The sequence below is a fragment of the Chiroxiphia lanceolata genome, chromosome 28 (genome assembly GCF_009829145.1).
Source record: "Chiroxiphia lanceolata isolate bChiLan1 chromosome 28, bChiLan1.pri, whole genome shotgun sequence".
In the NCBI taxonomy this organism is placed as follows: Eukaryota; Metazoa; Chordata; class Aves; order Passeriformes; family Pipridae; genus Chiroxiphia; species Chiroxiphia lanceolata.
The window spans coordinates 3,381,626-3,646,195 of record NC_045664.1 but is presented as its reverse complement, the minus strand read 5'-3'; the positions used below and the strand labels follow the sequence as shown (position 1 = coordinate 3,646,195).

At 60.9% G+C, this 264,570-nt stretch overlaps 24 protein-coding genes and 1 long non-coding RNA gene across 42 annotated transcripts in view; 17 read left to right on the top strand and 8 right to left on the bottom strand.

Annotated features, from left to right (window-relative positions):
• The window catches only part of XPO7 (exportin 7), a 45,015-nt gene extending 31,218 nt beyond the window's left edge, over positions 1-13,797 (top strand). For both annotated transcript variants that reach the window (XM_032712462.1, XM_032712461.1), the window contains exons 15-28: positions 256-329; positions 1,390-1,470; positions 1,919-1,982; positions 3,165-3,273; positions 3,676-3,782; positions 4,260-4,348; positions 5,946-6,053; positions 7,490-7,572; positions 8,277-8,491; positions 9,130-9,268; positions 9,968-10,128; positions 11,234-11,332; positions 11,602-11,729; positions 13,472-13,797. In XM_032712462.1, coding sequence (XP_032568353.1) covers positions 256-329; positions 1,390-1,470; positions 1,919-1,982; positions 3,165-3,273; positions 3,676-3,782; positions 4,260-4,348; positions 5,946-6,053; positions 7,490-7,572; positions 8,277-8,491; positions 9,130-9,268; positions 9,968-10,128; positions 11,234-11,332; positions 11,602-11,729; positions 13,472-13,565 — 1,551 coding nt within the window. In that variant the 3' untranslated portion in view covers positions 13,566-13,797. The remainder of the gene's footprint in view (positions 1-255; positions 330-1,389; positions 1,471-1,918; positions 1,983-3,164; positions 3,274-3,675; positions 3,783-4,259; positions 4,349-5,945; positions 6,054-7,489; positions 7,573-8,276; positions 8,492-9,129; positions 9,269-9,967; positions 10,129-11,233; positions 11,333-11,601; positions 11,730-13,471) is intronic.
• Positions 13,798-16,695: 2,898 nt separating this feature from the next.
• Positions 16,696-19,354, bottom strand: PBDC1 (polysaccharide biosynthesis domain containing 1). Its single transcript, XM_032712466.1, has 6 exons — positions 19,302-19,354; positions 19,120-19,185; positions 17,514-17,573; positions 17,286-17,426; positions 17,078-17,189; positions 16,696-16,972 (listed from the first exon to the last, which is right to left on the bottom strand). The coding sequence occupies exons 1-6, from the start codon at positions 19,326-19,328 to the stop codon at positions 16,872-16,874; spliced, it is 507 nt and encodes a 168-aa protein (XP_032568357.1). The 5' UTR covers positions 19,329-19,354; the 3' UTR covers positions 16,696-16,871.
• A 2,072-nt stretch (positions 19,355-21,426) lies between these two features.
• On the top strand, positions 21,427-23,821 carry NPM2 (nucleophosmin/nucleoplasmin 2). 3 transcript variants are annotated; one of them, XM_032712654.1, is made up of 10 exons: positions 21,427-21,471; positions 21,839-21,915; positions 22,018-22,103; positions 22,498-22,614; positions 22,712-22,805; positions 22,898-23,007; positions 23,206-23,234; positions 23,322-23,361; positions 23,533-23,592; positions 23,749-23,821. In XM_032712654.1, exons 2-9 carry the CDS (start codon positions 21,858-21,860, stop codon positions 23,575-23,577), a joined length of 579 nt encoding a protein of 192 aa, XP_032568545.1. In that variant the 5' UTR covers positions 21,427-21,471; positions 21,839-21,857; the 3' UTR covers positions 23,578-23,592; positions 23,749-23,821. The 3 variants fall into 3 exon arrangements, with proteins under 3 accessions (XP_032568545.1, XP_032568544.1, XP_032568542.1); XM_032712653.1 differs by having other exon boundaries at positions 21,433-21,464; positions 23,325-23,361; XM_032712651.1 differs by having other exon boundaries at positions 21,433-21,464.
• A 2,081-nt stretch (positions 23,822-25,902) lies between these two features.
• On the top strand, positions 25,903-30,638 carry FGF17 (fibroblast growth factor 17). 2 transcript variants are annotated; one of them, XM_032712656.1, is made up of 4 exons: positions 25,903-25,932; positions 28,129-28,273; positions 29,177-29,283; positions 30,351-30,638. In XM_032712656.1, the coding sequence occupies exons 1-4, from the start codon at positions 25,912-25,914 to the stop codon at positions 30,636-30,638; spliced, it is 561 nt and encodes a 186-aa protein (XP_032568547.1). In that variant the 5' UTR covers positions 25,903-25,911. The 2 variants fall into 2 exon arrangements, with proteins under 2 accessions (XP_032568547.1, XP_032568546.1); XM_032712655.1 differs by having other exon boundaries at positions 28,096-28,273.
• Positions 30,639-34,960: 4,322 nt separating this feature from the next.
• DMTN (dematin actin binding protein) lies at positions 34,961-47,119 on the top strand. Of its 3 annotated transcripts, none has more exons than XM_032712748.1 (17): positions 34,961-35,067; positions 40,864-40,927; positions 41,176-41,232; positions 41,802-41,873; positions 42,026-42,181; positions 42,320-42,364; positions 42,503-42,614; positions 42,723-42,779; positions 42,866-43,018; positions 43,102-43,211; positions 43,299-43,404; positions 44,053-44,114; positions 44,229-44,277; positions 44,988-44,995; positions 45,245-45,304; positions 45,403-45,483; positions 45,575-47,119. In XM_032712748.1, exons 3-17 carry the CDS (start codon positions 41,215-41,217, stop codon positions 45,686-45,688), a joined length of 1,203 nt encoding a protein of 400 aa, XP_032568639.1. In that variant the 5' UTR covers positions 34,961-35,067; positions 40,864-40,927; positions 41,176-41,214; the 3' UTR covers positions 45,689-47,119. The 3 variants fall into 3 exon arrangements, with proteins under 3 accessions (XP_032568639.1, XP_032568637.1, XP_032568638.1); XM_032712746.1 differs by having other exon boundaries at positions 41,799-41,873; XM_032712747.1 differs by lacking the exon at positions 34,961-35,067 and adding an exon at positions 36,969-37,080 and having other exon boundaries at positions 41,799-41,873.
• Positions 47,120-47,353: 234 nt separating this feature from the next.
• Positions 47,354-54,466, top strand: LOC116799361 (actin filament-associated protein 1-like 2). The gene is made up of 17 exons (XM_032712433.1): positions 47,354-47,431; positions 50,050-50,178; positions 50,282-50,356; positions 50,465-50,541; positions 50,765-50,846; positions 50,919-51,136; positions 51,615-51,794; positions 51,984-52,067; positions 52,259-52,346; positions 52,425-52,642; positions 52,728-52,858; positions 52,951-53,071; positions 53,159-53,267; positions 53,626-53,775; positions 53,889-54,049; positions 54,127-54,237; positions 54,330-54,466. Exons 1-17 carry the CDS (start codon positions 47,416-47,418, stop codon positions 54,354-54,356), a joined length of 1,977 nt encoding a protein of 658 aa, XP_032568324.1. The 5' UTR covers positions 47,354-47,415; the 3' UTR covers positions 54,357-54,466.
• A 1,115-nt stretch (positions 54,467-55,581) lies between these two features.
• Positions 55,582-62,003, top strand: FAM160B2 (family with sequence similarity 160 member B2). The gene is made up of 17 exons (XM_032712750.1): positions 55,582-55,712; positions 55,818-55,896; positions 56,863-57,032; positions 57,869-57,973; positions 58,095-58,217; positions 58,375-58,545; positions 58,633-58,829; positions 58,911-59,019; positions 59,319-59,395; positions 59,473-59,662; positions 59,740-59,894; positions 59,992-60,114; positions 60,199-60,289; positions 60,554-60,697; positions 60,984-61,124; positions 61,203-61,303; positions 61,399-62,003. Exons 1-17 carry the CDS (start codon positions 55,668-55,670, stop codon positions 61,502-61,504), a joined length of 2,127 nt encoding a protein of 708 aa, XP_032568641.1. The 5' UTR covers positions 55,582-55,667; the 3' UTR covers positions 61,505-62,003.
• Positions 62,004-62,119: 116 nt separating this feature from the next.
• NUDT18 (nudix hydrolase 18) lies at positions 62,120-66,067 on the bottom strand. The gene is made up of 4 exons (XM_032712751.1): positions 66,057-66,067; positions 64,005-64,190; positions 63,712-63,925; positions 62,120-62,911 (listed from the first exon to the last, which is right to left on the bottom strand). Exons 2-4 carry the CDS (start codon positions 64,158-64,160, stop codon positions 62,313-62,315), a joined length of 969 nt encoding a protein of 322 aa, XP_032568642.1. The 5' UTR covers positions 64,161-64,190; positions 66,057-66,067; the 3' UTR covers positions 62,120-62,312.
• Positions 64,216-66,106, bottom strand: LOC116799360 (vegetative cell wall protein gp1-like). The gene is made up of 2 exons (XM_032712431.1): positions 66,057-66,106; positions 64,216-64,810 (listed from the first exon to the last, which is right to left on the bottom strand). The coding sequence occupies exons 1-2, from the start codon at positions 66,104-66,106 to the stop codon at positions 64,216-64,218; spliced, it is 645 nt and encodes a 214-aa protein (XP_032568322.1).
• A 1,400-nt stretch (positions 66,107-67,506) lies between these two features.
• HR (HR lysine demethylase and nuclear receptor corepressor) lies at positions 67,507-74,254 on the bottom strand. Its single transcript, XM_032712749.1, has 18 exons — positions 74,111-74,254; positions 72,660-73,509; positions 71,862-72,018; positions 71,205-71,428; positions 70,954-71,103; positions 70,777-70,863; positions 70,579-70,697; positions 70,385-70,463; positions 70,075-70,238; positions 69,748-69,963; positions 69,497-69,668; positions 69,011-69,086; positions 68,752-68,882; positions 68,560-68,658; positions 68,342-68,481; positions 67,948-68,136; positions 67,733-67,852; positions 67,507-67,644 (listed from the first exon to the last, which is right to left on the bottom strand). The coding sequence occupies exons 1-18, from the start codon at positions 74,252-74,254 to the stop codon at positions 67,582-67,584; spliced, it is 3,180 nt and encodes a 1,059-aa protein (XP_032568640.1). The 3' UTR covers positions 67,507-67,581.
• An 11,051-nt stretch (positions 74,255-85,305) lies between these two features.
• Positions 85,306-89,917, bottom strand: REEP4 (receptor accessory protein 4). The gene is made up of 8 exons (XM_032712823.1): positions 89,711-89,917; positions 88,492-88,564; positions 88,009-88,085; positions 87,750-87,870; positions 86,687-86,800; positions 86,416-86,542; positions 86,126-86,301; positions 85,306-86,028 (listed from the first exon to the last, which is right to left on the bottom strand). The coding sequence occupies exons 1-8, from the start codon at positions 89,740-89,742 to the stop codon at positions 85,963-85,965; spliced, it is 786 nt and encodes a 261-aa protein (XP_032568714.1). The 5' UTR covers positions 89,743-89,917; the 3' UTR covers positions 85,306-85,962.
• Positions 89,918-91,443: 1,526 nt separating this feature from the next.
• On the bottom strand, positions 91,444-95,884 carry LGI3 (leucine rich repeat LGI family member 3). Of its 3 annotated transcripts, none has more exons than XR_004361082.1 (9): positions 95,358-95,796; positions 94,571-94,642; positions 94,415-94,486; positions 94,226-94,297; positions 94,071-94,142; positions 93,482-93,651; positions 93,244-93,408; positions 91,809-93,152; positions 91,444-91,624 (listed from the first exon to the last, which is right to left on the bottom strand). XR_004361082.1 is itself a non-coding variant. In XM_032712813.1 (9 exons), exons 2-9 carry the CDS (start codon positions 95,570-95,572, stop codon positions 92,335-92,337), a joined length of 1,656 nt encoding a protein of 551 aa, XP_032568704.1. In that variant the 5' UTR covers positions 95,573-95,756; positions 95,866-95,884; the 3' UTR covers positions 91,444-92,334. The 3 variants fall into 3 exon arrangements, 2 of the variants coding, with proteins under 2 accessions (XP_032568704.1, XP_032568703.1); XM_032712813.1 differs by adding an exon at positions 95,866-95,884 and having other exon boundaries at positions 91,444-93,152; positions 95,358-95,756; XM_032712812.1 differs by having other exon boundaries at positions 91,444-93,152; positions 95,358-95,853.
• A 456-nt stretch (positions 95,885-96,340) lies between these two features.
• Positions 96,341-97,688, top strand: LOC116799477 (pulmonary surfactant-associated protein C-like). Its single transcript, XM_032712657.1, has 5 exons — positions 96,341-96,558; positions 96,646-96,792; positions 96,896-97,036; positions 97,115-97,225; positions 97,380-97,688. The coding sequence occupies exons 1-5, from the start codon at positions 96,514-96,516 to the stop codon at positions 97,479-97,481; spliced, it is 546 nt and encodes a 181-aa protein (XP_032568548.1). The 5' UTR covers positions 96,341-96,513; the 3' UTR covers positions 97,482-97,688.
• A 1,609-nt stretch (positions 97,689-99,297) lies between these two features.
• Positions 99,298-100,873, top strand: LOC116799478 (pulmonary surfactant-associated protein C-like). 2 transcript variants are annotated; one of them, XM_032712659.1, is made up of 6 exons: positions 99,298-99,393; positions 99,690-100,025; positions 100,132-100,242; positions 100,316-100,426; positions 100,542-100,646; positions 100,730-100,873. In XM_032712659.1, the coding sequence occupies exons 1-5, from the start codon at positions 99,352-99,354 to the stop codon at positions 100,635-100,637; spliced, it is 696 nt and encodes a 231-aa protein (XP_032568550.1). In that variant the 5' UTR covers positions 99,298-99,351; the 3' UTR covers positions 100,638-100,646; positions 100,730-100,873. The 2 variants fall into 2 exon arrangements, with proteins under 2 accessions (XP_032568550.1, XP_032568549.1); XM_032712658.1 differs by having other exon boundaries at positions 100,542-100,873.
• A 4,615-nt stretch (positions 100,874-105,488) lies between these two features.
• BMP1 (bone morphogenetic protein 1) lies at positions 105,489-124,407 on the top strand. The gene is given in 22 exon segments (XM_032712726.1): positions 105,489-105,723; positions 114,056-114,225; positions 114,261-114,393; positions 114,510-114,538; positions 114,540-114,601; positions 115,212-115,390; positions 115,519-115,624; positions 116,049-116,173; positions 118,695-118,810; positions 119,010-119,112; positions 119,769-119,888; positions 119,982-120,023; positions 120,026-120,123; positions 120,339-120,492; positions 120,495-120,533; positions 120,612-120,623; positions 120,626-120,740; positions 120,844-120,899; positions 120,902-120,959; positions 120,961-121,000; positions 121,178-121,349; positions 123,682-124,407. Coding segments are annotated over 22 exon segments (2,166 nt in total). The 5' UTR covers positions 105,489-105,581; the 3' UTR covers positions 123,777-124,407.
• Positions 121,368-123,344, top strand: LOC116799521. The gene is made up of 3 exons (XR_004361074.1): positions 121,368-122,347; positions 122,490-122,820; positions 123,064-123,344. It is a non-coding gene; the product is annotated as an uncharacterized LOC116799521 (long non-coding RNA).
• A 3,673-nt stretch (positions 124,408-128,080) lies between the features above and the next one.
• Positions 128,081-130,765, bottom strand: PHYHIP (phytanoyl-CoA 2-hydroxylase interacting protein). Its single transcript, XM_032712701.1, is given in 5 exon segments — positions 128,081-128,652; positions 128,772-128,890; positions 129,731-129,904; positions 130,602-130,750; positions 130,753-130,765. Coding segments are annotated over 5 exon segments (990 nt in total). The 3' UTR covers positions 128,081-128,117.
• Positions 130,766-133,699: 2,934 nt separating this feature from the next.
• POLR3D (RNA polymerase III subunit D) lies at positions 133,700-136,885 on the top strand. The gene is given in 11 exon segments (XM_032712702.1): positions 133,700-133,756; positions 133,759-133,828; positions 133,831-133,868; positions 134,040-134,083; positions 134,698-134,847; positions 134,928-135,048; positions 135,124-135,295; positions 135,381-135,628; positions 136,272-136,311; positions 136,314-136,423; positions 136,654-136,885. Coding segments are annotated over 11 exon segments (1,173 nt in total). The 3' UTR covers positions 136,777-136,885.
• A 1,005-nt stretch (positions 136,886-137,890) lies between these two features.
• Positions 137,891-148,557, top strand: PIWIL2 (piwi like RNA-mediated gene silencing 2). The gene is given in 25 exon segments (XM_032712700.1): positions 137,891-138,133; positions 138,231-138,342; positions 139,029-139,136; positions 139,204-139,311; positions 139,540-139,657; positions 139,746-139,867; positions 139,975-140,055; positions 140,273-140,386; positions 140,501-140,689; positions 140,885-140,969; positions 141,072-141,158; positions 141,275-141,386; positions 141,389-141,414; positions 141,494-141,533; positions 141,536-141,606; positions 142,435-142,623; positions 143,019-143,049; positions 143,052-143,119; positions 143,207-143,326; positions 143,546-143,634; positions 143,881-143,986; positions 144,991-145,096; positions 145,099-145,240; positions 145,898-146,005; positions 147,609-148,557. Coding segments are annotated over 25 exon segments (2,706 nt in total). The 5' UTR covers positions 137,891-137,916; the 3' UTR covers positions 147,766-148,557.
• A 1,564-nt stretch (positions 148,558-150,121) lies between these two features.
• SLC39A14 (solute carrier family 39 member 14) lies at positions 150,122-161,610 on the top strand. The gene is given in 15 exon segments (XM_032712670.1): positions 150,122-150,159; positions 153,091-153,151; positions 153,357-153,555; positions 153,558-153,624; positions 153,715-153,814; positions 153,817-153,859; positions 153,862-153,903; positions 155,962-156,131; positions 156,830-156,845; positions 156,848-156,951; positions 157,037-157,222; positions 157,451-157,480; positions 157,482-157,659; positions 158,428-158,612; positions 158,850-161,610. Coding segments are annotated over 13 exon segments (1,452 nt in total). The 5' UTR covers positions 150,122-150,159; positions 153,091-153,151; positions 153,357-153,371; the 3' UTR covers positions 158,997-161,610.
• Positions 161,611-163,289: 1,679 nt separating this feature from the next.
• On the top strand, positions 163,290-200,243 carry PPP3CC (protein phosphatase 3 catalytic subunit gamma). Of its 6 annotated transcripts, none has more exons than XM_032712602.1 (16): positions 163,290-163,413; positions 178,644-178,841; positions 179,040-179,164; positions 184,507-184,618; positions 186,309-186,454; positions 186,620-186,759; positions 187,280-187,357; positions 187,439-187,533; positions 189,034-189,159; positions 190,122-190,199; positions 190,909-190,935; positions 191,835-191,916; positions 192,481-192,578; positions 195,039-195,068; positions 196,523-199,075; positions 199,160-200,243. In XM_032712602.1, the coding sequence occupies exons 1-15, from the start codon at positions 163,362-163,364 to the stop codon at positions 196,696-196,698; spliced, it is 1,563 nt and encodes a 520-aa protein (XP_032568493.1). In that variant the 5' UTR covers positions 163,290-163,361; the 3' UTR covers positions 196,699-199,075; positions 199,160-200,243. The 6 variants fall into 6 exon arrangements, with proteins under 6 accessions (XP_032568493.1, XP_032568491.1, XP_032568494.1 ...); XM_032712600.1 differs by having other exon boundaries at positions 195,039-195,111; XM_032712603.1 differs by lacking the exon at positions 190,909-190,935.
• A 2,387-nt stretch (positions 200,244-202,630) lies between these two features.
• SORBS3 (sorbin and SH3 domain containing 3) lies at positions 202,631-209,556 on the top strand. Its single transcript, XM_032712828.1, is given in 22 exon segments — positions 202,631-202,759; positions 202,762-202,856; positions 202,859-202,903; positions 202,906-203,043; positions 204,190-204,339; positions 204,449-204,536; positions 204,652-204,875; positions 204,949-205,012; positions 205,104-205,218; positions 205,358-205,442; positions 205,522-205,557; positions 205,662-205,748; positions 206,286-206,341; positions 207,616-207,740; positions 207,828-207,907; positions 207,997-208,043; positions 208,175-208,289; positions 208,368-208,493; positions 208,577-208,984; positions 209,070-209,149; positions 209,238-209,344; positions 209,439-209,556. Coding segments are annotated over 22 exon segments (2,421 nt in total). The 5' UTR covers positions 202,631-202,671; the 3' UTR covers positions 209,501-209,556.
• A 535-nt stretch (positions 209,557-210,091) lies between these two features.
• PDLIM2 (PDZ and LIM domain 2) lies at positions 210,092-216,717 on the top strand. Of its 4 annotated transcripts, none has more exons than XM_032712536.1 (9): positions 210,092-210,125; positions 211,575-211,681; positions 212,094-212,245; positions 212,635-212,868; positions 212,945-212,990; positions 214,754-214,905; positions 215,167-215,343; positions 215,424-215,529; positions 216,143-216,717. In XM_032712536.1, exons 2-9 carry the CDS (start codon positions 211,589-211,591, stop codon positions 216,569-216,571), a joined length of 1,389 nt encoding a protein of 462 aa, XP_032568427.1. In that variant the 5' UTR covers positions 210,092-210,125; positions 211,575-211,588; the 3' UTR covers positions 216,572-216,717. The 4 variants fall into 4 exon arrangements, with proteins under 4 accessions (XP_032568427.1, XP_032568428.1, XP_032568430.1 ...); XM_032712537.1 differs by lacking the exon at positions 210,092-210,125 and having other exon boundaries at positions 210,758-211,681; positions 212,635-212,704; positions 212,777-212,868; XM_032712539.1 differs by lacking the exon at positions 210,092-210,125 and having other exon boundaries at positions 210,758-211,681; positions 212,635-212,704; positions 212,777-212,868; positions 215,198-215,343; positions 216,143-216,402.
• Positions 216,718-219,059: 2,342 nt separating this feature from the next.
• Positions 219,060-223,517, top strand: C28H8orf58 (chromosome 28 C8orf58 homolog). The gene is made up of 7 exons (XM_032712430.1): positions 219,060-219,105; positions 219,830-220,485; positions 220,572-220,659; positions 220,890-220,987; positions 221,067-221,888; positions 221,969-222,081; positions 222,541-223,517. Exons 1-5 carry the CDS (start codon positions 219,060-219,062, stop codon positions 221,148-221,150), a joined length of 972 nt encoding a protein of 323 aa, XP_032568321.1. The 3' UTR covers positions 221,151-221,888; positions 221,969-222,081; positions 222,541-223,517.
• A 1,113-nt stretch (positions 223,518-224,630) lies between these two features.
• BIN3 (bridging integrator 3) lies at positions 224,631-264,027 on the bottom strand. Its single transcript, XM_032712542.1, has 9 exons — positions 263,941-264,027; positions 254,070-254,118; positions 247,100-247,140; positions 246,419-246,480; positions 242,557-242,693; positions 241,926-241,966; positions 232,557-232,698; positions 230,366-230,500; positions 224,631-225,161 (listed from the first exon to the last, which is right to left on the bottom strand). The coding sequence occupies exons 1-9, from the start codon at positions 263,946-263,948 to the stop codon at positions 225,015-225,017; spliced, it is 762 nt and encodes a 253-aa protein (XP_032568433.1). The 5' UTR covers positions 263,949-264,027; the 3' UTR covers positions 224,631-225,014.
• Between the last annotated feature and the right edge of the window lie 543 nt (positions 264,028-264,570).

Genomic DNA, 264,570 nt, shown 5'->3' with positions numbered 1-264,570 from the left:
CTGGGTGTAGTTGGACGTGGAGGAGCATGGTTTTTATGCCCCCTTTTCCTGGGAAAACCAAACGTGCAGCATCCAGACCTCCAAGAAAGAGGAGCCAGTGATTAGGGCGAGGATTGCCCTGGATCAGATGCCGAGATCTGGGAAATCCCGGAGCAAACACCTCCTAACATGGTTCCACCCCGGGAAAAACGACTCCTCTTGGAGGATTCCTTGTTTTCCTGGCAGGTTTCTAACCTGGTGTTGTTCCCTCCCCAGCTGTACCGGCGGCTCTCCGAGGTGCTGGGGCTCAACGACGAGACGATGGTGCTGAGCGTGTTCATCGGGAAAATGTAAGTGCTGCTGCCCCCCAGGCAGCCCAGAGCCCAGGCTCTGCTGCACCAGGAAATCTGCAATGTTGTTGAGGGAGTGTTGGTCAGCCTTAAAAAAAAAACAAAACAAAACAAACAACCAAAAAAAGCTAGGAACAGCTGGCTCTCCTCGAGGGAATTACAGGCTTTTCTCAGGGCTGAGGTCACGCACGGCGCCCAGGATTGGTTTGTCCACCACGCCGAGACACAAAAATAAAGCCACACGCCAGGAGAACGGATTCTCTTCCCAGTAAAAAGCAGAGGCAGGGAGGGGACAGCTCCCAGCACACGTCCCCTGTGGTCACTCCACGATTGGCAGCCACAAGAGCTCTGTGGGGAGGCAGCGGCGGCTCCTCCGAAGCTTTTCTTTGCCGCTCGGTCCCGAATCCTTCCCTTAAAAAAACTCTTCCACTCCAACCAACACCGAATTCGGCCTCTTCTCCAGACCCAGCCTGGCTTTTTGTCCAGCCTTTGGAGTGTTTGGAACCAACTGAGGAGCTGACACCCAGTGCCCTGTGCCTGGTGCCGAGCAGCCAAAAGCTCCCCCCGCACTCGTTCGGCATCGCCCCCGTTTTTACCTGCACGGGGCCTTGCTCATCCCACAAACCCTGGCTGGGCAGCATTCCCGAGGGATGGAATGGCTCTCCTGGAAGAAGCAAGGGCTACTAGAATTCTGCAGCTGACAGTGGATGGTGCAGGTGCAGAATTGCATACGTCTGCATGTAGTCACTGCCGCAGAATTCTCTTACCCTTGCTGCAGAAACCAGCCCTGGAGTGCCCCAGAATTCCAAGGGCCTGGCTATGGGCCAGTGTAGCTTGGGACCCAAGTAGTGAAGATTATCTGAAGGATAATTTTCTAGTCAACCAAATGTAAGTACAGTGATTTTATACCGATCTTTTGTGGCTTGTGCTGTCTGTGGTCTCGGTGGAGGGTGGAGCTGAGCATTTTGGGGTGACTTAAACTGCAAGAATCCGCTGCCCAGCCCAGGGGAACCCGAGCAAACCCCCTCTGACCCATCCCTGTTCCTCTTCCCTCTTGCAGCATCACCAACCTGAAGTACTGGGGTCGGTGTGAGCCCATCACCTCCAAGACGCTGCAGCTGCTCAACGACCTCTCCATTGGATATCCTTTTGGGAAGAGCTGCTGGGGGCACAGGGATGAGGGAAGAGTGGCCCAGGAGCGAGTCACAGCTCCCCAAACCCCTTCACCTTTTGGGCAGTGAGAAAAGCAGGGTGTGTCTGCCCCACACCTTGCTGGATCGCAGTGGATGGCTGGGATGTAGATTTTTTAAATTTTGGATCATAATTGCTTCAGAGTTGACCACCCACAGCCAGTTTACAGCCTGTCTTCTGCTTTTCCACAAGCTCCAGACAAATTTTTCTATGGCAGAGTAAACAAAACCTATCACTGCAGGTCTCTCCATTGAGACCTTGGTTGCTCTTGAAACAAATGGAGGAGAATCCACAATGTACTGAGTGACACAGACACAATCCCCTTCCAGCTTTGCCCTGGAAGTGCTTTTGTAAGGATTTTGTAAGGATTCTCTGCTGCTTCCTTAACCCCCCTGCACGTACAGCAGCGTGAGGAAGCTGGTGAAGCTGAGCGCTGTGCAGTTCATGCTGAACAATCACACGGTGAGTCCTTCCCCCTCCTCCTCCTCCCTCTCCCCCCCTGCCTTTGTGCAGCTCACACAATCCCCAGGGGAGACAGTTTGACACACTCTGGTAAGTTTTCCTGGCTCCCAGGTGCTTCCCTGGTGCCAGGTGAGCCTCTGGGAAGGTGTGGTTTGTGTCCCACCTCTGTTGGGTTCTGAGAGGCTGTGATTTTGTGGCCCTCAGGGTGGGAGGGCTCTGCTCTCCACTCAGGCCAGACCCATCCCTGGAAGTGTCCAAGTGTCCAGGTTGGACAGGGCTTGGAGCAACCTGGGATAGTGGGAGGTGTCCCTGCCCGTGGCAGGGGGTGGAACAAGATGATCCTTAAGGTCCCTCCAACCCAAACCATTCCATGGTTCTATTCCATGTTTCTGTGATGCTCCAATGCTGGAGCAGTTGGACACCCAGCACCCCTTCCAGAGGGTTTTCAGTGCCTGGTGGAATGAGGGGCTGCATTCCCTGAGTTAGGGGGTGTTTTTCAGGCATTCCCACGTCCTGCCCTCGGCCCAGAAGCTGAATTCAGTCTGGAATTGCTGTTTCCATGGAGAATGTGGGCAGAGTAACTGGGCAATCTGCTCTCAGAGAGCTGCTTTAAGGCAGCCTGAAGGGTCCCCAGCAGTAAAGGGGGGGATTCCATCTCTGCTCCAGAGATTCCATCTCTGCTCCAGAGGCAAAGCCAGACTTCCTGGTTCACCTGGGGCTGGGGAATTCCAGGGTGAGGGATGGCAGCTCTGGAATTTGCTGTTCCAGGCAGTGCCTGTTGCCCTCTGGTGGCCTGTGCTCCGGGACAGCTCCAGGTATCCCTGGATCCCGCTGCTTCCCATCAGTGCCCAGCCTGGGATCAGCTGGAGTCAGGATCCTCACCCCAGCACAGGAGGCTGTTCAGGGTGGTGGTTCCCTGAATTGTTGAGGTTGGAAAAGCCCTTTAAGACCGAGTTCAGTGATCAACCAGCACCACCACCACTGTCACCACTCAACCACGTCCCCAAGTGCCACATCCACGTGTTGTTTGAACCCTTCCAGGGATGGACACTCCACCACAGCCTGTTCCAATGATTTACAACCCTTCCCATGAAGAATTTTTTCGTGATACCCAACCCAAACCTCCCCTGGTGCCACTGGAGGCCTCTTCCTCTTTAACCCCCCTTTGTTTTCCCTCTCCAGAGTGAGCACTTTTCCTTCCTGGGCATTAACAATCAGTCCAACCTGACGGACATGAGGTGTCGGACGACGTTCTACACTGCACTGGGGCGTCTGCTCATGGTGGATTTAGGTACTTGGGGGCTTTTCCTGGGAATCAGAGCAATATCCTGGGCTTTAGAAGCTGGGCCCTGCTTGTTTAGGGAACTGTAAGCCCCACCAGGAAAGGAGGCTGGAGTTGGAAAACCCCCACGAAAGAAAAAGGAAGGGAAGGAAGCTCGAGGGTGGGTTTGATGCCACGTTGCTGGGCACAGGCCACCAAACCTGGGGCTGAATTTTTCCATCCTGACATCCCACGTGTTTTCCTGACATGGCCCAGTTTGTTCTAAGCCACTTATCAGTCAGATTTTGGCAGTGACAGATCACCTGGCTGGAGACCTCTGGTCTCTCTGCCTCCGGGGGAGTGTCTGGCACAGGACACAGGGATGTGCCATTTATTTTCTCCTGAATTCCTGGGGTTTTTTCCCCCTCTCAGGGGAAGATGAGGATCAGTACGAGCAGTTCATGCTTCCCCTCACTGCTGCCTTTGAGACTGTGGCCCAGATGTTCAGCACAAACACCTTCAACGAACAAGAGGCAAAAGTAAGTCGGGACATTCCCTGTTATCCGTGTTCTCCCTGCTGTTTTCCTTTGGGACCTGGATGTTTTCAGAGGGGCAGGAGAGAGCAGTCATTTGTGCAGAGTGGGAGCTGCTCTCCCCTCTGAAACACAAGCTGGAATGGTGGGAGCCTCCCTTCCAGGGGGAAGGGAAAAGGGGGATGGCCTGTATCCCTTGGGATCAGGTGTGGTTTGGGATTGGAGCAGGGAGACTCACCTGCCAGCATTCCCTCTGCTGGGAATGAAATATCCCAGTGGTGTCCCAGCTCCTGGCACTGGAGAAGGAGGTCTGTCCAGGCTGGGATTGGGTTCCAGCACAGGCAGGAATTGTTGTTGGGGTGGGAGGGAGGGAAGTGGAGCCAGGCAGGAATTGCTGTTGGGATGGGAAGGAGGGAAGTGGAGCCAGGCAGGGATTGTTCCATGTGTGTATTTTATTTTAACACCTTTCCTTTCTCCACACAGAGAACTTTGGTGGGTTTGGTGAGAGATTTGAGGGGAATTGCCTTTGCCTTCAACGCCAAGACCAGCTTCATGATGCTGTTTGAGTGGATGTATCCTTCTGTTCCCCTAAAACTGCAACCACCCCTGACTGCATCCAAATGTCCTCTTTTCCCCCTGAAATCCTGCCTGGGGTTTCTCTTCTCTTTTATGGCACTTGGTGTCCTTTCTCTGAGCCCTGAAATAGGTTGGACTTGGCCCATCTGCAACCAAGTGAACCCAAAAAGCTGCTCTGAGCTCAGCTGCCGGGGTTTTTCCGAAGGGCTCTGACCTATAAAACACAAAGGTTTCCCTGCCCTGCATCCCAGCAGCACCAAAAGCATTTCCTGCTGTCCCTGGAGCAGTGGGATCCGTGGCCTTTGGGCGAGGAATCCGTGGCCTTTTGCTGCCCAAAGGACACGGTGCTGGGCTCCAGCTCTGCTGTGCCTGGTGAAGGTCAGGGTGGCTGCACTGACACATCTTTGTCTGGGGCTTCCCCTTCCTTCCAGAACCTTCTTTGGGTCTGGTTTTGCCTTAGGAAAAATCGTGTGTGCAGTTAATTCCTTCGGGGGACTGATTTTTTATTATGCATTTATTTAATATTATTTATTTAATATTTTATTATTTATTAAATAATTATATTAATTATTTATTATCACACTGTTTTTATGTGATAGAATGATATTGACATGATTTAATATGTTAAATAAGTATAAACAATAAATATGTAATTTTATCAATGGCAGAAATAACACATAACTACATAAATTATATTTTTAAAAATATAATAATATCATGATGATAATAATAATATAAAACAATAAATATGTAATTTTATCAACAGCAGAAATAACACATAACTACATAAATTATATTTTTAATAATATATCATATGATGATGATGATAATATATATATATATAAATATAAACAATAAATATGTAATTTTATCAACAGCAGAAATAACACATAACTATATAAATTATATTTTTAATAATATAATAATATCAGATAATAATAATAAATATATATATGTTTATATATGAATATAAACAATAAATATGTAATTTTATTGACAGCAGAAATAACACATAACTATATAAATTATATTTTTAATAATATTATATATGATGATAATAATAATAAAAATATATTATTATATATAAATATAAACAATAGATATGTGATTTTATTGACAGTAGAAATAACACATAACTACATAAATTATATTTTTAAAAAGTGTAATATCAGATGATGATGGTAATAATAATAAAAATATATCTGTTTATATATAAATATAAACAATAGATATGTGATTTTATGAACAGCAGAAATAACACATAGCTATATAAATTATATTTTTAAGAATATAATATTATCAGATGATAATAATAATAATAATATATATGTTTATATACAAATATAAACAATAAATCTATCAACAGTAGAAATAACACATAGCTATGTAAATTATATTTTTAATAATATAATAATATCAGATGATAATAATAATAATAATAATTAATAATAATAATGAAAATAAAGCAGACCCAGCAAGCAGCATCTCTGTTTAACCCTATTAATTAAACTGCTCTGCAGCACACAAAATGTGCCTTTTGGTGGAAATGTTTCCCTCTGGAAAGCCCAGAATTCCTTAGCTTTTCCCTGGCAGTTACCCCTCCTACATGCCAATCCTGCAGAGAGCCATCGAGCTCTGGTACCACGACCCAGCCTGCACCACCCCTGTCCTCAAACTCATGGCTGAGCTGGTCCACAACAGGTAGGAGCCTGGAATCTGGCCGGGATTTCCTGGAATGCTTTGGCTTGGAAGGGCTTGGAAGGCTCATCCCCTTCCCTCTGGGTCTGTTTGTTGCTCCGGGTGGGTGTCGCTGCCCTGTTGTGTTTTCTCTCCTTCGATCTATTTGTGCTCCCAAAGCTGCCAGGGGGGGACAGAAGCAGGGGGGGGGAAAACTGGGATTGTTCCAGCAGGGAAGAGAATCCCCCAGCTCAGATCCCACGGCTCCATCAGGCCGAGACACGATCAATAACCGCTGGATATTTTCATTCCCAAGGGCGGCACCGGGAGGTGGGGGGCAGGAAATTTGGTCCCTTTTAAAAACCCAGCTTTCAGATGGCCCCTGTTCCCCCTGGCAGCCACTTTGCTCTGGAGCCTCAGCCCTTTTTTGCCAGCAGAGAGGGACCTGTGACGCTGCTGGGATAATTCAGGAGCTGTCTAAGCTGGCATGGGAAGGTTGCCAGGATGATGCTCTGGCTCCCAGCCGGCTGAGCACAACCCTGTGGGAAGGGGCAGAGCTGTTCCAGGGACACAGGGTTCGGGCACAGGCCTTGGGGAGCTCTTGGGAATGCATCCTGCCAGGCTGCATCTTTGCAACCAGGGCACAATCCCTGCTGGAAATCATCCAGGCATTTATTCCAGAGGTGAACTGGGCAGCTGGTTGTGATTCAGTTGTCAGGCTGAGTCACTGCAGGGGCACAAGTGCCAAGCTGGGACTCGCTGGTGCTGCCCTGAATGGGGGCCAGTCAGGCTGGGGTTGTGTTTGGGAGCAGTATCCCAGTGACTGATTGATTTCCAGCCTCAATCCCATAATATTCCTGACATATGAGAAATACAGGCCCTTTCTTCTGCCACAGCAGAGCTCCTCTGGCCCCGAGTGCCTGTGTCCTGTGTGGTGTTGGGATTTCCTACCAGGGCAGGGTGGGAACTCAGGGAGCATCCAGGAGTCCCAGAACCAGCAGCTCCTGCACTGGTGGCTCTGGTTTTGCTCCCAGCTGTGTTTGAGCTGCAGTTTCCAGTCCCAGAGTGGTTTGGGTTGGAAGGGACCTTAAAGCTCATCCTGTTCCACCCCCTGCCACGGGCAGGGACACCTCCCACTAGCCCAGGTTACTCCAATCTGGCCTTGGACACTTCCAGGGATCCAGGGGCAGCCACAGCTTCTCTGGGAATTCCATCCCAGCCCCTCACCACCCTCACACAGAAGAATCCCTTCCTGGGAACCATTCCCTGTGTCCTGTCCCTCCATCCCTTGTCCCCAGTCCCTCTCCAGCTCTCCTGGAGCCCCTTTAGGCCCTGGAAGGAGCTCTCAGCTCTCCCTGGATCCTTCTCTCCTCCAGATGAACCCCCCTAGTTCTCCCAGCCTGGCTCCAGCCCTGGGATGAATCCAGCGTGTCTCTGACCATTCCCTGTGTTTCCCTCAGATCCCAACGGCTGCAGTTTGACGTGTCCTCTCCCAATGGAATCCTGCTCTTCCGAGAGACCAGTAAAATGATCACGACCTACGGTGAGTGGCCCCGGGTGGGATCCAGCAGCCTTGGGCTGCCCTGGACTCCCCCGTGGCTTGGGAAGGCTCCAGGAGCCAGGCTGGGGAGCAGTGCCAGGTGGATGCTTGGATACAGGGAGATGGTGCTGCTGGAAGTGTGGGGTGGGCAGGCAAGGAGAGGGAAACAAGGAAACAGGAGCCAGGCTGGGCTGCTGCGAGGGTGACACCATGGAGAACATTCCTGTCCCCACAGCAAAATACACTGAGTTCTCCTGAAAAATCACGGAATGGTTTGGGCTGAAAGGGACCTTAAAATCATCAGGTTCCACCCCCTGCCATGGGCAGGGACACCTTCCCCTAGCCCAGGTTGCTCCGAGCCCCGTCCAGCCTGGCCTTGGATGCTCCCAGGGATGGGGCAGCCACAGCTTCTCTGGGAATTCCATCCCAACCCCTCACCCCCCTCCCAGGGAGGAATTCCTTCCCAATATCCCCTCTAAATTCCCCCTCTGTGAGCTTAAGGCCATTCCCTTTGTCCTGTCACTCCATGGCTTTGTGAAAATCCCAGAGGAGCCACACTTTTCCCTGGTATCACTCTCACCTGGGGGATAAATCCTCGGTGGCCTCAGCCCTTCCTTCACGGCTCCACTTGGGTTTTCCTGCCCCCCCGGAGTGGGAAGGCTTTGGATGCAGTGCTGGAACGCTGACCCCGCTTCTGTGCCGTGCAGGGAATCGCATCCTGACGCTGGGGGAGGTCCCCAAGGATCAGGTCTACGCCCTGAAGCTCAAGGGCATCTCCATCTGCTTCTCCATGCTGAAGGCAGCGCTGAGCGGGAGTTACGTCAACTTCGGGGTGTTCCGGCTCTACGGGGACGACGCCCTGGACAACGCCCTGCAAACCTTCATCAAACTGCTGCTCTCCATCCCCCACAGCGACCTCCTGGTGAGCATCACGCTGGGAACACCCCAGGGAGGCAGGGCTGGGAGGTTGGGTGGGAAAGGGATCGAGGAGAGAAGGGAACTTGCGCCCCTGGAAGGGGCCGGCGGGGAATGGCAGCTCCTGGAATGTGCAGCAGCGGGTCCTGTGTGAGGGGTGTCACCTCAGCACCCAGGTAATTCCCCAAGTTTGGGTTGGAAGGGACCTTAGAAATCATCCCACGGGCAGGGACACCTTCCACCAGCCCAGGTTGCTCCAAGCTGGCCTTGGACACTTCCAGGGATCCAGGGGCAGCCGCAGCTTCTCTGGGAATTCCATCCCAGCCCCTCCCTACCCTCACTGGGGAGAATTCCTTCCCAGTATCCCAGATGTTGAATTTTTGGGTGACTTGGCACCTGGAGAGGTCAGCTGTGGCAAAACAGCAACCAGTGGGAAAGAGGATTTAATAGACCAGAGCTGGGAACCTGCTGGATGTGGAATGGTTTTATTGAGGGAGAAGGAAGGGGGGGGAAATCTGTTTGGCCATAAATATGCTGGAAGAGGAGTTGGTTTGTTCTTTCCAGGTGATTAATAAAGGGTTGGGTCTAGAAAGCCTCAACTGAGACTCAAGACTTAAAACTCTTCCTCTCCTCCTTTCCCTTCAGGATTATCCCAAGCTCAGCCAGTCCTACTATTCCTTGCTGGAAGTTCTTACCCAGGACCACATGAACTTTATAGCCAGTCTGGAGCCTCATGTAATCATGTATATTCTCTCTTCCATTTCAGAAGGTCTCACTGCACTAGGTAATTCCTCCTGCTCTCTGTTGTGTTTTCAGGGATTTGGGTTGGAAGTGGAGAGAGAGATTTGGGAGAGTTTCAGGATAACAGCTGAAATGTCCCTTGTGAGAACAGGTGGAGGAGTTTCCCCTGTGTTGAAGGTGGAATGTTAGAGAGAGGGAGGGAGAGGTTGGACCAGGTGACCCCACCACTGGTCCCTTCCATCCCTGTGAATATCATGGAATCATGGAATGCTTTGAGTTGGAAAGGACCTCAAAGCCCATCCAGTGCCACTCCCTGCCACGGGCAGGGACACCTTCCACTAGCCCAGGTTGCTCCAGCCTGGCCTTGGACACTCCCAGGGATCCAGGGGCAGCCACAGGGAAGAATTCCTTCCCACTCTCCCACCTATCCCTGCCCTCTGGCAGTGGGAAGCCATTCCCCTTGTCCTGCCCCTCCGGGCTCTTGCCCAAAGTCCATCTCCACCTTTCTTCCTGCTCTTTCCAAGCACTGGAAGGCCACAATTAGGCCTCCCTGGATCCTTCCCTTCTCCAGGCTGTACATTCCCAACTCTTTAGCCTCACACCAGGGAGGAGGTTTCTGACCTGGTCAGGGTCGGGGCAGTTTCTGCTCCTCAGACCCCAAAAGGCCCCCGAGAGGCGTCGCTGTTCCCCCGGGAGCCTTTCCAGCAGCATCCCAACATTCCCACTCTCCCTGTTCCTGCAGACACCATGGTTTGCACGGGCTGCTGCTCCTGCCTGGACCACATTGTCACTTATCTCTTCAAGCAACTGTCCCGCAGCACCAAGAAGAGAACGACCCCCCTGACCCAGGAGAGCAACCGCTTCCTGCACATCATGCAGCAGCACCCCGAGATGATCCAGCAGGTAATTCCTGAGCCCTGGAACCTCACCAGCTCCCTGAAGAACCCTGAATATTCCCAGCATGATGTCACACCCTGCTCTGCAGCCCCCAGGGTTTTCTGGAATAAACAGGGCGGGTTTTTTTTGCTGTCCCACACAGTCCTCGTGGGGTAGGTGTGATGCCGTGGGATTCCAAGCCCTGCTCCAGGGATGTGGTTGTCCCCTGTGCAAGGAGCACCACTGTGGCCTTTCAGATTAGCCCCAAAAAAACGAGCTTTTGGCTTTAAGAGAAACACAGCTTTGGTGTTCTCCAGCCTCACTCACTGGGACTTGTCAAAGTGTCAGCACAACTCCCACGTGGAAACAGGGAATATTGGGATATTGTTCCACCCTTGCTGGTGGATCAGGTGCCAAGCAAAGCAGGCTTTTTTGGGGGCTAGAGACTGTGTTTTCTGAGGCTAAAAAAGAGAAACTGCATCTTCCAGCCCAACTAGGCTGGATCCTGGCCTGAGCCGAAGGAGGCTGTGGAGGGAAAGGCAGGGAAGGGTGAGAAGAAACTCCTCAGGGCATTCAGACATTCCCTTGTTTAGGGAGGATGAGACAATACTCCCTGGCTGCCTTGGGACAGGATGGGATCTGTGGGGAATCCAGCAGTTCATGGAGGCTCCAGCTCCTCCCACGATGGGATGGGTTAATGTTGGACTCATGGAATGGTTGGGGTTGGAAGGGACCTTAGAGCTCATCTCATCCCACCCCCTGCCATGAGCAGGGGCACCTCCCACTAGCCCAGGTTGCTCCAACCTGGCCTTGGGCACTTCCAGGGATCCAGGGGCTTCTGTGGGAATTCCATCCCAGCCCCTCCCCACCATCCCAGGGAGGAATTCCTTCCCAATATCCCATCTAACCCAACTCTCTCTCAGTTTTAAGCCATTCCCTGTTGTCCTGTCACTCTGTGCTCTTGCAAATAGCCTCGAAGGTGTTTCCCACCCCAAATTCCAGGATTCCCTGGCACTCAGGGCTCTGCAGCCCTGAGCCCCCAGCCCTGGGGGTGCCTCACTGCTCCTGGGCCGTGCTGAGCTGGGAGCTGGGATGGCCAGGGCTGCTCCCAAACCCCATTTCCCTCTTGCAGATGCTCTCGACAGTGCTGAACATCATCATCTTCGAGGACTGCAGGAACCAGTGGTCCATGTCCAGGCCCCTGCTCGGCCTCATCCTGCTCAACGAGAAGGTAACGGAGCCAGGAGGGATGGCAGGGCTTGGCTGGTGCTGAGGGAGCAGCAGATGGTTGGGAGGCCTTGGAGAGACCCCGTGCCAAGGGAAGGGTGTCCAGCCCTCCCTGCACACCCTCGGAGCTGAGCAATCCAATTCCCTTCCCCTCAGAGCCCCCCCAAAGAGCTGTCACACGTTCCCTCCCTCCTCCCAGGAGCCCCCTGTGTCTGTCCTGCCCCGAAGCCGAGGTCCCCTGGGAACTAACCCATCCTTTTCCTCTCTTCCCAGTATTTCTCTGACCTGAGGAACAGCATAGTGAACAGCCAGCCCCCGGAGAAGCAGCAGGCCATGCACCTCTGCTTCGAGAACCTCATGGAGGGCATCGAACGCAACCTGCTGACCAAGAACAGGGACAGGTCAGTGTGGGGCTGGGGCCTCCTGCACAGCACAGCACAGCACTGGAGCAGCTTTTCCATGACATTCCTTCATGGAAAGGGCTGTCCAGGGCAGTGGTGGAGTCGCCATCCCTGCAGGGATTTCCCACATGTGGGGATCTGGCCTTGGCACTGCTGGGTTGAGGGTCGGGCTCGATGACCTCAGAGGGCTTTTCCAGCCTCAATTCCACAATTCCATTTTAGGGAATCAGGGCAGAATTTTTTGGTTTTTTGGGTTTTTTTCCCCAAGGCTGACCAGGCAGTGTTTAAATTAATTGGCAGTGCTTAATGATCCTTTTCTCAGCTGGGTTCCAATAACCTGCACTGCTCAGGGTTATTAAAGAGGGCAAACACGGCACCAGCAACCCAAAAATGCAGAGTGTCTTCACCCTGCAAGGCAGGAAGAGGGGCAGGTTTCCAAGTGCCCACCTCTGCCTTCAAACACTTCATCTCTCGCTGCTTGGTTTGGGGCTTTGGGCTGCAGGCCACGTGTTTTTAATGAGTTCTTTGGAGGTTCAGTTTTCATCACGTTCATCGGGGCAGTTTCCTTCTCACGAGCTCAGGGGTGGAAATGAGTTGTTCTCAGGGGTGGAAATAACTCTGCAGGTACAGGATGAGGAATTGGGCTGCCCTGGAAGTGCTTTAGCACCCAAAGGAGGGCACTAAGATGGGGAAGGGCCTTGAGAGGGGCTGTGTGAGGAGCCTGAGGGCACTTGGTGTGTTCAGCTGGAGCAGAGGAGACTGAGGGGAGACCTCAGTGCAGTTCCAACTTCCTTGGGAGGGGCAGAGGAGGGGCAGGGACTGAGCTCTGCTCTGGGGGGACCAGGGACAGCAGCCAGGGAATGGCTGGAGCTGTGTCAGGGCAGGCTCAGGTTGGATCCCAGGACAAGGTTCTTCCCCCAGAGGCTGGTTGGGCACTGCCCAGGCTGCCCAGGGCAGTGGGCACAGCCCCAAGGCTGCCAGAGCTCCAGGAGGGTTGGGATGCTCCCCTGGGGCACAGGGTGGGACTTTCAGGGATGGTCCTGTACAGGGCTGAGGGTTGGACTGGATACTCCTTTGTGAGTCCCTCCCAGCTCAGGATATTCCATGATTTGAGAGCTCAGGGAACGTTTGGCTGATCCTCTGGGGCACAGGGTGTGACTCTTGGGGATGGTCCTGTGCAGGATTGAGTGTTGGACTCACTGTTTTCTGTGGGTCCCTCCCAGCTCAGCATATTCCATGCTTTGAGAGCTCAAGGAGCATTTGGATGATCCTCTCAGGGCCAGGGTGGGACTTTTAGGGATGGTTCTGTGCAGGGCTGAGGGTTGGACTCACTGTTCCCTCTGGGTCCCTCCCGGCTCAGGACATTCCATGATTTGAGAGCTCAGGGAGCGCTTGGATGACCCTCTCAGGGTCCGGGTGGGATTTTGGGGTGTCCTGGGCAGGGATTGCACTCTCTGCTCCCCGTGGGTCCCTCCTGGCTCAGGATATTCCATGATTTGAGAGCTCAGGGAGCGTTTGGATGATCCTCTCAGGGTCAGGGTGGGATTTTGGGGTGTCCTGGGCAGGGGGTCCCTCCCAGCTCAGGATATTCCATGATTTGAGAGCTCAGGGAGCGTTTGGATGACACTCTCAGGGTCAGGGTGGGATTTTGGGGTGTCCTGGGCAGGGGGTCCCTCCCAGCTCTGCCCTGCCGTGATCCCTGTGCCCGAGGGGGTCCCTGAGTGCCCTGCCTGCCCCCCCAGGTTCACCCAGAACCTGTCAGCGTTCCGGAGGGAGGTGAACGACTCCATGAAGAACTCGACCTACGGCGTGAACAGCAACGACATGATGAGCTGACACCTCCCACCTCCAGCTGTACAGAGCAGCATCTCCTTGGCCTGGCCCAGAGGGGTTTCTGATGGAAAGAAAAGAGGCCCTTCCTAATCCCTGCCCTTCCCCAGGGCTGGATTGTGGATCCCACGTCCCCGAGGGAGGAGGGAGCGGGAGGTTGAGAGCTCTACCTGGGCAGGTGCTTCTGTTTTCCATGGGGTTAAAAAATAAAAAAAAAAGAGGGGGTGGAAGGGCATAATCCAGGTGCAAGAATCCGATGTCTCTCCCTACCCCTGGATGTGGAAACGCCAGCGCTCTGCTGCAGCCTGCCTTGTATAAAAACATGTACATTTTTTCATAACATTTTGAACAAGGTTTATATTGACTCGAGTTTAAAAAAAAAACAACAAAAAAACGGACAAAAAAAGAAAAAAAAACAAAAAAAAAAGAGGAAAAAAATAAAAACACACACACACACACAAAAAAAAAAAAACTACACAAAATGACAACAACAAAAAAAAAAAAATACAGTGTGATTGAAATTTTTACAGAGTCCTGGTGCACCGGTGCTGGCGTGAGGGTTGTGTATGAGAGTGAGGAAAGCGTGGCCTGAAGCTTTACTGGGCGAGGGGGTGGCTGTGTGTGAAAGTGCAGAGAAATCTATTTAGTGACAGTAGAGAGAGAAGCAGGAAAAAAAAATTAAAAAATTTAAAAAAAAAAAATAATACAAAAAAAAAAAAAAGGATTAAAAAAACAAACAAACCACGGCGACAAAACCCGACAAAAATTCAAAAAAAAAAATTTAAAAAAAATTTAAAAAAACCCACAAAAACAAAACAAAGAGAGGAAAAAAAAAAAAAAAAAAAAGAGGCATTGTAAAATTCCAAAATGTATATTTTTTCTTATTAAGCCCCCCCTTGAGATCACAGTTTCCCCCCGGTACCGTCTCTCGCCCTTGTTATTGGGAACTCGAAGCCATGGCCTGACCCTCCCTTCGTGCTTGCTCGTGGGTGTCTCTCCTGTCCCCCCCTTTGGAGCAGTAGCCCCTGTCCCCTCCCAGAGCCCTCCCCTCCTCCCCCAGTTCTGTTTTATTCCCCCTTTTCCCCCTTCCCCACTCCCCCCCAGCGTGAGCAGGAGCTCAGGGCAGCACAGGGAGGCTTCTTAATAACAAGGTTTTGCCCAGCATGAAGTGTTGAACACCCCTGGGGAACGAGCCCAGTTCTTTTCCGAGTCACCACCATAAATGTTTGGGATACAAATCGATAGAAAAATTGACTTAACAGAGGAAAGCTGATGGGGGAGGGAACCTGTTTGCCTTGTATTTTCCCACTATTGTTGCTGCTAGTCGTGTGCATCCTCTTGCTCAGCTCTACCCACAGACACTCGGTCCTTAGGGCTTCAGTTTTATTTCCCAGACACCACCTACTCTTTAATTTTATTTTCCTTCTTCTCCCCCTTCTTTTTTTTTTTTTTTGTTTGTTTGTTTGGGGTTTTTTGTCGATTTTTTTTTGTTGATTTTTTTGTTTTGTTTTGTTTTTTTTTAAAAGATTTTGTTTGTTTTCTTTCCTCTGGCGATTGTGTGTTGGGTCCCTTTTTCGCGTGAGCAGATGCTGGTTGACTTGTCAGGGTGTTTGCTGCAAACAGTGTAAGCATTGTGACTGCAAATAAAACTTCAATGGTTTCTACTGACCACGTGTCTGGCACCCTGAGTTCTCCCCCTCCCTGCAACCCCAAAAACCTTCCCCTGCAGCCCCAAGATCTCCCCCCTGCACCCTGGTTTTACCCAAAACCCCAAAATCTCCCCTGCAGCCCCAAGATCTCCCCCTGCAGCCCCAAGATCTCCCCCCTGCACCCTGGTTTTACCCAAAACCCCAAAATCTCCCCTGCAGCCCCAAGATCTCCCCCCTGCACCCTGGTTTTACCCAAAACCCCAAAATCTCCCCTGCAGCCCCAAGATCTCCCCCTGCAGCCCCAAGATCTCCCCCTTGCACCCTGGTTTTACCCAAAAATCCAAAATAGCCCCTGCAGCCCCAAGAGCTCTTGCACCCTGTTTTTACCCAGAATCTCCCCTGGAGCCCCAAGATCTCTCCTTGCACCCTGTTTTTACCCAGAATCTCCCCTGGAGCCCCAAGATCTCTCCTTGCACCCTGTTTTCATACAAAACCTCCAGATATCCAAAAGAGCCTCAAGATCTTCCCCAGAACCTCAGGATCTCCCCCTGCACCACAAGTTTCCCCCCTGCACCCCAAAAACCTTCCCTGCAGCCCCAAAATCTTCCCCTGCACCCTGAAATCTTCCCCTGCACCCTGGTTTTCCCCTCTGCACCCCAAAAACCTCCCCTGCAGCCCCAAGATCTCCCCCTGCACCCTGGTTTTACCCAAAAATCCCAAATAGCCCCTGCAGCCCCAAAATCTCTCCTTGCACCCTGTTTTTACCCAAAATCTCCCCTGGAGCCCCAAGATCTTCCCCTGCACCCTGAAATCTTCCCCTTGCACCCTGATTTTTTCCCCCTGCCCCCCAAAATCTCCCCTGGAGCCCTGACATCTCCCCCTGCCCCCCTGAGATCTTCACCTGCATTCTGAGCTCAACCCCAAGATCTCCCCCAGCACCTTGAGTTTTCCCCCCAAAATCTCCCCCTGCACCCTCAGCTCTCCCCCAGAACCTCAAGATTCCCCTGAGTTCTCCCTTTGCACCCCAAGGTCTTCCTCTGCACCCCAAAATCTCTCCCTGCACCCTGAGCACTCAGAACCCCCAAAATCTCCCGCTGCACCCTCAGCTCTACCCCAAAACCCCGAGATCTCTCCCTGCACCCCAAGATCTCTCCCTGCACCCCAAAATCTCCCCTTGCCCCCTCAAGTCTTTCCCCCAGAACCCCAAGATCCCCCCCAGCACCCCCAGCCCTCCCCTGCCTGCTGCAGGGTGACTCTTCCCACCGAAACATGTCCCAAAATCCCCCAAATCAGATGGAATTTGGGGAGGGGGTGGATGGTACTTTGCCCTCCGGCCAAAACCCACGTGGATTTGGCCACAATTCCTCACGTTTTACCCCATTTTGGGCAACAAGTTGTGCCCAGGTGGGGGTGGTGGGGGTGCAGGGGAAGGGGGGCACCCCCAGCCCCACTGTGGGGGGGTCCTGGCACTGACACCAACACAGGGATGAGTTTTTAAAAACATTTATTTACAGCCCGGGCGGGAGGAGCGGCCGAGGCAGGTCCAGCCCTGCTGCCCCCCCCCGACCCAGAGCGGGGCTGGGGGGGCTCCTGCCCCCCTCACCCGGGGACAGGGGGCTTCCTGACCCCCTCACCTTGGCACCAGGTGAGTTTGCCCCTGCCCTCACCCCGATTTTGGCTCCTCAGCCTTCCCCCTGTAAACGGCGTCGTTCCAGCCTTCCCTGTTCCGGGCGATCTCGATGGCGAAAAACTGGATTCTGGTGGCTGGAAAACAGGAGAGGGAGAAACCCTCCAGCACAGCTCAGCTTTCCCACAGCCCCCCCTGCCCCCCCTGCCCCGTTTCCTGGGGGTCCCCATCCCGTTTCCCACCGAAGATGGTGTTTTCCTCGGTGTATTCCCGGCGGGAATCCAGGCGGAGCAGAGTCCCGTAGTTGAAATCCTCCACCACCCCCTCGAACCTCAGGCAGAACGGGCGCCACTTCTGGGGTGGGGAAAGGGGGTTGGAGAAACACCCTCAGCACCCCTGGGAGATGGGGAGGGGGGAATCCATGGAGGGGGGGGATCAGCTCCCACCCACCGCCTTGGCCGGCTCCGATTTCAGCTCCTCAGGGTCCAACACGTCGATTTTGAGGTCCCGGAAGGTTTTCCTGAACTCCTCGTAGATCTGGTCGTCCACCTTGGTGAGGTTCAGGAATTTGGGGTCCACGGAGGAGATGAGCTGTGCAGGGGAGGGTGTCAAAGGGATTTGAGCCATGAGCCCTCCCAGGAGCCCCCCCAGCCCTGCATGAGACCCCCCCAGACTCACGTTGAAGTAGACCTGGGCGTGCTGGTGGGCCTTCATGGCCCAGGCCAGCTCCACACGGGGCTGCCGAGGGAAAAGAGGGATCAGGAAGGGCTGTGCCCCCCCGGGGGGGCCAAACCTCCCCTTGGGGGGGTCCCTCCTCCCATCTGGGGGACCCTCTCCCCCTGCTGGGGGTTGCTCTCCTCCCACTCTGGGGGTTTTTGCTCTTCTTGGAGGGTCTCTCTGCTCCCTTCGAGGAGGTGTGGAGGAGAAGTTGGGACCCCCCCCCGTCCCTTCCCAGGGCTGGGACCCTCCTGGAATGGGATCCCCCAGAACTGGGACACCCCAAAGCTTGTACCCTCCATGGGGTGGGATCCCCCCTCCCCTCCCAGGACTGGGATATCCCCCACCCTGGTGATGGGACCACCCCCAAGCTGGAACCCCCCTCCACCCCCAGGACAGGGATTTCCAAAGCTGGGACCCCCCTCCACCCCCACACTAGGACCCTCCTGGACTGGGAACCCCTCAGCACTGAGACCCCCCCCAGTGCTGTAACCCCAAAATCGTGACCCCCTCTCCACCCCCAAGACTGTGACACCTCCTTGCCCCCCCCTCCTCGCACAGGGACCCCCAAAGTTGGAACCCCCCAATGCTGGGACCCCCCCCAATGCTGGGACCCTCCCAGGACAGGGACCCCTCAATGCTGGGACCCCCCTCCCAGGACTGGGACACCCCAGGACAGGGACCCCTCAATGTTGGGACCCCCCCAATGCTGGGACCCCCTTCCCAGCACTAAGACCCCCCAGGACTGAGACCCGCAGTGCTGTAACCCCCCCCTAATTCTGCAACCCCAAAGCTGCGACATCCCCCCCCCAAAGCTGGGGCTCCCCTCCACCCCCCCAGGGCTGTGACACCCCCCCCCCAGGACAGAGACCCCCAAAGTTGGAACCCCCCAATGCCGGGACCCCCCCAATGCCGGGACCCACCCAGTGCCAGAACTCTCCCAGGACAAGGACCCCCAAATGCTAGAACCTCCTAACCCTGGAACCCCAAAGCTGCAACCCCCTCTCCATCCCCAGGGCTGTGTGTCCCCCCCAGGACTGTTTCCCCACCCCGGGACAGGAACCCCCAAAGTTGGAACCCCCCAATGCCGGGACCCTCCCAATGCCAGAACCCTCCCAGGACAAGGACCCCCAAATGCTGGAACTCCCCAATCCTGGAACCCCAAAGCTGTGTGCCCCCTCCCAGGACTGTTTCCCCACCCCGGGACAGGGACCCCCAAAGTGCCGGAACTCTCCCAGGACAGGGACCCCCAAATGCTGGAACTCCCCAGTCCTGGAACCCCAAAGCTGCAACCCCCCCCCTCCACTCCCGGGGCTGTGTGCCCCCTCCCAGGACTGTTTCCCCACCCCGGGACAGGGACCCCCAAAGTTGGAACCCCCCAATGCCGGGACCCCCCGAGTGCCGGAACTCTCCCAAGACAAGGACCCCCAAATGCTGGAACCTCCTAACCCTGGAACCCCAAAGCTGCAACCCCCCCTCCACCCCCAGGGCTGTGTGTCCCCTCCCAGGACTGTTCTTCCCCCCCCGGGACAGGGACCCCCCCCGGGACAGGGACCCCCAAACTCACGTCGTTCCCAAACGCCTCCGCCGGCAGCGACAGCGCCTGAGCGGCCGCCGCGGCCTCGACGGGACCCTGCGGGGACACGGGGCTGAGCCACGGGGGGGACACGGGGGGGACACGGACCCCCCCACGGCCACCCGGGTCCCAGCGGTGCCCCCCGTGGCCCCAGCGGTGCCCCCCAGTCTCACCAGTCCCGCCAGTCCCGCCGCCGCCATCGCAGCGATGCCGGAAGAGGCAGCGCCGCTCCGCCCATGGGGGGGACACGGGGGGGACACGAGGGACGGGGGGGACACCAGGGGGGACAAGAGGGATAGGGGAACACGAGGGGGGACAAGAGGGATGGGGGGGACACGAGGGACAAGGGGGGAACAAGGGGGATGGGGGGTCATGGGGAGACGGGAGGGGACAAGAAGGACGGGGGGAACATGGGGAGACACGGGGGGGACACGGGGGGGACACGAGGGACGGGGGGGACACCAGGGGGGACAAGAGGGATAGAGGGGACACGAGGGGGGACAAGAGGGATGGGGGGGACACGAGGGACAAGGGGGGAACAAGGGGGATGGGGGGTCATGGGGAGACGGGAGGGGACAAGAAGGATGGGGGGACATGGGGAGACACGGGGGGGACACGGGGGGGACACGAGGGACGGGGGGGACACCAGGGGGGACAAGAGGGATGGGGGAACACGAGGGACAAGGGGGGAACAAGGGGGACGGGGGGTCATGGGGAGACGGGAGGGGACAAGAAGGACGGGGGGGACATGGGGAGACACGGGGGGGACACGAGGGACGGGGGGGACACCAGGGGGGACAAGAGGGATAGAGGGGACACGAGGGGGGACAAGAGGGATGGGGGGGACACGAGGGACAAGGGGGGAACAAGGGGGATGGGGGGTCATGGGGAGACGGGAGGGGACAAGAAGGATGGGGGGACATGGGGAGACACGGGGGGGACACGAGGGACAAGGGGGACACCAGGGGGGACGGGGGGGGACAAGGGGGGACAAGAGGGATAGGGGGGACACGAGGGACAAAGGGGGGACGGGGGTGGACACGAGGGACGGGGATGACAAGGGGGGACAAGGGGGGACACGAGGGACAAAGAGGGGACAGGGGGGACACGAGGGACAAGAGGGCAGGACACCAGGCAGGACATGGGGGAACACGAGGGACGGGGGGGGACAAGGGGGGACAAGGGGGTACACGAGGGACAAGGGAGGGATGGGGGGCGACACGAGGGACAGAGGGGACAATGGGGGAACAAGAGGGACGGGGGGGACATGGGGAGACAGGAGGGGACAAGAAGGACGAGGGGGACATGGGGAGACACGGGGGGGGGCGAGGGACGGGGGGGGACAGGAGGGATAGGGGGACAAGGGGGGAACAACGGGGAACAGAGGGGGACAAGAGGGATGGGGGAACACGAGAGACAAAGGGGGGACGAGGGGGACACGAGGGACGAGGGGGACACCAGGGGGGACGGGGGGACAAGGAGGGACAAGAGGGATAGGGGGGACGGGAGGGACAAGGGGGGAACAAGGGGGGGTCATGGGGAGACGGGGAGGGACAAGAAGGATGAGGGGGACATGAGGAGACACGGGGGGGACAAGAGGGATAGGGGGACACCAGGGATAGGGGGGACACCGGGGGGACAAGAGGGATAGAGGGGACATGAGGGACAGAGCGGGACACCAGGTGGGACATGGGGGGACAAGAGGAACGGGGGGGACAGGGGAGGACACGAGCGACATGGGGGGACACGAGGGACAAGAGAGGGGACAGGGGGGACACGAGGGACAGGGGGGACGGGGGGGACAGTGGGGGAACAAGAGGGACGGGGGGATCATGGGGAGACAGGAGGGGACAAGAAGGATGGGGGGGACATGGGGAGACACAGGGGGGACACGAAGGACGGGGGGGGGGGCACCAGGGGGGACATGGGGGGACAAGAGGAACGGGAGGGAGATGAGGGACGGGGGGGGAACAGGCGGGACAATGGGGGAACAAGATGGACGGGGGGGACACCAAGGGGGACATGGGGGTACAAGAGGGACATGGGGGAACAGGAGGGGACAAGAAGGACATGGGGGGGAATGGGGGGGACGGGGGGGGACACGAGGGACAGGGGGAGACACAGGGGGACGGAGGGGGACAATGGAAGAACAAGAGGGATGGGAGGGGACAGGAGGGGACAAGAGGGTCATGGGGGGGGAAGAGGGATGAGGGGGGGGACACGAGGGACAAGGGGGGACACGAGGTGGGAGACACGATGGGTGGGGGGACACGATGAGTGGGGGGACATGAGGGGACACGCGGAATGGGGACCCGTGTCAGGGCCAGCAGGACACGGTGACCGGTGACACACCGCGGGGGGGGCTCAGTGGGACCCCCACCTGCGGGGGGGGAGGAGGGGCTCCCGTCCTCATTAACACACCTGGGGGGGGTAATTAACCCCACGCGGCTGCTGATTAACGGGGGACCGGGTGGGTGGGTGACGGGGTGGGCGGGGGTCCCTCTGCCCCTATAAGTGCCCGGTGGGTGGGGGGGTCTCGGTGTCTGTGGGGGCTTCGCGTGGGCTGAGAATTCATTTGTGTATTTTTTTGGGGGTGAGTGTCGCGGTGCAGCTTTGGGGAGGGGCTGCCGGGGGAGCACAGGGGGCTGGGGAGGGGTCTTGCAGGCTGGGGGTCACCACGGCGCTGTGTTTGTGTGTCCCCCCCGCCCAGACCGAGACACCCCAGAGCCATGTCCCTCACGGAGAGCACCGACAGCACCTCGGAGAAACCCGTGTCCCTCATTTGGGGTAAGCACCGGGACCCCCCGAGGGGTTTGGGGCTGCCTTGGGGTGTCCCCCTCTCGCCCCATGCCCCCGCCCTACGGCTGTGCCCCTCCTCTGTGCCCGCAGGGTGTGAGCTGAGCAAGCAGAAGGACTCCTACACCTTCCAGATGCCCGAGGGCTGGCACTGCGAGCAGCAGCTGGCCCTGCGCACGGTGGGTGACCCCCAAAAACACCCAGGGGGTGCCCGGGGGTCGTGGGAGGACCGTGAGGGGTCACAGGGGGGTTGTTCTCCTTGCTGCCTACAGGGGATGGCCCGGGATGAATCCCATGGTGATGGAGGTTGTGATGGGGGCTGCCTGCACCCTTGACCACCCCAAATCCTGGGCAAGGGGTGTCTGGGGGTCCTGGGGGGGTCACTGGGGGGGTCGTTCTTCTCGCTGCCTGGGGGGGAGATAACCTGGGGTGAATTCCCTGTGGTGGAGACTGTGCCAGTCGAGGAGGGGGCTGCTTTCACCCTGGTGCCCCTCAAATTTTTGGGGGTCCTGGTTGAGGTGTACCTGCATGCCATGAGAATCCTGAGGGGATTTTTTTCTCACCCTGCTCCAGATCTGCCTGGGGGAGTCGGCCCGGGATGAATTCCACGTGGTGGAGGTGGTGGCAGAGGAGGGGGACGCCCGGACCCTGGTGCCCCTTGCCACGCTGAAGCCGTCGGTGCTGCCCATGGTGAGTGCCCCGGGGAGGGGGCTGCTGCTGGCCCCGGGAGGGGGCTGCTGCTGGCCTGGGGGGCTACCAGGGGAGCTGCCACCCCCCTGTTTTGCAGGCCACACTGGCAGGAGTGGAGCTGACCCCCCCTGTCACCTTCCACCTGAGAGCCGGCTCGGGGCCTGTCTACATCAGCGGGCAGCACATCTCCAGTGAGTGTGGGGGTCCCCCCCTGCCCTGGGATCTCCCCCTGCCCTGGGACTCCCCTCCCCGGGTGTGGGGGCTCAGCCAGGCTCTCCTGCAGTGATGAGCTCGGATGAAGAGGAGGAAGAAGAAGAGGAGGAGGAGGAAGAAGAGGAGTCCCCTCAGAAGCCCCCCAAGGGCCAAACCGCCCGGAAAGGCGGCGCTGCCAAGGTCAGCACCCCCTCGGGTGGGGGGTGAGGGGTGCAGAGGGGTCCCTGTGCCACGGGGAAGGGGGGGCAGGGACCCTGAGCCCCTCTCTGTTGAGGGGATGAGCCATGACCTTCATGCCTTGGGGAGGAAGAATCCCAGGCTCTGGAACAAGTCCTCATCCTGCATCTCCCTCTCTCTCTCTCTCTCTCCCCCCCATAGAAGAGAAAGCTGGAGAAGGAGGATGAGCCGTGAGTATGATGGAGGGGGGAAAGCCTGGAGCAGGGGCTGCCCACCCTGCTGGGACCCCGATCCCAGCCCTCCCCTTCTCTCCCAAGCAGGAACAACGCCGTCCCTGAGGATCCCCTTCCCGGCAAGGTAGGAGCTGGGTGGGGTGTCCCTCTGCATCCCCCCCTCACCCCGGGGGTAAACACGAGGACCTGGGGAAGGGGATGTGTGATGGGAACCCAAAAAGGGGGGGGCAAGGCAGGGCTGGGGGCTCCCTGGGCCGGGGGGATCCCCTGCTCAGCCCTGTCCCCATCCCTGCAGGGCCGTGGAGCCGGGAGGGGCAGGAAAGCAGCGCCGAAGAAATGATGGGATGTGTGGCAGGTATGGAAAGGGCTGTGGGGGATGATGTCCAGGTTTGAGGGGGGCCTGTGGGTGCCCCCAGCTCGTGGCTGAGTGGGGTTGGGGAGGATCCATCCCCCAAAGCGGGGTCATCCCGGGATCCCTGGGCCTCAAATCCTTCCTCCTTCCCTTTTCCAGGTGCGGGAGAGCCCGAGGGAGCAGCTCTGGTGCTGGTGTCTGTTCCCAAATAAAGGATATTTTGCACTCCTGGCTCCCCGTGCTGGGAGTGGGGGGGACCGTGGGAGAATCCTCCATCCTGGTTAGGGCTGCTGGGAGCTCCTGGAGGTCCGGGGGGGTCCCGGGGCAGCCCCCGCTGCCCGAGGGGTAGCAAGTGGTGCCTGTGAATAGGAGACAAAGGGGGATTAGGGAGCAGCGGGGAGACGATTAGAACCCATTGACCTGCCCTTGGTCTGCAGGCAGCGGGGGTCTGGGCAGGGTCCCCAGCTCCTCAGTGGCTCCCGGGGGGCTGCCGTGTCCCGGTTGGGCTTCGGGGGGAGGGGTCCTGAGCCCCCCCCAAGGCGGCTTTAGGCTGCTCCAGGTGTGGGGCAGGAGGGGAGGGGGCGTTTGGGGGGTTTAATCCTGCTCTGCACCCACCGGGGATGCTGGGACGGGGCTGAGGAGCTGCTGGGATGGGGAGGGGGGGGCGGAGGGGGGGTGTCTGTCCTCGAGGGCCACCCGCGGGAGGCTGTGACAGGCAGCCCTGTCCCTCCAGCCTTTCCTCGCCCCGCAGGGGCTGTTTGCACAGCGGGCCCCCCCCCGGCGTTGTGCTGACAGCTCCCGGGACCCTCTGCCCCAGCCCGGGGGGGGCCACACCGCGAGTGATGACGGCTCCACGCCCATCAATCATCGCCCGCGGCTGGGGGGGACCGAGGCACAGCCCCCTTCCCTCCCCCCGGGGGTACTGAGCCCCCAGGATTGGGGTGGAAGGGGGTTTTGGAGCTGGGTGGGTGTGTGTGTGTGTGTGTGTGTGCTGTGTTTGTGCTCTCGGGGTTTGGGCCGAGTTCCTGCCCCTGGAGGTGTGAAGGCAGCGGGGGAGGGGGGATCTAATTTGGGTCGTTCACACTAAATCAGCGCCCCCCCCACCCCTCAGATGGCGGTGTGGGTACCCTGCTGCTCCCCATCCTGCCTGTCCCGGGGGGTCTGGCACCCCCTGGCACCGACGGGGAGGCTGAGGCACCAGCAGGAAGGCAAGTAAGTGGTTTTGGAACTAAACCCCTCCCTCCCCGTGCTGCCCCTCAGGGGTGTTGGAGCCCCCCCAGGGGTTACCCCAGCTCCCTGCCGGGGCATTTATAGGGCACTTAACACCTCCCAGGGCCAGCAAACGGCTGGTGGAGGGGTCCACAGCCTCCTCCTGCTCGGGGGGAGGCGAGACCCGCTGGGTCGGGGTGGGGAGGGGGTCCCCAGAGCCCCCCGGCACTAAAGCAGCTGGTGGGTGATGCACAGGTCGGGCCCGTGCCTGGCAGCCTGGTGACAGGAGGGTGACATAAAGCATCTGTCCCGCAGGCCTGGTACCCTCTCCACGCCCCACAGCATCATCTCCGTGGGGTGGGGTGTGATGGGGACCCCCAAGCAGCCGAACCCCACCTCCCCCCCTCCTCCCACTGCCCCATCCCACCCTCCTTCCCTGCGCGGAGCCTCTGCCTCCCGGGAGAGGTCCGGCCCCTCTTGGCGGGGCTCTCCCCCCACCTTTAAAGGCTGCCCCTTCCCCCGGCTCCCACCTCCGGGCCGGGCTCCATGGGTTGGGGGGCTGCGGGCGCTGCCCCGGGCGGCGGCACCGGCCCCAGGACCGGAGGCTGATGGGGTGGGGGCACCGGGGGCAGGATGGACCTGGATGCCCCCGAGGTGTAGGACGCGCAGCCCCCAGGGCCGGAGGAGGAGGAGAAGCCCCTGCCCCGGCTGCCTCCCCCATGCTCCGGCGCTGCCCCGGAGCCCTTGGCATCGCGCGTGGGATCTCCTGGACCCTCGGACACCCCCAGAGGGGGGATCGCCCCGGCGAGGAGGGCGCGGGAGGGTCCTCGGCTTCCCCTGCCCCGGCGGGGAGCGGGGCTGGCACCGCGGCGAGCCCGCCGTGGCACGGCCGGTGGCCCCCGGTGGCCGGGGGGCTTCGAACAGCACCATGCAGCCCCTCACCCTGCAGAACCTCTCCATGTAAGAGCCCCTCTCGCTGCCATCCCCCGTTTATTCTTTATTCTCATCCCCGCTCCTCGGGAGGAGAAAACAACCAACTCCCAACGAAACTCCCTGGTTTTTACCCCCCCTCCCCTTTTTTTCCATTTTCCCCGCAGATGTTTCCAGCTCCTCATGTTCTCCTGTCAGACACAGGTAGGTGGATGTGCTTTGCTGACCCCGGGGTGGGCGAAGGTGCCCACTCTGTGACCCTCACCCCCTGCCCTGAGCTGACCCTTCACTTTGGGGGGTGCCCGTTGCCCTGGGGGGGGGGCTTTGCCGGGGGCTGGTGTGTGCCCACCCTGAGTGGCAGTAAGTCCTGGGCAGGGAGGGATTCGGGGCTGGAGTCCCAGGCAGGGAGGGATTCAGGGATGGAGCTCCAGGAATGGAGCCCCGGGCAGGGAGAGTTGCAGGACTGGAGCTCCAGGGATGGAACCCCGGGCAGGGAGGGATGCAGGGATGGAGCTCCAGAGCTGGAAGAATACAGGGATGGAGCCTCACGGATGGAGCCCCGGGCAGGGAGGGATTCAGGGCTGGAGCTCCAGGGATGGAAGGATTCAGGACTGGAGCCTCGGGCAGGGAAGGATTCAGGGCTGGAGCTCCAGGGATGGAAGGATTCAGGGCTGGAGCCTCGGGCAGGGAAGAATGCAGGGATGGAGCTCCAGGGGTGGAAGGATGGAGCTCCAGGGATGGAGCCCCAGGCAGGGAGGGATGCAGGGCTGGAGCTCCAGGGATGGAAGGATTCAGGGCTGGAGCCTCAGGCAGGGAAGGATGTAGGGATGGAGCTCCAGGGCTGAACGGGAGGGTTGTATCTGCACCGGAGCTGCGCTTGTGCCCCTCAGCACCGACCTCAAGGGGCTGTAATTGGGGGTTCAGAAGTGAGGATCACACCCCCCCGGACCCCTCCGGACCCTCCGGAGGGTGTGGATAAGGCTGGCAGTGATGCCATCCCGCGCAGGTGACACATTCCTCGCAGCCCTGCTCGGGCAGGGGGATGTGCCGGGTCCCTCAGCCGGGAGCTGCTGCCGAGGGGGTTAACGGGGTCTGGACCCCACCAGCGGGGGGGGGGGGGGTGAGGTTTGACACCCCCTCCCCTCTCTCCCCGCACCCTCTGGGGCTGCACCGTCGCTTTTTGTGGCTTTAGAAAGGCAGCGCCTTTTAAAATCCACTGTTCCATATCAGCACCCTCTGCTCCAGCGCCCAAACAAAACCCCCGCGGCCGCGGCCCCGCGGCATTAAAACATCCCCGGGACCTTTTTTCTTTCTTTTACACCCCCCCCTCCTTTTTTTTTTTTTTTCCCCTTCCCAAGGTAAACGCTTTTATTTCTTTGAAAATGAGAGGGGAAGGGAAGCGCCTTTGATGGAGAGGGGCCGCCCCCCCCTCCCATCCCATCCCACCTCCCCCGACAGCCCCAAAGGCTTTAAAGCAGATTCCCGGCAGGAAATGAGTCCCCGGGGACACACAAAGGTGGGCAGGGAGTTTGGGGGGGGGGGGGGGGCACCATCCCACTGCTCCGTGCAGGGCTGGATCCCCCCCTGCCTTCCCAGGGAGGGGATGCCACAGCCTGGGAATGTGGGTGGCAGGTCCCTTGTCCCCCCCCCCCCCGATGCTGTGCACCCCAAGCTGGGCTGGTGAGACCCCAAATGTCCCCCCCCCGGAGTACATCCCCTGCCCACAGACCCTTCCAAGCTGGTTTGGGGGCTGGGGTCCCTCGGGTGCTGCCCTGAGCCCCTCTTACACCGGGACTAAAGTGAGTTTTCCTTCAGGATGTGTGTTGAGAGGGTCTGGTTGGAGTCCAGAGTGGGGGGGGGGGCTACTCATCACCCCGAGTCCCCCTCCCCACCTCACCTGCCCTAATTAGCTGCTGTTTTCCCTCTGACCACCCTCATGTGCTGCTCCTGCCTGGTCAGGAGCTGTCTCAGAGTCCAGGATATTTATTCCAAGCTCAGGATGGACCGGGAGGGGACAGCTCTGCTCCTGGGACACCCAGCCTGGCTCTGGGGGGTCTCACCCACCATGAGGGACTCAGTGGGGTTTTCCCCAGCTCAGCTCCTGCATCCCAGGCTTTCCCTGGGGCCTGCTGAGCACCCTGGGGTGGCTGTGCCAGGAGGGGAACATCCTTCCCTGCATCCCCCTGCTGCCTGGGACAATAAACAGGATCTTTGCCCGCCCCATTCCCGATCCAAAGCAAGCCCTGGCTGCTGCTCCAAGGGAACCAGGTGGTTGGGAGCTCCCTTTGCCCATTCCCAGGCTCTCCCCCCCTGCTCCCCTTGCCGTCCCAAAGCGAATTGATTCCGTTTTTCCCTTTGTAAACAAAGGGGGAGAACCAACCGTCTCCTAATTTTAACCAGTACGTGAGGGACCAGGGGGCCATGACGGACCAGCTGAGCCGGCGGCAGATCCGGGAATACCAACTCTACAGCCGGACCAGCGGGAAGCACGTCCAGGTCCACGGGAAGAGGATCACGGCCACCGCCGAGGACGGCAACAAATTCGGTGAGAGGGGCTGCTCAACCCCCCCCTGGGAAGCTCATGGAGACTCCTGGGGAATGTCTCTTCCCGAGGGGGAATGGTGTGGGGGGAGCTGTTCCAGCCCGGCTGGTTTTACGCCCAAAAATTCCCTCCCCGGATAACTCCGGTGAGAGGCTCGGCTCCGAAGAGCCCTGACCTCAAAACTTCCCAAACCGTGGATTTCTCCGGCTCCATGCAGAATTATAAGCCCCATATTCAGGGCTTATGCTTTCTAATCCCTTCCTGGCACGAGACAAACAACTTTTCCCGGGGGGGAACTGCCCGATCCCGGCATCCACCTCTTAAATATCCATAGGTGGTGGGCAGATCCCATCCCGGCCACACCACCTTTCCCATGGGGTTCTCCAGCCCGGGCATCCCAGCCCCACAAACCCCCCAGGGCTGGAATCCCTCAGAACTTCAGGAAAGGCTTTTCCAAGCCTGGTGAACAGCGAGGCTGAACCACCACCTTTCCCGGGGTTTTCCCTGGATTCTCCCAGCTGGATCCACCAGGGGTGAGGGTTTTGGTGTCGCTGCCAACCCTCTGGAGCCGGGACCGTTGTGGAGGAACGATGAGGATGGGGATAATTAACCTGCTGGCTTAATTATAATTAACCTGCTGGACTCGGTCTGGCCCTGGAGAGCTCATGGAATCCCGAAAACTTGGATGCACTGGAGAGGGAGGGAGGAGCTGGTGCCTCCAGCAACCCCCAGTTTGGCTCTGCTGGGTTTTAACAAAACCCCCTTGGGCATCCTGGACTGGGAGATTCCCTGGCAAGGGCTGCCCTGCCCTGGGCTGATGGGAGCAGGGAGAAGGGGTTGGGAGGGGGGGATTTTGGTGCTGGAGGGGGTGTCCCAGCCCCCATGGGACACATCCTCTGCTCCCAGCCAAGCTCATCGTGGAGACGGACACGTTCGGGAGCCGCGTGCGCATCAAGGGGGCCGAGAGCGAGAAGTACATCTGCATGAGCAGGAGGGGAAAGCTCGTCGGGAAAGTGAGTCCTGGACCCCCCCATGCCCCCTCTGTGTCCCCACTGCCCCCCCAACGTGTCCCCCCCAGTCCCTGGAGCTCAGCCTGGGAGCCCACTGAGATCCCCAGCCAGGCTGGTCTCCCCGTCCCCGCTCGCATGGGTTATGGGGATGAACTGGGGGGGCTCTGCCTGACCCCCCCTTTTCCTCCCTTAGCCTTGGGTGCTGCAAGGAGAAGCCCCTGGGGAGCTGGTCCTGGTGCTTTGGGGTTGAATCCATGGGGAACAGGGTGGGAGGTGACAGAGGTGGGGTGTGGGGTGATAAAAATGGGCTTTGGGGTGTCAGGGGGGTGATAAAAGGAGGCTGGAGGGTGGGAGGGGTGGGTTGGGGATGGCAGGGATACACTGGGGGGGTGGCAGGGGTGGTGACAAAGAGGGTCTGGGGCGTGTTAGGGGTGGGCTGGGGGTGACAGATGAACTGGGAGGTTTTTTAGGATGATGGGAAAGGTGGTCTGGGGGTGAGAGAGATGGACCCAGGGGGGTGCCAGGAGTGGTCTGGGGGTGAGAGAGGTGAATCTGGGGGGTGCCAGGAGTGGTCTGGGGGTGAGAGAGGTGAATCTGGGGGGTGCCAGGAGTGGTCTGGGGGTGAGAGAGGTGAATCTGGGGGGTGCCAGGAGTGGGCTGGGGGTGAGAGAGGTGAATCTGGGGGGTGCCAGGAGTGGGCTGGGGGTGAGAGAGGTGAATCTGGGGGGTGCCAGGAGTGGGCTGGGGGTGAGAGAGGTGAATCTGGGGGGTGCCAGGAGTGGGCTGGGGGTGAGAGAGGTGAATCTGGGGGGTGCCAGGAGTGGGCTGGGGGTGAGAGAGATGGTCTGGGGGGTGCCAGGGATGGGCAGGGGGGTGACAAAGACGAACTTGGGAGGTTTCAGAGGTGAGCTGGATGACAAAGACAGTTGGGGGGGGGTGCCAGGAATGCTATGGGGAGCCCCAACATCTCTCGAGTCCCACCCCCAAGCACCCCTCCCCATCCCTGCGGACCCTCAGAGCCCTCTCTCCTCCTCCTCCTCCTCCTCCTCCTCCTCCTCTCCCCGCCGCAGCCCAACGGGAAGAGCAAGGACTGCATCTTCACCGAGATCGTGCTGGAGAACAACTACACGGCGTTCCAGAACGCGCGCTACGAGGGCTGGTACATGGCCTTCACCCGCCGGGGCCGCCCCCGCCGCGCCTCCCGCAGCCGCCAGAACCAGCGAGAGGCCCATTTCATCAAGCGCCTGTACCGGGGGCAGCTGCCCTTCCCCAACGCCGAGCGCCAGAAGCAGTTCGAGTTCGTGGGCTCGTCCTCGCCCACCCGCCGCTCCCGCCGCACCCGCGCCCCCCGCCCGTAACCCCCGGAGCCGCCCCCGCCCCTGCCCCGCCGCTCCCGGCCCCGGGGGCTTCCCCGCTTCTCTGGGAACGCGGGGGTTTTCAGACGCCCCCTGGGGCGGGGAGGGCTCGGTTTGGTGGCGAAATCCCCCGGAGCATCCCGTGGGATCCCACCCAGCGCCTTCGCCCGCTCCCCTCGGAGGTGGTCGCCGGGCTCCTGCATCCCTGGAGAGTCCCGCGGTGCCTTTGCCCTCCTCATCCTCGCGGCCTTCGGCCTCGCCAGCCCCTGCCCTGTCGCTCCCAGCGCCGGGTGTTTGTTTGTTCCCTGCTTTTCTGAAAACGCTGGATTTTCGGCTGCCCCCTCGGGTGGGGAGGGCAGGGTTTGGAGCACAGTCACCGGTGGCTGCAGCCCCACGCTGGGCTCCTGAATCCCTGGAGCATCCCAGGGGATCCACATTCCCCAGTGCCTTTGCCCACTTCCCCCAGCAACCCCCTGGGACACGATCACTGGGCTCCTGAATCCCTGGAGCACCCCGGGGGATCCACAGTCATCAGTGCCTTTGCCCATTCCCCCCAGCAACCCCCTTGGACGTGATCACTGTGCTCCTGAATCCCTGGAGCATCCCAGGGGATCCATGTTCACCAGTGCCTTTGCCCGCTTCCTCCCACCCCAGCAACCCCCTTGGACATGATCACTGGGCTCCTGAATCCCTGCAGCATCTCAGGGGATCCATGTTCACCAGTGCCTTTGCCCACCCCTCCCAGTAACCCCCCTGGACATGATCACTGGGCTCCTGAATCCCTGGAGCATCCCAGGGGATCCACATTCCCCAGTGCCTTTTCCCACTTCCCCCAGCAACTCCCCGGGACATGATCACTGTGCTCCTGAATCCCTGGAGCATCCCCAGGGATCCACTTTTGCCAGTGCCTTTGCCCACCCCTCCCAGCAACCCCCCTGGACACGATCACTGTGCTCCTGAATCCCTGGAGCATCCCAGGTGATCCACATTCCCCAGTGCCTTTGCCCACTGCCCCCAGCAACCCCCTTGGACATGATCACTGGGCTCCTGAATCCCTGGAGCATCCCATGGGATCCACATTCACCACTTTGGTGCCTTCACCCCCTTTCCCTCACCAGGCCCTCAGGGATGTGTCCCTGTGCCACCAAGGGCTGGGACCCCCTGGGCACATTCCTGTCCCTGGGGGCACCACAGGCAGGTGCTGGAGAGCGTGGGCTGCCCATCTGTCTGTCTGTCTGTCTGTCTGGGGAGTGCCTGGGCACACAGACCCCGGGACCAGCACTTGTACCCCCCACAGCCCCCACGTTATTTATTGGAGGGGAAGGTCTGTGCCCACCAGGCCAAAGAGAAACAACCTTTAAGTGATTTTTTTATTATGCTATCAATTATTTTTATCTTTCTTTTGTGTGTGTGTGTGTTTTTACCAGCCCTGCTGTTTGTGAGTCAGTTTTTAGGCCTCGGAGGATTTAGACTTGGGAGTTTCTTTGTGTAAAGGAGGAAACCTCGAGGCAAATAAAAGTGAGTGTGGACACTGATGGGGCCTGGGGGTCTTTTCCTTCCCGGCCTGAGGCTTTGCCATGGATGTTGTGCCTGCTGGGATGGGGGGAACCCAATTCCCTGGGCATAGGGAAGCCCGGGGGGGGGAAGCCAGGGGCAGATGGAGGGTGGAGGTGGCTGCAAAAGGGGTCCCCCACCCCTGTCTGTGCCCCTCACTTGGTGTCCTGGAGGTGGCTGCTGCATCCTGGTGGGCAGGGCAGCACTTGTGGTGTGGTGCCCAGTGTGGTACCCGTTGTTCTCCCCCCATCAGGGCATCACCCTCGCTGTGATACCCAGCCTGGTACCCTCTGTTCTCCCCACCCCAGTGTGGTACCCCCCTGTTTTCCCCCACACAATGTCACCCAGGGTCATAACTACTGTTCTTCCTCCCTGGCCATCACCCTTGGCACGGGACAATCTGTTCCCCACCAGGGCATCTTCCTTGATGTGTCACCCAACCTGCCACCCACTGTTGTCCCCCTAAATGTGGTACCCACTGTGGCCCCCCCAGGGCATCATTTTTGGGGTGGTACCAGCATAGCACCCCCTGCTCTCCCCCTCCAAGGGCACTGCCCTCATCCTGGTGCCCAGTTTGGTGTCCCACAGGGCATCCCTCTTGTCACGGTACCCTCTGTTCCCCTCACCTGCATCACTTTTTGGGTGGCACCCACTCTGATATCCGCATTCTCTGCCCCCCTCAGGGCATCACCCTTGGTGTGGTACCCACCGTGGTCCCCCCTGTCCTCCCCCCAGGGCATCACCCTCAGCCTCGTGCCCCCCTGTTCCCCTAAATGCCACCACCCTCAGAGTGGGTACCCAGCTTGGCAACCCCTGTTCTCCCTGCTGGGGGCCACCACTCCGGCCGTCCCTCCCCTACCCCGGGCCGTGCCCCCTCCCCATAATCGCCTTGCCCTGTGACAATGCCCTGGGCGGTGGCAGCCGGACCCTGGGGGGGCCTTAATCCCCGAGCCGGGCCCCCCCCCCCAGCCCCTACAAAGCCCCTCCAGCACAATGTGGGGTGGGGAGGGAGACCCCGACCGAGGAGGGGGGGAAAATTATAACAGTTTGAGTTAAATGAAGCTTTAAAGCAGGAGGGAAATGCAACACCCGGCAATTAGGGGCGAACAAAGCGCCGCTGCCCAGGTGTGGCGGCCGGAATTAGCCCGAGCGGCCGCGGGGATTTCAGGGTTGGGTTTGGTTTTTTTTTCTTCCCCCTCCCGTTTCCTTCGGCCCCACAGCCCCGGCTCCTTGTTCCTGCAGGAATCCGAGACGTCCTTGAAAGGAGAAGGCTTTGAGAAAGGAGCCGACTGGGTCCGGACCCTCCCCGCCCCCGCCGCCCCCTCCCCAATTTAGCCCGAGCTTCAAAGGTAGAGGAGTTCCCTTTGTGTAATCTCCGCTTTAATTTCCCCCCCCCCCCGTCCCTTCTTTTTTTTTTTTCCCTCTCTCTTCTCCTTCCCAAGCCCTTCCTCTCTTTTCTTTACAGGGTTTTCCCCTTCCTCCCCTCTCTTTCTTCTCGACCTCCCGGGATAGAAAGGGCTCGGAAGGGTGAGTCCTTTTTAATTATGGCTGGGGAAGGAGGAGAAGAGAGGAAAAAAAAAAAGAAAGAGAAAACCTCACACTGCTTCTTTCTTGTTTTTTGAGGTGAGACCTGGGGCGGGGGGCGGAGGTGGGGACGGGAATGTCCTCTGTGCAGAAAGTGCACTGGAGGGTGTCTCTCCCTGACACAGTGTGTCCAGCCTTTCCCAAGGCTTTGCTCTCCCGTGGGATGCTGGAGGGGCCTGGGGATGCTGGAGGGGTCTGGGAGGGCTGCCCAGCCAGCAAGGGACACTCCCCAAAGCACCCACCCGGCTGCAGAGGTGAGGGGTGTCAGCCCCCACCCCACTGCCACCCCAGTCCCATGGTCCTTGTGCTCCCAGCCGTGACAGAGGGGACCCATGAGCTGGACTGGGGGTGTCACTGGGCTGGCAGGGCCTGGTGTCCCCTGGGACATGGGGAGCACCCAGAACAGCCCCTGGAGGGTGACTGCCCTTGCAAACCCAGGAACCCTGGGGGGGGAGAAGGGGGTCAACAGGGCAATTTTGGGTCAGGCAGCTGCTTCACAGAGGGGCACAGGGGCTGTGTCCCCCCCGGGAATGTGGGAATGCTCCTTGGCCCCATCCTGCAGGGCAGCAAGGCCGAGGGAGGCTCCTGCACACCCTCCATCCCTCACTGATTCCAAGGGATGGTCCTGCACCCCCTCTATCTCTCATTGATTCCAAAGAATGGTCCTGCACCCCCTCCATCCATCACACAGTCCAAATAATGCTCCTGCACCTCCTCCATCCCTCACTGAATCCCAAGGATGCTCCTGCACCCCCTCCATCCCTCATTGATTCCAAAGGATGGTCCTGCACACCCTCCATCCCTCACTGAATCCAAGGGATGCTCCTGCACCCCCACCATCTACTGAATCCAGTAGAGAGTCCTACACATCCCCATTCCTCACTGATTCCAAGGGATGGTCCTACACACCCCCATCCCTCACTGAATCCAATGGAGAGTCCTACACACCCCCATCCCTCACTGAATCCAAATGATGCTCCTGTACCCCCTCCATCCCTCCCTGAGTCCAGAGGCTGCTCCTGCACACCCTCCATTCCTCACACAGTCCAAATGATGCTCCTGCACCCCCTCCATCCCTCCCCGAGCCCAGAGGCCGCTCCCGCGCCCCCTCCATCCCCGGCTGGAGGCCGAAGGATGCTCCTGCACATCCTCCGCGCTCCATCCCGCCGGCTGCGGCGGGAGGCGGTCGCTGTGGCAACGTGCCGTGCGGCGCAGGGGAGGGGATGCTCGGCGCAGGGATGGCTCCCGGCGGACGGGCAGCGCTGCCTGCGGCGGGCCATGGGCTCCCCTGAAGGTAGGGCCGCGCTCCCCGTGCCCCCCACACCCCTCCCAGCACCCCCTCGGCATCCTCCTGCCTGAGGCCCGGCTTTGGAAGCACCGCCGGGATCGGGGGTGACCCAGCGGGGACGGGGACGGGGACGGAGGGGGGGGCTCTGCGAGCGCGCCGGGGCTGGTTGGAGCGGGATAAGTGCATTCCCAAACTCCTCCCTCCCTCCCTGCGGGCACCTCGGGGTGTGGGGCTGGGGGCTGGGGGGTGCTGAGCCCCCCGCGGGTGCCACGGCGGGTTCAGGCGCCCGAGCGGCCCCGGGCGCAGGTGGAATCCGCCCGAGCAGCCGCTGCCGATCGTCTTCATGCTTGAGAAACTGGGTTAGTGGTGGTGGTGAGGGAGGGGGGGGAGAGGCGGCCACGGCCTCGATTATTCATGGGCACGGCCCCCGGGGGGGGCGGCTGGGGCCGGCGGAGCCCCCTCAGCGCGGGGGCGCGGCGGCATCGCGGGCTGCTCGTGGATCAGCGAGCCGGGCTGGCCCTGGCACCGAAGGACACGTGTGTGCATCCCCCCGGGGGTGTATCCCCCCCAGACGTTCACCTTGGGGTGTGTATCCCCCCAGATGTGCATCCCTGGGTGTGTATCCCCCCCAGATGTGCGTCCCTGGGTGTGCTTCCTCCCTCCCAGGTATTTATTCATCCCTGGGTGTCCATCCCCGGCCGTGCATCCCCCTGGGTGTCCATCCCCGGCCGTGCATCCCCCTGGGTGTCCATCCTCCCCAGTGCATCCCCCTGGGTGTCCATCCCCCCCAGACGTGCTTCCAGGGGGTCCAACAGCCCTTTCCAGAGCCAGGACAGGAACGGAGGCAGCAAACAGCGGGAGCAGAGCGCTGGGGAGAGGAACCCAGAGAGGGAGCTGCTGTCAGCAGGCTGCTCTCTCCCACACAGAGCCGGGAATAGACGCTGGATCCCAGCGCTGCGGCACCAACGCAGCCCCGCCGCCCCCGGGGGGGGTCCAGCCGTGGCACCGTTCCCGTGCCGGGTGCCTGGATCCTCAGCCAGGCCCCTGTTCCCAGCGGCTCCAGAGGGATTAGGGATGGTCACAACCTCCGTGCCCTGCCCCAGCCCAGCCCTGGGGGCTCATCCCAAGGGACTCCCGGGATGTGGGGGGCTCAGGATGTGCGGGAGGGGGGGACATCAACTCTCCCTGCCAGAGCCCAGGGCTTGATTTTGGCAGGTCCTCAGCGCCTCCCGGCCCTTCGTGGGCTCCGCTGGCACCGTGGATGGAGATTCCTACTGGATTTCCCCTCCCAGGGCAGCGGGGGGTGGGCGCCGCCCTCGCAGCACCCCCAAACCCAGCCTGGGCGTCGCATTGGACGGCAGGTGCCCCCCACCACTCCCCCACACCCTGTCACAGCCCGGCGGGGTGCTCAGCTCCTCCGGTCGGGGCTGGGGGTGCCCAAACCCCGGCGAGGGGCTGTGTGGGGGAGCAGGGGCTGCCGTGCCCGGTTGGCAGCGGGGGCTGCAGGGGTGGTGCCGGGGGTCCGGGCTGTTCCTGGCAGCGGGGCAGGCCGGGTTATCGCTGTTTTCCTCCCTCTTTGTGCCGGGGAAGCGGGAGGAGCGGGAGCCAATAACTGCTTCGTCATGATGCCGGCTAATTCTCCCCTTGTTGGGAAAGGGACTGAGCCAGCAGCGAGCGAGGTGGGCAGAGGCGAGCGGCACCCACGCAACCCACCCACCCACCCATCCACGCGCTCCTCCACCCCTCCACGCAGCCTCCCACGCAACCCACCCCCGCCCGCCCCGGCGCGGTTATCGGGCGGCGAGGGCGGCGGGGCTGGCGGTGGCAGATAGGCTCGTCCGCTCCTCCGCTCGCTCGCCCTCTCGCCCGCCCCGCCGTCACGCTCTCGGATGCGCCGCAGCCGCCGCAGCCCCGGTGGCCCCCACGCGCGATCGGGTGGCCGGGCGAGCGGAGCGGGCCGAGGGCGTCCCCCCGCAGCGCCCCGCGGCCGGAGGGATGCGGTGTCCTCCCCGCGCGTAGGTGAGTGAGCGAGCGAGCGGCCGGGCTCTGCGGGGCTCGGGAGGGGGGGACGCGGACGCGGGTGGGGGACGCGCCGCCCCGGGGGGGGTGCGGGGGGAGCGGTTCGCCGCGGCCCGTGTTTGCTTTGCCGTCTCCCGCCGCTCCCTCTTTCCCGGCTCTCCCGGGGGATTTGTGGGAGGGGGAGAGGGCTGAAAGGAGCCCCACGCCTTGTCCTCCCCTTTCCCCCCCCGCTCCCTGCCCTTGCCGGGGGGCCGCGGGAATAGGAAGGGCGGTGACCCGAGGGGGGGACGTGGGGACAGGGGGTTCCATCGCCGACCCCTCGCCGACACCTCACCCGCCCCACCCCACCCCCCGGGGCATCACAGTGCTCCACAACCCCCCCGGGACACCCCCTGCCCTCCTCCCCCGGGGGCATTGCCATGGGCACCGCGTATCCCAAGGGAGGAGGCCGGGACAGCCCTGCCATTCCCAGCAGCCCCGCTTGCAGAGTGAGCTTGTGGGGTCTCAGCGCTGTTGAAGAGGGGGGGGGGGGCACTCCCCATCCCACCCCCCTCTCCGTGAAGGCCTTTGATGATCCCTGGCCGTGGTGGTCGGAGTTTTGCCGTGGACATGGGATTTTGGAGCCTCCCCTCATCCCCAGCTTCTCCAGGCCCCCCTGGCAAAGCACCAAGGGGCCAAACTCCCACCATGGAGCATCACAGGGCTACCTGGAGGGGGGAATTTGGGGTGCAAAACGCGCCTTCCCCCCCTCAGTTCTTGGCCACGAATGGAACCACCTCCACGGGGGGTTCAGCCCCCGGCTGTGGGCGTGCAGGGTGGGTGCTCAGGCAGCGCTAATTCCTGCCTCTCCCGGGAAAACCTGGGCCACCAGCTGCCACCTCGGCCCCGGGGACCCCCCGGCCACATCCCCGGTGTCCTGCCAGGTGGGTGCCTCGCTGTGACAGCCCCATGCCCGGTATCGGGGTGCCCAGGGCCCCCCCACCCCGGGGTTCCCGGTGCTGGGCATCCCTGGGGGCTGTTCCCGGAGAGCTGGCAGAACTGGGGGAGGGGGGTTTTGGGGGCCGGGGGGCACCACCAGACCCCCGCGGGGAGCCCCGGAGGGCGCGGCCTCCGCACACACCCCCAGCGGGTCCCTCCGCGTGCGGGATGAGCAGGCTAATCCTACTCTAATCCCAGATTACGTGCCACGTGAGCCGCGGCCCAAAGCGGGCAGCGGCGTGGCCAGCGGGGCAGGGGGGTCGGGGACGGACCCCCCCCCCCCCCCCCGGGAGCTTTGGGGTGAGGGCCGGGTATCCCCGCTCCAAACTTGTCTGAGGGCTCGGAGCCTCCCGGCAGCGCTGAGGGAGCAGGAGAGCGGGTGGGTTGGCCCAGATTCCTGGGAGGGGAGGAACCGAGGAGGTGGAAATGCCTCCTCTCCGTCTCCATCCGCCCCGGGATGGGGTGGGCGGGTTGCTGCTCCCGCAACCCGGAGAACTGAGGCTCGGAGCATCCCCGTGCCCGCCGCAGGACGCACCTTCCATCCCGGGGATGGAAAAACCCCCGCGGCCAGGCGCTGCCAGCTGGTGGCTTTTAAGGCCACCGGGGTCCCCGAGAGGGGTGCAGTGGCACGGAAGCGATGGGCTGGGCTGTCGATGGGCACGGGGTCGCTCCCGCCGCCGGGAGATGCCCCGGCGGGGATGGAAAAGGGAGAAACAGGACAAAGGAGGAACCGGACACCGTTCGGCCGCGGGTCGGGGACCCACGTGCTCCCGTGGTCGCGATCAAGTTGCCGGTGGGGCCCCACGTGCGGCGGTGCCTCGGTTTTCCCCCGGTGGAGGATGCTCCGGGTCTCTCCCGGGCTGTGTTTGTTTGGGGTTTGTGTCGGGAGGAGGAGCAGGAGGAGCAGGAGGAGGCCGGGGCTGGGCTGGGCTGGGCTGGGAAACACCGGACGCCGTTCCCAGGGCTGGCGGGAACCGTCTGTTCGGGGAACTTGTGACCCCGCGTGTCCCCCCCGCTTCCACCGCTGGCGGGGAGCCGGGGAGGCTGCGGGGACACCGGGGGGCTCCTGCCCCGCACAGCGGCAAGGGCGAGGAAGGGAGGATGAGGAGGAGGCCGAGGGGAGGAAGGCTGGGGGGGGTCCCTGCCCGCTCCCCCGCGGGCAGTGGGGGGTGTTCTCCCAGCCTGGCCCCTGGCCCAGGGCCGGGCACTGATGGCTTTGGCGGCTGCGAAAAGTCAAATCCGGATTTCCTCGGGGTGGGGAGGAGGGAACCGGCCTCTTCCCGCTGCAGCACAGCCCTCGCCACGGGCCCCCCCAACCCGGGGACAGGAGGTGGGGGGGGACCGGCACCCCCACATCCCGGTGAGCCCCCTCCGGCGCGTGTCCTGTCTGTCTGTCCCTCCCTCCCTCCTCCACCACCACTCTTCCCGCGGCTCCCTGCCCAGCTCCTTTCCCTCCCCGCTCCGGCGATGTTCCCTGGGTACCCTCAGCATCGCCCTGGGAAGGGGGGAACGGCGTGTTCCCCCCACACACCCTCCCCTCTCCCTCTCGCCCTCCTGGCCGGGAAAATCCCAAACACGCTTATCTCGGGAACACGCGGGGCACCTGCCAGCGGGCTTGCGGGGAGATTGGATGTTGCCATGGGGAGCGCGGCTGCCATCGGGGCGGTGGCTCCCTGCCTGCGCCAGATAAGATGTCCCCGCGTCCCCCAGCGCGGGGGGGGACGACGGGACAGACACACACCGTGGCCGAGCTGGTTGTGCAGCAACCGGCACCCTTCGCCAGGTTTTTTGGCGTCTCTCCGCACCCCCCCGGCTCGGGGTTGTTTTTCCTTCCCCTCCGGCGTCCGCATCCAGACGTCCCCGCACCCCCCTCCCGCCGCTCCCGCCGCTTCCTCCGCCATCGCATCCATCTGCTCGCTGCCACCGCGGCCCCGCCGGTGTCCCAAACGCCCCCGGGGGTGTGACCGGAGGCCGGGGGGCTGCCCTGGCCCCGCCGCTGGAAAGTGTGAGCTCATGGATGTGCCCGGACAATGCCGCCTTGTGCCGCGCTCGGGGCCCATCCCGTCCCACCGGCCCCCGGCGCTGCGGACCCCCGGGGGAGCTGGGAGGTGCTGGGGGTGGGGGTGAGAGGGTTAAAAGCCCTCCCCGGTGACGAATATGGGGGTCATTTGTGGCTGGGGGGGGGGGGATGGAGCTGCCGGCAGGGCCTCCTCGTGCCGGGCTGGACCCTCGTGCGGGCAGCGGGAGGATGCTCCCAGATTTCTCAGACCTGCTCCTTCTCCATCTCTGCATCCCACAGGGGGTGATTCGCCCGTCCTGGGGGCCGTGGGGCTGGGGGACAGCAGGGTTGGGGTCCCCAGAGGGGGTGACACCCCCCAGCCCACGCCCAGGGTTGGGGTTCAGGGCCGGAGGGTTCCAGCACTGTTGTTGCCCGACTCGCACGAGGCTTTTCCCAACTCCCTCCCCCCCTCCGAGAGGAGAAGTTTTGAGGAGAATGGGGAATTTTCCCCTTTGTGTGCGCGGCATTGTGGGTGTAAAGCGCAGGGAGGGCCGAGGCCCCGGGGGGCTGTGGGGGGCTGAGCACAGCACGCCCGTCCCGCTCCCGCTGGAGCCTTCTCGAGGCCGCCGGACAAAAGGGCGTCATTCCCGCTGCTCCCGCTTGCCAGCACCGTCAGCAGCCGCCGGGCAGCCGGCAGGGGCAGGGGACACACGGCCGGGCACTGGGGTCCGCAGGGACAGCGGCGGGGATGAGGTGGAGCTCCACCTTCCTGTGAGTCACCGCCACCTCTCCCGTCTCCCTTGCAGAGGGAATATCCGAGCCCCAGCCCGGCGTCGGCGTCCAGAGGGATGTGGAGCCACAGAGGCAGCGGTGAGTGCCCCGTGCCTGTTCCCCCTGCCTGGGGGACAGTGGCACCCCCCGGGAAGCCTGTCCTGCTGTCAGCACAGCGATATTTGGCAGGGGGAGGATGTGCCAGCCTCGTACCGCGTTAGGGTTTGGTGCCTGGGGGGCTGCCCCATGGCAGGAGGGTGGTGGGACGGGGGCACCTCGCCCCTGACCAACACGGGGGTGCTCTGTGCCCACCCTGGCTGTCCCCCAACCTTCTGCTCTCCCCACAGGACCCTGTGACTGACACAACCTCTCCTGCCCACAGCTGAATGGAAAGACTGCAGAAGGTAAGGGGGGGGGCATGGGCAGGGTCCTGGGGGATGTGGGCAGGGTGCTGGGGGTCCAGGACAGGGTGCTGGGGGTCCAGAAAGAATGCTGGGGGTCCAAGTAGGGGCTGGGGGTCCAGAAAGGATACTGGGGGTCCAGGACAGGGTACTGGGGGTCCAAGCAGGGGCTGGGGGTCCAGGACAGGGTGCTGGGGATGCAGGCAGGGTGCTGGGGACATGCAGGCAGTGGCTGGTGGCCAAGGGCAGGGGCTGGTGGCCAAGGACATGTGGAAATGGGATACCCTTAGCAGGGCTCTGCCTTCCTCCTCCTCCTCCTCCTCCTCCTCCCAGCCCAACCTGGCAGCACCATCTAGTGGCAGCATGTCCTGGCTAAAGCACTGTCCCCTGTCTCCAGAGGAGCAAAGGAGACCCCAGTGCCCTCCCAGAAATCCCCAAGGAATCTTTATCCCGGGGCACTGAGGTCCATGGGCACCATGGTTGTCCCCAGGCCCCCCTGCCACGCCGCGGGTTCCCAAACACAACCCTGAGCCCCTTCCTGGGCCTAAAATGTCTCCTTTTCCTTCCAGCAGCCACTGACCTCCCCTGGGAGCGTCTGTTCTTCCCGTGGATCCAGCGTTCCTGGATCGCCCTCCAGCATCGTGGTAAGAAGCCATTCCCACCTTCCCACCACATCCCTCCACCCTTGGGGACAGGAATGCACCTCCCCAAACCCCCTCCCATCACCCTGGCAGGGCCACATTCCCGAACATCCTCTTTCCACGCTCCAAATGAAGGTGTTTTCCCTCCTTTCCAGGCCAAAATGGACAACGAGGTCCTGGGATACAAGGACCTGGCTGCCATCCCTAAGGACAAGGCGATCCTGGACATCGAGCGCCCCGACCTGATGATCTATGAACCCCATTTCACCTACTCGCTCATGGAGCACGTGGAGCTGCCCCGGAGCCGGGAGGTGAGGATGCCCCTGGGCCCCTGGCCTGTGTCCCCAGGGTGTTTTTGGGGAAGGGGAGGGACTGTGGCAGGGGGGAGGAATCCCAGCTGTGGGGCTACCGGAATAAAGTGGAATAAAATGCTTCTTGCCTCCCCGCAGCGCTCCCTGTCTCCCAAATCCATCTCTCCCCCTCCGTCTCCGGAGGTGAGTAACGGCACCGCTTGGGGCTTGGGAGGCAGGGGGTGGAATTCTGGGGAGGAGGAGGAGGAGGAGGAGGGGGCGATGCTGAATTCTGGGGAGGGGAGGTCTGGCTGATTGCTGCTCCCCCCTGTTTGCCCGCAGGTCATCCGGGAGTGGCTGGAGAGCCGGCAGCCCCCCACCAGCACCCCCGTGCCCGCCTCGCGCCAGGGCGGCTCCTCCACCCGCAGCAGCGTCCAGCACTTCCACCGACCCGGTACGACCCCCTGGCACCGGGACCCCACCCACAGAGGGCCCCCCTGGTGCTGCCAAACCCACCCTGGTGGTCCCTGAACACCCCTCGACCCCTCCTTTGTCCTTCCAGAGACCGACACGACAGAGCTCAACATATACAAGAAGCCCCCGATCTACCGGCAGAAAGGTGAGTGTGGGGGTGTCTGTGGGGTCTGTCCCGTGGAATGGGGCGCCCCAAAAGGCACTGCCTCACCCCTCCCCTGCACCCCACAGACCACCATTCCAGCGCCCACCACGGGAAGCATCTCATCGAGGACTTGATCATCGAATCCTCCAAGTTCCCGGCGGCGCAGCCCCCCGACCCCAACCAGCCCGCCAAGATCGAGACCGACTACTGGCCGTGCCCCCCGTCCCTGGCCGTCGTGGGTAGGTGGGAATGGGGGGGTTTATCCCTCTCAGAGACCCCCGTGGGGTGCCAAGGGCTCTGACACCCCCCCCCGTGCCCGCAGAGACGGAGTGGAGGAGGCGGATGGCCTCCAAGAGAGGGGAGGAGGAGGACGAGGACCTGACGGAGGAGATGAAGAACCTGCGGGAGCTCCAGAAGCAGGAGCTGAGCAAGGTGAGGGGCAGAGCGGGCGGGCAGCACCTCGGGAGGGGCTGGGGGGGTGTTGGTGTCACTCCCAACGCGTGTTCCCTTCGTCCCCAGGTCACCTCCAACCTCGGGAAGCTGATCCTGAAGGAGGAGATGGAGAAATCTCTCCCGATCCGGAGAAAAACCCGCTCGCTGCCGGACCGGACGCCCTTCCACACGTGTACGTGGGGTGTTCCTCCCGCAGCCCGGCCCTTCCCTGCCTCACCTGCTGGCTCTGGCTGCCTGCACCCCTGCCTGTACCTCCTGCATCCCTGCCCGTACCTCCTGCATCCCTGCCTGTACCTCCTGCATCCCTGCCTGTGCATCCCAATCCCTGCCTGTGCATCCCAATCCCTGCCTGTGCATCCCAATCCCTGCCTGCATCCCTGCCTGTATTTCACACATCCCTACCAGCTCCTGCATCCCTGCTTGCACCCCTGCCTGTACTTCCCAATCCCTACCTGCACCCCTGCAAGGTCCTACATCCCTGCCTGCACTCCTGCCTGTACCCCTGCCTGTACTTCCCAATCCCTACCTGTACCCCTGCCAGCTCCTGCACCCCTGCCTGTACCTCCCACATTCCTGCCTGCACCCCTGCCAGCTCCCACATCCCTGCCCATGCTTCCTACATCTCTGCCTGTACCTCCCGCATCCCTGCCAGCTCCCACCTCCCTCCCTGCCAGCTCCCACGTCCCTGCCAGCTCCCACGTCCCTGCCAGCTCCCACGTCCCTGCCTGCCCCTCCCACGTCCCTGCCTGCCCCTCCCACATCCCTACCTGTCCCTCCCACGTCCCTGCCTGCCCCCCTGACCGTCTCTCCTCTCTTCCAGCCCTGCACACGAGCTACAAGAGCTCCTCCCTGCCAGCCTCGGGCAGGAGCACCCTCACCCGGGTGAGTGGGCAGCAGCAGCGGCCCCCCCCACACTCCTGGGGTCATACCCCACCCCAGACAGGCTCGGGGGTGGCCCTGCTCTGACCCTGTCCCCTGTCCCCTGTCCCCCTGCAGCTGCAGTCGGCAGAGTTCGGCTCGGCGGGGAGCGAGAAGGGCAGTCCAGGTGAGGGTCAGCCCATGGAACGGGGCTGGTTTTTGGGAGAGGGGGTGTGGGGGAATCCCAGGGGATAGGGGGATGTCCCAAGGATGTGGAGATGTCCTGGAAATGTTGGGGTGTCCCAGGGGATGTGTAGATGTGTGGGCGGATGTGGGGATGTCCCGGAGCTGTGGGGGTTTCCCAGGGGATCAGGGGGTGTCCGAGGGATGTGGGGATGTTCTGGAGTTGTGTGGGTTTCCCAAGGAATGTGGGGATGTCCCGGAGTTGTGGGGGTGTCCCAGGAGATATGGGGATGTCCTGGGGGATGTGGGGATGTCCCGGAGTTGTGGGGGTGTCCCAGGGGATGGGGGAATGTCTGGAATTGTGGGGGTGTCCCAGGGGATATGGGGATGTCTGTGGGGTTGTGGGCATGTCCTGGAGTTGCAGGGATGTCCTGGGAGGTACAAGGGCGCCCTGAGGGATGTGGGAATGTCCGAGAGATTCATGGATGTCCTAGAGATAGGGGGGTGTCCCAGGGGATGTGTGGGCATCCCAGACATGTGGGGTTGTCCTGGGGGAATTGGGATTTTCAGGGGGGATGTGGGGATGTCCCAAGGAATTGGGAGTGCTGGGGCAAACCTGGGCTCAGCAGAGGCTGGAGAACAACCTCTGGGGGCTTGGGGGGGGGTCACAACAGGGGTGCCCAGGGCTGAGCCCTGCTCCTCTCTGTTTGCCAGCCCTGCAGGTAAGAACTCACCTGGCTGCCAGGACGGAGACCCAGCGAGAGGGTGATGTATGATGGGACAGGGGTGGGGGGACACACCGGGGCCCCCTCCGGGACTGATTCCAGAGGGGACGGGGGCCAGCTGGAGGTGGGAGGGGTACTGTGCCATGCCAGGCTGGAGCCCACCACCTTGGCATCAGTTCAGGTGGGGGAGAGCAGCCCTTTGGGGAAGGGGGGCCGGGCTGACACCAGGCTTTTGCCCCCCCCCAGAACGGCCAACGCGGGCGCATGGACAGAGGGAACTCCCTGCCCAGCATGTTGGAGCAGAAGGTGAGCGGGGCCGGGGGGGCCTTGGGGGGCTTGGACGGGGCTGGGAGGGGGCTGTGAGAGGGTCTTACAGCCGTGTGTGCCCCCCTTTCCCCCCGCAGATCTACCCCTATGAGATGCTGATGGTGACGAACCGAGGCCGCGTGAAGCTGCCGCCCGGCGTGGACAGGACCAGGCTGGAGGTGGGGGCCTTGCCAGGGGTTTTTTTTGGGGGGGTGGGGGTGCAACGGGGGGTCCCTGCACCCCGTCACCGTCCCCTCTGCCCCCACACAGAGACACCTGTCCCCCGAGGATTTCCTGAAGGTCTTTGAGATGCCCCCGGAGGAGTTCAGCAAACTGGCCCTCTGGAAGCGCAACGAGCTGAAGAAGAAAGCCTTCCTCTTCTGAGCCCCGCCCGGCCCCGAGCTCAGCCCCTGTCGCGCCGTGTACCCGCTTTAGGGCTCTCAGCCGGTTTTTAGGGCCCCTTTCCCGCACCCCCAGACCTGCCCCCCCCCCTCCCGGCCTCGCTCCTCCCGTGGGAAACGGGCTCGGGGGGGGCTCGAACCTGCCTGGCCACGGGGTGATGGGGCAGCCCCCGCCCCGGGGCAGGCACGGTTCAGCCAGGAGGGGTGGCTTGGGGGGGTCTCTGGGCTTTGTGCCCCCTTTTTGCCCCCCCTACACCCCCCCCTCGGGACTGCTGGCAGGGGCTCTGCTCTCAGCCGGCCGGGAGCGTGCTGGCTCCAGGGGGTGGGCACTGGATGGGAGGGGGGTTCCCTCCTCCCTGGGGGTCTGCTGCCTTCAACCCCCACAGCCTGGGTGCCCCTGTGCCCCCTGGGTGCCTCTGTGCCCCCCAGAGTGCCCCTCTCCCACCCTGAGACTCGGGAAGAGCCCAGGGGCCAACTCACTGCCAGACTGATGTTCTCCCGGGAAAAACCAGGCTGCCATCCCACCTTGCCCCACTCCAGCCCCCCCCTCCCAATTTTGACACCCCCCCGGGTCCCTCCTGTGCCAGCTGCTGCAGCAAGGACCCCCAAGGACACTGCCAAACCCCCCTGGCACTGGGCAGGAGCAGGGTAGGGCTGGGAGGGGGGTGAGGGGGAGCACCTGGGATGAATTTGGGGAGGGGGGGGTCTCAGTGGGACCCTGGGGCAGCTCCTGGTGCATTTCCATGGGCAGATGTGCCCACGGGGGGGGATGCACTGGGAGAGGGGGTACAGGAGGGGAAGGGGAGATGCACTGGGGGGTGCAGGAGGGGAAGGGGGGATGCGCTGGGGGGTGCAGGAGGGGAGGGGGGGGATGCACTGGGGGCGTGCAGGGGGGCACTGGGGCGATGAACTGGGCAAGGATGAACTGGGGCGATGGACTGGAGCAGGGCACGGCTCGATGGGCACCGCGGCCACCGGGGGGCTGGGCAGGGCAGTGTCCCTGTCCCCACCACCCCCCCGTCCGGCCGCGCAGGCAGGGCTCGGCACCGGGCAGCACCTCCCCTCCTCACACCCCTCCCCTCTCCCCGCACACGTTTTGGGCAGGACCCCTCTCCCCCCGCACCCCCCTTTTCCCCCCCACGCTCCCCGGTTTCTGTTTCCAGCCACTTTCCAGCCGCTAGACCTTGTTGGGATGTAAAGAATGTAATTTATCGGGAATTCACTGGCCCATACTTGCCTTTCACTGCTACAAACGACATATCTATAAATATATATATAAATATGGGTTGTTTTCGGACTGGACTACAGTGATTCACTTTCTCTGTTTTTTTGTTAGAGTTTATTTTATTTGCTGGTGTCGGAGAATCCGCGTGAGAGTGATTTTTTGCTTACAATTAAAGGTGAAATGGCTTTACCGGGCCCGACTCCGCTGCTTTGCTTCCCCCCCCCCACCTCCCTCCCCGTTCCCAAAATCCCCCCAGACCCCCCGTTGTCCCCGAGCGCGGGTCCCTGCAGATGGCGATGGTGCTCCGAGGAGGATGCGGAGCCCTTCCCCGCCTTCCTCCCGCCCCGGCCGGGCTGTGCTGGGGGCCCTCAGGGCGTGTGCGAGCCGAGCCGGGCCGGGACAGCGCTGCCCCGGTCCCGATCCCGATCCCAATCCCGGTCCCGGTCCCAATCCCGATCCCGCCGCGATGTGAGCGCTCCCGCACCATGTCCCGGCAGAGAGGTACGGGGGGGGGGGGCACAAAGCGATGCGAGGCTGAGGAGGGGAGGGGTACAAACCTAAAAAAGGGGAAGAAAGAGGGTAGAGGGTGCGGGGAGCGCTGCGTGGGGGTGCCCACGCCTGTGGGGCTGGGCGTGGGGGTACCCGGGGGGTGTGGAAGGGGAAAAGGGGGTGCAAGAGAAGGAGGAGAGGGTGAAAAGGGGGGAGAGAGGGGGTTTGGGGTGGTGGAAGGTGCGGGGGGCTGCGGGAGGGGTGCTGGGGGGGAAGGAGCAGGGACGGGGTGCCCCCCAACACTGGGGTGCCACGGCAGGGAGGGGGGTGCCAGGGCTTCCTCCAGCGCCCTCCCAGGGGCAGTTTTGGGGGGTGCAGCGGCCGTGGGGGAGTGCCCCCGCCCTGGAGCCGTGGCCTGGAGCCTCCCCACATGACGGGTCACGCCGCGGGCAGGAGAGCTCGGGGCGGCCTCCAACCTCCTCTGAGTCATCCCGCGCTGGGCCAGAGCCACCCCCGGGGTCCCCCCGAGCCGCTGCCACCGCCTCTGCACCCCGCGGCGCCTCCGTGCGTGCATCAAAATCCACGTGGATGCAGGGCAGAGGTGCCAGCTCCGAATTCCAGCCCCCCCTCCTCTCCCGGTGTGCGGGCATCACCCAGGGATCGCGCGCTCCCACGGCATCCCTTGGGCAAGCCCTCTCCTTCCTCCCTGGTCTTCCTCCTCCTCCTCCCCCGAGGATGAGGATGCGGATGCCATGAGGATGAGGATGCCACCGTGCCGGGACACGTCCCGTGGGAGAGCAGGGAGCTTTGCTAGGAGACCACGCCGTGTTTTGGGGTGGGGGGGAGGCGTTTTCCTCCCGCCCTGGAGATCGAGGCAGATGTTTTCCATCCCGGCTGCCTTTCCCTTGGCACGGCACAGGCAGCTGGCACGAGGCCACGGCTGAGGGCAGCCCCTGCCTGCCCTGCACTGGCCGTGGGCACGGCCGGGCACGGATTCCCTGCCCAACTGAGGGGGGAGAGCTGTGGGGGGGGGTGAGGGGGCTGCAGGGAGGGCAAAGGGGTGAGTGGACAGAGATGTCATTGCCGAGGAATTCGGCCTGGGCGGAGGAGAAGAGAGAGGGAGGGAGGGGCAAAGCCAGGCACGCTGGGCAGGGGGCACAGTTCCCATGTCCCCCACGCTGCACGTGGGTCCCTTCAGGCAGCCCCTGCTCTCCCCCCCCACTCCAGGCTCTTCCCCCAGGGAGCTGGTCCCCCCCTTCCCTTTCCTTCCCCGGTTTCCAGGGAAATCCAGATGTTTGGGCCCAGCTCCGGCATTGCTCAGCCTCACTGCACTGCCAGATGTTTCCTCTCCCCCCGGGCAGGGTGTGTGCTCCCAAACTGGGGACACTGGGAGGGGAAGGGGGTCCCCCTGTGCCTGCACCTCCCGGGGGGCTTCACCCGTGGCCCCTGTAACGCACGTGGGACCGGTGGGCTCCTTCCCCCACCTGCCCTCGCCTCCCCTGGGGGCTGACACCTTCTTTGGGGTGCACTGCATCCCTGCTAGCCCGGAGAAATGTGGGATTCAGGGATATGGGATGTCGGGGTCACCTGGGGCACTGCAGGGGGTCACTGGGCAGCGTCCTGGCCGGCGGTGGTTTCATTGGGATTGTCCCTGTTCCAGCTGGGAAGTGTCAGGGGGACTCGAGGAGGGGCAGACCCTGTGCCAGGAGGTGGTGGGTTCCAGCAGCGGGTCTGGAACGTTTGATCCCAGCTGGGAGCAGGGAGCAGAGCCCAGAGCAGGGCTGTGCAAACCACTTCCAGCTGCTCGGCAGGACGGAGCCCGAGGGGAGCCAGGCAGCGACCCCAGGGCAGCTCAGGGGGCATCTGCCCTTTCCTGTGTGAAGGTGCCCGGGGTGAGGGGGCTCTGTGGGAGTGGGGCTGGGGGTGTTCCCACATGTCCTGCCCTGCCATGTGCTCCCTCAGTGCAGGAAACACCTGCACAGAGCCCAGAGCTGAGATGCCACCCTGGGGGACAGAGGGGCCCTCTCCCTGTGCCCACAGCCCCCCATGTCTCCCCCGCCTCAGGGGGCTATGGGGTGGACACTGTACTGTCCATCCCACTGCACAGGCTGCAGGATTCCTGTCTTCCCTGGCACAAAGCAGCTCCTTGTCCCGCTCCATCCCTCCTTCCTGGCACGGCAGAGTTGGGGTCCCTGGTGGGTGCTGAGCCCCCACCCCCCTCCCTGCCCTCAGAGCAGGCAGTGGGGGAATGCTCAGCATTTCAGCCTCCATCAGCTGCTCCCACGTGCCAGGCCTCCTCCTCCTCCTCCTCTTCCTCCTCCTCGTTCTCTTCCTCCTCCTCCTCCGTGTGCCCAGCGCAGCCCCCAGGCCGTGGCTCCCCTCGCCCAGCCGGGAACAAACCGGCTCTGTGAGGGCACACAGAGGAGCCTTCATCACCGCGGGTCCCCAGCCCCCCTCCTCATCCTCCCCCGTGCCCCTGGGCCTGTCAATAGTGGGATTGTGCAGGGCATGGGCAGGTGCTGGAGCAGGGGCACGACCAGTGGGATGGGGGCACGTCACCCCCCTGGCATCGGGGAGCCCCTGCCCGCCCTCCCCTGGTGGCTGCGGTGGCACTTCCCTGCCCCTCGCAGACCTGGACAAGCTGCTGTCGGACCTGCGGTCCTTCCTGCTCATCCTGGACCGGGAGAGCCTCAGCGCCGCGGCTCGGGCCAAGAAAAAGTCGGTGTCCGACCTGCTGTCCCGGCTGCAGAGCCCCCCGTGTGAGTGCGGGGCCGGAGGGCGGGGGGAAGCCCCCGGTGGGTGCCCGGTGGGCAGCAGGGAGGGGCTCAGGGGCGGGGCTGTGACCGGGCGCTCCCCCCGCAGCAGAGGATGCAGAGTACATGATCATGCGCTGCCTCTCGCCCTCCCCGGGGACCCCGCAGGGCTGGACCGGCCCGGGTGAGTCCCGCGCTTCGAGCCACCCTCCCTCTCCTCCGCGCACGGCTGGGGGTGCCCGACCCCTCTCCGCCCCGCAACGCCGCTGCCAGTCCCGCTTTTCCCCCCCAGGATCCAGGACGGCGGATGCAGCGGGAGGGAGAGGCCGCGAGTGCCGCCCGGCCAGCGCCCCCAGCCTGCACGGAGGGGTAAGGGGGGCACTGGAGGACGATGGAGGGGCTGCGGGGGGCTCTGGCAGCGGCACGAGGGATGGCAGAGGGGCACCGGTGGCCATCCCTGCACTGAAACCTCACTCACGCGGGGGTGGGAAGGTCCCGGTGGTCCCACCCGCTTCAGGTGCCTCGGGGACCCCGCGAGGTCCAGGCTGGGGGGGGGGGGGCAGCACCTTTGGAGCACCCCTTCTCCCCCCAGAACAAGGTGCTGGGGGGTGTCTCACCGTCCCCACCGGCCGACGACTCGTACGAAGACGCCGAACCCCAGAGCGGATGCACCGGTGAGGACCCCCCCGCGCCCCCCGCCCAGCCCCGGAGTGCGCCCACCCCCCTGACCCCGCCCCGGCCCGCAGGCGGGGCCGACACCGACAGCAGCCACTACGAGTCGTACGAGGAGGAGGAGGAGGGTGTGACGGACCGTGCCCACTACCTGAGGTGGCCGCTGGGCACCAGCCCCGAGGCCGAGCCCCCCGGGCGCCCCGAGGCCCAGCTCTGCGGCTTCCTCTGGAGGAAACGCTGGCTGGGACAGTGGGCAAAGCAGCTCTTCATCGTCAGGGAGCACGTGCTGCTGGTGAGGGGCTGGGGGAGGAGGAGGAGGGATGGGGGGGTGGGTGGGTGGAGGGATGGATGGAGGGATGGATGGATGGTGGATGGAGGGATGGATGGATGGTGGATGGAGGGATGGATGGATGGATGGTGGTTGAATGGGTGGATGGACGGGTGGGTGGGTGAATGGTGGATGGGTGGATGGATGAAGGGGTGGAGGGATGGATGGATTGGTGGATGGGTGGATGGTGGTTGGATGGGTGGATGGGTGGATGGATGGATGGGTGGAGGGATGGATGGATGGTGGGTGGATGGATGGGTGGATGGATGAATGGAGGGATGGATGATGGATGGGTGGATGGATGGGTGGATGTATGGATAGATGGATGGATGGGTGGATAGATGGATGGATGAGTGGATGGATGGGTGGATGGATGGATGGATGGTTGGATGGAGGTTGGGAGCAGGTCTCCACGCCCTGCTGACCCCCCATGCCCCCACAGTGCTTCAGGTGTGCCGCCGACCTGCAGCCGGTGCTGGAGCTGGACCTGCGGGGCTGCCGCGTCACCTACAAGGACAAGCGAGGCAAGAAGATGCCACACGCCCTGAAGGTGACAGGCACAGCAGGAGAGGTGCTGGTCATCGGCTTCCAGAGCCGGCAGCAGGCTGAGGACTGGAGGAAGGTTTGGAGGTGTTGCAGCCGGGCAGGAGCGGGGTGGGCAGGGAGAAACGGGGGCACGGCCCTGCTGGAGTGCTCCCGGGGGGGCTGGGGGTGATCCTGTCTGCTCCCAGCTCCCATCCCGGGGGTGTTGGAGCCCTGTTAGAGGGGGAGCAGGAGCCCGGGGTGCAGCGCTCCCCGTTTCCCCCGGCAGGTGATCGAGGAGGTCAGCAGCGATGCCCCCGGGGGGCTGGCAGCCCTCAGCGCCCCTGCGTCCCCTTCCTCGAGGCTCAGCAGGGTGAGCTTGTCCAGGGAGACCCGGGCACGGGAGAGGGCCAGGAGCACACCCCATTCCACGTCCTGGTGGCCCTGCTGGGTGACACCGGGGAAGGGTTGGCTTGGGGGGAGGGTCAGAGTGCAGGAGGGGGGGTGTGACACCCGCAGAGTCGGGGCTCTCTGCACCCCCATTCTCAGCCTGCCGGCCCCCAGCTCGGCAGGGAGGAGGAGGAGGAGGAACAGGATCGCTCCCGGCAGAGCCCCGCCCGCAGCCCGCGGCCCGGCGAGGACACCAAAGGAGGTGGGGTGCATGGGGAGGGGGCAAGGGGGGGTCCTGCCCCCCTCACGCCGCCTCTGACGGGGGGGTCCCGGCCCGCAGGGTTCCTGGCGGTGCGGCTGCGGGGCCGCTGGCAGCGGCTGTGGTGTGCCGTGCGCCAGGGAGCCCTGCGCATGTTCCCGGAGCCCGGCCCTGCCCAGCGCCCCGTCTGCACCCTGCGCCTGGACGGCTGCGAGGTCTCCCCCGGGGCGGCCGCCGGATCCCCCCAAAACCTGCGCATCCGCATCGCCCAGCGCGGCCGGGAGCTCGCCCTGCTGCAGGTGAGGGGCGGCCACGGTGACCCCACGTCCCTCCCTCCAAGGGGGGGGCACGCGCTGAGCCTGGACCCCCCCTGCCCCACGCCAGGCCCGGTCGGATGAGGAGAGGGAAGCCTGGCTGAAGACCCTGCAGGCCAGGGGAGGAGGGGAGCCGGCGGGTGACGGACCCCACAGCAAACCCCCCCGGCCTGGCGATGCCAGCAGCCGCCCCGCTGCCGGGTAAGGAGCTTCTGGACGAGGCAGGGCCACCCCCAGCCCTCCTGCTGCTCTGCGGGGTGTGGGAACTAACGGGCTCCCTCTCCTGCTCCCAGCGGGCTGATGCTGCGCCATGTGCCCACCCCCAACACCTACATGGATGACCCCTTTGGGCAGCCCCCGCCAGCTGAGGCCCCCAAGCACCTCTACTCCAATGCAGAGCGGCTGCAGCAGCTGGTAACCTGCTCATGCCACCCCCGGGGTGAGGGGACAGGCTCCCACCGTCCTCTTGCCTGCAGGATTCTCCCGGATTTCCTTCCACAGCAGCAGAGCTTGGACCGGGCGGTGCAAGGGCAGCGCAGGAGACCCGTGTCTGCACTGCCCACCTGTGCCAGCAGCAATGCCCTGGGCAGTGCCCGGCCCTCGCAGGCAGGTGAGAGGGGCTGGGTGCTCCTCCCAAGAGTGCAGCAGGGTCCTCCCATGTACCCCGTGCACCCCAATCCCCAGGGGCTGGGGTGGGGGCTGTGGCGCCCATGAACGTGGTGTTGTGCCGTGATTTCCCTGTCCTTAATCCCGTGCATTCTTCCCCTTCCCTTCCTCCCCAGCATTCTTCTTTCATTCCTCCACAGCATCACTTCCTTGCTCTTCCTTCCCAGAATCCTGCCTCTTCCCATCCTCCCCAGCATCCCTCCTCTTCTCTTCCTCCCCAGCATCCTTTCCCTGGCCTTCCTCACCAGAATCCTTCCCCTTCTCTTCCTCCTGAGCATCCTTCTTCTTCCTTTCCTCCCCAGCACCCCCACCAGCTCCCCGGAGCAGGGCTCCCAGCCCACAGCAGGCGAAGGAGAACCCCAACCTCCGGAGCAGGGATCTTTCCCAATCCCAGCGCACCCTGACACTGCCCGAGAGGAAAGGGACTCGGGATGGGCTGGACATCCTCATTGGTAGGGTCGCAGAGGGGCTGTGCCCCGGTGCCAGGGGCTGCCTGGCCCTTGCTGGAGCAACTGGCAGGGTCAAGGCGTGCCCGGGCTTGGCAGTGCTCCTGCTGTCCTTGCAGGGAAGAGAGCCTTTCCCAAGCTGGAGGAGAAGGTGGGACAGCTGGAGAGGGCCTGCCGTGTGAAGGGCAGGCTGAAAGCCGGCTCCGAGATGAACCTCCTGGCCATCGGGAAGTCACTGAAGGGCCACATCGCTGCCACCGCCAGCTCGGCCGGCTCCGAGGTGGGGGACACGGGATGCAGGGAGAGCAAAGGGTTTGGGGGGCTGCCCTCACCCTCTCTCCGCTGTTTTCCCACCAGGGATCATTCCTCAGGCCGCTGCTGAAACGCACCACGTCAGCGAGGAGCGCCCTGAAACCGCCCCCGTCGCCCGTCATCGTGGAGAAGGGGAACGTGAGGCAGAAGAGGAAGGTACCCCCGGGATCCAGGTGGGGTGGGAAGGGCTCAGGTGATCCCAGGGCACGGGGAGACGGGGGATTGACCGTTCCTGGGCCGCCCTCCAGGAGTGGGAGATGAAGTCTGCGATGTGACCCCGGACCTGCTGGAGCGGGAGTCTCCCGGCTGCGCGTGGATCGTGCAGGACCGGCCTGGATTCAGCCTGGAATCTGATTTTTATCCGTCCAGTATCAACGCTACCACTACGCACATCTATTTTTTATATATAGATATATAGATATATACATATCAAGCTCTCCCTGGGTGGGTTTCCAGCCTCTCCCCGCTGCGTTCCCGCCCGTCCCAGCACCTCGTTTTCGGGGTGCAGAATTCCCAGGTACAGCTTCCTGAGCTGCTGGCTCTGCCCCCAGTGTGGGTCCGGTACAAACTGTGCATTGGCAGCGCCCCAGCCCCCCCAGGACCCCCCATTTAGAGGGATGGGTACGGATCCACCCCGGATCGAGTAGCTGGCAGGGCACACACACAGTTCAGGGGCATCCAGTTCTCCATTCCCTGGAGCTGGCAGGACCCAGGCTGGGCCCTGGGTGGTTTTCCAACAGCTGTGCTCCTCAGGGCTTGGTTTTCATTGGAGAAATATTTTTTTGGGTTTTTTTTTGGTTTTTTTTAAGGACTAAAAAAAATAAATATGTTGTAAAACGTGTGTTGTGCTGTGTGAAAGGGAGAGCTGGGGAAGGGGCATGTCCTTGTCCTTGTCCTTATCCTGGTGTGTTATGAGGGGTATCCCCACCCTGGTGCAGGGAGGGCTGTCCTTGTCCATCCCTATCCCAGTGCAAGGTGTGTGTGAGGTCCATCTCTATCCCAGTGCAAGGTGTGTGTGAGGTCCATCCCTATCCCAGTACAAGGTGTGTGTGAGATCCATCCCTATCCCAGTACAAGGTGTGTGTGAGGTCCATCTCTATCCCAGTGCAAGGTGTGTGTGAGGTCCATCCCTATCCCAGTACAAGGTGTGTGTGAGATCCATCCCTATCCCAGTACAAGGTGTGTGTGAGGTCCATCCCTATCCCAGTACAAGGTGTGTGTGAGGCCCTTCCCTATCCCTGTGCGAGGTGTTCACGGGGTTTATCCCTGTCCCTGTGCGAGCTGTGTGTGGGGTCCATCCCCATCCCTGTGTGAGCTGTGTGGGTTCCATCCCCATCCCGGTGCCCCGGGTCCGTCCCCCGCCGCGAGCTGCCCCGCGGGGCAGTTCCAGGGCTACGACACCTCCCCAACCCCTCCTCTCCCCACCCTCCTCCAGTCCCGCCCCCTTCCCGTGTCCCCATTCCCGCCCCGATCCCGCCCATCCCGCCGGGAGCCGGAGCGGAGCCGCCGGGGGAGGGAGCGGGGCGGGGCCGGGAGCGGGGTTGGGGTTGGGGTCGGGGTCGGGGTCGGTCCCGGGGGTCCCAGCCATGCTGAGCCGTCTGGGAGCGCTGCTGCAGCAGGCGGTGGAGACGGTGAGGGGGACACGGGGGGGACCGGGAATGGGAACGGGACCGGGACAGGGACCGGGGGGGGGATGTTGTTCCGTGCTCCCCTGACCCCGGCCCCGGTGTGCGCAGCGGGAGCCCAGCGTGGACCTGCTGGAAGCCTTCACCGAGCACTGGAAGGGCATTACCGGCTACTACCTGGAGGCCACAGGTGAGAGGGGTGCGGGGACAGGGTCGCCGTGCCCTTATATGGGGTCCCTGTGCCCCGGGTTGGGGTCCCTGTGCCCCGGGTTGGGCTCCCTGTGCCTCGAGTTGGGGTCTCTCTGGTGTAGGAGTCAACTCCCTGTGGCGTGGGAACAGGGGTCTCGTGTCCCGGGAGAGGGTCCCTGTGCCCTAAAATAGGGTCCTGCGCCGTGGGAATAAGGTGCCTGTGCCCTGGGAGGGGACCCCATTCCCTGGGAAAGGACCCCATGTCTTAGGACAGGAATGTGTGTCCTGGGAGAGGGTCTCTGCGCCCTAAAATAGGGTCCTCGGCCTGGGAATTAGGTGCCCGGGGAGGGGGTCCCTGTGCCCTGGGACAGGACCCCGTGTCCTGGGACGGGACCCCGGTGCCCTGTGGCAGACCCGGCACGCGGGGCTTTGCCGTGGGACACCCGTTCCCATTCCCCGGAAGGATTTCTCCATGCGGGGAGCTCTGCCCCGCCCGGCCCCAACCCCCGGCGCCCCAGCGGGGTCAGCACGGGGGGGGTTCGGGTGGGTGCGGACACTCCCGGGAGCTCCGGACAGGCTGGGACACGTCCCCGCCGGGAACACGCCGCTCCCCGGGAGCGCCAAAGCGGGGCCTGCAGAGGCTTCAGCCCCGATTCCCAGCGGGATTTCGGCCCTTCCCGCTGTGCCGGGGGCGGGGGGTCTCCAGGGTTGGCAGTGCCCACCGGGAGAACGGGCAGCGGGATGTCCGGCACCTTCCTAGGCCGGGAGCGGAAGGAGCAGCTGCGGGCTCTCCATCCTCACATTGCCATCTAGCGTCATTCCCAGCCCGGGAGGAGCGGGATTCCGGGCCGGCAAAGGATCGGGGAGCCGCTGGAGAGCGTCCCAGCCGGGCATCGCTCCCTTTGCCACGTGCCCTGGGAGCGGGGCGGGGGGCACACGCCGCAGCCCCCCATCCCTGTATCCACAGACGAGAGCATCCCGGCCAGGCAGACGGACATTCCCTGGCGCCTCAAGCAGATGTTGGATATCCTGGTGTACGAGGAGAAGCAGCAGCCGGCGGGGGAGACGGGGCCGTGCCTCGAGTACCTGCTCCAGCACAAGCTCCTGGAGACACTGGGCACGCTGGGAAAGGCCGAGGTGGGTGTCCCTGCACCGGGAAAACGGCTCCAAGGGGGAAGGAGCCCCCCCAGAGCTGGAGCACTCGCAGTCTTTTCCAGCTCCTTGATGTGGTGCCACTCAGTAATTTTGATTTTTGAGCATTTTTACTGGAAGTGGGACTTTGTAAAGCGTGAGATGGTCGGGGGGCTTGGCTTTTTTGGGGGGGGAAACTTGGCTTTTTTCAGAGGGTCTTGGATTCCTCAATTTAAGATCCCCATTGGGATCCTTTCTGGGGCTCCTCTGAATGGCTCTTGCACCTCATCTCATCCCTGTGTGTGCAGAAAGGGTTTTTTTTTTGCACATCTGGCACATCACTGCTTGGCTTTGTGGGGATGAGGAGGGTGCAGAAAGGGTTTTTTTTTTTTTGCACATCTGGCACATCACTGCTTGGCTTTGTGGGACGAGGAGGGTTTGGAAAAGTAAATATTGCCCAAATATGACGGCTCTGCTGCTCCTTTATTGCTAATAACAATGGAGCCCCTATAAATAGATTTTTATTCAGGTGTAAGTGTGGTGTGGGCTGTGGAAACGTGCTGGCCCCTCTGTGCCTGTGAGGATTCGGGGTTTTGGGGTGCTGGGGTTTAACTCCCCATCTCTGGGAAAAGGGGAAATAATCCCCCAATGATTTTTCAGTGCAGAGAACCAAGTTAAACCCCTAATTGTTAAAGGGAGCCCGGGGTGGGTGGGATGTGCTGGGGGAGTCCATGCATCATTTTGGGGCACCCCCCTGGGTGAGCCGGCGGGCAATTTGGGGCAGTTACAGGGAAACCAGGTAACTGGGCTCTGTCTGATTCCTTCCCACATCTCGTTCCCAGTATCCCCCTGGGATGAGGCAGCAGGTCCTGCTGTTCTTCAGCCAGGTGCTGGGGCAGGTCCAGCACCCTCTCCTGCACTACCTCAACGTGCACAGGCCGGTGCAGGTGAGGTCCCATCCCCGGGCTGGCTGCATCCCTGCCAAACCCCCCCTGGGAAGCAGTGCCCACGGAGAGGGGGTGGGAGAGCCCCCAGAATTCCCGCATCCCTCTCTCCCTGCCTCCCCAGAAGCTGCTCCAGCTCAGCAGCGGCCGCCTGGGCTCGGGCACTGAGAAGGAGGAGGTGCAGTTCGCCGCCGTCCTCTGCTCCAAGATCCAGCAGGATCCCAGCCTGCTGCCGTATATCCTGGAGGTGAGCAGCCCCCCTGTGCCAGTGGGACAATTTGGGGTCCCCTCACTGAGCTTTTTGCTGCAAAGCTTGGGGTGAGGAGGAGGAGAAGGAGGAGGAGGAGGAGGAGGAGGAGGAGGAGGAAGGTGGTGGCTCCTTCGCTGCTCCTCCTCCTCTCCAGGGAAGGAGCGTCCTGAACGGGAGGAGAGCCCAGGAGCTGCCGGACAGCCCCAGGGAAGAGGGTGTGGAGCATCCCCCGGGCACCACTGCCAGCTGCCCCCCGGCCCAGCCCTCCCCACCCCAGAGGGACAGCAACCTCGTCACCGCCCTGGTGGGGCTGTGCAAGAGCAAGGTACGGGCAAACAGGGGGTGGCAGGAGGGGACAGTGGGCACTGCCAGCCGTGTGACAACCCCTCTCTCCTCCTCCTCTTCCTCTCAGAAGAACCGTGTGGCGCTGAAGGCTCGGGAGAACCTGCTGGTGCTGGCGGGGCTGGCCCAGGAGGCGGCTGCTGCCTGCCTGGTGAGGAGCAGCACCCTGTGCCCGCTGCTCACCGGGCACCTCTGCGAGCTCTACAGCGCCGTGCCCCCCGGCACCGACCCCGCCGACGTCCTCGCCGTGGACAGGCCCAGCTGGAGGTGAGGGGGGCGCTGGGAAGGGGAGCTCAGGGGTCACCAGGGGTTTGTCACAGCCCCCCCTGTGTCCCCCATCCCACGCAGGTCGCAGGGGGACGCTGCCGGTGACGGGGTTTTCCCGGGGAAGGAGAGCCTGGCTGCCTTCCTGTGCTGGCTGGACTACCTGGATGAGCTGGTGATGGGAGCCCACCCGGTGAGAATCACAGGATCACGGAGTCAGTTAGCTTGGAAAAGACCTCTGAGGTCACCTGTGACATTGCCACCACCTTGTCACCCAGCCCAGGGCACCGAGTGCCACGTCCAGTCGTTCCTGGGGCACCTCTAGGGCTGGGGACCCCACCACGTCCCTGGGCAGCCCCTTCCAATGTCCAACCACCCTTTCTGTGAAGAAATTCTTCCTAATGTCTGACCTAAACCTCCCCTGGCGCAGCTCGAGGCTGTGCCCTCTCATCCTGGGGGGTTTCCCAAGCTCAGCCTCTCCCTCTCCCCCAGCTCGTGGCCGACGCCATCACCGAGGCCGTGGAGGAGAAGTTTTTCCAGGGCGTCCTGCAGCCACAGCTCCTGCAGATGTGAGTGTCTGAGGCTGTTCCGCTCTCCAGGACCCCTCTGGAGCCAGGGAACGAGGTCTCCTTTCCCCCTCTGGCAGGTCGGAGCTCACCGTCCTGGGCGCCACGGCCGTGCTGGCGGGGACGGTGCGGCAGATCCGCGCCCCTGCCCTGCTCCAGCGCCTCGTGCTCTTCCTGCTGGGGCCCCACCGGCACCCCGAGACCCCCGGGGACGCCCCCCACGCCCTGCGAGCGCAGCTCATCGACCGCTGCGACCACCTCTCCGACGAGGTGAGCCCGTGAGGGGGCGGGAGGACGGGGAGGGGGCGGCGCCGGGGGAGGGTCTCACCCCATCCCACCCTGCCCAGATCAGCCTGGCCAGCCTGCGGCTCTTCGAGGAGCTCCTGAGGAAGCCCCACGAGCACGTGGCTCACAACCTGGTGCTGAGGAACCTGGAGGCCAGGGCGTACCTGCAGCGACAGGAGCGCGGGCCCCCCGAGGCGGACCCCGAGGAGGACGGGCTGTGAGAGAGGAGGGGGGGCAGCTGGGGCAGGGGAAGGGGGGGCAGCCCCTCAGTGCCCACCCCACTGACACCCCTGGGTGATGTCACCACCCCGCAGGGAGCTGGAGGAGGATCCCTATTTCACCGACGGATTCCCAGACACCGGCTTTGGGGCAGCAAATAACCCTCCCCCGGGCTCAGCCCCGGCGGGGAAGGGGCAAGTGAGCGAGGTGGTCAGAAGGTAGGGTTTGGAGGGGCTGCCCTGGCTCGAGGGGCGGGGGCTGTATCCCCCTCCCCATGCCCCTCTCTCTCCCCTCTCTTCCAGCTTCCTCTGCCTGGTGCCGGAGGAGGCAAAGACCTCCTCGTGCATGGAGGAGGGTGGCTACGACACCTATGTGCACGATGCCCTGGGCATGGTGGGTGCCTGGGGGGCTCCCCAGGGGGGTCCCCAGCCTCCTACTGGTGGTCCCTGCTCCTGGGGGGGTCCCCATCCCACTGCTGGTGATCCCTGCTCCTGGTGGTGGTCCCTGCTCCTGGGGGGATCCCTGCTCCTGGGAGGGGTCCCCATCCCGCTGCTGGTGATCCCTGCTCCTGGTGGTGGTCCCTGCTCCTGGGGGGGTCCCCATCCCACTGCTGCTGGTCCTTACTTTGTCTCCCACCTGCTGCCACCCCTCTGCCAGGTCCAGACGTGCCGTGCCACTGTGGCCCCGTGGGGGTGGCCCTCAGCCCCCCGACCCCTCGAGTGCTGCCACCCTGGAGGGGCGTTTTATGAAGGTCACTTCCTCAAGGTGCTGTTTGACAGGATGAGCCGGATCCTGGACCAGGTACACCCTGGGTACACCTGGGTGCCCACCAGGCTCTGCCCTTCCCCTTGGCACCGCCCTTGTCTTGGCTGGGGGGTGTTTGAGCAGGGGGTGGTGCCGTGGTTTCATGTGGCTACTGCCAGCCCTGTGCGCCCCCCAGGACCCCCATAATGGGGTCAAAGTGGCCAAGAGCATCAGGAGTGCTCGGTGGGGATGGGCTCAGGACCCACATCAGGGGATGGGGGATGTTGGGGTGGGGTGGCCAGCCCCACCCCAGCTCCTGAGCATCCCCCCCCTTCCATCCCAGCCCTACAGCCTGAACCTGCAGGTGACCTCGGTGCTGTCCCACCTGGCTGCCTTCCCCCACCCCCACCTCCACGAGTACCTGCTGGACCCCTACCTCAGCCTGGCCCCCGGCTGCCGCTCGCTCTTCTCCGTCCTGGTCAGGGTAACGTCACCCACCGCACTGGGGGGGACATGGGGACACTCCCCCGACAACCCTAACCCTCTTTTCACCCCCCCTCAGGTGATTGGGGACCTGATGCAGCGGCTCCAGCGGGTGCCCCAGGCCAGGGCCAAGCTGCTCCTGGTGCGCCGGCAGCTCCTGGGGCTGGTGCCCGGCGAGCAGTGAGTGCTGGGGGGGCACTGGGAGGGGGGGAGTGCCTTTTTGGGGCCAGGGTGTGCACCCCAGGCAACCCCCCTCTTTGCTCCTCTGCCCCCAGGATGGATCACACGGTGCTCTTCAAGGGCGTGGTGGTGCTGGAGGAGTTCTGCAAGGAGCTGGCTGCCATCGCCCTGGTCAAGGGGCCGCCAGAGGGGCCACCCTGAGCCCCCCCCGAGCCCCCCCAATTTGGCTGGGCTGCGGTGGCCACTGGGGGTGGCCAAACCCCATGCTCTGGTAGCCTCCAGTGGCCCTGTCCTGACTGCCAAGAGCCAGGAATGGCCGTGGCGCACCGGGAAGGACCTAGCAGGAGGAAGAGGAGCCACTGAGTCCTTCCTCAGCACCTCGGGGGTGACGCCACCTCCCCGTGCAGGATGTGGCCCCGCCGGGGGCGAGGCGACGGGTGCTGCGTGTCCTCCTGGGTGGTGGGTTCCTGCTCCCCCCAAACCTCCAGCAGGGATTTTTTTGGGGGGGGGCAATAATGGGGTGCGTGGGGCAGTGCCCCCCCCCCATCAGCTGCAAGGACTTGCTTGTCCCCCCCAGTGCTATGGCACGGGGGGGTGACACGTGTGACATGTGTGTGTGTGTTGGTGCTGGACCCTGGCACAGCACCTGCCCCTGGGTGATGGGACTCTGCTCTAATAAAGCTGTGAGCTCAGCACCACACACGCTGTGCCCCTGCCGTCCCTTCCCAAACACCCCACAAAATGCCCACTTCCGACTTTCCCCCCACCCCGTATCCCACCTTGAACCACAGCCAGGTGGGTGGAAGCAGCAGCAGCAGCAGCAGCAGCAGCAGCCAGGTTTATTTTACCTGTGGTCCCAGCACCCCCAGACCACAACCGTGTCCTGCCCCAAAGCATCCACAAGCACATCCATCCCAGGGCTCCCACCTTCAGCGGGACCCCTGGATGCACATCCCGCTCAGACACACCCCCCCACCCGCCCCATTCCCAAATCCAGGCTTCCCTGGCACTAACTACGGATGGGCACCGTGGCCCGGAGCCGCTGCAGGATGCGGCCCCTCAGCCCCTCGTCCTCCACGTGCCACCAGCGCAGCGCGGGGTCACACGGCTCGGGGGGCACATCCCCGCGGCTGCCCGGGGCGCTCAGCACCACGTTGAAGCAGATGCCATCAGCCTCCCCGGCCCCCCCAGCCCGGTGCTGCAGCCCCAGCAGCCCCAGGACCCCCGTCTGAGGGTCCCAGGGGGGGTCCCAGGGCAGGCAGTCCCGCAGCAGGCGCAGCGCGGGCCGGCACAGCCCCGCGCGCAGCTCGGGGGGGGACGTGCCACAGGCCACCACGGGCAGGTGGGGGGTCCCGGCGGTGCCCAGCAGCACCCACAGGTCGCCAGCGGGGCTGGTGAAGGGCAGCAGGAGGCGCAGGCAGAGGGGGGCACAGGGCAGCTGGCGGGGCAGGGTCGGGGGGTGCGGGGGGCTCCGGCGGTAGCGGGCGGCCAGGTCCAGCACGGGCAGGATGTCCAGGGAGCGCAGGGGCAGCGCTCGGGGGTCCCCCGACCACCACTGGGCCTGCAGGGACTCGGCGTCCGCCTCCTCGAGGGTCTTCAGGGTCCCACCTGAGGGCAGAGAGATGGGGTGTGTGGGGGACAGTGGGACAGGCAGGGGGGTGGCAGTGCCCGGTGATGGGGCTGGGGGGGCCAGTGAGACCCCCGTTGTGGGGCCGATGGTGGGCACTGATAGCCCAGAATGGAGTCGGGGGGATGCCAGTACTGGTGGCTGGTGGGGGCAGGGGACAGCGATGCCCTGGCACAAAAAGGGGAGGGGACACTGATGTCCATTGTGGGGCTGGCAGGGGGTGCTGATGCCCTGGCACAGGGCTGGCTGAGGGTGCTAAAATCCATCGTGGGGCTCGCAGGGGACACAAATGACCTGGCACAGGGCTGGCAGGGGACACAGGCTGGCACAAAGGTGGCAGAGAACACCAGCGACCCAGCACAGGGCTGGCAGAGGACACAGGTGTCCATCATGGAGCTGGCAGGGGACAGGGATGCCCATCATGGGGTTGGAAAGGGACACCAATGCTCTGCCACAGGGCAGAGCAGGGAACAGGGACATCCATCATGGGGCTGGTAAGGGATGCCAATTCCCATCACAGGGCTGGCAGGGGGCACAGGTGCCCATCGTGGTGATGGCAGCGCCCGTCACAGGGGTGGCAGGGGACACAGGTGCCCATCGTGGTGATGGCAGTGCCCGTCACAGGGGTGGCAGGGGACAGGGACATCCATCATGGGGCTGGCAGGGGATGCCAATTCCCATCACAGGGCTGGCTGGGGACACGGACACCCATCGTGGGGCTGGCAGGGGGCACGCCAGGCGCCCCACCCACCCCGTGCCCTCGCAGCCCCCCGGGACTCACCCGCGGGACGCGCCAGGAAGGCGAAGCGGATCCAGGCGGGGCCGCGCTCCTCCAGCGCCAGCAGCGTGACGGGCTCGCACTCCAGCCCCGACTCCTCCTTCACCTCCCGCCGCAGGGCCTCCACGACCCCCTCCCCGGGCTCCATCCTGCCCGCGGGCAGGTACCACCTCCCGCGGCACTCGGGCTTCGCCTCCTGCACCAGCAGCACCGCGCCCTGCGGGCACCGAGGGGCTCGCTGGGCACCGGCGGCTTTCGGGGGGCACCGAGGGTCCCCTCGGGGGGGGCTGCCTCACCTCCTCGTTGAACAGCACGGCCAGCACCACGTAGCAGACGGTCCTGCCCAGGCTCACGGGCGCGGGGGGCGCGGGGGACCCCTCGAAAGTCGCCCCCACTTCCCAAGCGCCCCCGTCCAGCACCGCGTCCAGCTCCGCCGTCGGGGCGTCCCCCATGGAAAAAGCGGGGGGGGGTGGGTCCCGCGGCTGGATGGGGAGGGGGAGCACCCGCTCAGGGGGTGGCGGGGTTTTGGGGCGGGGAGGGGACCTCCCAGACGTGCAGGCGGGGGGACAAGGAGCCCCGGCGGCGCGTGGGCTGGAGGGGGCGGTGAGGGAGGGGGTCTGGCGATTGTGGGGTGCAGGGCGGGGTGGGATGGGGGGTCCCGGAGGAGGGGAAGGGCCTGCTGGACTGCGGGATGGGGAGGGGGGTGTAGGTGGGGAAGGGTCTGCTGGGCTGGGGGGGCACGTAGCAAGGGAAGAGCTCGGTGGCCTTGGCGATGCAGGGTGGGGCGCAGAAGGGGAAGGGTCTGCTGGACTGGGGGACCCCCAGGGGGCTGTAGGGGGGCAGGTAGAAGGGGAAGGGGTCGCTAGGCTTGGGGAGCCGCGGGGGGCTGCGGTAGGGGAAGGGCTGGCTGGACTGGGGGAGGCATGGGGGGGCACAGGCCGGGAAGGGCTGGCTGGACTGGGACAGGGGGCACAGGGCGCTGGGCGGGAAGAGTTTGCAGGATTTGGGGAGCCGGGGGGGGCTGCGGTAGGAGAAGGGCTGGCTGGACTGCAGGATGCACGGGAAGCTGAAGGACGTGAAGGGCTGGCTGGACTGGGGGAGACTGGGGGGAAAGGGCTGGCTGGACTGGAGGAGACTGGGGGGAAAGGGCTGGCTGGACTGGAAGATACTGGGCGGAAAAGGGTGGCTGGACTGGAAGATACTGGGTGGAAAAGGGTGGCTGGACTGGAAGATAGTGGGAGGAAAAGGCTGGCCTGACTGGAAGATACTGGGGGGAAAGGGCTGGCTGGACTGGGGAGTACTGGGGGGAAGGGGTCGGCTAGACTGGAGGATACTGGTGGGAGAAGGCTGGCTGGACTGGGGGATAGTGGGAGGGTAGGGCCTGCTGGACTGGGGGACGCCTGGGCTGGGGTAGAAGAGGTCGCTGGGCTGGGGGGTGCTGGGGGGGCTGGAACTGGGAGGGGACTGGGGGTCCCAGGGTGGCCAGGACTGCAGGGCACTGAGGGGAGAGGGCTGGTCCCAGTCTGGGGGGAATGGGAAAGGGGTGGGGGGCAGCGGGGGGCAGGGGGGCGAGCTGGGCTGCAGGGTGCAATGGGGGGGGGCAGGAGGGGCTGGGGGGTGTGCTGGGGCTGGGGGGCTGGGGAAGGTTTGGGGGGCTGCAATAAGGGTTTGGGGGCTGCAATAGAAGGGTTTGAGGGGCTGCAGGGAGCAATGAGGGAGGATGTTCAGTGGGACTGCAATGAGGACTGGGGGGCTGCAATAAGGGTTTCGGGGGGAGCTGCAGGCTGCAATGGGGAGGATGTTTTGGGGGGGCTGCAATAGAGGGAGGGCTCGGGGGGGTTGCAATCAGGGTCAGGGGGTTGCAATAAGGGTTTGGGGGAGCTGCAGGGTGCAACGGGGAGGATGTTTGGGGGGGGCTGCAATAGCGGGAGGGCTGGGGGGTTGCAGTCAGGGTTGGGGGGTTGCAATAAGGATTTGGGGGAGCTGCAGGGTGCAACGGGGAGGATGTTTGGGGGGGGCTGCAGGGGAGGCTATAATAAGGGAGGGTCCGGGAGGGTTGCAGTCAGGGTTGGGGGGGGCTGCAGGGTGCAAGGGGGAGGATGTTTTTGGGGGGGCTGCAACAAGGGAATGGTTTCGGGGAGGCTGCAGGGTGCAACGCGCAGGATGTTTCGGGGAGGGCTGCAATAGGGGGAGGCTTTGAGGGGCTGCAGGCTGCAGCAGGGGAAGGTTTGCGGGGCTGCGGGTGCAGCGGGAGCGAGCCGGGGGTCGCGGGGAAGGTCCGGGGGTCGCGGGGAGAGCGCAGGGACCCCGCAGCCCCCCCCTGCCCCGCGCATGCGCCGCGCACTCACCGCGCCGGGGGCTCCGCCGCGCGGGGCCCGCCCACCCCCTCGCCGCCCATTGGCCGCGCCACCGCGGCTTCTCAATTTCTATTGGCTGATCCTGCCGTCACTCCGGCTGGGCGGGGCTTGGCTTTAAAGGGGCCGCGCGAGCGCGTGGCGTCGTGCTAATTAATTAGGCGGTGCTAATTACACTCTGGTCGTCGCACGGTGGTCATCGCACGGTGCCCACTGCACTCCATGATACCCATTTCCCCATGCTGATTAGTTGCCCGGTGCTAATTAACTGCCCCATGCTAATTAACTGCCCTGTGCTAATTAACTGCCCCGTGCTAGTGCCCGGTGCTGTTTCAGCCTCCCTGATCCCAGTGGGATGGAGGGGGATGAGGGGAGATGCCAAAGTGACCCTGATGGGATGGAGGGGGGGGATGCTGGTGGTGGCACTGGGACCATCCCTGACCTCTCTGGGATTGAAGGGATATGCTGGTGGTGGCACTGGGAGCATCCCTGACCTCTTTGGGATTGAAGGGATATGCTGGTGGTGGCACTGGGACCATCCCTGACCTCTCTGGGATTGAAGGGATATGCTGGTGGTGGCACTGGGAGCATCCCTGACCTCGTTGGGATTGAAGGGATATGCTGGTGGTGGCACTGGGAGCATCCCTGACCTCGTTGGGATTGAAGGGATATGCTGGTGGTGGCACTGGGAGCATCCCTGACCTCTTTGGGATTGAAGGAATATGCTGGTCGTGGCACTGGAACATCCCTGACCCCAGTGGGATGGAGGGAGGATGAAGGGAGACCCCAAGATGGATGCTGGTGGTGCCATGAGAGCATCCCTGACACCGATGGGATGGAGGAGATATGAAGGGAGATGCCAAGGTGGATGCTGGTGGTGCTACCAGAGCACCCCTAACCTCGATGGGATGGCAGGAGATGCCAGAGGAGTTGCTGGTGATGCCTCTGGAGCACCCCTGACCTCATTGGGATGGAGGGGGGATGAATGGACACCCCAAGGCGGGTGCTGGTGGTGCCATAGGATCACCCCTGACCCTGATGGGATAGCAGGAGACAACAGGGCAGGTGTTGGTGATGCCACCGGAGCACCCCTGACCCCCATGGGATGGAAGGGAGATGCTGGTGGTGCCACTGGAATATCCCCGACCCCAATGGGACAGATGGTGGACGAAGGCAGATGCCAGGGTGGATGCTGGTGGTGCCACTGGATCATCCCTGACTGTCATGGAATGGATGGGGGATGAAAGGAGACACCAAGGCAGTGCTGATGGTGCCCCCAGAGCATCCCTGACCCCGATGGGAAAGAAGGGGGATGAAGTCAGACCCCGAGGCAGTGCTGGTGGCGCCGGTGCCCCCGGCACACTGTGGACACTTTATTCCTCCTGCCCCGAGCCGTCCTGGAAGATCCTGGAGCAAAGCACTGAGCTGGAAGTGCCCGCTCCTGGCTCCCTGGGGGTCCAGGCCCACGTCCAGCCCCCATCCCAGACTTGTCAGAGCATCCTTCCAGCATTCTACGGGCTCACTTGCAGCCCCGCAGGACCCCCAGCGCCTCCCGCACGGCGGCGAAGATCATCCCATCCAGCTGCAGGGGGTGCAAAGAGGGGGGGTCAGCACTGCTCACCCCCCACCAGGACCCTCCCAGACACACACACACCCCCCAGACCACCCACCTGGGCGTGGAGCTGGCGTGTGGTCCCGGTGGGATCGGGGCCGAGGAGCCGGAGGCGGGCGGAGCTCTCCGGGGACAGGAACCGCTGCTCCACGCTGATGGTGCCCGTCAGGCTCTGTACCTGCACCAGGGGGGCATCAGGGGCTCGCCCCACCTCGCTTCCCACACGGGGGGGTGGCACAGCTGCCCCCCTGAGCGGGGTTCGGGGCTGCCTACCTGGTGGGGAGCCCCCGCGGGGACCAGCACGGCGTCCCCCAGGCACTGGAGGAGGGTCCAGCCGCTCACCCCGCACTCCTCCCGCAGCCGCCTCCGCAGCGCCGCGCCCAGGTAACGCCCGGGGGGGTCCAGGGAGCGCCCGGGGGGCTCCCCCGTGGCCACCCCCTCCTGCCCCGGCTCCTCGGATGCCTGTGGGGTGCCAGGGGTGAGCGGAGCTGGAAGGGGGCGGGGGCCGGAGCGGGACAAAGGATGCTCCAGTGGCACCACGAGCCCCCATCTCGGGGTCTCCCTTCATCCCCCCTGCATCCCACCGGGGTCAGGGATGATCCAATGGCACCACTTGAGGCGGGGTGGGCAGCACGGGAGGGGTTGCCCTGGTGGCCCCAGGACTGACCTTGCTCAGGAAATCCCGGATCCGGGCGGCGTCCTCGGCACGGAAGATGTGCCACAGTGCCCCGGGCCGGCCGCCCGTGTCCTTGAGCCGCTCCCTCAGCGCCGCATCCACGTCATCCGTGTCGCCGGGCAGGAGCACCTCTGCGGGCAGAGGGGGGGCTCAGGGAGGGCTCGGGGGGGTGGTGTGGTGTGGGGGTACCCCCGGTGCTCCCCCTGTACCCCGCGGTGCCGCCGCAGCGTGAACCAGGATGTTGATGGAATCGGCAGCTTCCACCAACAGGTTTTTGGTCCCGACGTTCCGGTCCCGCGGGTGCACACCTGGAAGTGGGAGCGAGGTGCTGGGTGAGCATCGAGCATCCCCATGGGAGGGGGGGGCCCAGGTGCCCCCCAAAGTCCCCGTACCACGCTCACCATAGGCTGCACAGACACGTGGGCGCAGCCAGCGCCGGCCCCGCCGGCCCCGCAGGTGGGTGGCCAGGTTGAGGCGGCCGCTGGCCCCGCAGTACTCGGGCAGGGGCAGGCTGGCACGCAGGTTGGTGGTCCTGTGGCACAGGGCGGGTGTTTGACACTGGGGCACCAAGGTACAGGCGAGGGCAGAGCCGCCCCGCTGCCCCCAGTGCTGGCGTGGGGAGGTCAGGGAAGGGGGGACCCCCCCTCTGCCAACACCTACCGGCTCAGCTCCATGTCCCCAAAGCCACTCTCCAGCTTCAGCAAGTCCCCAGTGCCCTGTTCCTGCTCCGGGGATGCTGTGGAAGGGAGCTCAGCATCACACACAGGGATGGAGGGGAGGGGGGCACAGCCCGGCTCCCCTCACACCTGGCTCCAAAATCACCCCGGGCACCCCACAGACTCATGGCCCCGGCTCCCCTCACACCTCACCCCAAAATCACCCCGGGCACCCCACAGACTCATGGCCCCGGCTCCCCTCACACCTCACCCCAAAATCACCTCGGGCACCCCACAGACTCATGGCCCCGGCTCCCCTCACACCTCACCCCAAAATCACCTCGGGCACCCCACAGACTCATGGCCCCGGCTCCCCTCACACCTCACCCCAAAATCACCTCGGGCACCCCACAGACTCATGGCCCCGGCTCCCCTCACACCTCACCCCAAAATCACCCCGGGCACCCCACAGACTCATGGCCCCGCTCACCCGCACTGGCAGCAAAGCCATCCCAGAACTCCCGGCTGCTCAGGCGGACACGACTCGCCGGCGCCCGCAGGTTCACCGCCTCCACCTCCTGCTCCCCCCGGGGTGGGCGGAACGACTCCGGCCCCCAGAGCCGCCCCTCCAGCCTCTTCTGCAGCCCTGAAACCAGCACGGGCTGCCGGGGCAGCTGGGGCTCAGTGGGGATGGGGGGGGGGTCCCGGGTGTCCCCACATCCCCCAGGGATGGGGGCTTACCTGGCCCTGCCGCCAGTGCTCCTGGAAGAGTTTGTAGTTGCTGGCATGGCCGGGGTCGTGCAGCCAGAGCAGCCCACTGGGCTCCAGGACGCAGTGGGATGCGGGGGGCTCGGGGGTGCTGGGCGGGCTCAGCTCGCCCCCCACCTGCCTCTCCTGGATCTTCTTCTCCACCACGCGGGCGATGATGCTGTCCAGGATGCTGGTCAGGCGGTTGTCCTGGAAGGAAGGGGGGGGGATGCAAATGGGGAGCCCCTCAGCCCACCCTGGCCGCCCCTAAGGTGGAGTGGGCAGCACGGGAGGGGGTGCCCTGGTCGCCTCGGGACTCACGCTGGGCAGGGTGGGCACCACGGGGGCGAAGGCCATGCGCACCCCGTCCTGCCCCAGGCACAGCTTCACGGCGGTGGAGGCCAGCAGGTCGCACAGGGTGGTGGTCTGCATGGCCCCCCGGGCCGGGGGCTGCCCCGGTGATGGTGGCCCCCCCTCGGGGCTCTCTGCTCAGAGGGGGGGTGAGAGAACATGATCAGGGTCGCCCACGCCGCCCTCTGCATCTCACCCCTCTTTACCCAGCACCCCGAGAAGGGGAGGGGGTGCAGCATCCCTGACCCCCCCGGGGCGGGGGGGTCGCAGCCAGCCCTACCTTCCTTGATGGGCCGGGAGGTGTTGGCTTGGCCGTGGCTGGGGGGTGGCAGGGTGGGCACCGCGGCCCCCGGCGGCTCCTGGAACACCCGTGTGGGCGTCAGGGGGGAGCCACATCCCCCCCTACCCCCCCTGTGCAGGGGTTGGGGTGCACCTGAACCGCATTTCCACCCCCATCCCCAGCTCCCCCCATACCTGCCTGCCCGGGGGCTCAGCCGGGCTCTGCTCCGCAGCCCCTTCCCTGCAGGGACAGTGGGACTCGATGCCAAACTTGGCCCTGACCTCGTGCAGAAGCTTCCAGAGCCTGGTCAGGACTGGGGACAACGGGGACAGGGGTGTCAGCCCCCCTGCAGCAGACAGGGGGAGGGTCCCGGGGCTGGGGGACACACTCACCACAGGTGGGGACGAACTGCGTGGGGACCAGGGCTGTGACGGGGTGCTCTGGCCCGGGGGTGCACTGAGGCGGCTGTGCTGGACCCTCTGCGTCAGAGAGAGGGTGTGTTTGTCCCCACCGAGCCCCCCACCAAGGACTGACACCCCCTTTTCATCCTTCCCCCCCTCTCCACGTACCGGGGCCGTCGGCCTCCCTCCTGCTGCGGTGGCAGGCGGGGCACAGCTGGAAGCCACATCTGGCGCAGCTCCAGTGGGAGTTGAAGAAGCTGCGCTGGCAGGCGTCGCAGAGCTGGGGGGCTCCTTCCCCCCGCCTCCAGGCCATCACCCCTGGGGGGAAGCATGGCCTCAGCCTCCCCAGTGTGTGCCCAGCGCCCCCCCAGTGTGTGCCCAGTGCCCCCCACTGTCCCCCCATCCCAGTCCCCCCTTACCCTCGGGCCTGCCGGGGGCTCCCGGCCACGTGTCCCTGTCCCTGCGGACGGCGTCGCAGAAGGGGTCCCCCAGGACCCCCAGGAGGTACTTGGCCAGGCAGAGGCTGCTCCCCACACTCCTGCCCCCCGGCTCGGGGCCGGGTTCCTCCGGCAGCTCCCCCTCGGCCTCCCCCAGGGTGCAGAGGCCGTCAACACTCAGCTCCCCGTTGTCCCCCAGGGCGAACCTGCAGGGAGAGAGGGCGGGAGAGGGGCTCAGAAACGGGGTGATGAGATGGGAGGTTAAGAATTGGGGTGATGGGAGAGGGTCCTCAAAGGTGGGAGGGGATTCTCTAAAGCAGGGTGACAGGAGAGGACAGTGTGAAGAGGGGAGAGGGGACGGTGTAAAGTGGGGACACTCTGAAATAGGGTGATGGGAGAGGGTGTTCTGAAGCAGGGTGACAAGACAGGATGCTCTCAAGTGATGGGAATAATGGGGAAAGTGCCCCAAGGCAGGGTGGCTGGAGAGGTGGCTGCGAAGAGGGATGATGGGAGGGGATGCTCCAAAGAGGAGACATTAAAAAGTGGGGTAATGGAAGGGGATGCTCCAAAATGAGGTGATGGGAGAGGATGCTCCATGGACCCCCCACCCTGTGAGCTGCCCAGGAGCCCCGGGCTCACCTGCGGAAGTGCAGCAGCCTACAGGTGCTCTCTGGGGGCTCCTCCTCCTCCTCCTCCTCGCCCAGGGGGGCACAGGCACAGCAGCGGGGGATGCCCGGGGGCAGCGCAGTGCAGGGCAGGCTCTGCAGGCACCACGGCTCCTGCCGGCTCGGCGGCTCTGAGGGACACAGGGAGTGCTTGGGGACACCGTGGAGCCCCATCCACACCAGCCAGGAGGGACTGGGAGCATCCAAGGCCAGGCTGGACGGGGCTTGGGGCACCCTGGTCTGGTGGAAGGTGTCCCTGCCCACGGCAAGGGGTTGGAACGAGATGGTCTTTAAGGTCCCTTCCAACCCAAGCCGCTCCAGGATTGTGGGACTCTGTGACTGTCATGCTGCAGCGGGGGCTGGAAACTGGGCCAGAAAGTAGGGCTGGAAAGTAGGGCTGGAGCTCTGCAGAGGTCAGGGCTGAGATGCCAACTCCTCCCCGGGGAGTCACTGACCCAGTGACGGTACTTCCACCCCTTGGGCATCCCACCCGAGGGTGCCACGCTGCCCCAAAGGAACATTTCCACCCCCCCAGGCGTCCCACTCGAGGGTGCCACACTGCACCAAAGGAGCATTTCCATCCATTCCTGCCCTGGGAATCACTGCCAGCCTCAAACCATGGCAGGGAAAGCCCCAGCACAGCGGGTTTCCCGGCCCTCACGTGTTCCCAGCTCGTGTTGTGGGCGCCGGGAACGGGGATGGAACGTTCCCTGTGGGATTGGGTGATGCCACCACCCTCTCGCCAGCCCCACCGGGCACCCTCCTTCCTTACCTCCCTCTCCCAGCTCCATCCTCCTCTCCTCGGGGTCCCCTCGGCTCTCTGTGCCCTCCCCGGGGCACACGGTGGCCTTCGTGCCCCTCTTGGCCGCCCCGGCGCCCTCGCTGGCAGCTCGGGGTCCCTCGGCGGTGCCATGGGGGCGTTTGGCCGAGCGTTTGCCCTCCCCGGGGGGCTCGGGACCCCCGTCCCGCCGGGCAGCCTTGAGGCGAGGCAGCGACTGCTCCGAGTGCCGCGTCAGCCACGTCTTCTTCAGCTTGGTGTGGTTGCTGGGGGGGCACGGGAAACGCCCCCCGGGCATGCCCAGCGCGGGCTCGAAGGGGTTGGGCACTCTGCAGCCCACCCCCGGGCACCCATCGCAGCCCGGGGTGGGGCAGAGACAGGCTGGGGGGGGCTCCGGCTTGGCGAGAGCCGGCGGGTAGTGCCCGTCCGCGAGCAGAGGCGACGGGTTGGGCTCCCTGGATCCCGGTGGCGAGCCGGGCTGGAGGCTTTGGTACCCCAGGCGCTCATCTTTGGGCTCCGAGGGCCGTCCCGGCCCCGTTTCCATGGAAAAATCGGCGCCGTGGGGCCGCGCGCCCACCCAGGGACCCCCGCAGCCCCCCGCGCCGGGCTGCAGGAGGAAGAGGGGGTGGCTGGCGCTGGGGGGAGGCGTTCGGGCGTGGGCAGCGGGCACCGCCGAGCTGCCCCCGGCTCGGCCATCCCTCCACGGGGCTCCCGGCGGCTCCGGCCCCGCCGGCTCCCCCTCCCCGTCTCTGTCCTGCCCTGCCTGGCCCTTGCCCAGCAGCTGCGGCGCCGCGTGGTCCTTGGCGGGGGGGTGGAAACCGGGTTCTTTCTTCGGGTAAAACTCCTGCAAAGGGAGCAGAGGGGGGTTGGTGTCACCCGGGCTGTGGGTCTCTGTCACTGCCTGTCACCCGCGTCGCTGCGGGGCGGGGGGGGGTGACGAGGAACGTCCCGTGGCCCTGCCTCAGTTTCCCCACCGCGGCTGTCCCGGCGCTTCCCCGTCGCCGGCGGTGGGGTGATGGGGGTTCGGTGTGTTCCCCCCCCTCCCCCGCGGCAGCGTGGGAAAGGAATGGGGAGCCGCAGCGGCACGGGGTGCGACGGGCGCACCCAGGGCTGGCAGCGCTGCCTCCCGCCGCCCCCGCCGGCTCCTGCCGCCGTGACTCAGCCCCGGGGGTGGCATCACCCGCGGGGACACCGCGGAGCAGAGCAGCATCACCCCCCCAGGGGCGTGTCACCCCGTCCCTCAGGGGGGACTGGGACGCCCCTGACGAGCTGCAGGAGAGAGGGGGGGGCTGCCTTGCCCTCGGGGGGAGCTGCCCGGCCCTGCCCTGGCTGCGGGTGCCAGCGCGGCCTTTCGCAACGCTCCGCTCCCGGCCGGGTTCAGGCGAGGCTGGAGCCCGCTGCCACCCGGGGACCCCCGACTATCCACGCTCTCCGGGGCGTCCTACCTTGTTCCCTGAGCTGGAGCAGTCGTCGAAGGGGGTCAGGGCCGCCTTGCACCTGGGCGGGACCCCCAGGTAGAGGGGCTGTCCCCAGGCGGGCGCGTAGGAGCCCAGGCGCCAGTCCACGCCGGCGAACCGCCCGTCCCCCATCGCCCCCGGCGCCTCCGCCCCCGCGCCGCCGAACGGGGGGTCGGCCGGGGGTCCGGCGGGCAGCAGCGAGGACAGGAGGAAGGGACTGTGCTTGGCCTCCACGAGGAAGGGGCAGTGGCGGAAAGCCGGGGGGTCTCCGGCCGTGTCCCCCGCGCCCGTTCGGGGCTTGCCGGCGGCATTGGGGAGCTGAGGGTCCAGCCCCGGCACGGGCAGGGGGTAGCGGTGGTACGCGTGGCTGTAGAGGGCCAGGGGGGCCAGCACGGCCTCGGCCCACCGCGGCCCAGGGTGGTCCTTGCAGGGCTCCCCCCAGCCCGCCTTGGGCTGCCCGTTCCTGGGGGGCAGCAGCGGGGGCAGCTCGGCCCCGTCCTTGGGGCGGCACAGGGCGTCCCGCAGGCACGGCGGGGCCGGGGGGTAGGGACAGCCCAGCCGGCCCCCGGCGAGCTCCCGGACGGGTCCCAAACATCCCTCGGAGCCCCTCCAGGGACACCCTTTCTCCATTCCGTAGCTCAGCTTGCCGGGCTCCGCGTAGCCCGGGAGTCCCAGCTCGGTAGCAGCGCTTCGGGATAAGACCATCCCACTGCTCTCCATCCCCCGGGAGTCCTGCGCTGCGTCCGGGGCTCTCCTCCACCGCGGCGGGGTCTCCCCCATCCTCGCGTCGCTGGCCATGCTGCTCCCACACTCATGTGGTGCTCAGCGCCGTCCCGGGCTGGCCGGACCCTGCGGGCAGAGAGAGGGGCATCAGTGGGGCACCGCACCGAGCTCTGCCCGGGCAGCGAGGCACGGGGATGACTGGGGGTGTCGCTGGGGGGGCTGCTTTCAACCCCCCGGCTCCCCCGCGCCGTGTTAGATGGAAATCTTCGCGGCATGGCGAACGGGGGGATCCCTGGCTCCCGTGTGCCCCGCGGCATCCGTCGGGAAGCACGACCCGGGAGGGGAGGGCACATGTCTGGAGCGTGTGTATTCGCCGTCCCGTCCGGTCCCTTCTGCGCCCATCCCGGCGTGGCTGGAGGCCGGGACGCTCCTCGCGCCCACCCGTCCCTCCGCACCCAGCCTGGCCCCGCGCCCGGCCGCTGGCACCCAGCGTGGGGAGGCCGTGCCCCGCGCAGGTATTTGCCTCCGGCCAGGGCTGGGCTGCGCTTCCCAGGAGGGCTTCCAGAGAGGGGGGAGCTCCCCGCTCCCAGGGGCCCCTCCTGGGGAGAAATGCCTGGGGAGATTTTGCTGGATTAACCCTCCTCCGGGACCCGGGCCACACGCAGGCGCGGGGTGCAGAGCCCAGAGCTCGCCGTGCCGGCGGTGGCATCCCTTCTCCCTTCTCCCTGTCCCCTGTGCCCCTCCCTGCCCAGCAGCCGGGACAGCCAAGGGGGACAGGCACGAGGTCACCCAGCTCCCAGTCCCACTGCAGGGTGGGACGGAGCCGCCCCCATGGCCGGGACGGGGACAGGAGTGGGATGAGGACAGGAACAAGGTGGGGACAGGAGCAGGGTGGGGACAGAAGTTTGTGTCCTCAGAGCCGCCTGTCCCCGTCACATCCTCTGCCAAGGAGGGCAAAGTCCCCATTCCCACACTGCTCAGGAAGCATCCTGGAGCACCCTGTCCGAGCCGGGGCACCCTGGGCCACAGGGACACCCTGGGGACACCCACCCTGTCCCTCCAAGGGGCAGGACCCAGCCAGGCTCTCCCATCCAGCCTCGCTCCATGACTCTGCTCCCAGCCTTGCCCCTGGTGCTCCAGGGCTGTCCCACCACAGGTCACCCCTGGGGTCCCCCCAGCTCCCCCAAGGTCCCCAGGGTGATGTTGTCTCCTGTCTTTCATCCCATCAGGAGCAGAAAGAGCCCGTCCCACAGCTCGGCGAGCATCCCCTCCACCCCACAGCTACCTGGAGGGTCCATCAGGGACCCCACGGCCGAGGACGAGCAGGTGTCTCCGGTGACACCAAATCCCAGAGAGGCAAGGCCGGGAGGGTGGGAGCACCTAAACCCACAGGCTGAAGGGGTCCGGCTCCGGGATCTGGAGGAGGCAGAAAGCCGCCTGGGCAGCCCTGGGGATGTTCTTCTCCGAATGCTGGAGCTGGAGTTTTTGATCCATTGGCTTGCGGGGCTCCGTGCTCCTCCTGCCTATTGTCCTTTGAGCTGGGGGTCCCGCTGGGCTGGGATTCAGGGAGAGGGGTATCCAGGGAGCAGCACGAGTGGGACCTTCCCCCTGCTCTAGGCAGCGCTGAGCATGACAGCAGGACGAGGCAGTGGCTCCGCTCCCCGCGATCCGCAGCCTCCGCCGGCTCCGGCAGCGACTGGGCGGGCGGGAGGGAGGGATGCTGGGGCTGCTGACGCCCGGGAACCGGGAATCGGCGTGGTGCCGGCGGTGCCGCCCAGCCCCGGGGGCACCGGCGGCGGTGCCAAGGCAGGGCAGGTGTGCTCTGCCCCGTGCGGGTGAAGAAAGCGCCCTTTGTTCGGCGGTGCCGCCCCGTCACCGCTGAAAGGCTCCAGCCGCCCCGCTCCGGGCCGAACTGGAATGGGAGAAACACCGGGATGGGCCAAATTCCCCCTGTCCTGGCACTGGGGGGGGCTGGGGGTGGCGCGTCCGGCATGGAGCGTGTGGCTATCCCGTGGGATGTGAGCCCCTGGGACCCCCAACCCCTTCGTCTTTGCCCAAATGGCAGAGATCTGGCCTCGAGCCGTGCTGCCACCTTCATCCAGAGCCTTGTCCATCCCTGCTCCAGCTGCCTGGGATGAAGGCAGAGCTCCTCTGCCTCCCTGCAGACCCGAGGTGGGAAGAGCAGGATGTGCTCCAAGGGGCACAGAGGGGCTTTGTGGAGCACCAGGATGCTATGGCAGCATCCCTGTGGTGCCATCCTGCCGAGGGATGAGGAGGGAGTACCCGGGGGGGCCCTGCAGCCCACCAGGATCACACCCATCCCAGCCATGCCCTGCAGCCCACCAGGATCACACCTATTCCTGCAGCCCACCAGGATCACATCTATCCCTGCAACCCACCAGGATCACACCCATCCCAGCCATGCCCTGCAGCCCACCAGGATCACATCTAGCCCTGCAGCCCACCAGGATCACATCTATCCTTGCAGCCCACCAGGATCACTCCCATCCCAGCCATGCCCTGTAGCCCACTAGGATCACACCTATCCCTGCAGCCCACCAGGATCACATCTATCCCTGCAGCCCACCAGGATCACGCCCATCCCAGCCATGCCCTGGCAAGAACCGATGCCCTGTGAGTGCTCTCTGCACCATTCCCAGCACTGGGACACCCCAGCACCGAGACACCCCGACCCCAAACCCACAATCTCCCACAGCCCGCTCCTTCCAAGCAACTCTCCGGCCCTGGAGGGGGGGGAGCAGGTCCAGGGGTCTCCCTCAGGTGGACCCCCCATTCCTGGGCTCCCGCTGAGGTGGTGCTGATGGCAGCAGTGCCGTGCAGGTTTATGTAACGTGCGTGTGTCCCGGGGACACGCACTCCTTACATAAACTGCATCCCTGCTCACGGCTCCCCTGGAGTGGCCAGGCACAGCTCGGCACGGGGGGCTGGCGGGCTGGGGGCGCAGGGGGTGGGGTGAGGGCAGACCAGGGCCCACGGGAGCCCGGCAGGGTGACAAACAGCAGAGCACAGGGGGCCTCCCGGCTCAGCAGCAGCTTCCCTGCGATCCAGCCTCACCGGGAGCCAGGGTTAACCCTTGCTGGACATGGCTTGGGACACCGGCCACCACCGGGGTCATTTGGCCGTGCCAGCGGGCGTTTGGGTGGCCCCATCCCACCACCAGTGTGGGTCAACCCACAGCAGGACCTCCTGGAGCCCCGCTTGCCGTGGAGGGGAGGGTTTGGGGGTGCTGCTTGCTGCACCCACTGGGTGCCAGGGAACAGGGAGGGGACCCAGACAGGGCTCGGGGCGAGGGAGAGCCCGCGCCTGCCTGCGATGAGAAGGTGCTGAAAGACAAACTCTTCCCATTCCCTCCCTGCGCTCCTCGGGAATGATGGATGTGGAAGGGCTGGGAGGGGGGGAACTGGTAGCAGGGAGGGGCTCCGGGAGGGGCCTGCAGCACCCCGGTGTGGCTGAGTGGGTCTCGGGGGGGGCCGTTGGGATGTTGGGAATGTTGTGAGGGAGGGGCAGGTGGGGAGAGGAATGGATGCACCACCCTGAAACTGGGGAGCCCCAAGGGGCAAGGAGCAGGGAGCCGGGGGGGAGAGGGAGGGATGCTGGAGGGACAGCAGGGAATTTCCCACCATGCACTGGGGCAGCATCCCCAGGCTCTGTCCCCTCCCCACGCCTCGCTGCCCTCAGCGTGCCGGGGAGCTCAAGGCCCTGGTGAAGCCTCCTGGGGGCCAGTGCAGCCCCCATGGGGTAGCCACGCTGTGGGCAGCCCTGTTGGGGCTCAGCCACAGCCTCCCCATCCCAGGAGCAGGATCTCTGCCTGCCTCCCACACCCACAACCCCTGGCTGGTCCCTGAACTCCCTGCCCGTCCCAGCCCACAGAGGGTCCCCCGGGGCGATCTGGGGAGGTCCAGGCTGGGCTTGAGTTTTGCCAGCTCAGGCTTTGCTGGGAGATAGCCCACCCCGGGGAGGTTCTGCCATGGTGGCTTGGCACAGAGCTCCAAAATCCCTGGGTTTTCCCTTAAATCAGAGGGACGTCAACACCCCCGAGCCGAGCGCTGGCCGCGGGAGGCCGGAAACACCCGAATTAGAACCCTTGGCACCCGTGCCCTGCTCCGGGCTGGAGCAGGGGGGAGACACTGGGAGGAGGTGGGACGGAGGGACACTGTCCCCACGCTGTCCCCTTGGGACCATGGGGGGGATGCGTGGCCGTGTGAGGCAGTGGGTTCCCAGGATGCCCCAGCACTGGGGAGGGGGATGGATGGGGATCCCAGCACTCAACAGCCCCTCTCTGCTGATGCTCCAGCAGCCCAGGATCCTACCAGCCCTACCCCAGTGCCCACGATGCCTGCCTGGGCCAGAGCTCCCCCGGGCCCCCCGGGGAAGGGTTCTGAGCCCCCAGACCCGCAGGGACCTCTGGCTGGGGAAGAACCCGAAATCCAGCTTTTTCCTCAGGCAAAATGGACCCTTTCTCCGGCTTGCCTGGAGTTCACTCCGAACATACAGAGCCCCAGCCCTTCCTCCTCCTCCTCTTCCTCCTCCTCCTTCCTCCTCCTCCTCCTCCCAGCCCCGGCGCTGAGCCCGGCACGCACCTACCTGCCTCCACCGCGGCGCAGGTGAGGAAGCTGAGGGCGCAGGCAGAGGAAGCAGCCCCGATTGCCCCCCCCCCGTGCCCAGCACCACCGGACGCGATGGCCGCGAGAGCTTTTGTTAATCTGCACCCGGCGCTTAAAATAAAAAAAAAAAAAAAAAAAAAAAAAAAAAAAAAAAAAAAAAAAAAGGAAAAAAAAAAAAAAAAAAAAGGGAAAAAAAACCCCCACGTCAAACCTTCAGGAGTCTGGAGGCTGCGGCGGAGCGGAGGGCACGGGAGGACACTCACTCCCACACGAGCAGCTTTCTGGGAATTAGGGCCACAGCCCAACTGCTCTGGCAGCCCGCGCTCCCCTCCAGCCCTGGCCGCCGGTCCGGCGGGGCCTGGGCAGCCTCCCCGGTCCCGGTCCCGGTCCCGGTCCCGGATCAGCCTCTCCGGCCCCGTACGGCCCCGCCGCCGCGGGGTCGGACGCGCCTCCCGCCCCTAATCTCCCGCTTTTCCCCAGGGAGGTGAGTAAGCATCGCTAATCCCGCTCGCTTCGCTGCTGGGCACAGACGAGCCGCTCCCCCCACCCACCGCGGGCCGGGGGGCTGCACCCCGGCACCCCTCGCCCTCCCCACCCCAGGTCGCCCCTTCCTCCGCGGGTGAAGGTTGGGATGCAGCGAGGAGATGGAGCAGCTCCTCGCCGTCAGAGGGGACCCGCGGGGATGATGCCGCAGCCACCCACCTTGCCGGTGCCCCCCATGACCGTGTGCCAGCGCGGGGCGCCGGGGGGGACGCAGGACCCGGCGGCGGCGGCGGATGCTGCTGGATTCTGCCTTGCCCGCATCCCTTCCTTCCCACCCCCGGGGGAGGACAGGCGGGACGAGCCGTCCCGGCAAGCCCCGCTGCGGGGGCACAGTGCCCGTCCTGTGCCACCCCCTCGCCTCCCCCCTCGCCCCCCCCCCCCCCACGTGCCCGGGACTCCTGTTTACCCAGCGCCAGGAACCAGCTTCAAATACCTTGATGTAATTAAAAGCTCACCCCGGGGCCAAGGGCTTAGGACGGCAGCCAGGGACACGGGCAGCCCGCTGCCACCTGCGTGCGGCACAGGCAGGGCTGGCAGCTGCCCGCGCTCCTGGCAGCACGTACCTGGCGGCAGCCGGGGGCTCCTGCCCTCAGCACGGGCCCCTCCGGTGGCCCTGGCGTCGGCGACAGCAGGTGACGAGGTGGCACCGCTCCTGGAGCAGGGAAAGGAGAGCCAGGAGTGCTGGGCAGGCTGGCAGGGCTGGGGCTTGGTTTCCCTCAGTGCCCTGGGATGCTGGGCCTCAGTTTTCCCTGGTTCCTGTGATTCTGTGCCTCAGTTTTCCCTGTTCCTGTGATTCTGTGCCTCAGTTTCCCTGTTTCCTGTGATTCTGTGCCTCAGTTTTCCCTGTTTCCTAGTGATTCCGTGCCTCAGTTTCCCTCAGTGCCCGGTAATGCTGTGCCTCAGTTTCTCTTGGTGCCCTGGGATGCTTATATCCTTGTATCCTTATCGGCCGTCACGACTCTACACTGACAGTGCCTCAGTTTCCCCTGGTTCCTGTGATCCTGTGCCTCAGTTTTCCCTATTTCCTAGTGATTCTGTGCCTCAGTTTCCCTCAGAGTCTGGGATGCTGTGCCTCAGTTTTCCCTATTTCCCAGTGATTCTGTGCCTCAGTTTTCCCTGGTTCCCAGTGATGCTGTGCCTCAGTTTTCCCTATTTCCCAGTGATTCTGTGCCTCAGTTTTCCCTATTTCCCCAGTGATTCTGTGCCTCATTTTCCCTCAGTGCATGGTGATGCTGTGCCCAGTTTCTCTCAGTGCCCTGGGATGCTGGGCCTCAGTTTTCCCTGGTTCCTGTGATCCTGTGCCTCAGTTTTCCCTGTTTCCTAGTGATTCCCACACCTCAGTTTCCCTCAGAGACCTGGGATGCTGTGCCTCAGTTTTCCTGATTCCTGGTGATTCCATGCCTCAGTTTCCCTCAGTGCTTTGGATTTTGTGCCTCAGTTTCCCACAGTGCCTGGGATGCTGTGCCTCAGTTCTCCCTGGTTCCCAGTGATGCTGTGCCTCAGTTTTCCTTATTTCCCAGTGATTCCGTGCCTCAGTTCCCTCAAGCCCGGTGATGCTGTGCCCCAGTTTCTCTCGGTGCCCTGGGTTGCTGTGCCTCAGTTTCCGTCGGTGCCCAGAGAGGGGTCCCAGCACACCCTGAGGGTGCTGCCCGGCCCCTCCCCGAGCTTGGGGATTGTGGTCCCCAAACCCCCCCCCGCCCGAAGCCGCTGGTGTCACGGCAGGGACACGGGGCCGGAACCTCGCTCGGTGCCAGCGCGGGCTGGCTGGGGACAGACGGGGCCCCGGGGGGACAGGCGGCTGCGGGGAGGAGAGAGGGGATGCAGCAGCCTTCCTTCAGCCGTGTCCTCCCACACTCCCGTCACCTGGAACGCCCTTTCCCCGACCCCTCCTGCCACCGCCGCGCTCCCCACCCCGCCATCCTCTTCCTCGCCATCCTCCTCCTCACCCTCACCAGCGGTTCACCAGCAGCCTGGGGGCATGTGCGCGCTTGAGGACACGATGTGGGGGTGCAAGAGGTGCTGGTTGACCCCCCCCCTCCCCATAATGAGGGAGGAAGATCTTACCTGCCCGGCAGCGCGGGGAGAGGGAGGGTCTCAGCGCCCGAGCCCCCTTCCCCGAGCCCCCCCCGCCCGCGGGCATCCCGCTGCCTGCAGCTCCACATCCCGCCTCCCTGCCCTCTGCGGCGGCGGCGGGAGGCAGCTGAGAGCTCCCGGGGCCTGCCAGAAAAGAGGCTGCGTTTAAACAACAGACATAATTATGCTTTTGATACCGCCTGCTAAAAATACAGCGCGGTGCCGCGCGGGGAGCCATTGTGGCGCGGCCTCACATGGCTCCCGCCCGGAACAGCTGAATAAGGCAGCGGGCACCGAGACGGGGGGGGGGACACGGCTGGGGGGGATCCCGGGGAGCATCGGGGGGTCCAGACCCTCCCCCAGCCTGTGGGAGGGTGCTGCTCTGCCGGGGACCCCCCAACAGCTGGTTTAAGGGCGATGAGGGCAACCCCAGGGATGGCATCGGCATCCCACACACCCCTCCCCAGAGGGGCAGCAGCCCTCCCCTGGTTGGCTGCAGTGGGGTACAATGAGTTGGGAATGGGGCAGGGAGAGGGGAGGGGGCTGCAGGAACGTGGAGGGGTCACTCAGTGCCACCACTGTGGGTTTTGAGGGGCTCAGTGGGCTCCCAGCCCCATCAGCAGTGGGAGGGGGGGTGAGGAGGATGCTGAGGGGTGGTGGTGTGCAGGGGGGCTCTGGGGGTGGCACCCCAAGCACCCAGCGGCTCCCAGGGGAGGTCTGGAGGGTAAATCCCATTAATGAGTAATGAACCCACTTAACCTGACCCAGCAGCGCCAGGGGAGGGAGCAGGGCCAAGGTGACACCCCCGCAGTGCCCAGCCATGGCACCCACGGGCACTGACCTTCGGCAGTGCCAAGGCACTGGATCATGAGGCTGCTGCCCTCCGGGAACGGGCAGCGCCGGTCTCGGGGTTGGCATCACGGCTCCCTGGAGCACCAGCCGTGTCCCTGTCAGCTGGGAGAGGGAGCAGCCTCGGGTCACCCGGTCCTTGCCAGCTCCCAGGGATGCAGGCAGGGAGCCATTCACCCTCGTCCTGGCACTCTCCCTTGTCCCTCTCCAGCTCTCCTGGAGCCCCTTCAGGCCCTGCAAGGGGCTCTCAGGTCTCCCTGGAGCCTTCTCTTCTCCAGGTGAACCCCCCCCAGCTCTCCCAGCCTGGCTCCAGAGCAGAGGGGCTCCAGCCCTCAGACCATCTCCGTGGCCTCCTCTGGACTCCTCCAGCAGCTCCACGTCCTTGTGATGTTGGAGACCCCCCGAGCTGCAGGCGGGGTCTCACCAGAGCAGAGCAGAGGGGGAGAATCCCCTCCCTGAACCTGCTGGGGATGCAGCCCAGGAGCCCCCCCGGATTACGTGACCTCCTGCAACACCCCAGCCCCACTTCACCCTCCCCAGTGGGCACAACGGGTGGTGGGACGGGCGTGGGGGGTCCCCACAGCGGTGCCAGCCGGGGCTCAGCCTGGCACCCCCTCCCCGGAAGGGACTGTGGCAGCGGGCGAGCTCAGGTCAGGCGCTTAAACTGCTGTGCTGGGGCGGTGCCAGGCGAGCCGGGAGGGGATTAGGGCTCTGCTGACTGCAGCCTGGCACAGGCCCGTGCGCTGACACAGCTGGGATCAGCGCTGGCACCCGCGGGGGCTGCCTCGGCCCCGCCCGCCTCCCGTCCCCTCCTTGTGTTCCAGCCCCCGGGGGAACACGCGGACCTGCCAAAGCAGAGCGGCCAAAACTGCCGGTTCCCTTCCCAGGAACAATCCTTGGGAGGTGGGGAAGGGGAGGGTGTCGTGCCTCAGTTTCCCCGAGCTGGGAATCACTGATCCCTCCCCACCCCGGGGATGGAATGCTGGGGCTCCAACACCGCTGCCACCCCCTCACTGCCCACCCTGGGGTCCCCAAAGCTGGGAGACACCCCCACCACCACCCCTTGACCCCCAGGTCGCCCCAGCAGCCTCCCTGGGCTGTATCCTTGGAGGAACCGCGCTCCCTAAGCGGCTTTAGGGGGATTACAGGCAGCCTCCTGGCCCTTGCTGTCCCCACCCAGCCTTCCTTCTCCACTGCTTTAAGTAATCATCTCCCGGGCAGTTTTACGGGGCTAATCCAGCCACCTCCACCTAAGCTGCTCCAACACCCCTGCCTGCCCCGGGACGCCCCTCGGAGCCCGCCCTGGAGGGGCTCCAGCCTGGGACAGACGCTCTCCCTGCCCTGGGAAGACCCCCCTGAAAGCAGCCAAGGGCTAAAAATACAGGCTGACCCGAGGGGTGAGGGCAGGAGGGATTGGGAGCGAGGGGATTGGTGCCAGGGACAGGGCACCGGGGGACAGGCGGGCGCCCGGGGGCAGGGGAGGCCACGCCAGTCACCTTGTGCCACCCTGCCCGACCCACTCGTGCCCACCCAGGCAGGGACAACACCCCCCCCGGGAAGGGGTTGGGACCCCCCCGGGTGGGATGTGGGAGCGCCGGCAGGGAGAAGGGGAGGGGTGGGCAAGGCCGTGGGGACAATCCCGGAGGGATGGATGTCAGGCCGGGGACACGGGGACACCCGGCAGGGTCAGGGCTGCTGCTGCCACGCCGTGGGGGACGCGGCTACTGCAGGATCCCGGCAGCCCAGCACCCACCCTCCGGCTTCCTGGGAAGTTTGGGGATGTGACTCGGGGGTCTCGGGGTCCTAAAGCGGGAGGGAAAAGGCTCCGGGTGGATCCCGGAGGATAAATCGTCCTCCAAGGGAGAAAAATCATCTCAGGAAGCTTCCCTGGAGGAGTCTGGGGCTGCCAGCTGGGATCATGGAAGCTGAAATACGGGTGAAAAGACCCTGGGAGGTGTCCTGAAAGGAACCTTGGATGAATCCCAAAGGATACAGCCTCCTCCAAAAGACAGAAAATCATCTCGGGCAGCCTCCTGGGAGGAGTCTGAGGATGCTGCCCGGGATCCTGGAACCTGAGACATGGGTGAAAAGACCTTGGGAGATGCCCTGGAAGGAATCTCGGACTGATCCTGCAGGACCAATCCTCCAAAGGAAAAACAATCTCAGGAAGCCTCCCTGCAAGAGTCTGGGGCTGCTACAAGGATCCCACGTGCCTAAATCAGAGGGGTAAAACCCTAGGAAGGATGGATCCCAGAGGATACAGTTTCCTCCAAAAGGGGAAAAAAAAAATCACCCCTGCACCCCCAGTGCTGCTCTGTCCCACCAGGCACTGCACCCCCCTGGGGAGGGGACAATTCCCAGCTCCAAAAATCTGAAACAGCGTTTATTTATTTTTTTTTTCCATGTACAAAACCCCCTATTTCTGGGGGGGAGAGGGGAATGTTAAAAGCCTGGGAATGAGGTCCCCAGCAGGGCCACGGTGAGGCACCAGCCCCCACCCCACCAGGTTCAAGTGTGGGGGTGTCAGTCTGTGTCTGAGGTGGGGGGGGGAGCCCAGAAGTCTTTGGCTTTGGGGGGACAAGGCACATCCCATCCCATCCCATCCCATCCCTGGCTGCTGGGAGAGAGGGAATGTGGGGAACAAGGCACCGTGGCAGGAGGGGGGGGACCCCAGAGCGTGTGTAGTGTTTATGGGGTGGCAGAAAAGAGGGGGGGCAGACCCCATGGGGGTGGGAGGCGCCGGCGCCGAGCTGGGGGGGTCTGGGAAGGGGCACTGGGAGCAGCAGAGTAGGGGGACAGCGAGGTGGTGCCCCCTCCCCAAGGCACCACAGAGGTCACAGAAGGCATTTACAGTGTCAGGCAGGGGAAGGCCCCACTCCAAGGATGCAGGGAACCCCCCCCAGGGATACAGGACCCTCCCCCCCAGGGAATGCAGGAATGGGGTCTCCTGACCCCGCAGCAGCAAACTCGTGTAAAGACTCCTGGCAGGCGTTTCCCAGGATCTTTGGCAGAGGTTTCCCGGGATTTTTAGCTGTCCTGCTCCGAGGGGGCCGTTTTCCTCCTGATCCGGCTGCGCAGGAGCCGGGAAGAGCCCTGGGCAGGGGCAGAGATGGGGTCAGGACCCCCCTGGCCCCAACCCCCTCACCCCAACCACAGCACCCCAACCACCCTCCACCCCCTCCCACGGTACCTCTTTTCCCGGGGTCTTCCTCAGGGAGCGCAGGCTCTGGCTGCGGGACAGGGGCTTGGGATCCCGGCGTGGGGAAGGCTGTGGGGTCACCCCCGAGTCCGACCACAGCTCCTCCTCATCATCATCATCCTCCGTGTCGCTCTCGTAGCGCCGGGCGGGCGGAGCCGCGCCGCAGCCTGGGCACAGCGGGGACAAAGGGGACACCACAGCTGCTGGCTGGCACGGCACGGCCCCCGGGGGCTTTGTTGAGGCCCCCCACACTGCCCTGAGCCCTCCCTGCCCCAGCTCACCCAGCCGGCGGCCGTCCTGCTCCTCCAGGTACAGCGGGTCCGGGAAGGGCGCGGGGCCCTCGTCGGGGATGCAGCGCAGGTCCTGCATGCTGAAACTGCGCAGCCGCCCGGCCAGGGCGCCCTGGCTCTGGGTTTGGGGGGGCACAGAGGGCAGGGAGTGAGCCACATGGTGAAAAACCCCTCCATCTGCACCACAACGTCCTGCTTGGGCAGGGTTTCACCCCGGGGAGGGATCCCCTCTGGGACAGAGGGTCCTGCCCGTTGCCGGTACCTTGGTGGCCGCCTGGACGGCGGCAGTGGCCGCCAGGTTGAGGCCCCTCTTGCCGAAGTGCAGCATCGTCTCGTAGCCACGTTCCCGGGTCCGGACCAGGAAGGTGTCGATGTCCTGTCGAGACAACCGTGGTGGTGCTGGGGGTGCACAGGGCCACGCCCTGGGGCATTGTCAGATCCCGGGGCATTGCCACGTTCCAGGGCACCACCATGTCCCAGGGCACCACCGTGTCCCAGGGCACCACCGTGTCCCAGGGCACCACCGTGTGCCAGGCATTGTCACCTCCCTGGGTAATACCAAGTCCCTCGGCATCATCATGTCCTGGGGCATTGTCACCTCCCAGAGCATCACCATGTCCCTGGGGCATTGCCATTTCCCAGGGCATCACCATGTCCCTATGGGGCATCGCCACCTCCCAAGACATCACCATGTCCCCATATATTGTCGCCTCCCAGGGCATCATCATGTCCCTATGGGGCATCAGCACATCCCAGAACATCACCATGTTCCCAGGCATCATCACTTCCTGGGGCATTGTCACCTTCCTGGGCCATCACCGTGTCCCTGGGCATTGCCACCTCCCAGGCCATCACCATGTCCCTGGGCACTGTCACCTCCCAGGCCATCACCATGTCCCCGGGCATCACTGTGTCCCTGGGCATTGCCACCTCCCAGGGCATCACTGTGTCCCCAGGTATCACCATGTCCCTGGGCATTGCCACCTCCCAGGGCATCACCATGTCCCCAGGCATCACTGTGTCCCTGGGCATTGCCACCTCCCAGGCCATCACCATGTCCCCAGGCATCACCATGTCCCTGGGCACTGCCACCTCCCAGGGCATCACCATGTCCCTGGGCACTGCCAGGTCCTGGAGCACTGCCATGTTCCTTGGCCTCATCGTGTCCCTGGGCATCATCACATCCTGGGGCATTGTCACCTCCCGGGGCATCACAACCTCCCAGAGCATTGCCACCTCGCTGGGGCACTGCCAGCCCAGCTCAGGGGGCTGACCCTGCCCAGGATGGGCACAGGGGACCCCCCTAAAATGCCAGGAGCCCTCACCTTCTCCTTGCGGGCCAGCGTGGGGTGCACGAAGCGGCGGTAGAGCAGGCTGGCCCCCCGCGTGTACGGGGACAGCAGCCAGAGCACAAAGGCCATCTTCACCTCGTAGTAGAACGGGAACCTGGGGCACAGGGGGGCACCGTGGGCACATCCTGCTCCCCCCAAACACCAGCCCTGGAGATCCCATGTCAGATCCACCCAGGGACGGGGAGGGGGGGGACACCTTCCTTGCACCCCTCAGGGCCCCTCCCCAGCTCACCAGGAGATGAGGAGGTCAGTGAAGGTCTCCGTGGCCATGAAGAGTGCGAAGACGATCCAGTACATCATCCAGCGGACCTGTGGGAGCAGGGAGCACGTCAGGGGGGGCTGGAGCCCGGGAAAGGGGGGCTGGAGCCCGGGAAAGGGGGCTGGAGCCCGGGAAAGGGGGGCTGGAGCCCAGGGAAAGGGGGGCTGGAGCCCGGGAAAGGGGGGCTGGAGACTGGGAAAGGGGGATTGGAGACTGGGAAAGGGGGACTGGAGACTGGGAAAGGGGGACTGGAGACTGGGAAAGGGGGACTGGAGACTGGGAAAGGGGGACTGGAGACTGTCAGTGGGGGCTGGAGCCTGGGAAAGGGGGACTGGAGCCCAGGGAAAGAGGGGGGCTTGAGATCAGGAAGGGCCCAGGGAAAGGAGGGGCTGGAGCCCTTCAGTGAGGACTGGAGCCTGGGAAGTAGGGCTGGAGCCCGGGCAAGGGGCTACTCACATATTCCCGGATGTTTTTGGCCTTCACAGCCTTGTAGGACGCGTAGGCTGGGTAGAGCATCCCAAAAACCAGCCTGTAACGCAGAGGGGGGGTGAGGCAGCCCGGCCAGCCCGCGTAGAGCAGCAGGAACAGGGACCAGCAGAGCCGGCGGCCCCAGAGCCAAAGCCGGGCTTTGACACCCCCCAGCACCGCCCCCAGCCCGGAGCCGCCGGGAAAAGGGTCGGGAAAGGGGTCGGAGCCACCCGGGAGCCGCCGTGGGGAGCCGGCCATGAGCACCGAGTCACTCCCACGCCCACGGGGACTGGCTGGACCTGTCGGGGCGGTGGCAGGAGGAGGCGGCAGGGCACGGGCTCAGTCCCCGCCGGTGCCAACCCCCATCCCGGGGGTGCCACCCCCAAAACACCCACCTCGTGTGCCGGGCACAGCCGGGCACCCCGACACCCTCCTGTACCTGGGGAGGGGGAGCTGGGGGCACCCACGGCTCCCTTCTGCCGCACGGGGGGCTCCCCAGGCACGGGGGGCCACTGGGCACCCAGCCCAGATGGCCACGGCGTGGGAGACAGGGGAGCGAACGGGGCTGGGGGGGGACAGTGCTGGGTGTGGGGACCCTCCCGGTGATGCAGGGGCCCCTCAGTTGATGCAGAGACCCTCCTGGGTGATGTGGAGACCCTACGAGCAGGGACCCCCTCCAGGCGATGTGAGGACCCTCAGCAGGGACCCCTTTAGATGATGCAGGGACTCTATGCAGGGACCCCCCCAGTTTATGCAGGGACCCCTCCCAGGCAATGCAGGAGACCCCCTCCGAGCAAGAACCCCCTCCCAGGCGATGTGGGGACCCTCTGAGCACGCCCCCCTCCTCCGGGGCGATGCAGGGACCCCTCTGGGGCAATACAGGGGACCCCCCCCCCAATTGTTGATGCAGGGGACCCCAGGCCGAGCTCGCCCCCCCGGACGGGCAGGAAGGGCCGGCAGCAGCTCAAGGACGCATTTTCAGGGGTGGGGGGTGGCGGCAGGGGGCTGGTTACCCCCATAGAAGCGATTTGGGGCCGCCCCCCCCCAAACCCCGCCTGGGGCCGCTCCGTTAAGTCCCCGCTGCGGGACCGGCACGGGGACCTCCCGTTAACCGAACACCCGACGGGGGGACAGCGGGCCGGGGGCTCCCCCACCCCGCACCCCGCATCCCTCCCCATCACACCCCCCCCTTCCGCACCCCACTCACTCGATCACCCGGCTGAGGATCCAGGACATCATGGTGCGGGCGGGGCCGGAGCCCCGGGCGGCGCCGGGAGGGAGGGTGGGAGCTGTGCCCGCCCTGGGGGCCCCCCAAAAGACCCCCCCAAAACCCCTCCCGAGGAAACGGATCCCAAAAGTTGAAAGTTGGAGGCACCGACCCGCGCAGCCGCCGTGCGGGCCCCACCTCCCGCTCTTAAAGGGGCAACGCGTCTTAAAAGGGCGACGCCTCTTAAAAGGGCAACAGCGATTCTTAAAAATGTCGCTGTGGTTCCCGGAGCTTTAATAGATCGTATTTTTCTATTTAAAAACTCCTCTAATACGTGAAATATTAATGTACGATATACCATATATCCATGTTAAAACGTATTTTTAATATATGATGTTTTTAAGTTTGTATAATAATTCATATGTATATTACTTTTTATTTATATAATTTTTTTATTTTTATTATCTTTACTTTTAATTTACTTATTATAATTTTATCTATAAACAATTTTTATATTCATATATAATATTGTTGAAATTCTATATTTCTATACTAATAAATAATATTTTATATAAAAATAATAATTTATATAAAAATTTTATATATTGATGTTTTATATAAATATTTTATATTTATTGAAATATATTTAATTAAAATATTACGCATTCCTATTATATTTGAAATTCATATATTATATATTTCTTTTTTTATATACAATAATACATTATTCCTAATATAGTAAACATAATGTATTAATATGTAAGATATTATACAAAATATGTATTAAGCATTCCCTCATATAAAAATATCCAAACATCGCTTTTAAATATTAAATATTAATATATTAATTAACATAATAATATTAAAGGGGTTTTTTTAAAATTATGAAAATTAAGTTTTTTAAGCAGTGAACAGGTAGAGAAGGAGGGAGGTAAAGCTCCTTTGTGTGTTGTTGGGAATTCTTTTGGGGTTTGGAGGGGGTGTGATGCTTTTTGTGACGCTCGAAGCAGGTAGAGAAAGGGGGGGAAGAAAAGGATTTCTTTTCTCTTTTCCTTTCTCTCTGGTGTGCTGCTGAACCGGGGCCAGGGCTCTGCAGAGCCCTGCAAGACGCTCCAGGGAAAACAGAACCTGCTGGAATCTCCTCCCTGGGCCACCTTCCCCTTGGCTCTGCAGCCCCCGGAGCGTTGCAGGGCTTCCCAAATCCCCCATCCCGGTCAGGGACACCGCCGAGGTGCCAGAACCCCCCTGCAGTGCTCCCGGGGCTTTAAAATCCGCCCTTTCCCAGTAGGGAAACTGAGGCAGGGAGGTGTGGAAGTGCCCCCGGGAGCCGCCAGGTTCGGGCTCTGCAGCCACCCAGATCCAATCCTGCTTCCCAAATCCGCCCGTGCCCCGGGGGCGCCTCGTTGGCTCGAGAGGATCTTTATTTGTGAGCCTAATTGGTGGCTTTTCACATGCAAATTTACACCCCTGGGAGACAGGGAAAAGCTCCCCTGGAAAACCAGTTCGGTGGAGACTCCCCTCCCCTGGGGAAACACCTCCTGCTTCCCACCCCCACCGCGGGCCAAGGTTTCTGCTGGAAAAAAACACCAGGCAAGCCACGTGAGGGGCCTGGAGCACCCTAAAATGAGGGATTCACCCTTCCTGGAGCTGTGGGATGCTGGGTGGGGCAGGGCTGGAAGGAGCAGGAGTGTCTGGGAGGACACATGGAAGCTGTTGGCAGACACAGGCAGGGCTGGGGGTCACAGTGTGTTTATTGGGGGGTGTTTTGGTGGGCACAGACACCTTGGGTACCCGCCTGGCAGCAGGGCCATGGGCACAGGGAGCTGCTGGATGTGCACAGAGAGGGATGGGAGGCAACCCTGCTGCTGCCTCGGGGCATCCCATCCTGCATCCACCTCAGAGCATCCTGCTGGCCTCGAGCATCCCATTGTCCTCAGGGCATCCCATTGTCCTCAGGGCCTCAGGGCATCCCATCTGCATCCAGCTTGGAGCATCCCATCATCCTTGGAGCATCTCGGTGGCCCAGGGCATCCCATTGTCCTCAGGGCATCCCATCCTATTGTCCTCAGAGCATCCCATCCCATTGTCTGGCATCCACCTCGGAGCATCCTCCTGGCCTCGGAGCACCGTGTCATCCTTGGCATCCCACCTTCATCCACCTTGGAGCATCCTGTTGTCCCCATGGTATCCCGATCCCACCCCACGCACCTCAGCCATCCCATCCACTCCGGAGCACCTCGTCAGCCTGGGAGCACCCCAAATTTCCGAGAGTCCCCCACCCTTCCCATACAAGTCCCCCCACTCTCTGCCCCCCCCCCCAGCCCATCACCTGAGCGGGCAGAGACCCCTCAGCTCCCTTAGCCCCCCAGGGGTGTGAGGGCTGTCCCACCCACCCTCCTTCCCTGCACCCCACGGGATGGCTGCACATGGAGAAACCGGGAGCACCAGGGCAGGGGGGAAACTGAGGCACTGTGGGTCTGGGTGCTGCCCTGGGGGTGGGTGACACTGGGGGAGGGCCGGGATTGGGGCTGGGAGCGGGCTGTGACCGTGGGTCAGGGCACGGTGGGCACATGCATGTCCTCGGGCAGGACGTGGCGTCCCTCTGGGGGGGCTCCCACCCGCGGCTAGAGGCTGAGGTTCACCACCTCGTGCCGGTACACCAGCGTGTTGGCCTTGAAGCTGGGGGCCAGCAGGAGCTGCACGTCGGAGGCCGGCACGTAGCGGAACGCCCGCGGCGCCTGCACCGACAGCTCCTGGAACTTGGCGAACTTCTGCTTCTCCTCCTCCCACAGGTACACGTGGGTGAAGGAGAAGTCGCTGCCCAGCGCCAGGTACTGCCACTGCCCCACGGCGAAGGGCTGCATCACCATGGAGCCGCGGGACGGCAGCGTCTGCACCTCCACGAAGCGCTGCCCTTCCCAGCGCACCACCTTCGAGTCGCCGATGTAGCGGCTGAGGCAGAGGAACTGGTCCCGCTTGGACCTGAAGTGCTTCACCATCTGCACGTCCAGCATCTCCCCCACCTCCCCCTGCGCCACGAACTGCTTCTGCGCCCGGCTCCACTGGTAGATCACGGGCGCCTGGGAGCTGCTGGAGATGATCAGCCGGGGTTTGCCGTCGTTCTCCACGTACTCCACGTCGGTGTCGCGGTGCCAGGCGTGCAGCGCTTGCTGGGAGTAGAAGCCGTTCTGGTTGAGGCGGTAGAGGCTGGTGGAGCCCGCCTTGGAGCTGTCGGCGATGACGAAGTACCAGTCCCCCTCGATCTGGAAGGCCTCGATGTCGTTGGGCTTGCGGACCTTCTGGCTGTCGATGTCCTGGATCTTGATGAACTTGTCCACGGCCGTGTCCCAGCGGTAGATGTAGGAGCCGCCGAAGAGCTGGGCCACCACCACGTAGAGCTGGTCCTGCGCCACGATGGGCTTGCAGTGCACCGCCGAGTGAGCTGCCGGCGGGACCGCGGCACGTCAGGGCTCTGCCCTCCCCGGGTCACCCCAAATGAGGGTCCCATCAGCCCCCCCCGCCCGCTGCCTCACCGGGGATGCGGTCGAAGTCACGGAGCTTGCGCTCCACGTAGTCCCACTTGAGGATGGAGCAGCTGCTGGCACTGGGCTGTGCCAGGGCCACGTACAGGTCGCTGTCGTAGGTGAAGGGCTCGGCTGACACAGCCTGGAAGGGCAGGACCTGGTGCATCACGAAATCTGGGGAGGGGAGAGGTGGCAGTGAGGGTCCGGGCACCCAGGAGTGGGGTGACAGGTGACAGTGATCCCTTGCCTGTGGTGATGCACTGGAAGTCACCGAGCGCCAGGTCCCGGATCCGCTGCCCCTCGAACTGCCCGGGGCTGCTGCAGAAGATGGCAGGGACCGTGGTGTTGGTTCTCTCCAGCCACTCCACCAGCCACTTGATCTTGCAGTCGCAGACCAGAGTGTTGCCACGGAGGTCCCTGCCAAGGATGGCACCGAGTCACCCCCAGCACCCACCGGGATGTCACCCTCTCTCCAGCCCGGTGTCCCAGGGATCCCTGCCAGGCCCCAGCACACAGGGTCCTCCTCCCAAGCCCTGGGATGTCACCCTCTCTCCAGCCCGGTGTCCCAGGGATCCCTGCCAGGCCCCAGCACACAGGGTCCTCCTCCCAAGCCCTGGGATGTCACCCTCTCTCCAGCCCGGTGTCACAGGGATCCCTGCCAGGCCCCAACACACAGGGTCCTCCTCCCAAGCCCTGGGATGTCACCCTCTCTCCAGCCCGGTGTCACAGGGATCCCTGCCAGGCCCCAGCACACAGGGTCCTCCTCCCAAGCCCCGGGATGTCACCCTCTCCCCAGCCCGGTGTCCCAGGGGTCCCTGGTGCCGTGGCAGCCTCACAGGTCACTCAGGATGTCCAGCGGCTTGAAGAGGTCCCGGGGCAGCGTCTGCAGGTTGTTGTTGGCCAAGGACCTGCAAGACAAGAAGGGTCATGGGGACACATCTCTGGCAAAGCCACCCCCACCATGTCCCCCACGGGACCCCCACATGCTCACAGGTGTGTCAGGGACTTGAGCCCACGGAAAGTGCCCTTGGAGAGCGCCTGGATGTCATTGTTCTCGATGAACCTGCGGCGGGAGGAGACGGTGGCACAGCCGCCCCAAGGATCCCCCGGCCCTCCCCGTGCCCTCCCCGGGGCTGTCCCTGTCCCCGTGTCCCCGTGTCCCCATCCCTGCCCCACACACAGGTACTGCAGGTGCGAGAGCCCGGCGAAGGCGTTGTCCCCGATCAGCGAGAACTTGTTGGAGTTGAGGAGGCTGCAAAGAGAGAGGGGGGACGTGTCAGCTCTCAGTGGGCACCAGGGGCACCGGGATGCCCGGCTGTGGGAGCAGGGGACGTACAGGAACTGCAGGGAAGGGATGTGGGCAAAGGCTGCCTCCCGGATCTCCGTGAAGGCTGCGTTCACCATCGTCCTGCCGGAGAGACGGAGCTTCAGGAGAGGGGACGGCAGCAGGGTGGCACTGCCACCCTCATGCCCCCCAGCACCAGTGTCGCCTGCTGAGTGCCACCACAGCCCCCTCAGCGGGGCAGAGGGACCCCAGCAGCCATTCTGCACGTTGAGGGGGGGCACAGAGGGGCTGAGGCACTGGGGGCTGGCACCCACCCCATGCTGCCCACGCCCTGCGGCAGCCCCTGGCCCGAGGCCATGTGCACAGACACGGGTGTAAACACACACACACACGTGTGCACACACATGCACACACACGTACACATGTGTACACGCACACGTCTCTGCCACACACGCCCGTACCAGGCTCCAGGGAACCCCTGTGTCCCCAGGACCCCCCCAGCCATGGGGCTCTGATCCCCAAGGTCACAGCCGTGTCCCCTCGGGGCTCCTGTCACCAAGGTCACGCTGTGGACAGGCTGCAGCCCTGCTCTGTCTGTCACTGATGGATGGCTGCGTGTGCCACCACCGCAGGGCACCGGGACCAGCCCCAGGCTGTCCCCAGCCTGATACTCCCCCCCACAGTCCCCCCGTACTGCCCAGACCCCACCCTGCCCTCGTTTGCCTCCCGATGTGGCACAGAGGGGCTGTCCCTGCCCCCCCCAGGGCAGCCAGCACTCCCTGGGACATGACCCGCTCCCTGTCCCATCCCCGTCCCCATCCCCATCCCGGGGACTCACAGTGAGATGACCTCGGGGGGCAGGTTCTTGGGCACAGCCTTGGAATCCACGCAGAAAGCCGTGTCCCGGGTGCAGGAGCAGGTCGGGGGGCAAGGAGGGGGCCGGGGGGGCCGCCGCCCCTCCGCCGGCAGCCAGAGCCAGGCCGCGGCGAGGAGGAGGAGGAGGAGAGCAGGGAGCCGGTCCCTCAGCATCCCTCTCCCGCGCCGCAGCTCCATCACGCCCCGGCCTTATCCCTGTTTGATCCCGGGAGCTGTTCCCAATCCTGCTGTGCCCGGGAGCTGTGGAAAAGCCTTTTCCTCTCCTTTTTCCCCGGAGACGTCAGTGTGGAGGAGCAGCGATGGTGTCAGCAGAGGCTGCCGGCGCCTGACCCGCGGCTCTGCAGCACACCATGCTCCTGTGCTGCGGGGGAGGGAGGGAGGGAAGGAGGGAGAGAGGGAGGGAGAGAGGGAGGGATGCGGCTGAGTGGCAGCACCAGCATCCCCGGGCGCGCGTGTCCGCGTGTCCTCACCGGCGAGCAAACACGGGGTTCCACGCTGGGGAGAGGGGGGGGCGGCCACTGGGTGCCCTGGGGGTGCACAGGGGTGGGGGACAGGGGGGCACCCGCAGGGGTGGGTGGCACCGCGGGGGCTCTCCCGGCTCGGCGTCGCAGCGCTGCCCGCGCCAGCTCCCTGCCCGCTCTGGCGCACTGGGCACCCACCCACCCCGCCCCAGGCGCCCGCCCGTCCCGTCCCAGGCACCCGTCTCTCCCATCCCGGGTGTCCATCTGTCCTGTCCCTGGCACGGCGCCGATGGGAACAATGAGCCCAGCCAGCTCCTCGCCCTCTCCCCGGGGGGGACACCCACAGCTGCCCGTGCACAGCCAGGGCTGCAGCACCCCCGGGGACGTGCCGAGGGTGCTGGGGCCGCTGCCAGAGCCCGGGACGGGGTGTGGAGGGCGGGCACGCTCTGCTGCCCGCTGTTTGCCTTGGCACCCACACTCCGCTGCTGGACAAGTGCCGGGAAAAGGGCCCTCGGAGGTTTCGTGTCCCCTCCCTGGCTCTTCAAACAGCACAAGTGGCACCTGGCAGCCGGGGTGGCCACAACTTCCCCCCACCCATCCGTGACCATATAAATCCCCCCGGCCGCGGTTGGCAAAGGGACAGGAGCGCCCGGCGAGATGGACGACAGCTCCAAGGAGGCGCTGATGGAGGAGGCACCCCCGGTAAGGAGCACCCACCACCCGTCCCGAGGGAACCCACTGCCGTGCCCGGCCCCACGCCGGCAGCTCAGCCCGGCACTCCCCTCCCAGAGGTACACGGAGTCCCCCCGCCTGCCCTGCGTCCCCCACCAGCTCAAGTCCGTCCTGATCGCCGTGGTGATGGTGGTGGTCCTCGTGGTGGTCATCTCCGCCTTCCTCCTCCTGGGGCTGCACATCACCGAGGCACACGCGGAGACGGTGAGGGCAGGGAGGGGCCGCGGGCTCCGGGGGCGGGTTTGGGAACGGCCCCGGCCCTGCAGGGATGGGGTTGGGAGTTCCCTGACCCCGCTCCTCCCGGCAGGTGCTGCGAATGACCATCCACGGGCTGGATGGCGAGGGGACCCCCCAGCGCCTCTCCATGAGCAAGAAGGAAAGGACCGGGACGTTCTCGGTGCGGGACGGGCTCAACGCCTCGGCCACGGTGGTGTACGACTACAGCAAGGTGTGCGGGGGGCGCCTGGGGACGGGCACGGCGGGCACGGGGTGGTGCCGAGCTGAGCCGGGGTCTGTCTGCCAACAGCTGCTGGTGGGATACAGGTCCTGGCGGCACCGCGCCTGCTACATCACCCGCGTGGCCAGGGACAACTTCCCGGGGCTGGACTCTGTCACCGACACCTTCCAGCGCCGGCAGGTGAGCGGGGATGGAGCTGGGGTGGGGATGGAGCCGCACCGGGCTCACCCACATCCCAGCCCCTGCGTCCTGGGAAGCTGGGGACACACGTGGGGCCGGGGGCTTGCTGTGGCTGCCGAGGGTGGCAGCCCCTGCTCCGTTCTCTGTCCTGCAGGCTGAGGAGGTTGGGGACAGCGCCGTGCCCCTGGCCGACCGCTCCATCCTGGGCACCACCATCAACATCCTCTGCAGCACCGTGCCCGTGTACTGGGCGTAGCACCGGTTCCCGGTGGGATGGGACAGGGAGAAGGGGATGTCATCAGTGTCACCGTCCCTGTGCTCCCCGTGTTGCCTCCTGGGATGCCCGGGCACTCCTCCTCCTCCCTGTGCCCATCCCGGGGGCAGCCACCCCGCTGTGGGGGGTGCTCCATCCGTTGTCACTCGGCACCGCGGTGGCTTTCCCACACGGCACTCACAATAAAAACGTGGGTTTTGATTGGGATTTGGTTCTGTCTGCGAAGTGAAGCCTCTGCCCCCCTCCTCCACGTGCTGCTCTCGTCCTTCCCGGGGTGGTGGGGCTGTCCCAGGGATGTCTCCTTGTGGGGTGCAGGGTGGGAAGGTGAATCCTTCAGGTTGGGGTGCCACGAGCCTGGGAGGGTTCAGACACGGGGGGGCAGTGGCACGACCACCCCTGTCGGAGACCAGGCTCCCAGTGTCCCCACCTGTGCACTCCCAGTTTCCATGGATGGCAGGAGCAGTCTGACTTCCAGCCCTCCTGGAAATGTCCCTGCCCCTGTCCCCTCCTCGCGCAGATGGGGACAGAGGGTCTGTGTCACATCCCTGGTGAGAGCCAAACCCTAGGTTACCCAAAGACACCACGATCCAGTTGCTCCAGCTCCCCTCCATCCCCATCCAGTCCCCATCCCCACCCACTCCAGCCCCTCTGCCCCACAGCAGGGAGCAACCTCGAGGGGGTGGGGGATCCTCTGAGTGCTGCACTGGAAAACTGAGGATTAGTGGAGCTGGGAGGGGGAAAAGAGACCCTGAGAGGTTGATTTGACCTTTCCAGCGGTTGCAAACTCGGTGTTGTCCCCACAGCCACTGCCACGGGCAGCAAGGGGGAGGTCCCCAGCTCCGGTCGGTGATGCTTTGCTGGAACAGGAGGGAAATCACACGTGCTGACCCAGAGCCAACAGAGCTCTGCCCCAAAAATGCCCCCGACCTTGTGTTGCCCTGGCAAGAATCCAGGTCAAGAGCGTGCCCAGGGCTGTGGAAGGCGAGAAGGGCTCCCACGGTGTCCGAGAGCAAACAGCCAGGAGCCACTGGAAGGGCTCTCATGGTCCTTTGTCACCTTGGGAAAGGAGGCCAAGTGAAACAGGGGGGGGACACACACACAAACACCACACCTGACTGCAAGCATTGGGATCTCAGGGGGGGTTAGAGAGGTCCCAGCCTGAGCCCAGCTGCAGGAGAGCCTCGTGGATGGGCAGAGCCAAGGCACAGCAGTGTTCCCCTGCCAGCTGGGGTGATGTACCAGAGCTGGGACCCCCTCTCACCCCCAAAAAAAATCCACAGTGCAGCCCCAAAAGCCACGGGCAGTGGTGCCCGAGCACCCTCAGGACCAAGAACGAGGATCAGGGATGTGTTCCAACCCTGTGGTGACCCCGTTCCCACCCCACCCCTGTGGATTACAGGAAAGCTTTAACGCCCTGTTTGCTCTTTGCCCACCTCAAGCAGCTCCAGGTGGCCGAGCCGGCGAAGGGACACGAGCCAGGTCTCCCCTTGGCCGCAGCCAGGGCCGGATGCTCCACCCTGGAGGGTTTGCTTTGGCCCTGACCCCTCGCTCCTGGGCAGCAGAGAGCTCCTCGTGCCCAGGGACAAGTGTCCTCAACCAAGTGCCCCGGGGGCCTCTTGACCTGCGTGTTCCCAGGAGGATCCAGCTGGGAGTGGGCGCTGGGCAAACACCAGTGAAGAGGGTCACATGCCAGAGCCCGACTGCACCACTGGGGACACCAAACCCTTCACAGAGGCCGCTCCTGTCCCCACCCCAGTGCCCTGGTATAAAGCACCCGGTGGCTGTGGGCAGGCCGGGCTGGGAGGTGGAGGAGGAGGAAGAAGAGGAGGAAGAGGAGGAGGAGGAGGCTGCCATGGAGAGCAGCATGAAGCAGGTGGTGGTGGAGGAAGAAGAGGTGAGTCCCTGCAGAGTGGTACGTCCTTGTGTCCAGCTGGGCACAGGGCTTTGCCCTGTTCATCCCAGCGAGGCACCAGCGCAGGTGTGATGGGAAGGGCCCCTGGGATGCTGCATTCCCAGCACTCCGGGGCTCTGAGATGGGAGGAATGGCATGCTGAGGGGCAGTGGGATGCCCAGGAGCAGCGGGATTCCAGCTTCTCCCCGCAACAATCCCACCCCAAACCCTCCTGCATCCCACACCTCCCACCTCCATCCCGCTCACCCCACCTCCCCCCGCTTTTCCCAAACCCCCAGGACTCGGAGCAGGCGTGCTGCTGCCCAGGCTGCTGCTTGTCCTGCAACATATGCTGTGCCAAGTGCTGTGCCAAGTGTGTCCGGTGCTGCTGCCTGCCCAAGTGCTGCAAGTGCCCCAAGCTTCCCGGCTGCTGCGGCTGCTCCGGCTGTTTCAGCTGCCTCAAGAAGTCCCTGTGCTTCGTCCCTCGCCTGCTGTGTTACCTGCCCCGCAAGCTGCTGGGCTGCCACCACCTGCGGTGCCTCCTCATCGTGGTGGTGGTGGTGGTGCTGCTCGTGGTCATCATCGCCGGCGTCCTGCTCATGTGGCTGCACGTCGACCAGAGCCACGCCGACACCGTGAGTGGGCAACCCCCGGTGCCACCACCAGGGACCCCCCAGATGCCCACGGGGAGGGGGGGGAAGCGCTGCAGGCTCTGAGATCCCCCCCTCGACCCCTCTGCAGGTGCTGCGGATGGGTTTGTGGGGAGGGTCGGCCCGGGAGGAGGACGCTGCCACCTTCTACCTGGACAGCGGGGATGGGAACGGGGCCACCGTCATCTATGACTACAGGAATGTGAGTGGGGGGCACCCGGCGGGGGGGCACGGGGTGGTGGGACGGAGCCGACCCGGGTCTAACTTTCAAACAGCTGCTGGTGAGCTACAGATCCCGCCTGCACCGCACCTGCTTCGTCACCCGCGTGGACAAGGACAACATCCCGGGGCTGGACGCGGTGGCCGAGACCTTCCAGCGCCGGCAGGTGAGGGGTGACCCGGCTGGGCCAGGCTGGGGCGCGGGGGGCAGACCCCCGGCGAGGATTCGGGGCGCGACATCCGCCTCGTTTTCCCTTCTTCCCCCCCCCCCCCGCTCCGCAGGACGAGCAGAGGATCTCCCTGCCCCTGGCCGACCGCTCCCTCCTGGGCACCACGGCGAGCATCCTCTGCAGCGCCCTCCCCGTCTACTGGGCTTAGCCCCGCTGGGTGAGCGGGAAGGGTGGGCAGGGGGCGATGGGGGACCCGCACCCACCCACCAGCGCCCTCACAGCGCCCGCTTTGCCTTGCAGCACCCCCCGACAGGCACAGCGCTGCCGCAGCCCCTCTGTGGAAGCATCAGCGACATCCCTCCCCCCCCCCTCCCCGCCCTGCCCACCCCGATTTTGGGGCGCGGGGGTGGGCAGGGGGTCGGGGGGTTCAGCGTTGGAGGGGCGCGGGGGTGGGGGCGGAGGGTGGGTGTCTGCGCCGCGCCGAGGGGGGGGACAGCTGGTTTGTCACTTCAGTCTTCTCAGCTTCGCCAAACCCGAGTGCAAAAAAACGAGCTTAAAAAAAAACATGACATTTAAAAGAAAACACAATTCTCCGTTCCAGTTCTTCGCTCCCGGCTCCCGCCAGCTCCCGCCTTCCTTTTTGCCTTGGAAACGCGTTTCGGGGCTCTGAGCTCGAGTTTTGGGGGGATTTCTGTTGCAGTCGCTGTCTGGGGGGGGGCTCAGGGAAGGGCCCCCCCTTCTCTGAGCGTGGCTGCCTGACCTGAGCTGCCCCATCCTGCTGCCAGAGCCAGGCTGGCAGCCTGAAAAATGGGTCTGTCCTCTGCCAGGCTGGAATAAAGGAGAAGGGCAGGAATCAGGTCTGGGAGCTATTCCTGGAGACAGCCTGTGCCGAAGGCGGCCACGGCCACCAGACGCTGCCCGAGGACCGGGATCATTAGGACTGGGATGATTAGGACAGGGATGTTGGTGCAGGGAGGAGTAGGCATTGTTAGGACCAGGATGCTGGTGTTCCTGGGATCAAGCATTATTGGGATCAGGCTCTATTAGGACTGGGATACCGGTACTATTAGGATCAGGCATTATTAGGATTGAGATGCTGGTTTTACTGGGATGCTGGTGTTCTAGGATCAGGCATTAATAGGATCAGGCATTATTAGGACTGGGATACCAGTGCAATTAGAATCAGGTGTTATCAGGACTGGGATGCTGGTGCTGGAATCAGGTATCATTAGAACCAGAATGATATTAGTGTTATTAGGATCAGGAGTTGTTAGGATCAGGGTTTACTAGGACCAGGATGCTGGTACTGTTAGGATCAGGCTTTACTAGGGTGGGATTCTGGCACTATTAGGATCAGGTGTTACTAGGACCAGGATGCTGATGTGGGGCACCCATCCGGGGCCTCCTGCAGCTGTGGGGTGCCCACCCCAACCCCTCACTGACTCCCAAACCCCCTCAGCCTCCCCCCTGAGCCAGAAGAGCTGAAGCAGCCGCCAGGAACTTGGCAGGACCCCCAGGTCCTTGTGCAGTAATTCCAGTGTCCTCATTTTGGGAGCCTGCACAGGGAGGTTTGTGGAACAGTGGGACCTTGGGGGTCCTTTGTGGGGCAGGAATCAGAGCCAAGCCCTCAGGAGGTGCTGGGAATGGGGGAATCCCATCCTTGGGAAGAGGAGGTGCCACCCTTCCCAGGTTGTGTCACCGAGGGATGTGGACACAGGGGACAATCCTAGAGCGGGTCACTCACTGCACAGGGGTCCCAGAGGGGATCATTGGTCCTGGTTCCATGGGGGGCATCCTGGTTCCATGGGGGGCAGCCTGGTTCCATGGGGGGGGGGGCATCCTGGGTCTGTAGGGGGGTATCCTGGTTCCATAGGGGGGCATCCTGGTTCCATAGGGGGCAGCCTGGTTCCATGGGGGGCAGCCTAGTTCCATGGGGAGCATCCTCATTCCACAGGGGGCATCCTGGTTCCATGGGGGGCATCCTGGGTCTGTAGGGGGGCATCCTGGTTCCATAGGGGGAATCCTGGTTCCACGGGGGGCATCCTGGTTCCATAGGGGGCAGCCTGGTTCCATAGGGGGAATCCTGGTTCCATAGGGGAATCCTGGGTCCATAGGGGGGCATCCTGGTTCCATGAGGGGCATCCTGGTTCCACAGGGGGCATCCTGGTTCCATAGGGGGAATCCTGGTTCCATAGGGGGAATCCTGGGTCCATAGGGGGCATCCTGGTTCCATGAGGGGCATCCTGGTTCCATAGGGGGAATCCTGGGTCCATAGGGGGCATCCTGGTTCCATGAGGGGCATCCTGGTTCCATGGGGGGCATCCTGGTTCCACAGGGGGCATCCTGGTTCTGTAGGGGGCATCCTGGTTCCATGGGGGCATCCTGGTTCCATGAGGGGCATCCTGGTTCCACAGGGGGCATCCTGGTTCCATGGGGGGGCATCCTGGTTCCATAGGGGCCATCCTGGGTTCCGGGGGGGGCATCCTGGTTCCATAGGGGGGCATCCTGGGTCCATAGGGGGGCATCCTGGTTCAATGGGGGACATCCTGGGTCCATAGAGGGGCATCCTGGTTCCATAGGGGGGCATCCTGGGTCCATAGGGGGGCATCCTGGTTCCATGGGGGGCATCCTGGTTCCATGGGGAGCATCCTGGTTCCATGAGGGGCATCCTGGTTCCATAGGGGGGCATCCTGGGTCCATAGGGGGGCATCCTGGTTCCATGGGGGGCATCCTGGGTCCATAGAGGGGCATCCTCGTTCCATAGGGGGGCATCCTGGTTCCATTGGGGGGGGGGCATCCTGGGTCTGTAGGGGGGCATCCTGGTTCCATAGGGGGAATCGTGATTCCATGGGGGGCATCCTGGGTTCCGGGGGGGGCATCCTGGTTCCATAGGGGGGTATCCTGGTTCCATGGGGGGCATCCTGGGTCCATAGGGGGCACCCTGGTTCCATGGGGGGCATCCTGGGTTCATGGGGGGGGGGGCATCCTGGGTCTGTAGGGGGGTATCCTGGTTCCATAGGAGGCATCCTGGTTCCATAGTGGGCATCCTGGGCTGTTGGCTGCTCTTTGCTGTGGATGTTCTGGGGGCTGGAGGTGCCTGCTCCTGGAGACCCAGGGACACCCCCACCCTCACGGAGGGCCATGGCCATGCCAGTGCCACACCCCGGCATCACCCACCCGCCGTGCCAGGATGCCAAGGAAGCTCTGCAGGGTGGGCAGGTTGAGGTAGGAGCTCTGGAATCTGCGTGCCCGTGCCAGGCAGTGCAGCACATCCACCCAGGGCTCCTGCTCCAGGAACAAGGATGTCCCCATCCCACTGCCAGCTCTGCCGGGCGACGCTCGGGCCCAGCGGGATGCAGGTGAGCTGGTCCAGCATTCCCAGCTCCCACAGGGCCCGTTCCAGGTAGGCTCCAGGCTGGAATGCTGGCAGTCAGTGATATCCAGGGCTACCAGCAAGGGAGCTGGATCCCGGGAGCCAGTGCTTGGCGTGGGAAACCCGGGCTGGGAAAAGCCTCCCCCCCGAGCCGCGGCTCCCCGGAGCGCTCCGTGAGAAAGGGGTGATCTCAGGCTGCATCCTGACATCATGGATTTACATCATCCAGGGACCCGGCCCGCAGGGGATGGAAACAGAAAGTGTTCCGAAGCCTGGATTGGTTGTTTGTTTTCCTGGGAGACCAGCTCCCCAAATTCCCATCCCTGGGATGCTCCCTGTGATGTGTGGGGACACGGAGCCAGCCCAGCTTTCCGGGGTTTATTTTTTTGCTCCAAGAGGGAAGTTTTGCTGGATGCGGGTTTTGCAATAAGGGGAAAGGAGAAAAACACATCCTGGGATGATCTGCTGACGGGGGAGGAAAATAACGGCGGGAGATAAGGGGGGAAGGAGACTCCCATCGTTCCTGGTGGGAATGAGCCAGGCCTTGGATATGGGGGAGTCCCTGAAAGCAAAGGGAAAGAGGATTTGGGGGGGTTTAGTGGGCAGGGGAGGGAGTGGAGCCGGATACCAATGTCATCCAGCCTGTCCCTGTGGGGGTCATCGCACGCAGGAGCACTTAAATCCGGACAAAAATAAAGTTGATGCGAGTTCTGGGAGGATTGTGAGTAGGAGGAGAGGGATGGGTTTGTTCAGGAGCACCACGGGATGAGCCAGGCACCGGTGGGGGGGGCTTCTCACCCCTGACCCCCAGTGCAGCATTCCCGGGATGCACGGGAGGGACAGTGGACATGACACAGGACAAGGGGAGCAGAAGGGCTGGGGGCACACAGGGACACCGGGATGGGGGGACACAGGAACACTGGGAGGGGCTGGGGGACATGGGGACAGGCTGAGGGGACACAGAAATGGGACGGGGGGGACACGGGGATGTGGGGACACAGGGTAAAGCAGGGTGGAACTTGGAGATCTCGTGGTGAGTGGGCAGCTGGACCCCACTTCCCTCCCCAGGATGGGGGAACCCACACCCCACCCCAGGGTCGGGGGACAGAATGGGGTGGCACAGGGAGGATGGGAGCAGGGGAGGCAGGAACCAGCATCCTTATCCCACAGGATGGCACCGAGGGGGAAGGATCGGGGCTGGGGGACGTGGAATACCGTGTCCCCGGGATACCGGGAGTGCGGGACGGGACTGGGAGGGGCCTGGATCCGTACCGGGGAACACGGGACGGGACCCAGGGGTGGCAGGAGTGGGACCCGGGGGAGGCGGGATCGATGTTGGAGGATGGGACGGGGAGAGCGGGATCGGGACCGGGGATGCGGGACGGGACCGGGAGACTCCGAATCGATACCGGGGGATACGAGACGGCACCGAGGGGGTGCAGGACGGGACGGAACGGGGCAGCCCCGCGCTCGGGGAGGGCAGGAGCTGGCCCAGGGGCTGCGGAGGGACAGGAGCGGGGGCTGCGGGCCGGGTCCCCGCAGCAGCCCGTCCCCCGCCGCCCCCCGGCGCTGGCCCCGCTCCCAGCCCTGCGCCCGGGGCGGTGCAGGGGCCGAGCTCCGCGCTTGAACCCGCCCCCGCCAGATCTCATTTCCCTAAAAAAAAAAAAAAAAAAAGGAGAGAGAGAGAGAGAGAGCGAGGGAAGGAAAAAAAAAAAAAAAAGGAGCGAAGAAGGGAAGGAAAGAGGGAAGAGAGGAAAAAAAAAAAACCCGGCCGGAGCCATGGCCGGGCTGCGGAGCTGCGGGCTGCTCCTCTGCCTGCTCCTGGCCCGGGCCCTGCGCTTCCCGGACTATTCCTACGTGCTGGAGGAAGAGGAGGAGGAGGACGAGGAGCCCCTGGACTACAAGGACCCCTGCAAAGCCGGTAGGAGCGGGGGGGGATGCGCGGCGGGGGGCGGGCGGGCGGACAAAGGGTGAGCGCGGGGGGGCCGGTGGAGTGAATGTGGAAGTGAGCGAGTGTGAGCGAGTGAGTGCGAGTGTGCCCCGCACACACTTCGGGGCTTTGCACGGCGGAACTTGGCACCGCTGCCCCGCGCTGGCCCCGGGGCCGGGGGTCCCCGCTGCCCGGGATGGGAGGAACGGGGGGAGCAGCGGCCGGTCCCCGCTCCGAGATGCATCTGGTTGTACTTAGGGTGAGGAGCAGGGGGGCTGGCCCGGCGCCCCGCTTTCTCTCCCTCGTCGTGGCTGTACTGGCAGCTGTCAAAGGCGGCGGGGAGCCCCCCATTTCACCCCCCCCTCACCATCCCAGCCCATCCCAGGACCATCCCCAGCTCAATCCCCACCCCCCATCCCACCCCCATCCTGAACCCACACTCTGCAACCCTTTGCCTTTCCTCCTCTCTCCCGACCCGCAGCCAAAACTCGTCCCCCCGGGACACCCGGGCCGGGCTCAGCTCGGGAGATCCTCCCGCGGGCTGGGGTCCCTCAGTGCCGGGACAGGGGGTTCCGGGCTGTTCCCCGGATTTTGGAAGGGCTGGGAACAAACTGGGTGCTGCGGGGGGGGGGGGAAATCCCTGTGTTCCGGGCGAGATAAAGTGGATGGAGGGATTCTGGGGGGGGGGGGGGGGGATGGGGGGAAACTGAGGCACGGGAGGGCCGTGGCAGGGCTGAGCCCGGCGCGAGGGCTGGGTTCTGGCGGGGGATCACGTTTCTCTGTACTGCATTGTCTGCGCTGGAAGGCGGCTGTTGATATAACTCTGTCTACACGAGGGCTTTTTCTGGCCAAAAATCCTTCCCTTCCTGCCCTCCCGGCTGAAACAGCAAGGCTTGCAAAACCGTCCGGGCAGAGCCGGCTGGAGCCTTCCCTCTCTCCCGCTTCCTCCAGCTGAGCGGAGAGACGAGGCTTCACCCTCTGACGAGCCGGACTAATTAGCGGTGGCCTTCCAGTGGCCCCTCCTCACCCCGCTCCTGTGCGCCCCAGGCACCCCTCCCTGGGTCTCCTCCCGGGGCCGGCTTTTCCCCACTCCCCATTCCCGTCCTGGCCTTTATGAGATCCCTTATGTGACTAATTTAATTACGGCAGCTCTTCCCGGGAGCCGGAGGGGGGGTGAAGGGAGGGGGATCAGCCCTGCCACGCATTCGCACGAGCCACGGATTTACCCCCGTTGGGACCCGCAGGGCCGGGCTGGTGAGGTCCAAGGTGGGAGCTGGAGCCAGAGCCCCACCTGGTATCCCCTTGGCATCACCCTGACAGCCCCCTATGGCATCCCAGTGCGGGTTTGTTTTAGTTTGGGGGTGTTGAGACCCTCCCCGAGCTTGGGGCAGCGCCAGGAACAGCCGAGCACCGAAGGCTTTGCCGCCGCGGCTCCAGGGAGGGAAGCCCCGAGAGAGGATTTGAGTTCTTGGCACAGCTCACGCCAGAGGTTCCTGAGGCCGTGGCTCGCCAGCCAGCCTCGGTGATGCCCCCCCGTCTGCACCGGTGCCAGAGGAAGGGGAAGAGCCGCCCGTGCCGCCGCGTCGCTTCCAAGGATGCCAAAACGGGACCTCTGGGAAGATCCGGCCCTTGGACCAGCCCCTGAGGCAGCCAGGGAGGGAGGAATCAGCCGTGGCCCCGGTTTCCCCTCACCCGGTCAGCAGGATATCCAGGTCTCGGTGCCCGGGAGCAGCCACCGGGTCGGATCCGGGTCGTGCCTCCGGTTGGGAAAGGCAGCTGGAATCGCTCCCACCGCCCCCGGCCGTGCTGGAGGAGCGGCCCCAGGGTTCGTTGTGGCTCATCCCAGGGGGTCCACGGGAGTTGCTGAGCAGTTCGGTGATGGGAGCTGGGCCCCCTCGGGTGCCCCCAGCACCCGGGGATGGATGGAGCCCACCCCTCTCCCTGAGTGCAGCTCCACACGCACATTTTGGGGTGCTTGGCTGAACTGGGGGGGCTGGCACATCCCATCCCCTGGCATTCCATCACCATGGGGGGAGCAGAGCCCTCTGGGGGCTCACACAGTCCCCCCCCAGGGTGGGTTTTTGGAGGGGATCTTCTCCCCCACCTCCCTTGGGGGGCTCAGCATCACCCACCCGGCAAGGACCGCGGGATGCAGGGATGGGGCTGGGGCTCTGAGCCCCCCTTTCCCGGGTGGACGAGCTTCCCAGCCGTGCCTGGAGTTCTCCAGCCGCCCAGATTTCACCTAGATTACACTTTCCAGGCGTAGCCAGCCGGGCTACTGGTTGGAGTCACACTTGTCAGGCTGCCAAAAATATTTTCCAGCCGTTATATGTCACTTATTCATGCAGGGCAAAAAATCCACCGCGGAGCCGGGGCCGGCGGGAGGCCTGCGGTTCAGGCTCGGGAAACCTTGGGAATCTCAGGCCGATCCCGGGATCTGCTTTATCTTTGTGTAATCACCCGCCATGCTCCGGCGGGGGGCCCGGGGGGTGCAGACGGCGAGGCCGGGGTGGGATGGAGGCGGGGGGGGGGGGGGGGGTCGTTCCTCGCTGCCCTCCCTTCCCGGCTCCTGGGAAACTCTCCGGCTGCTGATTCACCGCCGGCGGGTCGTGGAGAGGGGGGGAGACGGCGTTTCCTGGGGCTTTATCCGCCCGCCGAGCCGGGGCTGGGAAACACATGGAAACATATGGAAACACATGGAAACGCATGGAAACACATGGAAACACACGGCCGGAGGGATGGGGCGGCCCCGGGGAGACCCCGGGGAGAACAAAGCAGTGGGGAGGGATAGAGGGAAAGGAGGGGGGATGGCTCACGGTTCCACAAGGTCTTTTGCATCTTGGCTGTGCCGTGCTGGGTGTTTTCTGGGTGAGAATGTGTCCTCCAGGTTGCTCGTGGCTTTGCTGAGCATTCCTGGAGAGAACAGCATCCCACTGCATCCCACAGAGCTGTGGGAAGAGGGGGTCCTATCCCATGGCCTGGCTGCAGGAGGGGTGTCAGTCACTGCTGTGCCGTTGATCCAGGGGGGCCTTGCCTGGCAAACCCCCCCTCTGTGCAAGTGGGAAAGGCATTGGAACATCCTGAGCCTTGGGAGGGTTTATTGGCACAACCAGGGAGCTGGGAACAGCCTTTGGAAAGAGTTAATGGGTGCTGGGGGAGGCTGTGGGGGCAGGATTGAACGGTGAAAGCACAAGGAGGGGGATGTTTGCAGCCAGGCCCTGGGATGATGCCCAGAGGTCTGGGAGCCCTTGGGAGCTGGTGTCCTTTGGCAGAGCCGGGCACAGGGACAGGCACAGTGCCCTGAGATCTCGGGATACCCCACGTGTCCAGAGCCAGGTGTTAGGGCACATCCCTGTCCCCAGTGGGCTCCAGTTCCTGCTGCCACCAGGCTCCCCTCCAATGTGGCAGCAAATCCCCCTCCCCTTGGCAGAGCAATTCCCAAATATTCTCCTTTCCAGCAGCTCTCCCTTTCACTGGGATCTGTGCTGCTGGCCCGGGATGTGTTTTCCTCAGTGACCTGGCTTTGGAGAGGGCACACAGGGAGATCCTTCTCCCTGCACACAACTCCTGGCATCCCGGGGCCTCCGACATGCCTTAGGTTGGCATCCTCCACGCCAAGCCCTGGAGGAGGCTTTCTCCTGCATTTGCTGTCACGGAAGAGGAGCAGAAGGAAAATCCTCCCTGGAGTGATCAAACCATCCCTCCCACTCCCAGCCTGCCCTGAGGTGGACCCTTCCTGCCCCTGGAAGTCTTTTGCTGGCCTGGGATGTGTTTACTGGAGTCTCCACGTGCTTATTTCATCCCCTGGAGCAGGCAGAGGATTCGGAGCCCGAATCCCGGTTCCCCAGGGCTGGGAGGGAATTTGGCTGTAGGGAAGCACTGGCAGAGATGGGAAGTGCCTTGAGCCACCGAGGGATGCACAGAGGGGAATAGGGATAGGTGGGGATCCTCCCTTCACCTCGGATGCTCTGCTTGAGCATCTCTGCCTCCCTCAGCTGCTGGATGTGCACCAGGTGGGATAAGGATGCTCCAGCCAGGAAGCAGGAGGCAGGGGGTCACAGCTGAGTGCAGGACTGGCTCTTTTTGGGGTGCCCCTTGGTGCTGACCCTCCATCCCCCCGTGCCTCAGTTTCCCCACCGGCTGCAGAGGGGCTGTGATCTGGCCTGGCTCCCAGCCTTGGCCTCCAAGGCTTGAATTCCTGCTTTGTGCCTGCTGTGCTGCTCGGAAGGTGCTCTGGGAAAGCAAATATTCCTGGCCCCGGCGTTTACAGCCTGGCTGCTCCCTCTCTCCGGCGAGGGGCACCGGAGAGGGGCTGCACTACTTCTCCTCCGCCCTGTCCCCGCTGTCCTGGGGGTCTCACAGGGCCGCTGGGGGAATCTGGGGGACCTGGCTGCTTCCCCATCCCGACAGCCCCGGATGCTCCACATCCCTCCGCCTTCACACCCGCACCTCCTCCCCGGGGCTCTGCGGGCAGGGCAGACCCCCGGGGCCAGCGGGACCCCCCCAGTCCCGGTCGAGTGGGGTCCCCGCTCTCCTGGCCGCGGCCCCGGGGTGTTTTGCCGCGCAGCTGGGCGTGCGGGGCGAGGGGCGGTGCGACGAGCATTCCTCACATATTTAACGGCTCTGCGAGCCAGTGGGATGCTGCTCCCGTGACTCCGCGGCTTTACAGCCCGGCAGCTCGGCGGAGGCCGGGATACACCTATGGAACGGCTGCCCTCAAGCCCGTTCCCGGCCGGGGCAGAGCAGCTTTCTCCCTGCTTCCTTCCACACTCCAAACCCTGCCTGTGCCGGGAGCGACGCTCGTGGGTTGGCACCACAGGAGGACTCGGAGCGGCTGGGATGGAGCTGCTGAGCCAGGGAGGGAAAGTTGGGCTGAGGGGATGCTTCCCATCCTTCCCATCCTGCCCTTTGAGTGTCGGTGGAACCCACACAGGGTGAGGGTCCCTCCTGCCTGGTGCTCTTTGGTGGGACCCACACAGGGATGAGGGTCTCTCCTGCCCGGTGCCCTTCCAGCCTGGCAGTGCCTGCAGAGAGATGAGGGTCCCTCCTGCTCTGCACCGTGCACGGAGCCTCCTTTGCCCCAGACTGACCTGGAATATGATCCTGTCCTGTTTATCTGCCCTGCCAAGGCCCCCCCACGGCTCTGTTTGCTTTTCCCGGCTCACCAGAACATCGCGTTCGCGCCCCGGCCCTTTCCCGCTGCTCATTTCAGCTGATTTTTTTTTTTCCCCCTGCGACACGGTTCCCAACCTTGGTGGAGCCCGAGGTCAGGCTCATCCCAAAATCCCAGCGATGCCGGGGAGGTCAGGCCCGTGGGTGCCCCTCTGCCCTGCGTGCCTCGCTCAGTGGGATGGAGGATGCTGAGCTCCTGCATCCCAGCAGGGGGGACGGGGACCCTCCGGGGACAGCCAGCGGGCCGGGAGGTGCCTGTAGGATCGGGATGGGGTGCTGAGGGGGTTGGCCCAGGTCCCGCTGAAGAACCTTGTTTGTCTAAAGCTTCAGCCCCGGGGTTACGTCACCGTTCCAAGAACCCGAAAGAAAACACAGCACAAAAAGTCAAACAACAGCGGAGGGCTGAGCTATCTCCCGCCTGTGGGGGGGGTGGTGGGAAGAGCTCCGTGGGAGCCTCCTCTCAGGTCCCACACGGCTGGTTGCATTCTGGGGGGCGGGAGGGATGTGCCTGGACGAAGCTGGTGTGATCCTACTCTCCCTGCCCCGCTCCTGTCCTGCTCCTCGCCCGGCTGACGGGGGGTGGCGGTGGGGCCACCGTGCCCCACGCCTGGCCTTGGAGCTGCTGCCCTGCTGGCACCGCATCCCTCCCCGCTGGCATTGCATCCTCCCCGCTGGCATCACGTCTGTCCCGCTGGCATCGTGTGTCCCCCGCTGGCACCCTCCCCCGCTGGCACCGCGTGGCTCGGACCTTGCCCCCGATACCTCTGGGGCCGAGCAGAGAGCAGCCCCCGCGGCACAGCCCACGGGCTGCCAGGCTGGGAACGGCTCAGGGACACGGGGATCCCTGTGGGAACGGCTGGAGACCTTTGTCCCGTGGTTTGGGGTCTCCTGAGCGCCGTGAGCCAGCAGGATTAGGGTGTTTGATGCAGGGAACGGGTGCTGGAGGTGTGACGGGTTTCCCCCCTGCTCCGACCTGTTTCTGCCAAGCAGAGGCTGAGACTCTCCTGCCCATGAGATCCCACGTGCAGGGGGTCCCCTTCACTCGCAGGGGTCCCCTCACTTGCAGAGGGTCCCCTTCACTCACAGAGGGCCCCCTTCACTTGCAGGAGGTCCCCTTCACTGGCAGAGGGGTCCTCCTTCACTTGCAGGGGGTCCCCTCTGCCTCAAGGGAAGATGTGACACGAACAGGGGAAGGGACAAGTGGCAGCATGTGCAGCATCCCAAAGAAGCCCCTTGAGGGGATTACAGCATCTGGGGGGGGGAGTTGGTCAGCAGAGACCCCCCAGAACGACCCACGTGTCACCTCCTGCCGCGGGTGCACAGGGATTGAGTGGGAGGAGGACGTGACCAGAGCCCAAACCAACCTGGAAGTTTCTCAATCCAACACTCTGGGCTTGCCCCCGACATGTCCGTACAGGGATTGCTGCCGGGCCACCCCTTCGCCGTCCCCCCACGGCTCCTCTGGTCCCTCCAGGAGCAGCAAAACACCTTCCCCCCGTGGGCTGGGTTTTTTTTTTTTTTTTGGGAAGCCAAGCAGCCTCGAGCCACCGGGAAAACCAACCCCACGTCCCGGGCTGGCCTGCCCGGCTCTCTCACGTCTCCCAAATCCCTCACATAGGGTTTCTATATCACTTGGCTCCGCCGGCGCTTGCTCGGCTGTAAACGAGCTTACTTTCCTTGTCTTGTCCATGCAGCTCTTGGCACGGGACGCATCGTCCTTCTCCCCGGCCCTGGTCCTCCCCCCGGCTGCCGTTCGGAACACGTCTCTCCCGCCCCGGGGAGGGTGCGGGGAGGCCGGGCCCGGCTCCTGCCTCTGCTCTGCCCTCAAATTGCAGCCGGGCCGTGCCACCGCAGGTCGCTGCCAGGGGAGGTGCCGGCCCCGGCTTGTTTGCTCTTCCCTCGGCGCTGCCGCAGGTCTGCTCTCCACCCTGGAGCTTCCCCCGATGGGATTCACCCGCCGGTCAGCCTGGGGACAGCCCCAAAACGTGGCTCTTCCACCGGAGTGGGTCTGGGCTCGGTGCCACGCCAAGGGATGGGATCCAGACTGTTCCTCTGATCCCGTGGCTGCTCCTCTCACCCCGCGCCGGTTTTTTTTGGACCTCTCAGCGTTAGCCCGATTGTCCCGCCTTGTCTTGATAATTAGGGACTCTTTTGGGATCCATTTGCTATTGCTTGGAGCGCGACCTTGGGCAACGCTGGCCCTCGTGCCCTGAGCTGCTCCAGCCGCCCCAACTCCCCATCCAACCGCCCCTCTCGGGGGTGGCGAGGGCAGGGGGTGCCCGCGACCCTCCGCTCAGCCCGGGTACCCCAAAACCCGGTGAGGAGACCCCGCTCCACCCCACCGCGGCCACCTCCGGAGCCTCGGCGTGACCTCCGCCAGCCCTCGCACTCCGGCCACGGCGTTTCCGCAGGAGCCGGATCCCAAGGGATCGGGGCCGGCCATGCGCTGACGCCGGGAGCCGCGGGGTTGAGTCACGAGGGGAGAGGGGGGGTAGGAGGAAGAGGAGGAGGAGGAAGGGCTGTGCAGGGTTATGCCCTCCAGCCCTGTGGTGCCGGAGCATCTCGGGCCCCCTCCGGTGCTGGAGCGGGGCTCGCAGCCCTGGCACACGGCCGGTCCCGTTGCTGCTGCTCCGTTCCTGCCTCATCCCTGCTTCCGTTCCTGCCTCATTCCTTCTCCGTTCCTGCGGGCGCTGGGCGCAAGCAGGAGCTTCCCGGGCCATATGGCTTCGCTCCGCGCTGGGCAGATGACTCAGAGGTCGTTGGGAAGCATCCCGGGGCTGTCAGAGCTCGCAGCGGCTGGGGGAGCAGGAGCTGGGCGGGATGGGGGTCCTAAACCCACCAAAGTGTGTGGTGTGGGGGGGAGAAAGAGGCAGTTTTGGCAACACAATAATGATAGAAACCCTAAAAAGTGATGGATGGGCTTTATGCAATCCAGATGTGAGCGCAGGGCCTGGCTCCAGCTGCAGGGGAGAGGGGGGGAGCCACGCAGCAAGCTCAGCTGAAGAGAGAGAGGTGAGGAGGATGAGGATGAGGAAGAAGGGTTTGCCTTCCTCTTCAGGGCTTGCCAGGTGTGGGGGGAGCTGAGGAGAGGCACCTGTTGGGGTCCCCTGGCATATAAATGGTGTGGTTCACACCTCCTCCTCCCTTCCAGCCGCCTTCCTGGGCGACATCGCCCTGGACGAGGAGGACCCTGCGCTCTTCCAGGTGGACCGGGTGGTGGACCTGTCCCGTCACACCGTTACCTCCAGCCTGCCCTCCAACTCCTCAGGTACCACCACACCCCAAAGCCCCCCACCCACCTCCACACCCTCCCACGGTGGGGTGCTGCCCACGCTGAACCCCCTTCCCCAAGGCAGCACTCCACCAGCCCCTGGCCGGGCCACCCTCGGCGCAGCCGGGGCCGGCAGCGGAGCCGCCGGGCAGCCACGTCCCGTCCGGAGCGAGTGTGGCCGGACGGGTCATCCCCTACGTCATCAGTGCAACTTCAGCGTGAGTGCGGGCTGGGGTGGGTGCTCTGACCCCCCCCACGTGCCTCAGCTCCCCCCCCGCCGGGCTGACGGCCCCCGCCGCCCCTCCGCAGGCAGCCAGCGGCCATATTCCTGCAGTCATGCGGCACTGGGAGAAGCACACCCTTTGTCACCTTCCTGGAGCGCAACGACGAGGACAGCTACATCGTGTTCACCTACAGACCCTGTGGGTACGTCCAGGGGGGCCCTGGGGGTGCTCCAGGGCCGCCTGCCCATGGGTTTTGGGTCTGGTTGGGGTGCGGGAGGTGTCGGAGCCGCCGCCGGGGGCTGAGGTCGGTGGCGAGGAACCAGCCCGGGCTTGAGGCGGGGCCAGGGCCAAAGGAAACAGGGGTTTGGACGAGCTCGGTGTCTTCACGCGTCAGGGCACGGCCCCAGCCAAGCAGATGGTGGTTAGGAGAAGGATTTCCCCTGGAATGGGAGACCCTGTGTGGGTGCAAACCCTGAGCCCGGGTCCAGAACGCAGGGCTGGAGCAACTCAGCTGCAGGCGTGGGCAGGAGTCCCTCCACTGAGCAGGATGGGACCCTGGGCTTTGGGGTGGGCTTAGGGCTGGATTTGGGGCTGCCACACCACACCATCCCATGCCAGGCAGCCCAGGGGCAGGAGCTGAGCTCTCCCAGCTCCCAGGCAGAGCTGAGGCTGGAGGCTCGAGCTCCTCGCCTGGGCAGGATGGCTGAAGTTCCAGCAGCAGGGAGGATTCCCAGCAGCCAGGGATTCCCACACCGCCAGGCTGGTCTCCCTGGAGGGCCAGGACTCACCTGGTCCTCCCCCTCCCTCCCCAGGTGCTGTTCCTATGTGGGCCGCCGGGGAGGGGGACCCCAGGCCATCTCCATCGGCAAGAACTGCGACAAGTTCGGCATTGTGGTGCACGAGCTGGGCCACGTCATCGGGTTCTGGCATGAGCACACGCGCCCCGACCGGGATGACCACGTCTCCATCATCCGGGAGAACATCCAGCCAGGTAGGGATGAGCCTTCCTCCTCTCCTCCTCCTCCTCCTCCTCCTCCTCCTCCTCCTCCTCGTCATCGGCCCTGGGGTGCTGGCGGAGTTGGGGTCCCCCCTGAGTGCGTCCCCGTCCTGTTTTCCCAGGGCAGGAATACAACTTCCTGAAGATGGAGCCGGAGGAGGTGGAGTCGCTGGGGGAGACTTATGACTTCGACAGCATCATGCACTACGCCAGGAACACCTTCTCCAGGTACCTGCCCCGGGGGGGCTCGGCCTTGTGTCCCCTCGTGTCCTGGGGACAGTGTCACAGCATCCCCAGCCCCAGCTCTCACAGGGTTAACTCCTCAGAGCAAGAATGAGGCCCCGCAGTGTCCCATTCCAGAGCAGGGAATCAGTGTCCCATTCCAGAGCAGGGAATCGCTGTCCCCGCGGTCACCTCCACTGGGGACACGTCCCCTCTGCTGTCCCTGCGGTCACCTCCACTGGGGACACGTCCCCTCTGCTCTCCCTGCGGTCACCTCTACTGGGGACACGTCCCCCTCTGACTCACCGGCCCGCAGGCTTTAATTAGCCGGGCTGCTTTTAATTAGCCGGGCTGCTTTTAGCATCCTTCCTCTCGGGGAGCGGCCGCAGGGCCGGGGATTCCCACCCAGCTCAGCCTCCTGCTGTCCCAGGGGCATCTTCCTGGACACCATCCTGCCCAAGTACGACGTGAACGGCGTCCGGCCGGCCATCGGGCAGAGGACACGGCTCAGCAAAGGGGACATCGCCCAGGCCCGCAAGCTCTACCGCTGCCCAGGTGAGTGACCCCTGCCCAGGTGAGTGCCCCCTGCTCAGGTGAGTGCCCCCTGCCCAGGTGAGTGACCCTGCCCGGGGGAGTGCCCCCTGCCCAGGTGAGTGCCCCCTGCCCAGGTGAGTGTCCCCTGCCCGGGGGAGTGCCCCTGCCCAGGTGAGTGACCCCTGCCCAGGTGACCGTACCCTGCCGGGGGAGTGCCCCCTGCCCAGGTGAGTGCCCCCTGCTCAGGTGAGTGACCCCTGCCTGGGGGAGTGCCCCCTGCCCAGGTGAGTGCCCCCTGCCCAGGTGAGTGTCCCCTGCCCGGGGAGTGTCCCCTGCCCGGGGGAGTGTCCCCTGCCCGGGGGAGTGCCCCCTGCCCGGGTGACTGTCCCCTGCCCGGGGGAGTGCCCCCTGTCCAGGTGAGTGACCCCTGCCCAGGTGCCGTCCCCTGCCCAGGGGAGTGCCCCCTGCCCTGTCACTGCCAGAGGGGAGCATGCCCAGGGCTGTATCTCTCGGGAAACCATTCTGCTTCGCCCCAAAACTCGCCAAAGGCGGCGTCAGCCTGGGTGGATTCTCTGTTTCCAGTTGATTTTTGGGGTCCTCCCACCCTGTGAGGAGCACACAAGGTGCCTTTTGCCATCCGTGGCACTTTTTGGGGGGGTTGTGAGCAGAATTTGGATGCAAGAGCTCAGTGAGGCCCAGGGCTCTGCCCATGAGAGCAGAGGTGTCCTCGGCTGCCCTCTCCTGCTGTCCTCTGAGAAAAGCACATCTCCCCAGAGCATTCCCCTAAAAAAAATCCCCCAGGGAGCATCCTCCTCAAAAAAATCCTCAAAAGAAGAGCATCCCCCCCAGAGCATCCTCCTCAAAAAATCCTCAAAAGAAGAGCATCCCCCTCAGAGCATCCTCCAAGAGAATCCCTCAAAGAGCATCCCTCCAAAAAATCCTCTCTAGACCGTCCTCTGAGAGCATCCCTCAAAAGAGCATCTCCCAAAAGCACCCCCACAAAGAGCATCCCCCCTAAAAAAAAATCCCCCAAAGGGTGATCCCCCTGAAGAGAATCCTCCAGGAACATCCCCCAAGAGCATCCCCCAAAAAATTCTTGGAAGAGCTTCTCCCCCCCCAGAGCATCCCCCCCAAAAGCATCCTTCAAGAGAAGACTGTTCCCCCCAGAGAATCTTCCAAGATCATCCCTCAAAGATCAACCTCCAAAAGGCACCTCTCCAAAAAAAATCCTCCAAAGACCATCCCTCCCCAAAGAGCATCCTCCAAGAGAAGAGCATCCCCCCAGAGAATCTTCCAAGATCGCCCCCCAAATCATCCTCCAAAAGGCACCTCTCCAAAAAAATCCTCCAAAGAGCACCTCCTCCAAAAAAATCCTCCAAAGAGCACCTCCTCCCAAAAATCCTCCAAAGAGCACCTCCTCCCAAAAAATCCTCCAAAGAGCACCTCCTCCCAAAAAATCCTCCAAAGAGCACCTCCTCCAAAAAAATCCTCCAGAGACCATCCCTCCCCAAAGAGCATCCTCCAAGAGAAGAGCATTCCCCTCCCAAAAAAATCCCCCTGAGGGCATCCCTGAAGAGCAGAGCACCCCTGAGAGCACCCCCCTGACCACGCAGCACCCTCTGGGAAACCCCTCGGAGACCCTCCTCCATCCCACCCCAGCATCCTGGTGGGGTGGGACAAGCCTGACCCGCACTGGTCCACCCCTTGAGGGTCGGGGGCACGACCGGCACGAGGCGTTGGCACCTTGAAGGGCACCATCGCCCCGGGCACGGTGGGGAGGGGGCTGGCACACGAGCCCCCCCGGCGACAGGCGCGTGCCCCGGGGGCCGGCGCTGGCAAACGAACGCATCTGCGGGGAGTTTGGCTCCCCGCACGCGCTCCCGGCTTTAATTCCAGCGGCTAATTCGGGCCCCCGTGGAAGAGAGGGACGCCTTTGTGAGGGGCCCCACGGCCGCCCCGCCGCCCTCGGGGGCTACGGGGGAGGAGGGGGGGGGGGGGAGCAGGAAAAGCGATTAGTTTGGAGCGAGCTAAAAAAAAAAAAAAAGAAGGAAACCTCCCCAAAAAGCTCTCTCTGGATCTCTTTTGTTTTCCACTGTAAAGAAAGGAGAGGAGGGGGAGAAAAAAAGGCAGCGAGCCGGGTTTGAAACGGCCCTTTTTTCGCACCGTTTCACCTTTCAGCGACGGGGGGGAGGTCGGGGAGGGGGAGGCTGCCTTGGCCCCTGCAAAGCTCCGTGTGCCGCTTCCCCGGCATCATGTGGCTCCCAGATGGCAGCGCTGGGCCGGCTCCAGCCTGTGGAAAACCTGCCCCGAGCCGGGCGTGGAGCCGGGCCGGGACACGGAGGGAGGGCCGGGATGGCTCCTGTGGTGAACACGGGGCTGGGAGGGCTGCCGGGAGCCCCGGAGGTTTCGGGGATGCACCGGCGAGGTGCTGATGTGGGGTTGTCTTTTGAGTCCTCAGGGCTGCGAGTTTGAATGGGAAAAGGGCACAGCGGGGCTGGGAGGCTTCCCCGGGGGTCTGACTTTCACTTTTTCTCCTTCGTAGCCTGCGGGGAGACACTCCAGGACAGCCAGGGCAACTTCTCCTCGCCGGAATTCCCCAATGGATACTCTGCCCACATGCACTGCGTCTGGAGGATCTCCGTCACCCCCGGAGAGAAGGTACCGCCTCCCACCTCCTCCAGCCCCCTCTCTCTCCTCCCCACATCTCCCACCCTTTTTTTCCGGTGTCCCTAATCCCAGCATCCCTCTGTGGGCCGGGGTGCCGGGCAGAGCAGGTCCGAGGGCTCCCGCCGGCTCCCAGCAGAGGGGGCACGGGGGTGGGCTCACCCACGCTCTTCCTGCTCCTTCCCAACTTCAGATCATCCTGAATTTCACCACCCTGGACCTGTACCGAAGCCGGCTGTGCTGGTACGACTACGTGGAGGTGAGAGACGGGTTCTGGAGAAAGGCCACGCTGCGAGGTAACAACCCGGGGCCTCCCGCCCGCTCCTCCTGCCCACCGGGAACGCTCCAGCACCGGGACCAGGGGCTCCCCTCGGCCCCTATCCCTGCCTGCCTGATGCTCCAGAGTCCTGGGGTGGGGAGAACTAACCCCCAGAGGGGTTACTGGGGTGAACGGAGCTCCCAATTTGGCCCCCACACCAGTGAAACCAGCCTGGGTCATCCAGCTGGCTGGCACAGCTCTGCCCAGGGAGATGCCAGGATCCCAGTCCCATCCCCGTGAGCTGGATGTTCCCCAGGGAGATTCCAGGATCCCAGTCTCATCCCTATGAGCTGGATGTTCCCTAGGGAGATTCCAGGATCCTGGTCCCGTCCCCATCATGTTCCCAAGAGTTGCCAGTATCCCAGTCCCATTCCCATGATGTTCCCCAGGGAGATTCCAAGGTCCCAGTCCTGTCCCCATGAGCTGGATGTTCCCTAAATCCCAGCTGACCCTGGAGAAACCAGTTGAAGTGAAACTGCCAGAAAAGCTGGAGAGGGAGAAGCAGCACTTTGGCTTTAGGCTGGGAAGGGGCACCGGGGGCACCAGGAGGGGATGGCTGGGAGGAAGAGGAGGTGGTGGGGAGGAAGAGGAGGGTTCCTGACCAGCAGAAGCCCAGCACGCCTTCCTCCCCAGGCAGGTTCTGCGGGAACAAGCTGCCCGAGCCCATCATCTCCACCGACAGCCGCCTCTGGGTCGAGTTCCGGAGCAGCAGCAACTGGGTGGGCAAAGGATTCTTCGCTGTCTACGAAGGAGGTAGGGGGGTGGGGGGGTGGTAGGGGGGAGAGGGGGGCCAGGGGGTCAGTGGGGGGGGCCGAGGGGGGGCTCAGGCCGCTGCTCCTCTTCCAGCCATCTGTGGGGGGGACGTGAAGAAGGACAACGGGCACATCCAGTCCCCAACTACCCCGACGACTATCGGCCCAGCAAGGTGTGCGTCTGGAAATCACCGTCTCGAGGGCTCCACGTGGGATTGACCTTCCAGTCCTTCGAGGTGGGCCAGTATTCCCCAGACTGGGATGGGGAGGTCTCCCCAACCTGTTGCTCCCCCCAGGACAGGCCGGGGGCTGCCCTTCCTGGCTCCACACCCCGTGCTGCTCCCTGCCTCAGTTTCCCCGCGCAGCTCCTTCTCGGCGCGTGGGCAGCGGGGAGGGTTCGGGGGTGGGTGCTGGGGCCGAGACCCTCCCCTACCTAACACCCTCCCACCAGATCGAGCGGCACGACAGCTGTGCCTACGACTACCTGGAGATCCGGGATGGCAGCACGGAGTCGAGCAGCCTCATCGGCCGCTACTGCGGCTACGACAAGCCCGACGACATCAAGAGCACCTCCAACAGGCTCTGGATGAAATTCGTCTCCGACGGTCCATCAACAAGGCGGGTTTCGCCGTCAACTTCTTCAAAGGTGCGGGGGACACTCCAGGGGGGGTCACTGGGAGGGGTCACGGCCCCTTTTCCCGCTCATCCCTCCCTGCCTGCCCAGAGATGGACGAGTGCTCCGGCCCAACAACGGCGGCTGTGAGCAGCGCTGCGTCAACACCCTGGGCAGCTACAAGTGTGCCTGTGACCCTGGCTACGAGCTGGCAACCGACAAGCGCCGCTGCGAGGGTGAGTGGCCCCCTAAAACACCCCGACACCCCCCATGCCCCTCGCAGCGTCCCTAACCCCGCGGAGCCCGGGGAGGTGACGGGCGCCGGGTACCTCCCGCCCTGCAGCGCCTGCGGAGGTTTCCTCACCAAGCTCAACGGCTCCATCACCAGCCCGGGGTGGCCAAGGAATACCCCCCCAACAAGAACTGCATCTGGCAGCTGGTGGCCCCCACCCAGTACCGCATCCCTCCAGTTCGACTTCTTCGAGACCGAGGGCAACGACGTGAGTCGGCGGCGGGCACTGCTGGGGAACCACCCTGGGTGGCACTGCCGTGTCCCCACCGTGTTCCACACCTGTGCCGCCCTCCAGGGCGTGCAGACGTGGCTTTGTGCCCCCCCAGGGGGGCAGACACGGCTTTGTGCCCCCCAGGGTGGGCAGACACGGCTTTGTGCCCCCCAGGTGTGCAAGTACGACTTCGTGGAGGTGCGCAGCGGGCTGACGGCCGACTCCAAACTGCACGGCAAGTTCTGCGGCGCCGAGAAGCCCGACGTGATCACCTCGCAGTACAACAACATGAGGATCGAGTTCAAGTCTGACAACACCGTCTCCAAAAAGGGCTTCAAAGCCCATTCTTCTCAGGTAGAGCTGCCCAGCCCCGGCATGGGTGTCCCATGCCCTCCCTCACCTCGCCGACCCTCCCCACGCCCCCAAACCGCTGCTAACGCTCCCCTCGCCCGCGCTGGGGGTGCAGCCCCCCGGTCCCAGCCCGGTGGTGGGGTGACCCTGGGGTCTGAACCCTCCCAGACTCGCCAGCCTGCCTGGCGGCACATTTTGGGAGGATTCCCCCTCTTTTTGGGGGGATAATTGGGTCCCAGTTCAGCGGGGGTGCTCTCGGGAGGCCCCAGATTTCCGTGGGATGGGGGCCAGCTGGGGACAGGGATGTGCTGGGCCCTGGGTGCTGCACCCTCGGGTGGCACTGCTGGGGTGGGGGGACGGTGACACCCCGCTCTGCTGCGCTGCTGCTCCCTGCTATGCTGCACGGCACCGGCTTCCTCCGCTCCCCGGGATCGGCATCCGGCCACCTCTCAGCTCTCCGGGGCAATTCCCTTCCCAAAAAACCTACCTATCCCTGTCTGCTCCACGGTCCGCCCTCCTCCCGGGCCACCCCTCCAGGAGGTGGTGTCACCTTTGGATGGGTCTCAGGGGGTAGGGACGGGCACATGGAATAACGCTGGATGCAGCCGAGCATCCCAGGGCTGGACCCCGGGGCTGGGAAGCTGCTACGGGGCCCTCGTGCAAGAGAGGGTCCCCTCAGTGTGGCACAGTGCCCTGGACACCATCCGGCCGTGAGCGACTGGCAGCACCTCCCAGACCCCTCCTGCTGCATTTTGGCCAGTCAAGGCCGTTTTTGTGGGGCATTGTGGCCAGACTGCGGGAGCAGCGGGACCGGCATCCCCCGGAGTCCCCGGGGCTCCCCGGAGCAGGGGTCGAGTGTCTTTGCTTTATTTGTTTAATTAAAACCAAGGCAAGTAGGGCGGCCCAGGGGGCCCAGCCGTTGGGAGCCGGCACCCTCCACAAAGTGATTCCCTGGGGAAGCCTGGTGGCCGAGTGGGACCACGGGACAGCCGGGTGAGTGTCCCCTGCACCGCGCTTCGGGCTCCTCCCCTCTCCCCTTTTCCCTCCTTCTCTCATCCCACCGGGATGCACGGTGATCCCGTGGGGGCTGCCCAACCCCAGCCCACCAAACCCTCCTCCACCTCTCCACACCCAGGTCTCGGGCTTTCCCGGCAGCAGGACCACCCTGGAGGACTCGGCCACACCGGGGCCCCTCCTCTGGTCCCCCCGGGGTCACTCCCGGCCGTCCCCGGGGCAAAACATCTCCGGTGCGGCGCCTTTTAGCCGCAGAGGGTCCCTGCGCTCCGGACGAGCCTCGTCCCTCGGTGCCAAGGGCAGCTGGCCGCCTGGGCGCCGTTTTCCCCGGTGAAGACATGGCCCCTTCCTCCTTCTCGTTCTTCCTCCTCCTCGCGGGCCGGGGCCGGGAGGCAGGAGCCAGTCCGTAAGGATGCGTCCGCCCGGGAATCCGCCACGGTGTCGGCACCCAGGTGAGTGCCCCCAGCTCTCGGCCCAGCCCCGGCGCAGGGGGGTCTCAGCAGCGGGGGGAGAGGCACCGGGGGGGCTGCGGGAGCAGCCCGGGGCCCGTCGGATGCCCGCGGGGTAGAGCGGTGGTGAGCGCACGGGCGATGCCGGGGCGAGCAAGCTGGTTGGAAAAAGGATTGCTAAAGACACCGACCCGGTGGGCTTCTTTCCGCTGCCAATCTCCTCTGCTCTTGTCTCGCCGCCCCCAGGCTCCCTCCCCCCGGTGCTGGAGCTGCTCTGAGCCCAGAAGCCCCTTCCCATCCCCAAACGGGCCTTCCCGCCTCGCTTCCTCCCTCAGACGTAGGAGACTCCCAGGTTACGGCCTCCGGGGGGGGCTGGGGCAGGGCCCCCTCGCTGCGCTCCAGGAGGGATGCTCCTGTCTGGCACAGTGGGATGCTGGGGGGGCTGGTGCCGCTTGCTGCTGGTTCCCACTCCCCAAACCCACCCCGCGGGGAGGGGGAGCGAGGGGGAAAAAATGGGACGTGGAGCATCTCGGAGGAGGGGGGTGCTGAGACATCGGTGACAGGGACCATGGTGGGATGGGAGGTCAGCTCGGCCAGCAAGGGTGATCCCAAACCCCTCCACTGCCATTCCCAGTCTGGACACCCCAGGAACCCCGCAAAGCCCACCCTCATCCTCCCAGAGCCAGCCCCGCGCCTCCTCCTCCTCCTCCTCTTCCTCCCCGCAGAGCCACTCGCCCCGGGCTGCCGAGGGGGCTCCGGGGTGTCCCCCTCGCTGCTGCTTCCCCGGCTGCCGCTCCGCATGTCCCCCCCCACCGCGCCCCCGCCGCCCCCGCGCCCCATCGCTCCCCCCCTTCTCTCCCTCTCTCTTTGCAGAGAAGAAGCAGCAGCTGCAGCCCCCGAAATCTCGCCCGCCCGGCCTGAAGTTCCGCCTGCAGAAGCGGCTGCGGGGCCCGTCCTGACGCTCCCTCCTCTCCATCTCTCTCAGGAACTCCGCGGCCCGGAGCCGTGCGGGAGCACGGCGGGACCGAGCCGAGCCGTGCCGCCGGCCCCCCGGCAGCCTTTTGCTTGACAGAACTGGTTGTTGACCTTATTTTAATTTTTTTTTTTTTTTTTTTTTTTAAAAATTTTTTTTTTTTTTTTTAATTTCCAAGCACCCCATCCCCTTGGTTTTTTTTGTCGTTTATCAGCTGACCTTGGTTTTTTTTTTTTTCCCCCCACCCCACCCTTCCGATTTTTACCGTGTCTGTGACATCTCCTATCGATGAGTAAAGAGGGACTCCCGCGTCCTGGTCTTTTCTTGTGCACTTTGGTTGTCACTGTGTGTTTTTCTGCCTCCCCCCTCACCCCGTCCATCCCGGCAGCAGGTAATGGTGGCACCCATGGGTGAGCCCACGGGAGAGGAGGACCCATCCCGTCCCTGGATGGGGCTGGATTTGGGAGCAGGACGCTGGAGCTCTGCTTGCTGCTGGCCGTGGGCGCTTGCTTGGCTGGGTGCTCAGCAGAGGGGTGGGGCTGGGGGGGGGGCGCTGTGCCAGGCTGGAATACCCCACTCCAGGGTTTTCCCACCCCGCTCAGTGATGCCTCTGCTCTCTCCCAGACAAGGATGAGTGCCAAGAACAACGGGGGCTGCCAGCACGAGTGCCTCAACTCCTTCGGCAGCTACGAGTGCCAGTGCCGCAGCGGCTTCGTGCTGCACGACAACAAGCACGACTGCAAGGAAGGTGGGTCCATCCCACACCCGTCCCTGTGGGACGCCCCCATTCCACGCATCTGTGACCCTTTCCGTTGTCCTGCCAGCCGGCTGTGACCACAAGGTGACATCCACCTCCGGGACCATCACCAGCCCCAACTGGCCCGACAAATACCCCAGTAAGAAGGAGTGTACCTGGGCCATCAGCACCACACCAGGGCACCGCGTCAAGCTGGTAGGGACGGGGGGTGGGAAGTGCTGGGGTGCCCTCCACCGAGCCCCACTGAGCGCTGACAACTCCATCCATCGCCTTCCACAGACCTTCTCGGAGCTGGACGTGGAGGCGCAGCAGGAATGTGCCTACGACCACCTGGAGATCTACGACGGGAAGGACGCCAAGGCCCCGGCGCTCGGCCGCTTCTGCGGGGCCAAGGAGCCCGAGCCCATCGTCTCCTCGGGCAACAAGATGTTCCTCAAGTTTGTCTCCGATAACTCCGTCCAGAAGAAGGGATTCGAGGCCACGCACACCACAGGTAGCGCCGTGGGGCTGGGAAACGTGGCCGTGGGGCATGGGGAGAGCGTGGCTGCCCCTAAACCCCGGCTTCTCCCCCAGTGTGCGGGGGCCAGGTCCGCGCCGAGGTGAAGACCAAGGACTTGTATTCCCACGCGCAATTCGGGGACAACAACTACCCGGGGGGCTCGGACTGCGAGTGGGTGATCATGGCAGAGGAGGGGTTCGGCGTGGAGCTCATCTTCCAGACCTTTGAGATCGAGGAGGAAGCCGACTGCGGATACGACTACATGGAGCTCTTCGACGGCTACGACGGGACGGCCCCGCGCCTCGGCCGCTTCTGCGGCTCCGGGTGAGCTGGGGAGGAAGGGGCACGTGGCGTGGGGTTGGATTAGCGTTAGGGTTGGGATTAGGGAAGGTTAGGGTGGTGTGAGGGCGCAGGGTGATGGGTGAGGCCGAGCCAGAGCAGCGCGGAGAAATCCCCGTCGGAATTCAGGATGGTGCAACGATTCGCACCCTCCCCATTGCAAACCCCTCCCCCCCCCCCCCCCATTGCAAACCCCTTCCCTCCCACCGTGCCCACGCATCCTGGGAATGCCCATGGATCTGAGCACCCCTTCCTTTGCCCCCGCAGCCCCCCGAGGAGATCTACTCGGCCGGAGACTCCGTGATGATCCGCTTCCACTCGGACGACACCATCAACAAGAAGGGTTTCCACCTTCGCTACACCAGCACCAAGTTCCAGGACACGCTGCACAGAGGAAATGAGGGCCGGGGGTCCCGGCCCCCCCCGCGGGCAGGGGAGGAGGAGGAGAGGAGGAAGAGGGCAGGGAGGAAGGCGGGGAGCGCTGCTGCCCTGCACAGACTGCACGGAGGAGGAGCACACAGCCAACCTCAGCACTCAAGACACGCTCGCACGGGGGCGGGGCTCGGGCGCCCACGGCACGGGGGGCACTGGGGGGGTCCCCACTGGCAACCACCCACCCTGGTGCTGGGGGGGGCCGAGCGGGACCCGCTGCCCTTCCCTGCCCCGGCCGAAGCTCTGAATGTACAAACCAGTAACCGGGAAGAGCCCAAAACACACACAAGGTGCTGTCTCTCTTGTACCCATGAAATAAATACCCTTGTACTTGGAGCGGGGCAGGCAGCCCGGCCTCTTTGCTTCCACCCCAGGAAAACGGCATCCAAAAACGGGGCTGGAATAGCAGGGGGAGAGCCCCCAGCACCCTGCATGGACCCCCATCCTCGGGGTGGACCCCCATGCACAGGGCTCTGATGGAGCAGAGCCAGCAACCCTGAAGGAGCAGCCGGACTGTGTCCCAGGGATGGTGGGATCACCGTGATGGGGTCTGTCAGAGCTCCCCACTCCCCCAGGACTCTGCAGGCGGATGCTCCTCCCCACACAGACACACCGTATCTCACCCCCCCAGCAGCACCCCGGTGGGGTGGGTGGGTGCCACGTGCTGTGCCCACAGTGTGCCGTGCCCACAGTGTGCCGTGCCCACCGCGTGCTCCCTCCGGCGCGTCCCTGTGCCGGTGGCAGATGGCAGGTGGGCTGTGACACGGCCCCCGCGCCCACCGTGTGCTCCCTCGTGCCCCCCTCCATCCCGAGCTCTCTGCCGGTGCAGAGTGTGTGTGTCAGGGTGCCAGGATGGGGCTGGGATGCTCTGGAGTGGCTGTTTCCAGGAGGAACGGCGGCGGGCGCCGGGGCTTTGCATCCAGAGGGGTTTTCAGTCCCGATGATGGAAAGAGGGCACCGAATTCAGGGAGCGTTTCGGCCTTTCAGCGACAGGACAAGGAGTGATGGCCCATAAACTTAACCACAAATATCTCTCCAAAGGATACCAGAGGATGGTGCCAGACTCTTCCCAGTGGTGCCCAGCTACGGGACAAGGCCACAAACTGAACCACAACGTGAGGAAGAACTTCTTTCCCTTGAGGGTGGCAGAGCCCTGGAACAGCTGCCCAAGGGGGTGTGGAGTCTCCCTCTCTGGAGACATTCCAAACCCACCTGGATATGCCCACATCTGCTCTGGGTGACCCCACCTGGGCAGAGGGGTTGGACTGGATGATCTCCTTCCATCCCAAACTTTCCTGTGGAACTGCGAGCTGGGAAGGGCAGGAGGGTTACCTGTGGCCACCTCAGCACCTTGTCCCCTCCCAGTCCCATCCCTCCTTTCCCTGAGCTGGACTTTGTGGGGAGTCTGGAGCCACTGCCCGGGGTCCTGGCGGGGGACAGAGGCGCGTGACACGGCCGGTGGCGACCGCACAGAGATTTATTGAAACACCTCCAGCACAGTACAGGGATGCTCGGGGGGACGGGGGCAGTTGTTGTTCTACAGCGTGCAGGGGGTACACAGAGACGGGGGGGGTGGGCACCCCGCGGGGGGAAGAGGGGTGGGCGCCCCGGGGGGGCCGCACGCAAGCGCCATGCTGCCGACGGCTCAGGGGGGCGGCGGGGTGGGGGGCACGGGGTGGGGGGGCTCAGCTCCACTCCCCTATTCCCCAGCTCCTCCGGCTGCCTCCGGGGCCACGGTTTGGGCAGCACAGGGTGGCAGAGCAGAGAGGGACAGCACGAGGGTCCCCCCCACTGCTGCGGCCCTGGGAGCAGGGGGGTCCCTGTCTGAGCACCCCGCGGTCCCCGCGAGCAGCCCAAAACCGGGGGCGCTTCCAGCCTCTCCACTGAACCCCCTGGGGTGGCCAGGGAGTCCCAGTCCCGGTTGGTAGGACCGGGGCTCCCCGGGAGCTGCACAAACCCGGGGTCGGGGGGATGCAGGGGACACCGGAGGGGAAGGGGGTCCCGCAGCGGCTGCGCGGAGAAGGGCAGAGCGCGGGGCTCACGCCAGGGAGGGTGTGATGCCGGTCGGCCAGTCCAGGAGATGAAGGCTTCTTCCCTCGGGGCGCAGAGCAGCGCGGTGGGCTCCGCCTCCCTGCCGGGCGAGCATCCCGCCGGCTCCTTCCTCGTGCCCACCCGCGTCCTCCGCCCACCAGTGTCCGTGGGAGAAGCCCCCGGGGCAGGCGCCTGTCCCCCTGCCCGGCCCTGCCCCCCTGCCCGGCCCTGCCCGCCTCCTCCTCCTCCTCCTCCTCCTCCTCCCCCCTTTAACGCCCCACGCTGATGTTGCACGTCTTGCAGCTGGGGTCCTTTTTGGCGTTGGCGGTGGAGAGGCTCATGAGCTGGTGGCCGCTGATCTCCCCCAGCACGCCCAGGGCGAGGTCCACGGGCTCGGTGTATATGACCTCCAGGATGCTGTCCTGGGCATGGCGGTACACCAGCTCGCCCTCCTCCACGCAGCACGTCAGGAACTTGTTGGAGGAAATGTCCAGCTGGGGGAGGCGCTCCCGGCAGAAGAGATCCCCGGAGGAGCCCTTGGGCGCCAGGACCAGCACGACGTAGTGGTAGGCGGTGTACATGCAGTAGAAGTCCGCGAAGTAGAGGTTGGTGTTGGGATTGAAGAGGCGCTGGGCCGGGATTTGGAAGCGGTACCGGCCGTAGGGCGAGTCCTGGGGGGGCTGCCCGGTGTTGAACTCGGTGTTGCAGCTGAAGAAGATGCCGTGCAGCATCCCGCTGGTGGGGGAGCCGTGGCTCCCGCTGTTGTCCTTCAGCGACGGCTTCATCACGTTCCCGCAGTGCATCCTGGCACGAGGAGGAGGAGGAGGAGGAAGAGGAGGAGGAGGGACACACAGACAGGCACAGGTAGGGTCAGGGGGCGCGCCCTGGGAGCGGGGGGAGTGGGGAATGGGGTCTGGGGGTACCTGACGTGCTGGAAATACTCCTTGTGCTGGTTGCGGTAGAAGACGGAGAAGCGCAGCATGCGGCCGGCGATCAGCTCTGCCTTCTCCTGCAGCTGGGCCAGGTGCTCCTTGGCATAGTCGGGGGCAGCGATGGGGACATCAGGGCGTCTCCATCCCCCTCCGGCAGCCCTTCCCTGCCCGCAGCTCCCCGCACCTCCCGCCTCCCACTCATCAGCTGCCGCTCCAACCGGCCCGGCTTGTGCCAGCTCCCGGCATCGCCCCCGTCCTCCTCCAGGCTCCTGCATCCCAGCATTGCCCCCGTCCTCCTCCTGCCTCCCAGCTCCCAGCATCAACCCCATCCTCTTCCAGCTCCAGGCTCTCTGTATTGACCCCACTCTCCTCCAAGCTCCCAGCTCCCAGGATCGTCTCTGTCCTCCCTCTCAGCTCCTGACCCCCAGCATTGACCCCATCCTCTGTCCCGGCTCCTGGGAAGGCCCCCATCCTCTGTCCTGGCTCCCAGCTCCAGGCATTAATCCCTCCTCTCTCCTGGCTCCCAGCATTGCTCCTCTACTTCCTCCTCGCTTCTGGCTCCCAGCATTGCCTCCATCCTCCTCCCAGCTCCCAGCGTCGTCCCCGTCCTCCTCATCTTCCCAATTCCGAGCCTCCCCCGTCCTCCCTCCTGGCTCCCAGCTCCCAGAATTTCCCCCGTTCTCCTCCAAGCTCCTGGCTCCTGGGATCACCCCCGTCCTCTCTCTTGGCTCCTGGGATCGCCCCCATCCTCTCCCAGCTCCCGGGTGGCCCCCATCCTCCTCCCAGCTCCGGGTATTGCCTGCGTCCTCCTCCTCCTCCTCCTCCCAGCTCCCAGCACTGTCCCCGTTCTCTCCTGGCTCCCGGGAGGTCCTCCATCCTCCCTCCCGGCTCCGGGGATCGCCCCCATCCTCCCTCCCGGCCCCGGGCCGCCCGTGTCTGTCCCGCTCACCCCCGGTGCAGAACTCCACGGTTTCGCTCCAGCCGGACACCAGGTACTCCCCGTCGCTCTGTTTGACGGCCGTTTGCACGGCCACGCTGTACTCGGTGCGGGGGCTCAGGAACCAGTGCCCCCGCACCGTCATGGGCAGCGGCACCGCCTTGGCCACCAGCTTGGTGGGGACATCCTGTGCCGGGGGGCGAGGGTCAGGCGGGACAGCATCGCACCGCCCCAAACCCCCCCCCCCGCGCCCGGGGGATGGTGCCAGGGACCGACCCCCCCAAACATCCACCTCGGGGCACCCAAAACCCCGCGGTGACACGTCTCCTGCTGCCCCCCCAGCTCTGTCCCTCCCTCCCCGCCCCACGCAGCGATGGGGGCGCAGGGTCCCCCCCACGGAGGGCGGGGGTCTCGGGGACCCCCCCGCTCCCGGTGGCATCTCGCGGTGTCAATAGGCCACGGAGCAGCTCCGCAGTGCAGAGCCGTTTCTGTGGCAACGGCGGATGCTGAAGTCGGGAGATAGAGGGGGAAAGAAAATATCCCACCCCCCACCCCTTATTATTGGGGAGGAGAGAAAAAAATAATGTTAAACATTAAATAGCATCACCGTGGCAACGGCGCTGCTAAAAACGGCCCCGAATTAGTGACTCGCAGCACGGGGAGGGGGAGTGGGGGAGAGGTTTGTGGCTCTGCTCCCCCGCGGGGGCTTGGGAAGGGGGTCCGTCACCCCCTGATCCCCATCCCAGTGCCCTCCACCAGCGTGTCCAGAGTGGGGAATGACCCCAATCAGCGTGGGAGTGGGTTAAAAGCCAGTTCCCTCTCACCAACCCCATCTCCTCACCCCGGACAGGGGGTCCCACATCCCCCCCCCGCTCCGGGCTCACCCGGTGCTTGAACTTGTTGGAATTCTTGTTCTCCTTCTTGTTGAGGTCGATGAAGTAGTGAGTGACCCTCTCCAGGTCCCCCTTCTCCATGGCCCAGGAGATGCGGAAGGAGTCGCAGGTGATGTTGTTGATCTCGATGTTCTTGGGGTGGAGAGCAGCTCCATGGCCGGAGGGGCTGAGCTCCTGCGGGCACGGCGCGGGTTTTGGGGGGGTGCCGAGCAGCCCCCCGAGCTGCCCACGTCGGCAGCTGCCGGGGCCGCTCCCCCCGCGGCGGAGCAGATGGCACCGGGGGGGTGGAAAAGCGGCCGGCAGCCAGGAATAGGCAGCGCGCAGGCAGGAGCAGGCAGCGGGACGCCGGGGAACAAGCCCGGTCGGGTGCGGGGGCCCCGGCCGCTCCCCCGGGTGCCGCGGGGCCCCGGCGCGACGCCAGCGGGTGTTTCGGGGTTTGCTCAACACCCGGGGTGGGGAAAGAAAAACAAGGGGAGCCGAGGGAGTGCTGGGAGAGAGGGGAGGGTTGGACGCGGGCACTGGAAAAGCTGGATCCGCCTTTCTGCCCTGGCCCGTGCCTCAGTTTCCCCTCCCTTCGCTGCGCCCCCCCCAGTGAGCCGCTCTGGGGGGGTGGGGGACACGCGGTGACACCCGTGACGCGGGAAGGGGGTGATGCGCAGGGGGTTGAGGGGGTGGGTGCCCCCCACCCTGCGCCCCGGTACCCCCGGATTGGTGCGGGGGCAGCCGTGCCCGATGTACTCAGAGCCCCCGCTCCCCGCGTGCCCACGGCCACCCACGCCGGGCTCATCCGTGAGTGTCCCTGTCACTTGGCCACCCACGGCCACCCACGGCCACCCAGCGTCCCCCCCTCCCCATCTGCGCAGAGCCGGGGGTCACCCCCAGCCCCACTCAACACCCCCCAGCCACCCCAAGCAGGGTGTCACCCAACAAATCTGCCTCTCCACCCACCCTCGGGCACGGCAGAAGGTCACCGCGCTGGGGACAAGGTGCCACCTCGCTGCCCCATTCCCGTGCCCGGCGGTGGCGCAGGAATTCCGCACCGGGATTGCTCCCAGCCGGATCGTGTCACCGTGTCCCCGTGTCCCCAACACCCCGTGCCCCTTCAAAAAACCCTCAGCAAACCTTCCATGCCCCCACGCCCCACCTGCCCCCCATATTCCTGCGCCCCCGGGCATCCCTCAGCGATGCCATTGGGATGTTGTCCCGACGCCACCGGGATCTGGCGGCTGCTCCGGGTGTCCCGGTGCCGGTGGGGCCCTTACCTGGCCGTGCCGGGGGGCTGCCGGGACGCGGTGGGATGCCGGTGGAGCGGCAGGGTGGGAGAATGGAAGGGGCGGCAGGACAGGGAGCCCCGGCGGGGCTGATCCAGGCGGGAAGGACGGAGGATGCCGGTGGGATCGCGGTGGTACCCGGCGGTGCCGCGTCGCTGCCTGCGGCTGATGCGACTGGGATCCTCCCAGCCAGCTCGGAAATAGCAAACACCCTCCAGAGGAGGGAGAGAAGAGGGGAAAAAAAAAAAAAAAAGGGAAAAATAGATATCCAAGGAGCTGGGAGAAAAAGGGGGAGGAAGGAAAAGCCTCCCGGTTCTGCCAATGGGATGGAGGGACGCGTGCGGCGTCAGGTGATGGAGGCAGAGCGGGATGTGGGTGCACATTGGGGGTGGGTGGTGGGCAGGTTCTGCCTGTACCCTCCCGCTTTTGGGGCTGGGGGATGCGGCGGGTGTCCCGGTTGTGCCGCACCCCCCCATCCATCCCCCAAAATGTGATGGATGAGGTGCGGGGGATGTTGGAACTACTCAGGACCCCCGTGGGAAAGGGGGTGCAAAGCCGGAGGGGGTGTGTGTGGTGTTTTGCACTTAGTGAATACGCTTTTTGGGGGGCACATGCTTTTCGGAGTGGGGCGAGCACCCCAAAAAACTCATTGTCCTCCCAAATTTCTCAGTGGGGGGTGCCCACCTCGAAGGGGGGCAGGCGGCTGGAAGGCTCTAGAGAACTCTGAGGAAGTGGCTGCACCCAGGAAGGTGCAGGGGGTGTTAAATGACGGGGTGAGTGACCCCTCCCCACCTCCAAAAAAAACATCCCCCCTGCGCTGCCCCCGTCTGCGGACCCGAGAACTGGGCGCTGCCCGCCACAAAGATGGCGCCGCCGGCATCACGCTGGGTCGGGCAACGCCAACCAGAAAGATGGCGGCTCACTGGCAAGGCCCGCGCGCCCTCAACAAACATGGCGGCAGCGGCGTCGCCCCGGGGAGGGAGCGTCGTGCGCCGCGCATGCGCGGTGGAGGGCGGCGAGCCCGTGGCTGCCCGGGCAGGGTAAGGGGCGGCGTGGCGGGGAGGGGGGCGGTTTTTGGGGGGTCCAGGGGGGTCCAGAGGGGTGGGGAGGGGGAATGAGACCCCTGGGGAGAGTGGGGCGAGAGAGTCTTGGTTGGGGGTGTATCGGGGGGGGGGGGGAGAAAGCTGCAGAGAGGGGTAATAGTGGGTAATGGTGCGGACTGAGAGCCCTGGGGGGGGGAAACAGGGGGTCCTGGGGGAGCAGGGGGGGCTGAGAGCCTTGGGGAGGGGGTGAAGGGGGGTCCTGGGTGTCTGAGACCACTGGGGAAGGGGAGCAAGGGAGTCCTGGAGGGTGCGGGGGGGGGGTCTGAGACCCCTGGGGAGGGGAGTGCGAGCTGATTTTGGGGGTCTGAGACCCCTGGGGAGGGGGGTGCGAGCTGATTTTGGGGGTCTGAGACCCCTGGGGAGGGGGGTGCGAGCTGATTTTGGGGGTCTGAGACCCCTGGGGAGGGGGGGGACGAGTGGGGCTTGTTTGGGGGGTCCAGGCGCAGTCGGGGGGTGAGACAGCTGGGGAGGGGGTTGCAGGTGGGTCCTGGGGGGTGCAGGGGACAGACGACTCCCTCCTGGGGAGGGGGCTACGAATGGGCCCTGTCTGGGGGTGTATGGGGGGGCTGAGCCCTTTAGGAAGGGGGTCCTGGGGAGGAGGGGGGCACATTATTGGTGATTGAGCCCCGTTTAGGGGTGCAGGACCCCCCCTCCCTCCTGAAAGGGGTGCAGGAGGGCGGTCTGACCCCCCCTGACCGTGCCCCCTCCCCACAGGATGGCCGAGGGGAGCTCTGGCAGCTCCGGCTCCCCCGGCAGCCTCCGCCCGGGGGCTCGGGGGTCCCGGGGGCTCGGGGGGTGCTGGGCAGACGTCCCGCTGCCCCCCCCCTCACCCCGGGCCGCCTGCCATCCGCTCCCGGGACCTCACCCTGGGGGGTGTCAAGAAGGTGAGTTCCCCCCACACACCCCCCAAATTGGGGTCTCACTTTGTGCCCTTCCCCTGAAGGGGGGGGATTGGGGACCCCTGGGGGGGTTTGAGGACCCCTGGGAGGGAGCTTGGGGTGCAGGGGGGGGCTGTTTTGTATGACTTGTCCCTCCCTCTGCTCTCTTTCCTGCAGAAAACCTTCACCCCCAACATAATCAGCAGGAAGATCAAGGAGGAGTGAGTGGCCCGGGAAGCGTTTTTGGGGGCGATGGGGGTGGATTGGGGGGGTCCCCCCGGGCAAAACTGGGGGCACAGGGGTGGTTTGGGGTCTGGAGCATCTCCCTGATGAGCGACTGTGGGAGCTGGGCCTGATTAGTCAGGAGAGGGAAGTGAGAGGGGATCTTATCAATCCGTAGAAATATCTCAACTGTCCATAGAAATATCTCTAATATCCATAGAAATATCCGTAGAAATATCTCAAATATCCATACAAATATCCATAAAAATGTCTCATCTGAGGGGGAATCCCATCAACCATATCAGTATCCAAGGGGTCAGAGGATGGTCCCAGACTCTTCCCAGTGACAGGACAAGGAGGGATGCCCATAAACTGAACCACCACAAGTTCCACCTCAACAGGAGGCAGAACTTCTCTCCGTGGAGCTGGCCAGGGAGGGTGCGGAGTCTCCCCTCTCTGGAGACATCCCAAACCCACCTGGACGTGTCCTTGTGTCACCTGGGCAGGGGGTTGGGGGGTGATCTCCAGAGGGCCCTCCCAAATAAAAAGCTGTGCCCTGGGACAGGGTGCAGGGGCAGGGATGGGGGTGACGTGCTCCCTCTGCGCTCCACAGGCCCCGGGAGGATGTTTCTGTCAAGAAGGAGAAGAAGGAGCGGGACCGGCAGCGGGACGGGCACGGCCGGGGCCGAGGCCGGCCCGAGGTCATCCAGTCCCACTCCATCTTCGAGCAGGGACCTGCTGAGATGATGAAGAAGAAGGGTAAGGGGAGCTGCCCCCGCTCCTTTGGGGGGTCTGGGGGTGTACCAGGGGGTCACCCAGGGCTGCTCCCCTCTCCCAGCAGGCCTGGGACAAGGCCGTGGACGTGTCCGACTCTGGCCCTTCCCACATCATCAACATCAAGAAGGAGAAGAGGGAGACGGACGAGGAGACGAAGCAGATCCTGCGGATGCTGCAGAAGGGACGCGTGCGTGGACGCGGAGGGGGCGGCCGTGGTGCCCCCCCAGGCTGGCACTGAGTGTCCCCACTGCCATTCCCGCAGTTCCTGGACGACCCGGGGCTGAAGAACGACATCAGGAACAAGCCGGTGCAGCTCCCGCTGGCCCACTCGGGGTGGCTCTTCAAGGAGGAGGGGGCAGAGCAGGAGGACCCCCAGCCGTGGCTCCCGGGATCCAAGGAGGAGAAGATGGAGCTGGACCCACCAGCAGTGAAAGGTGGGCTGGGAGTGGGGGGACACGCAGTGGGGACGGGCTGGGGGAGCCCCCCATTGCCCCCCGTGCCCACCCACCCCCTCTGCAGTGAAAGAGGAGCCGTGTGAGGAGGAGCCCAAGGTGTCCCAGCCCAAGGGCCCGCCCGGATTCCCGCGGGACGTGCCGGTGGCGGAGCTGCTGCAGAGGCTGAGCCTGCAGGCCGAGGAGGAGCTGCTGTTCCTGCAGCTGCCTGACACCCTGCCTGGGCAGCCCCCCACCCACGACTCCAAACCCATCAAATCCGAGCTGCACAACGAGGACGGGCAGGTGGTGGTGGTGAAGCAGGAGAAGAGCCAGGTGGGGGCTCGGCGAGGTAGGGGTGGGATGGGGGTGATGTGTGTCCCCCCCTCAATCCCATGGTGTCATCCCCCATCCCGTGGTGATGCTCTCCCCCATCCCATGAGGATGCCCCCATCCCTTAGTGGTGTCCTTCCCTCTCATGGTGTTGTTATCCCCCCCATCCTGAGGTGTCATTTCCCCTCCAATCAATGGTGTCATCCTCCTTCATCCCATGGTGTCATCTCCCCAGTCCCATGGTGACTTCCCTCCCATCCTGTGGTGTCATTATCCCACCCTGGTGTCCTTTCCCCCCCATGCCATGGTGTCCTTTCTTCCCCATCCCGTAATGATGTCACTCCATCCCGTGGTGTCATCCCCCCATCCCATGGTGCTCTTTTCCCCTCATCCCACGCTGCTGTTCCTCCCCATGGTGCCATCCTCCCCATCCCATGGTGTCATCTCCTCCAATTCCCTGGTGTCCTTTCTCCCCCAGTCCCGTGCTGCTGTTCCTCCCTCCCATGGTGCCATTACATCCCCCATCCCACGCTGTCCTTTCCCCTCCAGTCCTGTACTGTCCCCCCATCCCATGGGGCCATCCCCCTGTCCTGTGGTGCCATTCCCCTGTATCCCACGCTGTCCTTTCCCGTGGTGGCCGTGGCAGGAGGCGAAGCAGGCGGAGAACACGTGCACCCTGGCCGACCTCCCGAGGGGCAGGTGGGGAAGCTGCTCATCCGAAAGTCGGGGAAGGTGCAGCTGGTGCTGGGCAAGGTGACCCTGGACGTGACCATGGGCACCCCCTGCTCCTTCCTACAGGTATGGGGGGCACCCCTGCTCCTTCCTACAGGTATGGGGGGCACCCTGTTTGGTGCCCTGGGGAGGGTTGTGCTGCCTCTCCCCGTGACAGCGGCAGGGAAGGGTCCTGCTGGTCCCCTCTGGGGACACCTCCAGGCTCTTCCCCCTTTGGCAGAGACCCCCTCACCCTTCTCCCCGGGGTATTCCCATGGGACTGGGCCGCTCAGGGGTGTCTCTCCCCTCTGGGACAGGAGCTGGTGTCCGTCGGCATCGGGGACAACCGGACGGGCGAGATGATCGTCCTGGGCCACGTGAGGCACAAGTTGGTGTGTTCCCCGGATTTCGAGGCTCTCCTGGAGCACAGGCACCGGTAGCCGAGGGATTCTCAGCCCCCCTGGCCCGTGGGGACAGTCCCTGCACACCCTCAGCCCCCCCCAGATGTGCCTTTGGGGTGTGGGGAGGGGTCTTGTGCAGCTCCGACCTCCTCCCAGCCCCATGGTGGGTCAGGGACATCCCCCCAAAGCTGCTGCTTCCACCCCCTCTGTGCCAAAAGGGGGTTTTTGGGCGTGTGGGACCGTGGGGTGTCCCCCCCTTCAGCTCCCTGGTGGCTGTGGATGCGCTGGTGGGGGTGGGACACATGTCAAGGGGGGAGGAACATGGAATAAAACATAGAATAAAACATCTTTTCCCCCTGTGTGGAGCTGCTTGGGTTTGTTCTGCCACCTCTGCTGGGCAGGGGGGTGGGAGCCCCCTGCTCCCACCCCATCCCATCGTAACCTGCACCCATTTTACCCCCCAATTCCATCTTACCCCCTCCTGCCCTATCTGTTTTATCCCCCATCCCATCGCATCTCACCCACCCATCCCTTCTTCCCACCCATCCCATTTTACTCCCCAATTCCGTATTACCCCCTTTCCCATCCCCTTTCCCATTTTACCCCCAATTCCATATTACCCCCTTTCCTATCCCATCCCATTTACCCCCCAATTCCATCTTACCCTCCTCCTGCCCTATCCATTTTACCCCCCATCCCATCCATCCATCCTATCCTATCCTATCTATCCATATCCCATCCCATCCATCCCATCCCTGCTTCCCACCCCATCCCATTTTACCCCCCAATTCCATATTACCCCTTTCCTTTCCTATCCCATCCCATTTTACCCCCCAATTCCATATTATCCCATCCCACCCTCCCTCCGCCTCTCTGGCCCCGCCCCTCCCTCACTGGCCCCGCCCCCTCATCGCATGACCCCGCCCTTCCCACCTGGCAACGCTCCTTCCCCTTAGCCCCGCCCACTCTCCATGGCTCCGCCCCCTTCCTTATACCCCGCCCAGCCGCCGCCCAATCAGCGGCGCGTCCGCTCCGAGGGGGGCGGGGCGTTCCGCGCGCGCGCGAGGGTTGCGCCGGGACAGGGCGGGCACCGGAGCGGGCACCGGAGCGGGCACCGGAGCGGGCACCGGAGCGGGCACCGGAGCGGGCACCGGAGCGGGCACCGGAGCGGGCACGGCCATGGCCCCCCCGCACCCTCCCGCGGCCCCGGGCCCGGCCCGGCCCCCGCCGCCCTCCCGGCCCCACCCTCCCCGGCCGGGCGCGGGGGCTCCGCGGCATCGCGGCCTTCGCCCAGCGCCCCTCTGTGCCCGCCACCGCCTCCTCCGCCGCGCCGTCGCCGCTCCCGGCGCTGTTCCGCGGGCTGGGCTTGGACGAGCGGCCCGCGAGCGGCCCCTGGGTAGGGAGCGGGGGTGAGGGGAGTGTGGAGGGGGTTTAGGAGCTGCCCGGCCCCCCCCCCTCCTCTTCCCAGCCCACTGTGCCCGCTCGTCCCGCAGGTCGTGGCGGCGCTGGCGATGGGAAGGCTCTGGCGCAGCCCAGCCCGGACGGGAGAAGGAGGAGGAAGAGAAGGAAAAGGGGGCAGCGCTGGTGGCGCTCCCCACGCGGGCAGTGAGTCCCCCCCCGGCACTCCAAACCCCTAAAACCTCAATACCCACCTTCTCCTGGACTCCCTCCACCTCCCTCTATCCCTTTGTCCCCCTCTGTCTTCCCTATCCCCTCTGTCCCCTTCTATCTTCCAGCCCCACCGTCCCTCTGTCCCTTCTATTCCCCATTGCCTTATCCCATCCATCCCCCATACTCTTATTCCCTTATTTCCCCGTCTCCCCCATCCATTCTGTCCCTTCATTCCCTTGTCCTCCTCTATCCTTCATCCCCGTTATCTCCCCTATTCCCTTATGCCCTTTATTCCCTCTATCCCCCCTGCCCATCCCATCACCACTGTCCCTTTATCCCCCTATTCCCTCATCCTCTCTTCCCCCTGTTCCTCTCTATCCCCCCTCCTGCCCTTTCCCTGAGCCCTTCCAGTGGCTCCATCACCACCCTGGTGACAGGGGCTGGGGGACCCTCTACCCGTGACACCCCTGGCGTGATCACACCCCTTCCTGCCCCATGCCCTCGCTGCCACGTTGCCAGGGCCACTTCTTGTGTTTTGTCCCCAAAACTGGGTCTTTTGAGCCACCCCCCGCTCAGGCTGGTGTGGGGCAGGAGTAGGGGGGAATTTTGGGGGACACCTGGGCACCCCCAGCGTGTCCCCAGCGTGCCAGGGCTCACCCCTGCCCTCCTTGGGGTCGCAGGATCCGATGGCAAGGCCGAGGGGACGCCGCCCACCCGCCCTGGAGGAGCCACCACTGTGCCCACCTGAGCTCACTCGGCCCCCTGCGCCCCCCAGGAGCCCCCAGCCGTGAGTGGTGACCCCAGCCCCGCGTTTTGGGGGGGTCCAGGTGCTGCTGGTCGCCCCTGACCCCGTGTCCCTCCCCAGGGCCCCCCCGGGGCGAAGGGACCCGCTGCCCCTGGGGCTGAACTTGTGAGGATCCACTGCCAGAACGAAGTTGTCTACCAGTACCATGTGACCTTCAGGTACTGGGGGGCTAATGGGGGCCCTGCAGCCCCTCGGGGGTCCCCCCAGCCCCTCGAGAAGGGGGTGTCCCCAGGCAGAGCCCTCCATGTCCCGAGTGCCACGAGATGGGGTGCCCGGCGCAGCAGTGCAAAGAGCTCTGTGTTTTCCCCCTCAGGGGGATCCCAGGGGGGCTGAGCAGGGTCTGGGGTGGGGACAGGAGAGGGAGAAAAGCCCCTGTGTGTCCCCAGCCCCGAGGTGGAGTGCAGGAACACTCGCTTTGCCATGCTGAAGGAGCAGCACGCTGTCACTGGGGACGTGATGGCCTTTGACGGCTCCATCCTCTTCCTGCCCATCCAGATTCCCAAGGTAAGGGGGGGCTTGTCTTAGCCCAGGTGCCCCCCCCAGGCCTCCAGCCCTTGTTTGGGGTGGGAGAACTCCCCCTCTTGCCCCACAGGTCAGTGTGAAGGCTCAGAGGAAGAGCAATGGGGAGGAGGTTTCCATCACCATCCAGATGACCAAGGTCCTGGAGGCCAGCTCGGATCTCTGCATCCCCTTTTACAATGTGGTTTTCCGGAGGTGGGAGACCAAGGAGACCCTCCCTGAGCTCCAGGGAGGAGACCCTCCTCCCCCTCCTGCCTGCCAAGCCTGACCCAGTCCTACTTTTCCTGCTTTTCCTTCCTCAGGGTGATGAAAATCCTAAACATGAGCCTGGTTGGGAGACATTTCTTTGAGCCTGCCCAGGCCACCACCTTGCATAAACACAGGTGGGTGCCAGGGACATCCCTGTTTCCCCAGCAGCCTGGAAACTGGGAAGTTTTCCCGGGTCAGCTCTGGCTGGCCTGACCTCGGAGAGGCTGTTTTCCAAAGCTGGGAGCTGGGAAACAAATCCCTGTGCATTTTGGGTGTTCCTTGGCTCCTGGGACAGTGGGACAGCTCTGGGCTAACCCAGGTGCCGTTGGGCATCTTTCCCTGTGGACACAGCCTCCAAATTTGGCCGGGATACGCCGTCAGCATCCGGAAGAAGGACGGCGGGCTCTTCCTCATGGTGGATTCCATCCACAAAATCATCCGCAGCGAGTCCGTCCTGAGCGTGATGTGAGAGGAGCGGGAAGGAATTCCGGGAGGCTTCAGGGATGGGGAGGGGGTGTTTTATTTCTGGGATGGCACAGGCAGGCAGTGTTCCATGGGCCGTCTCTCCTCATTTCCCAGGCAAACAATCCACTCCCAGAGCCAGAAGACGTTCCAGGACGAGTGCACCAAGGAGCTGGTGGGCAGCGTGGTCATCACCCGCTACAACAACCGCACCTACCGGGTCGACGACATCGACTGGGACAAGACCCCCAGGGACACTTTCACCCTGGCCAGCGGGGAGGAAATCACCTTCGTGGAGTACTACAGGTAAGGATGGATCATCCCTCAGGATTGGGAAGGGCTCGGTGCCCGCTGTTGGGTGAGCAGGAGCAGGAAGGTCTCGCCCGATGCCGCGTCCCTGCCCACGGCAGGGGGTTGGAGCTGGGTGGTTTCTAAGGTTCCTTCCAACCCAAACCATTCCAGGATTTTGTGATTACGCTGGGGTTTGTTTTTTTTTTCCAGCAAAGCCTACGGGATCACCATCAGGGATCTGGACCAGCCGCTGCTCATCCACAGGCCCAAGGAAAAACAGACGATGGACAGGAAGGTGAGCCGGGCACGGAGAAATGGGGATCCACAGCCCTGGGCTTCTGGGGAGGGCAGGGACTCCCAGCCCCTGGAATGCTGAGGGTGCCTGTCCCCTCTGCAGCGTCAGCTGGACGTGGTGGTGCTGGTGCCAGAGCTCACCTTCCTGACCGGGCTGTCCGACCTGCAGAAGAACAGCCGGACGCTGAAGGTGAGAGCCTGTTCCATCCCACCATCCCTGCTTTTCCCGAGCCGGCAGTGCCCGCTTGGGGAGCTGCCGGGGGGTATCTCTGAGCCCCCCATCACTCCTGGGGGCTGCCCCTGCAGGAGGTGATGTGGGAGATGATGCAGAGCCCCCGGCAGCACTACCTGCGCCTCACCAACCTCCTGCGCCAGATCCGCGACAGCCCGGAGGCCTCCCAGGAGCTGGAACGCTGGGGCTGCACCTGGACACGGATATCTGCAGGGTAAGGCTCTCAGGGGGTGCCAGGCTCCCTGCCTTCCCCCCTGGGGATGGGGGCAGCCCCAGATTCCTGCTCTGTCCAGACCCAGGGTCACATCCTGCCCTCGGAGCGGATCAACCTCCGCACCGCTCCTTCTTCCCCGAGGAGGACCTGAGCTGGCACAGGGAGGTGACCAAGGAGGTGTCCATCTCGGCGGTGAGCCCACCACGGGAACAGCCTCCCTTGTCTGGGAGCTGGCCTGGGTTTTCCTAAGCGCTGGCATTCTGGCTGAGCTGCCTCCAGCTCAAACCCTTCCCTTGTTTATGTTGGAGTTGAGCTTCAGCCTGTTTTTCCGAAGGAGCTGGAGGTATGTGGTGGGTGGTGTCTGCTTTCCCGCCTCCTCCCGGGCTGGAGGAAGGCTTTCAGATGCAGGAATTCCATGCTGTGTGCTCCTGAGGTTCCTCTTGGGCTGCTTTCCCTCTCCCAAATTCCCCTCTGTTGCCCAGGTTCCTCTCTCCCGGATTCCCCTCTGTGCTCCAGGTTCCTCTTGGGCCACTTTCCTCTCTCAGATTCCTCTCTCCAAATTCCCCTCTGTGGTGCAGGTTCCTCCTGGGCCACTTTCCCCCTCCTGAACTTCCCTCTGTGCTCCTTAGGTTCCTCCTCTCCCAAGTGGAAATGTGCTTCGGGTTCCTCTTGGGCCACTCGCCTTTCCAAATTCCCCTGTGCTCCAGGTTCCTCTTTGGCCACTTTCCTCTCTCAGATTCCTCTCTCCCAAATTCCCTTCTGTGCTTCCCAAGTTCCTCTTGGGCCACGTTCCCTCTCCCAGATTCCCCTCTGTGCTCCCTAGGTTCCTCCTCTCCCAAGTGGAAATGTGCTGCATGTCCCTCTTGGGCTGCTTTCCCTCTCCCAAATCCCTCTCTGTGCTCCATGTCCCTCTGGGGCCACTTCCCCTCTCCCAGATGGGAATGTGCTGCAGGGCTTGGGGGCTGCACGACCGGGTGGGAACACACCCGAAACACGGCCTGTCCTCACTTCTCTTCCCAGATCTCCATAAATTCCTGGCTCCTGGTGTATCCCAAGCGGCTGCAGCAGGTGGCCCAGGACCTGGTGGCAGCCGTGAGGAGCACCTGTGGAGCCATGGGAATGCAGGTGGGACAGCCCACGGTGCAGGAGCTGCGGGACGAGCGCATCGAGTCCTACGTCAAGAGCATCCGGAGTGGTTTGGGAAGCCAGGTGGGGAGGGGGGATGTTCCCAGGGGATCACCAGGCAGGTGGGAGCACAACTGGGATGGGAGCACCTGGAAGGGCTCAGCCTGGAGGAAAGGAGGCTCAGGAGGGACTTTATTGCTCCCTAAAACTCCCTGACAGGAGGGAGGAGCTGGGGGGTGGTCAGGCTCTGCTCCCAGGGAACAAGGGACAGGGGAGGCTCAGGTTGGACATCAGCAGGAATTTCCTCATGGAAAGGGCTGTCAGGTATTGGAAGGGGCTGCCCAGGGAGGTGGTGGAGTCCCCCCCCTGGAGGTGTCCAAAAACCACGTGGGAACACGGGTTAGTGGTGGCGGCCTTAGGTTTGGCTCAGTGATCTCGGAGGGCTTTTCCAACCCGCACAATTCCACGATTCCCGGCAGGAAAAGGTGCAGCTGCTCGTGTGCATCACCCCCGCAACAGGGACGACGTGTACGGGGCCATCAAGAAGCTGTGCTGTGTCCAGGCCCCTGTGCCCTCCCAGGTGGGCCCAGCAGGGTGGGATCACCATTCCCGGGAAGCTCCGGGTGCTTTCCAGCCTCGCTTTTCCGTGTGTTTTCCCGCCCCGTAGGTCATCAACGCCCAGTCCCTCATGGGCCATCCCGGCAAGATCAAGAGCGTGGTCCAGAAAGTTCTGCTGCAGATCAACTGCAAGCTGGGCGGGCAGCTCTGGGGGGTTGACATCCCGCTGGTAAGGCAGGAAAACCCCTGGAAAAGGCCTGGGATGAGCTTGGAAGCTCTGAGGGGGTGAATTACTGTAGTCACGGGCTTCCCTCGCCGGCTGGAGAACGGGGGGTTGGATTCTCTTTGGAGCACGGGAGTCCCTCACAGATGGAGGGATCCAAGCCTGGAGGTGTCTTGGCTTATCCCTAAATCCCACCTGGCTGGTTTTTTTCCCCCCCTTTCCCAGAAACAGCTGATGGTTGTTGGGATGGACGTGCACCACAGCCGCAGCCAAGGGATGCGCTCTGTCATCGGCTTCGTGGCCAGTATGAACCAGTACGTGGAGTCCTGGGAGGGGGGAAGGTGTTCCTCTGGCTCTGCCCTGGGAATCTTGCAGGATTCCACCCCGAAATCCCCTTCCTTGGACGGGAAGGGGGCGAGGGTGATGCTTTTCCCGACCCACCGGCGTGTTTGTGCTGGGAATCGCTGGGAAAAGGGCTGGGAATGCTGAGTTGGTGGACTTTGCCTGGTGACAGTCTGGAGGGGGGTTTTTCCTGATGCTCGTTCCCATTCCATCCCCAGCATCCTCACCAAGTGGTATTCCAGGGTGGTCTTCCAGATGCCCCACCAGGAGATCGCCGACAGCCTCCGGCTCTGCCTCTCCCAAGCCCTCCAGCGCTTCTATGAGGTGAGGCCAACAACAAAAAAAAAAACCCTCCCACGGTTTGATATTCCCTCAAAACAAGGGGAAAACACCCCAAACCTGCCGCTCTGGAGCTGGCAAAGCTCCCCAGCAGCCTTTGGACTGGATGTGGAGCCGGGACAGCTCATCCTTATCTCGGGAACGTGCGAACCCGGCCCCGGGGATTAGTTTGCACAGAGGGAAGTGCCACGTTCCACCCCTGTCAGCACTGAAGGGCTCAGCCCTGGCCCTCGTCCCACAGCGTGAGAAAAACAGCCCGGGACAAGGGCCAGGAGAAATCCCAGCACTTGGGATTTGCCCGGAGAAGCTGTGGCTGCCCCATCCCTGGAAGTGTCCCAGGCTGGGTTGGCATCCTGGGATAGTGGGAGGTGTCCTGCCCATGGAACTGGATGAGTTTAAGGTCCCTTCCAAACGTGAGCATCCCAGGATTCTGTGATCCTGTTTTCCCAGCCCTCTGTGGGTGCTGGAGGAACAGCCCTGGGCACTGGGAGTTTGCTGGGCAGGACCAGGACACAGGGAATGGCTTCCCACTGCCAGAGGGCAGGGTTAGGTGGGATATTGGGAAGGAATTCCTGGCTCTGAGGGTGGGGAGGCCCTGGAATGGATTTCCCAGAGAAGCTGTGGCTGCCCCTGGATCCCTGGAAGTGTTCAAGGCCGGGTTGGAGCAACCTGGGCTGGTGGGAGGTGTCCCTGCCCGTGCACCTGGATGATTTTAAGGTCCCTTCCCACCCAGACCATTCTGGAATTCTGTGATCAGCACAAACACAGCTCTGTGCCCCCCCCAGCCCTCCCAAAACCCCACTCTGAGCTGCATTTTGGGGGGGGAGGCTGAGCCTGGTCAGGGGCTCTGCGGGCGGTGAGTTGGGTCCTGACCTCCATCCCTGGAGACTCAGCGAGCATCTCCTGGCCAGGGAATGTTTTCCCACCAATCCTGTGCATATTGGGGTGAAAAACAGCGAATTCTCCCCGTTTTTACCCCTCCCTCCCAGCTGAACCACTCGCTGCCCATGAAGATCGTGGTGTATCGGGACGGGGTGTCCGACCCCCCTCACACGGTGCTCAAATATGAGGTGCCCCAGATGCAGAAGAGCTTCAATACTTTGAGAACTACCAGCCCAGCCTGGTGGTCGTGGTGGTGCAGAAGCAAATCAGCACCAACTTCTACAGCCTGACAGGAGAGGAGTTCACGTCCCCCCCGCCCGGCACCGTCCTCGACCACACCATCACCACCTCGGGCTGGTGAGTGGCACCTCCGGGGCTGGGGGAGGTGAAAAACACCCTGGGAGGGGAAAAAAAAAACCCTGAAACGGTTGAGGAAAAACCCCAGGGTGCAAAAAAAAAAACACCCGGGTGCAAAAATGGGGTGAAATAACCAACCCTGGGGTATAAAAAAATCATTGTGGACGCCCCAGGGTGCAAAAAAATGGTTGTAAAATCACCCCAGGGTGCAAAAAAACCACCCTGGGGTGCAAAAAATTGTCGTTAAAACACCCCAGGGTGCAAACAAATGGCTGTAAGATCACCCGGGTGCAAAAAAAAAAACCACCCTGGGGTGTGAAATAACCAGCCCTGGGGTATAAAAAAAATCATTGTGGACACCCCAGGGTGCAAAAAAATGGTTGTAAAATCACCCCAGGGTGCAAAGAAAAGCCCTGAGTGCAAAAAAATAGTGCAAAACACCCCAGAGTGCAAAAAAAGCCAAAAAAAAAAGTCTGTTAAATCACCCCAGGGTGCCAAAAAAAACCCCCAGGAGTGTAAAAAATGGTGGCAGAACCACCCCAGAATGCAAAAAATGACGTGTAAAACCACCCTGGGGCACGAAAAAAAGGCACTGTGGGGGGAAAAAGTAAAAAGAAAATGAAATTGAGGTGTAAAAAGCCCTTTTTACACCCCTAGGAAGGATTTCTTCCTGCTGGCCCACAGCTCCCGGCAGGGCTGCAGCGTTCCCACCCGCTACATCTGCATGTGGAACACGGCCAACCTGAGCCAGGAGCACCTCCAGAGGTGAGGGCAGGGGTCCAGAGCTCCCCAAAATCCCCCAGAGGGAAGGGCAGGGGTCCCAGAGCCCTCTGAGCACTTCCAGAGATAAGGGAAGGGCCCAGAGATTCCCCCAAAATCCTCCAGAGGGAAGGGCAGGGGGCCTGGAGTTCCCTGAAATCCTTCAGCCTCCTCCCAAAATCCTGAAGGGAGTCCAGAGGTCCTCAAAGTTCCTGCAGGGATAAGGGCAGGGGTCCCAGAGCTCCCCAAAATCCCCCAGAGGGCAGGGCAGGGGTCCCAGAGCCCTCTGAGCACTTCCAGAGGTAAGGGAAGGGGTCCACAGACCCCCAAAATCCCCCAGAGGGAAGGGCAGGGGTCCCAGAGCCCTCTGAGCACTTCCAGAGGTAAAGGGAGGGGCCCAGAGATCCCCCCAAAATCCTCCAGAGGGAAGGGCAGGGGGCTTGGAGTTCCCTGAGATCCTTCAGCCCCCTCCCAAAATCCTGAAGGGAGTCCAGAGGTCCTCAAAGTTCCTGCAGGGATAAGGGCAAGGGTCCCAGAGCTCCCCAAAATCCTCCAGAGGGAAGGGCAGGGGTCCCAGAGCTCCCCAAAATCCCCTAGAGGGCAGGGCAGGGAGGCCAAAGCCTCCCAGTATCCTGCAGGAATAAAGGCAGGGGTCCCAGAGCCCTCTGAGCACTTCCAGAGGTAAGGGAAGGGGTCCATAGACCCCCAAAATCCTCCAGAGGGCAGGGCAGGGGTCCCAGAGCCCTCTGAGCACTTCCAGAGGTAAGGGAAGGGCCCAGAGATCCCCCCAAAATCCTCCAGAGGGAAGGGCAGAGGCTCCTCAAAATCCTGCCCAGAGCCCTCCAAGCACCTCTGGAGGGAAGGGCAGGGGTCCCAGAGCCCCCAAGACCCTACAGCCCCCCCCAAAATCCTGAAGAGGGAAGGGAGGGGGTTTGGAGTCCCCCTTATCCTACAGACCCCAAAATCCTGCAGAGGGAAGGGAGGGGGTTTGGAGTCCCCCCTTATCATACAGACCCCCAAAATCCTGAAGAGGGAAGGGAGGGGGTTTGGAATCCCCCTTATCCTACAGACCCCCAAAATCCTGAAGAGGGAAGGGAGGGGGTTTGGAATCCCCCCTTATCCTACAGACCCCCAAAATCCTGAAGAGGGAAGGGAGGGGGTTTGGAATCCCCCCTTATCATACAGACCCCCAAAATCCTGCAGAGGGAAGGGCAGCTTTCCTGGACCCCCCCCCTATCCTGCAGCCCCCCGTGTCCTGCAGAGGGAAGAGCAGTCTTGTTTCAGTGTGAGGACCCCCAAGTTCGGGGGTTTTTGGGTCAATCAGCCCCTGGAGCGGGCAGGGGGGGCTGTGCAGGCACTGGGCTGAACCTGCTGGGTGAACTGGGTGAACTGGGAGGACGTGGATGAGGCAGAGGAGGCGGATCCATCCCATCCCTCTGGTGGCAGAGGTGACAGAGGACACTGTGTCACCCCGGGGTGCCCCAACCTTTGCCTCCTCCTCCTCCAAGTGGGGAAGAAACACCCGGGTGGGAGCAGGTTTGGCCCCCGGGAGCGAATCCATCCCTCTGGGAATCACCAATCCCCCTTTTTTCTCCCTGTCTGTCCCCAGGCTGACCTTCAAGCTGTGCCACCTGTACTGGAACTGGCCTGGCACCATCCGTGTCCCAGCCCCCTGTAAATATGCCCACAAGCTGGCATTCCTGGTGGGGCAGGTGCTGCACCACGAGCCCAGCGCCCACCTGAGCGAGCAGCTCTTCTTCCTCTAGTGTTGCCAGGGGCGGGAAAACCGGGATTGGGCCCGGAATTCCGCTCCCCAGCCACCAGCGTGGGGAAATCTTCCCTAATTCCCTGTTTTGTTGTTAATTTATTCCCGTTATTTATTGGTTTTTAAGGGTTGCAGTGTCGGTTTAAAGGACGCTGGGGAGCGTCCCAGGGCTGGGTTTATCCCCACGGGGATGAATCCAAAGGAATATCCCCCTGTTTTCCAGTCCTCCCAGTAAAGGGGGTTGAGTTAACGAGCCCCAGAGGTGCTGCTGCTCCCACAGCTCGTCCTTGTGCAGGTGCTGATATAAACCCCAAAGATCTGGGTTTTTTTTTCTTGTGTTTCCAGGGAGGTTTCAAGTTTTTCCTGGGTTTTTTTTTTTTTTCCAAGGTGCTGTTGAACAAACCAGCCCCAGGTTTGGCTGGTTCTCCCGTCCTTGAGGAGTCACTGGTTTCTCAAGGAGAATTCTCTGTGCATTCAGGTCGTTGTCCCAAGGGGAAAGTTTTTGAGTTCTCACCTTTTTCAGGTCGGGGGGGGGTTTTTTTGCCTTAGTCAGGAGATGTTTGAGACCTTCGAGCCTGGGGCTGTGAGACCACAAAAACAGCCTAAAACGCCTCAAAGACGTGGATTTTGCCTCAAACCCCTCCTTGTGCATCCCCAGCAGGGATGGGGGGCCAGCAGGACCCTCCTCCCAGCCTCTCCCCTCCGTTTTAGTGCCAAAAAAGTTGGAATTCCTCTATTTTTTGCCTTTGCTGTGACCAGTTTTTGGTTCTTTTCAATAAAACTGTTGCTGGCAGCTGCTCCTTCTTGGAGTGGGGGGGTGGGTGACAGGGAGGGTCATTCCCCTCATTCCCAGGGATGGAGAGGGGACACAGAGAGGGGGGGGGGGTCACAGCAGTGCTGTCACCCTGTGCCCCTGGTTAATCATTGATCCCTTTATCCCTGTTTATTTGCCGGTCCAGGCGGACTTTGGCAGCCCTGGCCCAGCCTGGGTTGGGATTTGGGAGCAAAACTTGGCTCGTGGAGGGGGGCTGGGGGCTGGGACAAAGTGGGGGGCAGGATGGGGGGGTCCCTGCTCTTCCTGGCCTCTTACCAGCAGGTTTTATATCCCAGCTCTGCCTTGTCCCTCTTCTTGCTGGCTCCTTGGCACAGGGAGAGGAGCCAGGACCAGCCCTGGATGCCAGGCTGGCAGGATTTGTCCCCCCCCAAATCCCCCCAGCCCTTCCAAGGGGGTCCCTGGGGTGCCCTGTCCCTTGGGAAGGGCTGAGGGGTGTCCTGTGCCCCCAAAGGGTGTTTGGGGGGGTGGTCTGAGGGATGTTCCATAACCCCAAGGGTTTAGAACCCCCCTGTGCCCCTGAGGGGTGTGTTGGGGGGGTCCTTGGGTGCCCTGTGCCCTCAAGGGTTGTTTTGGGGGGGTCCTTGGGGTGCCCAGTGGCACTGAAGGGATGTTTGGGGGGGTCCATGTGGTGCCTTGTGCCCCCGGGGTGGTCTTCAGGTGGTTTTGGGGGGTCCTGGGGTGGGCTTTAGGGGTTTTTTAGGTGGTTCTTGCGTGGTTTTGGGGGTCCTCGTCCCCCAAATATTTTTTGGGGGGGATGAGTGATTTTAGGGATCCTGGTCCCCTCGGGTGTGTTTTTGGGAGGTTTTTGGGCGGGTCTGTGGGAGTTTTGGAGGGTCTTAGGTGTGGGTTTAGGTGGTTTTAGGGTGTTTTGGGAGGTCCCCGGTGTGGGTTTGGGGGTGTTTACGGGGTCCCAGGTGTGTTTGGGTTTTTTTGGGTGTTTTTGGGGGTCCCGGGTGTGGGTTTGGGTGTTTTGGGGGGTCCCAAGTGTGGGTTTGTGGTGTTTTAGGGGGTCCCAGGTGTGTTATTGGGTTTTTTTGGGGTGTTTTTGGGGTCCCGGGTGTGGTTTTGGGTGTTTTGGGGGGTCCCGAGTGTGGTTTTGGGTGGCTTTGGAAGGGGGGTTTTGGGGTGTTTCAGTGGGTTCCAGGTGTGTATTGGGGGTTTTTTGGGGTGTTTTGGGGGGTCCCGGGTGTAGTTTTGGGTGTTTTGGGGGGTCCCGGGTGGTTTTGGGGGAGTCCCGCGTGTGTTTTGGGTGGTTTTGGGGGTGTTTTTGGAGTCCCGGCTGTGGTTTTGGGTGTTTGGGGGGTCCCAGCTGTGGTTTTGGGTGTTTTTGGGGGTCCTGGGTGTGGTTTTGGGGGTCCCGGGTGTGTTTTTGGGTGGTTTTTGGATGGTTTTTGGGGGTCCCGTTCCCCCCCCAGCAGCCCGGGGGGGCGTGGCCCTGCCCCGGAGGGGGGTGTCCCTTGTCTCCGCCAGCCAATGGGAGCGCTCCCCGTGCCCGCGCGCCGAGCGTGCGCCCTGCGCGGCCCCGCGCGAGCGGCGGCGGGAGCGGGAGCGGGAGCGGAGGTAGGACCGGGATGGGCCGGGATGCACCGGGATGGACCGCGCCGGGATGGGACGGGGAACGGTGCGACGGACGGGGACACCGCTGCGGGGACGCGGCACCGCGGGGAGCGCGGCGGGGGCGCGGGGGGAGCGCGCTGGGGCCGGCCCCGAGCCCCGGATGGGGATGGGGATGGGGGAGAGGATCCCTGCGGATGCGGGGAAGGATGCAGGGAAGGCTGCAGGAGAGCGGGGTTGGGGTGTAGGAGCGGGCCTAGGCTTGGAGGCAGCGTGGGGGGGTCGCTTTGGGGCTACCAGCGAGGTCTGGGGCAGGTGGAGGTGGGCTCTAAGGTGCAGGACGCTGTTGTGGGGTGCAGGACCCGATTTTGGGACGCAGGACCCTGCTGTGGGGTCTGGCACCAGCGGTGCAAGCTCTGGGGCCGGGCAGGGGGCAAAAGGGCCGGGCATGAGGACTGGGGAGATGGGGGCAGTGCCAGGGGGCAGCAGGAGCAGCTCCAGCACGGGGGGCACTGGGCGGGACTGGGGGGTCCGTGTAGGTGGGCTGGCCGGGATATTCCCCTGTTTGGTGCCCGCCTGCCCGCCCCGGGGCCTGCGGGGAGAGGTCACGGGGAGAGGAAGGGACAAGACACTGCCGGAGGCTCCAGGTTGGGCAGAGGGGGGTCCGTGACTCGGGAAACGTGGCCCCGGGACGTGCCCCAGGGCACGGAAACCCTCCTGGAAACCCTCCTGGAAACCCTCCTGCCCGCGGGACATGTGGAGCAGCGTTTGCTCCGGAAGGAGCTCGGCCCCGCCGGCTCCAGGAGCGGGATCCATCCCGGTGGGGTTTTCGGGAGCCCCCAGTGCCCCCCTCCCCTTCCAGTCTTGCGCCAGCGAGCGGGATTTCGGGAAGAGCTGGCGCGGGGCTGACGTCGCCGGGGTCATGGCTTTGCCAGCGGTTCTTATTCCCGGCGTCACCTTCCCGCTGGCGGATCGATGACCGCTGGGAAGTGAAGCCCAGGGAGATGGGAAGGATTGGCGTGGCCTTGGGAGCTCTGTTGTGTGCTGTCGTGGCACCGCTCCCGGGCACATCCCTCGCCGGGCGTCCGTCCCTTCCCGTGGCAGCGGTTTGTCCCCGTGCCCCATCCGGAGGGAGATAAAGTAGGTCAGGCGCTGGCTCCGGGCTCCGGGAGCGGATCCCGGCGAGAGGACGCCCTTGGAGGTAGCGGGCAGGAGGCCGGGACGCTCCGCGGGTGGGGTGGCGAGGGGCCGCGCTCCGGGGTGTTCGCTGCGCACCCCCTTTGCCCCGGGACGCGGGGATGGATGGATGGACGGATGGATGGATGGATGTGTTTGGCACCCTCCCGCCTTGCCCTGAGCTCCCCGCTTTCGGGGGGTCGGAGCCCCTCGGGATGTCCCTCTTTGGGCCCTTCCGCAGGGGCGGCTCCTCCACCTCGTTTTTGCCCTAAAACGGAGCGAGCCCGTGCGGCTCCTGCCGCTGCCCGGCTCTGCCTGCGCGGCGCTTCCTGCCTTTCCTTTGGCAGCTGGGGCAGAAGTTGAGGTCCGGTTTCCACCCTGGGTGTATCCGGCTCAGCCCGGCTTCGGGAGAAACCCCTGGGAGCGATTTTGGCTCCGGGGAGGGCTGCGTGCCTTGGCAAGGGCCGGGACAGCCGGTGTGCGGCCCGGCGGGATGGCTCCAGGCGGGATCAGGGATATGGGGAGCACTCGGCTGGCACGGGCAGGGAAGGGCAGCCAGCGTCCCCCCGTCCCGGGACATGCGGCCACTGGGGCAGACCTTTGGCACCGTGGGCCGTGTGCCAGCACCTGTGGGAGTCACCAGGATGTACCATGTAGCCCGGGAGGATCCACCTGGATGGGTGGGTTGGGATAGGGAGGAAGAAGCAGAGGAAGGGTCCGGGCTCGGTGAAGAGGCAGAGGTCCCTTAGGTACCCCACTCAGCACCAGCACCCCTCTGGATGAGCTCCCTTCCCATGTTTTGGGAGGAGAGGGGTTAAGCCAAAGCATCCGAGCTAAGCCCTGGCAGGAGGAGGCTAAAACCTCCCAGAACAAAGCTCACAAGGTGGTGGTAAGCTGGTAAAACCTGTGGGAATGTGGGAGCCTTCGGAGGGGGAGCGGGGTCCTGGATGGGGAGCGGGGTCCTGGATGGGGAGGGGTCCTCCCGTGCCCCTTTTCCTCACAATCCTGGCCCCAGGTTATTTTCGGAACAATTGCTTGGCCGGGCTTCAAAAATGTCCTGAGCTCGTTTTTGGAGGAGCCTGGAGCCTGTGAACTCTCAGCACGGGCTGTGGGTGTCCCAGGGAGATCCGGGAGCCCCTGGGAAGGGCAGCCAGGAGGCAGGACACACCTGGATCCCTGCACTGGGATCAGGGTGGCTGCTGCATTTACGGAACCAGCGGACTGTTACTCTCTCCTGGTCCTTGTGAACCCCGAGTTCGCCGCCCACCTCTCGGGGCAGTTTTCCCAGGAAGGCAGCCCAGGCCCTGCTCCAGCCTCTCAGGTGCCTCCCACAGTGGACGTGCAGGTCGTGCCTGGCGTGTCGTCCCCCCCCCCCCCCCAGCCCCCCTTTGCACCCCGGCTTTGCCACCCCACTTTTATTGATCCCCGGTGCGTACGAAAGGAGCAGAGAGGGCAAGGATTGACTCTGGGCAAACACTATAAAGGCACCTACAGTTGGAGCCGGGGAAGGAGCCGGTTCATGGTAATTATCTGGGTTAAAATTTAACCCTGTGAAAACGCCACCTCTGTCCCCTGGGTTCCCACGTCCTCCGAGCTCCGGCGTCCAGGTCCTGGAGGGATTTGTGTCCCATTCCTGGTGACGCCAAGGGGACCCACGCGTGGCCGGGCTGGAGCGTGACTCCTCACGCCACGGAGAGCTGGATTTGGGGCTGGCAGAGGCACAAGCCCTGCCTGCTTCCCACCACCCACTGCTCTTCCCAGGGTCCCGAGGCGCTGCGGAGCTGGAGAACCCCCGGGAGCCGTGTCCTGGCAGCCCCCCACGGTGAGCAGAGGGTGGCTCAGAGTGGGGGAGAAGCTGGTGGTCCTGTGTACAAGTCCCCCTTCAGGATCTGGGTGCTCTCAACGCTGCATCCCCTTTTCCCTGAGGAAGAAATCTGCCGTCTCCCATCGGAGCTGTGGGGTGGAGGAGCGGCGGTTGGAGCGCTGGGAACGCCAAAGCCAACAGCAGTGTGTGTTTTCCCTCCCAGCGTCCCAGAGGCACCATGATCCCCGGCGCGGGCCCCCGGAGCTGCTGCCTGCTCCTGCTGCTCTGCCTCCTTCCCTGCCCGCGGGTCCGGGCGGGCAGGGACAGCCCGGGAGTCTCCGCAGCCTCCTTCCTGCAGGATCTGCTCCAGCGCTACGGAGAGAGCCAGACCTTGAGCCTGAAGCAGCTCAAGGCCCTGCTGAACGCCTGGATGTGGGAGTGGGAACCGCCAACTCTCCCAGTCACCGCAGCAGCGCCTGAACCTCTCCCGGGTCGGGCCCCAAAACCCTCCTGCAGGTCCCAAAACCTCCCCGGGGAGCTGCGGGAGTCTCAAGGCCGTTCCGGTTCCTTCCTTTCCCCAGTGCGTTCAGCTCGTGGAGCTTTTTGCCATCCACCAACCTGAGCGAGGGCTCTGCCGTGGGGCACAGGGAGTTCAAGGAGTTCTGCCCCACCATCCTGCAGGCAGCCTGGAGTCGGGGGCGTGCGCCTCTGAAAACCTGGAAAATGAGGAAACGAGCAGACGGAGGAGGGCAGACCCAGCTCGGCTGAAGGTAAGAGGGGAGCTGGAGGGGCACAGGCAACTGCCCAGGCCCGGGCATGGAGCTCAGGAGTGATGAGGCACCCTGGGACCTCCAGCACAGGTGGTTCCCGCTCCTGGGAATTCCTTGCCTACAGCGGGCAGGAATCCCCACGGGTTTTCCTCACTGTGGATTGTGCCGTGGCGTGGTTTCACCGGGATAACTCTGTGCTTCCGGGATAGCTGGATGAGGAGGGACCTTGCCATGAGTCCCTGTGGGTGGGAGAGGGTGACCTGGCACTTGGAGGGACCCGCTGGCCTCCAGCCACCAGTGGGATGCTCAACCAGCTCCGCGTATCCCGCTCCTGACGATGCCCATGGTCTTGGATCAGCTGCCCTGAGCCCCACCCTGGGCTGGCTCGGGAAAGCCTTTTCCAAGTAACCCAACGGCCTCATTCCCACTTTCCTGCACCAAAAAAAAACGACGGTTTTGTCGCAGCTGCGGACATCCAGAGCACAGGAGAGACCCTCCGGTGCCGCGTGGCCCGGGAACAGACCCGGAGCCAGCCCTTTCCCACCCGCCCGGATCCGGGCTCTCCGAGAGCCCCGGTAATGTCTGGCCCCTCTGGTTTCTTCTCGTTCTCCGCAGTGTGGGGCTTTGGTTTTCTCAGTGTGTCCATGATTAACGTGGCCTCCCTGCTCGGAGTCCTCGTCGTGCCGTGCTCCGCCAAGGCCTTTTTCTCCGCCGGGTCCTCACGTTTTCATCGCGCTGTCCATCGGCACGCTGCTCTCTAACGCGCTCCTCCAGCTCATCCCAGAGGTGCGGTAGAACGTCCCTGCCCTCTCTCCTGGCTCCGGGGCCCCTCTCTGCCTCCAAACCCCGCCGAATCCAGCCGGTCCCTTCCGTCACCCGAGGCTCAGGGCTCGTCTCAGGGGCTTTTCTCACCCCCTCCGAGCCCAGGAAACCCTCTGGAGTGGGCAGGGAGGCTGTGTCCTCCAGCCCTGCCGGGTCTGAGGAGTGGGAATGGGCTGGGAGAAGCTCTTTGCTCCTGGAGTGGCCAGGAGTTTATCCCTTGGAGGGATGTGCTCAGCCATCAGTCTCCGAGCACAAGTGGGAGAGTACTGCAAAACAGAGGAAATATCATATAAAAGGAGGAAATATCCATATAAAACCCGGAGAACAGCATCAGCTTCCTCTGGAATCAGCCAAATTTGACAAGGCCTTTACTGCCTTTATTTTTTCGGCCCCCCCCGCCTCTCCCTGATTTCCCAGCCCGGTGTTTCCACAAGGGTTCAGGCTTCCCTGAGGTTTCCTGGTGCTCTGATGGGACCGACAAGAAATACTGCAAATTAATTGTGTTGTATTGCCCAGTTCTGGAGTTGAATAAGTCCACACGGATTTGGACACCTTTGGAACACTGTCCAGGTGGCTCCTCGGAGCACAAGTAGCTCCTGGGTAGAGGACGAGCTGGATCCGAGCTCCTGCACATCCAGCCTTAAAATTCCACAGGGTTTTTTCTCCTGCCCCTGGCATTGCCAGGGCAACAATCACCTCACCCGTCTTGGCAGTGGGATGTTTTCCAAGGCTCCCTTTCAGCTCCAGAACTGCAACTGTTATTCGCTGGACATAAAACCAAGCGCCTCTAATTCCCTGATTTTTCCGGGAATCGGGATGCTGCGCGTACGCTCCAGCCCTCGCCAGCGCTCGGAGCATCCCGGCGTGGCCTGGGATGGGGATGGAGCGTACGAGGTGCTCAGGAACCTGGGCGCTCCGTGGCTCGGGAATGGCTCATGGAGCAGAGCTGGGGGTCTGGCTGGGACACGGCCTGGCTGCCAAAACCCGGCCGCGAGAGCCGCTGGCTCCAAGAATCCAACCCTTCCCAAAGAGCCATTCCCAAAGCCGCCCGGCGCCAGGTCCCGAGCCAAGCCGAGATGAACACAATCACTAATGAGTCCTCTTCTCTCCCCTCTCTCCCTCCCTCCTCTCTCTGTCCTGTCGGTGTGGATTCCTTCCCTCCCCGTGCCCGCCTTGATCTCCTCCCTCGCCTTTCCCGTTCCCCCGGGGTGGGTTTGGCTCTCACGCCCCTCTCAGTCTGGGGTTACGGTTTCCTCTGCGTGTCCGTCATCTCCCTGTGCTCGCTGGTGGGAGCCAGCGTGGTGCCCTTCATGAAGAAGACCTTTTACAAGCGGCTGCTCCTCTACTTCATAGCTCTGGCGATTGGAACTCTCTACTCCAACGCCCTCTTCCAGCTCATTCCCGAGGTAGGGAGAGGACCGGGCGGGTCTGTGCTTTTCTCTCTCTCTCTCGGGGGCTGTTTCTGGCTGGAGAAGGGGAAGGCGGCGTCGGAGGGGAGCCCAGAGCGAGGTATGGAGGCTGGAAGCCCCTTGGAGCTGGAGTTTGGAAGGGAATCGCTCCAGGCAGAGCCCCAGTCTGCTTCGAGCAGAGAATTGCAGTTTTGTTGCCCTCTCTGGCCTTTCCTGGCCCTGAAGGCAGGTCCTCCTTGCAGAGTGGAACCTGGTTTTGGCATCCCTGCCCCAGGGCAGGTGCTGGATCCAGTCAGAGGGGAGCCAAGAGTGAGGTACGGAGGCTGGAAGCCCCTTGGAGCTGGAGTTTGGAAGGGAATCGCTCCAGGCAGAGCCCCAGTCTGCTTCAAGCAGAGAATCACTGCTTTATTGCCTTTTCTGGCCCTGAAGGCAGGTCCTCTCTGAGCGTGGAGCCCTGGTTTTGGCGTCCCTGCCCCAGGGCGGGTGCTGGATCCGATGCCTCGGGGCACAGCCAGCTTGGAGGAGGGAATGAGGGAGATTAAAGGTGCACAAAGGCATTTTCTGAGCTTGTCCCCAAAGCAGCTGCTGCTTAGAGAGGTCAGAAAGCTGTGCCACCCCCTCTGGGGCCTAAGGTAGATGAAGGACCCTGCCAGGGACTGTTCCTCATCCTCTCCCATGGCCCCTCTTGCCTGCAGGCGTTTGGATTCAACCCTCAGAAGAGTATTACGTTTCCAAATCCAGCCGTGGTGTTCGGGGCTTCTACCTCTTCTTCTTCACGGAGAAGGTCCTGAAGATGCTCCTGAAGCAGAAGGACCAGGTGAGGCCGAGCAGGGGCTGGTGGGTGGTGGGGAACAGCGGGAATGTCGGGCTGTCTGACAGCCCCGAATCCCCTGATCCCGCAGCACCACCACGGGCACAGCCACTACGGCCCCGAGGCTCTGCCCTCCAAGAAGGACCAGGAGGAGGGGGTCACGGAGAAGCTGCAGAACGGGGACCTGGACCACATGATCCCCCACATCACCAGCGAGCTGGAGCGCAAGCCCCCCTCCGGGGATGAGAAGGCCGTGGTGGGCTCCCTCTCTGTCCAGGTGAGCTCCCTCTGTCCCGTGGGATGGGAACATGGGAAAAGCCCACCTGTCAACAGAAAGGGAGTCTCAGACCCCAAACCCTCTGCGGGGGGTGGGAAGCAGAGGGCTCCGCCCATTAAATGTGGATTTAATGAGCGTGGGGTGGTTTTCCCCGGCTGGGGGAGGGATCAGTGACCCCCCCCCGGAGCGTTTGGGTGCTGAGCCCCCCGCCTTGGGGTGCTGTGGCAGGACCTGCAGGCCTCCCAGAGCGCGTGCTACCTGGCTGAAGGAGGTGCGGTATTCCGACATTGGGACGCTGGCCTGGATGATCACCCTCAGCGACGGCCTCCACAACTTCATCGACGGGCTGGCCATCGGCGCCTCCTTCACCGTCTCCGTCTTCCAAGGGATCAGCACCTCCGTGGCCATCCTCTGCGAGGAGTTCCCGCACGAGCTGGGTGTGTGAGTCCCTCGGGTCTGCCCCTCCGCTGCTCGCCCAGTCCCGCTCTCCCTGGGGGGGTCGGTCCTTTTCCCCGGAGGGGGAGGCGGATTTTGGGGTGGGATAAAGGGCGAGGGGGGGAAGGCGAGGCTGGAAACGGGCACTGAGTAATCGCCGCTCTAAAAATAACGAGGTAATATGATGTCTGAGGTTTAAATTTAGATGGAGACATCTGAAGGCAGAAAACAACAAAAAAAAAAACGAAACCAAAAGCCCTCGACACCTCGTGGGTTTGGGAGGGGGCGAGGCGGGTTTGGGTGGGAAGGTCCGAATTTAGGGGCAGTGGTGTGGTCAGTGCAGGGGGGTGGGTTTGGGTGTGAATATCTGAATTTAGGGGCAGTGGTGTGCTGTTAGTGGAGGGGGGAGGCAGGTTTGGGTGTGAATATCTGAATTTAGGGGCAGTGGTGTGCTGTTAGTGGAGGGGGGAGGCAGATTTGGTGTGAATATCTGAATTTAGGGGCAGTGGTGTGCTGTTACAGGAGGGGGGAGGCAGGTTTGGGTGTGAAGGACTGAATTTAAGGGCAGTGGGGGAGCCCATGCAGGAGCTGGCACAGGATGTGATTTTTGGGGCTGTCCTGTGCAGGAGGAGGAGCTGGACTCAATGATCCTTTGTGTGTCCCTTCCAGCTGAGGGGATTTATGACCCGAAGTTCAAGGCGGCCCCTCGGTGCTGTCCCGATGCTGCCAACAGCCCTTCCTCCTCATCCTCCCGTCCTTTTCTCCCACAGGGGACTTTGTCATCCTGCTGAACGCCGGGATGACCATCCGCCAGGCTCTTTTCTTCAACTTCATCTCTGCCTGCTGCTGCTACGTGGGCCTGGCCTTCGGCATCGTGGCCGGCAGCCACTTCTCTGCCAACTGGATCTTTGCTCTGGCTGGAGGGATGTTCCTGTACATAGCTCTGGCTGACATGGTAAATCCTGAGCCTGGGTGCGTGGTTGGGATCTTCCCAGGGCTTTTTTCCTAGGAAAACTTTAACCTGGGGGCGGGTTTGCTCCATCCCCTTGGCACACGCTTTGCTGTCTCCGCTTTGCTTTGCCTGGCTGAGCGAAATCCATGGGCTGGGGCGGGCAGTGGGTGTTTTTTTCCTGGGAAGAACAGAGCCTTTCCCGTCGCTGAGCCTTTGCCATGCCTGTTTTTTCCCTCCCAGTTCCCCGAGATGAACGAGGTGAGCCGGGAGGACGAGCAGAACGGCAGCGCCCTGATCACCTTCGCCATCCAGAACGCGGGGCTGCTCACGGGCTTCACCATCATGGTGCTGCTCACCATGTACTCTGGCCAGATCCAGATTGGGTAGGACCAGCCCGAGCCGCAGCCCTGATCCACTTTTTTCCATTTTTTTTTTTTTGGGGGGGTGGGGGGAAGGGGTTTTCCTTGGGGTTTTTTTTTTTTTCTTTCCCTTTTCCTGCTGCAAGCAAACGACGGTACCTGTGCGGGCACTGACGTCACACTACAGAGGAGACATCGCTTTGGAAGCTGTTCCACAGACCTTCTTTGGGTTTAAGACTGTGAGGGGAGGCTGAATCCCCCTTTCCCATAGGACTGACCTGACCGGAGGATCGCTTTCCCGTGTCATATCCCTGGTCTCCTCGCCTCTCCCGGGAAGGATGGAGTGGGGAGGCAGGAGCTGCTTCAGCCGTGCTCAGAGCATTCCCATGGGATGTGACGCCATCCTGACCCCTTTGGGGTGGGGACGGATGGGACAGACCCTTCTTGGAGTGTTCCCATGGGATGTGACGCAGTCCTGACCCCTTTGGGGGATGTATGATTGGGACAGACCCTTCTTGGAGCATTCCCCACCAGCCATCCCTTGGAGCTGTGCTCTCCAGGCACTGCTGAGGATGAGGAGGCTCATGATGTCACCACCATCCGACTGGGTTTGCTCCGTTCCAGCCCTGGGGAGAGCAGGGTGAAGAGGGTTGGGATTTTAAAGCACCCTTTGGGTGTCCACGCTCGGAGCAGAGGACACCAGGCCAGGTTGGAGTGACATGTGGGCTGCTGAGAGAAGCCTGGCCAGGATATCCTGACCCTCCCTGTGCTGCTGGAAAGAGGGGCAAATCCCAACTCCTCCTGGTGGGTAGGGGGGTGAGAGCAGAGCCCTGCCTGGCCGTGGGCTCCCAGCCCAGGGGTCTCTCCTCAGGCTGTGTCCAAGCTCACGGTGACACCCGGGAACAGCCACCGGCTTTTAAACACTGCGGAGGTTCAGGGTGGGGCGGGGGGTGTTTTTAAAACAAAATACCAGACTGTGAACCTCTTTAGGTTGCGTTTTTCCAGCCTTAGGGAGTAGCCAGAGAAGGGTGTTCCAGGCACTTCCCAGCTCTGCCCCCGGGGCTGGCTTTCCCCAGATTCACTACGTGAATTACTAGTTATCATATTGATAATCTTGCCCACCCCACCCCTGTTGCTTGAGGTCCCCTCACACCCCCTTTCCCCCCCCAAACCTTGTCCCGTACCTGGTGTGAGCTCATGGCTGTGTGGATAAGCAGGAGTGGATTCAGGGAGCTTCCCTTGGATTGGGGTGGAGGAGCGGTGCAGGTGCTTTGGGAAGTGTATGTGCTTGTCAGGGAGTGTCTTCCCTCCCTCCCTGCCTGTGCAGGGGGGGTGTGTGACAATCCTGCCACCTCGGTGTGGTCCTGGAGCCGAGGATCCCACACCTTCCCTCCCCACTCTGCAGAAAGCAAAGCCAAAGGTGTGCCAGGGATTTTTCCTCAGCCCCTGGCACAGGCTCAGCACCTCCAGCAGCGTTGTACCCTGGTTGGATCGCTGTAGTCCCTGAATTCCCTTAGTTCCCAGATGGATGCTGTTCTTCCTAAGCTCCTAACCGTTGTCACTGAGTCCCTGGACTCTGGCATTTCCAGTATGGATCATCACCTCTGCTCTCAGTGGCTTTCCTAGGCTGGGCTTAGTCCCCTCAGCACCACAAGGCTGTTGGCTTTGTCCTGCACCCCAAAACCTAAATATGAACTTGTCAAGGAGCAGGGAGCCTTTTCGGGAGCACCCTCCACCCAGAGGTGCCACATGGTCCTCGGGTGATTCCTTCAAGGAGAGATTCCTTCCTTTATCTCATGTGGTGTCTTGTTTTGTGGATTGTCACCTTAAGTCACTTCTCCCTGTGGGACAGAGCAGCCTGGCCTGCCTTGGCTCAGTCACCTGTGCAGCACCTCACACTCATTCCCTGTGCTGCTAATCCAGGAGGAAAGTGCCACTGGAAACTCCTTTTCCCTGCTTGAGAGAGCTGCAGGCCCGGCCGAGCGACTCGATGTGGAAAATCTGAGTCCTTGGACTGGCACGTGTTGCCCTCTCCTCTCTCCCAAGGAAAAACACCAGGTGGCTGGAGGGTTTCCATGGGGCACCGATGGAAAAGTGGTGGAGGAAAGGGGGGGAATCGGGGTGTTTGTCCCCTGTGGGCTGTGCCTGGGAGGTCCCCTAGAGCTGGGAAGTGGCAGGAGTGATGCTGAGATTCCTGGGAGCTGGTGCAGCCCCTCGGCACAAGGTGGGAATCGTGAATCCGTCGTCTTCTCGTTTCCAGTTTTACCCTGTTTTGGTTTTTTTTTTTGAGAAATCTGCAACCCAAAAATTTGGGGGGTGGAGGTGAACCCCCCACATCCCCAGAGAAACAAGGCTCCCCCTCCGTTCCCATTCCCAGCTGGACAGGCTGGAACCTGCCAGCAGGGAAGGGATGGGGCAGGCAGGAGGATGAGGAAGGAAAAAACCCACCCAAATCGAGCTCGTTATGGATTTTCATCCGTGTTTCCCTTCCCGTGTCCAGTTGGAAGCTCCAGTTCCATCTCAGTATTTCAATAACTCAGGTGTTGTGGGAGAGAACGCGTTGAAACAAAGAGCGTAACTTATGTCACGTGAACTGTACAGATATTTGTAAAATTCCATGAATAAAATATATTCTGTAATGACGGAGGGTCCCAAGCAGCGAAACCTCCCTGTGGGCAGAGCTGGAGGAGGGGGTGAAGGGCTGGGAGCGCTGCTGGCTCAGGATTTTTCCAAGGGGAAGGGTTTGAGCCAGGCTGGGTGATGCAATCCTGGTTTTCCAGCTGGATTTCCATGGCTTGTGCAGTGCAGTGCAGCTGACAGAAGATGGCACTGACAACCCCCGGCCTGGCCGCGTGGCACGGCCTTTATGACTCTCAAATCCCCTTTTTTAATTATATATATATTTTTTTTTAATTTATTTTAAGCGTATTTCCAAGCAGTGGTTTGGCTGGGAGGAGGAGGAGGAGGAGGTATGGGATGCTGGATTCCTCTCCAGCTCACACGAGGGAGACAGATTCCAAGCAGCGTTCGTGTCCTTGCTTCCCCACCCTCCATTAGGGGGAAAAAAAAAATAAAAAGCAGCAAACTTTGCTTTTCCCCTTCCCTTTTTTCTCTCTTTTTTTATATACAATTCCCCGCGAGCTGCCAGCTCCAAGCAGTGAACGCGATTTTTAGGAACTCCGTTGCACTAAAGAAAATAAATCTAGAAATTATGGGGTGTTTTATAAAAAAAAATAATGTTATATTAAGGAAGGAAGGGCTCGGTGTGAATCTGACTTGCTTCCACACCCCCTCAGTGCTTCAAGCACGGTCATCAGGTTTTTTTACTAGACAGTTTTACAGATAATTTTACTAGATAATTTTTTTTCAATTTACTAGATAATTTTTTCCAATTCTTTTACCAGATAATTTTACAGATAATTTTATTAAATAATTTTTTTCTCATTTACTAGATAATTTTTAAAAAAATTTTTTTACCAGATAATTTTACCGGTAATTTTAGTAGATAATTTTTTTTTTCAATTCACTAGATAATTTTTTCAAATTTTTTTATCAGATAATCTTACAGATAATTTTACCAGATAATATTTTTTTTAATTTACCAGATAATTCTTTTAAATTTTTTTTACCAGATAATTTTACAGGTAATTCTACTAGATAATTTTTTTTTCCAATTTACTAGATAATTTTTAAAATTTTTTTTACTAGATAATTTTACAGGTAGTTCTACTAGATAATTTATTTTTAATTTACTAGATAACTCTTTTAAATTTTTTTACCAGATAATCTTACAGATAATTTTACCAGATAATTTTTTTCCCCATTTACTAGCTAACTCTTTTAAATTTTTTTTACCAGATAATTTTACAGCTAATTTTACTAGGTGATTTTTTTTTCCATTTACTAGATACTTTTTATTATTATTATTATTATTATTACTAGATAATTTTTTTTTTTGCTAGACGATTTCACATCCCCTTCCCACCCAACCCCGGGGAGGTGATTCCGGGACTGTCACCTCCGCCGCCATGGCCGCCATGTCGCCCCCCCCCTCCGTTGCTTAGCAACCACCCCTTCCCCTCCAAGATGGCGGGCGGGGCGGGGCGGGCGCGGCGCCTGCGCTGGGCGGGCTGCGAGGGGAAGGCGAGGAGGAGGAGGAGGAGGAGGAGGAGAAGGAGGGGGGCAGAGGGCGGAGGGCGGTGTGGTGGTGGTGGTGGCGGCGGCCGCGGCGGCGGCGGCGGGGGCGGGATCTCAGCGCCGCGGAGCCGCCGCCGGGAGCACCCCCCGCGGCCCCCCGTGCGAGGGGAGCGGTGAGGGGGCACGGCGGTGGGGAGGAGGAGGAAGAGGAGGAGGAGGAGGAGGAGGAGGAGGAGGGAGCGGTGCCACCGCCACCATGTCCGGGCGCGGCCACAACAAGCTGCCGACCACCGAGCGCATCGTCAAGGGTAGGGGAGGAAGGGAGGGGAATGGGGGGGGGGGGCGGCCAGGGCGCCCTCTGCCTGCACGGGGGGGAGGTGGGATCCGGATGGGGAGGGGGGCTTCAGGTTGGGGAAACCCCCCCTAGAAAGAAAAAGGGGAGTGTGGTTTGGGGAAGGGGGGGCGTCCCCAGGCTGGGGGAGCCCGGAGAAAGGGGGGGGATATGCGTGATGGGGAAGGGGGTGTCTGGTTTGGAAGGAAGGGGGGGGATCGCCAGGTTGGGGGAGACCCCCCTCGCTCAAGCTGGGGGAGCATGGAGAAAGGGGGGGCAGCGTGGATTTGGGGGGTGGGATGGTTTGGGGGGGGGGGTGTTATCACCAGGTTGGGGGAATCCTGAGAAGGGAAGGGGAAGCGTGGTTTGGGGGGGTCCCCCAGTTGGGGGAGACCCCCTGGGTTGGGAGAGACACCCCCCTTTCCCCCCGGGTTGGGGGAGCTTGGAGAGGGATGGGGGGGGAGCGTGATTTGGGGAGCCCCCCGAGGTTGGGGAAACCCGGAGAAAGCAGGGGGGGATATGCCTGGTTTGGAGGGGGGGTCCCCAGGCCGGGGGAGCCCAGAGAAAAGGGGGGGCTGCCTGGTTTTGGGGGGGTTTGTTCCGGATGGGGGGGGAGAAGCCCAGGTTGGGGGCACCCAGAGAGAAGGGGGGGATGCCTGGAGTGGTGGGGAAGGGGTGTTCTGGTGGGTCACCCCCCCCTTGTGTGGGAGCCCTGAGTCAGGGGGAGCCTGGTTTTTGGGGGGGGGGTCGTCCCCAAACTGGGACAGTCCTGAATGGGGGCACCCTGGGTGGGGGGGGCACCCCCAGGCTGAAGGTGCCTGAAAAAGGTGGAGGGGTCCCCCCCAAACCAGGCAGGGGATGCCTGTCTGGGGGGGACTCCCAGGCCGGGGGAACCCAGAGAGGGGGGGGATGCTTGGAGCAGCAGGGGGGTCGTTCTGATGGGTCACCCCCCCTTAAGGGAGAGCCCTGAGTGGGGGGGGTCAGGCTGGGGGGACACCCCCTGTCGTGTCCTCTCCGGGGGTCTCTCTGGTTTTGGGGGGGCATCTCTGCTCTATGGGGCTTCTACTGGGGGGAGGCATTTTTGACCCCCTCTGTCCAAGAGGATGTGACCCCCCTTCCCTCCTTTCTCTACTGCAGTGCAAGGAAAGGGGGGGTCCTGTGGACCCCCAGCCCTGTGGGCACAGGCGGGAAGGTGACATCAGGGGACATCCCTGTTTCGGGGGGGGGGATCCCCATCCCGGGGAGGGTGCAGTCCATCACACCCACGAAGTCCGAGCCCCTCAAGACTGGGGTGCTCGGGGTGGGATGGGGGGGTGCAGAGCCCACCCTGCGCTCATCCTGCCGGCTCCCGGTGTCTTTCCTCCCCCAAATCCCCGCTCCCTGCTCGGATGCCCCGCGGGCGGTGCCAGCTGGCCCCCTCTCCGGCCCCGTTATAGTAGGTGCTATTTTGGAAAGAGCAGAAGACACCGAAGCAGTTAACGAGGAGAGAAATACGTTATGGGAGAAACTCCTGGATCGGGAAGAGGAGGAGGAGGAGGAGGAGGTGGAGGCTGGGGGGATGCACATTTCACTGCCCTAATTGATCCGGTGCCATCCATGTCCCCGGGAACATCCACTGGGTGCCTCAACTTTTGCCGAGAGGCTCCAAGTTACACAATCACCCCGTTATTAAACCTCCCCCCCTCCACGGCTTCGGTCATTCCAGGCTGCTGGAAGCAGCAGATTTCCCAGGAACGGTTGTAATCCACGGCCATGGAGGTGTCCCCACCACGCTGCCATCCCTCCCTTCCCCTCTGGATGCATCCAGGCGATTTCTTTCCATTTTTTTTTTTTTTTTTTCCTTTTTAGCCTGTCATGTGGCCGATCACATGTTTAATGTTAATAACCTCAAACCCAGGGAAAGGGGATCCGGGTGGCAGCCGGAGCGTGGAGGCCCCTCGGGCCCTGGTTGGGGGTGGTGGTGGGGGGGGTGAAGCTCCCAGGGGTTTGGGTTTGGGGTTTTTGTTTTATTTTTTTCAGTGGGAATAATGCCAGAGCACTCCTGGATTTGGGGAGGGGTCCTGGGGGGGGTGGTGGTGTGTGGTGGTTTGTAGGTCTCCCGAGTGGCCGGTGCTGCCCGTAAATCTCCTGCTAAATCCCAGGCAGCTGCCTGTGTTTAGGTTGGCCTTGTTCGGGAAAGGTAATGTCAATGCAGCCATTATGATTCAGCTGAGTCGGCCGGATCCATGCGCTCTCCCTGCCTGCCGGGGCTTCCAGATCCCGGGAATCCCTGGCAGGGATCCTCCCTGCTTGGCAACACCCCCCTCACCCCCCCCCAGTATCCGTATGATCCCGCTAATTGTGGTCATTAATCCATATCCAAGCGGGGTGGAGGCTCACGGCCTGCTCGCTCCGTGCTCCAACACTCCAAAATCCACATGAACTTCCCATATTATCCCCCCTCCCTCCAAGGATAATTTTCCAGCTGGGGAGGGAAAAAAATCGGAATATCGCCTTCCGAGGGCCGGGATTTATTGTTTGAAGGTGGTGACATTGCTCGTGGTTATTAATAATTAAAAAGCTGAAGATAAAAGCTCGTTTTGTTCCGTGGAAAATGCCTGCAATTAAGTAGGATGTGGAATTTTAACTATGTTTAACCTATATATTTACATCTCCAGAGCCCTGCAGAAGCGTTAACTGTAATTAAGTTTTTAGGCAAGGGGAAATGCAGCATTTCCAGTTTTAGGCTTAAACTTGTACTGGGGAGAACTTCCTTATTAAAAATCTCGAATTTTGGGGTAGGTCAGGAGCTGCTTCTTTAAAATCTCTAATTTTGAGGTGCCACAAGGGTTGGTTTTTATTAAAATCTCGGGTTTCGGGGTAGGTCAGGAAATTGCTTCTTTTAAAACAGGGAATTTTGGGGTGTGCCAAGAGTTGCCTTTTTATTAAAATCTGGAATTTTGGGGCCAGAACTGCTCTTTAGTAGCCCAGTTCTAGCAGGAAACTGGTGGCTGATGGTAACAGAGACGGTTAATGTCCAAACTTGGTGCTCTCTGGAGAGCACTTGGGGTGGTTCTGCTGGAAATGTGAGGGATTAGGGGGTCTGGTTGTCTGTATTATCCCCAAGTCAGGCCTGAATTAACTGTTGGATCGCCAGAATTAACTGGTGGATCCCACATCTTCTGAAATCCACATTATTCAGGGCAGGTGCTGGAAGCTCAGCACTGCAGGGTGGGTGTTTTCCCTCTCTGTGCCCCTTCCAAAGAAACCTGCAGGGATTTTCTTGCAGTTTTTGTGGCGTTTTGCTCCATTTTTCGTGCGTTTGGAGGGTTCCCCCTCCAGCAGATGAGACCTGCAAGGTGTGACATCCTCTGGGAAGCAGAGCTGTGTCCGTGAGGATCCTTCCCCCTGACCGTGCTGGAAGGTGACCCGGCTCTCTCTCTGTGCAGTTGCATCCATGACAAATCCTTTAAAAACCCAGGATGTCGGGATTTAGACACCAGGCTGATCCAGAGCAAATAATCTGCTGGAATTTTTCTGATATTCGTGTTGTTGTTTTGTGTCGGTGCCGTTGGGAAGTGGGGAGCCGGGAGCAGCCGGGATCCGGTGCCCTGGTTTTGGCAGCTGTTGTGTGTGTGTGTTGGAAGTCAGACACATCCCTAATTCCCATCCTGTTCTATGGTGCCTGCCTTGTGATTTCTGAAGGAATTCCTGCTTTTCTGAGATGGGGTGAAACCAAGGAATTGTGGTGTAAAGCTGGGACCGGTGCTGGAGCCAAAGGTGTCCTGGAAACAAGTGGATTTTCCAAGTTTGTGCTTTGCTGTCGTTTCTGAAGGACTTTCGGGCACCTTTCTGCAGGTCTAGTTTGGATTTCTTTTTTGGACAAGGGCCTGGAGTGACAGGCCAAGGGGGAATGGCTTCCCACTACCAGAGGGCAGGGTTAGATGGGATCTGGGGAAGGAATTCTTGACTCTGAGGGCGGGGAGGCCCTGGCACAGGTTGCCCAGAGAAGCTGTGGCTACCCCATCCCTGGAAGTGTCCAAGGCCAGGTTGGAGCAACCCGGGCTAGTGGAAGGCGTCCCTGCCCACAGCAGGAGAGTGGGCTGGATAATTTAAGGTCCCTTCCAACCCAAACCATCCCTGATTCCATGGTGTCCGTGATCTGTTCCACCCCTAGCCAAGGTTTCTGGGAGCGTCAGGACACCGGGATCACACACACCCCACGGAAACCTCACACCACCTGCCCCTTTCTGGGTGAAATCACAGCCCACAGGCTGCTCCCTTCTCTCCATGTGCCTTTGGAGCGTGGCAGAGATGCTGCTGGAGGCGGGGAGTCCAATCCCACGGGATGTGTTCCACGAGGCTCCGGGTGCCTCTGGGGAGCCAAACCCCGGCGTCGGATCAATCGCTGCCGTCTCTGGAGAGCTCTGGGGAGTTTCCCCCTCACGCTGCTGCCAAGTGGGGAGGGTTTGGAGGCTCCTCTGGTTCATCTCGCTGCCTGAAGACGCTTTTGGTTGATGAAAAACGTGCAACTTTCTTGTTTTTAATATAAACTACGACTCTGGGAACGCAGTTGGGTGGTCGGGCGTTGGATTTTCCCCAGGTTGGGAAGTGTAGGGATTTTTTATAACATTGGTATCAAAGTCAAGCGAGCTTTTTAATTGTGTGTGAAGCAAGGGAAGGGTTAGAAGAAATCTTAAATATAAAGGAAATTTGTGGGTTTTGGAAAGGAAAAATGTGATACCGTCATTATTGTTGCTGGTTATGCTCTGTAAGGCTCTAGTTGGTTTGGCTCGTTTAGTGTTGATGTTTTATGGCTGCTAAGGAATATTTAGGGGGAAAAGGAGCTGTGGAAATGGCTAAAAATGGAGTAAAGGCCAAGGTGCACATGCCCAGACCTTGGGATGCCACAGGAAAGGTGTGAATGCCACCAGGGTCAAGATGCTGTGGGGGGATCCCTAAAAAGCAAGTTGTGTCATAATGCAGCAACTTGGCTGGACAGAGCTCAAGGAGGCCCCGGGAGAGACAGTCCTTAAAGCAGGAACCCCGTAGGATCCCACCAAATTACTTGGGAATCTGGTTTTGGGGGGCGAGTCTTGAAATGCCCCCAAAATACTAAATAATTCTGGTATTGTTACATGAGCAGGAAAGATGTTTTGTTACCTGTATGTGGTGGGTAGAAGTGGCTGTGCCAAGCCTGGGTGTTGCAGATTTGGGGCTGATTTTGCTGGATCATGAGGCATTTCATCCGAGAAATGAATCCAAAGGGAAACGTTCTGCAGAGGTCTTGGGATGACACAAACTGTTCCCTCCAGTGTTTTCCTGCAGCCCTTGGCTGCCCCAAACAGAGCCAGAAGTGCCTCTTTTCGGGCTGAAGCTGCCAGGTTCCCTGCATCCTGTACAGGGATGCTCTGCTGTGCTAATAAATGTGCTAATTAACGTGCTAATTAACAGAAATGCCAAACCCAACACCAGCCTTGGGCACAGAACCCTGTTAGAAAACAGCGATAAGGTGCCAGGGCACGTGGATTGGGCTGAGATTTTATCCATCTCCTCTGGGAATAGCACCAGCTGCTTCAGGTCTGCCACGGAGAAGAGGGAAGGTCGTGTTCCTCTGGATTCCCCTCCGCTGGATATTATTTTTCTGGATATCAGGCTGGGAAAGGTTAATCCCGTTTTCCCTGTTCGAGGCCGTGTCGGCGGCTCGATGGGGCCTCGTAGCAAAGAACGAGCCTGGATTAATTAAGTATCGTGCCAGGGCGGTGGGTTTTTGTTTCATAAAAGGTGTCAGAGTGGAGGGGAAGGGTTTGGGGGCTGCTTTGGCTGCACAGGCAGGAGAAGGGAGGCTGTTCCTTAGGAAGTAGGGCAGGGTGCTGGCTTAAAATAGCTGCCAACGCCGGGCTTGTGCTGAAGGAGCTATTTAGGTAAATCCCGGGGTCTCGCTGGGGGCAGAGCCGCCTGCTAATCTAAAGATACTCCTTGGAGACCTATATTTGTCCGGGATCCTTCCCTGGCTGCTTTTCCAGGTGTTCCCTGCGTGGTCCCGCTGCGGATGGGGTTGGGATGGCGGGTGTGTTTACGTGGCAATGGCTGGGATGGGGATGGAATTAGACATCATTAAGCAGCAGGAGTGAGGGAACGGGCTACGTAAAGGCATCAGCCTTATCCTATAATGCAGGACTTGGCTCCCAGTGGCTCCTGGAGGCCGGGATTGCAGTGCCAAAGGGACACATTCCGGTGACGCTGGAGAGCCATGCTGGGGTCGTCACAGAATCCCAGACTGGTTTGGGTTGGAAGGGACCTTAAAATCATCTTCCACCCCCTGCCATGGGCAGGGACACCTTCCACTAGCCCAGGTTGCTCCAGCCTGGCCTTGGACACTTCCAGGAATGGGGAATCCGTGAATATACCAGGAAAACCCTTCAGGGCAGGGCAGGGGCAGAGGGAGGGATGGGGAGCAGCTGTGGGATGAGTTGGACCAGAACTGAGGTGGAGGATGGAGGGCGGGTGCTCCTGTGTCAGAGGGTGCTCTAAAGCCGTAGGAAAAAGGAATTTCAGTGCAGATTTGAAGGATTTTCCTGGCAGGAGGAGGAGTATCCAGGTTGTGCTCTGACTTCTCCAGCCTCCAGAACAAAACCTTGCTGCTGTTGAGGGAGTGGAAGGAGATGATCTTTAAGGTCCCTTCCAACCCACACCATTCTGGGATCTCCAGCTGTGGGAGCCTGGCTGTGCCTCCCTGAGAGGGCTTGGGGGGGTTGTCTCTCCAAAATTTCACGATGTGAGTTGAAAGCATTTTCCCTGCTCCAAGCTGGGGGCGTCTGGTGAGATTTTCCCAGGATCTCCTCTGTGTAAGACAAGTGGTTTGGGGTGGATTTCAGGAAAACAGGGAGAACTGCTGTCAGCCTGGATTGCTGCAGAAAACATTCCCTTTTATCGGCTGCTGAGAGTAGCAAACGTGGTAAAATGGCTTCTCAGACAGAATGTTATCCCAAAGGTGATGTCTTGGATGAGGATCACAAAGGTTTCCCAAAAGAAGACTCTGGAATTGCTGGTTCAGCAGTAACTGGGGGCTCCTGTCATCCTGCTCCATCCCTGGCATGTGCAGGTCTGGGAGAAGCTGCTCTGGGAGCGGTACTGGAAGGGATTTATCCCTTTTTTTTTTTTTTTGGCTACTTTTTGGCTTGCAAGAGAAGTGCTCTGGCTGATCTCCAGGGTGGCCACTGGGAAGGTTTTAACTCCTTTGCATTTCCCTTTGGGCTGTTGGCACCTCAGTGTGGCCTGAGGTGATGTGTAGTGTCAAAGCTGGGAATAGGACCCTTGCAGGGAATGTTTTATCCGGTGTGGATCCAGCTCAGGGTGAAGCATTAAGGCCTGACACGGCAATAGAAGAGAAACCACCATCCTGATCGCGTCATTTTGCACCCAAATTCCTGTTTATCCACACTGGGACCACCTCTTGGTGGATGCATCCAAACAGGAACGTTCCTGGGGGTTGTTCTGTCCCCGTTTCCCACGTGGATCAGCCCCTTTCCCTACAACGTCACGCGGGGCGAGATCCCGGCAGGACACAACGTGCATGGAGCAGGTTGGAAACGGGATCCAGGAATCCCCTCGAGATCCAGCAGGAGGGTCAGGTTCACATTCCCAGGCAGGTGGGGGATTTGCCTTTTCCACAAAGCCCCCGCTGTGCCTCCAGTAGGGATCTATTAGTGGCCGTGCTGGAACCTTGGGAAACAGGTGGTGCCTTTCCCTGCCTGCTGACATCTAGGAATCCCCTCCCGGCTCCTGTGGGGAGCTCACTGGTTTTTAAAGGAGCTGCAGCTGTTTGCTGTAAACCTCCCCCTTTTCCTGCTCCTTTTTTTCCCCCCCCTCGAGCTTTTCCTCAAGTCCTCAGTGACTCCTTGGAGTCCCTGGGAGTGACGAGAGGAAGATGCCGGCTTTGCCGTGGGTCCAGGGTTGATTATTTTCTGGGAATACATCTATTTTTAACTGATGGGAAGTCTGTAGAGCTTGAGTGTCTCAAAGAGAGAGTTTTTCCAGGCTGGAATTGAGAGGTTTGAGGCTCTCCAGGCTGGAATTGAGGGGTTTGGGGCTCTCCAGGCTGGAATTGAGGGGTTTGGGGCTCTCCAGGCTGGAATTGAGGGGTTTGGGGCTCTCCAGGCTGGAATTGAGGGGTTTGGAGCTCTCCAGGCTGGAATTGAGGGGTTTGGGGCTCTCCAGGCTGGAATTGAGGGGTTTTGGGGCTCTCCAGGCTGGAATTGAGGGGTTTTGGGGCTCTCCAGGCTGGAATTGAGGGGTTTTGGGGCTCTCCAGGCTGGAATTGAGGGGTTTTGGGGCTCTCCAGACTGGAATTGAGGGGTTTGGGGCTCTCCAGGCTGGAATTGAGAGGTTTGGGGCTCTCCAGGCTGGAATTGAGGGGTTTGGGGCTCTCCAGGCTGGAATTGAGGGGTTTGGGGCTCTCCAGGCTGGAATTGAGAGGTTTGGGGCTCTCCAGGCTGGAATTGAGGGGTTTGGGGCTCTCCAGACTGGAATTGAGGGGTTTGGGGCTCTCCAGGCTGGAATTGAGGAGTTTGGGGCTCTCCTTGACTGCCAGTGGTGAGTTGGCCCTGGGGGATGTCTCACAGCTTGTGTCCCTGTGGGAGCACTGGGCTCTGCACAGATTGTCTCAATGACAATCCCGGGCAAATCCGCATCAGTGCCGGTCATTAGGAGACAAATCTAAGCTGGGAACTTGCAGGACCTCGTAAGGAAGAGTGGCTTTGATACCTGCATCGCTCCCGGAACGCTCAGTGCCCACCGAGAGCGTTTTTGAGGTAGTCTCTGATCCACTTCAGAGCTTGGCAGGAGCAGGACCATCAGTGGGCCTGGATCCAGGTGGGTTTGGATTCCTCCTGGGATGGGATCCACGGTGTGAAGAACTGCTTTCTGTGGGCAAGGCTCTGTGAGCAGCTCCCCGGGCTGGAGCTGGCGCCTGGTGTGCGCTCACGGGCTTAAGTCGCCTCTGTTCTAATTAAATACTCCCGGTTTTAATCTCCCCTGGGCTCCTCCGGGAGCAGGGAGAGGGAGCAGAGTTCCAGCTCCACCTCGTGGGACCGTCACCGCCGGCCCTGGGCTTGCCAGCCCTGGCAAAGCTCGGCCACAGCTCTGCTGGTGAATCCTCCTTGGCAAAGGCACCTCGTGTTTTCCTGGCCTGACAACGCTGCTCACTGTCCAGGTTGCCAGTTGAAGGATAATCACCTTCTATCCCGAAGTTTTTAGGGATCTATGGAGCTGTAAAGTGCCAGAATTTATCTCTCTTCCCTGGAAGGGTGGTGAGGCACTGGAGTGGTTTTCCCAGAGAAGCCCCTGGATCCCTGGAAGTGTCCAAGGCCAGCTTGGAGCAACCTGGGCTGGTGGAATGTGTCCCTGCTGATGGCAGGGGGTGGAACAAGATGATTTTAAGGTCCCTTCCAACCCAAACCATTGTGTGATTCCGTGATTCTGTGATCTCTCCATCCAAATTCAAGGATGGGCTCTGATTCCCGTGTTTTTTAAGCCTCTGGGCGTTGCATTCCATGTTTCTGGGGGAGCCCTGAGGGTGACCCGGGCATGCTCTGCTGGCACACGCCGTGCTTGGATTTGCATTTCCATGCACAGCACTGTCCCTTGCTTTTTTTAGCCTTAAATGCACCTGGCTCCTGCTCAGCCCAGGGCGTGCCAGGCTCTCCCAAAAACGTGCCCTCAAAATCTGGGTGTTACTCCTGGAATGGCTGGAAGGAAGTTGTTGAGGTACAGGCAGATTTGCTGCCCGGGAATGGCCTCAGTTTTGAGATGGCTGTGACTCTCCCCTTTGAAAAGGAATCATTCAGCTGATAGAATTCCACCTACAATACAGATATTTTTAGGGTTATTGTGAGGAGATATTCTGGTTGGGCTACAAAGAGGAGTGTGGCTCCAGGTGAGGAGCAGAGCGAGCTCTGAACCAGTTGGGTGCTGGGGGGTTGGATTCAGCTCCAACAGCAAAACTCTGACTAATTTTGGATAAAACTGGGACGTTATAAACTGCATCTGTTCGAAGGAGCTGCCATCCCACAGGAGGTCAGATAATCCCAAATCTTGTGGTCATCCTGCAGCGCTTCCAGGGCTGAGAAATAACACTCTGGTGTTTTTTTTTCCGCCCTCTATTTGTGAATCTTTGGAGCTCCTGAAATCCAGGGTTTCCTTACTCAGAGCAAGAAAGGAAAATTGCTGCCCTTGGAAGGTTGGAACGTGCAAAAATTTGGGGGGAAGACAGGCAGAAATATGGCAGTAATAATATAATAATAATTATAATAGTAATTTCTGGCTCTTGCTGCTTTTATATGAAAAGGTGTTTGCTTGACTTGGTGGTTTTTCTGAGGTATTAATGTTATTTTTATGTGAACAAGGGAGGTGTTACTGATTTCCTCAAGTGAAATATTAATTTTCCAGGAGGTGAAATATCGCTTCATTTTTTTTTCCCCTCACAGAACTTCTGTAGCTGGAAGGGGCAGTTCTGTGACATGGCAGGGCCAGCCCTGAAAAATGACACAGATTATTTGTCAGGGCTTGGTCCAGGCTTGGAAAAATTCGGGATATCAGGCACACAACCTGGTTTTGCAGGTTCTCACATAAACTCGCCCTGAGGGGCACCTCAGGGGAGGGAAAAACTCATGGAGAGCAGGGTGAGGGTTATTAAAGCAAAGATATTTTATGTTAAGTGACCAGAAATTTGGATTGTTTAGCATTTCAGGGAAAATAAAGATTATTCCATGGAAAGGGCTGTCAGGCACTGGAACTGCCCAGGGAGGTTTGGAGTCCCCCACCCCTGGAGGTGTCAAAGGAAGGACAGGAGGTGGCACTCAGTGCTCTGGGCTGGGGGACGAGGTGGGAATGGGGCACAGGGTGGACTTGCTGATCCTGGAGGACTTTTCCAACCTGGGTGATTCCATAATCCTGTGATTTTAACATCAGGTTTGGACGTGAGAAGCTGCCGAGGCCCAGCCTTGTCCTTGCTTTTGCTCTGGCTCCTGGACAGAGCAGCAGGAATCAGCTTGGCTGGATCCATCACCTGCCTGCAAGGTTTTATTTCCCATTAATGACTCCGAAAGCTCGGCACGATCCCGAAAATCCGGCTTTCTCCAGGCACAAATGGCGTTGCTGTGGCCTTTTCCTGGCTGAATTCCTCCACATCATTTCCCCCTGAGCCGGCTCCGTGTGAGCCCTGGGCTTGGCTTTGAGTGGATGAATGTAGGTTAGGTGTGAATGGGAATGAAATACTGGATAAAAATAACGTTGGGCTATTAGGAAATCGGGAAAGAGGGGAAAAAAAACCCCTACCCTGCTGCTCGAGCTCTGCCCAACTCAGCACAGGAGGCAGCTTTTCCTCCCTTTCAGAGGGGCTTTGGATGAGTTTTCCCTGGGGGTGTTTCTACCTTTGACAGCCCTACTCGGCTTCCTTGGTGTCCATATCCCTGTTTTTGCCCCAGATGTGCTGTTTTCCCTCTCCAAAGTGCCTCAATAACCCTGTGCTCCATAACAAGGAGCAGCCAGGGCAGGAGTTTTGCATCCAGTGCCCTTTGGGTTCGCTCCCAGGTGGCATCGGGAGCTCCAGGGAGATCTCTCTGGAGTTTGTTACCGAGGCTGTTTAATCCTAACTGATTTTTTTTTGAAGCTTGAGGGGGCACCTCCTGCTCCTCCCAGGGCCAGGGAGCAGCGTTTGGCCGTGGCTGCCACTCCAGGCAAAGAGCACTTGCTCCTTTTTCAGTAATGAATCCGCCTCGGCTGCTCCGTCCCGTCCTCCCAGGGACTCTGGGATGTATAAACAATCATTTGTGGATCACTCTGTTTTCTCTTCCATGGCACTGGCTCTGTCTGGAGCCAGTGGGGATCGGGCAGCCCTGATGGCAGTTGGATTTTAAGTACATTTTAAGTACATTTTAAGGACAGATGTAGGAAAAAAACATGGAAAGCAACGTGGCTTTCCCTGTGGGAATATCATCATCTTTCACTGAGGGGCGAGTAGGGTTGGTAGAGTTGGTGGTACAAAAGCAGCTTTCTTTCCCCCCCAAATTCTCCCATCCTTATCTGTCCATGTGCTTTTAGAACACCTCAAATGCCCACCTGCTCCTGGCCTGGCATTTAAAATCTGTCTCAATTTGGCAGCAAACAGAGTCTCTCGCACTGGAGTCTAACAAAGATCTCCCCATCCTCTTAATTTTCCTGAAGTCCCTCGGGCACAGTTGACCTTTTAATGCATTGCACACCTCAGACTTCACTTGCACCCGTGTCCTTTTGTTTGTGGTCCTGTCAGGGGGTCGGGAATTGTCTTTTCCTGGGAGTGGGTTTGGATGCCCTTGCAGAATTCCACATCCCAGACCTACAGATCTCACTGTTTAAACAGGACTGGGTGCAACACCCGGGTTTGTGTGCAAAGGGAAGGTGGCACAGAGGTCACAGCATTTAGCTCTTGGAATGTTGTGAGTGTTTTATCCGTCATTTCTGTTAATTATGAGGGAGCTGACTCTGAGGATGAGCTGAACGTGCTGGGTCTGCTTGGGCACTCCGTGAACAACCGTGGCATTGCAGGGACAGGACAAGGGGGAATGGGTTCAAACTGAGAGGGGACATTTAGGTGGATATTGGGAAGGAATTCTTCCCTGTGAGGGGCTGGGATGGAATTCCCAGAGAAACTGTGGCTGCCCCTGGATCCCTGGAAGTGTCCAAGGCCAGGTTGGAGCAACCTGGGCTAGTGGAAGGTGTCCCTGCCCATGGCAGGGGGTGGCACTGGGTGAGCTTTAAGGTCCCTCCAACCCAAACCGTTCCATGATTCCATGACTTCTTTGTGAGATCAGGAGTTATTCCCCACTTTTCAGAACTGGGCAAGTCCTTCCACCCTTCTCAGTGCCCTGGGGGTGCAAATTTCCAGGTCAGTTTGCTCTGAGGGCTGTTCCTGCTGTCAGAGAGCCCAGGCTTGGCTGAAGGATCATCCTCTTCCTCCCCTCCTTCCTGCTACCTGAGAGAGTCAAGCATTAATAAGGATAAAATCCAGCTCTTTAACAAAAGGGGGGGTTTGTTCCTCACATCAGCTCTGACACGAGGCGACTGGAGCCCAAATTTTGCTGCCTGACAGGATTCCTTGCTTTGACAACGCTAATTAAATGCTGATCCTCACGCCCTGCTCTGTGGATTTTGATTTTCCAAGCACTTGGGCTCTGTTACATCCTTCCTGTGACTCCCACAAAGCTTTTGAGGTGCTCCATGGCACAGGGGTCTGCTCTGGCACCACACAACTGGCTCAGGGAGTGAGGAAGGATTTTTATAGCAGGAAGCATAAAAAGCAGGACAGCAGGTGATGTGGAGTAATCCCTGTGGGATCCCTCTCTCCACAGAGCTTGGCTGGGGTCAGTTTGGTCCTGACCTGACCAGGGGATGCTGGAAGGGCTGAGCAGTTACTGGTTATCCTGGTTCTGGGAAGGAAATGGACTCCCAGGATCTGAGCAGATCCCTGGGATAAGATGCCAATCATCCCATGGATCCTGGGAACTTCCAGCAGCCAGGCCACACACTTAGAGGTGTTGCACAGGATTTCGTTCCCGGTTTTTCCTCATTCCCAAATATCCAGGCCTCCTTCCTGGAAGGAGGAGCTGTGTGTGTGCATCCCAGGGCTGGTGCTGTTCCTCTGGCATCTCCAGAGCAGGATTCTCTCCCTGCAGCTTGGCTGGCAGACGGGCAGAGCAGAGGAGAAGCTGGTTCCTTCTCCTGCCCAGCTCCTTGTGGGAGTGGAGCAGTGCAAAGCCAAGGAGGGAACTTACATAAAAGTTCTTGGCTGCTCCCGTTGGCGCAGCCTCAGATTTTATCTTGCATAACTTTGCTCGCTGGGGCCACCAGGAAAAGGCAAAGCCACAGTTCCAGAGCTTCCCGTGGGTCTCTGGATGGTGGGATGGGCAGCACTGCTCCTGGAGTCACATCCCAACTCCTCTAAGCTCTCTGCCCCCACTTTTGGGGGATTTCTACTCTTTAGGGTGGCTCCCGAGGTGGTGGCTGTGTTGGAGGGCCTGGAGTGATGGGGAATATGGGAGGGGAATGGTTCCTCTTTCTCCATTCTCTTCCAGGACAACCCCACTGTTTGGAGAAGAGCTGACAAATGATTTTCCAGCATCTGAATTGCAGCGAGTCCCAACCCCTCCCTCACTCCAAGCCCTGTGCCCACATTTCCACACAGCTCCTTTTGCTCATTCCACCTGATCCTATTTGTGCAGCTTCCCTGACCTCCTCCCACTGCATGATTCCTGCCATCCTTACACCGATCCAGAGGAGGAAAATAGGTGAAATCCTGCAAAACCCACATCCAGAGGGGCCGTGTTTTCCTTTTGGAGCAGGGCTGAGCTCTGGATGCACTAAAACCTCTCGTCCAGCCTGTGTTGGTTCAGGGAGGTCTTGCTTAACCCTCTTTAACTGGCAGCTCCGTGGGGAAGGCTCTGTGTGTGCTCTGGAGCGTTCCAGGCACGTGGGATATGGGAGCACAACTTCCAAAGGGATCCATGAAAGCGAGACCACCTTATTGCAGGCACCGGCTCCCCTTTCATCAGATCAGCTCTTGTTCTCCTCGCTCCTGCAGCTCCTGTGATTGGAAAATTGATGTTCAGCTCTAAAGAATCCCTTGTGCAGCCTCATCCTCCTTTTCCCTCGAGGGTTTTCCGGGTAAATTGCTGCTGGATTTGCATTTAAAAGGGTGGCACCGCTGTTCCTCCCTGTGTTATTTGTCTAGCTCTGTCCTGTTAAATTCAACATACTCTGGCATATCACCGAATTACTGGGGTTGGAAAAGACCTGTAAAAGCAACTTCTGCTTTTTGGGGGATGTGTTGGTCCTCCTGCCTAAATTGGTGGCTCCTGGTTTTCCTGGTTTTCCTGATATTTGCATGAAACCTGTTTCAGTGCAACATTATGATGATGATGATTGTCCCCTTGGAATTAGGAGGCAGCTCCGGAGCGGGTGCAGATGGCATGCAGTCTGGGTGTTTAGCCAAGCTGAGGGGTGAATTCATAGCTCTGGCAGCTCAGCTCTTCTCCTATCAGGATTTGGTGGGAGCACAATTTCGGTGGGAATCCAGTTTCCAAGTGTCTGCTCCAGGCTGGGAAGCAAAACCCTCCCGATTCCTCTCTCACCCCCCCCAAAAAAAAAGAAAAAAAGAGACGTGTTGCTGACTTCCTTGCCTTCCCTTTGCAGCTGTCCCATTCCCTCCCACGCAGCGGCTCACCCTGAAGGAGGTGTTTGAGGATGGGAAGCCGAGGCTCGACGTCCTCAAGAGCCACTTGGTGAAGGAAGGGCGGCTGGAGGAGGACGCGGCGCTGAAGATCATCAACGACGGCGCCGCCATCCTGAGGCACGAGAAGACCATGATCGAGGTGGAGGCCCCCATCACAGGTCAGAGAGCCCAAAAAGGGCCACCTGGGGTAACAACAGCAGGGCTGACACAGGTTTTTGCTGTGTTTTAACTCTCAGAAGAGAGGGTTTTGCTGGCGGAGGTCGAGGCCGCCGCGCTCGGCTCCTTGTTGCTGTCGCGACCTTTCTTTTCTTGGCACGTAATTCTGTCCCTCTTTTGTGCTGTTCTTGCTCCCCCAGTGTGTGGTGACATCCACGGGCAGTTTTTTGACCTGATGAAGCTGTTTGAAGTTGGAGGATCACCCAATAACACCCGCTACCTCTTCCTGGGAGACTACGTGGACAGAGGCTACTTCAGTATAGAGGTGACAAAAGAAAGCTGAGCTTGGTACTAAAGGAACCAAAAGTGTTGAGCCTCAGTTAAAATACGGCTCAGGATCAGTTAAATAACCTCAGAATTGCAGCTCAGAATGAGTAAAAACACTACCCTCAATCAGTTCAAATTCAGCTCAAAATTAGTTAAAGTGCAGCTCAGAATCAGTTAAATTCAGCTCAAAAATCAGTTCAAATTCAGCTTAGAATCAGTTCAAATACAGCTCAGAATCAAATAAATACAGCTTGGAATCAGATATATGCAGCTCAGAATCAGTTAAATTCAGCTCAAAATGAATGAAATACAGCTTGAAATCAGTTAAATACAGCTTGGAATCAGATAAATTCAGCTCAGAATCAGCTAAATCCAGCTCAAAATGAGTTAACATGGAGCTCAGAATCAGTTAAATACAACTCAGAATCAGCTCAAACAGCAAAGTCAAATCTCCTGTGCTGGATTTACCCTCCAGTCGAGCTCTGCACAGGGTGAAAATCCCGTTGGTAACTCCCAGTGTGATTTTGGGCAGGAAGGTGATGTCCCAGTGTGAGGACTGAGCACTGGACCCTCACCCAGTGATGCTTTGGTGGCAGTGATGGGGTTAATGGCTGAACTCTACCTTCTGAAGTGGAGTTTTAATGTCACTTGGGGCTGTCACTCAGGGAAACAAGAGGGAGAGTCGATTGTGTGTCGCAGGCAACGAGATCCCACCAGGAGAGTGGGAAGCAAATGTTGGAAAACTCGCAGGATTCAGCTGAGCAGGGAGAAGGAAAAGTGTCACACGACTGAGCCGCTGCTTCCCCTGAGAGAATCAGCCTTGGAGTGGGGTCAGGACAAAGAGGGAGTCGCTGGGGTTGTGCTGGGACTTCGCAGCTCCCGTGGGATTCCTTGGAATTGGGAGTTGTTGGTGTGAAGGCCAAAGGAATCGGTGTGTCCCCGTGGAGACCTGGGGTGGGACAGGATGGGACAGCTCTTAGCAAATGCCACAGATCCCAAGGGACTGCAGCCTCCTGGATTCACAGAGGTGGTGGAGAAGGAGTGGAAATGGGAGAGTTTATCCCGGTTGGGAGCAACGTAACGAAGGGCTTTTGGGGAAACAGAGGCGTGAAAACAGGGCTGGAATTAGCAGAGGAGGTGGTTTCTCCTGGAAGAGGGGAGGGTGCAGGAATAGCTGAGCCCTTGGGTCTGCAGAGGAATCATTCCCAGTTAAATCCCGGGGAGGAGCTCTGCTGGATGAGCGCAAGTGGCTCTTTGAAGGATTCTGCAGAGGATTTAGGGAGAGCACTGTGCTGGAGCAGCCCCTGGCTCCCTTCCAGCCTCGGGAATTCTGACAGGGAGCCAAGGTGTGACGATGAGCCCTTTCTGGGGAAGCGGGTCCGGATGCTGGGGAGGTGGGGTTGGGCTGCTGGGATTTGTGGAGGAGCCCCACAACCCTCTGGGGAGGAAGGGGAAGGACATCCGACTGCTCCTTTCAATGGCTCGGCTTGTGCCAGTTGGGATTGCACTTGGAGTGTATTTACCTGGAAAAGAGATTATATTCCAGCCCAGCAGCTCCTTCTGAGGTAAAAGGTGGATTTTTTTTGGTGTTAACCAAGAACCTCTCAAAGGGGGGTTGTTGGACCCTGTGTCTGCACATGGATTTGACAGCTCCTGGGTGGAAAAGTGCTGCTCTCCCCCTGCTCTTCCCCCAGGATTGATCAGACATGGAGATTTTACTCCCAGATCCGCAGCAGTGCTGTGGATCAGTGCCCTGCTTTCTCCATGCTGGGATCATCACAGGATCCTGGAATGGTTTGGGTTGGGAGGGACCTTAAAATCACCCAGTTCCACCCCTGCCATGAGCAGGGACACCTTCCACTAGCCCAGGTTGCTCCAACCTGGCCTTGGACACTTCCGGGGATGAGGCAGTCACAGCTTCTCTGGGAATTCAATCCCAGCCCCTCCCCACCCTCACAGGGAAGAATTCCTTCCCAATATCCCTTCTAAATCCTGTTTTAGTTGAGAATCCATTCCCCCTTGTCCTGTCTGCCTGTGACAGTATGGATTCCCACCTGGATATGCAGAAACTGGTTTCCAGAGTGAAACAACAGCAGGTTTGGAGCATCCCAGAGGCTCAGGGAATGGAAAAGCATCTGGGTTTCCCTGTGCTTTGAACAGTGGGAAGGTGGAGAGCACCAGCAGCATCATGAGTTCCCCACATCCATGGGGATGTAGGGAGATGATCCAGTGCCTGCCTGGAGCAGCTGGGGGGGTCCTTTGCAGAGCCAGGAGTTGGACTCGCTGATCCTTGTGGATTCCAGACCAAGATTCCAGAAACAAGATGCCAAAGTAGGGGGCTAGGGAGGTGTAAGGCCCAAATATCCCCTCCAGGAATTCTCCCTGGCTCCAGGCATTTGGTTGTCCAGGTAAAAGATGGAATTTGTGGCTCAGACAAAACGTTTAAACCCCCCCCAAAGCCCCAGTTCATCAGCTCAGCTGGATGTGACAACAAATCACTCCACAGATTCCTTCTGGGCCTCTGGCTTAGGGAAATTCTCCTTTAAAAACATCAATTCTCAGGATAATGAGGCCATGAATTGTGGGTTAGTTAAGAAAAGAGTTGTGAGGGGAGAAGGGAGGGAAACAACCGTGTGAAAGCTGGAATGCTGATGGAAGGGGGACTCTGGGAAGCATTTGGTGTCACAAACCTTCTGTGACAGCAGAGACTGGCTGGCCACAGATCCAGCTCCAGAGGGAAGGGGCTGACAGGCAGCACGGAAATTGGGATGAACTCCTCCCTTTGGAGATGCTGATGAGGTATTGCCCTGCTGAGGGATTATCCCCCCCGTCTCCAAGTGGGAAAGATGCTTCTTTCTTGAAGCTTTTTAGTTCTGTCTCCCAGCCCAGACAGAGGACAGGGCTGTGTCCATGGTGGGGAGGGACCATCCTGGTCCATGAGGGCAGAAAACAAAGAGTAGGATAGTTTTATTAAATTGTAAAGTAAAACAATTATTATGACCAAAACCAGAATCCATGGAGAGAGGAGATGTATCAGGAGAAGTGGGGTGATAATGGCATACACCTCTCCCACTCCAGCTTTTCCAATCCAGTTAGGACAGGACACAAAATCGCTGTCTAATTGTGGAAGTATGTGATAAACTTGATTTAATGCACTGTTTTATCTGGAATAATATTAAAGAGATCCAGTCAGGGCTGTAAGGTATGAGGGAAGGTACATTTGTGGGCTGGCTGTGGGAATTTTGTTCCCACTCCAGGAAAAGCTGGGAGGCTCCATGTTTAAAACTCCCTGATAAATGCCAGGTTTTGGGAATGGGGGGAGAGGTTAGGGTGTGGCTTGTGGGCAGGTTTGGCACCAGCCCCTCTTGCATTTTTGGAGGGGGGGTCACAATTCCTCCTGCAATTCCCTCCCTGAGGAGCCTTCCCTTTCCAAGTGGATCAAACCCTTGGCTTTGGGCTTCACGCTGAGAGGCCGAATAAGGAGAGAAGTAGATTTATTAAAGATTATTTAAGGCCAAAGAAGTGTCTGGAGTCGCTCCTGGGCCTGTTGTGAACAGGCACTAATCAATTCCTGGGCTCAGGGCCATGGAAAGGGCTCCATGCAGGAAGCATCCAAGGCATGCAAGTGTGGAAACCTCCCTCATGCCTCATTCCAGCCCCTTGGGAGCTGTTGAAGGTCCTTCCCTCTGTGCCCCGGTGGTACCTGGCAGCCCCCACATCCCTGGGAAGTGGCTGCAGCCCCAGGGAACGTTGCTTTGTGTGTGTCCAGGAAGAGCTGTGGTGTCAAATTCCATCCCTTTTCACTTTGAAACCCTTCAGATGTTTCTTTTTAAAACCCCTCTTCTGCAAGTTGCCAGCCTTCCACCCATCCCAAATCCTCCTCTGTATCTCTGCTGTGCTTGGGTGCCAGGGCTGGTTCTTTTCTCCAGTCGTTAGCAAGTCATTTGGTTCATTTATAGCAACTTCCAAGTTCTCCTGCCAGCCCTGAGAAGTGACATTTAGCTTGCAAACACGGGAGGTTAAAGCTTTAAATCCCAGAATAATTATAAATGGGTTTGTTGGGAGCATTCCTCCTGGTAACAGATGCAATAAAACATGATTCTGCTACCGGTGTTGGCCCTGTTCGCCTGCAGAATTCAGAATTAATCAAGTTTTTAATGTGGGGTTGAATTCCAAGTGAGACACAGATGGTGCTTTACAGCTCCTTGGGTTTTGGGATCAGCTGGAGTGACTAATGCAGAGCTTACCTTGCAGGTTCGGTGCTTAAACACCATCCTGGCTGAGCTGTGTGTACTGGGAACCGACTGGAAACCGGTTTATTTGGGGTCTGGAGGTTGTTTCCAGCTGGTTCCCGGGGATCTGTGCCCCAGATCAGCAAGATCTGAGAGTGTCAAACTGTTCACAGAGTTTGTGGTTCCCACCCCCAGGCATGTGCAGGTTCTGTACCATCTCAGCCTCCAGGGTAAGCTCCTATTAGAGACTTTAATCCAGCTCTTGGGGCTGCTGTCATTCTGGATTGTCCTTCCAGCTCTCCAAACCGTTGGATAACATTCCCTGTGCACGATGCCAGCCCGTTTCCCTGTCAGCCTGACAATGCAGAGCACACAGGGGTGAGCACTCCTGCTTTCCAGCCCTTCCCTGAGGCTTTCTGGGAAACCAGCCTGGAACATTCCTGGTCAAAATCCCCCCCCCAGTTTGAGTCTGACTTTAGGCTGTGCTCAAAGAGTGTGGTTTTACAGGTGGTGCTGCTCAGCTGGGGGATGTGGAGAGCCCTTTTCAAAAGGCAGAAACTTTGCTGAGCTTGTTTTTTGGCTCAGCTTTTCCTGTTTTGAACTTGAGCTTCACGTGACTGTGGCGTAAGCGGAGAAACGAGGCGAGGGTGGGGAGGGGAAATCAGTGGGGGGGATAAAGTTGAATTTTTCCTGTTTAATGGACAAGTGGACAAGTTGTTCCTGCTCCATCCCACTGGAACATCTGGAGCAAACAGCTGGTTTGGCTTTGCTGCTCTGCAAGTGGGAGCTTTGGAAGGGGGAAAAAAAAAACCCAACCAAAACCTGCCCCCACCCAGCCCCGAGCTGGTTTGGGTGAACTAAAATCTCATTTGTCACTTCTCCAAGTCGGCCCTAATATAGAGAGAAATCCGAGTGGCTTTTCCCCCACTGCTGCATTTGGCCAAGATAAGATCCACTGCCCAGTATGGAGCTGGGTTTCTCTCCAGGTTCCACTTTGGGTGTCTTCCCAGAAACGCTTCGGGAAGTCTCTTACGCTGATGAGTGCCCTGGAAAAGGGTTTTTCTGCCTTTTTTTTTTTTCCTGATCTCCTCCTTCCCCTCTCTTGCAGTGCGTGCTGTATTTATGGAGTTTAAAGATAAATCACCCCAAAACGTTGTTCCTCCTTCGAGGGAACCACGAGTGCAGGCACCTCACAGAATATTTCACCTTCAAGCAGGAATGTAAGTACCAGCAGTGTGAGAAGGATTTCAATACATTTTAAAAATATGTTTTTAAATATATTTTAAAAAAAAAAAGGTGCTGGAAGCAGGTGTGGGCACAAAAATTAATATCAGAGCTGTATATGTTATAACAAGATTAATCAGATTACTCTCAGACTAATAATCAGATTAATATCAGATTAACACCAGATCAAATTAATACCCAGAGCTGTAAAAACCTGTTGTCTGTTTTCCTGTTTACACAGCTCTTCTCTTTCAGCCCCTACTATAGAAAATACCCCCCAAAAAACCAATATATAAGTCCTGCAAAGCACCAAGTGTGTGTTGATGTGGCCTTTTGGTTGCAAAGAGGAGGAAATGGGAACACATCTCCCCTTGAGGAGCCAGTCACATCCTCCCCTCCCTGACTTCCAGGCCCAGCAACATATAATCACTGCCAGGAGTCTTCCAGCTCCAGATTGTGCAGCTGGGATCAGTGATTCCAGTTGGAAGCGAGGGAAGGGTTTGCTCCTCCCTGTTTGCACTGGGGAGAATCATTTGCCTTTAGGATTGTTTTAGTTCAGGATGGGTTTTCTACAGCATTTACGTTATTTTCAAACCAGTGATGAGGAAAGGTCATGGGATGACCCCTCTCCCCAGAGGGTGACAGTCATTCCAAGCCATAAAATAGTGGACCAAAGCAAAGCTCCATCAGGGAATTCTTGCTCAGGAGTCTGACTTGGGAAGGCACCAGTGCAGTCTTTACCCTGTGGGCTCTGGGTGCTGCTGGATGGGGGAAGGCTCAGAGGGGATGAGGTGATAACTAGCGGCTGTTTGCTCAGAAATGAGCTGGAAAACACCTCTCAGCTCCCTGCTGGATCCTGGAGCAGGATCAGGTGGGGCAGGAATGCTCCTGGAGCTGAGCTCAGTTCCAACCAGGCCACAGGGGGGTTTTTTTCCCCTTTGGAAAACAGGAGGTGCTGCCTCTCCCCTTCCTTTGTCATCCCTAAAAAACCCTCTTGGTGTCTGTGAAATAAGGATGTTTCTGATTCTACTGGAGGCTTGCTGGAAGAACCAAACTGCTTTGGAAAGGCTGTGGCATCTCTGTTTTAATGCGTGGAAAAAAATCCTCTTCCCCTCTGCCTGGATGAGGCACCAGTGGAGATTGTCATCACTTGTACCAGTGAAAGATCCACTGTGAAAATCCATTTATCTGAGGGCATCCTGGGCAGATCCTGCCTCACAGCACCCATGTCCAGCTGAAAAGGCAATTCCTGACTTCAGGAATGTGTGATGTTGCTCTGCCAAATCCGACAGCTGCTGCATTTCCCTGTCTGTGACCTGCATAGGATGAGCCTGGAGGTGCAGCAGGGATGTGTAGGGAAGTGCATCCCAAGTTTCTGTCAGGTGGAAACAATCTCTTTTCTGGGTTGATCCCAGTGCAGCTCTTGTAGGAAACACCTTGAAGGGAGATGAATATTCCTGAACAAGTCCAGATTTGCAGCAAAGCCTTTTTCTCTTCGCATCCTACAAACGTTTTCTGAGCCAGTATTTTCACTAATACCCAGGTGCAAAGTTGGAGTTGTGGGCCATAAACGTAGAGTTTCCATATCCCCTGAGGAACTGGGGATATGGAAAGGGGAATTTGTTTCCTGGAATTTGTTTCTCAGCACTTTGGCTGATCAGGGCTCGATTTAATCCCTGTTCCCAGGTCGAATCAAGTACTCGGAGCGAGTGTACGACGCGTGCATGGATACCTTTGACTGTCTTCCTCTTGCTGCCCTCCTAAACCAGCAATTCCTGTGTGTCCACGGAGGACTGTCTCCAGAAATCACGTGTCTAGATGACATTAGGAAAGTAAGTCATCTCCGTGGGGCCATCCCATCGCTTCCAATTCCAACGAGGGGGGGGGCAATGGCTTGATTCCTGCCCAGCATTCCAAGGGGATGGAGGGGTGTGTGTGGGTGTGTGTCCTGCCACAGCTCCCACCAGCAGCCTCGTGATGTTGTGTCCGTTTTCCAGTTAGACAGGTTTAAGGAGCCTCCAGCCTTTGGTCCAATGTGTGACCTGCTCTGGTCTGATCCCTCGGAGGATTATGGCAATGAGAAAACGCTGGAGCATTTTGCCCACAACACTGTCCGGGGCTGCTCCTATTTCTACAGGTAAGAGGGGGTTTTAGAGGGCACTTTGCCTCCCCTTGCACTGAAAAAAGATCAATTCACCCTGTGGCACTTTGCAGGGTGCCTGAAATACTCTCCTCTTGGCTCTGATGCACAAATTACTGTTTGTTTTTCCCTCCCCTGTAATACTGAGCTCTCCTTAGGTAACTTACTTTATGAAATTGTGGTCTGAGGCAGCAGAGATGCTCCTTTTGCTGGCAGGGTGCCCTGTGAGTGGCTTTCAGTACCAGGATCTCTAGGAAATTATCTTTTCCTGCCTAAAAAGAAAAAAGCAGCATTTGTGCTGACAGACCACTGGTAGGGAGGGTTTGGCACCAGGGGTCTGTTTAACAGAACCCTTTGCAATTAATTTTCGAGCGATATACTGGCATTTTTTGGGAGTGCTGGACAGAAACCAGGTGGTTTCTGCAAGTGGCTGGTCCCTGAAACCAAGACCACACGTGCTCCCTGCTCTCCTTTGCCACCTGCTGAGTTACCCTTGCTTTTTTTTTTTGTTTTCCAGTTATCCTGCAGTGTGTGAATTTTTGCAGAACAATAGTTTGTTATCCGTAATCCGAGCTCACGAAGCCCAGGATGCTGGGTAAGTGCTGCAGCCCCTGGGAGCTGGGCAGGTTTGGGCTTTCCCTTGGCCAGGTTTTAAACCACCTGCCCTGTTTTGCAGGTACCGAATGTACAGGAAGAGCCAGACAACGGGCTTTCCCTCGCTAATCACAATCTTCTCTGCACCAAATTACTTAGATGTCTATAACAACAAGGGTAAGGGGCTCTTGGGGGGGGCTCAGGGAATCCTTCTCCTACTCTGCCCTCTCAGAATCTCAGGTTGGAAAAGCCCTCCAAGGTCATGGAGTCCAACCTGTGACTGACCTCCACCATCCCAACCAGCCCAGAGCACTGAGAGGCCAGTCCTTCCTTGGACACCTCCAGGGCTGGGGACTCCAAACCTCCTTGGGCAATTCCAATGTTTAACCAACCCTTTCCATGAGGAGATTCCTCCTGATGTCCAACCTGAGCCTCCCCTGGCACAGCTTGAGGCTGTTCCCTCTCCTCCTGTCCCTTGTTCCCTGGGAGCTCCCCGCTCCTGTCAGGGAGTTTTAGGGAGCAATAACATCCCCCCTGAGCGTCCTTTTCTCCAGGCTGAGCCCCCCCAGCTCCCTCAGCTGCTCCTGCTGCTCCAGCCCCTTCCCTGGACACGCTTCTCAATGTCCTTCCTGAATTGAGGGGCCCAGAACTGGACACAGCACTCGAGGGGGCCTCCCCAGTGCCCAGCAGGGAGGGACAATCCCTGCCCTGCCGCTGCTGCCCCAGTGGTTTGGATACAAAAATACACTATTTTTGATACAAAACCCTCTCCTCCAGTTGCATTCTTGGGCACGAAATGAAAGAGAGCTTTGTGTGCTGGGCTGAAGTGGTCGGTCCCCTGACTTAATGTGTTACTGTGGTAATTAGCTGTCGAGCCATAGAGCCTGGAATAAAGCTTTCATTCCCAGCCACGGGACAACGGAGCCCTTTTGTGGGATGCTGCCATCCAAGAGAAGCTGATAGTGTAGGCAAGCTTTCCACTTCCCCCTGCCTCTAAATCATGAGGGGATTTTCCTCAGCTCTGGGGTTTTTTAAACCCTTCCCTTTGGATCTTGGCTCTGTGTTTTGCATCAGTTTTAGCAGCTTTGTTCCACCGACCCTTCAGTATTTCAAGCTTTAGTGAAACAACATGAGTAAACTAAAAAATGGCTCTTTAAACCTTCTCATTTTGGAGTGTTGGTAGTTTGATTCTACACAAGTGTGACCTCATGTTGATAATGAAGTTTTAGTAACACAGGTACAAATTCCAAAGGCTGGGAGAGCTGGGGGGGTTCACCTGGAGAAGAGAAGGCTCTGGGAGGGCTTAGAGCCCCTTCCAGGGCCTAAAGGGACTCCAGGAGAGCTGGAGAGGGACTGGGGGCAAGGGATGGAGTGACAGGACAAGGGGGAGTGGGTTCAGACTGAAAGAGGGGAAATTTAGGTTGGATATTGGGAAGGAATTCTTCCCTATAAGGGTTGTGAGGCCCTGGAATGGATTTCCCAGAGAAACTGTGGCTGCCCCATCCCTGGAAGTGTCCAAGGCCAGGTTGGAGCAACCTGGGCTAGTGGAAGGTGTCCCTGCCCATGGCAGGGGGGTGGGACTGGATGAATTTTAAGGTCCCTTCCAACCCAAACCATTCCAGCTCTTAAATTCCCAGTGCCCATGGACACACGTTCTCTTGGCTTTTTCTCTCCCAGCTGCTGTACTGAAATATGAAAACAACGTCATGAACATCAGGCAGTTCAACTGTTCCCCTCATCCCTACTGGCTTCCAAACTTCATGGATGTCTTCACATGGTCTTTGCCTTTCGTAGGGGAAAAGGGTAAGAGAGGTTTGGATTTCTGTTCCGAGTTCCCAGTGACTGGTCACAGTTCCCTGAGTGTTAGAAATGTGTCCCGTATGTGTTGGGAGAGTGTTGCAGCTCATTAATACCAGGTAGCACTGGAAAACAGTTCAAATTCAAGGAAATCTTCCTATTCCTGGTTTAAATTCTTGGGAAAACCGTTGTTTATGCTTGTTTTAAAGACCTTTTACCAACAGGCCGCTCCTTTCTTGCTCTTTCTGCATTGTTGATGGGGCTGATCTTGGGTCGTGTAGCCCCACCTCAGAATTTGGAGACATTTCTCTTCCTCTGGGTTTGCAACAGAGGAATTAAAAACTCCTGTTGGCTCGTGGCCCACCGAAAAGGAAACATTCACTTCAGTCAGAGGCTTATTTCGTTCTGGAGGGGGGCGAGGCAGCTTAAAATATGCCCAAGACTCTGCCTCAGCTTTCCAGCAAAAGAGGATTTTTTTACATCTCCTGATGACTTTAAATTCCACCCCAATGTTGTGTGTTTGGAGTTGTGGCTTCAAGCTCTGAACTGCCAGAAGGGTGGGGGGTATTTATTTGACTTTGAGGCACCAAAGGTCTAATCCCCCCCCCCCAATTCCTCAAATTCAGCACTCCCAGAGCCAGGTGGCCTGTTGGGATGGGGAGGGGGGACCTTGGGCGAGCTCAGGCTGTTCTGCAGGAATGTTGGCACCTCGGTGCCCACGTCTGGTTCATCTGTGCTGTGCTTGGACTGCATCCACCTCCTTGGCAGAGGATGGAGCGTGTGTCGTCTGCTCCGGTCCCACTGCGAGGTACCAGCAGCTGCGGCTCAGAGTGTCTTTAGGCTCCCACTTCCAGGGAATAAACGACCTTGAAAAAACCATCCCCTGGCACAGCTCGCCCTCCAGATCCCTCTGTGCTCCAGGGTGTGCCCCAGGCCTCTCTGACCCCCCCTGTCTGTGCCTCTTGCAGTCACCGAGATGCTCGTTAACATCCTCAACATCTGCTCCGATGACGAGCTGATCTCGGATGGGGACGAGACATTGGAAGGTAAAACATCACTGTGGGGACCTGGTGACAGCAGGGGGGGGAAGGTGGGGAAGGTGTTTGATGCCTGAGCAGCACTTGATTTATAGCTGGATACCCAGCTCTCCAGTTCCTTTTTGACCAAACCTTGTGCAGTTCTGGGTAGGAAACATTTATTTATTTTTTTTTTTCCTCGTTTGCTCTTCAGTCACAGAGAAATTAAATGACATTCACTGCGACAGACACTTCTTGCCAGCTACTCTGGGAATGGTTTCCTGCTCCTTACACAGGCTGCTGGTTATTTTTTCCCCCAATTCAAAATTTTCTGCACCAAAATATCCACCCAATCTTCTCATCTGTTGCAGTGAGCTCCTGTGTAAAGCGGCTTCTCACGTCACCCCTCCCCAAAAACCAGAATGCAGTTTTTGGCCTTGATTTTAAGCTGTGCATGAAAGGGACGAATCAGTGGCTGAGCTGACGTGCAGTTTGGAATTTGGGGGTCCCTCAGGAAGCTGTGGGGGGCAGTGAGAAGTGGGGCCCTGAGCTGCTTCGATCCCAGCTGGAGACTCTTAACCCGCTTCTCCCATTGCATTTCGTTTTTGCTTTTTTGGTTTGGTTTTTTGTTTTGGTTTTTTTTTGGTTTTTTTTCTTTCCTCCCTCCCATGAAAATTAAATTTGTTTCTTCTATCTCTGTCTTCATCTACTTGTTTCTTGGTGTCTCCTCTCCCTGAAGATCACTACATTTCAAGCTATCCGAAAGGTACCCAGCTAGAATTTGCTACGAGCTTAATTTTCACTGCCTGTGCCACCAGATCCTTGAAGTGGATTTCCAGAGCTGACTAGTCGGGCAGGCTCTTCATCCCCTTTCAGTTTTAACATAAGCTCCATGTGTTTTTTAACCCTTCTGCGTTCCTCCAGGGGCCTGAGGAACGGGGTCACGTTTCTACCTGATTCTGAATGCAGCCACGTAGTGCATGGCTGAGCCATGGTGCATGTTAGACCTGGGTTTGGCTTTCCTGTCCTGATGTGTACTGGGCCATGTGAGGAATCTCAGCTGAGAGGAGATGGATTTTGTTTCCCCCCCGTTTCACCTGGATTTTTGGTTTGGTTTCAGTTCCCTCCATGCTTTTTTCTCTCCCGTCGGGTCCGTGGAGCGGGAGGGGAGTTCACCTCTCTCACCTTTGTGTTTGTGTGGGGCCCGAGCAGAGCTGCAAGGCCCTGGCCAGCCCTTCCCTGTGCTCCTTGGATGCCAAAGCTGATGCTTGCGTGGCACAGCAGTGCCCATCAGCCATCAGACCCCTCCGTGCTCTGCCTTGCAAAACTGTGTCTCCATGGCTGAGTCATTTGTGTCACATCCTGTGTAGTGTGAGCCCACCCGGTGAGCTTCCAACAAAGACCTCCCCAGATCCGTGTCCCTCGGTGGTTCTACTCTCTCTAGAGCTCTCGAGTCCGTGTCTCATCTCGTTGGTGTTGCCCTTCTCACTGCCATCCTGATGCCATCCTGATGCCATCCTCCAGCACCGTTCTCTCTCCAGTGTAGCTGTGAATCTGTAAACCATGATTTCTTTTCCTGGAGTCAGGCAGGTGCTTCATGCTGGCGTTCCCTGGGAAAGCAGGAAGCCTCCAACATGCTGCTCTTTGCTCTTTTCTCTCCCTTAGGTGGGACAACAGTCCGTAAGGAGATCATCAGGAATAAGATCAGAGCCATTGGGAAGATGGCACGTGTGTTCTCGGTTCTTCGGTAAGGAGGGGTTGGGAGCTGGGTTTAATTGGGGGGCTGGGTTTAATTTGGGGGCTGGGTGACAGGGGAATGTCAGTCAGTCAGGAAGGAAGGGGAAGACCTCACAAAAGTTCCTCCAGAGCGTGTGGAAGAGGCTCGAGGTGGTGGTTTCTGACTCTTTCAGGACAGGAAGGAGGTTGTAGTGAGGTGGGAGTCGGGCTGCTTTCCCAGGTAACAAGTCACAGGATGAGAGGAAACAGCCTCAAGTTGTGCCAGTGAAGGTTTAGGTTGGATATCAGGGAAAATTTCTTCATGGAAAGGGCTGTCCAGCCCTGGCACAGCCTGCCCAGGGCAGTGGTGGAATCACCATCCCTGGTGGAATTTAACAGAAATGTGTGGGTGTGATTTAACAGACGTGTGGATGTGGCACTTGGGGACACGGGTTGGTGGTGAAAACACGGTGGTGGTGATGGTTGGACTTGGTGATCTTAGACATCTTTTCCAACCTTAATAATTCCATGATTCCTGAGGCTTGGTCAGCTCAGCATTGCCCTCTCTGAGCTGTTTTGTTGCTGTTCCCTGCAGGGAGGAGAGTGAGAGCGTGCTGACCCTCAAAGGCCTGACCCCCACAGGTACCCTGCCCCTGGGAGTGCTCTCGGGGGGCAGGCAGACCCTCCAGACCGGTGAGTGTCCCTGATCCCCCCCTGCTTGCTCCACCTGCCCCCAAACCTCCCCTTCCAGCCCCCACAGGCAGCCTGGAGGGTGCCAGGGGATCCCAGGGATGGCTCAGGCCCACGGGGAGGAAGGATTCCGAACCAGGAAGGAGCAGAGGTGTAGGTGGGGATGTGGAGAGATGCCAAGACAGTCCCCCTGTACCCCGGAGGAAGGAACCCCACAGCACCCTGCCCAGAGCATGTGCATTGCTTAACTGTATGTTTCTGCAAGGATTTTTTTATCCTTTATTTCCCTCCTAATGCTGCATGGTGCACATCCTCTGCCTCACCTCGCTGCTGCTGCTGCTGTGTGACAGCCTCTGTGTGAATGTGACAGTGACACACCTTGTTTGTTCTTCGTTAACACACCCCCAACCCCCCCAAAACTGCCCCTGGGAAATCACGAATCCCAAACACAGGAAGAGTTGGCCGAAGGAATGAGATCCATCCAGGCCTGGATGTTTTATATTAAGACTCCTCTCAGGTTTTCATCTGGTTTTGGAGGTTTCTTTCCGCTTTGCTCCCTCCCTCAGCAGCTCTGTGTTGGTGGAGTGCTGGGAGCGGGATCCGATCCATGGGCTTCCCACTCACAGGGCGGGGAGGGAGGTTGGCTGATGGTCAGGGAATGAGCTGTCCCAGTAACGTGTCCCCAGAGGGAATCCTGTAATCTAGTGTTTTAATCCTTTCCTGCTATCCTTTGAATGCTGGCATGTCCCTAGCTTCCCCCTTCCCATGGGCACCGGGGATTTCCTGCGGCTCACTCAGGGACGAGGCCGGGGCTGCCTGGATTAAATAGTTCACGAGTAGGAAACGTGTAAATACTGCTGCCTGCTCCCAGGGAGAGTGCAGCATCACTCCCAAACTCGTGCATTTCTCTGCCCACAGAAGAGGATGCATTTTTTCTTTTTTTTTTTACCCCCTTTTTTTTTTTTTATAGAAACCATCGTGGTCCTGTCGCCCCAGTTCTGGGAACAGAGCCTGAGTGGGAAGGTGGCTGTTGCAGCAGCTTTGTCCCTGTATCTGACAGCACAGGGTGATGCTGTGACGTTCTCCAGCCCCTTCCCCTCTCAGGGGGTTCTCGGGGGGGTACCATGGACCTTCCCCCTCGCCCCAAAATAGGCATCTCCCCAGGACAGAACAAACAAGCTGGACCTTTGCTCTGCCTTACCCACCCTGCCCACTGCCTCTTCCTATGGCTGCAGGCTCCCCCTGCTTCCCTCAGCACCACCCTGCTTCTCCTGCCCTTCTCACCCCCATTTCCCTGTCCTGCCCCCTTCTCCCACCCCTTTTTCCCCATCCTGTCCCCTTCTCCCAGCCCTTTTTCCCCGTCCTGCCCTCTCTCCCACCCCGCCCCATTTCGCACGTCCCTTCGCACTCACGGCAGCCTCCTGGTGAATTTATGGGAGCCCCGTCTGCTCAGCAAGGAGAAGAGGGGGCTGCCCCCCTTTAGGGGAGCCTCTGCACCCCAAAAAAGGAGAAGCAGGGCTGCAGGTAGCAGTGGGGGAGGCCCATCCCTCCCAAGCCTCCCCCCAGCTTTCCACAGCACGGCTTAGCAAAATCAATGGAATGAAGTCACCAAATCCGGGGCAAAGCTGTTCAACCACAGCTCCATCCTTCCCCCGTGGTCTCCCAAGGACCGTGTGGCCTTTGTGCTGGGGCCAAAGTGGTGTTTTGAGGCTGAAAACCAGAGAATCTGTTCTAAGGAAGGGCCTCCTCCCAGATGTTGAGGCAGGGCCTGCCAAAACTTGGCCCGTTGCTGCAGCAGATTTAGGAAAGGGGACCTTGCTCAGCTCGGTGGTGCCTCGTTGCTTGGTAACACTTTTAGGAGGTGGAGCTGAAGCCAAACTGGGTTTGAAGCATCAGCCTTATTTTTTCCTATAACTCAAGGCATCGGGAGCAGAGCAGCCCAGTGACTGCTGCTTGTCCTTCCCTGGAAAACAGGCTGTCCCTCTGCTCCCAGACATCTTCCCATCCCTCGGGCTCGTTCCCCTCCCACAGCCGTGAGGGCAGCGGGTGAATTCCACACAATTCACCTCCTGGAGGCGGCCAGAGCACCCAGCTGGGAGCAGGGGGGTGAGATCTACAAGGTTATCCCCGTCCTCCCCAGGGCACACGCAGCAGGCAGCCCTCTCTCTGCTTCTCTGTCCTTCCATCGGATCAAATCTGTGTGGCGAGGAAGGGAGACTCCCCCTGCACCCCGAGGGAGTCCCCTTCCACCCTCCTCTCCACCCGCTGTCACCTCTTCTCTTCCCTCTGGCCCGTGGTTTGGCAGCCCCGGGGCTGGGGGAGCGTGGGCTCTGCGTCGTCGCAGCCATGATGTCGGATCACTCACTGTCACTCTGTTTTTGTTTGTTTTTTTTTTTTTTTTTTGTTTTGTTTTGTTTTTTTCCTGTCTTCATTTTTGCATGCCACTGTTCTTCTGTATTGCAGCCACAGTAGAAGCGGTAGAGGCACGGGAAGGTATGGCTAGAACCCGCCGAGAGACCCCAAAGCATCTCCGTGTGTGCGTGCGCTGACCCCAAACAGCTTTATCGGCCCTACAGAAGCTTTTTTTTTTTTTACTCTTGCATCACCAGAAGCAGGGGAAGGACAAGGCCCTGCTGGGGAGTTAAAAGAAAAAAAAAATCCCCAGTGGTTTGGTTCGAGGCTGTTTGAGCCTCAGCGAGGTCGTTGCTCAGGGCGGTTCGTGCTCTGGTGGTTGGGGTCCTGCAGTCTGATCTCTCAGGCTGCCAGCACGGTCAAAATCCTTTAGGAAACAGAGGATTTTGTGGTGCTGATGTAACCTCCTGCCTTCTGGGCCGAGGTGGAGAGCAGGTTTCTCCCTGTGGAGTGTGGAAATGGCAGATCCCCGAGGATGTTTTCCTCGATGCTGAATGGGGGCCACGCAGCTCCGTGGAGACTTTGCTTACCAAGGGAAGTTGTTTGTAAAGCAGCCAAGTCCTTGGAAAGGATTTGGCACGACCCCCTTTTTCCTTAAATGACGTGTAACACAAAGAAGTTTCACATTTGGGCCGGATCATCGCGGCGAGGACGGACGTGCTCGGCCTCGCAGTGATGGAACAGGGACACGAAATCCCTGAGGGGGATCCATCCCTCCCAAAACTGCCTGTGTGTCTCCTGGTCATGCAAGAGCTCTGCCTTTGTGATCCAAGGATTAGCTGTTCCCTCTCCTGGTGTTGCAGTGTGCGGTTTGTGTTGGAGTTCAGAGCCTTGTGGTGGTGTCTTTGTTCTGTCGGTTTGGTTTGGCTTTTTTTTTTTTTAGTGTTGTTGTTATTTTTTTCAGTGTTGTGTTGTTCAGCTTTGAACCTTTCCTGAGATTTCACTCTCTGGGGACAGCGAGCACTTGTCTGGTTCTTCAAATTCCTCTTGCTGTATTAGGAAAGGCTGTAACAAATGTGGATAGAGCCTTCCTAAATCTTCGTTCGCGAAGCCTAGCCATGAATGAATGAATTAGGAAAGGGCAGGTGGGATGTTGGGAAGGAATTCTTCCCTGGGAGGGTGGGGAGGGGCTGGGATGGAATTCCTGGAGAAGCTGTGGCTGCCCCATCCTTGGGAGTGTCCAAGGCCAGGTTGGAGCAACCTGGGCTAGTGGAAGGTATCCCTGCCTGTGACAGGGGTGGAACTGGGTGATTTTAAGGTCCCTCCCAACCCAAACCATTCCATGACTCCATGAAAAGAGCAGCTCTGAGGGAGCAGAGCGAGTCACCGCAGTTGAATCCCAAATTCCAACCCCCAAACCGCCACCAGGAACATCCCCGTGCATCCCCAATCCAGACAAGGCGCTGCGTCCACACAGGTGCTCTCTGTCCCGCTGACTGTCCCGTTCGTGTCTGGCGTGTGCTCGGAGGGCTCCTCCCCGCCAATCCCCGGCCCGGCACTAACACCCTGCCCTCCCTCATCCCTTCTCCCCGCAGCCATCCGTGGATTCTCCCCGCAGCACAAGATCCGCAGCTTCGAGGAGGCGCGGGGGCTGGACCGGATCAACGAGCGGATGCCGCCGCGCAAGGATTCGCTGCACTCGGACGGGCCCGTGAACTTGGTAACCTCGAACTCTGCGGACAAGAACGGCACGGGGAAGAAATCCCAGTAACGCTCCGAGCGCCCGAACCCGCGCCGCTGAAGGATCCAAAACTTAAGGAATTTTATTTATTTATTATCGGGGGTGGGCTGGGGGCGAGGGGGGGTTGAAACCAACGTCACCCGGAGGCACGTCCATAAGTCCCAAGTTCGCATCCGTTCTGTAAAAAGAAGGGCGACCATTTTGTAATTATTTTTTTTTTTTAATTTATGTTCAATATATATAAAAGGAGTCCATCTTTTTTTTTTTTTTTTTTCTTTTTTTTTTTTTAATTTAGAAACCAATCCAACTGCTAGTGCATCCCGGGAATGTTGTGCTGTCCAGCTGCCCCTCCCTGAGAGGCCAAACCTCTGTGGAGGTGGAGGGGGGGGGATTAAAAGAAACAAAAAAAAAATCAGTCAAACCAGGCAACTTGGGTCGTTGGCTTTGGGACAATTCGGAGTTGGCCTGAGCTTTCCAAAGCAGGTCCTTCCCTTCAGGACAGGGTTGGGTTGGTTTCCCTTTTCACACCTGTTTTCTTCCCAGATTTTCCTGTTGCTTTCAAGTCCTCGCCTACCTGCAGCTGCTGCTTTAGCAACCAATTCCCTGGAAGGCACGTTGTTGAGATCCATCCCTTTTCCAAGGTGACAGCCAGGATTAGCTCTGAAGGACTCCAGGGTGTTAACACCAGTCACAGCACCTTTTCCTTCAGGAATTCAGCTTTATTCCAGTGGAATCCCAAACAAAAATTAGGGGAAGGCAGGTGGGGGAAGCGCTGCCCCTTGTTGTGGCTCTTCCCCGACTCGGAGCAGCCACTTTGCTGCCCGTGCAGCAGAATTCCCTTGGGAATCGCTCTGATTCAGAGCAGAGGAATTATCTCTGCTGTCTGATGATCTCTGGGAAAGCTGCCAGGCGTGAATTTTAAAGGAAAAGGGGGTGATTTATAACCTGGGGAATAACAGACCCCCTGTTGTCCCACCACCACAGGCTGCTGAGCCCGCGGCACATTCCCTGTTCCTGGCTCTGGAATCGGCCCTTGCTGGTCAGTTTGGGGTGGAGCCCCCTCAGTGTCACCTCCCTGTCCCCCAGGGTGTGTTTTGGGGGGTCTTCCACTCGCTGTAGTTGACTTGGGGCATCACCCACTGTCAGCCAGTGGCTATTCCTCTGACTCCAAAGGAGCCGTGGGCACCTCAGCCTTTCCCAGCAGCTGGAAAAGAATTGGGGATAAGATGTGTGGGGATGCTGCTGGTTTCTGGGAGATGTGGCTTGGTGCTGGTTTCAAGGCACCCCCCCAGTTTTGGAAGCACCTCCCTCGGCTGCAGGGAGGGGAGGCAGGTTTGGCAGGAGGCTGGGAGATAGAACCGGGCGGATCCAGTGGGAATTTTTGGAAGGGTGCTTGTGCAGTGCTGGAGAGGGATCTCCAGGGGCTCCCAGGGGACACCCCCTGTGTGGTGCTGGGGATTTTGGAGCGTAGATGTGTTCCTTTTTCCTTTGGAAAAGGGTTTTGTGAGATTCCCACTGGTCGCTTCCCTTCCCGGTGCCGCGTGAGCCGCCTCCGTTGCCCGGAGCCAAGGAAGCAAACCCCTGGCCAGCTTTCCCTTCTTCCCCACCTTTTCCCATGCTCGAGCCTCTCCCAAGGGATCTTTGCCAACACTTTCTCTGGATCTTGCTGTCTCCCCTTTGTGATTCCAGCGCCAGAGGAAAACAGCAACTTTGCAGGAAGCTTTCAGGCTGTGTCTTAGGATCACACCTCACTTAATTCCACGGCGGCTCCTTAGGATTCTGTGAGCGAACCACTGGGTTTCCACAAGTCACATGCCTCCACTTTTCCCTCTTTTTTTCTTCCCCCCCCCCTCCTGTTTTTTTTTACACGCCCACCGCTTTGCAAAAAGTGCAAAAAGAGAGGTGTTTGGAGCGAGCTTCCCTCCCCCCACCCCCCCCCCGTCCGAGGCCTGGGGCCAAATTGCCTTTGTCTGTGAGTATTCTTTGTTCTTTAAGGGCCTCCTTTGATCGCCGTGAGCCCCGTGTGTGGTATCCGAGAGCACAGACCGTGCCCGGTGCTGCCCGTGCATGTTCGGGCGTGTTGTGCTGACCCAGGCTGGGATCTCACCCAAGCAGCAGGTTTTAGTCGGGAGATTTTTTGGGATGGGAGCCCCGCGGGACCCCCCGGGCTTGGCACCCCCTCCCCGCACAGGGGATGGGTCAGCAGGGCCCGGCCCATCGCGGAGGGGGGGTTTGCTTTGCTGGCAGTTTGTCTCCCCAACCCTCTTCTCCTGCTCTGGCATCACCAGTTCCCCCTCCCTAAAATCCCTGTGGACCTTGTGCTTTGTGGATCGGGGGATCCAGAGCCACCCCTCCATCCCTGGGGCTCGTGGGGCTGCAGCTTCCCAGTGTCCTGGCCCTGGAGAAGGTGGCCAAGGGCTGGATGTTGGTTGTCCAAGCCCTGGAGAAGGTGGCCAAGGGCTGAATGTTGGTTGTCCAAACCCTGGAGAAGGTGGCCAAGGGCTGGATGTTCCCCTCCCTGTCCCAGGAGCCGTGTGGCAGCTGGCACATGTGGATGCCACACTTCCAAGTCCCCTCTTCCCTTTAAAACCAGTTCCCGAGGGGGTGAGGAGCAGCGATGGGGTTCTGGGTGCTAATTACCCCCTCAATTAACAACCCCTGTCCGTGCTGGCATCCCGGTGGGAACACAGAGCTTTCCCTGCCCCAGCACCAAGATCCCCCCTCCCCTCTTTTGGGGTACAGGGTGATGACAGCCTCAGAGCAGAATTCCCTGCCCTGACTTCCCCACCACGGCAAACCAAAAAACAATCCCCAAAACCCCCCAAATTCCCCCGTTCCTCCTCCCCTTTCCCCCCAAACTCGGCCCCTCAGAGCTGTGCACATCCCAAGACCCCTCATCTCAGAGCTCCTGCCCCTCCCTTCCCCTCCCCGGCTGCCACCTGGAGCTTGGACAACCGGGATTCTGGGAAGCCCACCGGCCTTGGGGGAGCCCCCACCTCCCCGGGGGAGCCCCCAAATCCAGGGAAGCCCCCACGTCCCCACAGCCTGGGTTTTTTTGCATGTTCTAGCAAGGTGCATGTCCAAGGAGGGGAGTCGGCAACGGGGCGGGTGGTGGGTTGAGTTCAGGCTTAATTTTATTTTTGGGATTGGGAGAACCTCTCTGGCTGCCTCTGGCACAGATCCCACCTGGCCAGGTGAGCTGGGGTGGGATGCAGATCCCACAAACCTCGGCCAGGGAGGACCTTAAGCCCCACAGGGGGTGCAGTGATGGTGATTTTGGGGTTCTCAATGCTGAAGGATCATACGCCCGTTGCCTGGAGACTGCCTCCTTTTTAATTTTTAATTTTTATTTCTTGCTTTTATTTTATTTTATTTTTATTTTTTAGTTCTGTTGAAAGGAGAAAAAAAAATGGTGAAAATGTTATTTATTGGCAGAAATTATTTAATATAATTTCTTTTTTTTTTTTTTTTTGTGAAACAAGGAATGAATTTGTTAGAACTGTCTCGATGTAAATCGGAGTCATCTTTAAGGAGGAAAAAAAAAAGAAAAAAAAAGATAAAAATTGACACAGTCACTGGGCTCCACTGTGGTTTTTTTGGGGGGTGGGAAGGGGGTGTTTCTCCTGGGGTGCTGAGCACCCCATGGGTGCTTCCAGGAGGAAGGATTTGGAGGCTTTTCCAGCCTCTCCAGGGTTGGGGCAGTGCCCAGACGGCGTCTCCCAGCCTCTGGCACGTCGGCACACGCGGAGTGGCGGCTCCAGGGTGGGTTTGGAGAGCTCTCAGCTCCTGCTCCTCGTCCTTCCCTGGGTAAATAACCCTCCTGCCACTGCCAGGAGGAAGAGGAGGGGATGTGCCAGCTCTTGTTTCACACCCGGCTCCTTCCTCAGCGCTTTTGGGAGGTGCTCCCTCCACACCCAGGGATTTCGGGGAGCAGCTCTGGGCTCTGGGATCCATCCGGGTGGGTCACGGCTCCCACACTAGGCTGGCTCCTGCCTGGGGATCCCCATCCTGGGCCTGGGACAGGAGGTGGCTCCTCTGGCCATCCCAGCTCCTTCCCTGCTTGGGAAGCTGATGTTCCCAGCTGTGGCTGCCACATCTGGGATCCATCCCTCTCCCACGACACTCAGGATCAGTACTGGAGGACTCCAGTGAATTACACCAATCCCAGCACCTTTTCCCGCGGGAGTTCGGCCTCGAGCCCAGCTCACCACGTGCTCCCTGTTCCCCACCTGTTCTCCTGACGGAATTCCCTCTCCCCAGCCTCCGGATGCATCCAGGGCGTGACCGGGAAAGGATGCTCCGGCTCTCCCACCCTTTTCCTGGGTGTTCCCACCCAACTTGGGGGGGCCACCGGCACCCTGCCCCGCACCCGGCATCACCCCCAGACCGCGGGCTCGGCACGGGGGGGGCTCCGGCCGCTGCCCGGCACATCCCTGGGCACGGGAGCATCCCCGGGAGCATCCCCGGGGCCGGCCGCGCGCTCCCGGCTGGCATCGCCGCGCTGAGCAAACAGGAAACACTCGCCCTTTGTTAATCCCGGCCCGGGCTGCGCGTTAAATATTTATCTGCGAGCGGAGGCTGGTGCCGGAGCCGCGGGGAGGGAGGGACCGAGGCAGGGCCGGCGCTGGAGGCTCCTCGCCGGCCACGGGGACGAGGAGGTGAGGAGGTGAGGAGGTGAACCGGAGCTCGGGAGGGGGTCGTTGGCACCCCGGGGGTGGGCTGCGGCGGCTGGGGGGCTGCGACCTCCGGAGATGTCACTTGGTGGGCTGGAGGGGACCTGGAGGTGACACGGGGGGGATGGTCACCCCCCGGCAGCAGGGATGGGCTCTGGGGTCCCCTCGCGGGGTTAACCCTCCCCGTGGGTGCCCCCGGCTTCGCCCCAGCCCTGTTGCCCTCCCTGCCTTTGTCACCCCGAGTTTTTCCATCGGGATCAGCCCCTGTCCCCAACCCGCGTCCTCCCCGCGGTGTCGCCAGCTGGCACCAGGGAGCTGCCCCGTTCCCATGGCATTCCCATGGTGGGAGCTGTGTCCCCCAGGGCTGTGGCAGTGGGGAGGACACCCGCCCCTGTCCCCTGTGTCCCCCGTGTCCCTGATGTCCCCGGTGTCCCCCAGGAGCAGCATTGCAGCCAGACAGGGCTCCTGCCATCGTGCCCCTCACCCCCAGCGGCAGGGGACGGGTGCTTGGTGGGGACCGAGGAGTGGCAGCGAAGCCACCATCCCCCCGGGAGCTCACGTGGGACCTCACGGGACAGAGGAAGGGCCGGGGCGGCCCCGTTCCGGGGGTGTCAGCAGTTCTGGGGGAGCAGGAAGTGACCAGAGGGTGAGTGGTGGGTGCAGGCGCTGCCGGAGGGGGTGAGTGGGATGTGGGGCACCCACAGAGCGGGGCACGGGGGTGTTACACGGGGTCCTCAGTGCCCACATTCCTTAGGGATGGAGGGATGGAGCGGGTGGAGGAACACCCGAGGGAAAACGAGGGGCAGTGAGGATGGGGACTTTGCTCCCACCATATCCCCCATCCCGGGGGTTGGGGGGCCACAGGAGCACAGACCCCACTCCCCACCTCTGTCCTGACCTCCAGCCAGCACTTCCCTCCCCGTCCTCTCCCAAAATTCCCCCCCAGATCCCTGTCTCTATCTCAGAGGGGGGCTGGTGATGCCAGCAGGGGTGAGGTGGGATACAGAGCACCCACAGAGCAGGGCATGGGAGCGTTTCAAGGGGATCTCCAGTGCCCAGAGGGACCTGGAGGGGATGGTCACCCATGTGGAAGTGGGTGACAGTGGGGATGGGGGCTCTGCTATCACTGGGGGGCTTAGGAGGCCACGGGAGCACAGACCCCACCCCTCACCTCAGTCCTGACCTCCACCCAGCACCTCCCTCCCCATCCTCTCCCAGAAATCCCCCCTAATTCCCATCTCCCTCTCGGCGGGGGGCCGGCGGCGCCGGGCTCGCCCCCGTTTCGTAAGCGGGGGGCCGGGTGCGCGGGAACGCGTGCGCGGGGCGTGGGATGAGTTCAGCCTCCTGGCTCCATTCCCTGGATCTCATCCCTGGAAATGTCACTGGAAACTCTGAATGGGCCGGCCCCGCTCGGGGGGGACGGAGCAGCGCACCCCGGGGGGGGTCGGGGCACACGGGGACCCAACGCCGGGGAGGACGGTGGCTCCTGACCCACCCGGGGGATGCTCGGAAGGGGGGGGGGGGCCGTCCCTGCCAGCCCCCCGCGATGCGCTGAGCACCCCCCCCCTTCCCAGCTCCTTCTCCCGGCAAAGTTCGTGCCGCGGATTTCTCTTCCCTGCCTCTCGCAGCTCCGTCCCGCTCGCCCCGGGGCTCCCCAAAACCCCGGCGCTCCCCGGGGGTCCCCGCAGGCACCACCCAGGAGGTAAGAGCTGGCTGGGGGGGGCCGGCGAGGAGGGGACCCCCGGGGCCGGGTTTTGGGGCAGGATGGGGCCGAGCCCCGTGTGCGAGCTGCGCTGGGAATGGGGTGGAGGTTGTCGGGGTGCCCTGGGGGGTGTGAGTCTGCACCCCACTTTCTGTCCCCTGGGGCACATAATTCCCAGCACCTGTTTCCCTCTGGGGAGGGGGGTGATTAACATTAATTACACCCTTGGGGCTGCGAGGACACCGGCGGTGCGGGGAGCAAGGAGCTGATGAGGGGTCCCCAGCCCGATCTGAGGGTCCCACACGCACAGGGCACCGTGCCGGGCTGGCACCCCCCCGGCAGCCCCCCAAGCTGTTTGAGGGGGGGTCTGACCGTGGTGGGCACCTGTGAGCGCTGGGGCCATGACTGATATGGGGACGAGCCAGGGCACAGGTGACTCGTCCCGTCCCGGGGCTGTGCTCGCCCCCGGAGCCATCCCGGTGCCAGGAGCCGCTCCGGGGGTCCCGGCCCCCCCAGCTGCCCCCCATCCCGTCCCGTCCCGTGCCGTGGTGAGTCACTGCACTGCCCTCCCGGCGGGCGGTGCCGGGGCCCGGCTGCGCGTTCCGGACGCCTCGTCCCTCTCCGTCCCCTCTCCCTCCCTGTTTGCGCTGCAGGGCGGGGGAAATATTTCTGCCCTGTCGTGTTTCCCGGCCCTGGCAGCTCTCCCGGGCGGGCGACGCTGCTGCCGCCACGTGCCCGGGCGGGAGGGCACCGCGCCGGGATGCCAAGGTGATGGGAACACGGCACAGCCATCGCCCCGACCCGCTCCGGGCGTGTTCTCCCCGAAGAGAAAGCCGGGCTGGATCTATCCCTGAAGAGCCGGGGTGGGGACAGGGGAGGGAAGGGGTCTGGATCCGCATGGAGAACACGCTGGGGAGCCCTGCCAGGGCTGGTTCCAACAAGGAACAGATGCTTCCCGTGGCACTGTGAGACTCCCTGAGCTGGGGACGGTGCCACCGTGGTTGTCACCCCACTGTGGTGGTTGTCACCCTCCCGGCCGCGGGGATGGAGCTGGGATGGAGCTGCCAGCTGTCCAGCCAAGCCTGGGGGTGTCCAAAAGAACAGGGACATGGGCCCCCCTCATGAGCAAAGCCGCTTTCCTCACAGGACACGGGCAGCCCTGGGGCACCACCCCAGCACCCCCTGGCCATGGCAGGTCGGCTCCTGCCCTCAGGCACCAACCAGGCTCTGGGTGTCCAGGACGTCCCCTCCTTCCACCCACCCCTGCAGCAGCCCCCCCAGCACACGGTGACACGGGTGAGTGGGGCCGGGGGCTGCTGCACACGGGGGATTTTGGGGGGGCTGCACCCCTGTATCCCCCCCTTTGCCCCCCCCCCTCCCGCCCCAGCCCCTCCTTGTGCCACAGGTGCCCGTCATCCGCCACCGCGGCTCCAACACCCTCAACTTCCACTTCCACGACCCGGAGCCCAAGAGCTCGGAGCCCAAGAACTCAGGTACGGCCCTGAGCACCCCCAAGGACACCCCCACGGGCTCCCCCCAGCGATGCCCCCCCGAGCGATGCCCCCCCTGAGCGATGCCCCTCCTGAGTGACGCCCGCATTGTCCCCAGTGAACGAGTGGTACCAGACCTGGCCGGCCAAGGAGGTGAAAGCCCCCAACACCCCGGTGCCCGCCGACCCCACGCCCACCCCCAGGGCTGCCCCCACCCGCCCGTGCCCCCCGGGCTGGTCGGCCACCTGGACCAAGGACAGCAAGCGGCGGGAGCGGCGCTGGGTGAAGTACGATGGCATCGGGCCCGTGGATGAGACGGGGATGCCCATCGCCTCCCGCTCGGTGAGTTGGGGCACAGGGCCGGGCTGGCACCCCCCTGTTGCCCCCTCACCACCACCCCAACGTGTCCCCGCAGAGCGTCGACAGCCCCCGGGACTGGTACCGCAGCATGTTCCGGCAGATCCACCGCAAGCTGCCAGGTGAGCCCAGGTGTGCAGGCGTGGCAGAGCGTGGCACTGCATGGCACAGCGTGGCACAGCGTGGCACCCTGCTCACCCCCTCCGTCCTCAGAGCCTGACTGGGACACCCATCCCTGCCCTGCCACAGCACCTCCATCGCCCCCCAAACCGCGCAGGAGGGGCTCGGCACCGGCTGAGCCCCCCGGGATGCCCAACGGGATGGACTGGTGAGTGTGGCACAGGGATGTGGGTGAGTGTGCCACAGGGATGTGGGTGAGTGTGCCACAGGGATGTGGGTGAGTGTGGCATAGGGTGCCCGTGGGGTGGGGGGGCTGCAGGGGCTGAGCCCCTCCCTCCTCCCCTCAGGATGCGCTGGGGTGCCACCGGTGCCACCACGGAGCCCGGCAGCATTTTTGACTATGAACCGGGGAAATTCTCGCCGCTGGAGCAGGTAGGGAGGTCCTGGCAGGGAGGGATTTCGGTGGGCACCGTGGTGGGCACACACCTAACTGGCCCCTTGCCCTTTCCAGCCCCCGGCAGCGGCACGGAGGGCCCAGTCCATCGAGGTGAGGTGGTGGTGGCGGGCAGGGGGCTGGGGGTGGCAGTGGGGGTCTTGGTGGCCACGGGCAGTGCCAGCCTGGCCCGCCACAGCCCCATCCTGCCCGTGCAGGTGCTGCTGGAGCAGGAGCTGGAGCAGCTCAGCGAGGAGCTGGACAAGGACATGAGGAACATGGAGACACACCGGACCCCCCGCCAGGTACCCCAGACCCCCTGTCAGCTGCCCCTTGTCCCCCCCAGCAGGGCTGATGGGGTGTGCATCCATCTAGCTGTGGGCACATCCAGCTGTGGGCATATCCAGCTGTGGACACAGCCTTTGTGCAAGGCTGGTGGTCAGACGCAGGGCTGGATGTGTGCACATCTGGATGCATGCATGGCTGGGTGTGTGCATGGCCGGACTCTTGCACATCTGGATGCATGCATGGCTGGGAGCATCCCTGCATGACTGCGTGAATGCACAGCTGGGTGCCTGCACATCTGGATGAACGCACGCCCAGCTGGGTGTGTGCACAACTCAGTGCCCGCCCGTCCGGCCCCACGCACATCTGGACCCGTGCACATCTGGTTCCACGCACGGCTCCTCGGCGGCCCCGAGCCGTGGGACTCTAGGACCCAGCCCGTCCGTCTGTCCGGCGGTTATTGGCGCAGCCGGGCTGGACTCCTTCGCTTCCCGCCGAGACTCGGCCTCCTGGATGATTAATTTTTCTCTCCCACCCCCTCCCGCTCCTCCCGGCAGAGCCCGGCGGCTGCTCCCACCGCTCGCTCCCCTGCTCCGGCCTCCCCGGCTGCTCGGTGAGTTCCGCGGCTGCTCCCGCGCCCCGGACCCCCCAAATCCCCCTGCCCGGACCCCACTCGAGGCGGGGGGCAGGACCCCACTCCGGGGGTGGCCAGCGGGCTGTCCCTCCAGCGTCGCGGCGGGGTGGGAGCCTCCGGACATCCCCCTTGGGATTCCCGTGGATCCCCACGGACCCCCCGTGGCAGCGCTGGTCCCCTCGTCCCCCCCACACCCCGGCACGGGTGGGGGCCCCGGCGCCGGGCCGGCTGCCCGGTGGGTGGGACGGGGCCGGAGTGGGGCTGACCCTTTCCCCCGTCCCCGGGACGCCGTGTCCCGGCGTTTGGCTCCGTCCCAGGGGAGGTGACGGCGGCCGGATTCCCACCGCCGTGTCCCCGCGTCCCCACGGGCACAGGGAGGGGACAGCTGTGCCGGAGGGTGCCGGGGCACCCCCGGGTGGGGTCGGTACCCTGAGACGTGCTGGGCACCCCGGGGGTGTCCCCACGGAGCCGTCTCAGCCCCGGCAGCGGGAGGAAAACAAACAAACAGCAGCTCCACTTCTTGTAGGACCTGCCTTAACCCCCAGGGGCGCACAGGGGGAGTGGCTGCCAGCTCCCCAACCCCTCCTCTGGCCTGGAGGGGGCATCTGGGGCTCTTTAAGTGCCCCCCGCAGTGGGGTTATCCATTAGCCAGGCCGCCCTCCCCGGCGCTCGCCTGCTCGGCGCTTCCTGCTCGGCACCAGCAGGGACGTGCCGCTGGCACTGCCGGAAAACTTTGGACCTGTCCCGCTTGGCTGCCTCTGAGATGGGATCCTGGAGGGATGCACACAGGACACCTCAGTGTCCTGGTCCTGGGGGACCCCAGAGTCCTGGTATTGGGGTACCCAGGGGTTCTGGTCCGTGGAACTCAGGGATCCTGGTCATGGGGGACTCAAGCGTCCTGGTTTTTGGGGACCCAAGGATCCTGCTCCTGGGGGACTTGGGTATCCTGGTACCTCTGTTTTGGGTTCTGGTCCATGGAACTCAGGGATCCTGTTCCTAGGATACCCTGGCATCCTGGTCCACGTGACCCAGAGGTCCTGATCCATGGGATACAGGGGTCCTGGGGGACCCTGATGTTCTCATCCATGGGACCCAGGGGTCCTGATCCATGGGACACACAGGTCCTGGATGTCCCTGACATCCTGGTCCGTGGGACTCAGGGGTCCTGCCCCCCCAAGGACAGCAGGGTTGGGGCAGGGAGGGTTCATGGCAGCAGGGCTGGGTGTGAGCCCTGAGCCCCTGTGACCCCACAGGAGCCCCCTGTCACCCCACCCACTGCGGAGCCCCCCCGGCACCCAGCGCTCCCCCGCCAGCCCCGGCATGGAGCGGGGTGTCCTGGGGCTGGCCAGTGACCGGAGCCGTGCAGCCCCCGGCAGAGGTGAGCCCCCCTGAGCCCCCCCGGACCCTCCCCAAGCCGTGGGGCACCCCATGCCCCCACCAGCTGGTGACACCCCTCTCTTTGCAGACACCCTCAGGCCAGGGACCCTCCCCAGCCTGCCCGACCTGGGAGATCCCGCCGAGACCGTCAGGAGGGAGGAGAAGAAGGTGAGGCCGGGATGGGCCCATCCCCTGTGGGGTTTGGGGTGGCTGGGATGGGGGGGTGTCTCCCTGTAACCACTCCTCTCCCTCCCCAGATGAAAGCTGCTCGCCTCAAGTTCAACTTCCAAGCCGAGTCTCCCAAGTAAGCGCTGGTGCTGCTGGGGGGTCACTCCTGGGGTCCCCCCAAGCCCCAGGATGTGGGGTGGCCCTGCCAGCTGGGCTGGGGAGGGGTCAGTGCCCCCCCCAGACAGGTGTGAGCACTGTCCCCTGCAGGGAGCTGACGCTGCAGAAGGGGGACATCGTCTACATCCACAAGGAGGTGGACAGGAACTGGCTGGAGGGCGAGCACCACGGCCGCGTGGGCATCTTCCCCTCCAACTACGTGGAGGTGAGCCCAGGGGGATGGAGGGGGGGCAGCGGGGCTGGGGGAGCCTGGCATTGCCCCTCACCCCCATGTCCCACCCAGATCCTGCCCCCCACGGAGGTGCCCAAGCCCATCAAGGCGCCCACCATCCAGGTGCTGGAGCACGGCGAGGCGCTGGCGCTCTACAACTTCCGAGGGGAGCTGCACGTCGAGCTCTCCTTCCGCAAGGTGCCCACCCTGCCTCCCCCGTGCCACTCAGGGCCCGTTTCCCGGCCATCCCACACTGACCCCACCTCTCCTCCCTGCTGCAGGGCGAGCGGATCTGCCTCGTGCGCCGGGTGGACGAGAACTGGTACGAGGGGCGGATCTCGGGCACCAGCCGCCAGGGCATCTTCCCCGCCACCTACGTCCAGGTGCTGAAGGAGCCGCGGGTCAAGGCCACCGCCGAGGACATCCCCCCCTCGCCCACCCCCGCCATGTCCCCGTCCCTGCAGCGCTCGCCTGCTCCCCGCGTCCCTCAGAACCCCACCGGCTCCCCCCGGGCGGCCGAGCTGCGTCCCGGGGTCACGGGTGGGCACCTCGGCGTCGCCTTCCCCGCCTCCCCGAAGCTGCCCCACGCTGGCACCCCCAGCCCCTCGCTGGCCTCTGCCAACCCCCCCCAGCCTGCGGCCGCCCACCAATACCAGGAGCCCCGGTGTCCAGCCTGGGCCCCCGAGCAGGTGAGTGCCCCCCCGCCCTGGCATCCTGCCCCCCGCCCTGGGTGACACCCTGAATGCTGCACCCACCCTCTCTCTGCCCCCGCAGCATGCGACCCCGGGGGTACCCACCAGCGCCCGCCCCGAGCCCGCCCCGTCCTACAACGGCTCCGAAATCCGGTGGACCCCGTAAGTAGGGCCAGGAGCGTCCCCGCAGCGCCGTGTCCCCCCCTCCCCGTGCTGAGGGGGTGGGCTCTGGACACGCCGTGTCTCGCAGGTACCGGGCGCTCTACCAGTACCGGCCCCAAAACGCCGACGAGCTGGAGCTGCTGGAGGGGGACCGCGTGGACGTCATGCAGCAGTGCGACGACGGCTGGTTCGTGGGTGCGTGCCCACCGGGACGGGGGCAGGGAGGAGGGACGAGGTGCCGCCGCGACCCCTCACCGCCTCCCCGTGCCTTTGTCCCCCCGCCCTGCAGGCGTGTCCAGGAGGACGCAGAAATTCGGCACTTTCCCCGGGAATTACGTGGCGCCGGTGTGACCCGCGGCCGCGGCGGGGGACGAGAGGGCTGGGGCCGGGGGGCCGCCCCCCGCTGCCCCGCCTCGGCCACGCCGTGTCCCCGCAGTGTCCCCTCCGCGGGGATGAAGCGCCTCCAGCTCCCTCCCGCCCCTATGGGGCTGCCTCTAACAGGGACAAATCCCCCCGGCGCGGGGGGTCTCCCCCACCCCAGTGCCTTAACACGCCCCCTCCTCACCGCTGCCCGGTGCCCGCCGCCCCGGGGGTCGCCCCGGGGGTCCGCCGGCGCCGGGCTTGACCATGACGGCCGCGACCCGGGATGTGGGTCGGCGTCCGGGAGTCGCCTTTGCTTCCCGTCCATCATTAAAGCTCAGCTCAGCCCGAGTCGGGGCGTGCCGGGATTCGGGAGGGGCGGGCGGGGCGGGGGGGGTCCCACAGGACGCCGCGTGGGGGCCGCGGGGATCCCCCCACGCCCACGGGCGGTGCCGGGGCGGGACCAGCCACCGCCGTGCGCCCCGTCGGGGCGGGGGGGCCGTGCCCGCAGCCCGCCCCGGCCCGGCCCGGCCCGGCTCCTCCCGAGGAGGCGGCGCCGTCCCGGGGCCGCGCTCGGCTCCGCAGCCCCGCGGGGCCGCCCGGCTCGGCCGCCCCGGTGAGTGCGGGGGGTACCGGCGGTGCGGGGGGCACGGGGGGCTTGGGGGGCACCGCGGGGTGCGGGGGGACCGGCGAGCGCCCGCTGCGATTGTCGGGGGTGCCCTTCCTTCGGGGGTCGCGGTGCCCGGGGGTCCCGCGGATGCTGCTCCGCCGCGCAGGGGAGGGGGGCTGCGGGCCGCCTGTCCCCCCACGTCCCCAGGTGTTCACGTCCCCCAAATCCCAGTGTCCCCATAGCCCAAATCGCCACGTCCCTGTGTCCCCACGTCCCCAGAGCCCCACGTCCCCGCGCCACCTCTGGCATCGCCCGTCCCCGCCGCTCGCCCCGCGGGTGCCAGGCGGCACCGACAGTCGCCGCGGGCACAAAGACGTCGCTGTGCGGCGGGGACAGAGCCGGGAGGGAGCGGGGGCACAGGTGGGGTGCGGGGGACCGAGAGGGGAGCGGGGGACAGAGGAGGGGAGCAGGGGATGGAGAAGGGGTGCGGGACATGAAGGAGGGGTGCAGGGGCTGGAGAAGAGGTGCAGGACCCTTCGGGGGTCTGGGGCTGGTGCCCAGCCGGGTGTAGGGGTCCCCAGGCCGGCAGCCCTCGCTGCCCAGGGATGCTGAGCAGGGCCGGGCATGGGGAGGGGGGTTTGGGTTTGGGGTTTCCTCCCGGCACTCGAAGCCCAGCCCAGGAAATTCTTCCGGGCAGCCTCTCAAGCCCCTCTTTGTGCGCTTGGGATTTTTAACATGCCTTCCCGGCGGCTGTGGATGAGGTGCCCGGTTCCGGATGAGATGCCCGGTTGCAGACGGGATATCCAGCTCTCCCCGGGCTCTGCGGAGCTCGGCCAGGCTGTGGCGGGATGGGATGGGATCTGGTGGGGATTTAGGGGACGGGGCTGCACATTCCCACCCATCCCCTCGAAACCAGGAGCTGCTGCTCTCCCCGGGGTGCCATGGGACACCCCCGGGGGATACTCAGCACCCTTTACTGGTCTGGATTGGCTGCAGGATGAAGGACTCGGGGTGGTGGTCCTTGCCGGGTGCCAGACCCCCCCGTGGTGAGCAGCAGGATCACCACATCCTCCCCTCCAAACCCCACTGGCTTGGCCCTGCCACCCTGCGGGATTGGCCTTGCTGCCAAGGCGTCGCTGATTCCCCGCCTCGCTCCAGCCCCTGGGAACGACCTTGGCTGCCTCAGCTGCGCCAACGGCTGCCTGGGACCCCCGCGCTCCGGGGGGAGGAAGCCACCAGCCTTGGGGCAGCAAGAGGAAGCAGCAGTGGCTGCTGACACCCCGCGGGGACGCGGGTCCCCTCCCCGGAAGGAAAGCGCTGCCGGTTTCCATCACCCCCTACTCGGGGTGCAGCTGGGGCAGGGAGGCTCCCGTTGGGTGGGCTGTGGGTGAGAGGAGGGGTGTCCCCTCTGCCTGGGTGCCTGGGATCACTGACAGTGCCCTCCTGCCCGCCCAGAGCCACCCGCTGCCATGCCAGTGACCGTGACCCTGCCCGGCCCGGCCCCGTGGGGCTTCCGCATCTCCGGGGGACGAGATTTCGGGAAGCCCATCACTGTCTCCAAGGTAGGACCCCCCCCAGCCACCACCACCACGTGCCCCCCGGGCCGGGGGAAGGCTGCCGGGCAGGTGCTGTGCTGGGCTGCTCTGGGGAGAGGATCCTGTTTGCTTGTCCTTGGGGGATCCCGCTCCGTGGGAACGGCCCACGGCGGGCGACGGCGGCGCGGGGGCCCCGTGCCACCCCCGGGCTGGGCAGGGCCGTGCCAAGCTTCCGGGTGTTGTTTCCAGGGCCGTGCTCCCACCCTGACAGAGGATCTGCTGCTGTTCTTGTCCAGGCCATGGGGATTCCAGAGGGTGGGAGCCACCGGGATTCAGGGGTTGACGCGGACCTTGGCGCAAGGGCTGCACGTGGGGGGTGCGTGTGTGTGTGGGGGGGCTCACTGAGGCTGTCCCCACGTCCCCCTTCTTCTCCATGGAGGTGACGGAGCACGGGAAGGCGGCCACGGGTGATCTCCGGGCGGGGGATGTCATTGTCACCATCAACGGGGAGAGCACGGCCGAGATGCTGCACGTGGAGGCCCAGAACAAGATCAAGCAGAGCCCTGGGCAGCTCCGGCTGGAGGTGGAGAGGTGGGTGCTGGGAGGGGGGGTGGGCAGCCTCGAGCCATAGAGCTGGAGCTGGGTCCCAGGGGTGTGTCCACACGTGGGTTGGGGTCCCCCAGCCAAGTGTGTGCTGGCTGTTTTTCCCCTTGGGTGATTCCTGGGGCTGTGCCATCCCCCCGCTCCCCCGGGAGCCTGGCCCGGCTCTCTAATTAAGGAGTCAGGTGCTAACGAGGCCAGGCAGTGCTGGCAGCCGTTCCCTGGCTGACTGGTCCCAGTTGGGGGCCCGGTTGGTGCCTCTCCCCACCTTCTGGAGGGGCTGAGAGGAGCAGTCAGGCCGTGCTGTGCCGTGCCATGAGCAGGGGCTGAGCGCTCCTGGGGCACATTCCAGACCCTCCCTGCTCTCCCTTGGTCCCCAGGTCCCCGATGCCACCTCCCAGCCACACCAACGGGGACGCCTCACTGGAGAGGTTGGCCACACGTGTCCAGGTGAGCCCCAGCACGCCCTGTCCCCCCACCCAGGGCTGGTGGCAGCTGCTGGTGTCACCCTCGCCTCCCCAGGACACGCCGCGGACGCGGGATGAAAGCCAAGGTGCCCTGAGAGCCCCCGACCCCAGCCTGGCATCCCCCATCCGCCTGCCCCACAGTGCCAGGTAAGGCTGGACCCAGCTGTGTGTGGGGCTGAGGAGGGCCAGGGACAACCCTGATGGCTCCATTCTCTCCCCACAGCTCACAACCCCTGGAGGAGGAGTTCGCCTGTCCCGGCCTCTGCCAGGTGAGTGGGGAGCTGGGGGGCTGCAGGGGGGCAGGTAGAGGTGCTGGGGGGGCATCCGTGAACCAGCAGCTTTTGTGGCACTAAACCTTCCCCCTTTTCAGCCCCCAAACACCTCCCTTTGAGCCCACAAACCACCCTCCTTGCACACCCAAGCCATGCCCTTTGAGCCCTGAAATCAACACCCTTTGACCCCAAAACCACTCCCCTTTGCAAACCCAAGCCATGCCCTTTGAGCCCCCAAACCCACTCCCCTTTGCAAACCCAAGGCACCCCACTTTGAACCCCCAAACCATTGCCCTTTGAGCCCCCAAACCATCCCACTTTTGAGCCCCAAATCACCCCTTTTGTACCCCCAAACCATCCCCCTTTGCAAACCCAAACCATCCCACTTTTGAGCCCCAAATCATCCCCTCTTGAGCCCCCAAACCACCCCCCTTTGCAGCCCCCTGGCCACATCACTGCCCAGCCCTGCTCTCCCTCTGGCACAGCCGGTGCCCCCTCCCCTCTGGTGCCCCCTCCCCGCTGCCCTGGCAGCACCCCCAGACCCGCGGGCACCGGCACCTGCCCAGGGATGTTTTGCTCCTCTTGGCAGCGGCGCCAGCCTGGGGAGGCCAAACCAGTTTGGGGAGGCCCAGCCCCACTCCCGCCAGCCCGGGGCACTGGGGTGTTGGCCGGGCAGGGACCCACGGCCCGGCGCACCCCCGGCCCGCTGGGATGCCCCGGGAGCGGGGCCGGGATGCCCGGGGGCTGGATGATGACTCCTCCTCCACCCTCCACCCCCCGGATCAGCCGCAGGATGCCCGTGGCCGCCCCGTCCATCCCCGCGGGCAGCCGCTGGCTCCGGGCTTGGCGTCTCCCTCCTCTGCTCCCCTCCCTGCTTTCTCTTTTTCTTGTTTTCCAAGCCCAAATTGGGAAGCGCCGTGGTCCCGGAGCGCGGCCCTTCCCGGCTGCCTCTGGCCGCAGCCCCGGCCGCCCCTTGGCTCCTCCGGCTGCCTGCTCCCTCCTTCCTCCCCAGCTCCGTGTTTGCTTTGGCCCCGGAGGGTCCCTCCCTGCCCCGGAGGGTCCCTCCCTGTCCCTGAGTGTCCCTTCCTGCCCGGAGCCCCCCACCATGGGTGTGAGGATGCTCAAAGGGGAGCCGGGGGGAAGGGCTGCCCGTGGATCCCGATCTTCCCCCCATCCCAGGGTGGGTTGGCGCTGGATCCTGGCGGGGACAAGGCCAAGGCGCCCGGCTCCTCCCGTGCCTAATTTTAGCTCGTCCCTCATCTCCTCGTGACCCCACAGAACCCCGGGGCTGTTTCCCTCTCCCTCTCCATGGATCTGGGTGGAGGGGGGGTCCCTGTCCCCGTCCCAGGGTCCCCCTGGGGTTCCCATCTGCGTGGCGGCCGCTCCCGGGAACATCAGCTTCCACTTATCCAGGGTTCCTCTTTCCTGCCTCGCCGGGCCCGCTAAGCAGGAGCAGATGGTGGGGAGGGGACGGGCGCAGGCGCAGGGGTTATGGGGTGGGGGTGCTGCCCTGGCCCCCCTGGGGGTCCTGCTGACCCCAGCCAGGCTCGGGGAGGAGAAGCAGCTGCCCCACGGAGCATCCCTGCGTCCTCCAGAGACAAGGGCTCGAGAAAAGCCCCTCTGGGCCTGGTCCAAGAGCCTTCAGGGGCCCCGTGGTGAGAGAGAAGGTCTGTGGGCACCCTGCCAGGGTGCTCAGGCTGTTTGGGGTCCACCCCAGCCTGACCCCTTGTGCCCTCCCATCACCTCTCTCCCCCCGCCAGGAGCGAGGAATCCTGACCCGCCAGAACAGCTGCCAGGGATCCATCCTGCCTCCACCCCCCTGCCCACCCTCACCGGGGTTTGAAGCCCCCCAAAACCCCTGGGAGACGCCCAGGGAGCGTCGCCCTTCCCTCTCTCCCAACACCTGCAACAGGTACGGAACGGGGCTGGGGAGGGGGGGGACAGGACACAGGGAAGCCCCCAACCCCACCCTGGCGTGGTGATTTGGCACCCACGGGTGCCGAGGGAGCCCGTGGAAAGGGTTAACTCACCTGCGAGGCAGGTGGGGCCGCGGCAGGGCCGGGCAGGCCGGGGCAGCTCCCGGGGGGGAGGGATCAGGTGGCAGGCGGGTGGTGGTGGGGGTGCAGAGGGTGGATCCCGGAATTTGGGTGCTGTCAAACCCCCCTCCCCCAAGACATCTCCCCCCTCGGGGTGCCGTCCCACAGCCAGGGCTCGGAGCCGGCCATGAGGCGCTTGGAGGAGGACTCGGAGGTCTACAAGATGCTGCAGGAGAACCGGGAGCTGCGGGCGGCCCCGCGGCAATCCAGCACCTTCCGCCTGCTCCAGGAGGCGCTGGAGGACGAGGGAGGAGGTGACGGGGGCGCGGGGGGAGGCGGGGGGTCCGGCAGGGGGGCGGCAGGACCCTGATGGCCCCTTTTTCCCCCCCCGCAGGTGGTCCCACAGCCCCCTTCCCCAGCCGGCTCTCGTCCAGCGCCCGCAAACCCGTGGCCGGGGTCCAGAAGCTGCACGTCTGCGAGAAGTGCGGGAGCAGCATCGCGTGAGTGGGGCCGGGGGGTGTCCCGGGGCAGGGTCCGTGCCTGCCGTCCCTCCTGGCAAAGCCAAAAACGGGCCGAGGGGGGGTCCCGGGGCAGGGTCTGTGCCTGCCGTCCCTCCTGGCAAAGCCAAAAAGGGGCTGGTCTTGGGGCTGGGCGGACCCCGGGGCAGGATCTGTCCCTGCCGTCGCTCCCACAGGGCCAAAGCGGGGCTGATCCTGGGCTGTGAGTGAGGCTGGGGGAGGTCCTGGGGCAGGATCTGTCATTGCTCCTGTCAGGGATAAAATGGGGCTGATCTTGGGCTGTGAGCGGGGCTGGGGGCTTGGGTGGTCCTGGGGCAGGATCTATCCCTGTCATTACTCCTGTCAGGGATAAAATGGGGCTGATCCTGGGGCAGGAGTGGGGCTGGGGGCATCCCGGGGCAGGGAGGTCCCAGGGCAGGACCCATCCCTGTCACTGCTCCAAGCAGGGAACAACCGGGGGTGACTCTGGGATGCAAGCGGGGACGGAATCCCTGGGCAGAGCCCCGCCCTGCCACCGCTCCGGGGCCGCGGTGGGGTGGGAGGGGACCCGGGGGGACACGGACCCCGCTGACCCCCCCTCCCGGGGTCCCCCCAGCACGCAGGCGGTGCGGATCCAGGACGGGCGGTACCGGCACCCGTCCTGCTACAGCTGCGCCGACTGCGGCCTCAACCTCAAGATGAGGGGCCACTTCTGGGTGGGCGACGAGCTGTTCTGCGAGAAACACGCCCGCCTGCGCTACCAGGGCCCCCCGGGGGCGCCCGTGTCCCCCCCGCCCGTGTCCCCCCACTCCTGAGCCACAGGATCCCCCCCCCCCCCCGTGTCCCGGGGTCAGCCCCTCGCCCCCACAGCCCCACTGGGGTAGGGGGTGTTGTAGGGGGGCTGAGGGCACCACCAGGCTCGGGATGGCCGGGATTTTTGGGGAGGGATGCACTGCAGCCACCCACCTTCACCCACATGAGGGTCTGTGTGATGAGCTGGGTTAGTTCTCAGCTTGGGCTGCAGCAGTGGGGGACACGGGGGTGACACTGGGGAGGGGGGACTTTGGGGGGGGGGTGGTCACAGGGATGCTTGAGCACTTGGGTGCCAGAGGAGGGCTGACACCGCTTGTACACTGACTGCAACAAGGTATTAAACCAGATTATATATAAATATAATATATATTTGCTCCACTCCCGTGTCTGCTCTGTGCTGGGGCCCCAGGGCAGGGGCAAGGTGGGTCTCCCCCCAAATCCCAGGGTGCAGGCAGGGACCCCAGACACCCCAGCCCTCCTGCCTGCACCCAGGGTGTGGGTCCAGGGCTGGGCAAGGCTCCGTGGCTCATCCCAGGCTCTCCAGTGACATCCCAGCTGGCCTTGTGGTGCTCCCGGGAAGGTCAGGGCTCCCCGCGGGGCTGGATGTCCCCTCCCTGCTCCCGGTGTCCCTGGGAGATGTCAGGGGTTTATTGGGGGCTATTGGCAGAGCCCTTTGTCCTGCAGGGGCCCAGGTGGGCTCTTATCTCTGCTCCCCACCCTCCGGGCCTGTTTGCACCGAGATGGGCTTTGCTGTTATCTGGGATTCGCCTGGGAGGGAACCAGCTCCTTCCCCTGTCCTGGGAACAGCCAGGAGCCCTCTACCCTCTTTCCTGGGGTCTCACTGGGGTCTGTTTGGGGTGCACCACAGCCCCCCGTGTGCCCCCGGGCATGTCCATGGAGCTCTCACCGTGGAATTCCCGATTAAACATCCCAGAGCTGCTGTGGCTGCCCCATCCCTGGGAGTGTCCAAGGCCGGGTTGGAGCAACCTGGGCTGGTGGAAGGTGTCCCTGCCCGTGGCAGGGGGTGGGACTGGATGGTCTTTAAGGTCGCTTCGCACCCAAACCATTCCATGACTCTCTAGGACCCTCAGGGAGGGAGGAGGAGGATGATGATGATCCTACCCCTCTCCCGTCCTCGGCACGCGGGATAAAAAAAAAAGAGGAATAAACGCTTTGAGCCCTGCTGGGGTAGCACAGGTGGGGCTGGGGGCAAAGGGGTTGCCCGGGCAGGGGGCGGCCCCCCCACCCCCGCCCCGCCCCAGGGCTGTGCCGCCCCCCAGCCCTGCCCCATAAAGCGGCGGAGGACGAGCCCGCTGCTCCCTGCCCGGCTCCCGGTTCCTGTTTCTCCTCTGCCCGGCTCCTGGTTCCCAGTGCTCCCTGCCCGGCTCCCGCACCCGCTTCCCCATTCCCGGTTTTTCTCTGCCCTGTTCCCGGCACTCCCTGTCCGGCTCCAGGATCTCGGTTCCCTCCCTCGTACCCCATTCCCAGTCTCTCCCTGTTCCCAGGGATGCTGCGCCGGCGCGGAGCCTTCAGCGTGGAGCCGCTCCATGACGGCGGTGAGTCGGTGGCCCCCGGGGCCAGGGGGGGACCCTCCCCCGGCAGCTGGGGGGAGCTCTGGTGTCTCCAGCCTGTGAAGTTCCTACTGGAAGGGATCCTCAGGGATCCCTGGTTTGGGGTGTCTGTGCTGCAGAGGGAAGCTGGGGGTCCCTGGCACCCCCCAGTCAGTGCTGTTGGTGCTGCAGAGGGAAGCTGGGGGTCCCTTGGCACCCCCCAGTTCGTGCTCTCTGTGCTGAAGGGGGTCCCTGGACCCCTCGCTTTCATCCCCCTCCTTGCTGGGAGGGGCCAAGGGTACTGGCTGTGCTGGGAATTCAGGTTTTTCCCTTCCCATGTTTAGGCTGACGGGCCTGTTCCTGCACCCAGAGCTCACTGAGCGGTGTGGGGGTCCCCAAAACCCAGGGCCCATCTCTATGTGCCCCCCCTGGCTCTGCCTGTGCTGGGACCCCCCTGCTCCAACAGCAACAGCCAGAAAACCGGGGGGATCCGGGATCCAGCTGAGCTGGAGCTGCCAACCCAGGAGGAGGGGATGGGGATCCCCCCACGTCCCTACCCGTGCCCCCCACCCCGGTGGGGCTCTGGTGCCACCCCCGTGGTGGGGGGGAGCAGCCCCTCGGCGCGTGGGGTCTGGCAGCCCGCGGGAACGCGGCGTGTGGGAGCCGGGATGTTGGCAGCCACCGAGCCGGGGTGGAGGGGCTGCCCCCCGGGATTCCTGGGATTCAATCCTGCTGGGGTGGACGGGCTGCCCCACGGGATTGCTGGGATTCAATCCCGCTGAACGGATGGATTGTCCCAGCACCAGCCCCGGCCTCTCCAGCCCCCAAGGGGTGCACGGTGAGTGGTGTGGCTGCGGGAATCTGGGGGCACTGGGACCCCTGACAGGTGAACTCGACCCAAGCCGGAGTTCCTGAGTGAGTTCCCTGGAATTTGGTGGGGTTCCCCCGGCTCCTGGCTGCCTACCGGTGCCCAAACACCGCGGTTGGGGTGGGAAGGGAGCCCTTAACCACCGGCCCAGCCAGTATCGCCGATCCCAAACCCAGCGAGGAACCAGTTGGGAACCAGTCCCGTAATGAGGTGCCTCTGGATACAGGGCCTGTCTCCAGCTGGGGTGGCTATAAAAGGGAGCACTGGGACGCACGCCCGGCACTCGGCTCCGGCTCCCGGCGATGTGGGGGGGCTCCCGCGCCGTCTGGAAGAGGAGGTTCAGCTGCTGTGAGTGTGTCTGGGGGGGTGTCAGATCCCAGTGGGGCTTCCTGAGGGGGTGGGCGACTCCCAGGAGGTGCCAAGGCTTCGTTCCCACCTCCCTGAGGCCTTTGCCGTGGCCTGGCTGGGAAGGGAGGGGGGAAAGGGATGCCGAGACCCCCTCTCCGTTCATGTGCCGTGATCCCACCTGGAGCTGCGGGATGGTGGTGGGAGGGGGGCACATCCTGGCTGGTGATGTCCCCCTCCTCTCCTGTGGGGAGAAGTGTGAGGTGCTGGTGGTCCCCGGAGCCATCAGGTGTCCGGGATCCCACACTGTGGCCTGGATTGTTGGCACTGGGCCAGAGTGGGATATAGGGACAGCAGCCAGGTCGGGGTGGGGGGGTCGTGTGTGCCCCCCCCAGCAGCTCAGCAGAGTGGCTTAGGAGGAGGAGGAGGATGGCAGAGGACAGGGTCGTGTTTTTGGGAAGCAGTGACAACACACTGCGGTCGTAGGAACATCTGTGGCTGTGGGGACCCTCTGGAGAGGGGTCTCTGGGCAGGGTTGGGGCTGTAACCCCCCCTTGGCAACAGGGAGAGTGGCCTGGGCATGGCTGGAGCTGCTGTGGAGCAGCCTGGGGGGGGCGGAGGGGGGGTGCCTGGGAGGGTGGTGGGCTCGTGTGTGAGGGGTGCACACCCTGTTCTGCATCCAGGGACCCCCCCAGCTGAGACCCCCCCGTCCTCCCTCACCCCACAGATGGTCCCTGGGAGACGGCCGAGAGCTGCATCGTGCGCACCTCCGCCAGCGTCTACCGCCGGCTGCAGGAGAGCCCGCGGCAGCCCCCGCGGGGCATGAGCACCCGGGGACCCTCCCCGCGGCCCCCCAGCAGCCCCCCGGCCGGCGGGAGACTCCTCAAGTCCGAGTCGGAGGACTCCGGGGTGGAGATGGCCAGCAACGAGCACTCGCCCTGCACCCCGCTGGGCTCCGAGAGCAGCTTCTCCCTCGACGGCTTCGCGGCGGAGAATCCCCCCGGGGAGGAGCCGGGCCCGGAGCCCCCCTGCACCCCCCGGAGCCGCTCTGCCGGCAGGAAGCTGCTGCAGGCAGCGCAGCGGAGCAGGAGGCAGCGATGCCCGCGACAGCTCAGCCGGCGCAGCGCCAGCACCGCCGACCTGGGGGAGCCCCCGAGGGACCCCCGGGAGCCCGAGGAGCCCGAGGGGGCGGCGGCCCCCGCGGCTGGAAGGGCTCGGCCGCCCGGCAGCCCCCGAGACCCCCGGGCTGTGCCCGAGGGGCAGGGGCTGCGCTACCTGGAGCACGTCTGCCAGATGCTGGAGCGCCTGGCGCGGCTGCAGCAGGACAACAGGATCCTCCGGCAGCAGGCGGCCGATGCCCGGCGCGCCCGCCCGGGCACTCTGGTGAGGGCCGGGAGGAGGTGGGATGCGTGGATGGGGGGGGTTGGGGGTCCCAGCTCACCCCCTGCCTCTCCTCTCCTCGCCCACAGCCCACCCGGGAGCCCCCGAGGCAGGATTCGGCGGCGTGGAGGGGTGAGGGGTTCCGGCCGCGCTCCTGCTCCGACAGCCAGGCACCAGGTGAGAGGGGTGGGATTGTGGGAATGGTGGGATCAGGTACCGGGTGAGAGGGGTGGGATTGCGGGAATGGTGGGATCAGGTACCGGGTGAGAGGGGTGGGATGCAGGAATGGTGGGATGCAGGAGTAGCGGGATCAGGCACCAGGTTGAGAGGGGTGGGATGCAGGAGTGGTGGGATGTGGGACGGCAGGACCCCAGACCCCGACAGCTCTGTCCCCCCACCCCGTGCAGCCCCCGAGCCGTGCCGGAGGATGTGGGGGCACTCTGCCAGCTCCCCCAGCCTGCTGGACCCCTCCGAGAGCGGGGCGGGTGCCCCGGCACCAGACAAGGTACGGCCGGGGGGGGTCGGGGCGCGGCGGGCGGGGGTCCCGCGGGTCCCCCCCCTCTGACTTCCCCCTGTGCCGGCAGGACGGGCGCTCGCACTGGGGCCGGGTGAAGGTGCTGCTCACCCGCCTCACCCGCCGCTCGCTCCGGGGTGGCCGGTGCAGGTAGGACGGGGGGCGGGTCCCGCTCCCACCGATGCTCCTGGATGGAGGGACCGCGCTGTGCTATTGCGTCACACCCCGCCCTACGACGTCACGCCCGCCCGGGGCCGGTCCCCGGCGCCCCCCCCCCCTTCACCCTTTTTTTCTTTCCCCCTCCTCCTCAATAAAGTCTTTTCACTGGTAAAGAGGTGAGGTGCAGTCGCGCGTGACGTCACTCCCCCCCTCAACCCGCCGTGACGTCACGCGAGGGCGCGTCACGGCCGCATCACTTCCGACGGCTTTTTCCGCCCCTTTTGTCCGACCGGGCCCGTTCCCACGGGCTGTTCCAGCGGCTGCCGCCCCTCTCTTCGAGCCCCCTCTCCCGGGGTCCCCTCCCTGACCCTCCTCCCAGCTCAGCCCCGGGGCTGGGCAGGCTCCTAGGGGTGGTTTCGCTGCCTCAGGAGGGGGGTAAAGCTTGTCCTCCCTGCCAGACCTCCCCCTCTAACACCCTGCTCCCCGCAAACTGCCGGTGGGGAGGGCGCGCCGGAGCCGGGGAGGGGTGGGGATGATGCTCCCGGGCTCGTCGCGGGTGGGGAGGAAGGAGCGGGTGTCCCTCGGGGTGGTCCCCAACCCGCAGGGCTGTTTTGGGGATGGGTGAGGAGGGGGTCGGGCCGGGGGTGATGCTGTTTTGGCGCTGCTGGAGCCCCTCATCGCGTCCACGGGTCGGGTCTGGCAGGAGAGGAAGACGCAGGTGGTCTCCAACCAGGTATCCCGTTATCCCTCCCCTTTCCCCCTCCTCCCTTTCCTGGTGTTTTCCTACCGTCACTTGGGCTTCTTCCTTCCCAGCGGCCAATCCCGCAGCCTCTCCAGAGCCCTCCCGGCACCGCTCCCACCCACACACCCCGGGGGCATCCTCGGAGCTCCGATCTCCTCCATCCCACCGCTCCTTCCCGGGAAACGTGAGTGCTCATCCATCCTTATGGCAGGGGATGGATCCGGGTGCTGGGGGGGGGCAGGGGGTCCCTGGCAGTGCCCCCCGGGAGGGTCGGCCGGGTCACAGCCTGATGAGAGGGTACTGAAGGGTTTTTGGAGCACCCACACCTGGGCAGAGGGTTGCTGTGTCCTTGTTCCCCCCCCTTCCCAGCATCAAAGCCCTTCCCACTGCCCTCCTCCACTCACCTGAGCCCCCCGGGGGTGAGGAGCAATGGGCACAAGGGACTCAGGGGTTGGGAAGAGGACAGGGATGGGCTGGATCTGTGGTGGGATGGGCATCTGGGCATCCCCCTCCCCTGCTGCCCCTCTGTCACCTCCACCTGGGCTGGCTGGACACCTTCCCCCTCACCTGGGGGACCCCATCTGCATCCCACTGATCCCAAGGATGCTGAGGCTGGTCCAAGTGATACCAATTCTCCTTTCAGGACCCAGGTGAGGAGGAGGAGGAGGGAGGTCTGAGCCTTTCTCTCCCATCCTGGGATCACCCGGAGCACAGGAAAGCTCCCAGGCACCTGACCAGGAAAACCAAGGTGTTGACCCAGGTGTGTGCTGGTGCTGGCAGTCCTGGCAAGGGTTAATTCACCCATTTTTGGGGGAAAAACCTTTGGGATTGGTGCTGCTGGACTGGTGGTGGGATGGAATCTGCTAAACCTCTCCCTGTCCCATGGGGTCTTGTCCCTGGGGGGATCGGGGGCTTTGGGGAGGAAGGGGGACAACTGGGATGCTGGAACACAACTGGGCTCACTGGGAGCAACTGCTGGGGAGGAAGGAGGGTGTTCCCATCCTGACCCCGTCCCTACAACCACTCCCATGGATCACCCTGGAGCAGTGCATCCCTCAGTGTCTCAGCCGAGGCTGAGAACATTCCACATCGTAGAGTTAATTTCCCCTTCCTGCCAGCTCTTCCCTATTAACGCTGGGATCTTGTGGGTGGTGCAAAACCCGGCAATTATCCGCTTTTTACTATAAAAGATGGAATTCTCCTCCCCAGCCAGTGCGGAGACTACGCAGCGAGAATCCCTGGGAACGCTGGGGTTAAGTTTCCGTGGGTGAGATCCCTCTCCCTGAGGGCAGGAGGAGCAGGAGCTGGGATTTTCCGAGGGTGGATGCTCTGGATGAAGTGGGATGAGGTGGACGGGCAGGTCTGGCTGCCCTGCCCAGGGTGACACAGTGACACAAACCCAGCCACCAGGTGGGGTTGAATCCAGTGAGGAATCAACACTTCCAGGCCACGGAGAGGCTGCCACGGACTTTTTGCCTGCTTGGGAGCCATCCCAAGGTCTGCAGGGCCCAAGATCCCCCTGGGAGAACGTGCCCCTTGCTCAGATCCCAGGGGAGAACGTGCCCCTGCTCCTGTGTGGCAGTTAAATACATATAAATATATATGTATTCTATATATTTAGCATCCCTGCTCTGGGTAACCGTGGCAACAGGGTTTATTTTGCTTAAACCTGGCCCGGCATGTGATGCAGTTGGGAAGGAACAGCCGAGGGCAGAGGGAGGGATGAAGTTCTCCGTGCTGGGAGCTGGGGAGGAGCCGTGGCACGGGATGTGGCACGGGATGCTCTCAGGGGACCTCGCTCTGCCCCTCCAAACAGCCCCACTGGGGCATTCCCATGGCCTGCCAGGGCTCTGTCCCATTCCCTTTCCTTCAGCTGGGAATGGACCCCCACCCCTAAACCCAAAACTTGCCAACTCCCTGTTCTCTGCTGGTTTCCCAGGACACCCCCTGACCGCTATTCCCCATCTTGTGCAGGGTCTGGTTTGCCAAATCCGGGCACTGGCGGGAAGAGGGGGTGGTTTTCCTGATGTCTGGAGCCGTGTGCCCTCACCTGGAGGTGCAGGAAGCCTCGTGCACCCCCGTTACCTCCATCAGAAACCCACCACAGCGCCCTTCCAGCCCCTCTGTCCCACCCCAGGCTCCCTGCAGCGCCCGGAAAGCGCCAGCTCGGGCCCAAATTCCCTGTGTTTCCCTGGAGAACTGCGCTCCTCGTGCTCTGCTGACGCCGTTTCCTCTCCTCACCTCCTGGGGGAGGGATGTTCGATCCCCCTTTTTTCCCTTCCCACCCCTTCCAGCCTTCCCTGGGTGACACCCCCGAGTCCCCCCGTGTGTGCCACCCCCCCGGCAGTGGCGAGCGGGTGACAGCAGAGGGCGGCAGCGGCCCGGCGGTGGCCCGAGGCCACGGCGATGGGCACCGACGGCGACCGGCGCTGCGCTCCCAAAAACTTTATTGGAGAAGAGCGGCGGAGCCCCTGTGCCCTCCCCCGGACACCGAGGAGGGGCTGCAGCCCCCCTTCTACCCCCCCACTCCCAGTTTTCCTTGGATTTTCTCCTAGCTGGGGAGAAAATCCTCCTTTATGGATCTCTCTGTGCTGGGCTCTGGGCTCCCCCTCCTTGGGCACCCCTTGTACCCCCCCGGCTGTGGGGCAGAGGCATTTTTTGCCACTCCCATGCAAAGAGGCAGGGATGCTCGGCACGGGAATCATCACCCTTTCCCTCCAAAAAAAAAAAAAAGGGATTTCAGCGATTTTTACCCTCCCCTGGGCTCCTAAGGCACAAAATGAAGGGGCATGAGGGTGGGGTGTCTCATCCTCCTGGAGTGGGTCTGGACTGTGGGAGTGCCTGGAAAAGGCCAGCAGCCCCCACCCCATACCCACCTTCACCCACATGGGACACCTCCCTTCCCTGCTCCACCACACCCCTCAATTTAAGGCAAAACCCGTCTGTGGGGGGAGGCAAAACCAATCTCCAGACGCTGGCAGGGGGTGGCCCCCGCTGTGCCCCCCACCCCTGGTCGGGGCAGGAGGGATCCACGCGGCAAAGGGAGCAGTTCCAGCGCCCCAAATCCACCCCTGGGCTGGGAGCTGGGGTCGAGGGGGGGCCATCTCCCTCCTCCCCTCAGTCATCAGCCACGATGGAGAGCGCCCGGAGCTCGCTCAGCTTGGCGTCGTTCTCCCTCTCCCGCTGCTCATCGCTCAGCCCGGGCCGGTCGATCTGCGCCGTCAGGTCCCCAAAAATCTTGTGCATCTCCGTGTAATACACAACCTGTTGGAAAAGCGGGATTGGGGAGGGCTGCGGGGGGTCCCCTTCTCCCCCCCTTACCCCCCCCCTCCTCCCGCGGGTGCCCTCGGCAGCCCCTCTCCCGGAGCGTTTGTGTCTAAAATAGCTCCCTCCCATGTGGCGATGCCACCCCCTTGGATTATTACAACTCAACACGTTTTAATAACACGCTGCCCTTCTCCCCGCTCGCTTCCCATCTGGGAGCGGCGCGTGCGGGGCTGCCACCCGGGCACCCGCCACCCTCCTTTTTGCGTCCCCTCGATTGTCACCCGGTGTCACACCGGGCGCCCGCCCATCCATCCATCCATCCATCCATCCATCCGCCCGCCCGCCCGCGCCGCCGGGATGCTCGTGGGGCGAAGGGTGGGCACGGTGGGTGTCACGCCCGGCAGCGCCGTGCCCCGCCGTGGAGCACCGGGAGGAGGAGGAGGAGGGGTGTTTTAATAACGTGCTAATTAGCACCGCCAATTATCTCCCGGCAGCGAGCAGCGCTTCCCCGGAGCGGGAGCCGGTGGGTCAAGCGCAGGCAGATGGCAGCGGGTTGAGCTGCCTGGGAGAGGGGCTCCGAGGAGGGGAGGGGGACACACAGCCCTGCCTGCGGGACCCCCGGCGCTGCGGGACCCCCCCGGGGCTGCCTGCGGGAACCCCAGACGCCGGTCCTGTCTGTGGGATCCCCCCCCCGGGTGTCGTGGGACCCTTGGCACTGCAGGAGCACCAGCCCCAACTACAGGACCCCTGAGCGCCACGGGACCCCTCCCAGCACCGCGGGACCCCCGATCCTGCCTTGGGGACCCCCGGTGTTGCAGAACCTACGGGTGCCACGGGAACCGTGGCACTGCAGGACCCCCAGTCCTGCCTGTGGGACCCCCCTGGCACTGCAGGACTCCTGCTGCTGTGGGACCCCCGGGCGCCACAGGACCCCTGGCACTGCAGGAGATGTGGGATCCTGTCCTGGGCATCCCCCCAGCGCCGTCAGAGAGGGACGGGGAGCGTTGCCCCCGTTTCCCAGAGGGGCACAAGCGCAGCCCCAGCATCTCCAGCAGCACCAGTGCGGAGACACACACACGGTCTCCATGGAGACCAGCTCCCCTAATCCTGCTCGAAACGGTGCTTCTTTTGGGCAGGCCCGCGGGGGGGATGTTGGGGCCCCACAGGCCGGGGCTGGTTGCCTGCACCCCCCTCCCTGGGTGGGTCTGTGCCGGGGGTCCGGGTGCTTCTCCGGTCTCCCCCGCAGTGGGATCCAGGTGAGTCACAGCTCGTTAGTCACTAACGAGCCCTGCGAAGGGCTGAGCTGGCAGGAGCCCCCCAAAATCCCTGCACACCCCTCCCCAAACTGCAGCCCTGCAGTCAGACGACCCCAAAAAGCCCCTCACGAGCAAGAGATGCCAAAAACAACCCGTCACCACCCAGATCCCTCGGCAGCGCCGTGGGTGAGCACGGATCCGGGCTGGAGGGGTGCCAAGCGGGTGGCAGAGCTCTGGAGCAGCCCCCTATGTCCCTTGTCCCCAGCCTGGAGTCAGCTGGGCTCCCTTCAGTCACATATGGCCCAGTGGCACTGCCAATTCCGGCACGGAAAAGGCGCCGGCACGTTGGAATGGATCTCGCCGGCAGATGCAGCTCCCCAGGATTGACCCCCAGGATTGTCCCCCCACCAGGGACTGGCCCTGGGATTGCCTCCAGGATTTCCCCTGGGATTGCCCCTGGGGTTGTCCTCAGAACTGCCCCCCAAGATTAACCCTGAGGATTGTCCCCCAGGGCTGGCCCCCCCAGAACTTCCCCCAGAATTGCTCCCAGGATTGTCCCCCAGGGCTGGCCCCCCCCGAACTTCCCCCACAAGTGCTCCCAGGATCGTCCTCCAGGGCTGGCCCCTCTAGAATTTCCCCCACAGTTGCTCCCAGGATTGTCCTCCAGGATTGCCCTCAGTCCAAACTCTTTGGTGCTGCTCCCCACCACCGCCCACATCCCGCAGCCACCGAGCCCTTCCCATGGGTGAGCCCTTCCCGTGGGACACTCCGTGTCCCCAGGGCCTGGGGGGTGTCCTTGGGGACGCTCCTCTCCCCCAGCAGGCCCCTGTGCCAAACCAGCAGGGGCACAACCAGCTGCACCACAGAATCCCACTGGCACTGATCTCCCCGTGCTTTGCTCCCCTTGGAATACGAGTGGAAACCATCCCTGCCTCCCCGGGGGGTCCCAGGGAGGGGCTGCACCCCACACTCGTGGCAGTGACGAGGGGGGACCCTGTGGCTCCGCAGGCAGCTCCCCCTGCCCTACCTGCTCCCGCCAGCCCAGTACTTTTCCAGCTATGGATACCATATGCTCCGTCCCCATCCCATCAAATCCCATCTCCAACTCGCCTTTGAGCCCGAGCCAACGGCCCCGAGTCCACCTGTCTTGAACTAATTCTGTTTGGGGACACGGTGTTCCGCGGATTTTCTGTAGATCCCGCTCACAACGGCCCGGCCGGGAATGGCCGGCTGTGTTTGGGTCAGCCCTACCCAAAACAAACCCGGGGTCACTGCCAGGGCCGGGCTCCCCCATCCCACAGCAACCCCCCCAGCCTGCCAGCCCCATCTTTCCCCCCCCCATTTCCCTAAAAACCAAAGGAATATCACGTTTTCTAGCTGGAAAATAAAGCACGAAGCGGGAAGGAAGTTTGTTCACGCCTCACACCAGCTCCAAAATCCCCCCCTTTCATCTCGGTGTGGCCACTTCAAAGCCCCCAAGCCAGGGAAACATTTGCCTCCCTTGGCTTGGCCCGGGCATGTGGGTGGAGGGAAGAATTTGGAGTTGAATGTTACAGCCCTGCGAGCTCGGGACATGTCCCGGCGTCAGGAGACACCGGGAACGCGGCCAGGCTGTGCCATGGGAACTCGCCCGCCCGGAGAGGAGGCTCTGGAGGGTCTCCTTGGGTCAGAGCCATGGGGCTGGTTTGGAGCAGGGTCCTTTTGCCATGGTAGCTGGTCCCTTTCCCAGCCCTTCCCGGTGTCGCCGTCACACTCTCGTCTCACTGTAACCCTCCGATTTCTCCAGGGCCAAAAAAATAGGGAAAACTGCCTAGTTTTGTCTTTTGGATGGTGGGTTTGACCCAGGGACAAGCAGCCCCAAAGTCACGGCCACCAGCACGGTGGCAGCTGATCCCAACCTGCCTCCATCCATCCCTTTCCTTCAGGGATGCACCTCCAGCCCCATCCCAACCATCGCCCCTAGAAAGGTACCCAGAGAAGAGGCTGAAAATAGAAATTCCATCGAGGAACAGAAATTCCCCCTGAGGTGCTCAATCAGCTCAAGGAGGCATGGAGGGAGAGAAACCCGGGATGAGCAGGGCTGGCTGGGAAATATTCCCACAGGGAATGGGGATGCTCCCGGCAGCCCCCCGGCAGCCCCCGGGATGCCCTTCCCAGGCAGTTGCCCGCAGGTGAGCAGCTCCCCAGGTGAGTCAGGGCTCTGGGTGCTATTCCTGGCTCGCCACTGACTCATTCCCTCAGGCAAGTCATTTCCCTTCTCCTTAATATTTAAGCCCCTTCGATGGGAAAACTCTTCCCAGAGCTCCTAAAGCGGCGGAGGGGGACACACATTCCGAGCTCTCCTCCCAGCATTCCCTCCCCGGGGGTGGAAGGGGTGCAGCCAGTGCTGGGGGAGAGGGATGCAGCTCCCATGGAGGCTGGCAGGGAGGGAGGGAGGGATGGGAGCTGCATCCATCTGGGACCAGCTCTAGTCCAGCCTACGGGAGATGCATCAGCTTTGTTATGACGCTGCCTTTTTTTGGGGGATTAAAAACGGGATTTCACTCGGCTCTCCTGAGAAACTCCTCACCTGAAGATGGAGCAGGCTGGGAGGGAAAAGAGAGGATTCCCAAGGAAGAAGAGGGATATGAATGGAGAGTCTTACAAACAGCCCCAGCAAGGACATCCTGCTCGCACCCCTGGTTGCTCCGAGCACATCCATCCCAACGTGCCCTCGCCCCAAACTCCCTGGGAATCGGGATGCAAACAGAGTGAGGGACATCATGGTCAAAGCCAGGGGGGCAAAGCTGCTCTCTGAGGAAACTCATGGATGGCAAACACCCGGAGATGGCAGAGAACCTTCGGGTTTCCAGGTCCCATCTGTGAGACCCGGAGAGGGTCTGCAGGGGGAAAGGGCCAGCGAGACCCCGCGGTGGCTCTGGGAATTGTGGTTATTCCGGCTGTGCCGGGCTGGAACAGGGAGCCCCGGGGCCCATCGCTGAGGGAACAGCAGGAACAGCATCCCCAGCACCCACCCTGCGGCGCAGGGACATCGGCACCATCTGGTAGGTGAATCAGCCTGCAGACAACTCGCTGGCAGCTCCGCGCAGAGGCCCCCCCAGAGTCGGAGGTGAGATGGAACACGTGCTCCCAGCACCTCCCTGCAGCCCCCCCCGCCCGGCACCTGTGTCCCTGCAGCAGCTCCCTTCCCAAAAATACCACCGGGAAACGCCCACGGAGGGAGCAGAGAAAGGTTTTGTCCTCCCCCCCGAGCACGGGATCACCCCGTGACCCAGGGCATGAGGTGCTGGAGGTTCAAAGGTTGATTAGATCCCAACCCCGTCCCTCTCCAGCCTGAGGAAAAGGGCAAAGGGAGAAGGAGGAGGAGGAGGAGCAGCAGCAAGTCCCCGAAGGAGGCTGGAGGATGGAAGTGAAAGCTGTGGGTTATTTAGGCCACTCCTTTCCTGCAAATCCTCAGCGTGGAGATGTCCCAGGAGCCTCCTCTCTGCTCACCAGAAGCCACAAGAGACCCTTAAGATGAGCCCTGAGCATCTCAACACCTCCAACAAGATCCAACCCAGAGCTCAGGACTCTGAATCCAAGGGGATGACATGCCCAGGTGGATAGAGCCATCAAATCCCAGTGGATTATGTATAGCCAGGGCTGGAACTGCGGGACAGGACATGATCCACGTACCAGGAGTGTCCCAGATCCATATAAAATTCCCCTCAGCTGTCCTTTCTATCCAGCACTGCACCACTTGTGCCGGGCCAAGGTCCATCTGAACTCCCACCAGCCATCCCACTGCTCCCTGTGCCCTCCCACCGGGGTGATGGAATTCCTGGAGGCACTGCTGCGAGAAAGCACCTTGCTCCCAGTGGAATCCCCACCCGGGAGCTCTGCAGGAGGATTCCCACCAAAGGATTCCCCCTTGGCAGTGCCCAGCAGGCAGGAACAGCCTCTCACCTGTGCCCGGACCAGCGACTCAAAGCTGGGTTTGAAGTAATCGATGCGGCTGCTGTAAAATTTGGGCATTTCCTCCAGGAGCTGCTTGTTTTTGGCTTCAAAGTCCTCCTTCACCGGGCGCAGCTCCTCCCGGGCCTGGGAGAGGAGAGGAGAGGCTGTGAGTCAGATACCTGGGAAAACACTCTTCCTTTGGGAACGCCTTCAAAGAGGCCACCCCGGGACAGAGGAATGCTCTGCTTTGACCTGACCCTGGTGGGACCCATGGGATCGTCCAATGGAACCTGGTGATCAGCTAATGGGACCTGCTGGGAAGCGTGGGACAATCCAACACAGCCTGGTGGGACCCAAGTGACCATCCAATGGAGCCTGGTGGGACCAAGTGACCAGTTAATGGAATAACAGAACCTGGTGGGACTCAGGGGACCATCCAGTGGAGCCTGGTGGGATCAAGTGACCCGTTAATGGAACCTGGTGGGATCAAGTGACCAGTTAATGGAACCTGGTGGGATCAAGTGACCAGTTAATGGAACCTGGTGAGATCAAGTGACCAGTTAATGGAGCCTGGTGGGATCAAGTGACCAGTTAATGGAACCTGGTGGGAACCAAGCTCTGACCCTGCAGAGCCACGGGACACCCAGAGAGGCTCTGAGCCAGCTGGTCTTCCCTCCTCTGGAAAAACATGGACAAAAACCATCCCTAAAGCTCAGTCAGGCTGGAGAACATCCCTGGCCATGTCCATGTCCCCTCTCTCCCTGCAATTCCCAGGACCATCTCCCCAGGATCCTGCCCCCACCACCCCTTTTGCCCGTGACCTTCAGCTCAGCGTGTCCAACTGGCCCCTTCCAACAGAAGCGTGGGGAGAAAGGGAAATGTCTCAGGGATGGTGTGGAAAAGGGCAGGAGGGGGTGGGCTGTGAAATATTAGACTGGTTCAAGTCTGCCACTTAATCCCGGTGCCATTCCAGCGGGAGGGGGGGTGCAGGGGATCCGAGCCCGGCCACGGCGCCGGCCCCGCTCCCGGGGACAGAATTCCAGAGGGATGGAATGGGCAGAGCTCCGGGCTGGCAGAGCCTCAAATCATCCCAGCCCCAGAGGCAAATTCATCGTTCCCCACGGACACTGGAACTCCAGGGATGGAGCTCACGGAGAGCAGAGAACTGGGAGTAAATACCTGATTAAACCTGCAGCTCAATAATTAAACACTTGGATGAGACAAGGCCATTTCCCATCAAATCTGGGCCTCTTGGATACCCCAGGTGTGGGAGTGCTTAAGACTCCCTCCCACAGGTGTTTAAGCTCATGCAGTGTTTAGCGAAGTTTTATTATTTTTTTTTTTTTTTGAGAGGGGGAGTAGAATTAGATCAGAAGTTCATTAAGGGAAAAAAAAATACATTAAATAACTAAAACCTGCTTAATCACCAGGACAAAAGCACTCCCGTTTTTCCAGCCCCAGCTTTAGTCGCCGAGGCTGAGCAAAATAAGCTGCTTACTGTTAAATCAGAGGTGTCTTTTGTTCAGGCTGTTCTTTAACACAAAACTTCATTTTTTTTGGGGGGGGGAGAAACTCATCAGAAAAACCCATTTTCTCTGACGCTGGGAATCAATTGTTCCTCCGAGAGGATCAAGCCACGTGCTGGCGGAGCCACAGATTTGGTGGAGAAACTATGGGGAAGATTTAATTCCAAAAAAAAAAAAAAAAGAGAAACAAACCCAAACCCCCAATCGTGATTCTGCTAAAATTTGGGAGAGAAGGGGAGGGGAAAAAAAAAAAAAACTGGCACAACTTCCCGTTAACCAATTACCGGTGATTTTTTCCAAGACGAATTTTCGGAACAGGTGGGAAACATAAAGCTGGGGGAATGCTCTGATCTGTCCCTTTTCCCATCCAGCTGCTCCCTCAGACGGGGAGGTCGGGGGGGGGAACCCCCCTGTGCCTCTACCCCGAGCATCCCCCAGCTCCTGGAGGGGCTTTGATCCCGTTTTGCGTTGGAAAACATTCCCTTTCATCTGGGAAAAGCGGCTCTTTTGCTTTAAAATCCGCATTATCCAACCCGGGGATTTTTATTTTTTTTTTTCCCCCACTGGTAAAAGACACCCTTCCAAACTGTTCATATGCTGCACGGGTGGCCAGGTGCCAAGGGAAAAGCTCTTCCCCAAGTTTTCCCGGGAATGCTGGGTGAGGAGCTCGGTACCTGGTGCAGCTTGGCCAGGACGGGGCCGGTCCTCTCCTTCTCCTCGTATTTTTCCACCTTGGATTGCAGGCGCTTGTAGTCCTGGAGCGTCTGTTCCCGCCTCTTCACCGCCATGTTCAGGCTGGGGAACACGCTGCTGAACCTGGAAAAAGGATGGGAAAGGCCCTGGGATGGCAGATTTTGGATGGATGCAGCGCCCAAGGCACCCTGGGCCAGGTTCTCTGGCAGGGGACGGAATGAGATGAGCTTTTCCCACCCAAACCGTTCCAGGGCTCTGTGATGGTCACACAATACACTTAATTAATGTGGTATTTCCCCAATCCCCCTTTGGAAAGGGGAATGAGCAGGCAGAGAAGCTGAATAAAAAGTCCATGAAAAAATAAATATGAAATATTAAGTGCAGCCATTTTTTGGTTTGTTGTTGTGGTGTTGTTTTTTTTTTTTTGGCATTCTTCTCTTTTATCATTAATTTTTTCTTTTTTCTTTTCTTTTTTTCTTGTTAATTTGCTTTTTTTGGGGGGCAATTTTTTTTAATCTTTCGCTTAACTTTTTTTTTAATTTTTGGGAGGGCAAATTTTTTTTTTTTTTGCTACTCTGGGGCAATTTTAGGGGTTGCAAACCCAGCTCTGACCCCTCCTCCCAGAAGGATTAACAGCATCCAAAAATCAGCCAGGCCACGGGAAGATTTGTGTCATTAAAATGTGTTACAAATTGAGGAAACAACAAACATCTGATGGGGGAGATGAGAGAGAATAGTTTTGAATGTGACAGAAAAGGGAAAAGCAGGAACTGTCTCCCAAATTCCAGTAAATCAAATTATACCAGTGGGAAGCAGGGCTGGGCTGTGGGTTCGTATCAAATGGGTGATGCTCCCTCCGGGGATATTAATTTAATATTCATAATTTACAAGGTGGTTTGGGGGAGTCAAAGCCAGGAATTGGTGGTGAAAAATATATCTGAACAGCCTGGTGATGGATTTTACTTCCAAGAGGGAACAAACAGCTTTTCCACCTCTTTAAATGTTTAAAAAAAAAAAATATATATATATATATAAATATAAAGTGACTGGGGGGCACATTAGCAAGAAGAAAAGACACAAATATCACTTTATGAGTGTAATTTGCTTTAGATGTGACCTAAATCCAGGGTTCAGCTGAAACCACGGGTGTTCCCAGCCGTTCCATCCCCTATTAAAATCCCATTTTCCGCCGCCGCGCTCGCTCCGGAGGGTGCTGATGTGCTGGACTGGGGGGTGCCCAGGGAAAAACTTTTATCCCTGAGCAAAGGGCGAACTCCAGGAGCGAGGGAGAAGTGGGAATATTTGCATTTTTGCAGAGCATCCCTCGCTGAGATGCTGGAGAGGGACGTGATCCTCCAATCCCGACCGGTCCCCGCACGTCCCCCCCTCCAAGGCTCTCATGCTTGGCACAGAACAAATATATACAAATATATATTTATCCCATGATATTCTCCCTCTGACCGACCCTGTTGCGACAGACTGGGGCTGTGGCACGAGGAACAACCTGGAAAAGTCATCAGGGAGCTTCTCCAGCTGCCCGGGGCGGATCAGATGCTCTGCCCTGACATTGCTTTTTATGGGCACCGTCCCACACGGCCCCATTATATTTAAATGGGTGACATGTCCTGGATGCAGCGGGCTCCAGGCATGGCCTCACCAGCTCCTGGGCTGCTAAAATATCTCCTACCTCTTCATAAAGTCCAAAAATACGCCGGGAGAGGGGTTAGAGGAACGGGGATGGGAGGGAAGGAGGGCGTGGAGGATGGGAAGGGGTGGTCAGGCTGAGAGGTCTCATAGAAAAGATGGTTTGGTTTCATAGAATCATGGAATGGTTTGGGTTTGGATGGTCCTTAGGGACCATCTAGTTCCAATCCCACTGGCAGGGACATGCTCCACTGGACCAGGAGGCTCCAAGCCCAATCCCACCTGGCCTGGAGCACTTCCAGGGCTGTTTTTAAACCCATGTTTCCTCTGTGGATGTTTTTTGCCAACAGCACAGACTTGAGGTGGCAGCTTCTGCAGGGATTTCTCCTAATTATTAATGGAAAGGATGGATCCCACCAGGCCAGGGGCTCTCTTGGCTTTATTTTATGTTCTATCCCTGACAGGGGAGGTTTGGTGAGGCACAAACCCTTGAACCTAAAGCAGGGTAGGAGCAGGGAATGAGGGCCACGGGGGAGAGCTGAGCTGCTCCTCCACAGTGAGAATCCAGGCATGGGAACAGCAGAGGAGATGGCCTGAGGCTGGGAAATGTTCCCTTCTCTGCTGTGCAGCAAGGTGGTCACCACCCAGCACGTCCTGGACGTGGCCGTCACCTCCCGCGCATCCACCAGCCCCTGGAAAACACTTTTAAGAGACGTCCCAAAACCACTGAGCCTTCTGCTGGCACCTAAACCCAGCTTTTGGTGGTGTTTTCCCGGTGGCCCAGCCTTTCCCTGGCACATCCACGGTGCTCCTGCATTCACAGAGCCACGAGACACCGGAGAACCCACACCCATCCACTTCTACCCGCAGGGAAGAGCAAACCCTTTGGCTCGGGGAAGCGAGGACGCAGGAAGATGATCAGCCACGCAGTTTTCATTCACTTTGAAGTCAAATCTGGCTTTTAAAGAGGGGAAAAAAGGCTCGATTTTGATTTTTTTTTTTTTGTTTTTGTTCCCCTTTCTCATTCCCGGCATCAACTGGGAGCGATTTGGCAGCCCCGTGATGGGAGGACACCGAGCTCTGGCAGAGCTTTGTAAAATACCTACAGGGCTGCATCTGAAGAGGCTGTGACTGTGTAGGCACAGCAACTACTGTCTCACAAGGAATTTTAATGCATAGATTATACGCTGCATTTCAGAGGGAAGGGGGGGGATCAGCTCCCTGGATCCGCAGCCGTGCCCGGCTCGGAGAGTCCTGAGTTCCTGGGAATCATCGAATCGTGGAGTGGTTTGGGTTGGAAGGGACTTGAAATCATCTTGTTCCACCCCCTGCCACAGGCAGGGACACCTCCCACTAGACCAGGTTACTCCAACCTGACCTTGGGCACTTCCAGGGATGGGGCAGCCATAGGTTCTCTGGGAATTCCATCCCAGCTCCTCACCGCCTTCACAGGGAAGGATTTCCTCCTAATATCTAATTTAAATCTCCCCTTTCCTAGTTTAAACCCACTCCCCATTGTTTCAGCATGGTGATCCTTCACCTCCAGTGCCAGCAGGAAGGATTGGGTCAGTTGTGGCTCCTCTGGACACCACCAAAGTGCCACCAAGCTGTCCCTGTGCCAGCCAAGCTTTTCCTGTGTCCACCAAGCTGTCCCTGTGCCAGACAAGCTCTTCCCATGCCCACCAAGCTCTCCCCGTGCCAGCCAAACCACTTGGTTTAATTTTCATGCAGGATTAGCTCAGCTCAAGCAGGGCAAGATGCTCCTTTCCTTGGACTGCTGTGGACTGAGGCAAAGCTGCCTCCAGCTCCTGAAGGAATGACTCCACCTAAATTCCAGCAGCTCTGAAATCCCCTGGGATTCACAGACAGCGGGTTTCTTGCCCATGCTGATGTCCTGCCCAGGTTTTTTCTCCCTGTGTGGACAGCAATATGATCCCAGGGTGACAGGGAGATATGGGCTCGTGCCAGTGCCAAGTTATTCCTGCGGCTTCATCACTTCACATGTCGGCCCAGTGCCTTCCCAACCATCCCATGCATGTTATTTCCAAATGCTGCTGGTGCAAAGCCTGGCACAAAGGCGCCTGCAGAGCTCCTGCCATCCACAGGCACATCCAAGCCCTCCAAGAACAACCCCTACGGGGATCAAAGATGTTTTCCAAAGCCTCTGGCTGAGGAGTGTGAACCCTCCTGGCGGCAGAATGAGGGACAAGGACCAACCTCGGTGCCACGGGAGAGGAGAAACCCCCAAACAGCACCAGCCCCCCTGGAAGTGGAGCCTGAACAACTAATCCCAGGATTTTAGGGAGTTGGGAAAGGCATAGGGAAGCCTCACAATCAAATCCTGGTCGTTTTACTCCCCACCACACAGAGCAAGGGCGACAAACTCTATCACTGCGAGATGCACAGGGGAAAACCCTGGAGCAGATGTGGGAATTTATCAGGGAATCAAGGAATCATTAAGGTTGGAAAAGATCTTTAGCATCAAGTCCAACCATCAGCCCAGCAGCACCACTGTGTTCACCACCAAACCGTGTCCCCAAGTGCCACATCCATGTTTTCTGAACACTTCCAGGGACGGTGACTCCACCCCTGCCCTGGGCAGCCTGCTCCAACAACCCTTTCCATGAAAAAAAAATTCCTAATATCTAACCTTGTCAATAATCCCAGCACTGTCCTCCTCCCTACGCTCATTCCATATGGAACGAGGGGGTCTGACAGCCATAACCAGCCCCAAATCCCCACCACCAGCCTCTGCTGCTCGAGTTCTAATTTGTTTTACCACAAACTAAAGAAAAATCAAAGCCGACTCGAGTAAAATTTGGAGGGAGTGGTGGTGAAGTGAAGGTAAAACAGCAGCATGGGGGTATTAGAGCCCCAGCCATGAAAGCAGCTTGTGGAATAAGCTGCTGTTGTTCCCTGTCACTTTTTAGGGAAGGCTGCTGAGAGGGGATTACAGCCCAGGCGGCTTAAGAGGAGCAGGTGAGGGGAGATACGCAGGGATAACGAAAAGAAAATACAAATTACTATCTCCCTGCTGCCGTGGGGGGGGAGAGGGGGAACCTGCCGGTGAACTCCTTGTGGGATGACAGGTTATCCTTGGGAAAACGTCTAAATCACCCCGTCCTCTGAATTATAAATCAGGCTGCCACCTCGTCTCCACGCCGGCCTCCCTGTAATTAAAGGATGGGGTTGGAGAGACGCTGCCACGGGAGATAAAAGTGCCCCCCAGGATTCCTGGCACCGCTGGATCCGTTTGTTTGTCAGCCCAGCTGACAAGTCTGGGGCTTGCAAATTGAAAACTTCTTCCCACCTCTCTGCTGGGAGGGCCGGGATGGGGATGGTGGGGACGCTGGAGGAGCGGGAACATCCCGTCACCTCCCTGCCTGCAGCTCTTCTCCTCGCCCTCTCCATCCCAAATCCTCGCCCTCTCCATCCCAAATCCTCGCCCCACGGCTCCCTCCAGCCCCCGTTTTTAGAGCCAGCAATGGGAAAGAGGTGCCAGGGCTTTGGCACAGGGAAAAAAAAATAACGGTGAAACCTTTATTTTTCCCCATTTTCAAGTGTCTCAAACGCTCCTGTTGGCAGCCTGAGAGCTGGACTAGGCTGGCACACAGGTGGCTCTTCCCTATGGTATTATTTTAGGGATGATGGCTTGGATAATGAAAGCAAAAGGAAAGGGGCTGGTGCTGGACAGGGGGGAAAAAAAAGGAATAAAAGAGCTGGGGAGCATCGGACGCCAAAGAAAGCGATGGGAAGCTGGGAGAGGCACCGGGATGGCTCAGGGGATTCCTGCCATTCCTCAGCCAGTGCCCACACGTCCCGTCCACCCACCAGGAAGGGGGAAATTAAAACCAGCCCTTCCGAGGGGAGGGAGAAGGCACAGGCCGGAGGGGGCCGGGCCAGGGGAGCGGCACAGAGGGGGATTAGGCGCAGGGGCCATGTGGCTGCTCTGGCCTCCAAATCCTCATTAGGGGCTCGTTAAGGACATGAAAGCGGCTTTTCCTGCTTCCGGTCCCGGCACCCCTGGAGCTGCTCGTGGCCCGTGATCGGCTTCGGCCACCGGCAGGAAAGGCAGTTTATGGGGTTTATGGGATGGTGGGGTGATGGGATGAAGGGGGTGATGGGATGAAGGGGGTGATGGGATGAAGGGGGTGATGGGATGAAGGGGGTGATCCCCTCGCCGGGGATGCCACGCACTCCAATTGAATTTATACATCCATCTGCTGCTGGATCCCACCTCTGGGATGTCCCATGAGGCTGACACACACCCTTGGGTGGTGGCACCCGGGTGGCAGCACCCTCTGAGTCACCCCTGCCAAAGCCAGGCTGACCAGGACATTCCCGTGGCTAAAGCCTCTCCAATTTTGGGAGCATGTACCCACCAAAGGGATGATACTGTGCTGGGGTGACCATGACATCCCCGTGGCCAAAACCCTTCCAATTTTGGGAGCAGGACCATGTACCCACCAAAGGGATGATACTGTGCCAGGGCAACCAGGACACTCCCATGGCTAAACCCTCTCCAGTTCCCGAAGCAGGAGAATTGTCCAAAGGGCTGCCAGGGTGACCACGACATCCCCGTGGCCAAAACCCCTCTGATTTTGGGAGCAGGACCATGTGCCAGTCGTTCTCAGGAGCAGGAGCACACTCCAAGGGGGTGATGCTGTGCCAGGGCGACCACAACATTCCCGTGGCCAAAGCCTCTCCAATTTTGGGAGCATGTACCCACCAAAGGGATGATACTGTGCCAGGGCAACCAGGACATTCCCATGGCTAAGCTCCCTCCAGTTCTGGAAACAGGAGAATGCTCCAAAGGGACGATACTGTGCTGGGGTGACCACAATATCCTTGTGGCCAAAACCCCTCTGATTTTGGGAGCAGGACCATGTGCCAATCGTTTTCAGGAGCAGGAGCGCACTCCAAGGGGGTGATGCTCTGCCAGGGTAACCACGACATTCCCATGGCTAAAGCCTCCCTGGTTCTGGGAGCTGGACAGCACTCCAAGAGGACTGTGCCATGCTGGAGTGACCACAACAACCCCATGGCCAAACCTCTCCATGCTCAGAGCCAAGGGAACGGGACCGTGCCAGGTGACCACGACACCCCCTTGCCTGGGGAGGTTCAGACAGAGGCTGTTAAATCGAGACCCTGCGGCCCCGAAAATCAGCTCTGAACATGAAAGGCCCTAAATCCCACGGATCCCCAAACCACCTGGCTGGTTTAAGCCGCTTCCTCCCTTAAATGCGGACGCACAACACGGAACACTGAGGTGACACCACCAATCCCTGCCCTGGCTGCTCACCCAAGCCAGAGTGAAGAACTGGGAGAGGGGAAGGAAAAACCAGCTGCCTTTTCTCTCCCTCTTTGCCCCCAAAATCTGCTGATCTGGTGTGAAACTACGCAGGCATGTCCCAAAGAGGAGCCGATCCCTCCCGCCCCTGCCCAGCTCCCTGCCCAACCCACCCGCTGAAATATGCAATATTCTCACTGGGCCTTTGCTCCTTCCCCGAAAATAAATGAGTGATTCCCAGCCAAGGGGCTCGAAAAGCCAAATTATGAATAACCCTCCATCCCCAGAAGGAGAAGGATTTAAACAATACGAGCCTCCACCTCCCCCCCCTCTAAATTTACTACTGCTTTTTTCCAACATGGTTTAACAAATTCCCCAATATTTGCCTGAAAACTCCAATCCCTGGACAACTGAATGGAGATTTTACAGCCCATGTGCCTCTGATTACAATATATTACCACTAATGATAATTGTCTGGATTAAACTTATCTGTTTCTTTGGCTAATAAACTATAAAAGACCACCAGTGAAGATGTAATAAAGTGCAGCTGTTGGAGCAAAAAAAAAAAAAAAGCCTTTTTTTCTAGGTCAAAGCAAATTTGGGAGAGGCTGGGGAGAGCTGCCTCTGTGAAGAGAAGGAATACCTAACTGGAAACGAGAAGAGCTCCTCAAGGCAGCTTTCATTAATCTGGAACTTTTATCCCAGAAATGTCGCTGGGGTTTTATTTGCCAGCAAGGACGAGGGGAGGTGCAAACTCTGCACTTCTCTCTCCTGCATCTCATTAGCCTCAAAATGGACCCTTGGGCTCCTCAGAAATGTTCCTGGACGGGGATGTACCTACAAAGGGAGGAGGAGGGAAGGGAAGGATGGGGTTTTGTGGAGGTGCAGCTTCCCCAGCACGAAATGTGAGCTGGTTGAGGGCACCCAGTGATGGTTTGCAGGTGCCAGAGGGCAGGAAGGGGAGTGGAAAAAGGAAATATCATGTTCTAGGCCAATGGAAATTTAGGAAGTTGGAGAGAATTGCCAAGCCTGGAGAGCAGCCAGGAGGTTGGAGAAAACACCCTTGTGTTTAACTGAAGGGTTGGACAGATAACGGATGGTCCCGTGTCATGGGATCATGGAATGGTTTGGGTTGGGAGGGATCTTAAGGATCATCCAGTTCCAACCCCCTGCCATGGGCAGGGACACCTTCCACTAGCCCAGGTTGCTCCAACCTGGCCTTGGACACTCCCAGGGATGGAGCATCCTCTGGGAAATCCATTCCAGGGCCTCACCACCCTCACAGGGAGGAATTTCTCCCCATCTATCCCTGCCCTCTGGCAGTGGGAAGCCATTCCCTGTGTCCTGTCCCTCCAGCCCTTGTCCCCAGTCCCTCTCCAGCTCTCCTGGAGCCCCTTTAGGCCCTCCAAGGGGCTCTCAGCTCTCCCTGGATCCTTCTCTTCTCCAGGTGAACCCCCCCAGCTCTCCCAGCCTGGCTCCAGGGCAGAGGGGCTCCAGCCCTTGGAGCATCTCCATGGCCATGGACACATGGAAATTGCCTTTATTCCCCTGGGTTAACCACCCCAGGATTTAAAACACAAGGAAGGTTTGCAGGGAAAGGGATTGTCTTTCATTTCATCCACTAACACAAGCTGCAGGAAAAAAAAAACGTAATATTTCAGAAACACAAGTTCTTCCAATTTTAACAGAATGCTGGAAGAAAAAGTTAATGTATCTTTCATGAGGACAATCTAGATAATAAGCAACAAAAGGCTGGGATTTTTTTCCTTTTTCTTTCTTTCTTTCTTCATTTTTTTCCCCCACCCTTAAATAAGGAAGAATTTCTGGTCGTGGAAAGATGACCGAGGTAAAACTCGAGTCACCAAAACATCCCCCAGACAGGAACAAGCTGTAACCTCAGGTGCTAAGTGATCCAGGAGATTTTACTTTCAGATTCGGGCAGAAAACAACAAGTTAAGGGGGAAAAAAAAGAAACCAAAAAAAAAAAAACAACACCAACCCAAAAAACAAAACCACAACAACCCTCTGTGTGTCAAACCTGAACTACAATTGTTATTCAGCAATTTGCAACACTTACTGTCATATTAAGGTAATTTCATTTTATTTTTTGCTCCCTTTGCTCTGTTCCTGTAACAAAACAGCAAATCTCAGGATTGCAGAGGGTGCTGGGGAGAGAACTGAAGTGATCCTTTAAAGGTTTGGGGGCACAACCTGTGACCCTGGGAAAAGTGGGAATTTTGCAAACCAGGGTGACAAAACTGTGGGTGTTTTCCTCTCTGTATTTCCCACCTCTCTGGCTACAAAGGTTCTGCAACATCTCTCCCCTCCTTGCACGGATATATTAGTAGTAATATATATATATATATATACATAAAATATATATGTAATATATGTATGAAATGGTGCTGGTACTTACTTTTTCAGAGGCTCTATGACTGTCTTTTGGATCTGATTCACCTGTGGAAAGCAAAAGTGGACAGTTGGAAAAGCCAGTTTGCACAAGGACAGTCTTGCACAGAGCCCACCCCGGGGTGGTTTGGGATTTGGGGCACAATACAATGTTCTTTAACCAAAAAGGAGCAGATTTGCCCCATGTGCTCAGGGTGGGTAGAAATCCCCAGTACAACCAGCCAGGAGGATGAGATTAGAGAGAAACTTGTGTGGGAGAAGCCTTGGGGATGATGATAAAAAGGGAAGGAGGATCTGTCTGGAAGGGGAAGATACAAGGACTCTGGACAAGGGATGGAGGGACAGGACACAGGGAATGGCTTCCCACTGCCAGGGGGCAGAGGTAGATGGGATATGGGGAAGGAATTCCTCCCTGGGAGGGTGGGGAGAGGCTGGGATGCAATTCCCAGAGAAGCTGTGGCTGCCCCTGGATCCCTGGAAGTGTCCAAGGCCAGGCTGGAGCAACCTGGGACAGCGGAAGGTGTCCCTGCCTGTGGAAAACTGGCTGAGCTTTAAGATCCCTTCCAACCCAAACCTTTATGGGATTTTACACCACCAGCACACCCCGCTCTCCCCTCCTTCAGCCCAAGCCAGTTCACCTTCTCCTGGTTGAAGGAGTCCATCCTCTTCATGGCTGTGTCAAAGGCTGTGACCATCTCCAGGAATCCCGGCTCCTGCTCGCACAGCGGGTTCGAAAGCAGGTCCGAGGAGATTTTCACGGCAGACTTGGACATGGCTGGGGGGAGCAAGGAAAAGAAAAGCAGAGAGGGTCAGGATGCCTCCCGCTGCCAGGGCTGGCACAAACATCTGCACAGGGCAGGGGGGGCAAAAATCAGGCCCTGCAGCCACCCAGGAGGGGTTTAGCACAGCCTTCCAGGGAGACGCTCGCTGGTGGCTGAGGGAAAAAGGAAGGAAAAGCCACCAATTCATTCATGTAAACACCCAGAGAACTGTTTTTATATAAGTTAAGTCTGAGCCACTCCAATGTGGAGCTTGTGACGCTGCCAGAAATAATCCCAGACTAACAAAAGCACTGTTCTCTTAAAAAAAAACCCAACTCCTAGATGGGGGTTTTTATACATCTTCTCTCGACAGACTATTAAGTGTCACTCTCAGCCTCACTACAGCTCTTCCACAATGAGAAAAATCACAGTCCATTAAGTCTTTCCAATGGCTTTACAACAAAAAAAAAGTATGTATTTGAAGTGGATTTAGTGGGAAAGGACCAGGCTGACAGGGCTGGAAGACGAGGCTTCTCTTTTCCTCTCCAGCAGCAGGGACACAAGTTAAGCATTTCCCCCCAGTAAGACTAAATTTTGTGCCCGTGGAGAACAAGCCAGGGGTGAATGGAAAGTCCCTTCAGACCCTGGGAGTGCCACCAAGAAGTCCAGAATCACCAGGTCATGCTCTGATGGGCTTCAGCTCCTGTCTCACTGAGCTTGTTTCCCATCAGACACACCCCTCTTTTTCCAAACACTTGGTCGTCAAAGGGAAAATTCAATCCCTGTGACAGAACCACTACAAAAGAACAAGAAATTAGCTAAGGTACAGAATGGAAAAAAAAAAAAAGAGATGAATAAAAAGGAAAGCATCACTACAAACAGGGATAAAATAGACCAAAAAAAGAAAAAGAAGGGCCACGGGTACTTAAAAAAAAAAATGTTCTTTTTCCTCGGTGCTGGAAGTTATTCCAGCTTGAGATCAGAAAGCCAGATGCTTGAGCCGTGCTACGGAGGAGCTTTGGAAAGGCTCCTACTGCACTGCCTCAGATATTCCAAGTTAAAGCCATCTGAAATAATGGGGCTTAAGATCATAAATCAAGGGGTTAAACATTCCGATTTAAAAGGTTACACACAATTATACAGCGAGCTCAGAAGCTGCAGAGCCGGGGAGCTCAACAGCAGAACGAGCCTCTAACTGTGGAATAACAAAGCTACCGTATCCATCTATTATCCAAACATTAAGGCTTTAGGCATTTAAACCTTTAAACAGATGGGATATAATCCATATGTGTGACCATATCTGAGGAGGGATTTGTGCCAGAACGGGACGGAGTTAAGGACGGCACAACTCCTTCGGCTGAGGGAAAAATTGAGTTTCCCCTTCACAGGAGAGAGGATTGCAAGTGAACTGCAAGGGAGGGGAGAGGCCAGGAGGTCAGGAATTGGAGGGGGGGATTGGGAATGTTCAAGGGGAATTTGGGTCAGGAATTTCCTCTGCATCGCTGGCCTCACCTGCAGGGCGCTGAAAAGACACTGGGGGGGGTGAGAGGATCTGAGGGTCCCAGGGCAGAGGAGAGGAGAGAGAAGAAAGGAGAAAGGAAAGAGGGGAGAGGGAGAAGGGACCACCTGTCCCTCAGGAGGGTGTGCACCACTCTGTGCCCATAAAGCACGTGAGGTGCAGCTCCAGCCAAAGGAATTTAGGATTTTACAGTCCACTGCTCGTTTGCATCGTGATAAAGGTAACGGAGAAGACTGAGGGCAAACCTGAGCCACAGGGATCCAGTGGGTCACCTGCACCTCCTTCCAATGGAGACCTTTTATCTCCAGCTAAAGAACATCCTCCTGCTCCTTAAGATCCTGCTTTCTTTGGAAAAAGGGTGGGGAAAGGGGTGAGTGATCTTTCGCCACGGGACAGGGAGTGCTGCTGATATCCCATTCCCTGTTCCAGTCACGCTGCTGCAGCTGGAAGAGCCTCACAGGGATATTTCTCGTGCAGACAGAGGAACCGGCCTTGTTCTGAGCTGAGTTTTTTGGGAAGAAGGTGGAGACTCGAGCCACCAGGTCCAGTTTGCCAGGGAGTGTTTGCAGGCAGTGAATAACCAACCCCCTCAGCACAAAGGGACAGGGCAGGAGGACACAACACCATGGATAAACTGCCAACCCTGTCGGAGACGGGGGCTGGACGTTGGCTGAGCAAGCACAGGGATGTTCCCTTGGGAATGGGCACTGCCAGGTGAGGAGAGCAATCCTCAGGGATCCATCTGATCTACCTCCCTTCCCCTCAGCCATCCCTCACCAGACTGTGCTCTGACATCTTCCCCTACACTCACGATTTTATGCCTTTAAATGAGAAATCAGATCCTCCTGGATCTGGCCAAGGCTCATTTGTGACTCTGCCATGTAGCAGAACGGAAAAAGAAAGTCCTCCCACAGCTCCTCTGGGACTTGAAATGCTCCATATAAACAACGCCCACTGCAAGGGAGGGGAGGGGAATCCTTAACAAGGAAAAACTTACCAAGGATCCCTGACAATGACCAGAGTCCTCAGAAAGGGCAGTTTTCACCCTGGAAAAGAGTCCTGGCAGTGCCTCTTTCTGGTGCCTTTCCCACCACTCTCCCCGTGCTGGGAAAGGGTGGGAGAGCACGGCAAGCGCCCGGATCCGTGTTTGTGTCTGGCATATCCAAGCACACATGCACACACACACACACACACACACACACACACACACACACACAGGTGAGTCTGGACCATGGGAAGCCCCAAACCTGCCAGCTGGTGGGGCTCCTTCCCACTCGGCTGCCCCGCTGTGACCCCAATCCCACGGGATGAGTGTTGGCCCGGCCCAGCCCACCCCTGTTTGCGCTGGTGCATCAGCCTTGGCTCCCGAGCTGTGGGGGCCCGGCACAAACAGGGACTGCTCCAAACCACATGCTGAGGAAAACCATCTGTGTTTAAAGCAGCTCTTTGCTGCAGGTTCCTGCCCCGCTCTGTTCGATAACCGGCACCCAGCGAACCCAGCTCCCGGTTCCCCTCCGGCGGATCTGTGTCCGTGTGGTGTGGGAACACTGGTTTCCGACTGGAGAAGCTCTGGAGGGAGCAGGGAGGCACTATGAGGTGGGACAGGACACCCAAAAGGGCAGATGTCACCCCAAACGTGCAGCTGTGGCGGGCACAGGCAGAGCTGAGCTGTTTATTGCTTCCTGCATCGCCCACTGCCACGAGGAGAAGCCAAAGGAAGTGGCCACAGAGGGAGTGAGAAGGGTTATTCCCGAATGAGAGCTGCCAGGTCAGCAGTTCCTACGGGAAACACGGACAGCCTGTGCTCTGCAGACCCCCCAAAGCCTCATCCCACCCTCAGTGCCCTTCCCTAAGCAGGTGATTACACCCTGCTGACACAGGAGGCTCAGCTGGAGCTGCTCCCGCCTGGCTGACGCGAGAACTGGAATAACGACGCCTGTTTTTCACTTTGCAGAAACTGAGGCAGAGAAAACAAAGGGATTTGTCCAAGGCCACAGAGCTCAGGAGACAGGGAGCAAGCCCAGAACACGCTCTGTGTTCCCTGGGCTGAGCTGCTGCTCGCAGCCCTCTCGCAGATGGCCTTGTAACGAAGCAAACTGAGTGGGACTGAGCTCGGGATTTGTTTTCCAGGCTTGTCACACATTACTCATGTGATCTCGAGAAAGTCACTTCATCTCTCTGTGGCCAAGTTCACAGTCTATGTATCCTGCAGTCACTTACCCAAGTCTGCATCTGTGCTTTTCTTCATATCCTTCTGAAGTTTTTTGGTCTGATCTTCCAATCTGAAAGATGGGAGAAGAAGGCAAAGTCGGAATCTTGGAAAGAAAGAAACCCAAGTGTATCATACATGCAACAAATCATTTACGGGCTGAATATGCTGGCTTCTGGTAGGAGTTAAAAATATCCAGGCAAGGCTCTACGAAGTTCAGTGCAGCTCAACCCTTTTGGGTTGTTTTCAGATGGTTTTTTAACCTTTTCAAGTTGGTGATCTCTTATTCATAGTTCACATATTTTCTTCAAGTCCTCACACAGCACAAATGGCAAAGCCAAATGCTTCCACATGATCCCTGTGAGCTCCTGTGACACAGCCAGGATGGCAAAGCCACTCCTGACCCTCAGAGATGTTGGGCTGTCCAGGGAGCCCACTGTTTCCTGGGAATTTCACGCTCTTTTTTAGAGCTGCCATAATCTGCAAACCTCAACCCCACTGCAAATACTTCTTAGGACACCTTCCAACACTCAGCCACCGGAAAAACTCTGAAGAATTAGAAATTATAGGGCAGTGAGTGATTTGCTCCCTGGGAAGTGCATAACTGGCTAAAATTCCCTGGGAAGATGCAGTAAGAGGACAGGAGAGAAGCACGTGGCCGGTCCTGTTTGACCAGTGTGGTTGATACTCACTGCTGCAGCTTTCCATATTCCCTTTCAAAGTCTCTCTCCACCTGTGGAAAGAAGAGATGGAAATCAGCTCCAAGGGACTGCAGGGGAGGCTGGAATGGCAAAGCTTTGCAGGGAAACCTGTCCCTGGGAAATGCCGACCCGAACCCCGGGAAGCACAAGCTGCAGCTGTAACGGGTTATTGCTCCAAAAGGAAATGGAGTCTTGGGGTTTTCCAACTCCAGATTCTCTTGGAGCAAAGTCACTGCCACCAAACGTGGCAGCTCGCTCCAAGGATGTGCTCCAGCACATGAACTGGAAGCTGATGGAACGGGAATGCCCTGAAAGCAGGAAGATCACAACTGAGCACAGCTCGAGAGGTGCTGGGGGGATGAGCCCACTTTCTCTTCCAGAAATTGAGAGAAGCTGCTTCTCCTCCAGCTCCAAAGGACCCTGAGGTGGGTCTGGCCATGGCTGGATGCCAGAACCCCTCCCAGCCACTTCTTCCTTCCTCACCCTCACCAAGATGGTTAAACTGCCCCTAAATCCCTCAAGCCACTACTGAGCCCTCCCATCTCTGTATTATTCACCCCCTCCACAGGCTCCTTATCCCTGCCATGGCTCCCTCCCATGCAACCCTTCGGCTGGAGCAACGATCCAAGTGGACTGTGACACCTCAGAAAGGGAGGGGAAACCTGTGCTGGGAGCTCAGAGCTCAGGCACAACCTTCTCCTGACGCTCCCTCAATGACTGCTCCCTCCTACTTGCTATCTGGCAGCAGATCTCCAGCGATGGGAGATATTTTAGGGAACTTTCTTTCCATGCTGACTGTTTTAACACACTCGAAACATTCATTCCACACCTCGTCAACCAAAGAAGCAAATGGATTTCAATTGACCAGCCAAGAGTAAATACATGCGCGTTTGTTGTCATGGGACCAGCACCGGGTTCACTTGTGTTGTCAAGCTCCTGTGCTATTAAGGAAGTGTGGAGTGCTGGAGGCAGCCAGGACTAGAAGGATCCAAAGGTTTGTTCCAATTCTCCACGCTGTCCTCGGGATTTCAATCCCGGGCTCGACGCGACACCCGAGCGCTTAAATGGGGACGTTTCAAGCGCAATTAAAAGACCCGAATTTTAAGATGGGAGCTCAGAAATCCCGGTTTTCTTGCAACCTCCATTTCTAAGCCCCCCCTTTTTTATTGCACCGAAGCTCCCCCAGCCTGGTGTGAAGGCAGGCAGCCACCAGCCCCGTCCCAGCCCCGTCCCAGTGGCCAGCTGTCCGCACCATCAGCTCCCACCATCCGGGGGATGCGAGCTGGCTCTCCCTGCCTGCTGAAAAAAAAAAACAACCAACAACAACAAAAAACCCCCCCCACGGTAGCTCCAGCTCCCTTTCTGTGCTGCTAAAATTGGTCGCTGGAGAACGGGAACGGAGCAGTGTGGGGGCAGCTCACACGACTTTGTGCCTGGTGTTCGCGGAGCTGCAGAAATCCGCGGCAGCTGGTGCCGGGAGGTCAGGTAACCGGCACAGGGGAAAGCTCACCCTCCATCCCCGTGGCTGTTCCGGCTGCTAAAATAACCAGGGAGGACTGCACTCTATTTATAAGCCCTAGGTGTGAATTGTTTTGGTTGCAAACCAGAGAGGGTCGGGCTCGAAAATGTGCCCTTTGAAGGGTGGTGGGGTCGTTCCCTCGGTGTGGAGCTCCAGCCTTCTCCCCCTTCTGCAGGATCTTCCTGGTGTCTGCTTGGCAACCAGTTCCTCCAAAAACTGGAGAGTTTGGTTACGAAACTAAGCTACCTGCAAATACTCAGGGTATCTGTCCCTTTTTGCTGTTAGATTCCCTCCTTTCTGTGCAATAAGCAAAAGGCATCGTTGCTTAGTGGATATGGAGCACTTCCAGAACCTGAAGGGGCTCCAAGAGAGCTGGAGAGGGACTTGGGAATGGGCCTGACAGGACACAGGGAATGGCTTCACACTGCCAGAGGGTTAGATGGGATATTGGGAAGAAATTCTTCCCTGGGAGAGTGGGGAGGCCCCGGAATGGATTTCCCAGAGAAGCCGTGGCTGCCTCATCCCTGGGAGTGTCCAAGGCCAGGTTGGAGCAACCTGGGATAGTGGAAGGTGTCCCTGCTTGTGGCAGGGGGTGGAAAAACTGGATGAGCTTTAAGATCCCTTCCAACCCCAACCATTCTGGGATTCTAGGATTCATTCCATAAAGGCAAAACTTCCCCATAAGGTGCTGTGAACCCCCAAGCCTCCCAAGCTCCCCCACTCCCCCATCCCAATGCCTGTGTGCTTTCCACACGGGATCGAGGTGGCTCCACACGGAGACACTTCAGCTCCCTGGCCTGACTCACATCCCCAGCCCATCTCTCCAGAGACAGCTGCCCATGGATTGCTCTTATTTTTCACGCCCACAGGCAGCAACTGGCTCCCAGTCATCACAGTCTGGGAGCTCATGGAGCCTCCCAGTCACCGCCGCTCCCGCCGGCATCGCGGGAGCCCAGATATCCCACAAATCCAGCCGGGAGCAGAGCGCTCCGGAGAGGGAAAACCTCCTCTCACACGCTCCCACCGTGCAGACTCCCAGGCGAGGAGGCCAAGCTGGGAACATCCCGCAGAGCACACGGTAATTCCCGCTCCCAGGAGCTGCCGGTGGTCACACGCAGCCGACACTCACGGCACAAGGCCGTGGAGAGGATTATCACCTCAAGAGTAACGAGAACAAGAAGTACAGGCAGGAAAATTACAACATCCTGAAGGGAAGTTCCCGTGATATTAAAATAATCCCGCTTCTCCGCAGCCTCTCCCTGCGAGAGCTCAAGAAATCAAACCGTGTTTCTGCGTCGAACCTTTTTTTCCTTCCAGGCACAGGGAAATGTAAAAAAAATCGCTCGACTCGGGGGTTTTTATTTAAATCTACATAAAGAACGACGAGTTCTTGAAAGCTTTGAGATGAAACAACGTCCTTCTTCGCCCAGTTATTTTTTGTTTGCAAACACTGGGCCTCCCACCTGCGATAACATCCCTCCTGCTTTAAGGGCAGGATCATAATCACCACCACGGTTACGAGGCAATGAACCAAGACCAAAGCCAATACTACAAAGAGATGGAAATAAGGGACTGTGATGAACCCTCCTATTCCCCTGAGGTTTATTTTTTCTCCTGGAGGAGGAGGATGAGCTGATTTCTACATGTTCCTGTGGTCTCAGCCTCTTCGTGGGTCTTGGGAAAAAGAGGAGACCGTGTGTTTCTTCTTCCCTCCTCTCCAAAAAAAAAAAAAAGAGAAACCCGTATAATTAGGCCAGAAATTCTGTTATAACCTGGAATTTCTGCTGAGCTTTTGCCATCCCATCAAGCTAGAGGTTCAAGGTTAAGCCATGTGGGTGAATATTCACTCTGCAGGGCCCTGAGCCAGAGCAACGCTGCAGAATTCAGGTGGGTCTGGGATGTAAGGGACTTCACCCAGCAAGCTCTCCAAAATCCCACTCAGAAAGAAAGCTTTCCAGAAAGGTGGCAGAGGGAAAAAGGATGTACCTCCCAAATGCAGAGACCAGTTTGGTCCCACTGAAAATCAAAGTGAAAAAGAGTAAAATGGTTTAACCGGAGTCACTTGATCTCACCCCACCATTTCTGCGACATTCACTCCGTTGTTTTGGGATTTCCAGCTCACTGGCGGAGCTCAATGGAAAGGCACCGAGGGCCAGCAGCTGCAGTGGAATCCTCCTGCTCATGGAGCTCCTCTGTCCCACACCCCTGGGGAAGGCAGAGCTGCCGGGATGAGTCAAGGAAGGGAGGTTTGGCAGCTCGGGTCCCGCTCCCTGCCAAGCTGACTCAGCCCAGGTTGGCCAGTGAGGAGGAGGAGGGAGAGTGGTTTGAGTCAGCCCAGGATGGAGCAGGGATGAGGGAAGCAGGGAGGGAGAAGGGATCAAACCCGGGTGATGCGAGGGGCAGCGCTCCGGGCTGCCCCATCCCGAGCACCGGCTGGCACCCACAGGGAGCTGCACAGCTGGCTCTGCTTCCCTGCTCCCTGCCTGCTTGGATAACCCCAGCCCTGCTGAAGAGCAGGGAACAACCTCGGGGTGACACGGGTGAACTTCAGCGAGCTGGAGCTGCGGGAGAGCTCGGGAGACAAGACAGCTCCGATTCCATAACCTCCGCTCCGCCCGGAGCTGTCCCGAGGGAGGGGAGAGCATCTCCGTGTTGGGTCAGAGCAATAAACATTGTGCAGAGAGATGTAATTCCAACAGGTTTAACTCCTATCACCGGGCATTAGTTTAATTGGGCTGTGGGGCTGTGTCCTGTGCTGCTCTGCTGACAGCAGGTCCTCGCTGCATTAGATCCTCCCACCCGGCTCCCGGCAAGCCCGGTGACAGCTGCTCTTTTCAGGGAAGAGGAGGGGAGAGATTATGCTGTCTGGAATTGGATTTGCCCAGGTTAAGGTGGAAACAAAGCAGAGGCATGTCTGGGGAGTGGGAGATCACCTCGGTTCACCAGCTGATATTTTCCACGGGGGGTTTCCTCCTCCCTGAAGAGCTAAACTGTGGCTGACACCGTGCCCTTCTCCAAAGGATCAGAGGCGAGTGGGCACAGGGAGTCATGACTAATTCCTCGGCAGCCCAGGCAAATTGCTTTTCAGGACTAACGTCGGCCTGGATTTGACACCAGCCCCAGCATCGCTGCATCAAGACAACAAAAAAGCCTCCTGGCAAAGCCACCCCCCTCTCCTGACTCCAGTCCCAGGCCTCGTGGAGAGCCAGAGAAGTCAGATCCTAACAAATGCCTTTTTTTTTTTTTTTTTAGCTTCCCCCTCCCCACCCCCCGATCCTCTTTTGTGGTCCAGTCCCTGTGAGTGGGAGATCCTCTAACCCACAACCACTTCCCTTCTGATCGGCTTGGGATGCAGCCCTGGAGATGCCACACCTTCCCACTTCCTGCAGCGGGCTCCAGAGCCCAACATCTGGAATATCACAGACCTTGGCTGCTACTGCTGCTCCCAAAAGCCTGCACAGATGGAGCATCTCAGCCCACAACCGGGAGGTGAATTTGGGGGCCTGCAGCTCTCTGAGGCTACAAAGCAACCCCATCCCTTCCACACCACGACATGGAATGCCTGATCCCGGGGGATATCGGTGGTTTCCTGCCATTTGTTCTGCTTTGAAGAGCTGCACTTTACACTTGCTGTGAAGTTCCAAGGCTTTGGGAGCTTCCTGTTTTCTGCTTTCCATGAATGTGCTGCCTGGAGAGCAACATCATCATCATCATCACACAGCAAGTGGAAGCCACTTAAAAACTGGTTTCCAACTTGGGAGTCCTTGACACAAAATCTTGTTCCTGGGGAGCTGAGGAAGGAAGGAAGGAAAAGGAAAAGGCCTGGGAACGCTCCTGCTGCTGAACAAACCTCTGCCTGCCGGATATTCTGAGCTGTTCTATTTAATACACACACATATATATGTAAGCAAAGCCTGCCAACTGCTTCAGAACAGCACATTCCAGCAGCTCTGGGGAAGGGAAGATCTCGAAGGTGCCACTGTTCATCTGCAGGGAGCTCAAGCTCGGGAATGGCTGATTTTGGGGGAGACAAACCTCTCACAACGGCGAATGCAGGAGGTGGTGAGGGAAATCAGCAAGAAAAAATAATACAGTCAGCTGGGATGTGGGAATGGGTGGGATGGGGACGTCCAGGAAAGGTGGTCAAGACACCCAGAGCTGCAGAGCAGTTGGGTCTTGCACCAGCCTGGAAGGACACTGGTGTTGGAAAGAGGGTGAGAGGTAAAATGTGATGGAGCAAAGAAAAGTGAGGGCTCCTGGGATGAACTGGGAGGGCTGTGAACACCTGAGGCTGGTGGCTGCCTCACCTGAGGGACCACAGCCAGCCAGTGGACCACCAGCCCCTGGAAAAGGGCAGCTGAAGGAAGCAGAAAACCAGAAAGCACCGAGGAATTTTATGAGCCCTCGCTCTTGTCGCCTGCCTGGCTTAAATTCTGTACTGACAGTTTGGAGCTGTTACAGCAAATTGCAGTTCCACGGCAGCAGACAGCCACCAAATCCTGCAGAATAAAACATGACAATCAAGCCTTAAAGGGAGTGGGGGGATTAGCCCTCTGCCTCCAGGGAAAATGTCATGTCCCAAGGAGAAACTGCCCCACGAGCAGGAGTGCCCACGCATCCTGCGGAATTAGCGTCCCGGAGAGGAAGGATCAGGGATGCTAGTCTGGTTCAGGGGATTAGCTCACCAATGCTGCTGGAGAGACAAGGTCTGCCCCCGGTGCTGCCTGCCAGGGCCTTGGGTTTAGACCAGGTGTGCAGGTGACTTTGCAGGGGCAGCTCCTGGGAGGTTCCACAGCTTTGTTTTTTTGGCGCGGGACAAATGCAAAGCCAAGCTGCTTAAGGAGGGAAAATACCACAGGCAGCTGCAAGCAGCAGCAGCACTTGGGGTAGGAGCCTCAAATCCACGGGAATACAAAATGCTTTTTTAATTTGCTTTTAAAGCAAATGCTGTGCAGCACAAATTAATTCACGCCCGAGCACTAAAGCATCTCAGCTTATAAGCCTTTCTTTGGAAACAGTTATATTCAGCGATCTGAACCACTCCTCCTCCTCCATCTGCTCCGAAAGGATGAACAAACAAGCCCATTGCTGGGAGAAGGAAGGAAGGAAGGAAGGAAGCAAAACCCGTTCAGCCATCTCCGAGGGAAAAAACCGTGCCAGCCCAAAAGAGCTCTTCCCCCCACCACCACCTCCAAAAAAAAAAAAAAAAAATAAAAAAAATACACAAAATTTAAACAGATCCCAAACCAAAATACTCTCCCTGGATGGGGCTCCCCCTCGCTCCTCGCACGAGGAACCGAGCGCTGGTCACACGCGGCAACAGGTTCTGCTGCTCCAGCTCCCTCCCACACTCCGCAAAATGGGACGAGTCAAAGTGCCGGCTTGACTCATCAGCCACATGATCCAAGGCTGGAGCTAAAAAGAGGGAACTGGTTTACTCACTGTCTTGGGTACAATCTGTTTCTTGGGCTGCCCGATCTTGAACGGGATCCTGGAAGAGAGAGAGAGAGGAGAGGGGAAGGTGTGAGCGGCGACGCCGCCGGGCTCGGGAGGTCCCGAGGGGTTTGGGGGGAGCAGGGATTGTCCCCTGGCACTTTGTGGGCAGTGTGGACCCCCTGGAGAGGGAAAGGGTGGAAGAGGAGCCTGAGGGGAGACCTCACAGCGTTCCACAACGAGGGGCAGCTCCGATCTCTGCTCCCTGTGAGCAGGGACAGCACCCTGGAATGGCTGGAGCTGGGTCAGGGCAGGGTCAGGTGGGACTTCAGGGAAAGGGTGGTTGGGCACTGACCAGGCTCCCCAGGGTTTGGTCACGGCCCCAAGGCTGCCAGAGCTCCAGGAGAGTTTGGACAACGCTCTCAGCACAGGGTGGGATTGCTGGGGTGTCTGTGCAGGACCAGGAGTTGGACTCTGTTCCTTGTGGTTCCTTCCAACTCAGGATATTCCATGATCCTATGATTCCCCAAGAGCCACTGTCACCCTTAAGATCAGCACCTCCAGCTCAGCACCTTCCCCACCCTCCCACCACTCCAAATAAATGCAAGGATGCTGCACAAACAGCTGAAGAACACCCTCTGCTTAAAAACAAACCTGACAGGGAGAATGAAGCAATAATGAAAACCCCAAACAAACCCTGTAAATATTTAGAAAGAGGATATTAAAAAAAGGTAACAACCTGGGTTGTCTGGAGCTGTGAGCTGCTTCAAAGGATTCCTCTGCTCCAGCAGCTGGAGGAGCAGCTCACCTGCCAGCACAGCCTTCATTCTTAAAATCCTTAATTCCCAGGAAAATCCGGGTTACCTGAATGGTTTTCTCGAAGGTGAAGAGTACTCTAAATAAATTACACAACATATGTAAGGGTGGCTGGGTCAGCTGGGTACAGCCACGCTGCCGGCCTGAAAATAATTGGATTTCTTTCACCTAGCAGTATAATGAAAATCCAGGAATTCCACTGCTGTTTTCGGTGTATTTAATTAAGTTAAAGAGGTGCTGCTTGGTTAAAGCCTCTCAGCCAAAATCTCCCAATATTTCTGTGTTGTGGTGGTTTAACTAAACAGAAGAATCTGGGCTCATAATGAAATGTTTCATAATCAAATCAAAGTACTTTTTCACAGAGATGCCTCACCTAGAGCTCAGCATCATCCCATCCCACCCCACCCCATCCCATCCCAAATCCACATCAGGTGCTTCCTGGGAAGATGCCCGAGTCCCCTCTTGGACCAGCCCAAATTCTCACACTGATACCCAAGGTTTGACCTAAAAAAACATGGATTTTGGGACTCTGGCTTGGCCTCTGCTCCTGCTGCCTCCCAGTTTGGCTTTTCCCACTGCTGGTTCCCAAACCAGCTCCACTCCCAAGTGCCCCCACGCCAGCACCGCTCCAACACTGATCCATCCAACAACTGAACCCCCAGGAAACATTTTTCCCAGTGTAACTTTGCTGTAAAACCCAGCTCTGAGCAATGGGAGAAAAGGTCTGTGATGGAGCAAACCAAAAAACCGGGATTATCCAACGCCCTGATCCCTCCCAGCCTCGCTCCTCCCGCCTTCCCTGCTGTTTTCAAACCACCAGTGTAATTACCCACCGGGAATAATCCAGGGTTGCAACCCCTGTGTCCCTTCCTGAGCAGCTCTGGAGCCAACCTGAGTCACCCAAGGTTTAAATTTAAATTTTTCTGGAAGAACTTCCTGTTTATGGTTCTCCGGCTGGACCGATATAATTTCGGGTTTAACCCTTTCCAGGCTCCTTGCGGCAGCTGAATCACACTTCTTTTATAAACAAACACCCCTCTGGTGTATAATTTCCCCGTCAATAACTGGGGGGTGTGGTGCCTTACAGGAAGAAAACAAAAAATAGACGGATTTTTTATTTTTTTTTTCCCTCCTTTCGTGTTTTTCCTCCGTGGGTCAAAATATAAACTCAAATGAGGCACCACACGCAGCCAGGTGCCGTCACCCGACGTTTTTGGAAGTGATGGCATCCACTTGTCTTGGTGGAAGGAGGGAAAAAAAAAATGGGGTTTTTACCCAGGGGAGTGTTATCCCAGTTAAAACCAGTTTGCAGGAGCCAGGCTGGTTCTCACCGGGAAAGGACAATTAAAAAGGTGATTAAAGCGTTACCTGTGCACAACCTTCCCCTTCACCTTGTGTGGGGGATTCAGAGAGCAACCCAAACTGGCACTGGCCATAGGAAAACTGGGTTAAATCAAGGGAATTCTGGTGGTAAAAGGGATGTGGGACCAGGAAAGCTGAGAATCAGCATCAGTTGGGTATCACAGAGCTGGGAGCACAGGTAGGGAAGGCGGCAGGAGCACAAAGGGGTTCCATCCCATCCCATTCCATCCCATCCCATCCCATCCCGTCCCATTCCCCATCTCTGCAGCACCAAGGAGGGGAGTGAACCCCCAAAATCCCAGCTACTTTCTTCCAGAAGCACAGGGAGTGCTGCAGATCCACTGTGCAGCTGTAAATACCTCTGAGAGTGTTGTGATGCCACTTGGTAATTATGCCTGTCTCAGTAAAACCCCTGTAAAAAATATCCCTCCCCTGTGCAAGTCAGGTCTGTTCCCCAATTATTGGGGTTTTTTTTTGTTCTGTTTTACAGTTTTCAGATAATGTCCCTGGTTTCTGAATCTCTGCCTCTTAATATGGTTCGGGGGGGGGGGTAAAAAAGAGATGCACAAGCAGGAAAAGAAGCAGTGAGGAAGAAAAATAACCCAAACCATGAGAGGTATGGATTTTTTATCGGAGGTTTTAAACCCGATTATTTCACCCCACGACTCCAAACTGCTGCTGGCCCCCAGTGTTTTGTTCCCTTCAGGAATTGTGTCCTGGCCTGCAAAGTGTGTGTGTGGGGGGGGGGGACACACATGCAACATGCAACCTGCCACAGCAACACCACTCCAAAATTCCAAAATTAAGAGGTTGGAAAAACATAGGATGGGCATCATGCAAATAAATTAGAGGGAGATGAGCCCACATCCAGTTTTGCCACGGATTCCCGGCTCGGATCTCACCAATACCTTAAAAAAACCTGAGCCCAGGTCTAGAAACACCGAAGGTAAAACCGGAATCTGCGCTTCTTGCCTTTTTTTTTTTTTTTTTTCTTTTTTTTTTTTTTTTTTTTGATCTCTCGTTTCTGCTGAGCGAGAGAAAGCTGGGGTTGTGTTTGGGGTGTGAAATCCCTTGAAATCCCGTTCCTGAAGAGCACGAGCGCTGAGTCACAGCCCGGAGCCTTCCCACCCCGTCCCCCCTCCCCTGCGCTGCGGGGCCAGGGGAGCATCCCGGCCCCTCCAACCCCCTCCCCGGGAGGTCACCGGGAGTTTGGGAAGGCAGTGGGGGTTCAGTTGGGAGGGAGGAGGATGGAGGCACTGCAGGGAGGGGGTGGGAAGAGTTTCAAGTAGGGAAAAAAAGTGTGGGTGGAGAGAATCCTGCGAGCTCGGCTCGGGGATGCTCAGGAACCCCAGGGAGGGGAAGGTGGGAGAAGCTGTGGCTGATTTTCTCTGAAGTCTCCCCAGCAATATCATATATTTACTCGGCTTTTCCATGTGCAAACCCAGGGCCACACACACCAAAGCAGCTTAATTCTCCTCTGGATGCACAGGAGAGTTGGAAACAAACCTCCCAGGCAGTGGGGGGGATAGAGCTCAATGAGGTCTGTGGGGAGCTGGAGCTTAAAACACGGAGCTCCCCCTCCCACTCCCCACCAGTCCCCTGGAACGGAGGCACGAAGGAATTGCCAGCAGGAATCAGACTCAATCCTTGCTAATTTAGGGAGGAGATGGTCCTTTGGCTGGGCTGGGCCGAGCAGGACATCAAATCTTGGCATCACTCCTGGCTCCGGACGGAGTTCAGAGTGTGCCCATGGGATAAATCACCGCTGGATGTGACCCTCCTCCCTGGCTCCTTCCATCTGAACGTGGCTTTGCCCCCCCTCGTCAGGCCCCAGAAGACCCTTTGCTGATAAACAAGGGATAAAACCCAAGTATTTTCACCCCCAGCCCATAAAATGCTGCCCCTGGGGATGCTGAGCTGCCGAGCAGGGGCTGGGGAGGGAAGGAAGGAAGATGGAGGGACAAGCAGGAGCAGGAAGAACGGAGGCCGGGGCAGTTTGGAGGTTAATTAATTTGGGAAAAGCGACACTGACTCCCTGAATTCAATATTTTTGCCCCAGGTGGCATTGGCTGGGGGCCCACAGGAGCCGGTGTGGTATGAACTGGTGGCCACAACCGGTTTTTATCGGCACCACCACCTAAATCCATGTTCTGTGGGAAGCGCCCGCTTCCCGTGGAAAGTTTCAGGGCTTCTTTTTTTTTTTTTTTTTCCTTCTCTCATCGAAACCCCAAGCGCCAGCACAGGCTGGATCCCCGCCAGAGCTTCTCACTCCTTGAATTTCCACCAAAAATCTCAATTCCTTCACCGGAAAGAAACCTCTCTCTGCCTGCAGGCAGGAGGACAACACCCAGCCTGTGAAGGTGACCCCGACCCACCAGGGCTGGTTTTCCCAAGGATTTTGGCACGTGGCATGATGAGGGATCCTACAAAACTATTAATTTTTACCCAATCTCACGTGAAGCCAAAAAGTGCCCCGAAGCTGCCCCAGAAACTGCCCCTGTGCCTGGTGGGGCCCTTCCCTTTTCCAGGCTCCCGATTTGGGAGTGGATTCAGCTCAAGGTGGAACTGCATCCAGGAAATCTGCCCGTTCACAGGGACCAGCTGCTACCCAGGAGAGATCAAAGTGTTCCTGCAAACATCAACAGGAAGGTCGGGAGCACAGGAGGAAGGATGTGAGCCTTCACTTTCTCGCTCTGTTATCGAGTGAACTCAATTCAGCTTCTCCTCCCCGTGCCGTGCCCTCTGTGCTCAGGGAAAGCATCCCCACGAGATGGAGGTGTTAGGAAAGGACTTTTCCATGATATGGGAAGGCCAGGAAGTTCAAGGGTGGCTGTGACCTCCATGAGAAGCTGCTGGAGCAGGAGTGGTTCAGTGTTTCTGAGTCTGATCCCCGCCCGGACAGGACCCAAAGAGAGGGAACACAAAGCAAAGGCTTCCAAGGAAACCCACCCTGGAAACCTGGACACAGTTCTCACCCCTTGGGCTCCCTAAAAACAGCACCTGGGCCACAGATCTCATGCCTTGGGCTCCCTAAAAGCACTTAAAAGCGCAAATCCATGGCCATGAGGGCTGTTCTGGAACAAGCCCTCGGCACAGGGGGGGATCCCAGCCCGGCCCAGGTGAGCCGGGCTCAGAGGCAGGCTCAGGTTAGACATTCCTCTCCAGCATCGCTCCGGATGCCTCGCTGTGCTCCGTGGTGTCCATGGAAACTGCAGGCACCGTCCCACCCCGCTCCCCCTCGCAGGGAACTCATGGCAACCGCTCCAAACACAGCGCGGAGGCAAAAAAAAAAAAAAAAAAAGGGGAAAAAAACCCGATTCCAACGGATCACAAACAGCTTCTGTCGAGGGAGACTCTGCGCCAAATCCCAGTTTGGGTGTTCTCCTCGGCGCAGGCGAGAGGGGAGGTCACGGGGTGGGGGTGTGGGGATGTGATCCCTCGGGAATAAACACTCCCCCCATCCCTCAGGTGTGCGCTCCCACCCGGATTCCAACCCCAGCCCTGGAAACTCGCAGGCGCCGAGCGGGTGTCAGGGCAGCGGGGGAGAAGGCAAGAAGAGGTGTGAAAAGAAGGTGTAAACATCGATTTTTCTGCGTTTTTAGGTCAGGCCAGGGAAAGGAGGCACCTTCCTGAAGTTGGGCAGCTCCTGGGAGCAGCTCCCTCCGCGCCCTGCCCGGAGCCGAGCGCGGTGTCAGCGCTCGAGCAAATCAAAAATAATGTCGGGATCGGCTCTCCCACCCCTTCCAAGAGAGGAGCACGAGGGGGGAAAAAAAAAAAAAACAACGATATTTTACTCACCCATCAAAAGAAAATTACTCACGCCAGGCGCGTGGGCGGGCAGAATTCTGCAGGGCTGTTTTAGGCCCCGGCTGTGCTACAAAAATACCCGTTTTGAGCACGGTTGTGAAACACAAGGTTGTGGCTCAACTGGAGCACGGGGTGGGGGGGGGCCCTCTGGACAGGACAGGTGGAAAAATTAATAATTAAGGAATAACCGAGGCTCTTCCCGGTCGCTCCACCCGGTTTCGCCGGGATAAAACCCCTGGGATGCTCAAAGCTCCCTGCACGGGCGCTGCAGGTGGAGGGAGGTGTCTGGGAGCCGTGCACACCCCGCTCCTTGCTTTGGTATCCGCTTGCTTCATCCGGGATAATTTTATCCCGTGCCCATCTCCAGATCCCGGTATCAGTGAAACCTCGGAGGGAAAGGAGGGGAGCGCTGCCATTGACCGCTCCGGAAAAACATCAATATTGGTTCAAGTGGGAAGGAAACAGCGCCCCAGGGATGTGTCTGCAGCGCACCTGCCCGCCGTGGCCGCGGCTCCAGAGCATGGAAAACACAGGGAATAACCAACAAACCTACTTTTAGGCTACGCCCCGGCTGTGCTGCCGCCTCCTCTTCCCTTGCCACCCGGAGACGGGCGGCTCCTCCTCACCTCCATCCCTAAATATTCCAGAAAACGCTCAGGCTCGCCCTGGATCGGGTCTGAGAACGCTCCGGGGAGTTCAATACCACACGACCACCCGTTCCCACCCCGCTATCCCAGCGCCTCAGGCCACTGGGAGAGCTCCCTGCCAGGAGGCATATGGTCCCACAGCCCTGCCCCGAGCACCACCAGCGCACGTGCTTCACACTCCTCGCTCACCCAGCAACATTTGCTTCCCAGATTTTCCCCTCCCAGTAAATAGCAGCTGTTGCAGCGGTGCCGGGAGGCAGCGCTCGAGCTGGCACGCTGCTAAAAAAACCCCTTTTTTTTTTCCACCTGGGGGAGTGGGAAACCAAAGCAGGGGATATTTGGGAGCCTGGTGACGAGCTGAAACCACGTTTAGTTTTATGTGGTTTCGCAAACCTTAAAAAAATCCCTTTATACAGTTAAAACTGAGGCACTCGGGGAGACAAGGGGGAGGATACAGTAAAAACCAACACTCTATTCCCTGTATTTTTATAGGAGTGGTGGCCAAGGTAATCACTGGAGTGTTTTCCTCTCTCTCCTCCAAAATACACAGGAGGAAGAGGGAGATGAGGATGCTTCAAGAGATCCCGATCCACGGCGCAAAATCCTAAAGGAAGCCACGGAGCTCCGCTGAGATTCAGAAAACATCTCATCTGCCCATGCAAGGCTGTTTCCCAAAACAAGCCTACTCCTGCTCTAAATAAAGCTTAGCCTAGAAAGACAGCACTGCCTCGTTGCCTGGGCACAGCAGTTGGGAATTTGGGGGTTTGATCCAGCCTCTGTCACCAGCGGGTCACTCTGAACCCTCTGGAGCAGCTTTCCTGTGTTGGTACAAGGGTCACTCCCATGTTCCTGGGAGTGTTCCTGGGAGTGTTCCCTGTATTCCCTGTCCTGACACAGCACAGAGTGCTCACGAGGAGCGAGGGAAGGCACAGGATTAACCCCACACAACTCAACCAGGCATTGACCCACCAACAGCCCTTAAATTTCTAGGGATCTCCTTCGCAAAAAAATTAACGATACCAGTGCCCAGGAGCCAAACTGGAGGCAGAGTTATGTGCAGGACAGGGCTGAGGATGAAGCTCCATCCTCTTCCTCAGCTGCAGCAGCCAACCCCTGAAAAAAGGGGGTTTAATCCACGCTGCCCTGGGCCTGACGGTGCCTGACGCCGGGGAGACGCACGTGCAAGCTGAGCAAACGCTGCTTCCCAAGTCACCCAGGGCTGGAACAAGCTCCCCCGCTCCACAGGGACGCTGGAGCAGCGGCTTCCGTGCCTCCCTGTGACATTTCAGGAGCAGGGGCACGACCCTGGCATGTGTCAGTGCCGCCAGCACGAGCGTAACCCCCGGACGGACGTCACGCCGCGCCCGGCCCCGCCAGCCGGGCCCTGAACTCCGGCCCCCCGTGAATGCCCCGATTCATCCCGGCTGGGCAGCTCCAGGAATTACCAGCAGGGAGGGTGGACCCTCCAGAGGCTGCACTGAGGGTGATTGTGTGGCTGACACAGCCCTGGGACCCCGCGGGGTCCGAGCCCCTCGTGCGTCAGCGGAGCCGCCACGCTCTGGGCGCTGACGCGGCCGGAGAAGAAAGAGCGGGCTCAGATTCCCCGGAGTCCCCAGTTCCCCCCTCGCCCAGCAGCGACCTTGGATTCCTCCCCAGAACAAGGCAAAAAACATCCCATCTCCCAGCAGAAGCCACAGCGAGAGCCACGTGTGTCGTGGTGACATGTGACAGTCCCCAGGCGAGGTCTCCGGGACCGGTCGGACACTGGGAAGCGTCTGATGCTCTGCACCCAAATGATTCCACATCCAACACCTGAAGGCATTATTTATCCCTTATATTTTAGGCTCTGCAGCTCCTCCTGGACCAGGAGAGCGCAGCAGGTCTCTTCCAGAGTGTCCATTCCCACACAGCTCCCGAGGGCAGGCTGGGAAAAGGCGGCTCCGAGACCCCCCCGTAGCCAATCCTGTTGCTGTTCTGAGATGAGCAAAGCACAACAACAGCGATTCCAAAGGATAAATCGTGTATTTTCAACCATTTTTACCAGTACCCGTGTGCACATCATTGTCTTACCCACAGCAGGTTTCCAAACCACAACTTCCACCGCTCCCAACCCGAAAAAAATCTTCCATTTCCAACCACAGCAAAGGCTTTTTTTTAAACTTAATCCGTCCCACCCTTCACCCCTCACAACGGCGCCGGATCTCCAGGACAAGCCAGGACGAGAACACCCACAGTCGAGATCAATTAATAGTATTACCGATTTCTAACATAATTCCTTTAAATAAGCCCCAAAGGCAAGCAGGTGTCCGATCCCAGGGCACGTGGGAACTGGTTTTTTCCTCCTTTTTGAAGGGAAAAAAGCTTTGCTTTCACGGTGTTGAGGGTGGGTTTGCAGTGGGACAGAGCACGGAGCTGCTTTGGGGACCTTTGGGGACCTTTAGCCAGACCCAGGGGACCACCAGGGCCAGGAACTGGGACAAGTCTGGACAGCACTGGGAAAAGCCTGGACAGCACTGGGACAAGCCTGGACAGCACTGGGAAAAGCCTGGACAGCACTGGGAAAAGCCTGGACAGCACTGGGATGAGCCTGGACAGCACTGGGAAAAGCCTGGCCAGTACTGGGAAAAGCCAGGCCAGCACTGGGACAAGCCTGGCCAGCACTGGGATGAGCCAGGCCAGCACTGGGATGAGCCTGGCCAGCACTGGGACAAGCCTGGCCAGCACTGGGATGAGCCAGGCCAGCACTGGGATGAGCCTGGCCAGCACTGGGATGAGCCTGGCCAGCACTGGGACAAGTCTGGCCAGCACTGGGACGAGCCTGGCCAGCACTAGGACGAGCCTGGCCAGCACTGGGACCCAGTGGTTCCTGTTCCGGTTATTCCGGTGTTCCCTGTTCCGGGATTCCCCGTCATTGTCCCGGTTATTCCCGGTGTTGTTCCCGGTCCCTGTCCCGGTTATTTCCTGTGTTATTCCCGGTGTTCCTGGGGGTCCCTGTCCCGGTTATTCCCGGTGTTATTCCCGGTGCAATTCCCTGTGTTCCCGGGGGTCCCTGTCCCGGCTATTCCCGGTGTTATTCCCGGAGCAATTCCCTGTGTCCCCGGTCCCTGTCCCGGTTATTCCCGGTGTTCCCAGTCCCTGTCCCAGTTATTCCCGGTCCCGGTTATCCCCTGGGGTCCCTGTCCCGGTTGTTCCCGGTGTTATTCCCGGTTATTCCCGGTGTTATTCCTTGTTGTTCCCCCCGCACTCACCAGCTCATGTTCCCCCGCCGCTCCCGGAAGTGCCACCGCCTTTGGCCCCGCCCCTTCCGGGAGCGCCGCGCGCCTTTGAACTCTCCGCGCGCCGCCGTGACGTCACGTGTGGGCGCGTGACATCACCGTTATCGGTGTGTGACGTCACGTGTCGTGTGACGTAACGGGCGGGGGGAGAAAACACCGAAAGTCCTCCCGATTTCGGAGCAAAGCGTGGAAAGGGGGCGGGAAGGGGGGGGGAGTGAAACCGCTGGGAACCGTGGGATGGGAGGGGGAAGGAACGGACTGGGATCGTCCCGGGATCATCCTGGGGGGGGGCAATGGAACAGGGATTGTCTGGGATCGTCCCGGGGGTGGGCAATGGAACAGGGATTGTCTGGGATCGTCCCTGGGGTGGGAGAGGGGAAAGGGTGGCCTGGGATTATCCCTGGGGTGGGAGAGGGGACGGGGTGCCTGGGATTATCCCTGGGGTGGGAAAGGGTGTGCATGGGATCCAGGATGCCCAGGAAACCCCCGAGTGGGTGAGGACATGAGCATGGGATGCCCGGGATCACCATGGGGTGGGCAAGGACAAGGGATTGCCTGGGAGCATTCCTGGGGTGGGCAATGGAAGTGGGAACGGATGCCCAG

Bases quoted from the DNA above. Each gene is read 5' to 3' on its own strand.
- PBDC1 (XM_032712466.1), bottom strand. From the start codon at position 19,328: ATGGCGGCGGCGGGACTGGCGGGACTG. The intron at 17,574-19,119 runs GTGAGTTTGGGG...TTCCCTCGGCAG, and splicing joins CGGAGGCGTTTGGGAACGAC to CCCCGTGTGGAGCTGGCCTG. The intron at 17,190-17,285 runs GTGGGTGGGAGC...TCCCCACCCCAG, and splicing joins AATCGGAGCCGGCCAAGGCG to AAGTGGCGCCCGTTCTGCCT.
- NPM2 (XM_032712651.1), top strand. From the start codon at position 21,433: ATGGGGACCCGTGTCAGGGCCAGCAGGACACG. The intron at 21,916-22,017 runs GTAAGCACCGGG...CTGTGCCCGCAG, and splicing joins ACCCGTGTCCCTCATTTGGG to GGTGTGAGCTGAGCAAGCAG. The intron at 23,008-23,205 runs GTCAGCACCCCC...TCCCCCCCATAG, and splicing joins GGAAAGGCGGCGCTGCCAAG to AAGAGAAAGCTGGAGAAGGA.
- FGF17 (XM_032712655.1), top strand. From the start codon at position 25,912: ATGTTCTCCTGTCAGACACAG. The intron at 25,933-28,095 runs GTAGGTGGATGT...TTGTAAACAAAG, and splicing joins TGTTCTCCTGTCAGACACAG to GGGGAGAACCAACCGTCTCC. The intron at 28,274-29,176 runs GTGAGAGGGGCT...CTCTGCTCCCAG, and splicing joins CGAGGACGGCAACAAATTCG to CCAAGCTCATCGTGGAGACG.
- DMTN (XM_032712746.1), top strand. The intron at 42,615-42,722 runs GTACGACCCCCT...TTGTCCTTCCAG, and splicing joins CCAGCACTTCCACCGACCCG to AGACCGACACGACAGAGCTC. The intron at 45,305-45,402 runs GTGAGCGGGGCC...TTCCCCCCGCAG, and splicing joins CCAGCATGTTGGAGCAGAAG to ATCTACCCCTATGAGATGCT.
- LOC116799361 (XM_032712433.1), top strand. The intron at 52,859-52,950 runs GTAAGGAGCTTC...TCCTGCTCCCAG, and splicing joins AGCAGCCGCCCCGCTGCCGG to CGGGCTGATGCTGCGCCATG. The intron at 53,776-53,888 runs GTAGGGTCGCAG...CTGTCCTTGCAG, and splicing joins TGGGCTGGACATCCTCATTG to GGAAGAGAGCCTTTCCCAAG.
- FAM160B2 (XM_032712750.1), top strand. From the start codon at position 55,668: ATGCTGAGCCGTCTGGGAGCGCTGCTGCAGCAGGCGGTGGAGACG. The intron at 60,698-60,983 runs GTACACCCTGGG...CTTCCATCCCAG, and splicing joins TGAGCCGGATCCTGGACCAG to CCCTACAGCCTGAACCTGCA. The intron at 61,304-61,398 runs GTGAGTGCTGGG...CTCTGCCCCCAG, and splicing joins GGGCTGGTGCCCGGCGAGCA to GATGGATCACACGGTGCTCT.
- NUDT18 (XM_032712751.1), bottom strand. From the start codon at position 64,160: ATGGGGGACGCCCCGACGGCGGAGCTGGACGCGGTGCTGGACGGGGGC. The intron at 63,926-64,004 runs GTGAGGCAGCCC...CGGTGCCCGCAG, and splicing joins CCGTGCTGTTCAACGAGGAG to GGCGCGGTGCTGCTGGTGCA. The intron at 62,912-63,711 runs GTGAGTCCCGGG...CTCTGCCCTCAG, and splicing joins CTTCCTGGCGCGTCCCGCGG to GTGGGACCCTGAAGACCCTC.
- LOC116799360 (XM_032712431.1), bottom strand. From the start codon at position 66,106: ATGGGCGGCGAGGGGGTGGGCGGGCCCCGCGCGGCGGAGCCCCCGGCG. The intron at 64,811-66,056 runs GTGAGTGCGCGG...CTTTCCCCCCAG, and splicing joins GCGGCGGAGCCCCCGGCGCG to TCTCCCCCAGTCCAGCCAGC.
- HR (XM_032712749.1), bottom strand. From the start codon at position 74,254: ATGGGGGACGGGCGGTTCGCCGGCGTGGACTGGCGCCTGGGCTCCTAC. The intron at 71,104-71,204 runs GTAAGGGGGGAC...GCTTCCCCCCAG, and splicing joins AGCCCCCGGCAGGCCCGAGG to GGGTGATGGCCTGGAGGCGG. The intron at 70,464-70,578 runs GTATGGGGGGAG...CGGGTGTTCCAG, and splicing joins CTGAGCCCCCGGGCAGGCAG to GAGCCGCCGGGGGCCGCGGT.
- REEP4 (XM_032712823.1), bottom strand. From the start codon at position 89,742: ATGATGTCCTGGATCCTCAGCCGGGTGATCGA. The intron at 87,871-88,008 runs GTGAGCTGGGGA...CCTGTGCCCCAG, and splicing joins ACTGACCTCCTCATCTCCTG to GTTCCCGTTCTACTACGAGG. The intron at 86,543-86,686 runs GTACCGGCAACG...CCCCAAACCCAG, and splicing joins CCGTCCAGGCGGCCACCAAG to AGCCAGGGCGCCCTGGCCGG.
- LGI3 (XM_032712813.1), bottom strand. From the start codon at position 95,572: ATGGAGCTGCGGCGCGGGAGAGGGATGCTGAGGGACCGGCTCCCTGCT. The intron at 93,409-93,481 runs GCAAGGGATCAC...TCCCCTCCCCAG, and splicing joins CTTCCAGTGCATCACCACAG to ATTTCGTGATGCACCAGGTC. The intron at 93,153-93,243 runs GTGAGGCAGCGG...TCCCGCCGGCAG, and splicing joins TGACTTCGACCGCATCCCCG to CTCACTCGGCGGTGCACTGC.
- LOC116799477 (XM_032712657.1), top strand. From the start codon at position 96,514: ATGGACGACAGCTCCAAGGAGGCGCTGATGGAGGAGGCACCCCCG. The intron at 96,793-96,895 runs GTGAGGGCAGGG...TCCTCCCGGCAG, and splicing joins CCGAGGCACACGCGGAGACG to GTGCTGCGAATGACCATCCA. The intron at 97,037-97,114 runs GTGTGCGGGGGG...GTCTGCCAACAG, and splicing joins TGGTGTACGACTACAGCAAG to CTGCTGGTGGGATACAGGTC.
- LOC116799478 (XM_032712659.1), top strand. From the start codon at position 99,352: ATGGAGAGCAGCATGAAGCAGGTGGTGGTGGAGGAAGAAGAG. The intron at 99,394-99,689 runs GTGAGTCCCTGC...CCAAACCCCCAG, and splicing joins TGGTGGTGGAGGAAGAAGAG to GACTCGGAGCAGGCGTGCTG. The intron at 100,243-100,315 runs GTGAGTGGGGGG...ACTTTCAAACAG, and splicing joins TCATCTATGACTACAGGAAT to CTGCTGGTGAGCTACAGATC.
- PPP3CC (XM_032712600.1), top strand. From the start codon at position 163,362: ATGTCCGGGCGCGGCCACAACAAGCTGCCGACCACCGAGCGCATCGTC. The intron at 179,165-184,506 runs GTGACAAAAGAA...CCTCTCTTGCAG, and splicing joins GAGGCTACTTCAGTATAGAG to TGCGTGCTGTATTTATGGAG. The intron at 184,619-186,308 runs GTAAGTACCAGC...CCCTGTTCCCAG, and splicing joins TTTCACCTTCAAGCAGGAAT to GTCGAATCAAGTACTCGGAG.
- PDLIM2 (XM_032712536.1), top strand. From the start codon at position 211,589: ATGCCAGTGACCGTGACCCTGCCCGGCCCGGCCCCGTGGGGCTTCCGC. The intron at 211,682-212,093 runs GTAGGACCCCCC...TTCTCCATGGAG, and splicing joins AGCCCATCACTGTCTCCAAG to GTGACGGAGCACGGGAAGGC. The intron at 214,906-215,166 runs GTACGGAACGGG...CCCTCCCCCAAG, and splicing joins TCTCCCAACACCTGCAACAG to ACATCTCCCCCCTCGGGGTG.
- C28H8orf58 (XM_032712430.1), top strand. From the start codon at position 219,060: ATGTGGGGGGGCTCCCGCGCCGTCTGGAAGAGGAGGTTCAGCTGCT. The intron at 220,660-220,889 runs GTGAGAGGGGTG...CACCCCGTGCAG, and splicing joins CTCCGACAGCCAGGCACCAG to CCCCCGAGCCGTGCCGGAGG. The intron at 220,988-221,066 runs GTACGGCCGGGG...CTGTGCCGGCAG, and splicing joins GTGCCCCGGCACCAGACAAG to GACGGGCGCTCGCACTGGGG.
- BIN3 (XM_032712542.1), bottom strand. The intron at 247,141-254,069 runs GTGAGTAAACCA...TTCTTTCCACAG, and splicing joins AACAGATTGTACCCAAGACA to GTGGAGAGAGACTTTGAAAG. The intron at 241,967-242,556 runs GTGAACTGGCTT...TGCTTTCCACAG, and splicing joins ACTCCTTCAACCAGGAGAAG to GTGAATCAGATCCAAAAGAC.